This window comes from Rana temporaria, chromosome 5 (assembly GCF_905171775.1).
Source record: "Rana temporaria chromosome 5, aRanTem1.1, whole genome shotgun sequence".
NCBI lineage: Eukaryota > Metazoa > Chordata > Amphibia > Anura > Ranidae > Rana > Rana temporaria.
In genome coordinates, this window is record NC_053493.1 from 411,997,990 (window position 1) to 412,286,347 (window position 288,358).

The 288,358-nt window shown below is 45.8% G+C and overlaps 5 protein-coding genes across 5 annotated transcripts; all 5 read right to left on the reverse strand.

Annotated features, from left to right (window-relative positions):
• Positions 1–35,244: 35,244 nt before the first annotated feature.
• On the reverse strand, positions 35,245–44,190 carry LOC120941352 (forkhead activin signal transducer 3-like). Its single transcript, XM_040354689.1, has 3 exons — positions 43,930–44,190; positions 39,215–39,319; positions 35,245–36,120 (listed from the first exon to the last, which is right to left on the reverse strand). Exons 1-3 carry the CDS (start codon positions 44,188–44,190, stop codon positions 35,428–35,430), a joined length of 1,059 nt encoding a protein of 352 aa, XP_040210623.1. The 3' UTR covers positions 35,245–35,427.
• A 13,768-nt stretch (positions 44,191–57,958) lies between these two features.
• On the reverse strand, positions 57,959–168,477 carry LOC120941576 (cytochrome P450 2C29-like). Its single transcript, XM_040355056.1, has 11 exons — positions 168,262–168,477; positions 157,719–157,902; positions 145,584–145,746; positions 127,620–127,760; positions 117,990–118,150; positions 110,318–110,491; positions 97,090–97,231; positions 77,898–78,085; positions 70,386–70,527; positions 58,659–58,879; positions 57,959–58,217 (listed from the first exon to the last, which is right to left on the reverse strand). The coding sequence occupies exons 2-10, from the start codon at positions 157,896–157,898 to the stop codon at positions 58,683–58,685; spliced, it is 1,488 nt and encodes a 495-aa protein (XP_040210990.1). The 5' UTR covers positions 157,899–157,902; positions 168,262–168,477; the 3' UTR covers positions 57,959–58,217; positions 58,659–58,682.
• Positions 168,478–192,110: 23,633 nt separating this feature from the next.
• On the reverse strand, positions 192,111–236,045 carry LOC120941577 (cytochrome P450 2C3-like). The gene is made up of 10 exons (XM_040355057.1): positions 235,849–236,045; positions 228,899–229,082; positions 225,912–226,074; positions 219,441–219,581; positions 212,523–212,683; positions 210,070–210,243; positions 201,640–201,781; positions 197,803–197,990; positions 195,619–195,760; positions 192,111–192,447 (listed from the first exon to the last, which is right to left on the reverse strand). Exons 2-10 carry the CDS (start codon positions 229,076–229,078, stop codon positions 192,251–192,253), a joined length of 1,488 nt encoding a protein of 495 aa, XP_040210991.1. The 5' UTR covers positions 229,079–229,082; positions 235,849–236,045; the 3' UTR covers positions 192,111–192,250.
• Positions 236,046–252,755: 16,710 nt separating this feature from the next.
• On the reverse strand, positions 252,756–255,817 carry LOC120941353 (forkhead activin signal transducer 3-like). Its single transcript, XM_040354690.1, has 3 exons — positions 255,782–255,817; positions 255,559–255,663; positions 252,756–253,666 (listed from the first exon to the last, which is right to left on the reverse strand). Exons 1-3 carry the CDS (start codon positions 255,815–255,817, stop codon positions 252,998–253,000), a joined length of 810 nt encoding a protein of 269 aa, XP_040210624.1. The 3' UTR covers positions 252,756–252,997.
• A 1,617-nt stretch (positions 255,818–257,434) lies between these two features.
• Positions 257,435–258,125, reverse strand: LOC120941578 (forkhead activin signal transducer 3-like). Its single transcript, XM_040355059.1, has one exon. It carries the CDS (start codon positions 257,814–257,816, stop codon positions 257,517–257,519), a length of 300 nt encoding a protein of 99 aa, XP_040210993.1. The 5' UTR covers positions 257,817–258,125; the 3' UTR covers positions 257,435–257,516.
• Positions 258,126–288,358: the final 30,233 nt, after the last annotated feature.

The window sequence follows — 288,358 nt, forward strand, 5'->3', positions numbered from 1 at the left end:
GGGGGAGAGCCAACTCAGTGCCGAGATTTCCTTAACCAGGTGGGCATTTATTTCGAGTTGCTGCCACATGCCTTTCCTACTGAGAGATCAAAGGTGGGCTTCTTGATCTCGCTGCTCTCGGACAGGGCCTTGGCCTGGGCCAGCCCTTTATGAGAGAACAACAATCCGGTGGTTGCCGAGTTTTCCGGTTTTGTTGCTTCTCTTCGGAAGGTATTCGATGTGCCGGCTCGCGCTGCCTCTGCTGCGAAGCTTCTTATGTCCGTCAGACAGGGTTCACGATCCGTAGCCGAATACGCCATTGAGTTTCGTACCCTGGCAGCAGAGGTGGGCTGGAATAATGAGGCTCTGGTCGCTGCTTTCTCTCATGGTCTCTCGGATGCCTTGAAGGATGAGGTTGCAGCTAAGGACCTACCAGTGGAGCTCGAGGCTCTTATTTCTTTCCTGATTTTGATTGACACCAGACTCAGGGAGAGACCTTCCTTTAAGGAGTGCCTGCGGAGGCCTCCTAACAGTTTGGCGCCTAAGTTTGCTGTCCCACCCGTGCCTCCCTCTCCTCCCACGCCTCCTGGGGTTGACTTGTCTGGGGGTGAACCCATGCAGCTGGGGTTTGCTCGCCTGTCCGAGGGGGAGAGGGCACTCCGGAGACGCGAGGGCCGATGCATGTACTGTGGTCTCGGTGGTCATTTTCGGTTGGCATGTCCGAACCGTCCGGGAAACGCTCGCACCTGAGACCCTGTCGGGGGCAGATCTTGGGTGGAGTCTCCTCGTCCCCGGTTTCCCGTGTTGACAAACCACTGATCACTGTTGTCCTCTCCTGGGTCGGGGACTCGGTGATGACCCAGGCGTTGGTGGACTCTGGTGCTGGTGGTTTGTTCATTGATAGTGTGTTCGCTGCCGCCAAATCCATTCCTCTGCAGGCTCGAGGTTCCCCGCTGGCTCTTGAGGCGATAGACGGCAGACCTCTCCAGCCGTCACACGTGACTCATGAGACCCTTCCAGTGGGGATAGCCATTGGTGCCGTTCACAGAGAGTCGGTCTGCTTCCAGGTTATTTCGTCTCCACACTACTCGGTGGTCTTGGGGTACCCCTGGCTCCAGAAGCATAATCCGACTTTCGATTGGAGATCGGCCGAGATCCTCTCGTGGTCACCGCAGTGTGGGGCTAGTTGCATCCATGGGCCTGTCAAGTTGCTGTGTACTTCCTCGGACTCTCTGTTGCCTCCTGAATATGAGGAGTACCGGGATGTATTCGATAAGGTGCGCGCGGTTGCCCTACCTCCGCACCGCCCATACGATTGTGCCATAGAGTTACAACCTGGTGCCGTTCCTCCTCGTGGCAGGGTCTATCCACTGTCGGTAGCGGAGAATGAGGCCATGGAGGAGTACGTGATGGAGGCGCTTTCACGCGGGCACATTCGCAAATCCTCGTCCCCGGCAGGGGCTGGATTTTTCTTTGTGAAAAAGAAGGGCGGTGAGTTGAGGCCTTGCATCGATTACAGGGGTCTCAATCGCATCACGATCAAGAACGCTTACCCGATACCCTTGATTTCCGAGCTGTTCGATCGCCTTAAAGGGGCCACGGTCTTTACCAAACTCGACCTAAGGGGCAGCATATAACCTGGTAAGGATCAAGGCGGGCGATGAGTGGAAGACCGCGTTTAACACCCGGACCGGTCATTATGAATCCTTGGTTATGCCCTTTGGGTTGTGCAATGCGCCCGCAGTCTTTCAGGAATTCATCAATGATGTTTTCCGTGACCTGTTGCAGCAGTGTGTGGTGGTCTATTTGGATGACATCTTGGTATATTCTGAATCCATGGAGGCCCACATTCTGGATGTCAAACGAGTGTTGCAACGGTTACGAGAGAACAAGCTGTTCGGTAAGCTTGAGAAATGCGAATTTCACCGATCCCAGGTAACCTTCCTAGGTTACATCATTTCCGCTGAGGGGTTCTCCATGGACCCTTTGAAGGTTTCGGCTGTCTTACAGTGGCCCCAGCCCAGTGGTCTTCGTTCCCTGCAGCGCTTTTTGGGCTTCGCCAATTATTATCGGAAGTTCATCAGGGACTTTTCCATGCTGGCCAAGCCTCTCACGGATCTGACCAGGAAGGGCAGTAATTCCCAGGTCTGGCCGCTCGAGGCCATCCGAGCTTTTGAGGCCCTAAAATCCGCCTTTGTGTCGGCTCCGATTCTGTCGCATCCCAACCCTGGGTTGCCCTTTGTCCTCGAGGTGGACGCGTCTGAGACGGGAGTAGGCGCTCTTCTGTCTCAGCGTAGAACACCAGAGGGTCCTCTGCTTCCTTGTGGGTTTTACTCCCGGAAACTGTCTCCCGCGGAGTGCAACTATCAGATTGGTGACAGGGAGTTATTGGCCATCGTGCAGGCCCTTAAAGAATGGAGGCACTTGCTCGAGGGCTCGGTGGTTCCGGTTCTCATCCTGACGGACCACAAGAATCTGACCTACCTTTCTGAGGCCAAGAGATTGTCACCACGTCAGGCCAGATGGGCTCTGTTCTTGTCACGTTTTAATTACGTGGTCTCCTACCTACCCGGTTCCAAGAACATCAGGGCGGATGCCTTATCACGGCAGTACTCCGAGCTGTCCAGGGAGGAATCGATTCCGACTTCGGTCATACCTCCGAATCAGATCCTGGCCGCCATTCGCACCAGCCTGACCTCTCCCCTGGGTTTAGATTATGGCGGCTCAATCTGGTGCTCCCTCTGGGAGACCCAACGGCAGATGTTTTGTGCCTGAGGAGTTGCGCACTCGGTTGTTGTGAACCTACCATAACTCCAAGACCGCGGGGCATCCTGGAAAGAATCAGCTGTCCTGGGCTGTTTCACGTCTGTTCTGGTGGCCTTCCATACGTTCCGACATCGCCGCATATGTAGCGGCATGCTCCGTTTGTGCCCAGAGTAAGTCCCCTCGGCACCTTCCGTTGGGCCGTCTGCAACCCATAGCCACCGGGAAGCGCCCATGGTCGCACCTGGGGATGGATTTCATCGTGGACCTCCCTGCATCTCGAGGCCATACGGTCATTCTCATGATTGTGGATCGGTTTTCCAAAATGTGCCACTGTGTTCCTCTCAAGAAGTTACCCTCTGCACAAGAGTTGGCCACGATTTTTGCCAGGGAGGTCTTCCGGTTGCATGGTTTGCCCAAGGAGATTGTGTCAGATCGGGGGAGTCAGTTTGTGTCCAGGTTCTGGCGCGCCTTTTGCTCCCAGTTGGGGATTCATCTCTCCTTCTCCTCGGCCTACCACCCTCAGTCCAATGGGGCCGCAGAACGATCCAATCAGGCCTTGGAGCAATTCCTTCGTTGCTATGTCTCCGATCACCAAGACAATTGGGTTGACCTCCTGCCTTGGGCTGAGTTTGCCAGGAACACGGCGGTGAACTCTTCCTCTGGGACGTCTCCCTTCATGGCCAATTATGGGTTCCAACCTGCCGTGTTACCGGAGGCATTCTCTCCCCAGGATATTCCGGCTGTGGAGGATCACCTTTCCGTCCTACGTGCTTCTTGGGTACAGATCCAGAAGTCCCTTGAGGTCTCTGCGCAGCGCCAGAAACTCCAGGCTGATCGCAGACGAGCGCCTGCTCCTTCCTACCAGGTCGGAGACCGTGTATGGTTGTCCACCCGCAACCTCAACCTTCGTGTGCCCACTCCCAAGCTGGCTCCTCGCTTTGTTGGTCCCTTCCGAGTGCTTCGCAGGGTAAACCCGGTAGCCTATGCCCTTGCGCTTCCACCTAGCATGCGGATCTCCAACGTGTTTCATGTCTCCCTGTTGAAGCCACTGGTGTGCAATCGCTTCACTTCCTCGGTTCCTCGGCCTCGTCCGGTCCAAGTGGGCAATCATGAGGAGTATGAGGTGAGCAATATCCTGGACTCACGCCTGGTCCGCGGTCGGGTGCAGTTTTTGGTCCACTGGCGTGGTTTTGGTCCAGAGGAGCGTTCCTGGGTTCCCTCCGCAGATGTCCATGCTCCTGCCTTGCTCCGAGCCTTCCACGCACGCTTCCCTCAGAAACCGTTTTTTGCTCCGCGGAGGAGGGGCCATTGAGGGGGAGGTACTGTCATGGTCTTACCTCCTTGCTGTCCTCCTTTGTTTGACATGTGCTTGCGGCCATCTTGGTTTCTGGGTTTCTTGTAGCCTCCCACCCTGCGGCTCCTCCTTCCCACTGGGAGGAGCTGGATGCCTGGCTCATATATATAGGAGGTCTGTGGCTTCAGTTCCTTGCTTGGTCCTCCTGTGTTCACATGCTTCTAAGACTGCTGCTGCTTCTGGTTCCGATCCTGGCTTTGTCTGACTTCCCTGCTGGTTCCTGATCCTGGCTTTGTCTGACTACCCTACTGGTTCCTGATCCTGGCTTCGTCTGACTACCCTTCTGGTTCCTGACCTCTGGCTTCGCAAAGACTCTGCTTCAGTTTCACCATCCGTTTGGACTTTTGCTTTACAGCTTGATTTTCAATAAAGCATTCTTATTTTCACTTATCTCTTGTTGTACGTGTGGTTCATGGCTCCGTGACAATATGCAAGTTATTGGGCATACAAAGGGTATGGGGGTCTGGGTACTGCCCTGGAGAACACGCATCAATGCAACATTTTTTATTTTGATGATGCGTAAAGTGCAACAATAAAAATGAAGAATTCCTTTATATATAGTGCCTGGGGGGTCTCATTAGTCTGCCTGTAAAGTGGTGCATCTGTAGCATTTATAGAACATGCGGCAGCAAAAATGAAATTCCTAAAGAAAAGGGAAAAAAAATGTAAATTCTCATTTGACTCACGGTTGCAATTGCCAGCACCTGGCTAATAAAAAAATGAATGAAAAAAAACTGCGTGGGACCCCCCCCCCCCCCTCATGAATCATAACAGGCCAGAAGGGTCTCTTCCCGACAACCCTGGGCTATAGATGTTGGGGTCTGCAGGCGGGGGGTTATCTGAATCTGGAAGCCCCCTTTTAACAAGGGGGGAAACAACAGTGTCCCTCAATGCAAATCCATCCTCAATTACACCGCCCGTCGCACTGGGGAAAAACGGAAAATTGTATACTCACCTTTCCGTAATTTTCCTTTCCTGATGCATCTTAATGGCAGCACACACTGGGTTGTGAATTCGCCCCCACAACCTGACAGTATTGGTTAGCTATAAATTTGAAGATGAGACACCCCACACCATTCTCTGTATATATCATCATTATCATCATAAAACAGCAGGATGGGCATCTGTGTGCTGCCATGAAGATGCGTCAGAATAGGAAAATTACGGAAAGGGGAGTATTCAATTTTCCATTTTCCTCACGCATTCAAGGCAGCACACACTGGGAAATAACTCGCCAGTCGGGAGGGTGCCAGAAAATAATATTTATTCCCTATAATGCTGAAGAATTGTCTCTAATGATGGATCTACCGAAGTCCGCTGTAGCCAAGTGTAACAAGGGGGGAAACAACAGTGTCCCTCAATGCAAATCCATCCTCAATTACACCGCCCGTCGCACTGGGGAAAAAAATGCTCTACCTCCTGGGACGGCTGCCCGCCAAATGCCTCCTCTGTGTTAACAGTTTTTATATAGATAAGGGTGGGCCCATCTGGCAACATCACCTGGTGGCCCCACCCCCTCATGACATCACAAGCCCAGCATGCACCAGTCTGAAATGTTACGAGGGGGCGGGTCACCGATTGACATTGCCAGGTGGCCCGCCCTCTATATTAGAAGTGTCAAAGCGCACAGGAGGCATTTGAAGGATTTTTTTTTCGTGCTGGGGGGGGCGTGGCCTTTTTTTTTTTTTTTTAATAAAGGATTTGACAAAAACTTGTCTCCTGCTTGCTTTTATTTTTTGTACACTTTTTTGGGTGAATGAGGGCTGGGATCTGAGTGCCCTCCTTGTTAAAGGGGGATTCCAGATTCCAATAAGCCCCGCCCACAAACCCTGACACCCACAGCCCAGGGTTGTCAGGAAGAGACCATTGTCCCCATCAACATGCAAACAAGATGCTTTGGGATGGGGGAAAAGAGCCCCCCCCCTTTCCTGGCCTGTCGGCCTACATGCCCGGATAAGGGTCTGATATGGATTGGGGGGGGGGGGGGGCTAGCTGTTTTTTTATTTTTTATTCAGCTGTCAGTGGGGAAACCCGTTGACAGCTTATGACTCGTTAGTTGTTAAGGATGCTGCAGCCGGTTACCAGACACCGTTTCTAAACAATCAGCTTACACTGCACCCTGATTGGGCAAAACTTTGCTCAATCAGGGTGCAGAATGCACTGTGCATTGCAGGGTGTTTGGGCCAAACTCATGCTTGGGCCGAACTGTTCGCCTAACCCTAGTTGCAATATTAAACACCCAGGGCCAGATCCACATAGATGTAGAACGGCGCAGCGTATCAGAGATACACTACGCCGCCGTACCTTACCTGGCGCATTTTCGAATCCTCAGCGAGTTTGCGCCGTAAGTACGGCGGTGTAGTGTATTTCTGTCGGCGGATTTGAAATTGGGCGGGTTGGGGGCGGGTTTCATTTAAATGAAGTGCGTCCCCGCATCGAAAGAAATGCGCATGCGTCGTTCCTAAATTTCACGCCGTGCATTGCGCTAAATGACGTCGCAACGACGTCATTTTTTGAACTTAGACATGACTTACGTCCATCCCTATTCACGGACGACGGCCATACTTTAACATGGCAAGTCTCTATATATATACGCTGCAAAATAGCAGCTTTAACTATACGCCGGAAAAAGCTGACTAGAGACGACGTAAGAGAATGTGACGGCCGAGCGTACGTTCGTGTATCGTCGGAAAAAGCTTATTTGCATACCCGACGCGGAAACCGACGCAAACTCCACCCAGCGGACGCCGAAGTATTGCATCTGCGATCCGAAGGCGCACAAAGCCGTACCCCTGACGGATCAAACCCAGATGCCGTCGTACGACGCAGGAAATTTGAAAGTACGCGGCGTACTTGCTCTGTGGATCTGCCCCCCAGTATTGGTGTTCAGCGGTGCATCTCTACAGCCACCAGAACTATGGTGTCGCTGTTGGGCTGGCTGACAGTGCCAGCGCAATTGCAGTACCAGGTGGTGGAACGTCCCATGTTTCAGTTCCTGAAACTTTGTTTGCAAAATATTGCTGCCGTCACAGACATGGGCGTACACAGGTTTTTTTATTTTTTTAAGACCATCCAGAACAAATAAAGGACTGGCAGCCCTGACCTGGAGGGAAAAGGCAAAGGTTTAAAAAAAACTGACGGCATAGGAAATGGAACACTTTGTCCTTGCCTTTATACAGACTGCTCAGTATTTATCTAATGTTATCCTCCAGGAGTGTCATAGTTCACATTGCTATATAAAAATATATAAATCTTGCAATCTTTTCTAGAGCAACCTGAGACTGCAATCAACGTCAGGTGTTAGGTAACCTGAGGTTACAACCTAACGTCAGGTGTGGTATAAGGCCCCTTTCACATGTGCGGACCTTATGTCCGCATTTTCATCCATCCGTTGCGGATGAAAAAGGGACATACATTGGTCCCTATGTGATTGCGGGTGTCAGCGGATGACCATCCGCTGACACCTGTAATCACCCGCCTCCGCAGAGATCCGATTTTTCGGACGGAAGAAAATCCTATTTTTCTTCCGTCTGGCGGATCGGATCGGGTGAACACGGACATACGGTCCGTGTTCATCCGATCCCCCCAATAGGGGAGAGCGGAGGAAAGACAGGGCGGTCCCTGCACAGTGTGCGGGGACCGCCCTGTCAGCCGACGGCTCAGCAGGGATTTTACGGAGGATCCCCGCTGAGCAAAGCGGACACACGGAGGCGGATCATTACTGAAAGGGCCCTAACAATTCCTGTGAAACAAAGTGCAATTTCACAGGTGCTAACCATTGATCACAATCCCATAATCTGTGCAAACATATATACAAAAAAATAAAAAATGCAGCGCTGTGTGATACTGAACCTTACAAGTGCAAAGATAGTAAACAATGAAAATCAATATTGCTAACAAATGAAACTATGAACATTAAATTATTATTATTATTTTTTGTGTAACAAGAAAGCTCACAGTGAAAGAAATTTAGTATTATTCCTTAACCGCTTGCTGACCATGTCACAAACCTATACGTCGGCAGAATGGCACGGCTGCACAAAGCAACGTATATATATGTCGCTTTGGATTTTGCGCCGTGCGCCCCTGCCGCGAGCTCCGTGACCGTGCCCATGGGACCCGCAGACTCGATGTCCCGCGATCGTGTCACAGAGATGCAGAACAGGGGGATGCCTGTGTAAACAATGCATTTCCCTGTTCTGCCTTGTGACAGGACACTGATCTACTGCTCCTTGTCATCGGGAGCAGTGATCACTGACGTGTCACTGGTAGCCCAGCCCCCCACACAGTTAGAATCACTCCCTAGGACACACTTAACTCCTTCCCCGCCCCCCTAGTGCTTAACCCCTTCCCTGCCATTGTCATTTACACAGTAATCAGTGCATTTTTATAGGCCTGATCGCTGTATAAATGACAATGGTTGCAAAATAGCGTCAAAAGTGTCTGATGTGTCCGCCATAATGTCGCAGTCGCAATCAAAATTGGCAGATCGACACCATTATTAAAAATGCCATAAAACTATCCCCTAGTTTGTACACACTATAACTTTCCCGCAAACCAATCAATATACACTTATTGTGGTTTTTGGAAGTGTCTATCAGAGCCGGCGGCTGTTGGCTCTAATAGTTAACCAGGGGACGCACAGGGTGTCTGTTCCCTTGTTAACACTGACAGGCGTCTTAGCCAATCAGGTTCACCGGGTCTGGCTAATTGGCTGAAGCGACATCGAGGGTGGGAGAAGACATTGAGGGATCGCGGAGGGAGGATGGCTGACCCGAGAAAGGTATCTGGCGGCCTTTTTTACAGGGCAAACTGGCGGTTTTTGAGGGGGCAAGCTGGCGGAAATTGATGGGCACAGTGGCGACAATGGCATGGCACAGTGGCGACAATTGATGGTGCAGTGGCTGCGTTTGATGGCATGGCCCAGTGGCTGCGTTTGATGGCATGGCACAGTGGCGACAATTGATGGCACAGTGGCTGTGTTTGATGGCATGGCACAGTGGCGACAATTGATGGACACAGTGGCTGCGTTTGATGGCATGGCACAGTGGCGACAATTGATGGGCAAAGTGGCGACAATTGATGGCACAGTGGAGACAATTGATGGCACGGTGACTGTGTTTGATGGCATGGCACAGTGGCTGCATTTGATGGCATGGCACAGTGACGACAATTGATGGCACAGTGGCAACAAAATTGATGGGCACAGTAGCTGCGTTTGATGGGCACAGTGAGGCTGCAATTTATGTTTTTTTTTCCGTTTGTTTGTGCCCCCCCAAAAATTTTGAGCACCAGCCGCAACTGCCTTTAACCCTTCTGCTTCTTCTCTGCTGTCTCCAACAGTTCCACTAAATCTCTCCTCAACAACTGTTTCCTCTGTTTTACCACTCTTTGCGCTCTTCGCTTCCATCATCTGCACCCACTACCTACAGCCCTGTACCCACATTTAAAGCTTCAATGGCTAAACCCCCCAAAAAATGAAGTTTTTTCCCAACCCATACTGTCCTGCCATTATCCAGTCCAGCCTCCACACCAGCCGATCTGCTCCAGCCTGCTGTTCCAGTGCCCGCTCTCCAGCTTGCCGTTCTGGTGCCCACTGTCCAGCTTGTTGTTCCAGGGCCTGCTATCCAGTCTAGGGTTGCCACCTCATCCCTTTAAGCCTGAATATGAATTACACAGGTTCTGAGGCTAATTTAATGTAGATAAGGGACCAACTGAGTTTAATTACCATCTTAATCAGCCACAGAACCTGTATAATTAATAAGTGTTCGGTTTTAAAGGGATGGGGTGTCAACCCTAGTCCAGTCTGATGTTCCAGTGCCCGCTGTCCAGCCTGATGATTTGGTGCCTGCTGTCCAGCCTGATGATTTGGTGCTCACTGTCCAGCCTGTTGTTCCAGTGCCCGCTGTCCAGCCTGTTGTTCCAGTGCTCGCTGTCCAGTCTGATGTTCCAATGCCTCTGCCCACTGTCCAGTCTGATGTTCCAGTGCCCACTGTCCAGCCTGCTGTTCCTCTGCATCTGCCTGCTGTCCAGTCTGATGTTCCTGTGATCACTGTCCAGCCTGATGATTTGGTGCCCGCTGTCCAGTCTGATGTGGCCGCTGTCCAGCCCGATGTTCCAGTGCCCCCTGTCCAGCCCAATGTTCCAGTGCCCGCTGTCCAGCCCGATGTTCCAGTGCCCGCTGTGCAGCCCATTGTGCCAGTGTCCGCTGTCCAGCCCGTTGTGCCAGTGCCAGCTGTCCAGCCCCATGTCTGGGTGCCCGCTTTCCAGTCTGATGTCCGGGTGCCCCGCTTTTCAGTCTGACGTCCGGGTGCCCTGCTTTCCAGTCTGGTGATCTAGGGGTCGCTGTCCAGTCTGATGATCTAGTGCCCGCTGTCCAACCTGTTGTCCTGGGGCCTGATGTCCTGCTTGATGATCTGATGCACCAAAGGGTGTAGTTCTGGTGGAAAACCAGAGGGTGTCTCCCTGCCAAGATTACTAAACCAACAATCAAGTTACACCAGATGTTCGTCTGCTGGACTATATAAGCCCGCTCTTAACCAAGGCTCAGGGCTTCAGAATTCCCCCTGCAAGCCTTGTCCCTGCCTGAACCTGATCTGTTTCCTGCCTTGTCCTGGACTCCGTTTCGTGTATCCTGTCCCTGAGACCTTTTACCTGCTCCCAGCTCCCACTGACTGCTCCTAGTATCTGATCTTCTGTTCTCTTGTCCCTGCCTTGGTTATTTATGTGTTTCCTTTATGTGTGTGTGTATATATATATATTTATTAGTTAGATAGTTAGGTGTTTTGGGGTTTGCTGTGTTTCATTACACAAATGTCTAGAAGACCCACTGGGAAGACCAATTGTTTCTGCCATCAAAGGTCCATTGGAAAGAGTAGGGAAATTTATTGATGCATTGATCAAAGAATTGGTCAGGGATCTCCCTTCATTTGTGGAGGATACCAGGGATGTGCTTGAGTTACTTGATAAAGCATCGATATCCACTGGTGTTTTATTAGTTGGGATCGACATTGAATCACTGTATACATCAATGAATGGGGATTAAAAGGAGTCGCACATTTCCTGGAAAATAAGGGCCAAATTCACAAAAGGGATACGACGGCGTATCTCCTGATACGCCGTCGTATCCCTGTTTCTATCTATGCGACTGATTAATAGAATCAGTTACGCATAGATATCCCTAAGATCCGACAGGTGTAATAGTTTTACACTGTCGGATCTTAGGATGCAGTACCGCGGCCGCCGCTGGGGGGAGTTCGCGTCGTAAACCAGCGTCGGGTATGCAAATTAGGAGTTATGGCGGATCCCCGATGGATTTTCGCGTTCGCTACGTCGCCGCTAGTCTAGTTTCCCGTCGCAAAGTTAGTCGTCGTTTTAGGTGCCCTAACTTTAGTCAGCAAACGTATTGCTGTCTAAAGTATGGCCGTCGTTCCCGCGTCGAAATTTAAAATTTAACGTCGTTTGCGTAACACGTCCGGGAATACGGAAGTACGATACGCGCGTCGCCGTTCGAAAAAATGACGTCACGGCGCGCAAAGCACGGCGGGAGTTAGGAAACGGAGCATGCGCAGTAGGTCCAGCGCGGGAGCGCGCCTAATTTAAATGGCACACGCCCATTTGAATTGGCCCGCCTTGCGCCGGAGGCCGCGGGCGTAGTTTTCATCGCAAGTGCTTTGTGAATCAGGCACTTGCGATGAAAACTTGCGGCGGTGTAATGTATCTACGATACGTTACGCCGCCGCGATTCTACGTGAATCTGGCCCTAAATTCCCACAAATGGGAGCACACACTGAATTCATGCTTGGCCTAAATTTTTAGGAATTACCAACAACTCAGGGGCACCTCTATGGGAGACCCCTGGGCCCCATCTTACGCATGTTTACATCTGGGACTATGGGAGGAAGAGGTGGTGTACCATTCCTCGATGTACCTTGGCCATAGTCTTCTGTGGCTGAGGTACATCGATGTCCTAATGGTATGGGATGGGACTGATGTTTAGCTGTCCCTATTTATGGAAGAACTTAAAGCGGACGTCCATCTGAATTTTTTTTTAAAAAGCCAGCAGCTACAAATACGGCAGCTGCTGACTTTTAAAAAATGGACACTTACCTGTCCAGCGTGCCCGTGATGTTGGCAGCCGATCATTTGTCTCTTGGCTGCCCCCGCCGCTATCCTCGTGAGGGAATCAGGAAGTGAAGCATTGCGGCTTCACTGCCCGATTCCCTACTGCGCATGCGCGAGCGGTGCGGCCTGTCCTTACTGGTCCCCGCTCTCTCCTGGGAACAGTGGCCCAGATTCTCGTAGATCGGGCGTATCTCTGCGGCGGCGTAACGTATGTCATTTACGTTACGCCGCCGCCGCAAGTTTTTCATGCAAGTGCTTTATTCACAAAGCACTTGCGTGTAAAGTTGCAGCGGCGTAGCGTAAATCACTCGGCGTAAGGCCGCATTATTCAAATTCGGCGGGTAGGGGGCGTGTTTCATTTAAATGAAGCACGTCCCCGCGCCGAACGAACTGCGCATGCGCCGTCCGTAAAAAATCCCAGGGTGCATTGCTCCAAATGACGTCGCAAGGACGTCATTGTTTTTGACGTGAACGTAAATGGCGTCCAGCCCCATTCACGGACGTCTTACGCAAACGACGTAACTTTTAAAATTTCGATGCGAGAACGACGGCCATACTTAACATTGGTTGTGCCTCATATAGCAGGGGCAACTTTATGCCAGGAAAAGCCTAACGTAAACGTCGTAACTTTACTACGTCGGCCGCGCATACGTTCGGGAATTCGCGTATCTAGCTAATTTGCATACTCGACGGGGAAAACGACCAAAGGGCCACCTAGCAGGCAAAAAAAAAATTGCAGTTAAGATCCGACGGCGTAAGAGCCTTACGCCTGTCGGATCTAATGGATATCTATGCGTAACTGATTCTAAGAATCAGTCGCATAGATACGACGGCCCAGATTAGGACTTACGACGGCGTACATGGCGTTGCGCCGTTATAAGGCCTTTGAGAATCTGGGCCACTGTGTTTCCCAGGAGACAGTGGGCGGGGGGGGGGGGGGGAGCAAAGGGAGGTTTGTGACTCCCACGGGAGACTATGCCCAGAAGTGGGTGCAAATTCCTGTCTTAGACAGGTTCTGCACCTGTCTAAGACAGGGTGGAACTTTCGCTTTAATACTAAAAACAGTAACATACATCTAACCTTCTGCTTCCTTGATTTACAGATTTCTTAGAAGGAGAATACATTTGATACCAAAACCTTTAGAAAAAAGACATTCGCAAACACATTGCTTTAGGGTAAAAGCCATCACTGTTTAGAGGAATACCTGTTGGGCAGTTTCTTCCTATCAGACGTAACTGCTCAACAATTGACAATTTCCATCAGGAATCCCAGGAGATATATACAAGGTAAATGGGCAGCTCTACCACCTGCAAGAATTCGGAGCCTCAGACAACTATTACAAAAAAGGCTGCACGCTGTCATTGATGATAAAGGGGGCAATACACAGTATTAAGAACTGAAGCCCTGTACACACGGCCAAGATTCTCGTGAGGAGAATAAAAAACGTTTTTCCTGACAAGATTCTTGGTAAGAATCTCTTGCAGGCCGAGTGTACACACACTCTGTTCAAAAGAACCACGGTTCTTTTGAATGGCACGAACGCGGTGACGTCATCAACTACGACGAGCATGCGCTCGTCACATTCGATGCCACGCCGCCATCTTGCTTCACCCTACCTATGCCTTGGAAGCTACCGCGCATGCGTCAAAGTCATTTCGAGCATGCGCGGGTTTCAATGGAGAGGTAAGTATACACACGGGTTTCTCACCAGGAAACACTGCCGAGAATCACGACGAGAAAATAGAGAGCAGGTTCTCTTTTCTTCTCATCTAGATTCTGGGCAGTTTTCTCAACGAGAAACCTCAAAGCCTCATACACACGCTCGGTTTACTCGGCAAGAAAGCTCTGCCAGCAGTTTTCTTGCTGTTCTTGCCGAGAAAACAGAGCGTGTGTATGAGGCTTAATGCCGCGTACACACGGTCGTTTTTTGTGATGAAATAAAACAACGTTTTTTATCATGAAACAAAACAACGTTTTTCAAACTTCATTTTAAAAAACGACGTTGTCTACACACCATCGTTTTTTCAAAATGCTCTAGCAAAGCGTGGTTACGTTCAGCACGTACGACGGCACTCTGTTCCATTCAAGCTCCCGTCATAACTTGCTTCTGAGCATGCGCGGGTTTAAAAACGTAATTTTAAAGGTCGTTTTACCCACACACTATCATTTTTTGTGACACAAAAAACAAAGTTTTGAAAAACTACATAAAAAATTGAAGCATGCGCAAATTTTTTTTGTCGGTTTTCACAAGACATAAAACAAAGTTTTCCCCACACACGGTCATTTTAAATGACGTTTTTAAAAATGTCATTTTTCTTCATCACAAAAAACGACCGTGTGTACACGGCATTAGGGAATGCAGAACAGGAGGCATTTGTTTACTTGTTGCCATGCTTTGTATTAGGATTGCGTCATCCTGTTATCACCTAAAGTTGAATACAAATCCCATAAAAAATGTGTTTTGCTTACTCATGTCATGTCTTCTTTAAAAATACTACATAGATTACCAATTCTCCAAGGGTATGCCAACTTTTGAGTACAATTGTACTATGCAGTGTTCTCACCAAACGGGAGCCTGAACAAGCAGTACTTTGGGAATGACATTTTATACCAATTTATTTGTGTATATTTGCAACAAGCTGAATGTTGATGGACAGGCATAAAGTAAATGTGTATGACCTCTGTATTTATTCCCAAATGTTAAGCAGTGGAAACATTGATTGTAATGCTTTCTCTCACACAGTAGAGCTGGTCATTAGACATGTGCAGTTTCCCAGGGCCAGATTTAGAACACCATGGGCCTGGTACTGAGGATTTTGGTGGGGCCTTTTATAAATAGTATATAAATAAATAAAAATGCAAACAATTTTTTGTTATAACAAATTCAATTAGAGAGAGAGAGAGAGAGAGGGAGGATGAGAGAGAGAGAGAGAGAGGGGATGAGAGAGAGAGGGAGGATGAGAGAGAGAGAGGGGTGAGGGGTAAGGGAGGAAGGATAAGAGAGAAAGGGGGGATCAGAGAGCGAGAGAGAGAGGATGAAAGAGGGTGAGGGGTAACTGAGGAAGGATAAGAGAGAAAGGGGGGATGAGAGAGCGAGAGAGGATGAGAGAGGGGTGAGGGGTAAGGGAGGAAGGATAAGGGTGAGGGGTATGAGAGAGAGAGGATGCGCACGAGCATGCATGGGAATGACATCAACACAGCCCAGCCAAGGCAAGTAACCGAAGGCACAGAACACAGAAGGAAGATCAGGTGAAGATGAAAGCGCCTGGGCCCCGACGGATTGATCACAGCGCAGCACTGGAGGGCTCAGTCTGACAATTTAAGTGTACCCTAACATGCTGTGCATACTTGTACATTGTGGCATAACCTACCCCAGGGCCTCTAAAAAGTAGTAATGTTAGGAAACTTTACTACCGCTTTAATATCACAGGCTCCTAGGAGCCTCTCATGGGGCCACCTACTGACCCTTTAGCAGTACCTAAGTGCATAGTCGCCAATATTTCAAAAATATTTTCAGGGACACTTTTTTACAAGTGCTATATTTAGAGTAGCTGAGATCCCTACAGTAGAGGAGTGTGGAGGGTATGACAGTGGGCAGTATGTACAGGAGAGGAGTGTGGAGGGTATGATGGGGCAGTATGTACAGGAGAGGAGGGTATGATGGGGCAGTATGTACAGGAGAGGAGTGTGGAGGGTATGATGGGGCAGTATGTACAGGAGAGGAGTGTGGAGGGTATGATGGGGCAGTATGTACAGGAGAAGAGTGTGGAGGGTATGATGGGGCAGTATGTACAGGAGAGGAGTGTGGAGGGTATGATGGGGCAGTATATACAGGAGAGGAGTGTGAAGGGTATGATGGGGCAGTATGTACAGGAGAGTTGTGTGGAGGGTATGATGGGGCAGTATGTACAGGAGAGGAGTGTGGAGGGTATGATGGGGCAGTATGTACAGGAGAGGAGTGTGGAGGGTATGATGGGGCAGTATGTACAGGAGAGGAGTGTGGAGGGTATGATGGGGCAGTATGTACAGGAGAGGAGTGTGGAGGGTATGATGGGACAGTATGTACAGGAGAGGAGTGTGGAGGGTATGATGGGGCAGTATGTACAGGAGAGGAGTGTGGAGGGTATGACAGTGGGCAGTATGTACAGGACAGGAGTGTGGAGGGTATGACAGTGGGCAGTATGTACAGGAGAGGAGTGTGGATGGTATTATAGTGGGCAGTATGCACAGGAGAGGAGTGTGGAGGGTATGATGAGGCAGTATGTACAGGAGAGGAGTGTGGAGGGTATGATGGGGCAGTATGCACAGGAGAGGAGTGTGGATGGTATGATACTGAGCAGGGATGGGCCGAAACACCCCCCAGTTCGGTCCGCATACAGAACATGCAAACAGGCAAAAAATTTGTTCGAACACGCAAACAGCGTCTAGTGTATGGGACAAAATATGTAGAAGATTACATATTGGCCTAAACCGAGGAAAAAAATCGTTTTTTATTATAGCAAAAAGTTAAAAGTATTGTTTTTTTTTCAAAATTGTCACTCTTTTTTGTTTATAGCGCAAAAAAATGTAACCGTAGAGGTGATCAAATACCACCAAAAGAAAGTTCTATTTGTGGGAAGAAAAAATTATAAAAATGTCATATGGGTACAGCGTAGCAATGCGCAAAATTGTCATTCAAGGGGACCCCCAGATCCCGGCCCCCCGTGTGAATTGGTAACGGGTACACAAGTACAAATTCATTCTACAGTCTTAGTCCCAATTAAAGCGGGGGTTCACCCTATCGACGGGAAAAAATTTTTTTTTTTTATTTTACCTTAAAATCAGGCATTGTAGCGCGAGCTACAGTATGCCTGTCCCGAATTTTTTACCGCCGTACTCACCTTGTAGTCGTCCATCGAAGATTCCGGGGAATGGGCGTGCCTATGGAGACGGAGGATGATTGACGGCCGGCTCTGGCGCGTCACGCTTCTCCGGAAATAGCCGAAATAGGCTTGGTCTTCACGACGCGTGCGCATAGCCTGTGCGCAGGCGCCGTGAAGAGCCGAGACCTACTCCGGCTGTCTTCGGGGAGAGTGACGTGCCAGGGCCGGCCGTCAATCATCCTCCCTCTCCATAGGCACGCCCATTCCCCGCGGGAGCCGGAATCTACGATGGACGACTACAAGGTGAGTACGGGGTTAAAAAAATCGGGACAGGCATACTGTAGCTCGCGCTACAATGCCTGTCTTGATGGTAAAATGGGTCGGGGGGGGGGGGGGGGTGAACTACCGCTTTAAATCAAGTGGAAGTCTGTGTAAAGGTTGGAGAAATGAGGAAGAGTATACAACATAATAAACAAAAGGCATAAATAGGAAATATACAGTTGCCTAGGCAGGAAGGGAGAATTGTTTCTTCCTGGCTTTTCTACAAAGAATTATATTGAATTCTGCTAAGGGAGATATTAAAAGAAACAAACTCAGAATGAACCGACACATGGCATCCAACTAATAACTGGCCAAGTGCAATACATGAAACCAGCCATATTTTTGTATGGCAGAAATATGCCATGTGCTTATACACCCTACGACTCATTTATTTAATCGATTTTAAACAAATTTAACCCATAATATTTTTATCTGAGTCTTATCACTATTTCTTTTTTTATCTGCACAGCCTGGCATAAAGGCAGAGGGGGGGGTGAAGGCAGGGGGTGTTGGTGGCAGAGGGGACGGAGGCAGGGGACGATGGAGGCAGGGGGTGATTGGAGGCAGGGGGCCTGGGATAGATTGGAGGCAGAGGGAGATTGTGTCTTCGCAGAGGGGGGGTGAAGGCAGGTGGTGTTGGTGGCAGAGGGGATGGAGGCAGGGGGCGGTGGAGGCAGGGGGTGATTGGAGGCAGAGGGAGATTGTGTCTCCGCAGAGGGGGACCCCCAGATCCTGACCCCCCCCCTGTGTGAAATGGTAATGGGGTACACTGTACCCCTACCATTTCACGAAGGAAGTGTAAAAAACACACACCGAGAGCAGCATCGCCAACCTTCTCTCACCGCTGGACACAGCCCAGCGAATGACGCGCTGAAGCTGTGACATTACTTATATAGGGGAGGCAGGGTAGTGTTGCTCACGAATATTCGCATTGCGAATATTCGACTCGAATATAGCATATTCGAGAAATCGCGCTATATTTCGAATTTCGCGGTGAATATTCGCAATTCCGAATATTCGCATTTTTTCATTTTGATTTTTAAAACAGATCACATCCTATCGACGTCTAAAAGCATTGCTGGTATGATTAGGGACCCTGGGCCGAGTAGCTAAGCTGAGGCGATCCTTTTATGTTGCCAAATTGAAAAAAAAAAAATTGCGATTTTTCGCTATTGCGAATGCGAAAATGATTGCGAATTTTCGATAACTGTGGTAGGAGAACTCTGATTGTCTCTGATGCAAAAGGGGGGGGCTTTGTGTATGTGTATGTTATGAATATTTGTATGTTTGATATTATTATTTTTTGTAAGAAGGAAAAAATTGCGCATACCTTAAAAAAGGGGAGAATACAGCAGCAACTCAAAAATGTTATACAACATAAATTAATACAAGACAGAAAATGGAGTCGCTCTACAAGAATAAAAAATATGTCTAGTGACAAGACATGTGGGCAAATTATAAAATAAGCAAGCGCAAATAACTTGTGAAATACACAGTGAAACAAATATATAAAGAAATATAGTCCCAATAATAGAAAAATAATCTTTCATAAAAATGTCTGATATGTGAAGTGAAAAAAAGTCCAAAGCATGCAGCATGAACGTGTTCAATCTTCAAGGTGTTTGATTGACAAATGGCTGTGACAGATGGATAGAGTAAAGAATCACCACCAATGCAAAACACTTTTTATTTTCTATTGTAAAATATCACGAATATTCTGAGCCAATCAGAGTGCTCCTTCCGCATTTGCCGAATATTCGCAATTATTTTGTATTGTAAAATATCAAGAATATTCTGAGCCAATCAGAGTGCTCCTTCTGCATTTGCCGAATATTCGCAATTATTTTGTATTGTAAAATATCAAGAATATTCTGAGCCAATCAGAGTGCTCCTTCCGCATTTGCCGAATATTCGCAATTATTTTGTATTGTAAAATATCACGAATATTCTGAGCCAATCAGAGTGCTCCTACAGCATTTGTCGAAATTGCGCAATAAATATCGCATTCGCATGTTGCGATATTTCGATAAAATATCACGAATATTCTGAGCCAATCAGAGCGCTCCTCCAGCATTTCTCGAAATTGCGCAATAAATATCGCATTCGCATGTTGCGATATTTCGATAAAATATCACGAATATTCTGAGCCAATCAGAGTGCTCCTACCGCAGTTATCAAAAAATCGCAATTATTTTCGCATTCGCAATAGCGAAAAATCGCAATTATTTACTTTCGATAAAATATCACGAATATTCGAGTTTAGCGAATATATCTCGAATATTCGAATATATATTCGAGATATATCGCGAAATCGAATATGGCATATTCTGCTCAACACTAAGGCAGGGCCACCCGTCACGTGACCCCGCCCCCTCTGACGTACCCTCTGCTACGTCACTGGGTAAGCCCAGTCTTCCCTCTTCCTGGGCTTCCCCAGTGACGTAGCAGAGGGTGCGTCAGAGGGGGTGGGCCGGCCAGGTCAACGTGCTCGGATAACGGGTCTGGTTATGGATATTTAGGGGGAACCGCACGTCATTTTTTTTTTTACATTGACGGCGGGGTTCCCCTTAAAGCGGTTCTCCACCCTAAAGTGGAGTCCCGCTGATCGGAACCCTCCCCCCCTCCGGTGTCACATTTGACACCTTTCAGGGGGGAGGGGGGTGCAGATACCTGTCTAAAGACAGGTATTTGCACCCACTTCCGGCCACACGCTACGGGCAAAAGACAGGTTTTTCTGACTTTCCGTCTGTCGCCCGTTGTGTGCTGGGAACACTCGGATCCCAGCACACACCGTGTGAGCCAATCGGCGGGCGCAGCGCGACTCGCGCATGCGCCGTAGGGAACCGGGCAGTGAAGCCGCAGCGCTTCACTTCCTGGTTCCCTCAGCGTGGATGGCGGGGGGAGCAGCAGAGAGACGAGCGATCGCTCGTGCTCTGCTGCGATCAGCGCTGGACTCCAGGACAGGTAAGTGTCCTAATATTAAAAGTCAGCAGCTGCAGTATTTGTAGCTGCTGGCTTTTAATATTTTTTCCCCATAGCACATCCGCTTTAATATCCATACCAGACATAAAGGGTCTGGTTATTGAATTTGCGGGGACCTCCACGCATTTTTTTTTCTAAAAGTCCGTGTCCCATTGACTACAATGGGGTTCGGAGTTCGGGTTCCCGAACCCGAATTTTTTTTTTAAAGTTGGGGTTCGGACCCGAACCCGAACATCCAGGTGTCCGCTCAACTCTACTAGCCAGTACTAGTTAGGAGTCTGGAAAGGGAAGGGGAGCACACTATTGTTATGCTGGGCAATTATGGAATAATTATAGACAGTACAAGTACCACTCGCCCTATTCAGTTGTGCAGTACTTGGAAACACATCAGTTGTCTCCACACGGCCAGCAAACTACTAGCCATTAGGGATGAGCCCGATGTTCAAGTCAAACGTAAGTTCGACTCCAACATCGGGTGTTCGCCGAATAGCGAACATTATGCCGTGTTCGCGGCAAATTCGAAAGCCGCGGAACACTGTTTAAAAGTCTATGGGAGATTAACCACTTAAGACCCGGACCTTTAGGCAGCTAAAGGACCCGGCCAGTTTTTGCGATTCGGCACTGCATCGCTTTAACTGACAATTGCGCGGTCGTGCGACATGGTTTCCAAACAAAAATTGGCGTCCTTTTTTTCCCACAAATATAGCTTTCTTTTGGTGGTATTTGATCACCTCTGCGGTTTTTATTTTTAGTTTTCCTCAGTTTCGGCCGATACGTATTCTTCTACCTATTTTTGGTAAAAAAACATTGCAATAAGCGTTTATCGGTTGGTTTGCGCAAAATTTATAGCGTTTACAAAATAGGGGATAGTTTTATTGCATTTTTATTATTTATTTATTTTTTTACTACTAATGGCGGCGATCAGCGATTTTTTTTTCATGACTGCAACATTATGGCGGACACTTCGGACAATTTTGACACATTTTTGGGACCATTGTCATTTTCACAGCAAAAAATGCATTTAAAATGCATTGTTTACTGTGAAAATGTCAATTGCAGTTTGGGAGTTAACATGATGGGGTTATGTGTGACCTCATGTCCGTTTCTAACTGTAGGGGGGTGTGGCTGTAGGCGTGACGTAATCGATTGTGATTCCCTATATAAGGGAACACACTATCGATCACGGCGCCACAGTGAAGAACGGGGAAGCTGTGTTTACCCACGGCTCTCCCCGTTCTTCAGCTCTGGGGACCGATCGCGGGACTCCAGCGGCGATCGGGTCCGCGAGTCCTACGGTCACGGAGCTTCGGACCGGGTCGCGTGGGCTTAAAGGGCAACGTACATATACGTTGATGTGCCCAGCCGTGCCATTCTGCCGACGTAAATCGGCGTGAAGGGGTCCTTAAGTGGTTAACATTAAAAATCAAAAGTGCAAGTTATTGTGATAAAAAGTGATTGTGGACCCGGGGCCTGCCATAGGGGACATGTATCAATGCAAAATAAAGTTTTTAAAATTTACGTTTTTTCGGGAGCAGTGATTTTAATGATGCTTAAAGTGAAACAATAAAAGTGAAATATTCCTTTACATTTCATGCCTGGGGGGTGTCTATAGTATGCATGTAAAGTGGCTAATTTTCCCTGTGTTTAGAACAGTCTAAAGGAAATTTAAGTCATTTAAAACTGATCGCGGCTGTAATGAATTGTCGGGTCTCGGCAATACAGATAAAAAATACATATACAAAATGGCAGAGGCCCCCCCCCAGTCCATTACCAGGCCCTTTGGGTCTGGTATGAATATTAAAGAGGAACCCTGAATCAAAATCTGAAAAAAAAATTGCGTGGGGTCCCCCCAAATTCCATACCAGGCCCTTCATGTCAAGTATGGATATTAAGGGGAACCCTGCGCCATTTTCTTTTAAAAATGGCGTAGGGGTCCCCCCAAAAATCCATATCAGACCGTTATCTAAGCACGCAACCTGGCAGGCTGTAGGAAAAGAGGTGGGAATGAGAGAGCGCCCCCCCCCCCCTCCTGAACCGTACCAGGACACATGCCCACATGGGGTGATGGGTGATTTGGGGCAGGGGAAGGCTCTGCACCCCCCACCCCAAAGCACCCTGCCCCCATGTTGATGGGGACAAGGGCCTCAACCCCACAACCCTTGCCTGATGGTTGTGGGGGTCTGTGGGTGGGGGGCTTATCGGAATAAGGAAGCCCCCTTTAACAAGGGGACCCCCAGATCCTGGCCCCCCATGTGAATTGGTAACGGGTACATTGTACCCCTACCATTTCACAAAAATAGTAAAAAAAGACAGGAGACACTCCGGGACAAGTCCTTTATTAAAAACAAAAACAATTTAAATGTCCAGCGATGTCCATTCATGTTCTATTCCGCCTGAACCGAAGAAAAAATAAAAATGTAAACCGCAACAGCTCCGCCTCCATGGGAGGCTCCCGCCGACTGATGCTTCTCTCTCTTTGACAGCTATTATATAGCTGATGACGGGGCCACCTTGTGACGTATAAAGGTGACACCGCCCTCCTCTGACACCACTGGGGCTTCATGGTTCTTGCTTTGTGCACATCATGCAAATCATTTGGTGGAGGGGGGATTATGGTGTGGGGTTGTTTTTCAGGGGTTGGGCTTGGCCTCTTAGTTCCAGTGAAGGGAACTCTTAAGGCCTTAGTAAACCAAGACATTTAGGACAATTTCATGCTCCCAAATTTGTGGGAAGAGTTTGAGGTTGGGCCTCTTGCTGTTTCACATAGCCCTCCCTCCACCAAATGATTTGGACCAGTGCACAAAGCAAGGTCCATAAAGACAACGGATGAGCTCATTTGGGGTGGAGGAACTTTACTGGCCTGCACAGAGTCCTGACCTCAACTCCATAGAACACCTTTGGGATGAATTAGTGTGGAGACTGCGAGCCAGGCTTTCTCGTCCAACATCAGTGCCTGAAATAGGCGTGCGCACAGGGTGTGCCTGGGCACACCCTAATCACCCCATGTGCCACACATTCCCCCTATTTTGGAAAAATGATAAAAAAAAATATAAAAATTAAACAAAATTGTAAAAAATTATACAAAATAAAATAATAAAAATAAAAAACTACTGACACTACCCTACTGACATCAATTTCTACCCTACTGACACCGTCTACTGCTCTAATGACACCGCCAGTATATATACACATATACACGAATATGTGTTTGAGCTTTGGGGTGCACACTCTAATGCAGTGGGCTGCGCACACCTATGGTGCCTGACCTAATAAATGTGCTTCTGGAAGAATTGTCAATCATTCTCATAGACACTCCTAAGGCTGCATTCACACCTGAGCCTGAAGCGTGACGCTCAAAAACGCTAGAGGGGAAAAAATACATTATTCCCTATGGAGATGGTTCACATCTCCACTCTAAAACGCCTGACGCTGAACGCCTGAAGCGCGAATCGGGCGGTTTGGGCGTTTTTGAGCGTTTCTATTTCCCATAGAAAGTAATGGAACCGCTCGATTCAATCGACTAGCGCGACAACGAGCGTTTGCTACGGGCGTTTTGTCGCTTTAATCAATAGAACATTTCACCCAGGCAGAAGATAAAAAAAATCTACCAACATAGCAACAAGTGATGAAAAGATGATAATTTTTCCTATTGGCTAAAATAAAAAACGTTGAAGTACAAAAACGTCGGACGATGCTGTATGCAAACGCGCAAATAAGCATGAATACGCGTAGATACGTCGTCGTAACTCTGGTTCTACGCCGTCGTAAATTTAAGCATATTCTGGAAACCAGATACGCTTAAATTAGGCTAAGAAACGAGCGGCGTAAGTCTCCTACGCCGTCGTATCTTAGCGTGCATATTTACGCTGGCTGCTAGGTGGCACTTCCGTTGAGTTCGGCGTAGAATATGCAAATGACTAGATACGCCGATTCAGAAACGTACGTGCGCCCGGCGTTTTTTTTTACGTTGTTTACGTAAGGCTTTTTCCGGCGTAAAGTTAGTCGAACAAATAGCTGGCCTAGCCAATGTTAAGTATCGCCGTCGTTCCCGCGTCGAAATTTGAAAATTTTAGGTCGTTTGCGTAAGTCATCCGTGAATGGGGCTGGACGTAATTTACGTTCACGTCGAAACCAATACGTCCTTGCGGCGTACTTTGGAGCAATGCACACTGGGATATGTCCACGGATGGCGCATGCGCCGTTCGTAAAAAGCGTCAATCACGTCAGGTCACGAATCATTTACATAAAACACGCCCCCCTGTTCCTCATTTGAATTAGGCGCGCTTAGGCCGGCCCATTTACGCTATGCCGCCGTAACTTTGGGGGCAAGTGCTTTGTGAATACAGCACTTGCCTCTCTAAATTACGGCGGCGTAGCATATATGCGATACGCTACACCGGCTCACAGTTAAGCCATTCTCTCTGAATCTAGCTATAAGACTGGGATGCCATTAAAGTTCATGTGTGTGTAATGGCAGGTGTCCCAATACTTTTGACAATATAGGGCCAGATTCACGTAGGTGAGCGGCGGCGTAACGTATCGTAGATACGTTACACCGCTGCAAGTTTTCATCGCAAGTGCCTGATTCACAGAGCACTTGCAATGAAAATCTACGCCGGCGGCCTCCGGCGCAAGGCGGGTCAATTCAAATGGGCGTGTGCCATTTAAATTCGGCGCGCTCCAGCGCCGGACCTACTGCGCATGCTCAGTTTCGCAATTCCCGTCGTGCTTTGCGTGCCGTGACGTCATTTTTTCGAACGGCGACGCGCGTAGCGTACTTCCGTATTCCCGGACGTGTTACGCAAACGATGTTAAATTTTAAATTTTGACGCGGGAACGACGGCCATACTTTAAACAGCAATACGTTTGCTAAGTAAAGTTAGGGCAGGTCAAACGACGATTAACTTTGCGACGGGAAACTAGACTAGCAGCGACGTAGCGAACGCGAAAATCCGTCGGAAATCGCCGTAACTCCTAATTTGCATACACGACGCTGGTTTACGACGCGAACTCCCCCCAGCGGCAGCCGCGGTACTGCATCCTAAGATCCGACAGTGTAAAACAATTACACCTGTTGGATCTTATGGATATCTATGCGTAACTGATTCTATGAATCAGTCACATAGATAGAAACAGAGATACGACGGCGTATCAGGAGATACGCCGTCGTATCTCTTTGGTGAATCTGGCCCCAAGTGTGTCAGGCCCCGTACACACGACAGAGTTTCTCGGCAGAATTCACCGAGAAACTCGGTCAAAACCCGGATTCTGCCGAGAAACTCTGTCGTCTGTACAGTTTTGGATCGATGGAGCCGCCGAGGAGCTCGACGAGAAAATAGAGAACATGTTCTCTATTTACTCGTTGTTCTATGGGAGAAGGCGGCCCGCCGAGCTCCTCGGCGGCTTCATCCCAAAACTCGACGAGGAACTCGACGTGCCAAGCACGTCGAGTTCCTCTGTCGTGTGTACGGGGCCTAAGACATGCTAGCACTAAGTGAACTTTTCTTTCACCATATGAAACTAGTTTTTGAAGATTGAACTCAAGACAGGACCCTCACCTTACTAAAATTCCATAACAACCTTACATGTGCTAATGTGATACTGTACATTGTTTCTCTTCATCACTCTTTTGCATCTCTTTTGTGGAAATTGTAGTTGTTCATATGTATAGTGGCAAACATGTCCTCCATTGTGTAAACAGAGACTTAAGGCAGAAACTATGAAGATTCACAATTAAGACTGGGTTCATAGTATCTTCGCATGCGGCTCACAGCAGGAGTCCGGTGCGTCTCCATTCACTGTTTCAGGTCCGATTTCGGCACAAATTTTTGGCTGAATTCGGATCTGAATGGGACCAAAAGACACACAGGGCTTCTGTGCAAATTTGCACAGTGGAGATATGTGAACCGGCTCCATGGAGAGCCGGTCAAGATCTCCTGCTATTGCGAATTGGATAACATTATCTTTCACAATATAAAAAAAAATTGGGATAACTTTACTGTTGTTTTATTTTTTATTAAAAAAAGTGTATTTTTTCCCCAAAAAAAGTGCGCTTGTAAGACCGCTGCGCAAATACGGCGTGACAGAAAGTATTGCAACATTCGCCATTTTATTCTCTGGGGTGTTAGAATAAAAAATATATATAATGTTTGGGGGGGATATAATATATATAATAATTAGAGGGAAGGAGATGGCAGTGAAAACAGTGAAAATGTACATATTAGAACTGCTGTTTTACTTGTAATGCCAACGGCCACCACCAAATGGCGCCAGGTCACAGAAGGAAGCTTGGGACTTCACAAGGCCGCAAAGCCGCGGCCTCAATTACCGGGCATGGCGGATCCTGTGCCTCTGTGCGCCCCCACCGCGCGATCGCGGCGAGCCCGCGACGGCCGGTAATTTGAGGCCGCGGCTTTGCGGCCTTGTAGGCCGCAAAGCCGCGGCCTCAATTACCAGCGGGCACGGGCGCCAGGTCACAATTTATTTTCGCAGTTGCGACCTAGCACCCGGATTTTGTCGAGCCCTGGCTGTTCCTTTGGCAGTGGTCAGCGTGTACCATAAAAATGGTAACTACAAGACAGAATGAAGAAAATGCAGCGGAAACACAAAAAAAAAATCTAAAAACTACTGAAGGCTAAAAATAAACTGAGAACAAAATGAACAAATTCCATCCCTAGCTTCCCATTCCATAAAAAAATTCTAATGCCGCGTACACACGATCATTTTTCGGGTTGTAAAAAATGACGTTTTTTTTTTTATGTCATTAAAAACGATCGTGTGTGGGCTTCAGAGCATTTTTCGGGTTCTGAAAAACGGGCAAATTTTTTTTCTAATTTTTAACGACGTTTTGAACGTTGTCGGTTTTCGGGTTGTAAAAAAATGATCGTGCGTGGGCTTTAACGACGTGAAAAACCCGCAAGTTATGAGACGGGAACGCTCGTTCTGGTAAAACTACCATGGAGATGGCACATTCATCACGCTGTAACAGACAGAAAGGCATAAAATCGTCTTTTACGGAATCAGCTAAAGCAGCCCCAAGGGTGGCGCCATCCGCATGGAACTTCCCCTTTATAGTGCCGTCGTACGTGTTGTACGTCACCGCGCTTTGCTAGAGCATTTTTTTTTCACGATCGTGTGTGGGCAAGGCCGTTTTAATGATCAAGTTGAAAAAAAACGTTGTTTTTTCTAGAGCCTGAAAAACTTTGTTTTTTACAACCCGAAAAATGATCGTGCGTACGCGGCATTACACGCTTTTGGTGAAGCAAAATTAACGTTTCAGTGATATTCCTCAAAAACTCTTTACATAGGGTTATGGATCCTGACTAGGGTTATGGGCAGTAGTGGTGCAACGGATCGTCATTGATCCGTGATCCGAACGGGTCAACAGGTTCGATTTGACACAGCGGATTGAGGTCCACTTCTCAGCCATAGGAAAGGCCACGGCTTCAGCCTAGCTCCGGAGCGGCGGCCATCTTGGTACACCCGGAGGCGGCCTAGGTGAGTGGCGCACTGACATCATTATCACCTGCCTCCGGATCTGCCTGCTTGTGTAGTGGTAAGCAAGCAGACAATCGTATATACAGTGGGGAAGATGTGGATATTACAGTGGGGGGATGTGGATATTACAGTGGGGGAGATGTCTGTGGATATTACAATGGGGGGATGTGAATATTACAGTGGGGGAGATGTCTGTGGATATTACAATGGGGGGATGTGAATATTACAGTGGGGGGAGATGTCTGTGAATATTACAGTGGGGGAGATGTCTGTAGATATTACAGTGGGGGAGATGTCTGTGAATATTACAGTGGGGGAGATGTCTGTGGATATTACAGTGGGGGAGATGTCTGTGAATATTACAGTGGGGGGAGATGTGGATATTACAGTGGGGGAGATGTCTGTGGATATTACAGTGGAGGATATGTCTGTAGATATTACAGTGGGGAGATTTCTGTGGATATTACAGTGGGGGAGATGTCTGTGGATATTACAGTGGGGAGATGTCTGTGGATATTACAGTGGGGAGATGTCTGTGGATATTACAGCGGGGGAGATGTCTGTGGATATTACAGTGGGGAGATGTGGATATTACAGTGGGGGAGAAGTCTGTGGATATTACAGTGGGGAGATGTCTGTGGATATTACAGTGGGGGGAGATGTCTGTGGATATTACAGTGGAGGAGATGTCTGTGGATATTACAGTGGGGGGAGATGTGGATATTACAGTGGGGGGAGATGTCTGTGGATATTACAGTGGGGGAGATGTCTGTAGATATTACAGTGGGGAGATGTCTGTGGATATTACAGTGGGAGAGATGTCTGTGGATATTACAGTGGGGGAGATGTCTGTGGATATTACAGTGGGGGAGATGTCTGTGGATATTACAGTAGGGAGATGTGGATATTACAGTGGGGGAGATGTCTGTGGATATTACAGTGGGGAGAAGTCTGTGGATATTACAGTGGGGGGAGATGTCTGTGGATATTACACTGGGGGAGATGTGGATATTACAGTGGGGGAGATGTGTATATTACAGTGGGGAGATGTCTGTGGATATTACAGTGGGGGGAGATGTCTGTGGATATTACAGTGGGGGAGAGATGTCTGTGGATATTACAGTGGGGGAGATGTCTGTGGATATTACAGTGGGGGAGATGTCTGTGGATATTACAGTGGGGGAGATGTCTGTGGATATTACAGTGGGGAGATGTGGATATTACAGTGGGGGGAGATGTGGATATTACAGGGGGGGGGATGTGGATATTACAGTGGGGGAGATGTGGATATTACAGTGGGGGAGATGTGGATATTGGTAATATCCACATCTCCCCCACTGATCCGAAAAATTATCCGATCCGTGACTCTGATTCGAGGAACGATCCGAAATGTGAGTTTTTTGATCCGTTGCACCCCTAATGGCCAGGAACCAATACTATGGCCTGGATTATGATAAACTTGAAATATACGCTATAAAGAGGCAAAAATATTCTTATTTATGGAAAGAACATGTTAATTTGAACCTTAAAATAGGTTCGTATCCACTTCAGCCCTGGAGGATTTGGCTGCCAAATGACCGGGGCACTTTTGCGATTCGGCACTGCGTTGCTTTAACTGACAATTGCTCGGCCGTGGCTCCCCAACCAAAATTTACGTCCTTTTTTTCCCAAAAATAGAGCTTTATTTTGGTGGTATTTGTTCACTTTTGCGTTTTTTTTTTTTTTGCGCCATAAACAAAAATAGAGCGAATTTTTTTAAAAAAAGCAATATTTTTTACTTTTTGCTATAATAAATATCCCCCAAAAATATATTAAAAAAAACAAATTTTTTTCCTCGGTTTAGGCTGATACGTATTCTTCTACATACTTTTGGTAAAAAAAAAAACGCAATAAGCGTTTATTGATTGGTTTGCGCAAAAGTTATAATTATAGGGCCAGATTCACAGAAGAAATACGCCAGAGTATCTACTGATACTCCGGCGTATTTATAAATTTCCTGCGTCTTATCTTAATTTGTGATTCACAAACAAGATACAACGGCATTTGGCTAAGATCCGACAGGCTTACGGCTTCGTACGCTTTCGGATCTTAGGCTGCAATACTTCGGCCACCACTGGGTGGAGTTTGCGTCGTTTTCCAGCGTCGGGTATGCAAATTAGCTTTTACGGCGATCCACGAAGATACTCGCGTGCGTTACGTTGTCGCAAGTCGTTTTTTCCCGTCGCAAAGTTAAGCCTGCTTTTTCATGGCTTAACTTTACACCAGTCATGTTAAAGTATGGCCGTCGTTCCCGCGTCAAATAAAAAAAAAAAATGTTGGCGTAAGTACGTTACGCACGTCACAATTCACAAACACGTCGGGGCGCCGTAATTTCACGCAAAGCACGGCGGGAAATTTCCAAACGGAGCATGCGCAGAACGTTCGGCGCGGGAACGTGCCTAATTTAAATGGTACGTGCCCCATTTGAATTAGGCGGACTTGCGCTGGACGGCTTTACGCTACGCCGCCGAAAGTTTACACGCAAGTGCTTGGTCAATCAGGCACTTGCGCTGAAAACTTGCGGCGGTGTAACGTAAAGACGATACGTTACGCCGCCGCATTTGTACCTGAATCTGGCCCATAACGTTTACAAAATAGGGGATAGATTTATGGCATTTTTATACATTTTTTTTTTACTAGTAATGGCGGCGATCTGCGATTTTTATCGTGACTGCAATATTGCGGTGAACACTTCGGATACGTTTGACGCTATTTTAATAAGAATTTTTTTATTTATAGTGCCCTTTACATCAAAGAGATCTCAAAGTGCTACAGGTTAAAAACAAAAAGAAAAGAAAAATAAGCCATTTATACCCTAAAACATCTAAAAGAGGCAAAAAGCTTTACAAAAAAAAATGTCTTAAGACCCTTTTTAAACCAGTCAGTTGATTGAAGAGCCCTCAGGGTGTCAGGTAGGGCATTCCACAGACGCGGGGCAGCTGCATTTTGGGACCGTTGTCATTTATACAGCGATCGGTGCTATAAAAATGCATAGGCATCCCCCCGTTCTGCAGCTTCGTCAAACGATCGCGGGGCACCGGCCGACATGCTTGTCAATGCCATTCTGCTGACGTAAATGTTTGTGCGGCGGTCGGCAAGTGGGTATTGTCTGAAATAAGAACTCTCATCGTCCGTTAGAATACGTCAGTTGGGGACAAAACTGTATTGTGTATGTTGGCTGTTGGATAGACACCCTCTTTCAGGGGCGGACTTACAACTCATGGGGCCCTCGGGCAATAGGAGATTATGGGGCCCCTGGGCAGTAGGAGATTATGGGGCTCCCTGGGCAATAGGAGATTATGGGGCCCCCGGGCAATAGGAGATTATGGGGCCCCCCGGGCAATAGGAGATTATGGGGCCCCTGGGCAATAGGAGATTATGGGATCCCCAGGCAATAGGATATTATGGGGCCCCCAGGCAATAGGAGATTATGGGGCCACACAGTACTGTATACACACACAGTATACACACACAGTATACACACACAGTATACATGCACACAGAATACACATACAGACACACAGTACACACACACAGTATACATACACACAGAATACACACACAGGGCTAGAATCAGCAAGCAGATACGATGGCGTATCTCCAGATACGCCGCCGTAATTTCAAATCTGCGCCGTCGTATCTCAAAGGCAGATACGTTAAAAAAATAGGTTTCCTCCGCCAACGTAACTTGAATACGGCGGTGTATAATTGTGTGCAATTTTACGCTGGCCGCTAGGGGCGCTTCCGTTGTTTTCGGCGTAGAATATGCGAATGACCTAGATACGCCGATTCACAAACGTACGTACGCCTGGCGCAATTTAGTTACGTCGTTTACGTTAGGCTTTTTCGGCATAAGGTTACTCCTGCTATTAGGAGGCGCAGCCAATGTTAAGTATGGACGTCGGGCCAAATTCCCAAAAGAGATACGCAGACTTAACTGCTGTTCAGCCTGCGTATCCCTGTGCCTAACTTTGGAAACGATTCTCAAAAGGCTTTTTCCAAAGTTAGGCAGAAAATCTGACATGTGTAAGACACTTACACGGTCAGATTTTAGGATGCAGTACCGCATCCGCCACTGGGGGCATTTCTCATTGAAATGCAGCTTTGCGTATGCAAATGAGGACTTAAGCAGATTTTCAAAGCATTTCAGCACTTTGATTTCTGCCTAAGTTCCGAATTTGCCGGCGCAAAACTAGGGCTGGTTTTATAATGTGGAAAGTTAGCCAAACCTTGTAAAGGCCCATTCCATCGACGGCATTTGGTATGCATTCCTGAGGGAGAACTCCATGGCAATTTTTAAATTCAAAACCGGCATGGGTTCCCCCCCAGGAGCATACCAGGCCCTAAGGTCTGGTATGGGTTGTAAGGAGACCCCCCCACGCCGAAAAATTGACGTAGGGGGTCCCCCTACAATCCATACCAGACCCGTATCCAAAGCACGCTACCCGGCCGGTCAGGAATGGGAGTGGGGACGAGCGAGCGTCCCCCCCCTCCTGAGCCGTGCCAGGCCGCATGCCCTCAACATGGGGGGGTTGGGTGCTCTGGGGCAGGGGGGCGCACTGCGGGGCCCCCCACCTCAGAGCACCCTGTCCCCATGTTGATGAGGACAGGACCTCTTCCCGACAACCCTTGCCATTGGTTGTCGGGGTATGCGGGCAGGGGGCTTATCGGAATCTGGGAGTCCCCTCAAATAAGGGGGCCCCCAGATACCGGCCCCCCACCCTAAGTGAATGGATATGGGGTACATCGTACCCCTATCCATTCACCTGGAGGCAAAAAGTAAAATGTAGTAAACACACAACACAAGGCTTTTTAAAATAATTTATTATTCTGCTCCGGATGCCCCCCCTGTCTTCGTTATTAGCTCAATTACCAGGGGGGGCTTCTTCTTCCACTCTCCGGGGGTCTTCTCCGCTCTCCGGGGGGGGGTTTCTTCTTCCGCTCTCCGGGGGGGGGCTTCTCCGGACTCCGGGGCTCTTCTTCCATCTTCTCCCCTCTTCCGCTGTTGACTCGGCGAACCCCGGTTCTTCTGCAGCTCTCCGGTGCCTTCTTCTTCAGCGCTGGCTGCCTGCTATGTTTGTGTGTTAGCTCGATTTCAAACAGGCAGCCAGCGCGGTCTTCTGTGACGTCATCTTCTCTTCTGGTCTTCTCCCCTCTTCCGATGTTGCCTCGTCGCCTGTTGTCGCTGTAATGATGGAAGCGCGCCTTGCATCACATTTATATAGGCATCACCGTCCCATCATGCTCCGGCAGGTACCCACGTGGTGGGTGCCTACCCACGTGCACCCACCACGTGGGTACCTGCCGGGGCATGATGGGACGGTGATGCCTATATAAATGTGATGCAAGGCGCGCTTCCATCATTACAGCGACAACAGGCGACGAGGCAACATCGGAAGAGGGGAGAAGAACAGAAGAGAAGATGACGTCACAGAAGACCGCGCTGGCTGCCTGTTTGAAATCGAGCTAACACACAAACATAGCAGGCAGCCAGCGCTGAAGAAGAAGGCACCGGAGAGCTGCAGAAGAACCGGGGTTCGCCGAGTCAACAGCGGAAGAGGGGAGAAGATGGAAGAAGCCCCCCGGAGTCCGGAGAAGCCCCCCCCCGGAGAGCGGAAGAAGAAACCCCCCCCCCCGGAGAGCGGAGAAGACCCCCGGAGAGTGGAAGAAGAAGCCCCCCTGGTAATTGAGCTAATAACGAAGACAGGGGGGCATCCGGAGCAGAATAATAAATTATTTTAAAAAGCCTTGTGTTGTGTGTTTACTACATTTTACTTTTTGCCTCCAGGTGAATGGATAGGGGTACGATGTACCCCATATCCATTCACTTAGGGTGGGGGGCCGGTATCTGGGGGCCCCCTTATTAAAGGGGACTCCCAGATTCCGATAAGCCCCCGCCCGCATACCCCGACAACCAATGACAAGGGTTGTCGGGAAGAGGTCCTGTCCTCATCAACATGGGGACAGGGTGCTCTGGGGTGGGGGGGCCCGCAGTGCGCCCCCCTGCCCCAGAGCACCCAACCCCCCCATGTTGAGGGCATGCGGCCTGGCACGGCTCAGGAGGGGGGGGGACGCTCGCTCGTCCCCACTCCCATTCCTGACCGGCCGGGTAGCGTGCTTTGGATACGGGTCTGGTATGGATTGTAGGGGGACCCCCTACGTCAATTTTTCGGCGTGGGGGGGTCTCCTTACAACCCATACCAGACCTAAGGGCCTGGTATGCTCCTGGGGGGGGAACCCATGCCGGTTTTTTCTTTGAAAATTGGCATGGAGTTCTCCCTCTCAGGAATGCATGCTGAGCGACGCTGTCATTTTTTTTTATAATTATTTGTTTTCCCGGCGCGTCTTTTTTTTTCACCCGTCGCAACTTTAGTGTCCCGTCGAAATTCTCAAAGCCGACCGGCGTTAATTACGTTCGCGCGCTGCACGTCGGGAAAATTACGTCACACGCATGCGCAGTACGGCCGGCGCGGGAGCGCGCCTCATTTAAATTTTAAACGCCCCCAGGAGAGGAGGACCGCCTTACGACGGCGGCACTTAAGTTACACAGCGTGTAATTTCTACCTAAGTGCTTTGACGATCAGGCACTTAGGTAGAAATTTTAAGTCAGTGTAACTTAACTGCTGAAATTTAAGTTACGCAGACTTTTTGAGAATTTGGCCCGTCGTTCCCGCTTCGAATTTTGAATTTTTTACGTTGTTTGCGTAAGTCGTTCGCGTATAGGGCTGGACGTAATTTACGTTCACGTCGAAACCAATACGTCGTTGCGGCGTACTTGGGAGCAATGCACACTGGGATATGTACACGGACGGCGTCAATCACGTCAGGTCATCAGGCCAAAAGTGATATTTTAGTTATAGGTCAAGTGATCCCGGATGTCATATATATCTTAGATATGGGCGCATTGAGATCTCTTGGCCAAAAAAATCCCAGCCTTTTTTCCTGTCCACTTAGGGACTTTTGGTGTCCACCCTTTGCATGTTCCAGCACCTTCTGTCACATTCTACATAACATAAAATAAATAAAAATGGTGGAGGGATGGTGGGAAGTTGGGAACCCCCTTATGAGGACAGCTGGTGTGTAGAGCTGGTGGATACAGGACCCTCTCAAGGAGCTCAACCTACCATCATTAGCCAAATAGTGAAATGGCACATTTGGATGGACTGCTCCTTTTTAGAACTATGCAGTTGATATCTACCTTATACAGAGTATGATTAGTTCTAATCTTGATACCCATGAAAGAATTGCAACACTGATGCCAAACTTCAGTAAAAAAATATTCAAATTTATTTGAAGCGAATACAGATATGGAAGATACAAAATGATTGTGATATATACATGTGGTCCAATGCCTTTGGACTGTATGTCTTGTTTTTGGCGCCACCTCTGCTGAGCCACGTGCAGAGTTGGGTGCCCATTTTATTGGGTAAGGCTTCAAGTGCGGCTAGTCCTTGGAACAAAAGTGAACACCCCAAAACCAGCCTTGTCTCAACCCCTGACCAATCAGTAACTATTGGGTCTGTACCCTGGATACGCCCCACCGGGAGATACATTCTGCCCATACATGCCAACCTGAGGTAAATGCTGCCCATACATGTTTTGAGGTGACATGTAGCCCCTGTGTGGGGAAAATACGGGGACGTCAAAGACCGTTGTATTGGGAGGATACTCTGACAGGGAATTTCTGGCTTCAGAGGGTCTAGGCACAGGAGGCATTTGAGGTCTCAGATTGGGGGGGTAGACATCCCTCTGCTCTGCATAGGTAGAGCTTGAGTATGGGGAAGACATGTAGTTACATAGAGAAAGTGAGGGGAAGTTGGAAAAAAGCAGGAGAGGGTGTATGCTGGGAGGGGCCACCACATTAGGGGCCACGCCAGTGGAGTTTGATGTTGGAAGGTTCCATAAGATCATTGGGAAGATTGAGGCAGGATGTACAGTTGGGGGCTGGGTTTGTACTGGGGATTGAGCTTCTGCTTCTCCTCTGACTGTAGTATTTTCATTTGAAGGATGGGGGTTATGAAAGTCTAAAGGTATGTAGGGCTGTCCATGCAGAATATAAGGAGCCAGGTCATAAGGGTAGACTTCCTGCCGGGTGACCGCTGTATTCTGCAGCTTCATGGCTTCGGCGGGAATCCGGCTCACATCCACCGTCCAATAGTTGCCTTTAGCCTGCGGCTTCAGTGGATCTTTCAGGACCTGCAAAGAGAGAGAAGACGTTAGAGGCGTAAGCCGGGACAGCATATTCACACAAATCTATTACAGGTCAGGGTAACAAAACCCTGTGACCTATTTATAATTATCAGGAAAATAATTTTCCTGGATCTGTCCCTATTTTTCAAAATTGATATATTTTATTTGGTTAAGATATGTCGGAAATTAGCAAATAATGAAAGACTAACAGCGATGAAAATTGGTTTAACAAAAGTAAAACTCCAACCAGAACTCTCTTCTTTGCTTTATATAGAGTAGGGAATGGTTGGGTCCCCTATCGAGTGTGTGCTAAGATTTTAGCTGGAGTTGTTTTTTTATTAAAATTGTATATAATTCTATGTAAATAAATACAACAAATGTGGGGCTTCTGGTGATCTGAAAATTGGAGGTGAATAGTGGGGCATGGGTCGCTGCAGGGGGGGCAATTCCCTGCACCAGGAGATAGGACAGTGCTCTGCGCTGGGGGAGTAGACAGTATCCTGTGCTGAAAGGACGGGGCCAAACTTATATAAGGGGTGGTGGCAATAACCTGTGGTTGAGGGGACAATACCTTGGAATGGCCATATGTAAGAATATAATGATGCAATATGTTGAATCAAGATGGATAATGGAAGGATGGGGGGGAGGGTATAAAAACAGAGATGTGGAAAACTGCACATACAGAGTGGATACAATAGATGTTCTCTGGCTTTGTGTTTCTGCCATGAAGATTTTTCTTTGAAAACATTGATTGCAAATGAAGTTCCCTCTACTGTGTCATACTGGGTGTGTCATCCATTGTGTGACTCAGCAGGGCTAGAGACACCGAGCCTACAGTAGGAGAATCCCAAAAAATAATCATCAAAATAATTTTTATGTTTGAGTAAAATATAATGTTATGCCACGTACACATGATCGGAAATTCCCACAAGAAAGTTTTGGATTTTTTTCCGATGTAATTTTGGCTCAAACCTGAGTTGCATACACAAGGTCACACAAAATTTGGATCGTCAAGAACGCGGTGATGTACAACCCTACAACGAGCCGAGAAAAAGTAAGTGCAATGATTCTGAGCATGCGTCAAATTGATTCAGAGCATGCGTGTTTTTTTTGCAGACGATTGGAATTTCCCGTTGGAAAATTTGAGAACCAGCTCTTAAATTTTTGCTTTCGGTAATTCCGACAGAAAAAGTCCGATGGGGCCCTCTACACGGTCGGAATTTCCGACCAAAACTTACATCGAACTTTTCTTGAAATTCCAATCGTGTGTACGCGGCATAAGTCTCCTTGAATCTGCAGGCTTAGTTATAATGAAAGGGAAAAAATGTTACTTTCCCTTTCACTGTATTTTTCAATGCTTCCATTCTCAGTTCACAAACATTTCTTATTGAAAGTTCCAGGGGTGATGTATAAAAACACTAGCCTAAAAAAAATAAACCAACTTAATGTGAAAAGAACAATTTAAAGGAAGTTCCACTCCCACTTGGAGGACTTTATGAAGTGTCAAATTATGTCCCTTAAAAACTGAAGAAAATTTCCACGGCAGCTCCATAATTAGACAATTGACACTATATATAACCATAAATATACAATTTATTATAAATAGTAGACATGTGCACACTGAAATATTTTGTTTCGGAATTTCATTTCGGAATAAATGTATTTAATTACTCCCGAAATTCGTTTTTATTTATTTTGTTTAGTTAAAAAATGCATTCGTCCGAAAATCCGAATTAATTAAGGTCGAATCTGTCATTGAAGGCTTATGGTGTCTGTCGAATGTTCTAAGAAGATTCGACGAAGCAGCTAAACTGTACAACGGCGCGATTGTACATTTCCGGTCTAATGCGCCACCCACAAGCTATAGTAAAATTCTAATGTTGTATGACTAGTAATAATTATATTTATTAATTATTATTACTAGTCAACCAACATTAGAATTCTTCTATAGCCTGTGGGGGGAGCATTTAACCATAAATGTCCGTTTGTGGTGATCGTATGTTTTTAGCTGCTTCGTCGAATCTTCATGTCTCTATAATAATGTCTTTTCTCTCTATGTCAAATCTTTTCTCTCTATGTCGAATAATCTTGGACTAATAGAGTTAGGTTAGGCACATTCAACCACAGATTCGATAGACACAGATCGCTATTGTCACCATCATGTCGATTTTTTCGTTTGTTAAAACAAACGCGAAAATCCCTGAAATTCGGACAAAAATGCATTCGGACGAAAAACGAAGGCACATGTCTAAAAAATAGACAATCGACAGATCCCCAACAGAAATGGAACAAATCCAGAATACAGGATACAGAAAGTATTAATAGCTGCCAGAGAACAAGGGTTCTCAACCCTACTGAGACTAGGGCCCAGTAAATTCTTCCAGAAGCTTCTCAATAGTAGGGGAAAAAAAGTTTATAGTCACACAATTAAATCATGGGGATACAAAATATGTTTGGAAATGGTCAAGAAGGTTTTGGATGGAGCTGGATGTCACTGTAGGAGATTGGGATTCTAGAGGGGGTTAGAGTGGACCTGATGGCCCTGTAGGGGACAAGGTTTCTGGAGGAAATTGAGGGTATATGGCAAGGCTGAGGGTGTCTCTAGGAGGCCCGGGGGCTTTTTAGGGACACTGTTGGAGGTTGGTGCAGGAGGGCTCTCAGGGGGTCTGGGGGGACTGTGAGAGATTGAGGGGCACTGTGTGCCACTGTGGGAGGATGGGTGGAACTCTGGGAGGTTAAGGGATCTGTAGCTGGCTTGAGGTTTACTGTAGAAGATTGGAGGGCACTGTGGAACACTGTTGAAGGTTGGTGGCACTGCACTATTGGGGGCAGGAGGGCTCTCGGGGGGTCTTTGAGAAGTTGAGGGGCACTGTGGGCCACTGTGGGAGGAGAGGTGGCAATCTGGGAGATTAAGGGATCTATAGCTGACGGGAAGCCTGGTAAGAGGGAGGCCACGGCAACAGTCTGGTGTTGAGAACCACTAGCCTAGAGAGATCCCATGAATTATATTGTGTTATGAGGACTATCCTGCAGGTTTAAAACCTTAAGAGCCCATCATCACCACCGCCACCATCACATCCCAAGAGCACCAAGTCCTTACCTTTCGGAAACAATCATTGGAGGATAGGTTGTGTCGAACAGAGTCCTTCCATCCCTGATAATCCCCCTTGAAGAAAGGGAAGAGGGTGCTGATGTCATGGAGGATCTGCCAGGAGAAAAATATAGTTGTAAGTGAATGAGCATGACCATAAGCCCTGATACATTATATGAGTAATACATTGCTCCATTTTTCAGCTTTGACCCTCACCAGGAGACCTCAATGTAGAACTCCTGAATATTCCAGGAGCCCATCTGTCCTACAATACTTCCTAAATGAAGCATGTAGAAAGTGAAGTCGGGGTATAGCCAGAACAATTTGTGCATGCTTGTATTGAACTGGGCAGGCAGCTAGCACTTTCTGAAGAAGCTTGGTGTTGGAGGCCTCCATGTTCTCTGTCCATAAATTTTTTCCAGACAGTGATAAAAACTTATAGCCAGATTCACGTAGAATCGCGGCGGCGTAACGTATCCTAGATACGTTACACCGCCGTAATTTTTGATCGCAAGTGCCTGATTCACCAAGCACTTGCGATGAAAACTACGCCGGCGGCCTCCGGCGCAAGGCAGGCCAATTTAAATGGGCGTGTGCCATTTAAATTAGGCGCGCTCCCGCGCCGGACCTACTGCGCATGCTCCGTTTCCTAACTCCCGCCGTGCTTTGCGCGCCGTGACGTAATTTTTTTGAACAGCGACGCGCGTAGCGTACTTCCGTATTCCCGGACGGCTTACGCAAACGACGTTAAATTTTGAATTTCGACGCGGGAACGACGGCCATACTTAAGACAGCAATACACTTGCTGACTAAAGTTAGGGCACCAAAAAAAACGACTAACTTTGCGACGGGAAACTAGACTAGCGGCGACGTAGCGAACGCGAAAATCCGTCGGGAATCGCCGTAACTCCTAATTTGCATACCCGACGCTGGTTTACGACGCAAACTCCCCCCAGCGGCGGCCGCGGTACTGCATCCTAAGATCCGACAGTGTAAAACAATTATACCTGTCGGATCTTAGGGATATCTATGCGTAACTGATTCTATGAATCAGTCGCATAGATAGAAACAGAGATACGACGGCGTATCAGGAGAAACGCCGTCGTATCTCATTTGTGAATCTGGCCCAGAGAGCCCCTGTAATCAAATTCTCAAACAGGAGCACATACCTGGGAAAGTAAGGATTATCTAAAAAAAACTTTTTGCATTTTGGATGAAGTAGGGACTGGTTCTTTTTATGTTGTCATTGGCTCTTTGGAGAAATTTCCTTTTTCCCATACCTTCAAGGGAGATGAAGGTAAATCCTAAGTTATACAGTTACCACAGGGTGAATTGTCCTCATTGAAAGGTTTCCCTTCTATTCCTGTTCTGTGACAACCTAATATTTTGTATTTTCCCTTCACTTTCATACTTGGGGATCACAGGGCAAATATAGAGGGGAAATCTCCCTAGCTGGGACACAAGCAGCAATAAAATTCAAAATAAAATGCAAAACACCCTTCTCTCTATAAAATCATTAGAAAACATATGTCCTCAAAGCACTGGTTACACCCAATAAGAGCAATAATAATAAAGGCCTTAGCTGCACCGTCCTTACATATATAATTTACACCTTCAATTGTATCAACATTATTCTCAAAACACAATATAAAAAAAGGAAGATAAAAAATGAAAAGGACCCAAAATTTGGAAGAAAAACACACAAATGAAATCACATAACCAACAAAAATACAAACAATAAAGCAACTAAATAAACCATCTTAGGTATTTTTTTTATAAATGTTTATATGATTTCATTTTTGTTCTTTATATTTTCTTCCCATATTTTGTTTGGAAAAAAAATTGGTATAACTAATCTGTTGTGGATAATATACCTAGGACAGCTTAAGGCTTATTGCGCCATACAAAGGCAACAAAAATCTGACCCACTACATAAAAAAAAAGTTTTGGCTCTAGATACTATGTTATATACATGAAAATTTGAGGTGGAAAATAAACAAGTTTTTCCTGGAATTCATTATGTGGTCATCTGAGTTTTGTATCTTGCAGATATAACAGAGGCAGTCAGAAGCTTAAATTACCGTATATACTCAAGTATAAGCCGACCCGAATATAAGCCGAGGCACCTAATTTTGCCACAAAAAACGTATTGACTCGAGTATAAGCCTAGGGTGTCCATCTGCATGCCTCACTGTGCCTCACTTTGCCTCACTGTGTCCATGGGCATGCCTCACTGTGTCCATGCCTCACTGTGCCCATGCCTCACTGTGCCCATGCCTCACTGTGCCCATGCCTCACTGTGTCCATGACTAGAATGACGTTTAAAGTGGGAGTCTATGGAATGGGTGCCCGGCTTTGTCTGGTTCCCCAGACAACAAACTTTGCACACTTGTAGAGAAGAAATGGGGTTACGTGTGTGCCAAGTTCCGGGTCCAGGGGAGCTACGACCGGCCAGTACCGGGTCCCCAAAGTCACCAGAGAAATTACCGTTTAACATGGGAGTCTATGGAAGGGGTCACCGGGTTTAAAAAAACGCTGCTCCCCGGCCGTTGGTCCTCCGGACCAGGCCCGGACTGGCCATCAGGCAAACTGGGCATTCGCCCGGTGGGCCGCGGCCACCAGGCTGCAAGTCCTAGTAGCGGGGCACAAGGCTCTTTGAGCCCGCGCCGCTCATCTAGCCTCTCCGCAACCGCCCTGGGGACGTAAACACAGAGGGGGGAGGAGCTAGATGAGAAGCCTTCGGCCTCCCCACGGCCGGGCGGCACGACTGCGAGGGGGAGGAGCCAGAGCAGACACCTGCTGCTGACAACTTGAAGCCGGCCCGGATAGCAGAACACAATCATTTTCTCCATCTCTCTTCTGCAATATTGGAATGCCTGAGGAAAAGCAGGCATTCCAATACTGCAGAAGGGAGATGGAGAAAATGTTTGCTTTATATGCAGCCGCCCCCACTGCTCCTCCTACACCACCCATACTCTTTGCCTCCTCGTGATCTCCACCTCCCCCCAGTGCTCTCTGCCACCCCCCAGTGCTCTCAACCTGCCCCCCAGTGCTCCCTGCCACCCCCCAGTGCTCTCTGCCACCCCCCCAGTGCTCTATGCCACCCCAGGGCTCTCAACCTCCCCCCAGGGCTCTCAACCTCCCCCCAGGGCTCTCTGCCTCCTCCCTCTATGCTCTCTGCTACCCCCCAGTGCTCTCTGCCACCCCCCAGTGCTCTCTGCCACCCCCGAGTGCTCTCTGCCACCCCCCAGTGCTCTCAACCTCCCCACCAGTGCTCTCAACCTCTCCACCAGTGCTCTCTGCCACCCCCCCAGTGCTCTCTGCCACCCCCCAGTGCTCTCTGCCGCCACCCAGTGCTCTCAACCTCCCCCAGTGCTCTCTGCCACCCCCAGTGCTCTCTCCATCTCCCTCCATGCTCTCTGCTACCCCCCAGTGCTCTCAACCTCCCCCAGGGCTCTCTGCCACCCACCTATTTCTCTCTGCCACCCCCAGAGCTCTCCACCTCACTCCATGCTACCCCTCCCCCCAGTGCTCTCTGCCAACCACCAGTGCTCTCTGCCACCCCCCAGTGCTCTCAACCTCCCCCCAGTGCTCTTTGCCACCCTCCAGTGCTCTCTGCCACCCCCATTGCTCTTTGCCACCCCCCAGTGCTCTCCACCTCCCTCCATTCTCTCTGCTACCCCCCCAGTGCTCTCTGTCACCACCCCCAGTGCTCTCTGCCACCCCCAGTGCTCCTTATCTCCCTCCATGCTCTCTGCTACCCCCCAGTGGTCTCTGCTACCCCCCCAGTGCTCTCTTCCACCCCCCAGGGCTCTCCGTTACCCCCCAGGGCTCTCCGCCACCCCCCAGTGCTCTCTGCCACCCCCCAGTGCTCTGAACCTCCCCACCAGTGCTCTCTGCCACCCCCAGTGCTCTCAACCTCCCCCAGTGCTCTCTGCCACCCCCCAGTGCTCTCTGCCACCCCCCCAGTGCTCTCCACCTCCCCCATGCTCTCTGTCGCCCCCCAGTGCTCTCCACCTCCCCCCAGTGCTCTCCACCTCCCCACATGCTCTCCACCACCCTTCCTGTGCTCTCCACCTCCCCCCCATGCTCTTCACCTCCCTCCCCCTGCTCTCCATATCCCTCCATGCCCTTCACCGCCCTCCCTGTGCTCTCCACCTCCCCCCGTGCTCTCTGGCGGAGGTGCTGGTTAGCATGTCATGGGCTGCTCAATCCAAAATGCCCAGGCCTATTTTTTGCCCCAGTCCGGGCCTGCTCCGGATAACAAACTTTGCACACTTGTAGAGGAAGAGTGGGGCTACATGTGTGCCAAGGGGACCTAAGGTCGGCCGGTACTGGGTCTCCAAAGTCCGGGAGATAAGGCGCAAAAAGGTAACTTGAGTATAAGCCGAGGGGGGCATTTTCAGCACGAAAAAATGTGCTGAAAAACTCGGCTTATACCCGAGTATATACGGTATATAAAAAAATTACATATATATATATAACATTGACAATTCACCCTACTTCTAGAACTTTTATTTTTAATAAATTTCATTTTTTGTTCAGCCTTCATAGGCCTACCAGAAAATTATTTTCTTTTTAAATAATTGTATACATTTTTTGCTGAAAATAAAAAAATGCCCCCTGACAAGTCCTTACAGTATTCTGAGCTGGTTTCAGTGTCACCCCCCCCCCCCCTAGCTGACCTAAAGCCCCAAGAAGCCCTATAATGGAAGGTTGGTTACCTGGGACAGTTTGAGTTTCCTCTCGGGGGAGGTCTGGATGACCAAGGAGATCATAGCCAAGTAAGAGTAGGGTGGTTTGGCGTAGCGTTGATAATTCTTCTTCTTACTCTTCTTGCTGAGCTCATCGGTGGTGTCGGGCTCTTCATGGCCTCCTTTGACCTTCCCAGGACAGTTCTGAATGTCGGCCAGGATCCTGTCTATGCTGTGTGGCTCAGGGACTGGCTTGTAGAGGGGGTCCCAGAAATGTCGTGGGTAATCCATGGCTTGGTTGGTGTGGTGTGTTGTGAGTGTGTGTGGGGACAGCCAGGTATTCATAGTGCTGGGACCCCCACCCTGGGCTTTATAATGTAAATGCACCTGTGACCATAAGGGGCGACGCCTCCCTTACTGCAGAGGGCCCCTCTCCATCCATTCAATTAAGTTTATAGAACGTTTCATGGCTGAGATGTTGGGGGTGGATTGTTATGTATATGTTGCGTTGACTATAAGCTGATGGTGTGTATAACATTTACATATACTAAGTTTTGTATATAGAATGTGTGGATATAGTGTTTTTTGTTTTATATCACATGCGTAATTTTGATTTTTTTACTAATTATAAAAAATTAAGATTTGTTATCAATTTTTAATTTTCTACATTTTGTATAAAATTATAGACACATTTACCAAGCTCAGAATTACTTTTTGAGCCTTTTTTAATGTTACCTTTTTATTTAAAAAAAAATGTTTTTTTTTATCATTCAAAATTAGTTAACGCCTTCAACCCTGAATTTGATGTACGTTCAAAGCTTCATTATTCCAAATATTCAACTACTGAATCTTCACTGTCAAAATAGTTTTATATTATTTTTTAATAACTTTATTTGTCCAATTTACTCATTTTGCATTTTGGTAATTAGTTGTATTTATTTTTAACTTGGAAAGGTAAATTTGTTGGGGGGATCTTATAACTTAATTGCATTTTTTACATACATTTGGATTTTTTTTATGTCTGTTTGATTTATTAATTGAAGTCAATAGGCTAGATTCACATAGATCAGCGGATCTTTAGATCCGCGTGATCTATGTGATTTAAGATCCGCTGCCGCAAGTTTGAGAGGCTAGTGGGTAATTCACAAACCACTTACCTCCAAACTTGCGGCGGCGGATCGTAAAACCCCCGGCGGAATTCAAATTCCGCAGCTAGGGGGAGTGAACTATTTAAATCAGGCGTGTCCCCGCGCCGATTTAAATGAGCATGCGCCGTCCGCAAAATTTCGCTAGGACGTCAGTGGTTTCGGCTTGAGCGTAACTTGCGGCGCGCAGGTTTCTGAATCGGCGCAAACAACGTAAAAAAAACAAAAACAAAAATCGACGCGGGAACTACGGCTATACTTAACATTGGCTGCGCCTCATAGAAGCAGGGGTAAGTATACGCCGGGAAAACCGATACGGAAACGTCGTAACAACACTGCGTCGGGTCCGCGTACGTTCGTGAATTGCCGTATCTCGCTGATTTACATATTTCTCAGTGTAAATCAGCGAGAACGCCCCCCGCGGCCATTTTTAAATTGCAGTTAAGATACGACGGTGTAACACAGTTACACCTGTCGGATCTTAGGCATATCTATGCGTAACTGATTCTATGAATCAGTCGCATAGATACGACCAGCCTAAGTCAGAGATACGACGGGGTATCAGGAGATACACCGTCGTATCTCTCTGTGAATCTAGCCCGATGTTTTGAATTTGCTGTTGATATTCCTGTTGTTCCAGATGATTTTCAGCCTTTTAGCCTATGTGAGGGTCATTTTCTAGAAGTTCCCTGTATTTAATAAACTTGTAGAGCAAATTGATGGTGAATATTTTAGTTTGGTGCCTCGGTCGAGCTGTGCAGATCCGGATTTCCGGTGTGTTTGGCTTCTCTCGGCTCCTCTTGCGTGGCTGCGGGCGGAGCCAAGCGTGGCCGAGCCTAGCCGAGTGCGCAGTACACTCAGCTCGGCGGCACTCAGAGACAGCGGGGATCAGCGTATAACGCGCACCCACGATTTTCCCCTGATTTTAAGGGGAAAAAAGTGTGCGTTATACGCCGATAAATACGGTATATATAATAAAACCAATATAAATATTTAGATGTTATATTATTATATTATATCTAGAAGTAGATTAATTCCTGATGATTTTCGAGAAATGTGTTGAAAAATCTTTCTCAGTAAAAACAAACTCAGTAATATTTAGGACTCCGTTAAACATGGAAGGTTCATTACTAATAACTAAATGAATACTGAAAGGGTAAAAACTATGAATACATAGTAAGTGATTATTGTTGATATTAAATAGGAAGTCTTAAAGTGGTTGTATAGGCTTTTTTTTTACTTTTACCTACAGGTAAGCCTATAATAAGGCTTACCTGTAGGTATAAAGAATATCTCCTAAACCTGTACAGTTTAGGAGATATTCCGCTCGCAATGCGCCGCTGATTGCCGCGGAGCATGCGCAGCGGCGATCCTCGGCTAAAGGGCCGGCAGCCGCCGGACCTTGCCGGATTGAAGTCTCCCGCGCGCATGCACGGCGAGTGACGACATCGCCGCTCCAGCCAATCACAGCGCTGGAGCGGCGATACCCGGAAGACACGCCGAGTCAAGATGACATCTCGTTTGGCGTGTACCAGGTAACTTCTCTTCACCTCGTTCCGAGGTAAGTATTTGATAATGAGCTAGTATGCAGTGCATACTAGCTCTTTATGGCTTTTGCCTTTCAGATGAAAAAAAAAAAAAAAAAAACATCATTGCGGGTATACAACCGCTTTAAGTAAGGATTAATACATATTTATTATTAATGAAAATTAAATAAAACATACTACTTATTGGTTTAAGGATATTGGGGGTCAGTTTTGAAGATATCTGTTCCTCTTGCTTGTAGCAAAAATGGAAAATTGTATCAAATACTTACCGTAATTTTCCTTTCCTGACGCCAAACCATGGCAGCATACTAGTGATAGAGCTCCGCCTCTTGACCACTCCCTCATGACCAGTGAATAGCATAAATTAAGGCATGGTTAGCCCCACCCTATTCTTTGAACGCACATGGGTGGGCTCATATGCTGCCATGGTTTGGCGTCAGGAAAATTACGGTAAGTGTTTGATACAATTTTTCATTTTCCTGATGCCAACATGGCAGCATACTAGTGATAAATAACTAGCTGACAGGGTGGGGATCTACTTGTCCAACCAATCCTCTAATTAGGATGAGACAGAGGACTGAATAGTCCTTCCTACAAAGTTCCCTGATGACAGGACCCCGGGGTCTATTCTGTCAAGTTTGAGTAGGAATGTTGGGAAGACCACGATACCCCTCTACAGATGGGCACCATAGGCTCTTTTGAATGTGTTGCCTATGAGGCTTCAACTGCTCTGGTAGAGTGCTCTGCCACTGCTGACGGAGACTCGCAACCCTTAGTCCTATATGTACAACCAAGCCTGCTAGGGTCCAGGCAGTAACCTCTTTCCCTTGATTCCCAGCTGGAATGATAAATGGTTTATTTAGATGACCTGAAAGGGACAATTGAGGACAGATACTACTTTAAAGTTATGGAAAATTATCATTCCATGCCATGTTTGTGGCAAGATGATCTACAAGACCAAATCTACTCCTTTTGGAAAGAAAAGAACATATATATATATTTTTTTACTTTGAAGCTCCAAGAGCTTGAATCTCCGATAACCTTCTGCCTAAAGCTCTTGCAATTTATACTGCCTTATAAGTAATGGCCTGAACTGAACACTGTTCTGTTGGAACGAATGGTTGAACCAATATGAGAACCAGCAACTCCAATATATCTTTTCCTTGGAGACCTACTGTCCAAAAACTCAAAAGTTGTACAAACTGAAGGATTCTTGGCCCATTTAAATGTGTTATTGTCGATATAGTCGACGCTCGTGAGTTATGTGAGGATAGGCTAAGGCCTCGAGGAAGTATAGAACAGCTGGCACTGAAAGCGCTGTAGGATGAATGTCTCGCTCTACCAAGAAAAAGCAAACTTGTTCCAGAATTAGGCCTAGATGTTGTAAGTAGAATGTCTTCTCGCACACAACAAAGTAGAGATCACTCTGTAGTGAAACTGGAGCAACCGAGTTGCCCACCCTCCCCCTTTAGTACCCCTGCTTGCAGCCCCAGTCTGCATAGGTAATGGAGAGGCAACGACTTCTGTATCCTGAAATGAATGGCCAGGGAAAACCGAGGGCTCGTGGTCAATATGGAGGACTGACTATGACAACTATGTTCTCTGTTGACAGCCTCAAGAGGAATCTCATTTACAGGAAATGTTGGGGAAAAATATATAGGTTAGATTAGAGTCCAAGGACCACGGCTATGGAATGCTCTGCTAACGGACATCCGCATGGAAGAAAACCATCGGGCCTTCAGGAAGAAACTTAAGACCCACCTCTTCTGAAGGATAAGGAAGACAATGGATGGAAAAAGTGCCTTGAGGCGATTTAGTTCGCAGGTGTAGCGCTATACAAGTTTTTCACACACTCACTCATTGCAGTCCCATGGAGAGATCAGAGCATCTGCCCCCTGCGCCTTGGGGTGCGGAAACAAAGTCAGACATAACCAAAGTTTGCGATTACTCTGGGAAACGAGGAGGTCTGTCTGTGGTAGGCCCCACCTGTGGACCAGGTCAGAGAAGACCTGGGACATAGACCCTCGTTGTGCTCTGGGAAGCTAGTATTTGTTCAAAAAATCCGCTGGGAGGTAAACTGCTTCTGGAATTTTGCTGGAGATCTTCCATCCCAGGCGTTATGGGTTTTATCTCTCTCACTAGCATATTGCCGTGAGTTTCACCCTGGAGCTGAATATAGGCAACTACTGCCCTGTTGCTCAACTGCAAGGAGACTGGTCTTCATTGACTGTGTAGTAAGGCCAAAGTGCTAAAAGGGGCTGTTTGAACCCCAGCGCGTTCAAGATTACCCTATTTGGCTGGGAATCCCCGCTTGCCTTGACTAAAAGTCCCTCACAGTGCATCTTCCCGAGTGTCTTGTAGACATGATTCGTAGCAATTCTCCAGTGTGAGGGTCCTAACGGACCGAAACTTGCTCAAGGACCTTCCATCACTGCGGACCGCTACTCATACTGAGTAACACTGTTATTAGCGGTGTTCGATCCTGTTTCCTCCCTTGCAGAATTCTTGAAATTGAAGTTGAAATTTGCGCAGGTGTCCATGCACCCCAGGAATCATCTGTATGCATGATGACGTTGTGCCCAGATGACTGAGGCACTGAGAAACCATCAAACAAGCGGAAGTATACTTCCTCAGAATTCTGTTCCTGACTGTCACCACTTCCTCTGATAGAAACAAGAGGAACTAAAGCACCCCCAGGGTACACTAACCGTTAGAATGGAGACAGTTGGTTTTGCTTTCCCTCTAAGGTGTGAGGATAGGATAGGCCTCCAGCCTCCAGCCATGTGGTTGTACTGTTTAATGGACTTCATCTTAAAGATTTCAAAGAGGGCCCAGAAGGGTTCGACCTCTTCCGATCTGCTACTGGACACTAGCCAACATCCCCTGCAAACTCCAAACAGGATTGTATAGAAAACCTGCAATCCCTTGAGTCTGAAGTGTATTGTAGCATTGTAAGCATTGTAGCTTTAGGTGCAAACTACAGAGCACACGTGCAGTACTGGTACACACCAAGTAGCTTTAGGTGCAAACTACAGAGCACACGGGCAGTACACACCAAGTAGCTTTAGGTGCAAACTACAGAGCACACGGGCAGTACATACCAAGTAGCTTTAGGTGCAAACTACAGAGCACACGTGCAGTACACACCAAGTAGCTTTAGGTGCAAACTACTGAGCACATGTGTAGTACACACCAAGTAGCTTTAGGTGCAAACTACAGAGCACACGTGCAGTACACACCAAGTAGCTTTAGGTGCAAACTACAGAGCACATGGGCAGTACACACCAAGTAGCTTTAGGTGCAAACTACAGAGCACACGGGCAGTACACACCAAGTAGCTTTAGGTGCAAACTACAGAGCACACGTGCAGTAGTGGTACACACCAAGTAGCTTTAGGTGCAAACTACAGAGGACACGTGCAGTACACACCAAGTAGCTTTAGGTGCAAACTACAGAGCACATGGGCAGTACACACCAAGTAGCTTTAGGTGCAAACTACAGAGCACACGGGCAGTACACACCAAGTAGCTTTAGGTGCAAACTACAGAGCACACGTGCAGTAGTGGTACACACCAAGTAGCTTTAGGTGCAAACTACAGAGGACACAGGCAATACACCACGTGAGAATACTGCAGCTAGCACATTCAACTACCTGCCAGTAAATTAGGAAGATCTGATCTAGCTAAACTATACAGTGTATAAATATATGTACAACACCTGGGATGTATATATATCCTCTGCACACTGTGGGCCGGATTCAGATACATTGGAGTATCTTTCGGCGGGGCGTAACGTATCTCAGATACGTTAAGCCGCTGTAAATTAGGGTGCAAGTTCCGTATTCAGAAAGAACTTGCGCCCTAAGTTACGGCGGCGTAGCGTATGTGGTCCGGCGTAAGCCCGCCTAATTCAAATGTGGATGATGTGGGCGTGTTTTTTTCAAATTCACTGTGACCCCACGTATTTGACGTATTTTACGATCGGCGCAAGCAAATCGTCAATGCTTTAGACGTGAACGTAACTTACGTACAGCCCTATTCGCGAAAGACTTATGCAAACGACGTAACATTTTCAAAATTCGACGCAGGAACGACGTCCATACTTAACATAGGTTACCCCTCATATAGCAGGGGTAACTTTATGCCAGAAAAAGCCTAACGTAAACTACGTAAAAAAATGCGCCGGGCGGACATACGTTTCTGAATCGTCGTAACGACCTAATTTGCATATTCCTCGCGGAAATATACGGAAGCGCCACCTAGCGGCCAGCGTAAATATGCAGCCTAAGATAAGACGGTGTAAGACACTTACGCTGGTCAGATCTTAGGGAAATCTATGCGTAACTGATTCTATGAATCAGTCGCATAGATACGACCCCGCACACTCAGAGTTACGGCGGCGTATCCGGAGATACGTCGTCGTAACTCCGTTGTGAATCCGGGCCTGTAACTTTAACTGACTAGCCTGCCTGCTCTATCTACCTAGAAAAAAAGACACTCTCTCCCTCTCTAGGACATATCTCTAACCACCACCGCAACACACTACACAAGGCCGACCTGCAGGCGGCCTTTTATAATGTGGGGTGTGTACTAAACCCCTGAGCCATAATTGGCCAAAGCCACAGTCGAACATACGATGTTCGAGTCGAACATGGGTTCAACTCGAACACGAACCTCATCCCTAGTTGGGACCCTCTACCACATTTTATACAGCGGCAAAAATTTAAACAGTTTCTGAAAATCAGTTTCTTACTTTGTTTCTACACTCACAGGAAATCAAATTTCTCTTACACCAGCACTGGCTCTATAAGGAATGGACTTAACTATATACCCTACACAATTTTGGACAGCAGTAGCCAATATCTTGATTACCGTAAGACTTACTATCACCTCACTATGGAAATCCAATGATGTCCCAAAGTCTTTCCGGAGTCATCGCTAGAGTAAATAAACAAGCTCAGGTTGAGTTGTTGATAGCCTTTAACCACTTCCCGACGGCCGTACGACTTTATACGGCCGCAGGGTGGTTGTAAATCTGAGCCGCTGTCTTTTTATGGCCTCCACCCCTCCTGGCCACTGAAGGGCGGGCGTGCGCGCCGGCGGCGCGCGAGCGTGCCCGCCGCATCACTGAGATGCCAATGCGCATGCCTGGCGGCCGCGATATCTGCCAGGCACCCGGGATCGGCGGTTACAGAGACAAGGACATGGATCTGTGTGTGTAAACACACAGATCCACGTCCTGTCAGGGAGAGAGGAGACTGCTCTGTGTCCCTTGTACATAGAGACACAGATCGGTCACCTCCCCCAGTCAGCCCCCTTCCCCCACAGTTAGTAACACTATGCAGGGTACACATTTAACCCCTCCCTCACCCCCTAGTGTTAACCCCTTCAATGCCAGTCACATTTATACAGTAATTAGTGCATATTTATAGCACTGATCGCAGTATAAATGTGAATGGTGCCAAAAATGTGTCAAAAGTCTCCCATGTGTCCACCATATCGCAGTCCCAATAAAAAAAAAATTCTGTCCCATATTTTGTAGGCACTATGGGCCAGATTCACAAAAGAGATACGACGGCGTATCTCCTGATACGCCGTCGTATCTCTGTTTCTAACTATGCGACTGATTCATAGAATCAGTTACGCATAGATAGGCAGAAGATCCGACAGGTGTAATGGACTTACACTGTCGGATTTTAGGATGCAGTACCGCGGCCGCCGCTGGGGGGAGTTTGCGTCGTAAACCAGCGTCGGGTATGCAAATTAGGAGTTACGGCTATCCACAAAGCTTTTTCCCGTTGTTACGTCGTCGCGAGTGTTAGATTTCCGTCGCAAAGATAGTGCACCTTTAACATGGTGTAAAAGTACTCCACTGTGTTAAAGTATGCCTGTCTTTCCCGCGTCGCTTTTGAATTATTTTTTCATTTTTTAATTTTCCCGGCGTAACTCTTTTTTCACGTCGCCATTCACAAAACTTCGGCGCGTCGTAATTTCGCGCAAAGCACGTCGGGAAATTTGCGACGGGTGCATGCGCAGTACGTCCGGTGCGGGAGCGCGCCTAATTTAAATGGTACCCGCCCCATTTGAATTGGGCCGCCTTGCGCCGTCCCTGTTTACGATACACCGCCGCAAATTTCCAGGTAAGTGCTTTGTGGATCGGGCACTAAATCGGAAAAATTGCGGCGGTGTAACGTAAACCGGTTACGTAAAATTGCGCCCGCTCTGCGTGAATCTGGCCCTATAACTTTTGCGCAAACCAGTCGCTTATTGCGGTTTTTTTAATTTATTTTTTTACTAAAAATATGTAGAATACGTATCGGCCTAGACTGAGAATTTTTTTTTTTTTTTTTTAATTGGGCTATTTATTATAGCAACAAGTAAAACATATTTATTTTTTTTCAAAATTGTCGCTCTATTTTTGTTTATAGCGCAAAAAATAAAAACCGCAGAGGTGATCAAATACCACCAAAAGAAAGCTCTATTTGTGGTAAAAAAGGGACGTCAATTTTGTTTGGGAGCCACATCGCACGACCGCGCAATTGTCAGTTAAAGCGACGCAGTGCCGGAAGCTAAAATTTCACCTGGGCAGGAGGTGCCCAGTAAGTAAGTGGTAAAAAACCTTTCTGTGGTTAGATTTAGGAAATTATGGCAAAACTGGATCTCACACCCTAGAGCTTCTAATTATCTTAAAGATTCTATTAAAACATTATAATGCTAAAATTATTAGGCTATAATATGAGGTTCTATACTGTTTATTATCTTAGTTGACTTCCTCTAATTCCCTTTACCTAAATGCTTTAGGAATACTAGCGTCTCTCTTTTGTACCGTACCCGTTTACAGTGTGCCCCCAATGGGGTAAACAGGTTATGTAAAACTATACACGAGAAATAAATATGGGAATTATCAGGTATGATTACAAATATTCTGATTACTGTTAAACATATTGGTAAATGTTAAGTAACCTAAAGGTTACTGAAAGGAAATAGTAGGTATTCTGAACGACCACCCTTCTTGTAGGTACACCAACAAGGCCATCAGATATCTGGAGACGCCGAATGAAGGAGACACGAGAGGCAGGTTGTGCATTCGTAAGCTGTCTGAATTATTGTAGCTCGTGTCTAAGCTTTTATTCAGTTACAAAACAAAGAAAGGCGTGATTTTCAAGAAGGCATACGTAGGCATACTTGTCCTTCAGCTTACACAAGCTTATTCTATTGTGCAAAGTATCATATGACTGAGGCCCTGTACACACGATCAGTCCAAACCAATGAAAACGGACTGAAGTTCAGTTTCATCGGTCCAAACCGACCGTGTGTTTGGCCCATCAGTCTTTTGTCCTTCAGTCCAAAGTTTTAGAACTTGCTTTCAAATCGGACTGATGGACGCCTGACCGATCGGTCAAAACCGATGGTTAGTACGCAAAAGCATCGGTTCAAAACCTGCGCATGATCAGAATCAAGTCGATGCATGCTTGGAAGCATTGAACTTTGTTTTTTTCAGCACGTCGTGTTTTTTACGTCACCGCGTTCTGACACGAATGTTTTTTTAACTGATGGTGTGTACGCACATCAGACCATCAGTCTGTGAACCGATGAAACTGAACTTCAGCCCGTTTTCATCAGTTTGGACTGATTGTGTGTACAAGGCCTGAAAGTCCTACAAGTTAAAATAGACAACATGAGGAGGAAACAATAACAATTTCAGGAATCGGCTGACCACAGCCAACCAAACTTCCTGCCTATGTGCACACCGTTTTATCACAAGACAAGATACTGCAAGACAATATGGGCCAGATCCACAGTGAGAGTACGCCGGCGTATCTACTGATACGCCGGCGTACTTTAAAATTTCCCGCGTCGTATCTTTAGTTTGAATCCTCAAACCAAGATACGGCGGCATCTGGGTTTGATCCGACAGGCGTACGGCTTCGTTCGCTGCAATACTTCGGCATCCGTTGGGTGGAGTTTGCGTCGTTTTCCGCGTCGGGTATGCAAATTAGCTATTTTCGACGATCCACGAATGTCGCATTCTCTTAAGTTGTCTCTAGTCGGCTTTTTCCGGCGTATAGTTAAAGCTGCTTTTTTGCGGCGTATAGTTAGATTTGCCATGTTAAGTATAGCCGTCGTTCCCGCGTCGAAATTTGAATTTTTTTTTTTTTTTTTGCGTAAGTCGTCTGTGAATCGGGATGGACGTAAGTCACGTCTAAGTTTAAAAAATTATATCCTTGCGACGTCATTTCGCGCAATGCACGGCGGGAAATTTCGAAACGGAGCATGCACAGTTCATTCGGCGCGGGGACGCGCTTCATTTAAATGAAACACGCCCCCTAATCGCCTATTTGAATTCCGCCGCCAGAAATACACTACTCCGCCGTAACTTACGGCGCAAAATCTTTGAGGATTTGAAAGAACGCCAGGTAAGGTACGGCGGCGTAGCGTATCTCTGATATGCTGCGCGGGTGCAGATCTATGTGGATCTGCCCCTATATATTTACTTAATCAGCAAAATGATAACTTCAGAGGCGCAGTTCGTATATTAGATTACAAAACACAAGAGGCTTTTTACATGATCCTTTCAGTTACTACTCCATATATTTAATTTCTTTCCCTTATTATTTTTGTTATATGGAAACACGTAATAAAAATGTAATGTTAAAAAAAAACACATAAATTGCTGCGCTATATAAGTGATATGAAGGGCAACAACACCTAAAATGACATAAGTCATTCCAAAAAAATGTCCAAATTTCTTAGGTGATAGGTGATAAAGTCTTAAAAATCGGGTCCAAAGGATGATAAATGACCATACACCCAAGTGCATCTTTCACCCTGATAATACAAGATGTACTCTTACCGGATCTCTAGACTCCACATTATAGAAGTCTAAACAGACGTGGATTCACAAAACATGGAGGAGCCATCCATTTGGACATAAGTGGGGATGGTGTCACGGCCGACCGTGCTGGTTCTCACTCTCTCATAGGTATCATGTAAAGAAAAGAGAGAATGTCCACATAGTGTAAAACCGTATGGTGGTTTTATTAAGAAAAGCGTGGCTGAATAACTTACACAAGTCCAGTAAAATGAGGCATATAAATGAAAAGTTTCCCAGGTTAAAATCTGCAGTTTAAAGATCAGGCTGGCATGGTGTAGTAGGACATAGAATCTGCCCTACATGTTTTGTCATATGTGACATCAATCGCTTCTCGGTTTGAGAATTTATAATTCATACATGTGTATATTTATTTTGAATAAAATTATATTGTATTTTATCTTTACTCCACTGTGGCTAAAGTACCATTTATTATGGGACTTTGATCTGCAGATTTTAACCAGGGAAACTTTTCATTTATATGCCGCATTTTACACTATGTGGACATTCTCCCTTTTCTTTGTATGACACCTATGAGAAAGAGTTAGAACCAGCATGGTCAGCCGTGACCAGAGCCTTTTTTATCAGAAAATAGGTGCAGGAACTCAACCACGACCCCGCTCAAATTTCACAAACAGTAGAAGAGTCTTAAAGGGACATTAACCCTCCTGGCGGTATCCCAGAGCGTGACTCTGGGTTGATTTTTTAGGCTGAGATCGGTAACCCCGAGTCACGCTCGGGGTAGCTGTGCAGAGCCTGCAGCGCGCGCTGGCGTACCTTCTCCTGGATCCAGCGATGTCACCGCGCTGTGTGAGCGAGCGGGACCTCGCTCGATTCACACAGCGTCCTCCTGTGCCGTCGATCTCCGTTCCCTGCGACGTTACGACGCACGGTAGCGGAGATCGGCGCCAAATTCAAAAACGTAAACAAACACTATACATACAGTATACTGTAATCTTATAGATTACAGTACTGTATGTAAAAAAAACACACCCCCCTTGTCCCTAGTGGTCTGTCCTGTGTCATGCATGTTCTTTTATATAATAAAAACCTTTCTTTCTGCCTGAAAACTGTAGATTGTCCATAGCAACCAAAAGTGTCCCTTTATGTCAAAAATGGTTTTAGATCAGCTAGAAAACAGCGATAATAAATTATAATCACTTGCAGAATTGTGCGATAGCGATTTGTGGGGAAATTCGTCATAAAAATTTTTTAAAAATAATGACAGCGACAATTCTGCAACTGAGCAAATTTCAGTGATTTTGAGTTGATTACATTATTGAATAATTTTTATTAGAATTATATTATTATTTGTTATAATTATTTATAATTATTTATTATATTATAATTTTTCATTTTGTTTTTAAAAAAATGTCATACCCGGGATGCCTATTAAACTCTGGTTTGGTCAGATTTAAGTGAGTTATTCCTAAAAATTACAGGCCTACAGTATAAAACACCAAATTTCCTTGCAAATAATTGTACCGCTTTCAGCATGTTTTTTCTGAAAGAATCATACCGCCAGGGAGGTTAAAGGAAATTTTTTTTTTGCCTAAAATGAATGTCTGCAAGGTAGACAGACAGAATAGTGTAATGATTCTGTTAAAAAACAAGTAAATACCTATTCAATTCCTTCATCTATATCACCTCCGGCATTCTAGTTTCTGTTCTCTCATTCACTTCCTGGTTTGCATTGCTCGTTCATGGAAGAACTACATTTCCCAGTATGAATTTGGGCACGCCCAGTAATTCACACCTTCTTGAAGTCTCTAACATGTAGAGAGCGTCCTGCCGCACAGATGTAGTTCCCAGGAGGGGGCGAGCACGTTACTGACCACCGCAGTAAAGCCTCCCATCACGGTGGTCAGTAAAATCAGACAAGCAGGAAGTGAACAGAACAGAGAAGAAATAGAGCAACTTCTGAGCAAAAACAATGAGGAAGTGAAAAGAGGAATGTCTGCGGGTAAAGGATGCTTATTATGAACATTTTTTTTCCCTTTACAACCCCTTTAAATACCAGGATTGCATTACATACAGAGTGCAGAGCTGTCACTTGAAAAGACAGAAACCAGACTTCTGTGTTTACAAGTGATTGTGGTGAGCAGGCACCAAAGGGTCTGAGCCAGAGGTGGTGGAACTGAGTTCCCCCAAGTTCCCCCTGAAAAAAAGCCCTGGCCATGACACTATCCCCACTTATATCCAATGGATGGATCCTCCAAGTTTTGTGAATCCACGTCTGTTTAGACTCCTATAATGTGGAGTCTAGAGATCCGGTAAGAGTACATCTTGTATTATCGCGGTGAAAGGTGCACTTGGGTGTATGGTCGTTTATCATCCTTTGGATATGATTTTAAAGACTTTATCACCTATCTTCCTTTGGACATTTTTTTGCATTGACTTTTGTCATTTTATGTGTTGTTGCACCTCATTATCACTTCTATAGCGTGGCAATTTATGTTTTTTACACAAACTGTTCTGTTGTGTGATTGCCAGATGCTTTTTGGTCACTTATGTTTATTGTTTTCACCTGCGCAATACCAATATCCCACATATGTACCATTACTAATTGTTAATGACAGCACTTCATATGTGTTTTGTATGTATGTAACTATTTGTATGTGAGTGGGACCCAACAAAATTCATTGATATTGTTATTAACTAAACTTTTTAGACAGAGTATAACAAAACATGTTAAAGTTTTAATTGTGTGTTTATATTATTATACTTGTGTATTGAAGTCCGCCACAAAGAAACCCTAATGCCGCGTACAGACGGTCGTTTTATGCGATGTAAAAAAACGACGTTTTTAAAAACGTCAATTTCATTGGCCGTGTGTGGGGGAAAACGTTGCTTTATGTTTTGTAAAAAACAACAACAAAAAAATTGAAGCATGCTTCAATTTTATGTGTCGTTTTTCAAAACGTCGTTTTTTGTGTCACAGAAATTGACCGTGTGTAGCAAAAAACGACGTTTAAAACGACGTTTTTGAACCCGCGCATGCCCAGAAGCTAGTTATGAAGCGAGCTTCAATGGAAAAAACGTGGTGAACGTAACCTCGCTTTGCTAGAGCATTGTGAAAAAACGATGGTGTGTAGGCAACGTCGTTTTTGAAAATTGAAGTTTCAAAAACGTCGTCTTTTACTTCACAGAAAACGTTGTTTTTTTACATCGCATAAAATGACCGTCTGTACGCGGCATAAGATGCTCTTTTCATAACAAGTTACTTAGTGGGTAATGCTCGGGGCACAGCACACAGCTGAGCATCAGAAATAATGTCATGTTTATTAGCATTCAACCATTTGGCGTCCCGACGCTCAGTTCCCGGGGGCAGCTTCAAGGTGAATTTCTGTAGCATAGCTGAGAGGAGTAGGAAGAGCTCCATTCGGGCCAAATTCTCTCCGGCACAAATACGCTTTCCTGTAGAAGAGTTGAGGGAAATGAGGCAGAACTATAAATCTTACTGCATTTTGTCATATTTTATCAAACACATCAAATGATTTGCCTAGCCCAAATCAGTAACACTTATTTATAACTAGTGCTATTCTGTTATTTGTCAGTAATATTTTGCACAAGCTTGAAGATCAAGAACTGAGGAGTGAATTCCTTGATCTCTATATGGAATCTGGATCCACCAAATCTTGGACAATGCCCCCTTTTGCGTTGATCCTCTGGTTTCCTGCACAGCAGTGTTCTCCACTTAATCAGTCTCTAGTAAGATCACAGTTCTGGAAATTAAACTTTCAGCTAGCATCAGACAGTTTTATGGAGGCCACTATGAATCACATACTCACCATGGATCATAGTCTGGGGGATTGGATCCTGTGGAGACCACTATGGATCACAAAATGGGGAACTGGATTTTATAGGGGCTTCAATGGATCACATAGTGGGGGATTGGATTCTATGGAAGCCACTATGGATCACAAACGGGGGCATTTGATTTTATGAAACCTGCTATGGATCACTCAGGGACTGGGTTCTATATAGGTCACTATGGATCTCATCATTTTAATGTTTTATGAAGCTACGAATATAATAAATCAAGCCATGACCCTCTCGAAAACAGATGCCATATCCAACGATAATATACATTTTAGAAAATATGGAATCCTTGGGTGACCCATTTTTTGTAACTATGTAACATTGTTTTGAATAACTGCCGGATACATACTGTATTTGCTGGCGTATAAGACTACCTTTTACACTTAAAAAAAACTGTCCAAAACGTAGGGGTCGTCTTATACGCCGGGTCAGCTGCTCGGATGCCTGCTGGATGTGCAATAATACTGTATGTAGCTTCGGGTACATACAATATTTACCGCTTAGCCAATCCCAGTGAGCGATGTATTCAAATAAATACAGAGCCTGCTCTGATTGGAGTAACAACATTTGCCAATCCGAGCAGGCTACATACAGTAGCCTGCTCGGATTGGCTTTGAGAGTCAGAGAGGCGTGGGCTGATGATGTTACAGCCTCTGCCAATCCAAGCAGGCTTTGTATTCATTAATAGAATACATCGCTCGCCGTGATTGGCTCCAGCTCCAGCAGGAATGAAGAAGAATATGGCTCCAGAAGGAAGAAATATGAAGCGTCGGAAGCCTCGGAAGGGGGGGGTCGTCTTATACGGTGAGTACAGGCAAGACATCTTAAAAAACAGTAAAATTAGGGGGTCGTCTTATACGCCCGGTCACCTTATACACCGGCAAATATGGTATATATACATATATATATATATATGGTTACTAAGAAATCCCTGGAAACCTCTACTAATCCTGACTTTTTTTTTCTTATCTTTACTTTCATTTTAGTCTTTTCTTTTCTCCTTGTTCTATCCCGTCTTTTCCTATTTCTTTTCATATAATAAAATGGTAGCGAAACTTTTACAATAAAAACACTCACTTTTACAATTTTCAATTATAACACAACAGATAGTAAGCTCTAATGTCCTATTATAAGTTACTGCATCTCGTAGGAATTTATACTATTTCTTTATTACATACCACTCTAAAAGTTTGACAACTTTTCAATTTCTTGTTTCTCTTGATTATATAAAATTGTTCAAATTGATTGTAACACCTTAGTTTTTTAACCACTTGCCTACTGGGCACTTTCACCCCCTTCCTGTCCAAGCCATTTTTCAGCTTTCAGCGCTGTCACAAATTTCCCCACAAATAGAGCTTTCTTTTGGTGGCATTTGATCATCTCTGTGGTTTTTATTTATTGCTCTATAAACAAAAGAAGAGCGATAAGTTTTGGCCGATACGTATTCTTCTACATATTTTTGGTAAAAAAAAAACGCAATAAGCATTTATTGATTGGTTTTGCGCAAAAGTTATAGCGTCTACAAAATAGGGGATAGATGTATAGCATTTTTTTTTTACTAGTAATAGCGGCGATCAGCGATTTTTATCGTGACTGCGATATTGCGGCACATCGGACACTTTTGACACATTTTTGGGACCATTCACATTTATACAGCGATCCCTGCTATAAAAGTGCATTGATTACTCTATAAATGTGACTGGCAGGGAAGGGGTTAACACTAGGGGGCAAGGAAGGGGTTCATGTATTCCCTAATGAGTGATTCTTACTGTGGGGGGGAGGGGAGTGACTAGGTGAGGTGACCGATGGTTGTCCCTATGTACAAGGGACACACCATCAGTCCCCTCTCCCTGACAGGACGTGGATCGGTGTGTTTACACACACCGATCCACAGTCCTGCTCAGTTACTGGGCAATCGCGGGTGCCTGGCCGCCATCGCAGGTGCCTGGCAGCCATCGCGCCCGCCGGGCACATGCATTGGGTCCCCAGTTTCGAGGCGGGGACACGCCCCCTAGTGGCTTAAAAGGGTGCGACGTCATATGACGTCCACCCAGAACAATGGGGTCTGCCTCCCGCCGTCATTTGACGGCAGGCGGTAGATAAATGGTTAAATAACATATAGCTTACTTAAGTCTTCAATTGCTTGTAAATACAAGTAATACTAAGATTTAATATGTAAATTCAACTAATGCTATCATCAAATGTAATGAATATTTTGTCAATTGTACCAAGGTTTATATTTACAAAATCAATAAACAAATTTGAAAAGGTCACTATGGATCACAGAGTGGGGGATTGGATTCTACGGAGACCACTATGGATTACAAACTGGGGAACTGAATTTTATAGGGGCTTCTATGGATCACAGAGTAGGGGATTGGATTCTATGGAGGCCTATATGGATCACAAACTGTGGCATTTGATTTTATTAAGCCTGCTATGAACCACTGGCCCCCGCTGCTCCTCCTTCTGTTTTACTTCCACCACAAAATACCCAGTGCTTCCAAATATGAGGAAACATGACCTGTACCTATGATGCAGTGCTTGGGACTAGTGACCAAATGTAAATGTATTATTGGAGTTGTGTGTGATAGACCAACACAAAATTGTGAAGTGGAAGGAAAATAATAAATGGTTTTCATTTTTTTTATACAAATAAATATGTGAAAAGTGTGGTGTGCATTTGTATGGAGCCCCCCGGAGTCAATACTTTGTAGAACCTCCTTTCAATTTTTAAGTTTTGCCACAGATTCTCAATTGGTTTAGGTCTCGGTTTTAAATGGGCCATTCTAACACTTGAATATGTTTTGATCTAAAGTCCATTCCATTGTAGCGCTGGCTGTATGTTTAGGGTCCTTGTCCTGCTGGAAGGTGAACCTACACCCCAGTCTCAAGTCTTTTGCAGACTCTAAGGCCCCATACACACGAGAGGATTTATCCGCAAATACGGTCCAGCGGACCGTATCCGCGGATAAATCCTCTCGAGGATTTCAGAGGATTTCTATGCGATGGCGTGTACACACCATCGCATTGAAATCCGCGCTGAAATCCTCTGCCGATGACGTGTCGCGCCGTCGCCGCTATTATGACGCGGCGACGGGCGCGACGCTGTCATATAAGGAATTCCACGCATGCGTCAAATCATTACGACGCGTGCGGGGAATCCCTTTGGACGAATGGATCCGGTAAGTCTGTACAGACGAGCGGATCCATCCGTTGGAATGGATTCCAGCAGATGGATTTGTTGTGCATCACAGCAAATATCCGATCTGCTGGAATCCATCCCAGAGGAGATTTCTCCGCGGAAACAGATCCGCTGGCGTGTACACACCATAGGATCGTTCAGGGTGATGTGCAGTGTTAGTTTTCCGCCACACATAGCGTTTTGCTTTTAGGCCAAAAAGTAACATTTTGATCTCATCTGACCAGAGCACCTTCTTCCACATGTATGCTGTGTCCCCCACATGGCTTCTCACAAACTGCAAATGGGACTTTTTATGGATTTTTTTTTAACAATGGCTTTTTTCTTGTCACTCTTCCATAAAGGGCAGATTTGTGGAGAGCGCGACTAATAGTTGTCCTGTGGACAGATTCTCCCACCTGAGCTGTGCAGCTCCTTCAGAGTTACCATGGACCTATTTGTGGCTTTTCCGATTAATGCTTTCCTTGTCCGGCCTGTCAGTTTAGTTGGATGAAATAAAAATGTGATAAGCACTCCAAACAGTAGTGAAAACTACTAAGATACGTGTCCACATCAAACGCTCATAGCATATCCATCAGTAAACCTGATACAGAGTGAAAATGTATGGTGATAAGAAACAATCAGACTTAATCACAAAAGTTATATTTAGAATTACAATTGCCCTAGGGTGGTAATCAAACACCCCTTAATATAAAAGTGCCACATCCTGAGTATATAGGTATGTAGAAAAAGACGCTAGGTCTTAAACTGAGAGAGATTGGACTTTGCAGGCACCAAGTGTTAAAATTATAAATATTTTAATTTAGTAAATACAAAATTACAAAGATACATAACAATTGCTCTATATGAAAAAAGACAAAAGAAAAGCAAACAATTAGGATACACAAAAGAGCTCAAATCCTAGCACTTTCTGAAGACACCGCTATTAGCCACAAGGCTGGATGTATAGAATACACTCGAAGCGCTGGGTGGCGTTGTAACTTTCGAAAGATGGTGCAGGATGAGTTCTGATTAAAATGGGGTTCAGCTCGACATGTTTCGCGACGTCGTCGCTTCTTCGGGAGCTTCTGGATATTAAAAGACAATATGGTGTTGTCAATACAAATATACATAAATACAAACAATATTATTACATATAAGGCATCCATAGAGATATAGAGGCCTCTGAGCAACTATAAATGCATGTATCTGTGACTGTGATACTCACCGATAAACGGTGCTTAAATAGATTTGAAAAATGCTCAACAGCGTCCAAGATGCAATTCGTAATCAGACCGTCCACCTTGTAGGGTGGGGTCTGGTGCTACAGGTCACAACCACATCCACCATACACTAACGGGCAATGTATAACTAGTTGGGGTATCTATAAGTTAAAGGTAAAGAACAGGTAGTAAATCCAAAATGGTTGGAACCATAAAAGTGAATAAAAGAAAATATTATTTTCCTAATTTATTATTATTGAATACCTTATAGAAAAAGTATAACAGCCTGGACGGAAACAGAGCGGTTCGAAAGGCCAGAAAACGCACAGATGAAGGAGCAATGTGGAGACAAAAGATGGAGGAATGTCCGCAAGAGTCCTCTCCTAAATGCAAAAAGCCAAATATAGCGTCAATCCGAAATGAAAGATAAAAAATAAATAAATAAAGAATTGTACTGCCTAAAAATTGCCATATAAGTTGGCTCCGTAGGTGAAGGTACTATAGTAGGCTTCCAAAAATAAAATATGAAAAAATACTAAAAATAAATAATATAAATAAAATACTAAAGTCTTTTACCTTAATTGGAAAATGAATTTTGGAGGCTGGAATGAAGATTAACTCGCAAAAGGCCACTAGATGGCACTGCAGCAGTAGTATAAATTATACTGGTGAAAGAAAGCCACAGGAGGAAGAAACAATCAGTCAATAGGGAGACTGGAGAGCGCTTGAGATAAAAATATAATACAGCTCTAGGGTTTGCATGGAGGGTGGTGTACATACCTCATAACATGCTCAGTGACACAAAGGCCCAAAGGGATAGATCGGCGTGCGGCCACGCTGGACGTCCGTCCTGGTTGGCATTCAGCAGAAGCACCTGAATGTGACAGGCTCATGCTGAGTTTAAATACCCCGCACGGATGACGTCAATTTGATTGACAGTCATCCGGCTGGCCGGGATACATACACCGCGCATGCGCGTACTTCGCGCATGCGCAGAGAGAGCCGCGATCGGGTTCTCTAGAAAAGATGGAATATCAGTGTAGTATATAGTAAGGTGTTTCTTCCTCTGTGGCTTTCTTTCACCAGTATAATTTATACTACTGCTGCAGTGCCATCTAGTGGCCTTTTGCGAGTTAATCTTCATTCCAGCCTCCAAAATTCATTTTCCAATTAAGGTAAAAGACTTTAGTATTTTATTTATATTATTTATTTTTAGTATTTTTTCATATTTTATTTTTGGAAGCCTACTATAGTACCTTCACCTACGGAGCCAACTTATATGGCAATTTTTAGGCAGTACAATTCTTTATTTATTTATTTTTTATCTTTCATTTCGGATTGACGCTATATTTGGCTTTTTGCATTTAGGAGAGGACTCTTGCGGACATTCCTCCATCTTTTGTCTCCACATTGCTCCTTCATCTGTGCGTTTTCTGGCCTTTCGAACCGCTCTGTTTCCGTCCAGGCTGTTATACTTTTTCTATAAGGTATTCAATAATAATAAATTAGGAAAATAATATTTTCTTTTATTCACTTTTATGGTTCCAACCATTTTGGATTTACTACCTGTTCTTTACCTTTAACTTATAGATACCCCAACTAGTTATACATTGCCCGTTAGTGTATGGTGGATGTGGTTGTGACCTGTAGCACCAGACCCCACCCTACAAGGTGGACGGTCTGATTACGAATTGCATCTTGGACGCTGTTGAGCATTTTTCAAATCTATTTAAGCACCGTTTATCGGTGAGTATCACAGTCACAGATACATGCATTTATAGTTGCTCAGAGGCCTCTATATCTCTATGGATGCCTTATATGTAATAATATTGTTTGTATTTATGTATATTTGTATTGACAACACCATATTGTCTTTTAATATCCAGAAGCTCCCGAAGAAGCGACGACGTCGCGAAACATGTCGAGCTGAACCCCATTTTAATCAGAACTCATCCTGCACCATCTTTCGAAAGTTACAACGCCACCCAGCGCTTCGAGTGTATTCTATACATCCAGCCTTGTGGCTAATAGCGGTGTCTTCAGAAAGTGCTAGGATTTGAGCTCTTTTGTGTATCCTAATTGTTTGCTTTTCTTTTGTCTTTTTTCATATAGAGCAATTGTTATGTATCTTTGTAATTTTGTATTTACTAAATTAAAATATTTATAATTTTAACACTTGGTGCCTGCAAAGTCCAATCTCTCTCAGTTTAAGACCTAGCGTCTTTTTCTACATACCTTAATCACAAAAGTGACAATAAATAAATAAATAAATCAATAAATAAATGAATAGATAAATAAATGGTGTCTTAAGAAAATAAAAGGAATGTCCTTGAACAAATGTATGATGGTATAAATAGACTATATCAGTGTAAAATTAAGAAGCATCCATAATCAGTCTCCCAGAACTCTCACCTTACTGCTACTATATAATGGCATGTAGCGTGGGTGTATGCGTATCCAGGGTATATGTCTCACTCCTTCCCGATAGTGTCCTCTATAGCCACCTCTTACATCTATTACTGGTACCGATTTCAAATGGGTAATGGACCTGTAAGGGTGCTCAATGCTCCATGTGAGCCGGGGGGAGAGAGAAAAGAACGGATACCTCCAATAGTGAAGTACAGTAAAAAAGGGGGGGGGGTTCTTTATTGGTAGGTAAAAGTGGACTCTTACATCAATAAAATAGTAGTGGTGCAAATAATGTACAAGACGCGGCGTACACAGCGCTGTCTTACGTTTCTCTGCTGGCCTCCAGCTTACTCAGGTGTCACGTGATCTCGAATCCCTACGCCGTTAAGTCACGTGTCTCGTGACTTCATCAGGGGAACCTGATTGGTTATCGAGTCACTGTATAAATACGATAAAGACAGGAAGTAAACACTCCGGTATTTTATTGTAGCCCGTGATATGTACACGGAGCGGCCATGTTTTAGGGTTGGATAACTATAGGATGGTCAGCCTTTATTCAGGAATGGAAACGTAAATAATAAATGAGTTCGTATTGCAGTCGTCAGCTCGGCTTTCCTCATCTTGTAGCTGTCGATTTATTTCTCCCAAATATTATTCTTTTGTTTGTATTACTATAGCTCCGCCTTTGTCCACTGGGCGGATCACTATATCATTCCTTTCAGTTAGTTGTTTAATTCCCTTCTTTATTTGTATTGGATCAAATTTCTTCTTCAATTCTAGAGATTCAAGATCTTCTAGGACTATTTTTTTGAAGACTTTAATGTGCTGATTGTTCGATACTTGCGGATTAAATGTGGAATTATTCCGTAACGTACTCTGAATGGGATGTGTACTCGGTTGAGTTAGTACATTGTGTTGAAATTTGTCATTGAGGAAATATTTCTTCATGTTGAGTTTCCTAATGTATTTCCGAATCCCAATATACGTGTCAAATTTATTGAGATTTTTCACTGGTGCATGCTTAAGTCCCATATCTAAAACTGTTAATTCCTCAGTGGTTAATTGAATGGAACTCAAATTCCCCACATTCTCTCCTAATCAGAGCTTTTTTTCTCAGAAAATAGGTGCAGGAACTCAACCACGACCCTGTTCAGTTTTCAAAAACAGTAGAAGGGTCTTGAAGGGGCATTAAATACCAGGATTGCATAACATACGGAGTGCAGAGTTCAGGGGGCCACACACAGAGTGTAGAGCGGTAACTTGTAAACACAAAAAACAGACTTCTGTGTTTACAAGTGATTGTGGTGAGCAGGCACCAAAGGGTCTGAGCCAGAGGTGGTGGAACTGAGTTCCCCCAAGTTCCCCCTGAAAAAAAGCCCTGCTCCTAATATTCTCTTTTTCTTTTGGTATCTCTTTCCTGCTCTGTTTCCCCTCTTCGTTCTGGACTTGGTCTTGTTCTGGCCTCCTGCGGTTGTTATGGGGTTTTTTAAAAGGTTTTTTAAAAGGTTTCTTCCATTGTTTCTTAGGAGTATGCGGTGCATAATGGCCATTGTTCTGGCCACTCTGGAAAAACCTTCTTGGTTGCCTTTTATTGATAAAAGTGTTCAAACACCACACATCACAGCAAAGACAGGGGCATACAGCTGATGTTTTGCAATCAGTGCTTACTCATAGCTCAGGAGGCACTGATTGTAGTGCGAAATGTCAGCTGTATGCCCCTGTCTTTGCTGTGATGTGTGGTGTTTGAACACTTTTATCAATAAAAGGCAACCGAGAAGGTTTTTCCAGAGTGCGGCTGTCCAAACATTTCTTTCTACAAGTATTTAGTTTTACCTGTTAGTCCATCATCAACACATTGCGTTTTATTTATATATGCATGGGTATGTGTTCATCTGATGGCCTCGGACTTGCGATGACAGTTATACATATCATGTCAGATATGATTAGTATAGAAACTGGTCACTAGCAGCATTATTCCATGAGATAATTTACATACTGTCATTAACCAATATGTAGTCATTGCCATGTATTCAATATGTTCATTCCCATGTCAGCGTCAAGTATGAATTGTCTAATTTTGCTTTCCATACTACCGCTTGCCGAGCTGACGACTGCAATACGAACTCATATATTATTTACGTTTCCATTCCTGAGTAAAGGCTGACCATCCTATAATTATCCAACCCTAAAACATGGCCGCTCTGTGTACATATCAAGGGCTACAATAAAATGGGGGAGTGTTTACTTCCGGTCTTTATCGTATTTATACAGTGACTCGATAACCAATCAGGTTCCCCTGATGAAGTCACGAGGCACGTGACGTAACGGCTTAGGGATTCGAGATCACGCGATACCTGCGTAAGCCGGAGGGCTACAGAGAAACTTAAAGGGGTTGTAAAGACAAAAATATTTTCCTCTTAAATTAAAGTCTGACAGTAGCTGATAAAGTAAAAAGTAATGTTTTGCATTATAACTAGTTTGATACCTGTTGAAATCAAGTTGTTTTATTCACCTCCAGCACTCCTGAATCGTTATTCTCATTGACTTCCTGGTTTGCGGTGCGCATTCATTCTTGCTACATCACGGCCTAATGGGAACTACAGTTCCCATTAGGCTTAGCCTCCATGCCTGTGAGGGATAAGAGGGCATCTTCACACAGGGCTGTAGTCATAGGGAGGGGGTGAGCACATTCTGCTTTCCACCATGCAAAACAGCTCAGATGCTGGTGGAAAGCAAGAAGAGGAGAGACAGGAAATGGCATTTTCAAACCTGGATTACTGTATTTTGGAGGTCAAAAGGAAAAACGAGGTAAGTGATATTTAAATGCTCTAGCTTCCAGCAATCAATTGATCTAATAAAAAACGAACCTTTAGTGTTCCTTTAAGACGGCGCTGTGTATGCCGCGTCTTGTACATTATTTGCACCACTACTATTTTATTGATGTAAGAGTCCACTTTTACCTACCAATAAAGAACCCCCCTTTTTTACTGTACTTCACTATTGGAGGCATCCGTTCTTTTCTCTCTCCCCCCCGGCTCACATGGAGCATTAAGCACCCTTACATGTCCATTACCCATTTGAAATCGGTACCAGTAATAGATGTAAGAGGCGGCTATAGAGGACACTATCGGGAAGGAGTGAGACATATACCCCGGATATGTATACACCCACACTACATGCCATTATATAGTAGCAGTAAGGTGAGAGTTCTGGGAGACTGATTATGGATACTTCTTCATTTTACACTGATTAACCACCAGCTATTTTTGAGAAGACCAATATACTAGTCTATTTATACCATCATACATTTGTTCAAGGACATTTCTTTTATTTTATTAAGACACCATTTATTTATTTATCTATTCATTTATTTATTGATTTATTTATTTATTGTCACTTTTGTGATTAAGTCTGATTGTTTCTTATCACCATACATTTTCACTCTGTATCAGGTTTACTGATGGATATGCTATGAGCGTTTGTTGTGGACACGTATCTTAGTAGTTTTCAGTACTGTTTGGAGCACTTATCACATTTTTATTTCATTCATTGGTTGTGTATTGTGAACACTTTTAGATACAGCTGCTCTGAACGTCACTCATACACTTCATTACTTTACACTGATTTACTCACAGTAGCGCAAGAGTTTTTCTTTTTCACTAGTTTAGTTGGATGGCCATGTCTTGGTAGGTTTGCAGTTGTGTGATACTCTTTCCATTTTCGGATGGTGGATTAAACATAGAGCTCCGTGAGATGTTCAAAGCTTGGGATATTTCTTGTATAACCTAACTCTGCTTTAAACTTCTCCACAACTTTATCCCTGACCTGTCTGGTGTGTTCCTTGGCCTTCATGATTTCGTTTGTTCACCAAGGTTCTCGAACAAACCTCTGAGGACTTCACAGAACAGCTGTATTTATACTAAGATTAAACTACTTACAGGTGGACTCTACTAATTTGGTGGCATCTGAAGGCAATTGGTCAAATTAGATTTTAGCTAGGGGTATCGGAGTAAAGGGGGCTGAATACAAATGCACGCCACACTTTTCACATATTTGTAAAAAATTTGAAAACCATTTTCCGTCCACTTCACAATTACAGTATGTGCCACTTTGTGTTGGTTTATCAGATAAAATCCCAATAAAATACATTTACCTTTTTGGTTGTAACGTGACACAATTTGGAAAATTCCAAGGGGTATGAATACTTTTTTCAAGGCAATGTATTAGCGAGAAGAAATTGTTGAAGTCACTCCAGTCTGACACTGACAGAACGATGTGGATTTCTCACCTGCTGAGAATGGCATGAAGGCCACCCGATTGCGGAACTGACCCTGCTCATCCAGGAAGTGCCCGGGGTTGAACTGTTCTGGTGTCTCCCATTGAGAAGGGTCATTAAGCACAGATGTCAAGAATGGAAGGATGATGGTACCCTGGTAAAGGGAAGAGAGAGACTATTGTACACAAGTAACAACACATCATACAGGCTCAGGGCCAATTACATCATGTGAATATCTGTAACAAGCTAAATACACAAAATGTTACTTATTTATCTGGCAGTAAATGTTGGAATAACTAGGAAGGGTATAATAATGCAGAGTAAATACAAAGTATACATGGGACCATACAGGACAAGAAACTTGTTCCTTATTGGCTTTTGTACACTGTGGTATCCGGGTAAGCTACCCATCGATCGTTATCAACCTGTCAATTGCAACCGTCTGACAAGCAGATAGCGACCGTGATTGTGCCCGTGATGGCAACCACGACCACGCCGCCTCTCCTGACCACCACTGCCACATCTCAGATAACAGCAGCATTCTATATTACAGTCAAGACAAGTGCTAGGTTAGGGGCGGGCCAGACGGGAACCTGAGAGACGGCACCAATCAGTGAGCAGAGTCCCTGCCCAGCCAGCCCAGCAGATCCCAGGGCTGTGTCTGTGTAAAGATGAAGTGATGTAGATAAATATGAATAATCAATGTGATAATTAAACAATGTCCTTATAAACAAATAAATTATGAATAGTCCAATCTATAGTGAATATGAACAATATAATAGTCCAATATATGTGAATAAAAGGCAGGATGCTATAGACAGAAGCTCTTCACTTTGATCCACCTCTGTGCATGTGACAAATTACTCCTTGTGCGACCCTTCACCGGATGTGCCCTTACCTTAAAAACCCTTGTGTTTTTTCACCTTAATGCATCCTATGCATTAAGGTGAAAAAACGTTTGTCACTGACCGTCCCCCCCAGCCCCTCCGTTTTACTCACATGAGTCCTGTATTCCCCTGTCGGAGACGCGCTCTTCCTCTCTGCCCGTTGTCTCGGCTCTCGAGTGGATAGCTTGATAGCAGTGCAGCTATTGGCTCCCACTGCTGTCAATTAAGTCCAATGACGTGGGGGCGGGGCCGACCGGCATTCTGCGTCTATGGTTGTAAATGCTGGACTCGGGAGCACGTCCACAAGGTAATGCCTGGGAGAGCATTTCTCCTAGGGGGGGTTATAGGATGCTGGGAGGAGCTACCAGCGCTGCCGGGTGACCCCAGAAGTCGAGGATCAGGGCCACTCTGTGCAAAACGAACTGTACAGTGGAGAGAAGTATATGTTTGTTATTTAAAAAAAAAAGCCTTACAAGCACTTTAAGGCTTAATAAAAACACGTGTAACAGTGGTTAATCCTTTGGGGTATTCCCCTTATTTGTTCCTCCTTCCTTTGGTATGTATCTTAGGCAACTGATTCTACCATGTAATACTCCTTTTTGATAGTCACCAGAGCATGTCTTACATCACCCACATGCATATTTTACATATATATATATATATATATATATATATATATATATATATATATATATATATATACTGTATACAGACCTCAAAAATCCACTCGCCTGCTCGCATTTTGCGAGTGGATACTGAGGTCTGGCGAGGAAGGGCTGCCTGGGAGTCGGGGGGGGGGGGGGCGGGAAGCGAGCGTGTGTCAATGGGAGTCCTTCTCCCAGCGATCACCGAGGCCGGTGGGGGAAGAGAGAGAGCCGCCCAGGTGTACAGAGCGCAGCGGGGGAACAGAGATAACAGCTTTCATTTCAATTGGCGTGTTCCCCGCTGCTCGCTAAAAGATACAGCCCCGCCCCCTGGTCTCGGGACTTTGATTGACAGATCACCCGTCACTGGGATTGGATGGGTGATCTGTCTATCAAAGTTCCCTGCCCAGGGGGTGGGGCTGTATATGACGTTGCACGGCGGGAACACGGAGGACTCGAGGAACCAGGAGGAGACTGACCGCCCGGGAAGAGACCGGAGAGGAGGAGCCTACCTTACAGTATGTGGCAGCGGCACCAAACACTTGGTCCGTGCACACACACAGCACATGCCATTCCCTCTGTCTGTGCCACCAGTGAGAATGGCAGTGCTGGCTGACTGTGTGCAATGCATCTCTGTCACCCCCCCCCTCCTGTCTCACCCCCCACCCCTCCCTCTCTGTCACCCCCCCTTCTGTCTCACCCCCACCCTCTCTGTCACCCCCCATCCCCCCTCCCTCTCTGTCACCCCCCCTTCTGTCTCACCCCCACCCTCTCTGTCACCCCCCTCCTGTCTTACCCCCACCCCCTCCCTCTCTGTCACCCCCCCTTCTGTCTCACCCCCTCCCTCTCTGTCACCCCCCTTCTGTCTCACCCCCATCCTCTGTGTCACCCCCCCTTCTGTCTCACCCCCACCCTCTCTGTCACCCCCCCTTCTGTCTCACCCCCACCCCCTCCCTCTCTGTCTCACCCCCTTCCTCTCTGTCACCCCCTGTTTCATCCCCCACCCCCTCCCTCTCTGTCACCCCCCTTCTGTCTCACCCCCCACCCCCTCTTGTCTGTCTCACCCCCTTTCTCTGTCACCCCCCTCTCTGTCACATCCCCACCCCCATCCATCTCTGTCACACCCCCACCCATATCTGTCACACTCCCATCCATCTCTGTCACACCCCCACCCCCTCCCTCTCTGTCACACCCTCATCCTCTCTGTTTTACCCCCACCCCCTCCCTGTCTCACCCCACCCCCTCCATCACTGTCTCACCCCCTCCATCACTGTCTCACCCCCACCCTCCTCTCTCTCTCTCTCCCCCCTTATGTCTCTAACCTTCCACCCCCTCTTTCCCTTTTAGGGCAAATTCCCACTAAATCAGCATGAAATCAAAGAGCAGTCGGAGCAATTTGACACTCCAGCCACTCTGCATTGCAGGCTGCTAGGGGCAGTATGATTAACAGTTCAGTGCATCATACTCCCCCCTCTTATTTTGTACAAACTTTGTTTGCAGTGTATATAATGTACACAAGACTGCATTGGTGGGCACACGGCTGCATTGGTGGACACACGGCTGCATTGGTGGACACAAGGCTGCATTGGTGGGCACAGGGCTGCATGGTGGACACACGCAGCCTGCATTGGTGGGCATGGATACAGTTGTTAATATTTATTTTAATAACTGACTTCTGCATAATACATTTGAGTGTAATTTTATGCAAGCATGTTTAGGGGTGGAATTAGGGGCGGGCTGGGACAACTGGTGGCGAGTAACCCTTGAGGCCTGGCTAGTAGCTCAGGGCTTGAAATTTTGAGCCCTGCTGTATATATATATATATATATATATATATATATATATATATATATATATATATATATATATATATATATATATATATATATATATATATTAGGGCTGTGCAAATTAACTTTTAATTAATCGATTAATCTTTAATTTTTTTGATCGATCAAAATCTTTTTTGGGCCTTCAGGGAGTTCCGTCGGAGATCCAGTAACGTCACAGACACTGGCGGGGCTTGCCGTGTCCATCTGAAGGGCTCCTTTGCTGTGCCTTCATATCTGCATGCCGGCGGGACCTTACTATCTGCCACACACAAGGGCTGTTACACTTCCCTCTATTAACCTGGGATTCTACAACCATTCACTGGGAGTTGATAGTTCCCTTCATGGGACATCTACATGCCGACAGCAGTGGTATCGTACACATTTTTATACCAGTATCATACTTAGCTACATGTTTTTATGACTGCTTTTGGTACCGTTTGGTATTACTGGCACCATTTTTACAGTTTATGTAGCTACATCGATTTTATCTCCAGTGCAATATTTATTTGGTTACCTACTTGAAGACTATAAAAGTTTTAATGCTATTCCCATCGAGCGCTGCCTGTGTGTGTTTTTGTATCCTGCTATCCATTTTTCCAGTGGTTGGTAGCTGCACTGGAAATCAGCCTGCAAGGAGATCAGCTAAAAGTAGTTGGATCTGTATGTGCGTTATAATTAATCGAAATTAGTCGATTAATGGATTAAAAAAAAAAACGATTAATCGAACAGAGAAATTTTGATCAGTAACAGCCCTAATATATATACATATATATATCTCCATCTCTATCTCAACTCACATTTTCCATATTAAAACCAGCCTGTGTGCAAACAACCTGTGTGGGGAGACGGTGGTTTCATCTGAGATCTGGCTCTGCAGCTCTAGTCGGCAGTGTTCCCTCCGTCCGTCACACTAAGACAAACTTTCCAAATACTTCCTCCTACAACAGCCCACCAATCCCCCCTACTAGTTTTGTCACAGCCTTGTGACTTCCAACCATATCTCCCAGAGGAAGCCACGAGGCTGTGACAAAACTAGTGGGTGATATGAGAGGAGGGCTCTGGTGACTATCAGTAAGGAGTATTACATGGTGGAATCGGTTGCCTAAGATACATACCAAAGGAAGGATAAACAAATAAGAAGAATACCCCAGAGGATTAACCACTGTTACATGTGTTTGTATTAAGCCTTAAGGTAAGGGCACATCCAGTGAAGGGTTGCACAAGGAGTGATTTGTCGCATGCACAGAGGTGGATCAAAGTGAAGAGCTTCTTTCTATAGCATCTCACTTTTTATTCACATATATTGGATTTTGTATTGTTCATATTCACTATGGAATGGACTATTCATAATTTATTTGTTTATAAGGACATTGTTTAATTATCGCATTGATTATTCATATTTATCTACAGCACTTCATCTATTTATTTACATGCTGCTTATGATTGGGAATCCATGTGGATCTTTGAGCACTTGCACTTTACTGAGGATCGGGAGATTGTACTGAGCTCTGTACACTACTGACCATCCACATTAGGAGGGTCACATATCACATTTATTGATTGTTTATGTTCACTTAGCGCTGCACTCATTTGGTACCGTATTTGCTGGTGCATAAGACTACCTCTTACACTTAAAAAAACTGGCTAAAAAGCAGGGGTCGTCTTATATGCCAGGTCAGCTGCTCGGATGCCTGCTGGATGTGCGGTGTAACGGGAGGGCCCGTGGAACCCAGAATTTCTTAGAAAGTATGAGATACCCTTGCTTTAGCTCCACATGCACCTCTTATGTCTAAATCACCCTGTGTCTATTAGGGACATAGGGTGACTGAGAAAAAATATCTTGGACTACTTCAAATGGGACAGTAAGGCCCCGTACACATGGTCGGACCGAACCGATGAGAATGAACCGAAGTTCAGTTTCATCGGACCAAACCGACCGTGTGTATAGGCCATCGGTCTGTTTTCCTTCGGTCCAAAATTTGAAAACATGCTTCAATACCGAACCGATGGACCGCTGCCCCATCGGACCAAACCGATGGTTAGTACAGAAAAGCATCGGTTCAAAACCCGCGCATGCTCAGAATCAAGTCGACGCATGCTTGAAAGCATTGAACTTAGTTTTATTCAGCACGTCGTGTGTTTGACGTCACCACGTTCTGACCCGATCGGATTTTGGACTGACGGTGTGTACACATATCAGGCTGTACGGCCACTTCAGAGGTGAACCGATGAAAACGGTCCGACGGACCAGTCACATCGGTTTGGTCCGACCGTGTGTACAAGGCCTAATATTCATTAACAATCTCTCTCAAGAAATATAAGGATGTTATTTGGGCATTCCAGGAAGTTCAATGTAACAGGCCGACTGTCTATTGCTTAACGATGCTAATGTCATCACCCCCAGACACCTGTTTGTTGTAATGTTAATGAATCCAGACTAACTTCTAAGGATCTTTTCATGGGGGCTTGGGCTAATTGACCCTGTATTGTATTAAAAAAGGATTCCTGTGATAATGTGTATTGAAGTTCAGGAGACAGCCAGGCTGCTAAAAGGAATTAGGTAATTAGCATGTTAATTAGGTCTGGTCACAGGTCCTTTTTTGGTGTATAAAACTTGTAGTCTTTTCAATAAAGATTGTCAGTCCTGCTTGAAACCTCAAGACAGAGCTTCGTCTCGTTATTTGAGGGAGAATTATTCTTATGGGTCTTGTTCGCCTGACTGGAGTGTCGGTAGCTGCCTTGGTGCTCGGATAGGGAATGTAAACGGCTTAAACCCCTTTCATACACGGGGTGTCAATACATGCGGTAATACTGTATGTAGCTTCGGCTACATACAGCATATACTGCTTAGCTAATCCCGGCGAGCGATGTATTCAAATTAATACAGAACCTGCTCAGATTGGAGTAACAACCTCTGCCAATCCGAGCAGGCTACATACAGTAGCCTGCTCGGTTCGGCTTTGAGAGTCAGAGAGGCGCTGGCTGATGTTACAGCCTCTGCCAATCCAAGCAGGCTTTGTATTCATTAATATAATACATCACTCGCTGTGATTGGCTCCAGCTCCAGCAAGAATGAAGAATGATATGGCTCCAGAAGGAAGAAATATGAAGTGATGGAAGCCTCGGAAGGGGGGTCGTCTTATACGGTGAGTACAGGCAAAATAATCTTAAAAGAAAACTGTAAAATTAGGGGGTCGTCTTATACGCCTGGTCGCTTCATGTTTTCACACACATCAAAACACATGGTGCCAAGCATCCAGGGCAAATTTCTAGAAGGGTCGGAGGTCCCAGATGAAGCTCAGGTTGATCGGGCAAAACATGTCAGAATACACGACACCCTGTGAGTGACGCTCTGATGTCACATCCTATGCAGATTGCCAGACCTGCACATGTTCTATGGACTCCTCAAGCACCCGGACATCCATCTTTGATCAGGCGCATTCAGCCACTGCTCCACGAGACTTAATCTGAACAAGTGGTGAATGATCTTTCTCTCTGTGAAGCTCCCCATGCTGACTTTAATCATGTACTGACCCCAGGAAAGTCATTGCATCAAGGCTGGGTGAGTGGACTTCTAGCACTTTTTGACTTTACATCTGGCTTTCCTTTGGATGAGTTCTATATTGAAGACCTCCCAGTCACTTCATTGTCCCTGGCTCATGAAGAGTCACCTCTAGACAAGGGTGCTACATTACATACTACGGACCTCTGAATTGAGCAGTACTTGCTGTTATCCCCTAAACTTTTCAAACCTTCCTTTTTAATGGGGCCATGATAGGTTATCTCCTAAAAGAAAAAGCTATGGGCTGGTGACCTTTGATCTCTTCTATGTCGTTCAAGGAGATCTCCACCTCTCCAAGTTTGCCTACCCCTGCTGTAGTACATTACATTCTACTAAGGGTTACATTAAAAGAAAAAACTCAGAATAAACAAGCTGTATGACATCTAAATGGTAGCTGGTCACGTGCAGAACAAGAAAGCAGTCACTTTTCTGGCTGCCAGAAATACTGCATGCGCCTATACTCCCATACCCTACAACTTTCCCTCGGTACAGATGTTTGTCCTTTTTTTTCCCATTTTTAGTGGCGTTTTATCGCCATTTCCCTTATTATCTGCACACTCTGGCACAAATATGGGCTGACATATGTCATAGTCGTATACCTTCGGGAGGGTGTATCCACGGAACTCGATGTCTTTTGCCACGGCGTGAAAAAGAGGAACTGGTGCCAAATCTAGAACTCTCTGCATTTCATGGATGACGGCGTTGGTGTATGGCAGTTGAGGTCTGTTTTCAAGCCTAGGTAGATGCAATGACTGCGTCACCTCATCAATTTCTTGTTGAACCTTTGCTGAAATATAAAAGAGTTACCAGTTATTTCCTAAAACTCCTATGTTAAAAGAGAATTGATAGACTTTCTTGATATGTACATTGTGAATGTGTGCTTCCAGCATGGAGTTTGTTTGCAAATGCTCACCACTACCAGCTGGAAAAAGCAGAGGAGCACAGTATTGTAATGTTAGGAGATTATGGATTAATTATAGACAGTGTGAGAACTACTCATCCTATTCAGTCGCCCAGTACTTACCAATAATCAGTTATTTCAATCATTTGTCTCCATGCAGCCATCAAACAACTAGTCATCTCCTGCAGCGCTGTGCAGTTGTTGGAGACAGTCTCAGGATGTTGTTATGCTAAAGAGATGCTCAGAAGAGACATTTGGTGGTCAATGAAAGATGTGGCCCGTGGGTTCCACAAAACATGTAGGTGGGGATAACTTGAAGTATTCAGAATAACTGGGAGGAACTCAGGGTATTTGTGAGTAACTTAGGGTATCAGGTGGAACTGTGAGTAACTTGGGGTATTGGGAGGAACTGTGAACAACTCAGGTATCGAGAGTAACTGTGAATACCATGGGGTATCAGGAGTAACTGTGAGTAACTCAGGGTATTGGGAAGAATGGTGGTTTCGGGAGTAACTGGGAGTAGCTGGAGTACTGAGAATATTGGGAGTAACTGAGTAGCTTGGAGTACCAAGAGTAATTTGGAGTAAGTGGAGTACAGTTTCCAGTGACCCAGAGTAACTTGAAATAAATTGGAGTAGTTCAAGTTACCCTAGACTACTCTAAGTAACTTTGAAGTACTGGAGTAACTTGAAGTACCAAGGTAATTTGGAGTAGCTTGGGCCTAGGGATCAGTGAGACAGGAGCAAAGAAGAAGAAAATAAGTATCCCTTTAGAACAGCAGATACAATGTCCAACATGATTGAGACCCAGTGCACATCTTGCTCCATGTATGCTTTCCTTGAAGAGCCGTTCAAGAGCGAATACTGCTGTGTGAGATGTGATCTAGTAGTTTCTCTAGAAGCCCTGATCCAGGCTCTAATCAGGTGGCAACGGTGAGAAGCATCGGCAAACTGGATAGGATCATGGACATTATTCAACAGGTGCTGGCGGGGGCCAGTATAGAGGGGGTGGGGATATGGAGGTACAGGAGCTAGAGGTAGGTAGCTGGGTGACAGTTAGGAGGGGTAGAGGGAAGAGCCTTAGGCAAGCTAGTCCTGAGTTGGTACACCCCAACAAATATGCCAAATTGTGTGATGTTGGGGATAACGGGTCAGGGGTGGCATTCCTGGAGCAGCTTCCCTCCCCTAGCTGCAGGAGGAATGACTGCTTGGGTAAGGAGGGGGCAAGGATACAGGCAAGGTTAAGTATATTCTGGTGGCAGGGGACTGAATTATTAGAAGGATAGATAGGCCAATCTGTCACAAAGACCACAATTGCTGAACGGTATGTTGTTTACCAGGCATTCGGGTGTGGCACATCACGAATCTGGTGGACAGATCATTGGGTGGGGCTGGGGAGGACCCAGCTGTCATGGTACATGTTGGTACCAATAACAAAGTTAGAGGAAGATGGAGCGTCCTAAAAAATTCAGTGACTACATTGAAGAGAAGGACCTTCAAGGTGGTATTCTCAGAGATACTACCTGTACCTCGAGCCACGCCAAAAAGGCTGTGTGACGAAGGGGGTGGGACTTCTTCATTTCAATGTCCTTACATTAATAGAAATATTAACTCTGGAATACTTAAACCCGCTCAGTCAGCAAATAGAGTGCTGGGTGTATGCAATTGTACTGATGTTACTAACTGAACAGTCCCCTTAGGGGGGAGAAGGATATGTTGTAGTCTCTCAGAGAAGAAAGAAGCATCAGCTAGACCTTTTGAATGGAGTGCTTGAGATATCCTGGTAACCTGGTGACACCTTAACTGGCAATGTGTAGCAAAGGGTATTAATGTCTTGTGGAAAAAGAGCACTGCGGTTGCTTTACAAAGTGTTAGTGTGGATCCAGGTACTACAGGCTTAGGCAAAGGATTAAACAGTGATGCATGCATGCAGTGTCCCTGTGGTAGAATGGGCAAGTGCCCTCTTACTAGTCCCAATGACTTTTGATAATGAAAATGGCGTGGGCCTCAGTCATAGGCCTCGTTGGAGCCCTGCTCAAAGGGTACAGCAGCCCAGATGGATCTGGCGTGGAGGTGTGAAGAGCGGCCTCCAGGTCGCCACTGGTCAGACAGAGGTACTGTAGCTGGCAACAGATGCTTCTGCACCCACACGCGATGACTCTCCCTCTCTCTGCAGCACAGGCCATAACTCAGCCACAGCACACACCAACACAGAGTCACTTGCAAACAGCTTCCAGGCTGGAGTCCCAAAAGAGAGATCCTGCCTGCACACAGTCCTTTTATCACCTCTTCCAGCACCCTATTCTTTCTTACTAAATGCTTTCTTCTCCTCATTTTTTACACAGGAAAAGGAGGGGCTTGTGGCTAACAGAAGGCAGGGTTCAGAAAAGACTAGAAAAGCTTAACACAAATAAATCACCAGCACTGGTTGACTTACAACTGAGAGTCCTTAAAAAACTCAGTCAGGTTATAGCCAGACCACTATTCCTAATTTTTATGGACAGTGTACTGACAGGAATGGTACCAGCTGATTGGCGAAGGGCCAACGTGGTACCAATATTCAAAAAAGGGCCGAAACATCTACCTGGGAACCACAGACCAGTAAGTCTAACATTAATAGTAGGGTTGTCCCGATATCGGTATCGGGACCGATACCGAGTATTTGCGCGAGTACTTGTACTCGCGGCAAATGCTCCCGATGCCTAATCCGGATACTTTTTTTTTTTTCGGAGTGGAGGCGGAGAGCGGGCGGAGAGCGGGCGGAGAGCGGGCAGGAACCGATCAGAGAGGAGACTGAGGGGGCAGCGAGGAAGGCGGAGTGGAGGCGGAGAAGAAGTCGGAGAGAGGGCGGAGAGCAGAGCAGTCCCCAGGTATGTATAACATCACGCTGGAGGAGAGCTGTTGCCGCTGCCGCCGTCTAGCTGATCGGCGCTCAGGCCAGGGAACATAACAGCTTTCATTTGAATAGCTGCTGTTCCCCGCCGTGCGTCGTCATGGCCCCTCCCCCTTGTCGGGCACTTTTCCCAGGATTGGACAGGTGATCTGTCTATCAAAGTGCCCGGACAAGGGGGAGGGGCCATGACGACGCGCGGCGGGGAACAGCAGCTATTCAAATGAAAGCTATTATGTTCCCTGGCCTGAGCGCCGATCAGCTAGACAGCGGGGGAGACGTGGCTGCATATAGGGGGGGAGACGTGGCTGCATATGGGGGGGGGAGACATGGCTGCATATGGGGGGGAGACATGGCTGCATATGGGGGGGGGGAGTCATGGCTGCATATAGGGGGGGGAGTCATGGCTGCATATGGGGGGAGACATGGCTGCATATGGGGGGGGGAGACATGGCTGCATATGGGGGGGGGGAGTCATGGCTGCATATGGGGGGGTCGACATGGCTGCAAATGGGGGGGTCGACATGGCTGCATATGGGGGGGTCGACATGGCTGCATATGGGGGGGACGACATGGCTGCATATGGGGGGGGGGACGTGGCTGCATATGGGGGGGGACGACGTGGCTGCATATGGGGGGGAGACATGGCTGCTTTTGGGGGGGTCGACATGGCTGCATATGGGGGGGTCGACGTGGCTGCATATGGGGGGGGGGACGTGGCTGCATATGGGGGGGAGACGTGGCTGCATATGGGGGGGAGACATGGCTGCATATGGGGACACATGGCTGCATTTAAAAAAAAGTATCGGTATTCGGTATCGGCGAGTACATGAAAAAAGGTATCGGTACTTGTACTCGGTCCTAAAAAAGTGGTATCGGGACAACCCTAAAATAGTATGTAAACTATTGGAGGGGATGATAAGGGACTATATCGAGGAATTTGCTGGTGAAAACACTATCATTAGTAGTAATCAGCATGAGTTTACGAAGGGTCGTTCATGCCAAACCAAACTGCTAACTTTCTACGTTGAAGTGAGCTGCCGTCTAGATAAGGAAAGACCGGTGAAGGTGGTGTATCTAGCTGCAAAAGCATTTAATACAGTCTCCCACAAATGCTTAAAGCGGGGGTTCACCCAAAAAAAAAAATTGTTGTTAGTTGTGAGAATGACATTAGGCTGTTTTTTTTTATCTCCTTGCCGTACATACTGTTTTATCTAAATTTTCACCGCGGCTTCCGGGTATGTAATCTTCAGGACTGGGCGTTCCTATTCACATGATAATTGATTGACATGCTTCCCCACCGGCGCATACAGCGCGTCACGAGTTGCCGAAAGAAGCCGGACTGCGAGTCGGATCTATACGACACCTGAGCACCGGCGTTCTGCTTTTTTCGGCAACTCGTGACGCGCTGTATGCGCCGGTGGGGAAGCATGTCAATCAATTATCATGTGAATAGGAACGCCCAGTCCTGAAGATTACATACCCGGAAGCCGCGGTGAAAATTTAGATAAAACGGTATGTACGGCAAGGAGATAAAAAAAAAAAATGTCATTCTCACAACTCGGCTCAATGTAATGTTAGAATTTTTTTTTGGGGTGAACCACCGCCTTAATTCACAAACTGAGGTCTGTATATGTTGACCATAGGGTTTGTACATGGATAGAAAACTAGTTACAGGGGCGTGTGCAGAGAATGGTGATAAATAGCAAATACTCAGATTGGAGTGATAAGTGGGGTACCCCAAGGCTCTGTCCTGGCACCAATTCTGTTTATTTTTTTTCATAAACAATATAGAGGTTGGTATAAATAGCTTAATCTCAGTGTTTGCTGATGCCACAAAGCCAAGTAGGGAAATAACTTCACGGCAAGATTTAGAAACTTTACAAGAGGGCCACAATAAAATAATGGAGTGGGCAACTATATGGCAAATGAGGTTTAACCACTTCATTACTGGGCACTTAAACCCCCTTCGTGCCCAGACCAATTTTCAGCGCTGACGCATTTTGAATGACAATTGCGCGGTCATACAACACTGTACCCAAATTATATTTTTATCATTTTTTCCCCACAAATAGAGCTTTCTTTTGGTGGTATTTGATCACCTCTGCGATTTAAATTTTTTGCGCTATAAACATAAAAAAACTGAAAATTTTGAAAAAAACACAATATTTTTTACTTTTTGTTATAATAATATCCAATTTAAAAAAAAAAAAAAATTAAATTTCCCTCGGTTTTGGCCGATACATATTCTTCTACATATTTTTGTTAAAAAAAAATCGCAATAAGCGTATATTGATTGGTTTGCGCAAAAGTCATAACGCCTACAAAATAGGGGATAGATTTATAATTTTTTTTTTTACTAGTAATGGCGGCGATTTGCGATTTTTTTGTCAGGCCTGCGATATTGCGGCGGACGTATCAGACACTTTTGACACAATTTTGGGACCATTCACATTTATACAGCGACCAGTGCTATAAAAATGCACTAATTACTGTATAAATGTGACTGGCAGTGAAGGGGTTAACACTAGGGGGTGAGGAAGGGGTTAAATGTATTCCCTGGGTGTGTTCTTACTGTGTGGGGGGAGGGGACTGACTGGGGGAGGTGACCGATGCTGTGCCCCTATGTAAAGGGACACAGATCGGTCTCCTCTCTCCCTGACATCACGTGGAGCTCTGTGTCGCCCAGGCACACGCATCGGCTCCCGAGCGATGCGCCGGGCACGTTTTCCCGCTGCGCGCCCCCAGCGGCGCGCACGGGGAATGACAACAACAGGACGTCCAGGGACGTCCACCCGGCACTTGAGAGCCACGCTGTGGACGTCTTTCGTCCATAGCGCGGATCCCAAGTGGTTAATGTTGAAAAATGTAAAGTAATGCACTTGGGGGGCTAAAAATGCTAATGCAAGTTACTCGCCAAGGGGAGAACCACTTGGGAAATCCAGGATGGAGAAAGATCTGGGGGTCCTAGTAGATAACACTCGGCAATGGCATTCAATGCCAAGCTGCAGCAAGCAAAGCCAGCAGAATATTAGCATGCATAAAACAGGGGATTTTATTTCAGAGACAAAAAAATAATTCTGCCACTTTATAAAACTTTGGTTCGGCCACATCTGGAGTATTCCATCCAATTCTGGTCACCAATCCTCAGGAGGGAGGTGCGGGAACTGGAGAGAGCTCAGAGAAGGGCAACGAAGTTAATAAAGGGACTGGAGGACCTCAGTTACGAGGAACGACTACAAGCATTATAGTTATTCTCTCTGGAGAAGACACAATTGAGAGGGGATATGATAGCGATGTACAAATACCTCAATGGGGATTTTGGCATGGGGAATAAACTATTCAGTCTCATGTTAGGGGGCCACCCGGTGAAACTGGAGGAGAAGCGGTTTAACCTTAAACTGCCTAGGAGTTTTCACTGTCAGGGCGGTAAGGATGTGGAATTCACTTATACAATCGGTGGTGTCAGCAGGAAGTATTGATAGCTTTAATAAACTCTTGGACATGTATCTTAGCAAGCACAGTATACAGGGATACGGAAACACACTCCTACACATGTTGAATTGGATGGACTGGTGTCAACCTTACCAACTATGTATATATAAAAAAAAAAATGAAAAAGGTATTAACAAAACATAATACAAGAATTTCATAAACATCAATGCATATGTAATAGTCGATTTAAAGGAACAAAGAAACCTTCCCATAGAACCTATGTAATTCCTAGAGATTACAACCATCAATCTGAAACTACTGTGCTGCTAATCTCAACGCGTTTCATGAGGGAAATCTCGCTTCTTCAGGAGAAGCACAGGAAAGTATCTGGAGATAGAGATAGACTAGAGGACTATAAATATAATAACATACAGTATATATATATATTATTTAAATTATATATGCACATTAAACATATATGTGGCTTCATTGGGGCCGAACGCAAACGACTTAAAAACATGCCCAGGCCGGACGTACGTTCGTGGATCGCCGTAACTAGCTAATTTGCATACTAAACACGGAAATCGACGGCAACGCCACCTAGCGGCCGCTGAAAAAATGCACTGTCGGATCGATCCCAGATGCCGTTGTATCTTGTTTTGTGGATACAAAACAAAGATACGACGCGGGAACTTTGAAATTACGCGGCGTATCAATAGATACGCCGGTGTAATTCTTTTGTGGATCTGGTTTTATCTCCTGTGGCCAATTCGGAATATACTTATCACTGGATGCAGCCACTTATCACATTTATACACATATTATATTAGCAAGTAGGGATGAGCCGAACATACCCGCGTTCGGTTCGCACCAGAACTTTCGAACGGACCGAACGTTCGTGCGAACATTTAGAACCCCATTGAAGTCTATGGGACTCGAACGTTCAAATTCAAAAGTGCTAATTTTAAAGCCCAATATTCAAGTTATTGTTGGAAAACGTCTTTGAGAACCCGGGTCTTGCCCCAGGGAACATGTATCAATGGAAAAAAAAGTTTTAAAAACTGTAGTTTTTTCTGGAGCAGCGATTTTAATGATGCTTGAAGTGAAAAAAAATATCAAAAATTCCTTTAAATATCGTACCTGCTGGGTGTCTATAGTAGTGGCACGTGTTTAGAAATGTCCCTGCACAACATGATATTACGAAAGAAAAAATAAATTTAATACTGCTTGCGGCTTTAATGTAATGTTTGGTCCCTGCAATATGGATAAAAATCATTGAAAAAAATAGCATGAGTTTCCCCGCTACCATTCCCCCCAGGTCATTACAAGACCCAGTGCCGATCCTGACCTCCCTGGGGCCCTAAGCAAAATGACATGGCACATTAAAAATGAGAAGCGTGGGCGCTGACGACAGTGACATGTCACATTAAAGAAAGTTGAGAGGCGGGGGGAGGGGGTGTTCTGCTGTCGGAAATGACCCAGCCAGCGAGTTTAGAAGCGGGGTGAGGGTGCGAAAATGACTTCTCACCAGGCGGGGCCTCTAGTAATTTGGGGGGCCCTTTGCAGCTTTGCGGGGCCCTAAGCGGCTTGCCCAGAGGCGATTCAGTTCGCATGTGCCGCGCTATATAAGTTTTTCATTCATTTATTCATTCATAGTGAGCCTATAGGGAGGATCGGCCCTGACAAGACCCTTTGGCCCTATATACTTTGAACAGCAGTATACAGGCGGTGCAAACAAGACAAGGACTGTAGGTTTGTTAAGTAGAATCTGAACCATGTCATACTTTGCTGCTGCATATTGCACAATTTCCTAAAGAGACCCTCAACAAACTACATGACACTTGTGCCTGGTGATGAGGCCATTGATGTTCCAATGGTGGCCCGTGAGCTTGTGGCCATACAGGCTTGGCCCCCCAAAGCACACGTGATCATAAAGTGCAAAAATCAAGTTTCGTATCGTCATATTGCACGATCGTTTTCCCGACGTTTTCTACCGACTGCGAACGGCGTTCTCACTCACGCAATATCCCTTTATACACTGCGCATGCGGGAAGCTCCGCACGTATCCCCGCCCATGATGATTGTTCTAGTAATTGCCACGCAGCTTTTCAGTCGGTCATTGCACTTCACTGAAGACATGATGGAGGAGACTCAGGAGAGACAGGAAGCTGCAACCTCAAGCAAGGAGAGAGGCCAGGCACACACCAGGAGCAGAAGGAGGTACAAAGCCACCAACATGTCCTTCGATGAGATGGTGGAGATGGTTGCCATTCTTAAAAAGGAGGACTATGATTGTGAAAAAGGGCCTTACAAGAACCCCAAGAAGGTCAAGGCCAAGATAATGGAGAGTGTGCAGAGGACTCTCCATCAGAAATTCAAGGTGCAGAGGTCAAGGGAGCAGTTGAGGAAGAGGTGGTCAGACCTCAAAAGAAGAGAGCCGGAGCAGCTGGAGAGGATTCGAAGAGTCATCAGAAGACGTAAGCAATTTTAATGTGTACTCTGATTATTTGTTTTTATTATTTTGCGGCATGTGCTTTTTCTTTCAGGTTGTGTATATATACAGTTCAAGAATAGATGTCTCAAAGTTCATGTTTGTGGGCATAATAATCGGTTGTTCATTCTATTTATGATCATTTTATGTGAGACCAATTTTTTATTTAATGTAGATATGTTATTAACTAGATTTAAATAATCCAACTTAAGTCAATATACAGTAAAAGGAGAGTATGCTCAGCACAGCAGTTCATTACACATATGGACTCAGTAGCACAATGGTTGGCATGGCCGATCCGCCCTATAGGCTCACTATGCAAGCCGCTTAGGGCCCCGCAAAGCTGCGAAGGGCCCCCCAAATAACTAGAGGCCCCGCCTGGTAAGAAGTCATTTTTGCCCCCCCCCCCCCCTGGTTCTCAACTCGATGGCTGAATGGGAGAAGAGGCAAGAAGTCAGCACCCCTTGCTTCTCAATTTAATGTAAGATGTAATTTCCGACAGCAGAACACCCCCTCCCCCCACTACTCAACTTTCTTTAATGTGACATGTCACAGTAGTCAGCGCCCCCCGCTTCTAATTTTTAATGTGCCATGTCATTTTTCTTCAGGCCCCAGGGAGGTCAGGATCGGCACTGTGTGTTGGCCACAAGAACAACCTAGTTAGGGTGTTACACAGAGGTCATACAGTGGATACTTGGTGTTTTTGTAGGAAACTTGGCCAAAGATAGAGAAATGCACAGGATAAAATCCTGTGTTAAGCTTAAAAGGATTGTAAAAACAGACAATTGTACCACACTTTATAAAAAGAATGATTGATATTCCTCTTTCAGGCCTCTAATCTTTTTGATTCATGTATCCCTTTTTTTACAATCTCATAGGGCGCAATCAAGCTGCAGCAGTGGAGCCGACCAACCCCACACAGAGGCAAGCCCCACCCTCGCCAGATGTGCAGGAAGTGGAAAATGCCACCACATCAGGTCAGTGTCATACAGCACAGCTTCAGGTAATACATGTAGGCCTGCATAATTGTAATACATGTTTTTTTTCCAAATTTCAGGAGGGGTTCAAGCTGTTGGGGGCGGATTGGACACCTACAGTGCCCAGGTATTAATTTGGGAGATCATGTCCTGCAGGGCAAAAATAGAGGACACAAACCTCGCCTTAGAGAAGCTTAAAAAGAACAACCAAAAGGTGGACCAAAAACTAAAGAATCTCATTGATGTGCTAGGGAGGGTTTAAAAAAAATAGATGTAGACAAGTATTTCGAAGCAAAAATATATTTCTTGAAAAAAAATAAAAAAATAAAGAATTTATATTAAGATATTCTTTGAAAAAAAAAATGACACATTTTAAGTGTGATACAATAAATATTTTTGGATACTCTACAATGTGTGGTTTCTTATTATATCAATGCTGCCTAAAAGAACAAATCTAGATTTGTGGTGTTTACATTGACAATGATGAGTATTTAGTACAGGAAAATAAACATGACACTATGATAACGTAGGAGAAAGCTAGAATGAACTCAAATTAGAAAATAATCAAACAAAGAAAAATACTAGAACAGAGGCAGAAAAAATGGGCCTTAGGCACTGGTGGCGGTGTCACAACACTGCAACCCCTCACAGATAATGTAATTGGAGCTCAGCAAAGAGCCACATGCAAAGTATTGCATCAAAAGTTGTTATTAGACGTCCCTGTTAAACAGGGGCAGAAAAATTGGGCCTTAGGCACAACACAACACTGCAACCCCTCACAGATACTGTAATTGGAGCTCAGCAAAGAGCCACATGCAAAGTATTGCATCAAAAATTGTTATTAGATGCCCCTGTTAAACAGGGGCAGAAAAATTGAGCCTTAGGCACTGGTGGCGGAGCCCAGAAACAAAAATGTTCTTACTATCTATCAGCAAGATCAGTGAGGAGGAAAAGGATATTCAGTCAGCAGCATAACAGGACAGTCACTCAGCAGCAGCATAGGCAGTCTCCAAGGGATCTGTCATTTCCAAAAAAAATATTCAGTTACATCAGCATCAGGTGCTTGGTAGCTGGTGTTGATCCAAGCCTGATTCATTTTTATGAAGGTCAGTCGATCTACGGAGTCGGTTTATAGGCGCACCCTGTGATCGGTCACAAAGCCTCCAGCAGCACTGATTGTGCGTTCTGAAAGAACGCTGGATGCAGGGCAAGCCAGTAGCTCAATTGCGTACTGTACAAGCTCTGGCCAGTGATCCATCCTCAAGACCCAGTAAGCCAGAGGATTTTCGGTGGGGAAGGTGTCCAAGTCTGATCTTGCCCCTAGGTATTTACGCACCATGTAAACCAGACGCTGGCGATGGTTGCTGGAACCGGTCATACCTTGGGGCTGCGGACTAAAAAATTGTCTGAACGCATCGGTCAGACGGCCACCTTCTCCACCGCTCCTTCTGTGACTCACCGAAGCCTCAGCAACACGTTGTCCAGGACCAGGATTTGGTAATCCCCCAGGTTCTGGGAACGCGTTGCACAGACCCTTCTGCAAGCCCTCCCGAAGATGTTTCATTTTCTGCTCCCTCTGCGACGGCAAGAAAAGCTCCGCAACCTTACTCTTGTAATGTGGATCAAGGAGAGTTACCAGCCAGTAATGATCCCTCTCCTTGATACCACGAACACGAGGATCCTTACGCAGGCTTTGCGGGAGCAGGGAGGCCATGCACTGAGGACGACAGGATCCGCAGCCACCTCATCCCAGCCACGTAAAAGTCCATGGGTTCCTTGGGACTTAAGTGATCCCTTGAAGACTGCTGATGCTGAGTGCTAGGCTCCACCTCCATGCTGCTGATACAATCATCCTCCTCCTCCTCCTCCTCCACCTCGTCCTCCTCCTGTGTGCTAGGCGGGCATGCAGGACCACTGTCTCCTGCCTCCTGGCTCCTCTTCCTCCCTCTGTTCTGCCTCAAGGACCCTGTCCATTATTCCACGTAGCGTGTGCTCCAACATGTGAATAAGAGGGACAGTCTCACTGATGCATGCACTGTCACTGCTCACCATCCTCGTGGCCTCCTCAAATGGTGACAGGACAGTGCATGCATCCCTGATCAAGGCCCACTGGCGTGGGGAAAAAAAACAAGCTCCCCTGACCCAGTTCTGCTGCCATATTGGCACAGGTACTCATTGATGGCCCTCTGCTGTGTGTGCAGCCGCTGCAGAATGGCCAATGTAGAGTTCCATCTGGTGGGCATGTCACAGATTAGGCGGTTCTTGGGCAGGTTGTATTCCCTTTGGAGGTCTGTCAGCCGAGCAGTGGCATTATATGACCTTCGGAAATGCACAGACTTTCCTGGCCTGCCTCAGGACATCCTGTAAGCCCGGGTACCTGCCCAAGAACCGCTGCACCACCAAATTCAGAACATGAGCAAAACAGGGCACAGAGTTGTCCCTGTCGCAGGGCGGAGAGGAGGTTGGTGCCATTGTCACTAACCACCATTCCTGGCTTAAGCTGGCGTGGTGTCAACCACCTCTGAGCCTGTCCCTGTAGAGCTGCCAGAACCTCTGCCCCAGTGTGGCTCTTGTCTCCCAGGCACACCAGCTCTAGCACCGCATGGCATCTCTTGGCCTGCATTCCTGCGTAGCCCCTCGTACGCCTATGGAGCATGGCTGGTTCAGAGGAAACATCAAAACAGGAAGAGGCCGCAGAGGAAGAAGAGGAGGGGGTGGAGGAGAGAGGTGTGTCACAACCAGTAGTAGTGTTTTGGAGGCGTGGTGGCGGAACAACCTCCAACACTACTGTACTTTGCCCTGCGTCCTTCCCAGCTGCCAGCAGAGTCACCCAATGCGCCGTGAAAGAGAGGTAACATCCCTGTCCATGCCTGCTGGACCATGAGTCAGCGGTGATATGCACCTTACCACTGACCGCCCTGTCCAGCGAGGCATGGACATTGCCTTCCACATGGCGGTAGAGAGCCGGAATCGCCTTCCATGAGAAAAAGTGGCGTTTGGGGACTTGCCACTGAGGTACCGCACATTCCACAAACTCACGGAAGGGGGCAGAATCTACCAACTGAAAAGGCAGCAGTTGGAGTGCTAGCAATTTCGCTAAGCTAGCATTCAACCGCTGGGCATGTGGATGGCTGGGAAAGTACTCCTTTCGGCGCTGCAGCAGCTGGGGCAGGGAAATTTGTCTGGTACCATCAGTAGATTGCCCGCATGTACTACTAGGTTGTGACACACCAATTTCTACACCTTCAGTCCTATCAGTGCAGGCTTCAGAGAGGACTGAGGGTCTAGTGGGGTTGGAGGTCCCAGTTGATGAGGGGCAAGGGGAGGTCCGCTTTGTTCTTTGGTGTGGGTCTTTCTGGTATGCTTGCCAATGAACTGCATGGCAGGTCGACATATGTCTGCTCAAGCATGTGGTGCCCAAGCGGGTGATGTTTTGGCCACGCGAGATACGCTTGAGACATATGTTGCAAATAGCAAAGGTGCAATCTGATGCACATGTCTCAAAAAAGGTCCACACCAAAGAACTTTTGCAGTACCGTTGACACAGCAGCGCCCTGCACAGGCGTAGCTCTGCGATGTAATGCAGTTGGTGTGCTGCCCTTAAGCTGGCCCCTGGAGGGCATCCTGCCTCTTTGGAGATGTGCCTGTGCCTCTTCCTCCTCATCCTCCTCCTCCTCCTCTTCCTCCTCCCCTCTCCTATCAGGCATCCACGTAGAGTCAGTGACCTCATCATCCCCTCCCTCCTCATCACTGCGGAAAACCTGGCAGTATGCTGCAGCTGGGGGAACATGACTACCAGATTGCTGTCACTCTCGGGCACCTGCTCTCTCTGGGCTCACATCAATGCCTTCCTCTATCTGTGTTCCGTCATCGGAGCCTTCAAAACGCTGCGCATCTTCACGCAGCATGTACCCAACACTGTGTTGAAACAGTTCAGGGGACTCCTCAGGAGGACATGGTGGGACTAGGGAAGGATTGTGTGATGCTAGTGAGGGAAGAGGACGCCTTGGCAGCTGCTTTGCCAGACAAACTAAGCTCAGCCTGGGTGAGAAAGGATGAGGAGGATGAGGACGGCTTGGTCATCCACTCTACTAATTTCTCTGCATGTTGAGGCTCAACACGGCCAGCTCCCGAAAAGAAGGACGAGCGTGTCAGATGGCCACGTGCTGAAGAGGATGCACCATGTCCACCACCAGCGTTGCCTTTTAGATGCAGAGCCTGCTTGCCCTCGTGACTCTCTGCCTCTCTTTGTTGTCCTTCCAGACATTTTAATGGCCTGCATAGGACAAAATCAGAATTAAACAGCACACGTGCAGTAAGAGCGACTGCGTTTATGGGCAAATAAATAGCACACGTGCAGTAAGAGCGACTGCGTTTATGGGCAAATAAACAGCACACGTGCAGTAAGAGCAACTGCGTTTATGGGCAAAAAACAGCACACGTGCAGTAAGAGCGACTGCGTTTATGGGCAAATAAATAGCACACGTGCAGTAAGAGCGACTGCATTTATGGGCAAATAAACAGCACACGTGCAGTAAGAGCAACTGCGTTTATGGGCAAATAAATAGCACACGTGCAGTAAGAGCGACTGCGTTTATGGGCAAATAAATAGCACACGTGCAGTAAGAGCAACTGCGTTTATGTGCAATTAAACAGCACACGTGCAAGAAGAACAACTGAGTTTATGGGCAAATAAACAGTACACGTGCAGCAAGAGCGACTGCATTTATGGGCAAATAAATAGCACATGTGCAGTAAGAGCGACTGCGTTTATGTGCAAATAAATAGCACACGTGTAGTAACAGCAACTGCGTTTATGTGCAATTAAATAGCACACGTGCAGTAACAGCAACTGCGTTTATGTGCAAATAAATAGCACACGTGCAGAAACAGCAACTGTGTTTATGTGCAATTAAATAGCACACGTGCAGAAACAGCAACTGTGTTTATGTGCAATTAAATAGCACACGTGCAGTAACAGCAACTGCGTTTATGTGCAAATAAATAGCACACGTGCAGTAACAGCAACTGCGTTTATGTGCAATTAAATAGCACACGTGCAGTAACAGCAACTGCGTTTATGTGCAAATAAATAGCACACGTGCAGTAACAGCTAATGCGTTTATGGGTAAATAAATAGCACACATGCAGTAAGAGCGACTGCGTTTATGGGCAAATAAATAGCACACGTGCAGTAAGAGCGACTGCGTTTATGGGCAATTAAACAGCACACGTGCAGTAAGAGCAACTGCGTTTATGGGCAAATAAACAGCACACGTGCAGTAAGAGCAACTGCGTTCATGGGCAATTAAACAGCACACTTGCAGTAAGAGCAAATGCGTTTATGGGCAAATAAACAGCACACGTGCAGTAAGAGCGACTGCGTTTATGGGCAAATAAATAGCACACGTGCAGTAAGAGCGACTGCGTTTATGGGCAAATAAACAGCACACGTGCAGTAAGAGCAACTGCGTTTATGGGCAAATAAATAGCACACGTGCAGTAAGAGCGACTGCGTTTATGGGCAAATAAACAGCACACGTGCAGTAAGAGCAACTGCGTTTATGGGCAAATAAACAGCACACGTGCAGTAAGAGCGACTGCGTTTATGGGCAAATAAATAGCACACGTGCAGTAAGATCGACTGTGTTTATGGGCAAATAAATAGCACACGTGCAGTAAGAGCGACTGCGTTTATGGGCAAATAAATAGCAAACGTGTAGTAAGAGCAACTGCGTTTATGTGCAATTAAATAACACACGTGCAATAACAGCAACTGCGTTTATGTGCAAATAAATAGCACACATGCAGTAACAGCAACTGCGTTTATGTGCAATTAAATAGCACACGTGCAGTAACAGCAACTGTGTGTATGTGCAAATAAATAGCACACGTGCAGTAACAGCAACTGTGTTTATGTGCAATTAAATAGCACACGTGCAGTAACAGCAACTGCATTTATGTGCAAATTAATAGCACACGTGCAGTAACAGCAACTGTGTTTTTGTGCAATTAAATAGCACACGTGCAGTAACAGCAACTGCGTTTATGTGCAATTAAATAGCACATGTGCACTAACAGCAACTGCGTTTATGTGCAAATAAATAGCACACGTGCAGTAACAGCTAATGCATTTATGTGCAATTAAATAGCACACGTGCACTAATAGCAACTGCGTTTATGTGCAATTAAATATCACACGTGCACTAACAGCAACTGTGTTTATGTGCAAATAAATAGCACACGTGGCTTTGGCACCACCCTGACTTTGGCCAATTATTGTTCTCCGTTTTTTGCGCGCTGTGATTGGCCAAGCATGCAGGGTCATAGTGCATGCTTGACTAATCATCAGCGTGCAATGCCGCAGTGAATTATGGGCCATTGCGCGTCACTCGAATTTGGCGTGAACGACCCATTTTGTTCGAAATTCGTCAAAAGTACAAACAGATAATGTTCGAGTCGAACATACGTTCGAATCGAACACAAAGCTCATCCCTATTAGCAAGCCATGCTTCTCACACAATGGTGCATTTTCCTATTTACATTTTTTGTTTTACTGACAGGTTTGTCACCTTTTTAACTAAGACACAGAAATACTCAATAGGTTAACACATAATAGTGGGTTTTAGGATTAAATTAGCTGCCCAGCATACACATTTTTATTCATTAGGATTATTATTGACTGTTTCAGGTATGGGATGATTTTTTCTTCCCCTTTGGACATGATATCTACCATTTAGGTCTCCTGTATGGGAGTAAAGTCATCTTTCTCTCTTTCCCCCGCCCCTTCATAGCTCCCGGTGGAAGAATAGTGGACCTTCTGGAAATTTTTTCTGATCTCTGTTATTATACACATCATGATACATTCAATATGAATCTATTTCATAGCCTTACCACCTATTATAGGTAGTGTCTGAAGTGGAGCTTGTGTGCTGAGTATTCAGGCGAAAAACTTAGTCAGGCAGATCAGGTTGGCAACAGATCAGGCAAAGCGGTACACAATCAAAATCCAGAGAGTGGTCAGGCAGGCAGAGGTCATACACGAGCTGACGGTGAAGTACAAAATCAGCAGGCTAGAGAGTAGTCAGGAATTCAGGCAGAAGTTCATATACGGTATTCAGAGTCACAAAGCGATCGCAACACAGAGGGAGCTAGTCCACAACAAACGGGCACTGAGAGATAGGAGGTGCTGCTATTTATGGGCTGCTTTGATTGTAGATTGTCCACAGCTGGCAGCAGGTGGGGCTAGCGAGTCCAAAGTAATGCATCAAACAGAGAACATAGCCATAACTCCAGATCTCCTCAGTGGTGCAACAAGTAAGACTGCAGCTGAGGGACCAGGAACATCCCGGTTTGAATACACTCAGGTACATGATACCACCATCACGTTGGAAGGGGGCTAGTATTTTGCAACTAACCAAGTTGATTATGCAAGATTTTTTGTTTTCAGTTGTAAGTAGACATATGTACATATATGTTTGATGTGCATATGTAATTTAAAGGGGTTGTAAAGGTACAATTTTTTTACCCTAAATAGCTTCCTTTACCTTAGTGCAGTCCTCCTTCACTTACCTCATCCTTCCATTTTGCTTTTAAATGTCGTTATATCTACTGAGAAATCCTCACTTCCTGTTTTTCTGTCTGTAACTCAACACCATAATGCGAGGCTTTCTCTCCGGTGTGGAGTGTCGTTCTTGCACCCTCCCTTGGACTACAGGAGAGTCAGGACGCTCTCTACGTTGCAGATAGAGAAAGGAGCTGTGTGTTAGTGGGCGTCCTGACTCTCCTGTAGTCCAAGGGAGGGAGTGAGCACGACACTCCACACCAGGGAGAAAGCCTTGCATTACTGTGTAGAGTTACAGACAGAAGAACAGGAAGTGAGGATTTCTCAGAAGAAATAAGGACATTTAAAATTAAAATGGAAGGATGAGGTAAGTGAAGGAGGACTGCACTAAGGTAATGGAGGCTATTTAGGAAAAAAAATTGCACCTTACAACCCCTTAAAAAAAAAATTATATATATATATATATATATATATATATATATATATATATTTATTTTTGTTATTGTTATTATATGTATATGTGTCCTCTATCTCCAGATACTTTCCTGTGCCTCTCCTGAAGAAGCGAGATTTCCCTTGCGAAACGCATTGAGATTAGCAGCACAGTTGTTTCAGATTAATGGTTGTAATCTCTATGAATTACAGGTTCTATGGAAAGGTTTTTTTTGTTGATTTAAATCGACTATTGCATATGCAATGACGTTTATGAAATTCTTGTATTTTATGTTTTGTTTTTAAATGTATGTCAATACATTTTTCATATTTTTTTTTATATACTATATTTGAGGTGTTACTCATTTGGGCCCAGATTCTCAAAGGGCTTACGATGGCGCAACGCCATTTGAGCCATCGTAAGTCCTAATCTGGGCCGTCGTATCAATGCAACTGATTCTTAGAATCAGTTACGCATAGATATCCATTAGATCTGACAGGCGTAAGGCTCTTACGCTGTCAGATCTTAGATGCAATTTTTTTTCCCGGAGCATGCACTGGGCTATTTTTATGCCCGGCGAATGCGCAGTTCGATCGGCGCGGGGGCGCGCTTAATCTAAATACAAGCTGCCCCCTTTGAATTACGCAGCCTTACGCCGGGCCATTTACACTACGCCGCAAATTACGGAGCAAGTGCTTGGAGAATACGGCACTTGCTCCAGTAATTTGCGGCGGCGTAGTGTAAATGGCTTATGCTACGCCGCCGCGGATTCTACGAGAATCTGGCCCTAAAAGTCCTGTGGGCTAAATACTTTTTTGTTGTATGCATACTAATTTGGACATTTCCTCTACCAACCTCATACCAGCTCCTCCTTTTTCTGTCTATCTTACCAACTATGTAACTATGTAGGTAAAAATAAAGTACTCAATCTTCACTTAAATGTCTTTTTAAAACACCTCCTAGTATCAACTTAAAAGTTGAACTGCAGCCATTTGTTATTTGTGTAATGTTGGATGGAGTGTGCAAGGTTTGGAATATCTGACAGACAAAAAAAAACAAATTAATCTGAATTACGTATACCAGGGCTAATATGGATCTTACCTTGGACATCGGGATAGTGAGCCAAGAGGATTAGGCAGAATTTCAGAGTGTTAGCAGTGGTCTCAGAACCTGCTGCTAACAAACCCACTGTCGCCGCCATCATGCTGTAATCACAGAAATCTGGGTCCTTCTCATGCTCCACCTGAGAAAAGACAGAGAAAGGAATAACATCAGCCAGAAGAAATGAGCAAACAGCATTAGCTGAATACTACAGCAGGCTCCCAAGGCATTACAATATATATTCAAATACAGTATTTGTTTTTTAGAACTCTGAAAAAATGATGATTAATACAGTTGCAATAAAAAGTATGTGAACCCTTTTGGAATGATATGGATTTCTGCACAAATTGGTCATAACATAGAAAATCACAGTCTGCTTTAACTAATAACACACAAAAAATGTTATGTTACCATGTTTTTATTGAACACACCATGTAAACATTCACAGTGCAGGTGGAAAAAGTATATGAACCCCTAGACTAATGACATCTCCAAGAGCTTATTGGACTCCTGTTGGCTGACACCTCACTCCAATCAATGAGATGAGATGGGAGGTGTTGGTTACAGCTGCTCTGCCCTATAAAAAACACACACCAGTTCTGGGTTTGCTTTTCACAAGAAGCATTGCCTGATGTGAATGATGCTACGCACAAAAGAGCTCTCAGAAGACCTACGATTAAGAATTGTTGACTTGCATAAAGCTGGAAAGGGTTATAAAAGTATTTCCAAAAGCCTTGCTGTTCATCAGTCCATGGTAAGACAAATTGTCTACAAATGGAGAAAGTTCAGCACTGCTGCTACTCTCCCTAGGAGTGGCCGTCCTGTAAAGATGACTGCAAGAGCACAGCGCAGACTGCTCAATGAGGTGAAGAAGAATCCTAGAGTGTCAGCTAAAGACTTACAAAAGTCTTTGGCATAAGCCAACATCCCTGTTAGCAAATCTACAATACGTAAAACACTAAACAAGAATGGATTTCACGGGAGGATACCACAAAGGAAGCCACTGCTGTCCAAAAAAAACATTGCTGCACATTTACAGTTTGCACAAGAGCACCTGGATATTCCACAGCAGTACTGGCAACATATTCTGTGCACAGATGAAACCAAAGTTGAGTTGTTTGGAAGAGCCACACAACACTATGGCCGAATTCACAGACAGCGGCGCACATTTATGCCGCCGTAGCGTATCTCCTGTACGCTACGTCGACACAGCGCAGAGAGTCAAGCATAGAATTCACAAAGCACTTGCTACCAAAACTGCACTGGATTTCTAAGGCGTAAGCTGTCGTAGGTGGAAGTGGGCGTGAGCCATGCAAATGAGGCGTGACCCCATGCAAATGATGAGCCAAGTGCCAGACAGATACGTATAACAAACGGTGCATGCGCCGTCCCGTGGACGTATCCCTGTGCGCATGCTCACAATCACGTCGGAACAACTGAATAAGATACGTCGGATCACTGCCTACGGCGTGAACATAGCCTACGACCTGCCATATTCACATCCAACGTAAACTACGTAAAATACACCGGCTTGTGTTCCCTGGAGCAGCCCTTTGCATGGCTGCTGCTGAGTTACACCTCCTTTATGTGGCATAACTTTACGCCAGACGTACAACTTACGCGCACATCGCGTAGCCTGCGTCGGGCGCATGTACGTTCGTGAATCGCCGTATCTCCCTCATTTGCATATTTGAATAGAAAATCAATGGGAGCGCCACATGCGTCCAGCGTAAATATTCACCCACTCTACGCCGGCGTAGGCAAGTTACGTCGGTGGGATGAAGCCTGGTTTTAGGCGTATCTTAGTTTGTGGGTCCAGTGCACAGATACGACGGCACATATTTGCACTTACGCGGTGTATCTGGAGATACGTCGGCGCAAGTGCTTTGTGAATCCGGGCCTATGTGTGGAGAAAAAGAGGCACAGCACACCAACATCAAAACCTCATCAGAAACTGTGAAGTATGGTGGTGGGGGCATCATGATTTGGGGCTGCTTTGCTGCATCAGGGCCTGGACAGATTGCTATCATCGAAGGAAAAATGAATTCCCAAGTTTATCAAGACATTATGCAGGAGAACTTAAGGCCATCTGTCCACCAGCTGAAGCTCAACAGAAGATGGGTGTTGCAACAGGACAACGACCCAAAGCATAGACGTAAATCAATAACAGAATCGCTTAAACAGAAGAAAATACGCCTTCTGGAGTGGCCCAGTCAGAGTCCTGACCTCACCCCAATTGAGGTGCTGTGGCATGACCTCAAGAAAGCGATTCACACCAGACATCCCAAGAATATTGCTGAACTGAAACAGTTCTGTAAAGAGGAATGGTCAAGAATTACTCCTGACCGTTGTGCACGTCTGATCTGCAACTACAGGAAACGTTTGGTTGAAGTTATTGCTGCCAAAGGAGGTTCAACCAGTTATTAAATCCAAGGGTTCACATACTTTTTACACCTGCACTGTGAATGTTTACATGGTGTGTTCAATAAAAACATGGTAACATTTAATTCTTTGAGTGTTATTAATTTAAGCAGACTGTGATTGTCTATTGGTGTGGCTTAGATGAAGATCAGATTACATTTTATGACCAATTTGTGCAGAAATCCATATCATTCCAAAAGGGTTCACATACTTTTTATTGCAACTGTATTTACTTGTTAAATGGGTGGTGAGTTTTTCTCTGTTGAAAAGCTATGGCCTGTATAAAGTCGTGTGCCCGGTCCCTTATTGCATGCTAAGGTTCCTGCAGTGGGAGTCCCGGTGTTCTGCTGAGATGTGACCCCCCTGGCGGATAATGCCCGTCCTGGACTGTGCAGGCGCAGCGCTCTTGCTCCGAAAATTACCGAACATGAGCTGTACATGAGCCGTAGACTGCACCTGCGCCGTAGACTGCTGCACACTCCTAATGCTCGCTCCACTCTGCAACAGTGCAAAACTCGCCCTTCTTTTCATACACCCGCCCCCCTTGCAGACGATATAATAGTAATACACACGCCACGGGGGGCATGGCTTGTGTATTGTTATATTGTCTGCAAGGGGGGTGGGTGTATAAAAAGAAGGGTGAGTTTTGCACTGTTGATGGGGGAGTTTATGGCATCCGCTCCTTACACGATATAATTGTATTATACACGCCCCTTGCAGAGTGGAGCGCGCATCGTGAGCGTGCGTCAGCGTGTGGCACAATATCGTGCTCATTGCGCATGCGCCGTGTCCAGGCGATTGACAGCTGTGTTGAGCTTCGGCAATTTTCGGAAAAGTCTGTGCAGGACAGAGCAGGAGGTTCGCTGCGCATGCGCAGGACAGAGCGGGCAAAATCCGCCAGGGGACAATTCTCGGCAGGACACCGGCAACCAAAAACCCCAGACGTGTGCCAGAAGCTGAGAATTTTTGGGCCAGTGGCTGCAGTTCTTTAACTGAGTAATGACTCTTCGCCCACCAGACAATTAAGTATTGATCTTTCTTATCTTTTTTTTTTTTGGCAAAGTGTTTTAAAAACAATTACGACAAATTTGCGGAGAGAAAAAAAGCAAGGCAATTTGTGGACATGAGGAAAGGTGATAAATAGGGAGCAAATGGAAGAGAAAATTATTATTTGAAAGAAAAGAATAAAAAGAAAGGGGAAGATGAAGAGTGGAAAGTAGGGGAATTGGAGAAGGAGGGAAAATAAGAGGAGAAGTAAGGAATGGAGAGGCAGATAGAGTAGAAAGGGAAGAAGAGGAGAAAGGAGAAGCGAGAAATGTAGAGAAAAGAAATAGAAAAGGAGGTAAAAGAGTATAGGAAAGGAGATAAGAGAGAAGAAAAATGGGAAGGAGAGGGAAAAACAAGGAACTGAGAGGGGAAGATAGGAATAGAGAAGGGAGGGTGCTGGCAGCGCAGCAACTGAATGCTGTCATTTGCTTGATACTGTATTGAATGATACTGTAAGTGAGTTAGCAGCCCTTAGTGGTCAACAGTGGCGGCTACTCATACAAGGCGCAGGGGTGCTGCCCCCCAATCCATGTGCCCGGCCCCTAATCTTGATGCAGGGCGCTGGATGTATGGATTTCAATGTTTTTTTTTTTGGAAGCACATGATTAGAGCATGAAGCCTCGTACACACGCTTGGTTTTCTCGGGAAGAACCATCAAGAAAACTGCTGGCAGAGCTTTCTTGTCGCGTAAACCGAGCGTTTGTCCGAGGCTTTCAGGTTTCTCGTCTGGAAATCTGGTCAGAATCTCGACGAGAAAAATAGAGAACCTGCTCTCTATTTTCTCGTCGAGATTCTTGTCGGTCTGTTTCCAGACGAGAAACCTGAGAGTGTGTATACCTACCTGTTGCCGTGGAAACCCACGCATGCTCGAAATGACTTTGATGCATGCGCGGTAGCTTCCGCAGCATAGGTAGGGTGAAGCAAGATGGCGGCGACAGCATTGAATGTGATGAGCGCCTGCTCGTCGTACGCAATGACGTCACCGCATTCTTGCCTTTCAAGAGAATCGCGGTTCTTTTGAAAGGTCTGTGTGTACACTCGGGTGGCAAGAGATTATTGCCAAGAATCTCGTCAGCGAAAATTTTTTTTTTTTTTCCTGACGAGATTCTTGCCCTGTGTACAAGGCCTGAGGAGAGGGAAAAGAGAAGATAGAAGGAAAGAATAAAGGAAAAGAGAGGGAGGGAAACTTTGAAATGGGCCATTGCACTGTAATGTAATCCTAGACTATTGTATGAGGCAATCATGCCGTCTGAAATTGGTGATTTTCTTAGGCAAACACATCGAGTTCCTCGTCGAGTTCAGTGTGGAAGCCGCCGAGGAACTCGCCGGGCCGACTTTTCCCATTGACTAACGAGAAAATAGAGAACATGTTCTCTTTTCGGCCCGACGAGTTTTTCTCGTCGGCTTCCTCGCTGAAAAGTGTACACACGACCGAGTTTCTCGCCAGAATCCAGCTCCGACCGAGTTTCTGGCTGAATTCTGCCGAGAAACTCGGTCGTGTGTACGGGGCCTCAGAGTCTAATGCCCTGTACACACGATCACTTTTTGTGATGAAATAAAATGACATTTTTAAAAATGTCACTTAAAATGATCGTGTGTGGGCAAAATGTAATTTTCATGCTTGAATTTGTTATGTCATTTTTTAAAATGTCATTTTTTGTGTCATAAAAAATGATCGTGTGTGGGCAAAAATGACGATTTAAACCCGCACATGCCCAGAAGCAAGTTTTGAGATGGGAGGTAAAACTACCATTCATAATGGAGTAAGCACATTCATCACGCTGTAACAGACAAAAAAGCATGAATCGTCTTTTACTAACAAGTAACCAGCTAAAAGCTAAAAAATTATGAAAGATTTGCCAGCGGATGTACTACTGGGGAATTATTTGGCCCCCCTCGTTTCTGCTTATGCCCGATGGGCCCCACTGAAGCCAACCCAGTGACTACCCGTGCCGAGACCCGTGCTGCTGGAACCGGCCCGCTTGCTACTGAGACCCAGGTAAGCTATCTTTCCCGACATGTACCTTAGATCAGGCACCCCAACTGGACCTTAAAAAGTTGAACTCTTATTTGTACAGACAGGAATTTTTATTAGTCACCAACCACAACCCATTGGTCTGGCTTAACCGGGTCTCAGGAGACAATGCTGCGATGGAGCTTAGCCCTGCAACCTTACAACTTCACCATCAGCTACCGACCCAGTAAGCAAAATGGCAATGCTTATGGGTTTTCCTGGCAAACAGACGTCACTCCGGCCCCCTAGTTCCGGACATCCCCAAGTCAACCCGAGAATGATCAAGCCAGGTCTGCCGGAGTGTCCCACAAGGAGGGAGCCATGTGACGGGAGTCACTTTTGGGCACAAGAAAATAATGAACCCTGAGAATATGATTGGATTACTTCAAATGGGACAGTAATATTCATTAACAATATCTCTCAAGAAATAGGAATATTTTATCCCCCGTACACTGTGAGGTTTATGACCAGGAAGTAGAACTCCCAATATGGGCATTCCAGGAAGTTCAATGTAAAGCCTCGTACACACGATCAGTCCATCCAATGAGAACGGTCTGAAGGACCGTTGTCATCGGTTAACCGATGAAGCTGACTGATGGTCCGTTGCGCCCACACACCATCGGTTAAATAACCGATCGTGTCAGAACGCGGCGACGTAAAACACAACGACGTGCTAAAAAACGAAGTTCAATGTTTCCAAGCATGCGTCGACTTGATTCTGAGCATGTGTGGATTTTTAACCGATGGTCGTGCCTACTAACGATCGGTTTTGACCTATCGGTTAGGAATCCATCGGTTAAAATTTAAAGCAAGTTGGCTTTTTTTTAACCGATGGTTAAATAACCTATGGGGCCCACACACGATCGGTTTTGACCGATGAAAACGGTCCATCAGACCGTTGTCCTCTGGTTAACCTAACGTGTGTACGAGGCCTTAGAGACCAACCGTCTATTGCTTAACAATGTTGCTTTTGTTTGGATAAGTAGATTGTGTTAATCTTGTCTGAGGCAGCTTTCCCTTCACCTATACTCAGAATAATGTGTATTGGGGGCTTGTTATATAAACATTGTGTGGTGTTGTGGGTGGATCTGGGTCATTGTTCATGTGGTGACTGCAGTATTCTCAAGTGTATAAAAAGAGCCTGTATTTCTTTCAATAAAGGGTCTGATTCCTGTTTGACCCTCAATACAGAGCCTCATCTCATACTTGGGGGAAGGGGAGAATTATTTGTATGGGTTTCTTGTTCGGCTGATTGGAGCGTTCGGTAGCTGCCTTTATGTTCGGAAATGGAATGTCCTAAACGGCTTTACCTATCTCATACTTGGGGTGCCAGTACAGGAACCCTTCCCCAAATTACCTTTTTGGTTGGTTCTATATTTGTGTCAGGGATTTTATTGGGCCTGTGACATCAGGGGTTGAAAGGGAGTAGTTTGATATATAAAAAGGTCACTCTACTTTCTTTTCACACCTGTGGTTGCGGCCTCGCTTCCAGGTTTAACCAATTACATCTTTCAACTTAATGTAATTTTACTACTGCTACTTTTATTACTGCCTTATATGCCTTATATGCTTAAAGATCTCTGCAGTAAATACCTTTGGTTACTTTATTGCAGTTTGGTCTGTGTGATTGCATTACTAACTTTGAAACATGTCCGAACCCAGGGTGTCAGAGATGACGGGAGGCTTGGAAGGTCAGGGAAATCTTTGGGGTCAGTCATCTCCCAGTGGTCCTCACGGGGGTGGCTCTACATATATAACAACAGGGAGGCTGGCGGCCGCATGGCTGTTCATCCCCCCCGGGATGCCGAGTGAGCCGCCTATGGATCGCCATTCTGGCGACTGATATGCCCCCCACTAGGCCAGTGAATGGAGGAGCGGCCTACATGTGATCAATTGATCACCACACCCACAGGGCATATAAATGAGAAGAGCTCTCAGGGAATCATTATCAGATTCCACTCAAGCCAGCTCAGATGCTAAATGCATCCCTGCTTGTTTTTGCATCCTGTCCTTTCCTCTATAGTGTCTGATTGCACTAAAGGCTTCAACTGCTGTATCAGAGCAACCCCAACTCTCCACTGCTTCAGGTAATTATAATTTCCACTACCTAGGCCACTTTTGTAACCAACCTACTACTTGTATAATTTATAACATCCACCAACCCCAATACTATTCCACCAACACCTTATTTTAATTTCAATCATTGAATTATTTACTTCCAATTTCCCCACATCAGGGGTATACCCCACTATTTTCCCAACCCACATATATTTTGTATTTCATCTCACCTTATTGTTTTACTATTATAATCTCAACTATATTAATCCTTTACAATTTATTTCACACATTAGTTTTACTTATGTAAAAATGTTTTATTCCTTCACTCATGTATTATGTCCAATACACTACTGTCCTAAACAACAATTCACACACTTTGTTGTTTATATCTATATATATATATATATATACAGGCCCGGACTGGGACAAAAAATAGGCCCGGGCATTTTAGACTGAGCAGCCCGGGGGGGGGGGGGGGGGGGGGGGGGACACGCGGCGGGGGTTAATGATGGAATGCCCGCACAGAGAGAGAGACTGCTCCACATTTGTGGCACAGAGAGAAATCACTCCACATTGCTGGAACAGAGACAAATCGTTGGACATTTCCCATTGTTGTACTGAAGTCAGTTGATAGATCGGAGTCTGTATAACCAGTCTGCACATTGATAGATTGAAATTTCTGCTGAACTGGCAGAATTTCAATCTATTTATGATGGCCTAAGTCCACCAGTCTCTGAGTTTAATAATATCCTCAAATCTTCTGAAAGGGGTTCTCAACTTAGGTTTAGAAATTCACTTTGAACTCCACCTTATTTCCAGAACTCTCATTATGTATTAGATGTGCAAAGAATAAGGTGAGAGAACATCTAATACCTATAAAGAGTAATGAAAATAAGGTGGAGTATAAAGAGTAATGAAAATAAGGTGGAGTACAAAGTGAAATATCTGGAGGGACTGGCTGAGGTTAAAACAGGCAGGGAGGAAATTAGGCATCACCTCCTTACTGTCTGTCAAATGCCTCTGAAAAGTGAAATGAGAATTGATAACTTTTCAGTGGAGTATCTGTGAGTGCAAGCCTTTTGGCTCACACTGTTGCTCAACATTTTTTTGGGTGGAAGCAATCGAACTGAACAAAAACATCAAATGCAGCCACTGTGCCCCATTATATGCAGCCACTGTGCCCCATCAAATGCAGCCACTGTGCCCCATCAAATGCAGCCACTGTGCCCCATTATATGCAGGCACTGTGCCCCATTAAATGCAGGCACTGTGCTAATCAAATGCAGCCACTTTGTCCCATCAAATGCAGCCGTTGTGCCCCATCAAATGCAGCCACTGTGCCCCATCAAATGCAGCCACTGTGCCCCATCAAATGCAGCCACTGTGTCCCATCAAATGCAGCCACTGTGCCCCATCAAATGCAGCCACTTTGTCCCATCAAATGGAGCCACTTTGTCCCATCAAATGCAGGCCAGCAGGCCATTTGGGCATTTTTTTCAACTGCCCCTGAACACATTTAATGTTATCCTATGTGTCCATGCACACATTCGTTTTTTTTTTTGCGTTTTAAAGCAGTTGGGTTTAGGCTCGTTTTTTTCAGAAGCAACATTTTTGGTTTAGACGCAAAAGTTTTCGCGTTTCAGACGCAAATCGCGGCAAATCGCTGCTAAACGTGGCAAAACGTGGTACCGGCGTTTTGCCGCGATTTCGTTTATAGGCGTTTTTAAAGGTGACCTATTTTTTTACATTAGAAATCTTAAAAATTATGGCAAATTATGAAAAACCATAAAAAAACATTAAAAATGTAATTGTTTGCATTGCATTGTGGACAATCCACAACTTGTGGCAGGTGACGTGGCCAGGTGACGTGGCCAGTGGACAATCCACAACTTGTGGCAGGTGGCGTGGCCAGGTGACATGGCAGATGACGTGGCAAGTGGACAATACACAACTTGAGGCAGGTGACGTGGCAAGTGGACAATCCACAACTTGTGGCAGGTGACGTGGCCAGTTGACATGGCAGGTGACGTGGCCAGGTGATGTGGCAGGTGACGTGGCCAGGTGATGTGGCAGGTGACATTGCAAGTGGACAATCCACAACTTGTGGCAGGTGACGTGGCCAGGTGACGTGGCCAGTGGACAATCCACAACTTGTGGCAGGTGACGTGGCCAGGTGATTTGGCAAGTGGATAATCCACTTGTGGCAGGTGACGTGACAAGTGGACAATCCACAACTTGTGGCAGGTGTCGTGGTCAGATGACGTGGCAAGTGAACAATCCACAACTTGTGGCAGGTGACATGGCCAGTTGACGTGGCAGGTGACGTGGCCAGGTGATGTGGCAGGTGACGTGGCCAGGTGACGTGGCCAGTGGACAATCCACCACTTGTGGCAGGTGGCGTGGCCAAGTGACATGGCAGATGACGTGGCAAGTGGACAATACACAACTTGAGGCAGGTGATGTGGCAAGTGGACAATCCACAACTTGTGGCAGGTGACATGGCCAGTTGACGTGGCAGGTGACGTGGCCAGTGGACAATCCACAACTTGTGGCAGGTGACGTGGCCAGTTGACATGGCAGGTGACGTGGCCAGGTGATGTGGCAGGTGACGTGGCCAGGTGATGTGGCAGGTGACATTGCAAGTGGACAATCCACAACTTGTGGCAGGTGACGTGGCCAGGTGACGTGACAAGTGGACAATCCACAACTTGTGGCAGGTGTCGTGGTCAGATGACGTGGCAAGTGAACAATCCACAACTTGTGGCAGGTGACATGGCCAGTTGACGTGGCAGGTGACGTGGCCAGGTGATGTGGCAGGTGACGTGGCCAGGTGACGTGGCCAGTGGACAATCCACCACTTGTGGCAGGTGGCGTGGCCAAGTGACATGGCAGATGACGTGGCAAGTGGACAATACACAACTTGAGGCAGGTGATGTGGCAAGTGGACAATCCACAACTTGTGGCAGGTGACATGGCCAGTTGACGTGGCAGGTGACGTGGCCAGTGGACATTCCACAACTTGTGGCAGGTGACGTGGCCAGGTGATGTGGCAGGTGACGTGGCCAGGTGACATGGCAAGTGGACAATCCACAACTTGTGGCAGGTGACGTGGCCAGGTGACGTGGCCAGTGGACAATCCACAACTTGTGGCAGGTGGCGTGGCCAGGTGACATGGCAGATGACGTGGCAAGTGGACAATACACAACTTGAGGCAGGTGACGTGGCAAGTGGACAATCCACAACTTGTGGCAGGTGACGTGGCCAGTTGACGTGGCCAGTGGACATTCCACAACTTGTGGCAGGTGACGTGGCCAGGTGATGTGGCAGGTGACGTGGCCAGGTGACGTGGCCAGTGGACAATCCACAACTTGTGGCAGGTGACGTGGCCAGGTGACGTGGCCAGTGGACAATCCACAACTTGTGGCAGGTGGCGTGGCCAGGTGACATGGCAGATGACATGGCAAGTGGACAATACACAACTTGAAGCAGGTGACGTGGCAAGTGGACAATCCACAACTTGTGGTAAGTGACGTGGCCAGGTGATGTGGCAGGTGACGTGGCCAGGTCACGTGGCCAGTGGACAATCCACAACTTGTGGCAATTGACATGGCCAGTTGACGTGGCAGGTGACGTGGCCAGTGGACAATCCACAACTTGTGGCAGGTGACGTGGCCAGGTGACGTGGCAGGTGATGTGGCCAGGTGACGTGGCCAGGTGACATGGCAAGTGGACAATCCACAACTTGTGGCAGGTAACGTGGCCAGGTGACATGGCAGGTGACGTGGCCAGGTGACGTGGCCAGTGGACAATCCACAATTTGTGGCCAGGTGACGTGGCCAGGTGATTTGGCAAGTGCATAATCCACTTGTGGCAGGTGATGTGGCAAGTGGACAATCCACAACTTGTGGCAGGTGTCGTGGTCAGGTGACGTGGCAAGTGGACAATCCACAACTTGTGGCAGGTGACGTGGCCAGTTAACGTGGCAGGTGACGTGGCCAGTGGACATTCCACAACTTGTGGCAGGTGACGTGGCCAGGTGATGTGGCAGGTGACGTGGCCAGGTGACGTGGCAGGTGACGTGGCCAGGTGACATGGCAAGTGGACAATCCACAACTTGTGGCAGGTGATGTGGCCAGGTGACATGGCAGGTGACGTGGCCAGTGGACAATCCACAACTTGTGGCAGGTGGCGCACTCGGCCAGCTCAGTGGCCTTTTTGCAGGACATTAGAGCAGCCCAGGGGGCAAATGCATTCTTGCAACCCAGCCCAGTCCGCCCCAAGGGCCTTGGTACACCTCTGGGTAGAAGTGACATGCGGGCCGCCTAGGGCCGTTCGCGGGCCGCGATCGGCCCGCGGGCCGCCAAGGGCCATTCGCGGGCCACTACCGGCCCGCGGGCCGCCGCGGCCCACCGGGCATATGCCCGGTATGCCCTATGGCCAGTCCGGGCCTGTATATATATATATATATATATATATATTACCACTTTATTATTCCACTACCCTTTAATCACTTCACCTTCCTAACACCCCACCCCAATCAATCAATCCTTTGTTAATTAACATCCATCAACCCTATTATGACAACCCACCACTCTTACTTACCAACCTACTCCTATTGGACTCTATGGATGCCCCTGCTCTTCTCTATAAACGTTGGTCACCAACATTTGCCCTAGCCCATGCTATATTCTACATACCTACTACGATACATACATATGGGCCAGCTGTTACTTAACAGCCCCCTGGAATTCATGCATTCTTCCACATTAATTAATCTAATCATGGTTCACTATGGGTGTTTTCTTGTAGGACTGCTCCTCCGCTGCCCCTGGGGGGCGTTCATCATGTGGCTCCCTGAAAGCTGTTCTGGTCAGGCCACCCCTTGTTGGGAGGTGGGGGCAGCCTGGGCCCCAACGGTCCACCCCATGGTCTTATACATTGCCCAGTGTCTTGCATCAGTGGTAATTATGAAATTATTATGGCTAATTTTTTATGATGCGTGTTGACCTATGTCCTCTCATTCATTTTTGATCATATGCAATTATTATACTCTCTCTATATATATTTTTTAGAAATCCCAGCCCCCTGAAGAGACCCAACTGGTCGAAACGCGTCGGGGCTACAGCACCGCTCATGGGGTTTTCATTATTACAGATTATTTATTACATATAGCCTCCTACTGTCAAAGTTTTGGTGCAATCATGTTATGCAATCATGTCATGCTCACTGCATCCAGCAATGTCATATGTTTTCAACCTATATATTGTTATCACCTTGTGACCTTCTTTGTACTTTTGTACCCTTGTGATATTCGAAATCCTTGGCAATAAACAATAATTTATACAACAACGTTATTCCCAAAAATTTCCTTGCTGCCTGAAAGCCCCAATGGGGAACTCTCTTTTCCATGCATTTTCGGGGCGAGCAGCATTTTCATCTCCCCAAATATGTGTCTCCCGCCATTTTTTTTTACATATATAACATTGGCATATCTGGCAGGGTCGGCTTAGTATAAAGCACCATACAGAACCATTTGCAGCAATTCCTGAAATCTCACCCTCTCCACTACAACCAATTACATTCACACGGCCATTCTCCAGAGCGGTGCTGTTTGTGATTAGCTGGGTTATGGCAATATGGCCAATACTTATCAAGGACACTTCAAAAGATGAGGGTCAGTGTATTTACCTCTTTTATCTTCAGCAGGAAATAATCAATCAAATCTCGGGGGGCCTCAGGATTCAGTGTGCGTTTGTGCTCATTGATGTAAACTCGCACAAAGTTCTCTAGGTAGGAGTTTTCCTTAAAAGCAATCTTTGGTAATAATGGCAGCTTGAGCAGGAACGGGAATACGTTGCAAAGCTGTCCGTCAGAAACACAAGGAGTAAACAGTTAAAGAGTTACAATGTATGTCAGTGAAAAATAAAATGACACAAATGTCCATCTCGGAAAAAAGAACCAACTCACATATGATAGCATGTAGTTGCCATCATCCCATAGTACTACAAATAAATCGAAAATACCTCATGAAGTGGGATTGTATAGGCAACGAATAAAAATTTCAAAAATATATATGAAAAAATAACAATTTATTACAAAAATAGTTACAACATGTACAAAAATATCTCGAGCATTATAAGAATATACATAGTACAAAAACAAAACATGGATGATGCAGATACTGTCCGGCATACGGTACCATCACCATAAGGGAGGTAAAGTTGTAGCTGAAAAGCCGACGCGTTTCGAATGCTACGCATTCTTCATCATGGCATAAAACAAGTATTGCATCTAGAGTAGAGCAAAAAATATTAAATACATTCACATTAAATCATTGTATTCTCTCCATTGAAGTGCAAAAGCACATACACATCCTCTTCCTCGAGTAGGGAAAAGGCATAATTAACAATGAAGAGGACTCACCTATTGCTTAAAAAGCTCCACGCCCAGGAGTGTGGGGCAGAAGGCCCCCGGGTGTTCAGGGACGCCGATGTCTCCCTACTCGAGGAAGAGGATGTGTATGTGCTTTTGCACTTCAATGGAGAGAATACAATGATTTAATGTGAATGTATTTAATATTTTTTGCTCTACTCTAGATGCAATACTTGTTTTATGCCATGATGAAGAATGCGTAGCATTCGAAACGCGTCGGCTTTTCAGCTACAACTTTACCTCCCTTATGGTGATGGTACCGTATGCCGGACAGTATCTGCATCATCCATGTTTTGTTTTTGTACTATGTATATTCTTATAATGCTCGAGATATTTTTGTACATGTTGTAACTATTTTTGTAATAAATTGTTATTTTTTCATATATATTTTTGAAATTTTTATTCGTTGCCTATACAATCCCACTTCATGAGGTATTTTCGATTTATCAAATGTCCATCTCTACAATACATTCACATTTTCTATGTTTTAAAATATATTTGGGGTTTACATTAATTAATTTACTTTAACCTTAACCACTTGTCCACCGAGGACGTCATATGATGTCCTCGACTTTGTGCGGAGATATCTGAATGATGGGTGCAGCTACAGGCATCATTCAGATATCAGCGTCTTCTGCCGGCGATTCTGTGCACGATAAGAATGATCATAGCGGCAGATCCCTTGCTTGATCGTTCTTATAGGCAGCGGGAGGGGACATCCGCCCCTCCTGCCGCCCTCCGGTGCTTTTCGGGGGCCTGGAGAACGAATCGGCCAACGCCAGCTCGCGACGATAGAGATTTCCAGTGACCAGATGGTCACCAGTCATTCCTATGACCATCGGAGGCCCGGGCGCGATGTTGTGACATCACGCCCGGGTACCCGGAAGTAAACAAAGCTGCAATCGCGGCTGTCGGCATGAGATCGGTAAAAAAAAATAATCACAATCTAATGCTTTCAAGCCTGGAGGAGAGATGTGGGGTCTTATTGACCCTGCATCTTTCCATAAAGAGGACCTGTCACACACTATTCCTATTACAAGGGATGTTTACATTCCTTGTAATAAGAATTAAAGTGATAAAAAAAAAAATGTAAAAAAAAGTGTAAAAATAAAAGAAATTAAGTAAAAATATATACAGTACAGACCAAAAGTTTGGACACACCTTTCTCATTCAAAGAGTTTTCTTTATTTTCATGACTATGTAAATTGTAGATTCACACTGAAGGCATCAAAACTATGAATGAACACATGTGGAATTATACATAACAAAAAAGTGTGAAACAACTGATAATATATTTCATATTCTAGGTTCTTCAAAGTAGCCACCTTCTGCAGCAGACACATCTCTAGAACTGGTAAGAGGAGACTGTGTGAATCAGGCCTTCATGGTAGAATATCTGCTAGGAAACCATGAGTGTGCGCAATTTTAAAGCGTGACATGTTAGGTATCTATTTACTCGGCATAACATCATCTTTCACATTATACAAAAAAATTGGGCTAACTTTACTGTTTTGTTATTTTTTAAATTCATAAAACCGTTTTTTCTCCCCCAAAAAAAGCGTTTGAAAAATGATTGCGCAAATACCATGAGAGAAAATAAGTTGCAATGACTGCCATTTTATTCCCTATGGTGTCTGCTAATATATTATGTATATATATATATATATTGTGAGGGGTTAGCTCGGTAGCGGGGTGTGTGACCCCTAGGATGGGTTCACCACACACTGAACTTATACAGACTGGCAATCAAAACAGTTGAAAACCAAGTTTCTGGTTTATTTTTCCATCTTGCTGGAAATCAATTGCAAGTATCCAAACAGCATAAACAAAAACATAAAATAAATCCTAGCCACGCTGCGTCTACCTTCCACACAGGAACCTATCTATGAAGTCTAACACAGCCTAGCGCTGGATAGACAGTGCTGCTTATACAGCACAAACAATAGTTTTTGGACTTTTATCACACAGAAAAGTCAATGGTCTCCTCACCTCATCAGGCACTGCTTCTCCTGTTCACACAGCCTTAGGAGTGTTGCAGCAATTGAGTGGTAACCTTCTGGCTACTTATAAAGGCCTTGATTGCTTTATTATGAACAGCTGAAGTTATCTAAAGGCCTCTAGCCTTCCTCTGTCTATGTTTGTAGCCGACGCCCGATAATAATCTGTGTATCGTCTAAACAGGCAGAAACATATGTCCCAGCAGTGACAACACCCATAGATTTAACTGACTTCCTGTCACATACCCCCCCTCTTGTTTCAACCCTAGGGTTGGGACACAGGTTACCAAGCAGGCATGCACTCGGGACAACCCATCTGCCTTCCCCACTTTAGCACCGGGGCGATGCGTTACCAGTTCAAGCTTTTTCATTTTCTTCTGAAGCTCATCTACCATGCTCTGTTTACTGTCCAGAAGGGACTTGCTCTGTACGCTGCTCATCAAATGTTTCACCCTTTTTCTCAGTTTTTCATTTTCCTTGTTTAATTCATCTTTTCCCTTCTGTTGCTTTTTAATGGTTCTCTGCTTTGTTCGCAACTCTTGGTTTAGGTTTTCCAGGTCTTCTGTGAGGTTATTCTCTCTAGCCTTGCTAGTTTTTAGGGCCTCTTTAAGCTTTAGTTGTAGCTCATTTAAATCTTCAATCCGTGCCTTTAAATCTTTAGTCTGTGCCCTCCACTTTAATGGGGCGTGATCCGTCACCAGTTCAAACAGTCTACCCACGAGGTAGTACCAGAGAGAATCCAAAGCCCATTTCACCCAGGGGATTTGTATTTGTGTCATTATCTCTTGTTTTATTGAATTGATCACCAACAGCAAATTATCATATTCAGTATTCAGGCCGCACAGCTTCACGTTATTGGCTTCATACTGGGCTTTCTTTTTTTGACGGCCAGCTATGGAAGCCAGCTTGTTTTTCTCCTTACGAGATCGCGGCCTGGCAGTGACAGGAAGCTCCATAACGGGTGTTAGGTCACTGATTACTTTATTCAGTTTACGCAGTTCACCACCAATCTGCAGAAGTTTTCTTGGATTTGGAGTCAGGTCTTCCACACCTGTCCTGCGAGATTTGTTCACAGTGTACTTGCCGTGATGCCGACCATTCTTCTGGTACATATTTCTGGGAAGCGTGTCTCTGTCCCATTCAGACCGTCTCAGTATCCCTTTATGTTGAGAAGGCATTAATTGCTCGCTATATTCCCAGAAATACCTTCGCTTTCCTCTTTTCCTCGATGACACGGCAGTTATTCCTTTCAAATCTTCAACAGAATCATTTTCATAATCTGGCTCTGAAAAGGCATCACTGATATCATGTTTGTCATCTTCATTGTCTTCTTCCACCTCTCTAGTAAACTCCACCTTCTTATGTTTGTGGTACCACACAGGATTCATGCTCTCCATGAAATATTTCACATCGCTGTAAAGCTTAATTCCGTCAGCTGTGCCTTTACCTTTCAGTGGGGAGGCAGACATTGCACTTTTTCTACGAATTTCCTGCATTAGATCTTCAATACCTTCTTTGGTAAGATCCATTTCAGTCGTGTCGTCTCCCCTGCTATCTTTTACCACAGCTTTGTAAAGTCCTTTATCTTCATTTGTAAACTTTTTCATTACAAGTGTCCCTGACCCAGTTTGATTATCAAATTGACCGTTAGATAGTGGTTTCTTGTCCACAGACCACTTGAGCGTGGTCTCTGTTTTGGTATTTTTAACTTTGCACATCATAATAACGTGGCAGTCTTCTGTGACCTTCTTTTGGGACTCATCATAAACTTTATCAAAATCTTCCCCAGTAAGGGTAACAATGAGCTGGTTTGATGCTCTTCCATCCACTACTTTTTCAGTATACGTTCCTTTATCTTCTTCACCAAAGTCTTCCTTAATTATTTCAATAAGTCCATTTTCCTTGTCAAATGTTATTTTTCGTTTCGGTGTATTTTGGATGACTTTGTCATTAAGAATCATCTCCAAAACTGCATCAGAGGACAGTTTTTCTACTTGTAACCAGAGGCGCACATCTCCATTCTCCAGTACATCCACACTCCAGCCTGAGATTTTCCGTATCAGTGGATGTCGTACATCCTGGCTTTTGCGCATCAGTTCCTCTAGTTCTTCCTTTGTTAGCATGTGACTAGCAGATACTCCATCTGTATTTGGCACTTCAACAGCATAGGTGCCTACATCTTCCTCAGAAGGGTTTGTTAGAATAAGTTTAGACTTATTTCCATCGGTAGAAATGTCTGTTCTCTCTGAGTCTGGAGCTCCCTTGTAGTCCTTGGACCAGAGGAACTGTGGATTGTCAACTGGCTCCGGGTTTTCAAATGAAAGGTAAATAAATCCTTCCTCGTCTACCCCAACCTCAATTTCATTCGTGCCTCTTTTTCCGGTTGGCTCATCATCCGAATCACTGGCAATGTGATTTTGAGCCTCTTCATTTTCAGAGTCACTAGCATTACGACTATTGCTACCATTTTCTACATCGCTGGATGTTTGCTCCCTAGGTTCATCATCTTCTGAATCATCAGAGTCACGCTCATCTTGAACTGAGTTTGCACCACCGTCATCTGAGTCATCCAGACAGTCAGATTGTCCACCGCAAACAGCACTGATTGGAACACAATTAAGATTTTTACACTGATACTCGTTACTTTTGTACATCTGCAGTTTGCAGTGAACTTCATCACTGCCATCATGGCAGTCCGTGCGACTATCACACCGCCAGACGGTCGGAATACATTGATCTTCACTAGCACAAGCCCACTGCTCATTTTCACAAGTGATCTTCTCCAATTTACAGTCCTTTTCATTACTTCCGTCTTTACAGTCTTTTGCACCATCACATTTCCATTCTATTAGCAAGCATTCACCAGATGGACATTTAAATTCCCCACTTTGACAGCGGACGTGTTTAGTGACTGTACAGTTTTGTTCATCTGAATGGTCACCACAATCACGGTCTCCACCGCAGTGCATAGTATAGGGAATACACTGTTCATTATTACACTGGAACTTGTTACTGCCACATTCCTTACGTTCACAGCCTTGTTCATCAGGCTCATCAATGCAGTCTGATTTACCATCACAGATCCAATTCTGAGGCACGCAGCAAGTCTTTGAAAGACACCAAACAAAAGGATCTGTTGGTCTCCAACAGTTTTTTTCATCAGATCCATCAGAACACTGTGGCACCCCATCACAGCGGTATTTCTTCTCAAAACATTTTGTACTACTTTTACACTGAAAAAAATCTTCATTTGTCTTTTCCTGCTTTTTGGCTTCAGCACCACAAAAACAAGTATTTTCCTTGGCTGCATCTCGAACTTTAGGTACACAAGTGGCTCCACCCACTATGATCACGTGATCAATTTCCTCCATGTTTATTTCAGCACCACTCAAAGCCTTTTGCACAGGTATGGGGACTCTTTCAAATGGATCTTCACAAAGCTCCTCACTGTTTAGCTGAGCAAGAGTGGGGGTTTTACTGATAACTTTTTCATCCGGATAGGGACTTGAAAAGTCATCAAGACGAAGATAATCCAGCTCTTTTGTTCCCCATGTTTCCAAACTAGTTAGCTTTCTGTACTTGGTCAGATCCTCACAATATGTATCCCACCGCTCTGAGTGAGATGTTAAGGGTGGACTGTTTCCAAGGATACCAGTAAACAAATTAAATATTTCAAAGTCTCTGGACTCCTCCAACAACAGACAATTCTCTGCTGGGCTTTGTTGCTGTGTCATGATGGCCTCCATTTGCTGCTGGTGTCTCTGTTCCCAGCCTGCCATGCTCTTTCGGTGAGCTGCAAGGCTCTCTTGGTGAACCTGTTGTTGAGCTGCCATGCTCTCTTGGCGAGCCTGTTGTTGAGCTGCAAGGCTCCGCTCCAAATCTGCATTCATCTGCTGTTGATTTGCATTTGATAAAACCAGCTGTTTCAGTATCTCCTCCATTTTGGGTTCACTTTAGTTGCCCGCGGCACTCCACCATATGTGAGGGGTTAGCTCGGTAGCGGGGTGTGTGACCCCTAGGATGGGTTCACCACACACTGAACTTATACAGACTGGCAATCAAAACAGTTGAAAACCAAGTTTCTGGTTTATTTTTCCATCTTGCTGGAAATCAATTGCAAGTATCCAAACAGCATAAACAAAAACATAAAATAAATCCTAGCCACGCTGCGTCTACCTTCCACACAGGAACCTATCTATGAAGTCTAACACAGCCTAGCGCTGGATAGACAGTGCTGCTTATACAGCACAAACAATAGTTTTTGGACTTTTATCACACAGAAAAGTCAATGGTCTCCTCACCTCATCAGGCACTGCTTCTCCTGTTCACACAGCCTTAGGAGTGTTGCAGCAATTGAGTGGTAACCTTCTGGCTACTTATAAAGGCCTTGATTGCTTTATTATGAACAGCTGAAGTTATCTAAAGGCCTCTAGCCTTCCTCTGTCTATGTTTGTAGCCGACGCCCGATAATAATCTGTGTATCGTCTAAACAGGCAGAAACATATGTCCCAGCAGTGACAACACCCATAGATTTAACTGACTTCCTGTCACAATATATATATATATATATATATAAAATGTTTGGGGGTTTTGATTAATTTTCTAGCAAAAAAATTATGATTTTTACATGAAGGAGAGAAGTGCCAGAATAGGCCCGGTGGAGAAGTGGTTAAATATCGTATATTTCTAAAACTGGCATATAATTGAATTCCAGAACAACAATTATAAAATACAATACAGTAAGAAAACTTTGCCAAAAACAGCACTGACATTTTGAGTCAAATTTAAGTCATTCAAGAAAACTTAGAAATGTGCACTACTGGTTTCCTCCAGTAACCATGTAGTAGTCTATGTATGTAGTAGTCTATGTGACCATTTAGTAGGGGCTAGTGGTAGGAAGGAAGACAAATCCACCAATGATGATAACCTACCATGTGCAATGCGGATGTAAGATTCTTAACGTGTCGGGAGGTGTAAGACATCAGTTCATGTAACTTTGGGTCTTTGTATTCAAAATGTTCTCCAAACAACACTGAGCTGATAATATTCCCAACAGCGCTGGCCATGATCAGTAGAGGATTGAATGGTTTTCCTGAAATAAGGAGATAAATTAGGTGTCTTTTACAACTAATATTTTTCTTTTACAATTTCTTTACACTTTTGATATTTGGACCCACAGGGATAGACAAAGCTATTAGGCCTATAGTTCGGAAGCACTGCAATGCTTTTAAATGAGAAACCTCTAGATCTAAGCACACTAATGCCGCGTACACACGACCATTTTTTCATGACGTGAAAAATGCATTTTTTTTTATGTCATTAAAAACGATCGTGTGTGGCCTCCAGAGTATTTTTCATGACGTGAAAAATGGGCATTAAAAATTTAGAACCTTTTTCTTTTTTTTCACGTTGTTGAGGACACTGATATGGTACTGTACCCCAAACTCGCTCATTCATGTCTTTATGGACCTTGCTTTGTGCACTGGTGCACAGTCCTGTTGGAACAGGAAGGGGCCGTCCCCAAACTGTTCCCACAAAGTTGGGAGCATAAAATTGTCCAAAATGTCTTGGTATACTGAAGAGTTCCCTTCACTGGAACTAAGGGGCTAAGCCCAACCCCTGAAAAACCCCACACCATAATCCCCCCTCCATCAAATGATTTAGATTTTGACCAGTGCACAAAACAAGCCCCCTGAATACATGGATGAGCGAGTTTTGGGTGAAAGAAACTTGACTGGCCTGCACAGAGTTCTGACTTAAACCCGATAGAACACCTTTGGGATAAATTACAGTGGAGACTGTGAGCCAGGCCTTCTCATCCAACATCAGTGCCTGACCTCACAAATGCACTTCTGGAAGAATGGTCAAATATTCCCATAGGCACACTCCTAAACCTTGTGAACGGCCTTCCCAGAAGAGTTGAAGCTGTTATAGCTGCAGAGGGTGGGCCAACTTTTTTAACATTAGATTGAGGCTAATTAAGGGGAGCAGAAACGGGTATTTTTTTTTTTTTAAATCAATGCCATACTTACCGTTTTAGAGATAGATGTTCTCCCGCCGCTTCCAGGTATGATCTTCGGGACTGGGTGTTCCTATTTGATTGACAGCCTTCCAACGGTCGCATACAGCGCGTCACCAGTTGCCGAAAGAAGCCGAACATCGGTGCGGCTCTATACGGCGCCTGCGCACCGACGTTCGGCTACTTTCGGAAACTTGTGACGTGGTGTATGCGACGGTCGGAAGGCTGTCAATCAAATAGGAATGCCCAGTCCCGCAGCCCATACCCGGAAGCGGCGGGAGAACATCTATCTCGAAAACGGTAAGTACGGCATTGATTTAAAAAAAAATACCCGTTTCTGCTCCCCTTAATTAGCCTCAATCTAATGTTAAAAATGTATTTTCTCTTCCGTTCATAGACGGACACAGCATCCTTTGACAGTAGGGTTATATCCGCTTCCCTTTAGGAGAGTTTAGGCAGAAAAAAAGCACTTAAATGGCCCCTCGGGTATAACCCACCACCTGCTCTAGCAGCCTCAGTTTTTTCCTGCCTAACGACAGGAGAGGTCAGGCCCTTCTAGAGTCCTGTACTCTGGAGATTTTTTTCTTGCGATTTTTTTTTTATCTTTTTATTATTTTGTTCCTGCATTTTTGAATCCTCTGAGGCCCCGTACACACGACCGAGTTTCTCGGCAGAATTCAGCCAGAAACTCGGTCGGAGCTGGATTCTGCCGAGAAACTCGGTCGTGTGTACACTTTTCAGCGAGGAACCCGTCGAGGAACTTGTCGGGCCGAAAAGAGAACATGTTCTCTATTTACTCGTTGTTCAATGAGGAAAGTCGGCCCGCCGAGCTCCTCGGCGGCTTCCACACAGAACTTGCTGAGGAACTCGATGTGTTTGGCACATCGAGTTCCTCGGTCGTGTGTACGGGGCCTGATTCTTCTATCAACAGCCGACTGGGTGACAGGCTGGGTCCTCGACTCTTGTAGTCCCCCCATGTTCGGCCATCGAGCGTGTGCCGGCCCTTAGCTCAGCTTTGGGACGTCCACGACAGGCCCCATTGCTCCAGGGGTGGCCGGGGAACTTTGGTTCTAGGGCACACATATGACCGGTCTTTTATGGCTTTGTCACAGTGTGTCTGGCCAACAACCATGCCGTTTAGCGGACGTTGGTTCTGTCTGGGATACCTCCAGCCGGTGGTCGCAGGACGGGTAAGTAGTGACCCCTTGCTCAGGTAAGTGGTCTGGCTGGAATTTTCCCAGGGGAGGTCGACTGAGGGTTCGCCCTGCTTTCCTCTCTCCCTTATTCCTCTCCCTCCTTCCCTTTTGGGTAGCGGCTGTGAGGGGGGGCTTTTCTGGGGTTTCTTTATTACACCAGGGTCTGTGTGTTAGCTGGGGCTGTGTGTGTTCACTGCAGGGGGCTGTATGTGTTCACTGCTGGTCTTGTGTGCTTGTTACTGTGCTGCTGTGGGCTGCTGGCTGTGTCTGTACTTTAAAAAAAAAATGTGCAACGGCCGCCATTTTGCCGTAGTCACGCCTTATATAGCTCGGCGGCCATTTTCTTGTAGTCCTTGGCGGTTTTTTTGCATTACGGCAGCCATCTTAAATTTTCGTTTGGCCTCGTGTGGCCGTTTTAGCACTCGGAGAGACCGCAAATCTCTCTGTGGGGACAGTCAGTAGCGCGGCCGGCTTCTCAGCACATCATCAGGCTCCTCTCAGCGCGATGCACCAGGCGGGGTGGTGAGTTCCCTGGGGGCCCTCATGCTCGGTAAAATGGCCAGGAGGTAACCGTGGGTGGTTTTCTGCTTAGCAGTTTGGGTAACACGGCGGTGGGACGCTATGGAGCCTGTACTAGGTACTGTCCTCCCCACTAAGGCCTAAGTTAACCCTTGATGCCCCTCCCCCTGCCACATCTGTTGAGGGAGTTTTTTTCTCATCTGGTTTGAAGCAGCTTGTGTCTGGTTGGGGGTAAAAAAGCGCCCCCTCCCTGAGCCTGCTTCTGGGGATGCCTCTGACACTGGACCATGCCCGGCTATTGCGTCTGGCTCTGGTTCTGTGGTGTCAGAGGATGCGGGCTTAACCCACGCGGACAAGGAATTTATTGGAGCTCTTATTTTCTGTGGTTAGAGCTTATAGCTCAGTGGTAGTGTGCCTGCCTTGCATACTCATGAAACTAAACGGTTTGAGGTTTTGGCGGAGGTACCAGATGTACCGGTCCCTTTTGGGTTCTGCAAACCGCAGCGCACTACAAATGTGTTCCTTATTTGGACAATTTATGTTACACTGTAGAATGTTTTTTTGCAGTCCCTGAATGCTTTGCGACCCCTTTGTAAGAAGGTGGGTCTCTCCTCCTGTGGACCCTCCAGTGTCCGGATGGAGCAAAGCCGCCACATTGACCATGGAAGGGGCTCCTGCCTTTGGGGACCCCGCTGAGACCGGTCTTGGCTGGGTCTCTAGTGTCACAGACTCTGACTGAAAGGGCGAAGCTCCTGCTGCAGGAGCTGGGGGCACAAGATGCTGCCGAGATCTGTAAGGACCTAGCTGAACAATTAGTTCAGGGTCTGTAGTTCGTCTGTGAGTCGGTCCTGGATGCACTCCCCTTGTTTTTCAGGGCCTCCGCCTGTGTGGGGGTGTTTGCGCCGCCTCGTGTGGCGAACATGCTGGTCTGCGGACCAATCCTCAAAAGGGTCCTTGGTGGACTTACCCCTTTAAGGGTGGGCGGCTTTTTGGGCCTCCCGGGATGACACCCCTAAGGATGCCACGGGTGGTAAGAGCAAGCTGCTTCCACTGTCTAGGGAGGGCAAGGAGCCTCCCCGTCAGCGAGAGCCCTCCTCTCCCGAGCGGTTTGTGTGCCCAGCACGGCGGGGAAAATATCTGCAGGGTGCTAAGGCTGTGGCGTGCCTGGTACCACGTGCCTGACGGGCCTGTGGACAGTACTGCTTCCGCATGTAAGTCTGCCCCCACCCGTGTCGGGTGGGGGGCCGGCTTTGTGACTTCGCGGCTCGGTGGAGGCCTCTTCTTTCCGACCGTTGGCTTTGCGAAGTTGTTTTCTCGCGGTGCAAGATAGATTTTTCTCTCTTGGCTACCAAACAGAATTTTTTTCCTCCAACCTCTGGCTTTCTCCGGTTCGCCGGTTGGCTCTGTCAGGGGCTGTCCAGGATCTTCTGGTCGGGGGAGTGATTGTGCCAGTTCCCTCGATGGAACAGTCTCAGGGGTATTACTCCAATCTGTTTGTAGTCCCCAACGAGGACGGGGTCCGTCCAATCCTGGGCCTCAAGGCCCTCGTTTGTTTTTTGTCAAAGTGCAAAATTTCAGGATGGGAATTTTCTGGCGTCCTTGGATGTCATGAACGCGTACCTGCATGTTCCCATATGCTCAAAGCACCAGAGATTCTGGGCTTTGCGGTCAGGGAGGACCATTTTCATTTTGTGGCCCTCCCGCTCGGCTTGGTGTCGACACCACAGGTTTTCACCAAGGTGCTCGTCCCGATACTGGCCCGGCTGTGACAGTGGGGGTTTGTTATCGTGGGATGTCTGGACGACATTCTCCTACGAGCTTCTTCAAGCTCTGAATTAGTGGAGGCGTGTCTATCACGTGTCAGACTCTCCAAGAGTTTGGCTGGCTTCTGTATTGTCCAGAAGTCAGTGTTGATTCCGTCTCAGGGACTGGAATTCCTGGGACTAGTCCTGGATTCCGCCGGGAGGTTTTTTTTATTTTTTTCTCCTAACGGAAAAAATTCAGGCTCTGCAATGTGCTGTGCAGCAGTTGTCGACCTAGTAGTGGTCATCTCTGCGATTCTGCATGAGGGTTCTGGGTCTGACGGTGGCCTCTTTCGAGGCAGTTCCGTATGCCCAATTCCACGCCAGGGTGCTACAGAGGGAACTGCTGTCACGTTGGGACAAGCTTCCGTCATCTCTGGATTCCCAGATTCAGTTGAGTCAACTGGTCAAGTCTTCCCTGGTGTGATGGCTGACGTCTCCGGTGCTTCGGGCCGGGAAGACGTTTCTGCCATGTCACTGGACAGTGGTTGCAACGGATGCCAGCCTCTCCGGTTGGGGAGGGGCTTTTGGGGCACCCAGTCAGCCCAGGGGCGCTGGACTCAGGTGGAGTCCCACCTACAGATCGATGTTCTGGATCAAGCTTTGCCTTGCCTGGTGGTCCCTGGATCTACAGGGCCGACCGGTCAGGACCCTGTCTGACAAAGCCGTGGCGTACGTCGATCATCAGGGAGGCACACGGAGTTCTGTTGCAGCGATGAGGGTCGCGCACATCCTTCGGTGGGCCAAAAGGTCTGGCCCGGCTCTATCGGCCGTGTACATTCCGGGAGTACAGAATTGGCAAGCCGACTTCCTAAGTCGGACTGCGCTAGACCAAGGAGAGTGGTCAATCCACCCGCAGGGATTTCAGTGTCTGTGCCGAATGTGGGGCACTCCAGGCGTGGACCTTCTAGCGTCCCGCCTCAACCGGAAGGTGCCACGATCGTGGCCAGGTCAAGGGACCCGTGGGCGGACGCGTCAGGCGCATTGGTGGCATCCTACGTGGAAGGCCTACATCTCTGTGTGTTAGGAGATGAAATGGCACCCTCGTACATACGTGGTGTCCAGGATTCTGCTGTTTTTTTTGTTTTTTTGTTTTTTTACAGCAGGGAGTGGATCAGGCTCTCGCCTTAAGTACGGTTAGGAGTCAGATTTCTGCTCTGGCTGTTTACTTTCAATGAGCCTTGGCGTCGCACTCCTTGGTGCGTACGTCTGTTCAGGGGGTCTGGCATGTGGCCCCTCCGGTGCGCCCTCCACTACCCCCATGGGACTTGAATTTAGTCCTTTCGGTTCTTCTGGACAGTGGCGTCTCCAGCTTTCATATTTAGGGGAGGCACATGGGGGGACAGGGACAAAAGTAGGGGGGCCAACTATAAAATGCAATTATATATATATATATCCTGGGGCCCTTTACTACGATCCCACTATGGGCCCTTTCACATGTTCTGCAGTGAGCTCCCTTCCTACTATACTGGGGCCCCCCAGGGTGGCAGAAAACAAGAGATATATGTCACCAGCACACCAAGAAGGGTCCAAAACTGTGGGAGAACTATCATTGTTGCAAAGGTTGTCTTGCCACCGGACCCTGGTGTTCTGCCACAGTGGGGATCCCCAGCTGTCATGTCCCTGCTATTTACAGCGCTGGTCTGGCATCTGTCTCCTTGGCAGCGGCGGCAGTCTATTAGGACCTAGTGCTGGTGACATTATGGGTGCATGCAGGGGAAGGCTGGCACTATTGGTTATAGAGAGCCGAGCCCCCAGCTGGTCACCTAGCAGCAGTAATGCTGTATAACCTTCTCTGTTGACATGCTGATCGGCATGTGATCCAGGTGATGCTCCCAGTCAGATCTAATAAACACAGTATTTATTAGCATCAAGAGTACAACCACATAATGATAATCAACTGTATGATCAGCAGCCATGTGGGCTCTATGCCTGTAAAGTGTGAGCTTTGATCAATAAAATCACTGATATTTATGACTAGGATTTGACTAAGAGCATCACCTGGATTGCATCCCGATCAGCATGTCAGAGAAGGGTCCACTGCTGCTAAGCAACCTGCAGGGAGCTCAACTGTCTACAACCAATAGAGATTTGCTCGGGTGTGTTTGAAATCCCACATGCCCAATCCCGCCAGGAAGCCGACACTCCACAGTGCTAATCAATGTATGGGCTGCCTAAGAGCTAAGACCAGCCATAGACAGTTTAAATCTCAGCTGGTTCAGCAGAAACTGGCTGAGATTTGAACCATTAATGAGCAGATTCTCTTATAATTATCACTAGTGGTTTCTGTATAGCCACTGGTGATAATCACTGTTTGTCGGGAGAATATAATTGCTGGGCAGGAGGGATATTCCCCTGTCACCACTGTCTGTTGATGGGGGAATCATGCAAGTTTCTTTCCTGCAATCTGTGGATGCAGGAAAGAAATTTGCACCGTATATTATCTGCCTAACTGAAAGTGAAAGTAAATTGTGAATGTTTTGAAAGAACAGGAGAGGGGGAGGGAGACAGTTGGGGGGGGGGGAGAGAAGGGATGGAGATAATGTAGTTCAGTGATTACAGTGTACTGCAGTCTGCCGTGCACACACTTAAACACGGTCCAGGCTAGAATATCTGATTGTGTGAGCGCTCGCATTATGCAGTGTCGGCGAGCAGAGGGAGGGGGAGGAATCCCCCGCAGAGCTGACTGGGGACGCTCTCCCTCTTATGTTTATTCCCTAAGAAAATCTTTTTGTATTCACATAGTTTATTTATATATTTACATACATACATTTTCGTGGCCCCTTTAATACACATTTATTCAGGTTTAGGTTTGCTCGACTTCATGTACATATATATGTCGCTCCAATAGACATTGTGGGTATATGTACTTTTATTTATTTATATTATATTAAATTATATATACTTTATTATTTAATTTTATTATTTCACCATCATATAATCTTTTTTTAAAAGTATATATATATTTTTACTTAATTTTCCTTTTGTGCTTTTTTGAAATCTATGCATATATATTTGTACTTCACAGTGTTTAAGATGTGCTTTGGTTTTCTATACACATGTGTGTTTCTCTTAATTGCCTTGATTTTGGGTGTGTACCCTTCTTCAATTAATTCTATGATGCCATAGGCTGAAAAAATCACATGTTAAATTTGATGTTTGGTATGAATTTTACTGTGTTTGAACCATATTTTAGCCATGATTAAGCACTAGCAAGAGTGCGAAACTAGTCGGCTGTCCTGGTTTATGGTTGTGGTGATTATGCATGTTCCTGCTTGAAAATAAAAGACAACTTTTTTGAAAAGTTATTTCGGAGTGCGGCTGTCCATCTCCTTCCTCCTATTGCTACTGCTACGTGCATTGCCAGCACCTTGGTAATCCGACCGTCCCTGATTGTCTATAGGGCTCACCTGGAGCGGTGAAAATCTTCTTCTGCTCTCCCTCTCTGGGAGCAAAATACAAAAATTGCAAAAAAATAAAAAAAATGTTTTGGGGGGGCACATGGTGGGGCACAGCATGATGTTGGGGGGTCAGGGCCCCCTCTGCCCCCCCCTAGGGACGCCTCTGCTTCTGGATGCTTCCTTTGAGGGCATTCGGGAGTTTTTTTGTTGACTGTCACAAAAGGTGATTTTTTTCTGGTAGCAATTACCTCGATCAGACGAGTGTTTGTCTGAACTGGCGGCCTTGTCTTGCAAGGCTGCCTACTTGGTCATCCATAAGGATGAGGTGGTGCTGCGGCCGCAGCCGTCTTTTCTCCCCAAGGTCGTTTCGGCTTTTCAAATTGATGTGGACATTGTTCCTCCATCCTTATGTCCTCGGCCGAGATGCAAGGAGGAGGCCACTCTACATCCTCTGGATGTGATTTGGGCCCTACGAGTGTACTTATCTGCTACGATTCCGTTCCGGAAGTCGGACTCACTGTTCGTGTCGGTGGCTGGTCCTACAAGAGGGCCTGGTAGTCTCGTCGGCCACCATTTCTAGGTGGATCCGACAGACTGTGCTTCAGGCCTATGCCCTGAAGGGGCGGGCGCCTCCCTTTCGGGTCACGGCGCATTCGACCAGGGCGAACCAGGTGCCTCTTGGGCTTTCCGGCATCATGCCTCTGTGTTACAGGGGTGTAAGGCAGCGACCTGGTCGTCGATCCACACTTTTTCAAAGTTTTACAAGGTGGATGTGTGTGCATCTTCTGATGCCTCCTTCGGCCGCAGGTGTTACAGGCGGCAGTTTATGGTTGGAGTTTCTCCGTTGAGCAACTCCGGTTTTGTTTGGGGTGTAACCTGGTTTGCTGTGTTATTTTCCCACCCCTCGAAAAATTTTGACACTGCTTGGGGGCGTCCCTACTGTCAAAGGATGCTGTGTCCGTCTATGAACGGAAGAGAAAATAGGATTTTTGTACTCACCGTAAAATCCATTTCTCTGAGTTCATAGACGGACACAGCACCCACCCCTCCTTTGTTTGTACTGCTTGTTACGAACTGAGGCTGCTAGAGCAGGTGGTGGGTTATACCCGGGGGGCCACGCCCCCTGGGAGGAGCTGCACTGAGGAATGTGTTGTTAACACTTTAAGTGCTTTTTTTCTGCCTAAACTCTCCTAAAGGGAAGTGGATATAACCCTACTGGCAAAGGATGCTGTGTCCATCTATGAACTCAGAGAAATGGATTTTACGGTGAGTACAAAAATCCTATTTTTTGGGTGAACCTCCACGTTAAAGTTCATGTGCATGCAAAGGCAGGCGTCCCAATACTTTTGACAATATAGTGTATATAAATCCAATCTTATTCTTCCACAATCGATCCCCCTTAATAGGATGGAGCCAGATCGCTGTTGTGGGAAACGATTGCCAATATGGATTTTCATGTGTGCGTGCAATAGACTGATGCACAAGCTATTTCGCTGTTAGTAGCTGAGTAAAGCAGCCAGTGGGCCTCGATAATTAGACAATCAGGTCCTCCTTTTACATTTTCTGAACATGCAAGTGTCTACATTTTTCATCAATAAAAATAAATGAAAATATTTTCACCCACCTTCAGTCTCGGCAGCTGCCTGATTTAGATAAACTGTCTCCTCTTGCACGCGGGATTCTATGGTCTTCTTCCCCATCCCAACGTTTCTTAGAGAGGCGATGGTGAAGCGCCGCAATGGACGCCATCGCTGGCCACTAATACCTAAAGTAGAAACAAATCCTCAGTGATAAGTTACAAATCACAGGACCAACTATAATTAAAGGGGTTGTAAACCTTTGTGTTTTTGACCTTAATGCATCCTCACCTTTGTTAATAAAGTTTCTTATTGAACAACATAAAGTTTTTACCTCAGAAGCCATTTTAGTTCTGATGCAGATAACGGAGGATCTTGTAATTTGCCTCTAGATACACTGTAAGTCTATTTATTATTTCCCAAAGTTCATTTTATACTTTGACTGCACTGTTATGTGTTTGATATAGGATGTATAGTAATATTTAATGTTGTAATTATTGCAAAGTGTCACATGTAATACATATTGTAATTCTACGTTTCTCTGATTGTATTGCAGTTTACAGAACTATTGATAGAAGTAAATTCAGTTTTGGAATAAAACACAACGCTATTTCTGTCTGTTTTGTTAACCACTACCCACCTGGCCTATAGCAGAATGACGGCCGGGCGGGGGCTCTGTTATCCTGACTGGGCGACGCGCGCGCACGGTTGTGGCATGTCAGTCTAACACGGCACATCTCCGATCGTGGTATGGGGCCTCTGACGTAGGCTTCTTACCACATGATCAGCTGTGACCAATCACAGCTGATCATCGCGTGAACCAGGAAGTGCCGGTAAACAGCTTTCCTGGGTTCACACTGACAGGGAGAGGCGATCGGCGGGAAACCTGAGCCACGATCCCACATTTCCGCCAGCTAGAGTGAGTCTGGAACAAAGCCGGAAACAGCTTTGATCCAGTCTTCTCTCTGTAAACACGGAAGCGACGTCACAACATCACGTCCGGTTTACTCGGCTGCCAATTGCGCCATTTAATTTTTTTTTTACAGTATTTAGAATCGCCGTTTTTGGTGATCTGAATACTTTGATGTGTAAAAGAGAGATTTGGGGTCTTTTAGACCTCCGACCCCTCCATAAAGAGTACCTGTCACCACCTATTACTGTCACAAGGGATGTTTACATCCCTTGTGACAGCAATAAGTGATTAATAATTTTGTAAAAAATTGAATAAAAATAAATAAATACAAATTTAAAGCGCCCCCGTTCCTGCATGCTTGCGCAGGAAAGAAAAACGCACTGGCAAGTTGTGACCGCATATGTAAACTGTGTTCAAATCACACATGTGAGGTATCGCCGCGATCGTCAGAGCGAGAGCAATAATCCTAGTACTAAACCTCCTCTGTAACTCTAATATGGTAAGGCATCTTTTTTTTTTAAGCTTCGACTATGGAGATTTTTAGGTGCAGTAGTTTTTCGCCATTCCACAAGTGTGCGCATTTTCAAAGCATGACATGTTTGGTATCTATTCACTCAGTGTAACATCTTTACATTATACAAAAAAATTGGGCTAATTTTACCGTTTCATTTTTTTAAATTCATGAATGTGTCTTTCTTCCTAAATAATTGCATTTGAAAGACTGCTGCGCAAATACAGTGTGACATAAATTATTACAATGATTGCAATTTTATTCACCAGGGTCTCTGATAAAAAATAAATAAAAAATAAATAAATAATGTATATATATAATAAAATAAAATGTTTAGGGGCAGAAATAGGCATATGCCGCGTACACGCGACCAGAAATTCCGACAAATGTTCGATGTTGGCTTTTTGTCGGAAATTCCGGCCGTGTGCAGGCTCCGTGTGTCGGAATTTCCGACAACAAAAATTTGAGAGCTGGTTCTTGTCGGAAATTCCGATTGTCTGTATGCAATTCCGACGCACAAAAATCCTATGCATTCTCGGAATCATTGAACTTCATTTTTCTCGGCTCGTCATACGTGTTGTACGTCACTGCGTTCTTGACATTCGGAATTTGACAACTTTTGTGTGACCGTTGTATGCAAGACAAGTTTGAGTAAACAGTCATGGTTTTGTTGTCGGAATCGTGTGTACGCGACATAAGTCACGAAAGGGATAACATTCAATGCACACATAATCACTTCCTGAAACATCTTAATGCTTTTTTACATCATAATTTGTTAGACATGTGCAGGATAAAAAAAATATTTTGATTCGTTATTTAAATAAATTAGTTTTGTTAAAATCGTTACATTCGTTTTCGGAATTCGTTTCGTTAGTTTCATATTCGAAAAATTCAACCAAATTCGAAAGAAGCTGACCACATTAGAAAAAAATGATCAAATCAGTATTGTAATTCGAAAACGCATTTGAGTTCGATTTTTTTTCCCATTTGAATGCAGCTGCTGCATTAGGCTATTGGCAGTCTGACATTTCGAAAATGAAACAAAATAGAATAAAACTATATAACCATCTTCCAAAATTCAATAGAATAGAATAAAATATAAAGAATATAACCATCTTCCGAAATTAGAATTCTATTGATTTTCTATTATATTCTCATTCTAAAGAATAAAATAACTGAGATTAGATTAGAATAGAAAATCAATAGAATAGAGTCAAATAAAATAGAATATTACAGTTATATTCTACTTTATTCTATTCTATATTATTTTTCAATTCTTTTCTTAAATAAAAAATAATTCCTGATAACTTTCCCAGACTGGTTGCTGGTCGCTTTTGCTGGAATAGTCCCATTTTTGTGCAGTAGGGATGAGGTGCATGTTTGGACTGATGTAAGATTAGATCCCAACTTTTATAATTCGCCAAATGCCAAACACTCAATAAAGGTGCCAACCTGTCCACCAAGCCAAATCTCCATCTGCAGTAAGAAGTCATACATCTAACAGCAGTATTACTACTGCTACTAAATATGACAGCTTTCCTCTCAGGACTCCTTGTTACTAGGAAGCTAGCAGCCACTGGCGTCCTAGCAACTGGTGACACATTCCCGATCCCAGCTATCTGCCAGCCAGAAGCTTCCAGGCCAACAGCTGGATGTAAAAAAACGGGGTGGGGTTGCTGGCTGACAGCGCTGATCAAATACACTCAATGGCCCCTTTGTTAGGTACATCTGTTCAATTGCTTGGTAACACAAATTGCTAATCAGCCAATCACATGGCAGCAACTTAGTGCATTTAGGCATCCAGACGTGGTGAAGACAACTTGCTGAAATTCAAGCCGAGCATCAGAATGAGGAAAAAATAGGATTTAAAGAGGGGTTTTTTTCCCCTTTTTTTCTTCCCTGCAAAGTAAAGGAATATTGTGCTAGTATGCATCACATACTAGCACATTATGTGACACTTACCTGCAAACAAAGCACGCGTCATCCCCGTTGCAAGCCACATCCATCTTCGCCCGTTTTCCTTCCAGGGCCACGGACTCCGGCTGTGTGACTGGCCGTAGCCACGCAACCTCAGGCATGCACACGGGAGCTGCCAGTCATGGCACACACTCCTGAAGAAACGGCACGGCGGCTGTTCCTTCAGAGCGCATGCGCCAATGACATCATCCGTGCAGTATACAGTAAATATCTCCTAAACGGTGCACGTTGTATCAACGGTTCAGGCTGGTGGTGTAATGGTGGGGGGGGGGGGGGGTATTTTCTTGGCACACTTTGGGCCCCTAATACCAACTGAGCATAAAATGCCACAGCTTACCTGAGTATTGTTGCTAGTTTCTATAATGTACAGTAGTTGATAAAGTTCATGTTTGGACTGATGTAATATTATATTCCAACTTTGAGTGTTTGGGATTTGGCAAACTAAATGGAGGTGCCTATGTGGTGTCCCAGTACAGGTATTTGCTGTAGGCCCTGTCAGATTGAGGCCCTCGGCTTGTGGGGTCTCCCCTGCAGGGACTCAGCTAGTTATGATGTGATTTATACTGTTATGGTGGATAATACGTTTATTAGGTGTGTATAGCTTTAAGAGGTTTAGTCAGCCATCTCATGTTCAGTCAGAGTGTATTACCATCTCATGTTCAGTCAGAGTGTATTAGAGTCGGGAGGACTAAGTGCTAGACAAGACCTTATTGTGTTGTGTTATACTACAGGTCAGTCTCTATGATCCACAGCTCTCAACCAATGGGCTTCAGTCTGATCAGGCCCTTATAAGGGATTGTACTTCCTGTTTAAGCCAGTCTAGACTATACACAGTTCCTGGCAGAACAGAGCAAAACACAGTCAGAGAAGAAGTGCAGGCCAGAAGCCTCCAGTTCAGGAGAAAATACAGCGTGGAGTATCCCTAAACATTACAGAACCAGTACTTCAGCTCATTTATCGGATCAATCCGTTATTCCGGCGAAAAGCCTCAAGTCTACAGACACTTCAGTAAGTGTATCTATTTTTCAGATTAGTTAAGCATAGGCCCTGAATTACTAATCCGGCTTTTGCAGCCGAGTATAGTTACATAGTTACATAGTTACATAGTTAGTCAGGTTGAAAAAAGACACAGGTCCATCCAGTTCAACCACAAAAAAATAAAAAAACAAAATAAAAAACACAGTAAAATCCTATACACCCAACTCCATACCCACAGTTTATCCAGAGGAAGGCAAAAAACCCCAGCAGAGCATGATCCAATTTGCTACAGCAGGGGAAAAAATTCCTTCCTGATCCCCCGAGAGGCAATCGGATTTACCTTGGATCAACTTTACCTACAAATCTTAGTACTCAGTTATATTCTGTACATTTAGGAAAGAATCCAGGCCTTTTTTAAAGCAATCTACTGAGCTGGCCAGAACCACCTCTGGAGGGAGTCTGTTCCACATTTTCACAGCTCTTACTGTGAAAAAACCTTTCCGTATTTGGAGGTGAAATCTCTTTTCCTCTAGACGTAAAGAGTGCCCCCTTGTCCTCAGTGTTGACCGTAAAGTAAATAACTCAACACCAAGTTCACTGTATGGACCTCTTATATATTTGTACATGTTGATCATATCCCCCCTTATTCTCCTCTTCTCAAGAGAGAATAAATTCAGTTCCTCTAATCTTTCCTCATAGCTGAGCTCCTCCATGCCTCTTATCAGTTTGGTTGCCCTTCTCTGCACTTTCTCCAGTTCTCCGATGTCCTTTTTGAGAACTGGTGCCCAGAACTGAACTGCATATTCCAGATGAGGTCTTACTAATGATTTGTACAGGGGCAAAATTATATCTCTGTCTCTGGAGTCCATACCTCTCTTAATACAAGAAAGGACTTTGCTCGCTTTGGAAACCGCAGCTTGGCATTGCATGCCATTATTGAGCTTATGATCAACTAAAACCCCCAGATCCTTCTCCACTACAGATCCCCCCAGTTGTACTCCCCCTAGTATGTATGATGCATGCATATTCTTAGCCCCCAAGTGCATAACTTTACATTTATCTACATTAAACCTCATCTGCCACTTAGACGCCCAATTAGACAGAGCATTGAGGTCGGCTTGTAAATTGGAGACATCCTGCAAGGACGTTATTCCACTGCATAGCTTGGTGTCATCTGCAAAGACAGAAATGTTACTTTTGATCTCAGACCCAATATCATTTATAAATATATTGAAAAGTAAGGGTCCCAACACTGAACCTTGGGGTACACCACTGATAACCTTGGACCATTCAGAGTAAGAATCATTAACCACGACTCTCTGAATTCTGTCTTTCAGCCAGTTTTCTATCCATTTACAAACTGATATATCCAATCCTGTAGACCTTACCTTACACATGAGCCGTGTGTGCGGAACTGTATCGAACGCTTTTGCAAAATCCAAATATATCACGTCCACAGCCACGCCTCTGTCCAGGGTTTTACTTACCTCTTCATAAAAGGAAATCAGGTTTGTCTGACAACTTCTGTCTTTCATGAATCCATGTTGTCTGCTGCTTAAATAGTTTTTTTCCAGCAAGAACTCATCCATGTGGTCTTTTATTAAACGTTCCAGTATCTTCCCAACTATAGAAGTTAAACTAACAGGTCTATAGTTACTTGGTAAAGACTTTGTTCTCTTTTTAAATATGGGCACCACATTGGCCCTGCGCCAATCCAGTGGTACTATTCCTGTCTTTAATGAGTCCCTAAATATTAGATACAGTGGCTTTGAAATGACAGAGCTCAACTCACCTAGGATCCGTGGATGGATGCCATCAGGTCCAGGTGCTTTATCCACCTTTATTCTGTCTAAATATTTCTGGACCATATCACTTTTGAGCCATTGTGGATTTGAGGCTGTGTCACTCCCACCCCCATTTTGGACATGAGCTCCCCCATGCTCCATTGTATACACAGAGCTGAAGAAAACATTTAATAAATTTGCCTTCTCTTTGTCCCCAGTCACCCACTCTAGATTATTTTGTAATGCCGCGTACACACCATCACTTTATGTGATGAAAAAAAACGACACTTTCTGTGAAGTAAAAAACGACGTTTTTGAAACTTCAATTTTCAAAGACGAAGTTGCCTACACACCATCGTTTTTCTCACAATGTTCTAGCAAAGTGAGGTTACGTTCCACCACGTTTTACCATTGAAGCTCGCTTCATAAGTAGCTTCTGGGCATGCGCGGGTGAAAAAACGTCTTAGAAAACGACGTTTTTTGCTACACACGGTCAATTTCTGTGAAGTAAAAAGTGCACTTTTGAAAAACGACACATAAAATTGAAGCATGCTTCAATTTTTTTTGGTCGTTTTTTACAAGACATAAAACGACGTTTTCCCCCACACACAGTCAATTAAAGTGACGTTTTTAAAAACGTCATTTTTTTTCATCACATAAAGTGATGGTGTGTACGCGGCATAAGGGGCCTACATGCTCAGACTTCACCTTTTTACTATTAATATATTTAAATAATTTTTTGGGGTTTGTCCTACTATCTTTTGCAATCTGTCGTTCGTTTTGAATTTTTGCATCCTTGATTTCCTTTTTGCATATCCTGTTATATTCTTTGTAACATTTAAACAACACTAGTGTTCCTTCATTTTTATATTTTTTAAAAGCTACTTTCTTATTGTTTATAGCTTTTTTAACTTTGACCGTGAGCCACATAGGTTTTATTTTTAGCCTTTTAAACTTATTGCCCATGGGAACATACTTTGCAGTGAGGTTCCACACAGTCTTTTTGAAGAATTCCCATTTCTGTTCTGTGTTCAGCTGTGCCAATAGTCCCTCCCAGTCCAAGTCCTGGAGAGCAGCCCTCATCCTTGGAAAATTTGCTCTCTTAAAATTTAGTGTTTTAATATTTCCTGTATGTATTTCTTGCTTATAGTTAACATTAAATGAAATCATGTTATGATCACTGCTACCCAGGTGTTCCTTTATCTGAACATTAGTAATAAGCTTTGCATGGTTTGAGATTATCAGGTCCAACAGGGCATCATTCCTAGTTGGGGCCTCAACAAACTGCACCATAAAATTGTCCTGCAATAGGTTTTTAAATTTTTGTCCTTTAACTGTCCCAGAAGTGCCATTAATCCAGTCAATTTCTGGGTAGTTAAAATCCCCCATTATTATCACCGTCCCAGACCTTGCAGCCCTTTCCATCTGTGCAAGGAGCTGAGTCTCCACCTCCTCATTAACATTGGGTGGTTTATAACAAACTCCAATGATTAATTTTGAACTACGCACATCTGTATGCAGTTCCACCCATAATGCTTCAGCCTCATCACACTCTCCATCAACCAGGTTCTCTTTCACGCTTGCTTTGAGGTCACTTCTCACATAGAGACAGACCCCTCCACCTTTCCTTTTTACCCTGTCTTTCCGAAAGAGAGCATAGCCAGGAATATTAATAGCCCAGTCATGTGAGGATTGAAGCCAAGTTTCAGCAATACCGATTACATCAAAGCTCTCCTCATGCACCAGAGCTTCCAGCTCACCTGTTTTGCTTGGCAGACTTCTGGCATTGGTGAACAAACACTTAAATGTATTGTTACATTTTCCTCTGGTGTTTTTCATATAATTTATAGTAGTACAAATGGCACTATTATTTCCAATGGCTGTTTGCAACATGGGAACTTTCTTGTCACCTGCCATAACCCTTCCCCCATCTATCCCCATTCCACTCTCCATTAATGTCTGACCACTAACTGACCTGTCTGCTCGATGTAATTCTAATTCACCCTCCCCCTCAATCCTAGTTTAAATACTCCTCCAGCATTCCCATAAACCTCTCCCCCAGCACAGCAGAGTATATATCTATGATCAGCTAAGCTCAAGCATTATCAGCCGTGTGATCCAGAGACTGCCTGCAGAACATTTTGACACTCTGTTTAAACGCTGTGAAGATTTTGACACCTGCCTTCATGCCAGTAAAGCCTTCGTTGTTTTAACCCCTGTTGTGGACTGTGTTATTACCATCCTAACTAGCGGGGATACGGAGGCCCCCGGAGCTGTAGTTTCCCGGGATATTCCAAGACTACAGTGGCATCACGTGACAGAGAGGGTTAATACCATCTGGCCCTCACTAAGGGTTAATACCACCTGACCCTGGGCTCCTAGCCCCAAGAACCAAGTAGCTAACCATCAAGCGCATGTGTGTGGCCGTGGGGCTCACCCTCCCCGGTCACCACATCGTTTTCTGGCATCACGAACAGGATACGGGTGTACGCCTTAACCATTCAGCCACTAAAGCAAGTCCTCCCCCCCCCAGAATCTGAACTGTGTCATTGAAAGTAATTTACTCAGCGAGGCGCATATACAAGTGGTGGGGGAGGTGAAGGAAAGACTGTTAGCTGCCATTATTAAGTGGAGAAAGTCTGTACCTGAAGGGGTTAAATTGTTTCCAGCATTTCCCGCGCGCGGGAGCGGTCGCAGCTCCGCCCAGTCAAGCCCGGCGGTGACGCCTCTTCAGTGTGCAAGCCGGAACTAGAGAATCCACTCTGTGTTGCACGGAGGAAACAATTGCTGACCGGACCAAAAAAAAGGAAGTTGCCGGGCGCAGCCATAGCAACGTGTCCGGCAATAAAAGACAGCGCACTCAAAGACGTCGCACTCAAAGACAGCGCACTCAACGGCATCGCACTCAAAGACAGCGCTCTCAAAGACAGCGCTCTTAAAGTTTCTTAAAGTGACAGCGCACTCAAAGACATCGCACTCAAAGACAGCGCTCTCAAAGTTTCTTAAAGTGACAGCGCACTCAAACAAGGCTACAACATGTCAGCCCCAAGATCACCAGATGCAGGTGATATACCAGATCCTCTTGCGGCTCCTGCACAAGCTACCCCTCCGGGATCACCTCCAGTACGACGTCATGACAGTGGGGCCCCCCCATTCTACCTGGGGAAGCCTGTGTTGCCTGAGGGGATCCCTTTTCCCTCAAGGATTTCCAGGAGAGCTTCCAAAGCATTTTCTCTCTCTACTCTCTCCCCGCTAGAAAGCCTGTGTTGCCTAACTACAGAGGGGATCCCTTTTCCCTCAAGGATTTCCAGGAGAGCTTCCAAAGCATTTTCTCTCTCTACTCTCTCCCCGCTAGCCAACAGGTGCTGTTGCTCATGGGACAGTTGCAGGGACCTGCACGTAAGGAAGTCCGTACCTGGCCCACTTCTGAGAAGACTACAGTAGATCAGATCTTCGAGGGATTACATCAGGTATTTGAGTCCCACTCACCCTCAGAGGTCTGCCTCAGGCTGTACGAGAGGCGACAAAAGCCGGGGGAAACACTAAGGGTATATGCAGTAGCCTTGCAGAATGCCCTGGAGGCAGTCCAGAAACTGGACAATATCACCCCTGACCAGGGTAACAAACTATTGATGGATAGATTCATAGAAGGGGTCCAAAATAAATGGGACAAGGCGCAATTAAAGATGTTAGCTGTACAGAACCCCAATATGTCTTTTTCTGCCTTTAAGCGCCTAGCCCTTAAAGTTATAAGCAGGGGGCAAGCCCCGAGGAGCATCCTGACCCTAAAACGGAACCCATGGGTGCGGCGGCGTGCCCTGCACCACTGCTACCACCAGCCCCCGCACCCGTGGCTGTCACCCTGGCCTCCACTACAATTACTGAGATTCAAGAGGTTAGACAAGATATTGCCCAGCTTACCCAAGTGGTAAAGGAGTTGGCTAATCACACCACTCGGGTACTTAGAGAGCCTCCAGAGACTAGGAGACCTACTCCTGCCCCTCCTCCCCGCTCGGGACCCTCTAGTAGGCCTTACTGTGATTTCTGTGACAAACCCGGTCATTGGAAGAAGCAATGCTGGGCTTTAAACGGGCGTCCCCTGAGGTCGAGGACCGGCCCTCAGGAAAACGAATCACAGGTCCAGCAGAAGAGCCAATATACTCAGGACAGTCCTTATACATTGCATCCTGCCCCTATGTAAATGTTACCATAGATGGTGTCCAACTGCAGGCCCTGATTGATACAGGCTCGCAGGTGTCTACCATCTCTAAGGGCCTATTCTATAGGTACTGGAATGTCGATTCATTGTGTGAACCAGATGATATGGATTTTAGTGTCCTGGCAGGGCATGGGAAACCAATTCCCAGACATGGGTACTGGGAGCCCACTATTCAGCTGAGAGGTCACACACTTAGAGGTCAAGGTATAATTGTCACTAATGTCACGGTACCAGGGGCCACAGAGTTTATATTGGGGATGAATATAATGAGACATTGCTTCAGTGATATTTTGGATGCCTTGCATGCCTCTCTTCCCCACATGTCTTCCTCAGGTCAGAGGACTGCGCAACACCATCTCAAAATTCTGAAAGCAGAACAGAAGTTCGCGAAGAGGAGAAATCGGTAAAGTTTGGATCCAAGACATGAGGCCCGTGACCCTGCAGCCGAACACAGAGACAATTTTGTGGTGTCGGGCGCGCCCTGGTGTAAGGAATCAGGACTATCAGGCCTTACTGGAGCCCATACAATCTGCAGATTTTCCTTTGGTCCGAGCTGCAAGGAGCCTAGTGACGGTGGTGAATGGACGGGTCCCAGTCCGCCTAGTTAATTTGTCCGGCGTAGCCACCACCCTAACAAAGTACACTCCAGTGGCCCAACTTGTTTTCTTGGACTCCAGTGACATACTCTCTTCACGGAAGGCGGCCCAACAGCTGAGTGCCCAAACCGTGTCAGGGACTACCGAAAATTCTCCAGAACCTTGGTGGCGCCAACTGCAAATAGGAGGATCTCTCACCCCACCAGAAAAAGTCGAAGGGGTCATCGAGGTGGTGAAGGAGTGCCAGAGTGCCTTCAGCAAACACCCAACCGATTTTGGAAAAACCTCCATGATTAAGCATCGAATCCTGACCGGCGATAAACCCCCCATCAAGGAAAGGCATCGGCCTGTGGCACCAGGCATGTACCAAACCGTCAAGAAACTGTTAACCGACATGAAGGAGGCAGATGTAATACAAGAGAGCCAGAGTCCCTGGGCAGCACCCGTGGTGTTAGTTAAGAAGAAGGATGGGACCATCCGTTTCTGTGTTGATTACAGGAAATTGAACAACATCACCCATAAAGACGCATACCCTCTCCCCCGGATTGAGGAGTCACTCACCGCGCTGGGTTCTGCGGCCTACTTCTCTACATTGGATCTGACCAGCGGATACTGGCAGGTGCCCATGGCCGTCGAAGACAGGGAGAAAACAGCCTTTGTCACCCCCATGGGTCTTTTCGAATTTAAAAGTATGCCCTTTGGGCTGTGCAATGCCCCAGCTACCTTTCAACGGCTGATGGAGAGATGTCTGGGACACCTTAACTTCCAGAGTGTCCTACTCTACCTGGATGACGTGATTGTGTATTCCAAATCCTATCAGGAACATTTGACTCACCTGTCCGACGTCTTCCAAGTACTGATCCAGCATGGTCTGAAAGTCAAACCCTCCAAGTGCCACCTACTCAAGCCACAAGTACATTACCTGTGCCACGTAGTCAGTGCCGAAGGGGTCCAACCTGATCCAGCTAAAGTCGAAGTTGTCAAGAATTGGCCAATCCCACGCACCGTTAAGGATATTCGGAGCTTCCTAGGATTTGCAGGATATTACCGCCGCTTTATCCTTCATTTTGCACAAATTGCCGAGCCATTGACCTCTCTCCTGCGAGGCACGGCGAAGGGGAACTATAATGTCAGGCTGCCTGTGGAATGGGCCAAAGAGCAAGAGGTGGCCTTCCAGGCTCTAAAACATCTATTGACAGAGCCTCCCATCCTGGCCTATCCGGATTATACTCAGCCTTTCCGGCTGTATACAGATGCCAGCTTCGAAGGACTCGGAGCAGTGTTGTCCCAGATGCAGGAGAAACAAGAGAGAGTGATAGCCTACGCCAGCCGGAATCTGCGAGGGGCTGAGAAGAATGATTCTAACTACAGTTCCTTCAAGTTAGAGCTCCTGGCCCTCGTGTGGGCAGTCACCGAAAAATTTAAGGACTATTTGTCAGCCACCTCATTCACGGTCTACACCGATAACAACCCCCTGGCTCACCTGAACACCGCTAAACTAGGTGCCCTTGAGCAAAGATGGGCCTCCAGACTGGCCAACTATGACTTCTCTATCAAGTATCGAAGTGGCAAGTCTAATATTAATGCGGATGTGCTATCACGCATGGCTCCTGGAGAAGATCCCCCAGTGGAGGACAAGTGGGAAGATGTGGAGATGCCTCCCTTCTATCAAAGATTCGTGAATCAGGCTGTGGTCGTCACCCGCGAGGGGAGTGAATCTGGGTCTAAAGCAATCCAGGAAGACCTGTATACCTGGAGGACCCTACAGGAAGAAAGTCAGACTATGGGAGATCTGCAGGAGTATTTATTGACCAGGAGGGTACCTCCCCGGTTACGACGGGGCCAGAATGACTACGAATTGAAGCGATTGTGGCGTCAGAGGAAAAGACTATTTGTGCACAAAGGAATGGTGTACAGGAACTTCTTGGACCCAGTGTCGGGTGAAAGGCTACACCAAATTCTGATCCCTCGGAGAGATGCCGCCATGGTATTGAATGCCTACCACGACCAGTCAGGACACTTTGGGGTCCATAAAACAGAAGCCACCATCCGACGCCGGTTCTACTGGATTGGAATGAGGAGCGACGTTGAAAAGTGGTGCAGTGAGTGTGCAGTCTGCAATATCACCAAGAATGGTCACAAGAATGCGCGAGCACCTCTCCATTCCATTCAGAGCAAGAGGCCCAACCAATTGGTCGCCTTGGATCATGTCAAGCTGTCACCTACCCGGTCCGGGTATTCATATGCTCTCACCATGGTGGATCACTATTCCAAGTGGGTAGTGGTTGTGCCAGTCAAAGACTTAACAGCCCAGATGTTCTACACCCATTGGGTACAGATACTTGGATGTCCTGAAACTGTCTTGTCCGACTGAGGTCCGGCCTTTGAGGCCCAACTGTTTCAAGAATTGTGCCAGTTCCATGCTTGTAAGAAACTCAGGACCACTGCCTATCATCCGCAAGGGAATGGACTCTGTGAGAGGATCAACCAGGTGTGTATCCACATGCTGAGAGCGGCTTCTGTATCCCGACCTGAAGAGTGGCCTCAACTAATGCCCGAATTGCAGGAAATCTACAACAATACCATCCACTGTTCCACTGGTTATATTCCATTTTACCTCATGATGGGCCGACACGGTCAACTGCCTAAAGACAGGGTCTTTGGACTTCAAGCACCTTTCAACCACTCCCCCCAAGCCTCTTCGGAGTGGGTCATGGAACATCAGAAAAGGATTCAGGAAGCGAGAGAGATAGTCAACAAAAATATGGGCGAGGCACACTATAGGCAGCAACAGGACTACAACCGCCATGCCTCTGCCCAGCCGTTGCAAGTTGGTGATAAAGTCTGGCTGAAGAAGCATCCTAGAACCCATAAGTTGGACTCCCTTTGGGAAACTGAACCATACACAGTGATTTCCATCCCTTATGCGGACTCTGATGTCTACTCAGTTCAAAAAGCCGCATATGCACCACAAGTTGTCCACCGAAACCGGATCAAGCTGTGTCACAAAGGGAACCTGCCTATGTTGGTGCCTCCTTCTGCACCACCAAGTCTTCCACCTCCAGTTCAGCCAGCACAAGAGCAGCCCACCAAGCCAGTTGAGCCTGAGAGGCCACTCCTGATGTTCGAAGATGATCCTCTCTTCCCTTCTGATCAAAACGTCTTCTTTGGTTATGTGCCAATCAGTTCCATTCCATCCACCTCAGTCTTGGCACCAGAAGCTCCAGAGTTTACTCCAGCCATCCGCTCACCTGCTGCAGTCCCATCAGAACCTTCTAATGTGGGAGGAAGCTCCATAAGTCAAGAGCCATCACAGGCCCCCCTTGTCCAAGATGAAGGTGCAGCTGTCAGTCCAGAAGAAGCAAGTGTTCAAGGAGAAAACAGTGCTCCAGAAAACTCAGCAATGGTGTTGCGTAGATCCGCCAGATCTAATTTTGGATATCCCCCAGCAAGATATAGGGATTAATCTACTAATTATACATACAATATATGTAGATAGACTACATACACCTCAGTTAGTATACATCTCAAGTATACATAATTTCTAACTAATATGTCACTAGTTACCTACTTACCTTATTTAGTGTATAGGAACATACCTGGCCAGTAAGTCTCCTATCCCTCACTTAAGCACTACAAAAAGAAAAGGGTATCCTCTAAGAAATGTCTAATTGTGTACTTCAGGCATAGAATAAAAATGTCTAGCAAATATTAAAGTGTGTTCTGGGGATAAGAGCTAATAGCCTAAGGGCCCCAGTAGCCAAGGCATTGGGTAGAAAGCCTCCGGCAGCCCAATCCAAAACCTGCTCAGTCTTAAAAGTGTGATCTAACAATAATATACTGTTCAAAACTGAGTGATAATGTTTAACAGATATGTATTCTGTCTGGGACCCAGATAACCACTTACCCTGCACAAAATAATGATCTCACTTTATCTAATAAGCCTGCAAGGGACATTTATGTGTATAATGCCTCAGGACTTATCATATGATCCTGTTCTTATATGTTTATTTTTCCCAAAGAACCTGGAACGGACATTGGTGTACAAATGCCTCAGGACTTCTAGTGGCCCCAAGGTCACCTCGTTCCTCAATCCGTCAGTGCCTTAATCGTCGAGGACGACTTCTGTTTAGTGGTGGGGTTTGTGGTGTCCCAGTACAGGTATTTGCTGTAGGCCCTGTCAGATTGCGGCCCTCGGCTTGTGGGGTCTCCCCTGCAGGGACTCAGCTAGTTATGATGTGATTTATACTGTTATGGTGGATAATACGTTTATTAGGTGTGTATAGCTTTAAGAGGTTTAGTCAGCCATCTCATGTTCAGTCAGAGTGTATTAGAGTCGGGAGGACTAAGTGCTAGACATGACCTTATTGTGTTGTGTTATACTACAGGTCAGTCTCTATGATCCACAGCTCTCAACCAATGGGCTTCAGTCTGATCAGGCCCTTATAAGGGATTGTACTTCCTGTTTAAGCCAGTCTAGACTATACACAGTTCCTGGCAGAACAGAGCAAAACACAGTCAGAGAAGAAGTGCAGGCCAGAAGCCTCCAGTTCAGGAGAAAATACAGCAAAGAGTGGAGTATCCCTAAACATTAAAGAACCAGTACTTCAGCTCATTTATCGGATCAATCCGTTATTCCGGCGAAAAGCCTCAAGTCTACAGACACTTCAGTAAGTGTATCTATTTTTCAGCCTAGTTAAGCATTGGCCCTGAATTACTAATCCGGCTTTTGCAGCCGAGTATAAATCTATGATCAGCTAAGCTCAAGCATTATCAGCCGTGTGATCCAGAGACTGCCTGCAGAACATTTTGACACTCTGTTTAAACGCTGTGAAGATTTTGACACCTGCCTTCATGCCAGTAAAGCCTTCGTTGTTTTAACCCCTGTTGTGGACTGTGTTATTACCATCCTAACTAGTGGGGATACGGAGGCCCCCAGAGCTGTAGTTTCCCGGGGTATTCCAAGACTACAGTGGCGTCACGTGACAGAGAGGGTTAATACCATCTGGCCCTCACTAAGGGTTAATACCACCTGACCCTGGGCTCCTAGCCCCAAGAACCAAGTAGCTAACCATCAAGCGCATGTGTGTGGCCGTGGGGCTCACCCTCCCCGGTCACCACACCTACCTGTCTACTAAGCCAAACCTCCAGCTGCAGCAAGAAGTCATACGTCCCTTTATGACTACAGTGTCCATATCTTCTTATGGCTCCTTCCAGAAGGATAATGCACCATGTCACAAAGCTCCAATCATCTCACCACTGGACAATGAGGTCACTGTACTCCAACGGCCTCCACAGTCACATCATGGTTTTGCAGCCAACAAATCTGCAGCAACTGTGTGATGCCATCATGTCACCATGGAGCAAAATCTCTGAGGAATGGTTCCAACATCTTGTTGAATTTATGCCATGAAGAATGAAGGCAAAAGGGGTCCAACCCAAGATGAACCTAATAAAGTGTCCGGTGAGTGTATCACCATGGCCAGACTCAGCCAATGACATTAGCCAGCATCCACGCCCCTTTTAACAATCAAACGGCCGTCTGGGGAAATGTCATTTGTGGTGAGTCTCCATTGGAAGCAGATCATATTGATGGGTTAGCATTTTTGTTGTGACTGGTCAGCAGACGTCGTAGTTCTCGATTGACAATGGATCTACACCAGTGAATGACTTGATTGACAAAGGATTTGCATTGTGGGACATTTTGTTCTTTAATAAATGACTTGTAAAATGTATCAGTATATTTATTTACTTTACTACCAGTATCCAATAAGACCCTGCCCACAGATGTGGGGAAGAGGCCTTCATCCTCATCAACAGGGTAGTCACCCCAGTAAGTTACCCTTCCCAATGTTGATGGCATGTGGTTCAGGACAGGGAGGTCATACACCTAATGCTTCCCTTTTCCTGACCAGCCTGACTACATGATGGGATAAGGGTCTGGTGTGGATTTTGGGTGGACTACACAATTTTTTTCTTATTTTTTTTGTGTGGGTTCCCCCTTAACATTCATAACAGACTCCTATCTAGATAAGGTATATGTCCACTAGTACCCAGCTTTTCATGCCCTTGTTTGATTTGGGAGTCCATATGCGGGGCTACCTTGAGAGTCCCACCATTTACCCCATTGCCCAATAGGGAAATATCATTTAGTCCCCAATTTTTTTTAATATGGAAATGATCAGTGTACTGACTCGCAGACGGTACCATGTGATCGCTGTAACCAATAACAGCAGATCACAAGACAATAGTAAATAATGGATGGCTTCATTTCATGCCATCCATTGGGTACAATTGTGTTGCTAGCTGTGATTGGTCACAGTGATCACATGGTACAGACAGGGCCAATCACACCCCATCTGTACCATGTGATTAGCTGTGACCAATCACAGCTAATCACAATACTACTAACCGAATGAATTCAGTAAAAACGGTCGCTTATACCAATGAAATTCTGGTATAAGCAATCATGATGTGTAAAAAAATAAATAAAAAATAATTCCTGATAACTTCCCCAGAGTAGTGCAGTGTTACTATGGTAACACTGCATTGCTCTGTCCCAAGTGTGTTAAAAAAAATAATAATAAAAAAAAATGTAAAAAACAAGAAAAATGTAATAAAAAATGATACATTTATTTTACATGCTGCCATTAGTCAGTGAGCTCCATTCACAGAACCAGATTGCATGTGGTATTTAGGCGGTTTCCTAAATATCGCATTTGATCCTGAAAATGTCAAATCATTACTGTTTTAAGCAGTATTTACTGCATAAAAACGCTCAGTTAATACCGCATAAAACATGGAAAAAATAAATAAAAAATTTAAGAGAAAAAACAGCATGGGATCCCAAGTCATGCTAGGCCATTAAGTCAGTCAGTACATCAGGATTGAGCTCTATATATATATATATATACACATATATATATATATATATATATATATATATATATATATAATTTAAATTATACATACACACAGTACCTAATGTACAGCAGAGCGGGCTGAGTTCTGAGAAGTGTCCTGACAAACTTACCGTATCCTTTGTTGGGTGTTTGTAGTGTTGGTATAATTGGCCGGGCACTGAACACCTCGGCGTGGTTCAGCAGGGCGTCCCTCACCGCCTCATAACCGCAGAGGACCACAACCGGCTCCGTCAATTTCCAGATGGTAAACATCGAGCCATACTTTTGGCTTAGCTGTCATAAGTAAAAGAAATGTAGAGAGACAAAGGTCAATAATGTCAGGAATTCTCTCTCTGCGAGATCAGAGATTTACAGTGCACCCCCAGTTCACACCTTGTTGCCAAATAATATGCAGCAGCTGAACCCATTATTTAATATAGGTGTAACTGAATCTCCCTGTTCCCTGGCTGTCAGGGTGAGGCCGGCTTCTTGTAACCTCCCAAATACCAAAGCCAAGTGTGTCAGGTGCTCCTCCCAGGTGCTGCTATAGATGGCAATATCATCTAGGTAGGCACATGCAAAGTCCTGCATTCCCTCCAGAAGTCGGTCCGCCATCCGTTGAAACGTAGCCGGGGCATTCTTCATCCCAAAAGGCATAACCCGAAATTGGTATAGCCCGAATGGGGTGTCAAATGCCAAATTGAGGATGGCGGCCGAGTCTAGCGGAAATTTGCCAATACCCTTTGTACAGGTCCAGGGTAGTTAGCAAGTGCCCGCTGGCCATGCAATCGAGAGATTCGTCGATCCGTGGCATGGGTTATGCGTCAGTGATAGTTTGGTTGTTCAGTTTCCGGTAATCAATACAAAAACTAGGGTACCTTGGTTAGCTGCCAGCAGGTCGGGTAACGGGAGTCCATCACTATCGTCAGTGGACGGGGCACAGATAGCGGCCACGTCCTTGGAGCGCTCAAAGTACGGTTTCAACATGGCCACAATATAGGTGGTGTCGCTAATCTGTTCCACCACTTTACATAGCCCCTGCCACGTTGCCTGTAGCTTGTCCTTTTTGGATGGTCTGAGGGCTAATACTTTTTGCTCTACTTCCAGGTTCCTATCTCGTGCTCCCCGGTCATACCATTGTTGCTGTCGTTTCTGGGCCACCTGTAGGCTCTCCCGAACTGATTCGGTCAGTGCCCGCAGGCGGTCCCGGAATTCCAGCACATACGGCAAAACCGTATGTTGTTGTCCTGTGTTGCCCTCCCAGTGCTCCCGTATGAGGTCCAGGGGTCCCCGGACTTTTCTCCCGTATAGGAGTTCAAAGGGGGAGAACCCGGTCGACGTCTGGGGCACGTCCCGGTAGGCAAACAGGATATGGGGTAGAAATTTCTCCCATTGACCGCAGGACTCTGTGAATGCTGTGAGCATCTGCTTAAGCGTGCCATTGAATCATTCACAGAGGCCGTTGGTCTGGGGGTGGTAGGGGAGCTAATAACTGCTATAACTGTTGAGTGACAGTTGCCATGAACTGGGTTCCCTGATCTGAGAGTATTTCCCGGGAAATCCTACTCGGGAAAAGATCCTGACTAGAGCCTCTGCTACCGTCTCTGCTTCAATGTTGGAAAGCGCCACAGCCTCAGGGTACCTGGTGGCATAGTCCACCACCGGGAGGATGTAGCACCTTCCGGAGGCGCTGGGTTTGTTGAGGGGCCCTATCAGGTCTACTACCACTCTGTAGAATGGTTCCTCTATTATAGGTAGGGACCGTAACTTGGCCTTGGGGTGGTCCCCCCATTTCCCTATCCTTTGACACGTGTCACATGTCCTGCAGTATGTCTGCAAGTCTTTTGATATCCCTGGCCAGAAGAACATCTGGGTAAGGCGGTCCTTAGTTTTCTTGATACCCAGATGTCCGGCTAGCACTAAATCATTTGCCATCTTATCAGTTGAGTCTCTAATTGGTATATTTTTGTATATTGTGCCTTTGTACTGTTGAACTGTAATTAAGCTGTTTTATCTGGAGAATTTTGTCTGTTATCCAGAACTCAGTTGACCGACTCTTTATTCCAGTAAAAACTAAGATAATATAAATATGTTTGACCTGTGTTGGAGTGTCATTTAAAGGTGCCTGCAAAAAAGATGTCTGAACACAGACAGGTGGGTTGGAGTGCTCACAGGGTCAGGGGCGATGCAGATGAACAGGTAATTCAAAGCAGCCCCCTAGGGGGCAGGGCTACATTGGGACCTAGCACAACAAAACATATGTGCACTACAGTAACAGCACTTATAATAGGAGAAGGTCATGGTATGTCTCTTTGTAATGTTGCACCGTTTGCGATTAACCACTTAAGGACCCCATCACGCCGATATACGTTGGCAGAATGGCACGGCTGGGCATATCCACGTACCTGTACGTGGTCCTTTAAGCCCAGCCGTGGGGTCGCGCGTGCCGCCGGTGCGCGCACGCGACCCAGTCCGAAGCTCCGTGACCGCGGGACCCGCAGACCCGATCGCCGCCGGTGTCCCACGATCGGTCCTCCGAAGCTGAAGAACAGGGAGAGGTGTGTGTAAACACACCTTCCCTGTTATTCGTTGCGGCAGTCATTGATCGTGTGTTCCCTGATATAGGGAAACATGGTCAATGACGTCACACGTCCAGCCCCGCCCCCCTACAGTTAGAAACACATATGAGGTCACACTTAACCCCTTCAGCGCCCCTAGTGGTTAACTCCCATACTGCAATTGTCATTTTCACAGTAAACAATGCATTTTTATAGAATTTTTTGCTGTGAAAATGACAATGGTCCCAAAAATGTGTCAAAATTGTCCGATGTGTCCGCCATAATGTCGCGGTTACAAAAAAAAAACGCTGATCGCCGCCATTAGTAGTAAAAAAAAGAAATATTAATAAAAATGCAATAAAACTATCTCCTATTCTGTAAACGCTATAAATTTAGCGCAAACCAATCGATTAACGCTTATTGTGATTTTTTTTACCAAAAATAGGTAGAAGAATACGTATCGGCCTAAATTGAGAAAAAAATATGTATTTTTATATCTTTTTTGGGGATATTTATTATAGCAAAAAGTTAAAAATATAGATTTTTTTTCGAAATTGTCGCTCTATTTTAGGGCTGCAACTAAGGATTATTTTCATAATCGATTAGTTGGCCGATTATTGTTTTGATTAATCGATTAATCGGATAATAGCCTTAAAAAAAATATATAGCATTTTTTTTAAAAAATTGGGCCAATTTGTTGTTGGGCAGATTACAAAACACAAATTGCCGCAAAAACACATTACATGCTTTTCTGCAGCTTCTCCATTGAAGTATATTGAACCAAAAAAAAAAAAATAGCACCGTTTTGCGTTAAAAAGTCCTTGCCCTTTACAAATACGCAGCAGCTGAAGAAATCATGGATGTGAACGTGTCCAATAGGAAAACATGTAAATAAACTGTAGTGTGTTTCTGCAAAAAGCACCAAAAAACAGAGGTGTGACCCCAGGCCTGAGATGTTTAGTAACATAATGGGGGTTAAAAAAACTAAAATAAGTACAAAAAGAGCAAATAATCGCTATTGTAAGGGGTTCGTTTTTTACTGTGGTACAGTGAAAGTAATATTTACAGTAGCGATTTGCTTTTTTGTACTATAAAGGGCTAATTTTAGTTTTTTTTAACCCCATTATGTTACTGGCCGATTAATCGATTATGAAATTAATCAATTACAATTTTCATAATCGATTAGTTGTTCCGGCCATACTCTATTTTTGTTTATAGCGCAAAAAAATAAAAACCGCAGAGGAGATCAAATACCACCAAAAGAAAGCTCTATTTGTGGGGAAAAAAGGACACCAATTTTGTTTGGGAGCCACGTCGCACGACCGCGCAATTGTCAGTTAAAGCGATGCAGTGCCGAATCGCAAAAACTGGCCAGGTCGATGCTGGCCCGACGTCCATATATAGCAGGGGTAACTTTACGCCGGAAAAAGCCTTACGTAAACGGCGTATCTGTACTGCGACAGCCGGCGTACGTTCGTGAATAGGCGTATCTAGCTGATTTACATATTCTAGGCGTAAATCAGCGTACACGCCCCTAGCGGCCAGCGTAAATATGCAGTTAAGATACGACGGCGTAGGAGACTTACGCCAGTCGTATCTTAGCAACATTTAAGCGTATCTCAGTTTGAGCATACGCTTAAAGTTGCGACGGCGCGGATTCGGACTTATGACGGCGTATCTACAGATACGCCCGTCGTAAGTCTTTATGAATCCGGCCCTTTGTGTTTAGTGTTTAGCTGAAGCCATTTATTATCAATCACCTGTGTTTACTCTTTTAAAAATCATAATGACAACAGAAACTACACAAATGACCTGGATCAAACGTTTACATACCCCAGTTCTTAATACCGTGTATTGCCTCCTTTAACATTAATGACAGCTTGAAGTCTTTTGTGGTATTTGTGGATGAGGCTCTTTATCTTCTCAGATGGTAAAGCTGCCCATTCCTCTTGGCAAAAAGCCTCCAGTTGCTGTAAATTCTTGGGCTCTCTTGCATGAACTCCACGTTTGAGATCTCCCCAGAGGGGCTCAATGATATTGAGGTCAGGAGACTGAGATGGCCACTCCAGAACCTTCACTTTATTCTGCTGTAGCCGAAGACAGGTCGACTTGGCCTTGTGTTTTGGATCATTGTCATGTTGAAATGTCCAAGTACGTCCCATATGCAGCTTCCTGGCTGATAAATGCAAATGTTCCTCCAGTATTTTTTGATAGCATACTGCATTCATCTTGCCATCAATTTTGACCAAATTTCCCTGTGCCTTTGAAGCTCACACATCATCAAAACATCAGTGATCCACCTCCGTGTTTCACAGTAGGAATGGTGGACCTTTCATCATAGGCCTTGTTGACTCCTCTCCAAATGTAATGTAGCGCTACCCCCGAAGGAGCCGCTGGATAGATAGGGATGGCGTGTTACCTCTGTGATGCGTCTAGGGCAGGGGTCTATAAACTGCGGCCCGAGGGACGGATGTGGCCCTATGCTAGCCTTTATCCGGCCCTTGGGGCAGTATTGCTCCCAATGATATGAGGCACTATTCCTCCCAATGACACCAACAAAAGGGCTCTCTATTTCTTCCACTAATAGCAATGATGGAGCACTATTCCTCCTCCTACTGCCCACCAACACTGGGGCCATGTTTATTCTCACTGATGCTCGGGCCTGGGGCATTTTCTACCCCCATTGGTCAGAATCCAGCCCCCCCATGGAGTCTCAAAGACAGTAAACTGGCCCTTTGCTTGAAAAGTATAGAGACCCTTGGTCTAGGGCAGGGATATGCAATTAGCGGACCTCCAGCTGTTGCAAAACTACAAGTCCCATCATGCCTCTGCCTCTGGGTGCCATGCTTGTGGCTGTCAGAGTCTTGCTATGCCTCATGGGAATTGTAGTTCTGCAACAGCTGGAGGTCCGCTAATTGCATATCCCTGGTCTAGGGGTATGATGATGATAAGGTGGTGAAAGCAATGACGGAATGTCCAAACAGCAGGGTGTCGTTTTCTGTGCTTTTATTCTTGCCCAACACGGAAAACAATATACTTGGAGTAGACAGAAGAAAGAGGGATGAAAAAGGAGAGTTGCAGATTCAGGCCATAAACATACAGAAGCAGTCCTGCTTCTAACGATACTTCGTCGCCACTCCAGCCGAAGTGGGTATAGTGTACCTGGACAGGCCTCTCACACCGACCTGGCAGCCAGGGTATCACTCGGAACCTTAAGAAGGAACAAGTCTCTGCCACAGACTTGGCTGAAATAGAAATAGGAGTGGAACCTCTGCCACAGGCCCCTTACTCTCGAACGCCGATAGTAGAGCGAATCCTCCTCAACAATGTAATTTTGCCTGAATCTCCCTCAGGTAGCTCTCTTGGTTTTGGATCACCGACTGACAAGTTGCAACATACAACTTCTCAGTGTCCAGCAACCCTGATGGATTGTCTAGGCCCTGTTGGATCGCCTGCCTCCGGGCTCACCTCAGACTGACTCCCCACCGAACAGCACAACTCGCTTGGGATCTTCCTCACAGAAGTTGGGGACCCAGTAAATCACTGGGACCCCCTCACAGCTTCAGTTGCTCCGGGCCAACATAGCCCAGAACTGGAAACACCGCGTAGCACGTGCACCCCGGGCCTGGTAGGTCATATCGCCGGGGCCCGTAATGTGCGCACACCCTAAAGGTGGGTGCCGCAACTGGAACCACAGTAACTCTCTCCCCCAAAGATGGCGTCTGCTCAAGAAGTACCCTCCCCCAGCATGCCCCGCGAGGGAAAACCTCCTCTGATTGGCTGCTGGCAGGAAGGTGCTCTGACCTGAACTCCACTGCTGCCACCTGTTGCCCCGGGATGGAAAGGCACCTCAGGAACACAGAATGAACTGACAGTACAGCCCAGCTAGAACTAGGGTTGTCCAGATACCGATACTAGTATCGGTATCGGGACCGATACCGAGTATTTGCGGGAGTACTCGTACTCGCGCAAATGCTCCCGATACCTAAATAGAATACTTTTTTTGTATTTATCAACATGTTCTATGAAAATTCTTTGAGTTTTTTACTACTGCGTAACAAGCAAATAAAACATTTTTATTCATTTTTACTCATTTTTATTCTTTTATAATGTCTTGAGTTAGAGTTCTTCATAATTCTAAAGAAAATATCCTTAGTCTGTATTGTGGTTTGAAAACTGTCACATGACATTTAAAAAAAGTATCGGTATTCGGTATCGGCGACTACATGAAAAAAAGTATCGGTACTTGTACTCGGTCCTAAAAAAGTGGTATTGGGACAACCCTAGCTAGAACAGAGGCTGAATTTGCACAAATCACATGGATGAGAGCAAAATAACTCTCTCATCCCCCTCTAAATTTGGAATAGCACCTGGACTGAAAGTACACAGGCGCTACAGTAACGTTTAGGCTTTTTGGCCACAAGCCCACAACCATAATGTTGGGCTCATCACTCCAAATGACTTTGTGCCAGAAGGTTTGAGTCTTGTCTCTGTGCTGTTTGCCATATTGCAAACGGGGCACAATTTGGACATTTTCACTTAGGGGTGTACTCACTTTTGTTGCCAGGAGGTTAGACATTAATGACTGTGTGTTGAGTTATTTCGAGGGGACGGCAAATTTACACCAGCAATCCCAGGAAGCGGTGAGAGGACATACGCTGTGTTGTACAGGCTAATGATTATACGCGTTTTTTTGTTCGTTTATTCTGTAAGCATACATTGTTTTTGGGGGGATATTTCCTAATAAAATTACAGCATTACGCTATGCAGAGTATCCCTTTGTTTTTTTTTTGCATGATGTACTTTTGAGCCGTTTCATGAAGGAACTGTTATGATCCAAGGACAGGAGTTCTGCCAGTATTGTGTGGAGATATCAGGCTTATTTGACCCTTAAGCCTCGTTCGTACACACGATCAGTTTTCCCGACGTGAAAACTCTGAGGAGAGCTTTTGGCCAGGAATCCCAGCCGTGTGTATGCTCCTCGCAGTTTTTCCGACAGGAAAACTGCCCAAAATCGGCCAACCAGCAGACTTTTGCCTGGCGGTTTTTGGCAGTTTTCCTAAGGCCTCGTACACACGAGGGGACATGTCCGATGAAAGCGGTCCGCGGATATACGCTGATACATGCTTCCCGCGCTGTGTTTGAACGCCGCCGCCGACATATACCGAGCGCAGTACACCCGGGCATGCTCGGCCACGCTCGGCTCCTCTCGCATAACCGCGAGGGGAGCCGAGCCTGGCCGAGTGTACCCGAATGTACTGCGTTCGGTATATGTCGGCGGCACAGTTCAAACACAGTGCGGGAAGCGGGTATCAGCGTATATCACGCACCCACAATTTTGCCCTGATTTTAAGGGCAAAAAAGTGCGCCGTATACGCCGATAAATACGGTATTACTCATTATTTAGCGCAGCGTCAGCCTTCGGGCTTATTTTCTCTAAATATAGATATTTCTTTGTTATCTTTGATTCCAGACATTATAAAAAGTGTATTAACCACTTAAGGACCGCCGCCTGTAAATATACGTCGGCAGAATGGCACGGCTGGGCAGATGGACGTTTTGGCACGTCCTGTACATCTACCCAGCCGTGGGTCGCGGGCGCGTGCCCGCGACCCGGTCCGAAGCTCCGGGACCGCGGGACCCGTGGACCCGATCGCCGCTGGGGTCCCGCGATCGGTCCCCGGAACTGAAGAACAGGGAGAGCCGCGTGTAAACGTGCTTCACTGTGGCGGCTGCATCGATCGTGTCATCCCCTTTATAGGGAGACACAATCGATGACGTCACTCCTACAGCCACACACCCCTACAGTTGTAAACACACATTAGGTGGCACATAACCCCTTCAGCGCCCCCTGTGGTTAACTCCCAAACTACAACTGTCATTTCCACAATAAACAATGCATTTTAAATGCATTTTTTGCTGTGAAAATGACAATGTTCCCAAAAATGTGTCAAAATTGTCCGAAGTGTCCGTCATAATGTCGCAGTCACAAAACAAATCGCCTTATCGCCGCCATTAGTAGTAAAAAAAAAGAATTTATAAAAATGCAATAAAACTATCCCCTATTTTGTAAACGCTATAAATTTTGCGCAAACCAACCGATAAACGCTTATTGCGATTTTTTTTACCAAAAATATGTAGAAGAATACGTATCGGCCTAAACCTAAAAAAAAAATGTATATATTTTTGGGGGATATTTATTATAGCAAAAATTTAAAAAACATTTAATTTTTTTCACAATTGTCGCTTTATTTTTGTTTATAGCACAAAAAATAAAAACCGCAGTGGTGATCAAATACCACCAACAGAAAGCACTATTTGTGGGGAAAAAAAGGACGCTAATTTTGTTTGGGAGCCACGTCGCACGACCGCGCAATTGTCAGTTAAAGCGACGCAGTGCCAAATCGCAAAAAGGGGCCTGGTCCTTTACCTGCATTTTGGTCCTGGGGCTTAAGTGGTTAAGAAAGATATTTTTCACCATATGACAACAGCAGCTAGAACAATAATAGCTCGTAACTGGAGAAATGATAAAGACTTAAACATAGTAGTGTGGATTTGTGAAATGAACGAAATACAATATGTGGAAAGACAGATTAGAGAAGAAGGATATATAAAATAGTCAAATGCCAGTAATATGGCAAAAATGGGATGAATTTCGGCTCTCGGAAGGAATGAAACAATTATATAAATAAAAAGGGAAAATTAAGAGAAAACATTTAGGGGAGGCAATATGGCTTTAGGATGGAGAAACAAGGGGGAAGAGGGGGAGGGGTGATTTATTATTTACTTTTTTTTTTTTTTTTGATGAATATATGGGGAAAATTGAGGCAATGGGAGTAGATGAACATTGAAGGGTAATGTGTTTTAATGATAAAAGTAATTTATAATCAAGTCTCGGAATTTTGTATAATTTATGGCCCAGATTCTCGTAGATCGGGCGTATCTCTGCGGCGGCGTAACGTATGTCATTTACGTTACGTCGCCGCAAGTTTTTCATGCAAGTGCTTTATTCACAAAGCACTTGCGTGTAAAGTTTCAGCGGGGTAGCGTAAATCACGTGGCGTAATTCAAATTCGGCGGGTAGGGGGCGTGTTTCATTAAAAAGAGGCGTGTCCCCGCGCCGAACGAACTGCGCATGCGCCGTCTGTAAAAAATCCCAGGGTGCATTGCTCCAAATGACGTTGCAAGGACGTCATTGTTTTCGACGTGAACGTAAATGGCGTCCAGCCCCATTCACGGACGACTTACGCAAACGACGTAACTTTTCAAATTTCGACGCGGGAACGACGGCCATACTTAACATTGGTTGCGCCTCATATAGCAGGGGCAACTTTACGCCGGGACAAGCCTAACGTAAACGTCGTAACTTTACTGCGTCGGCCGCGCGTACGTTCGGGAATTCGCGTATCTAGCTAATTTGCATACTCGACGGGGAAAACTACGGAGGCGACACCTAGCGGCCAAAAAAAAAATTGCATTTAAGATCCGACGGCGTAAGAGCCTTACGCCTGTCGGATCTAATGGTTATCTATGCGTAACTCATTCTAAGAATCAGGCGCATAGATACGACGGCCCAGATTAGGATTTAAGACGGCGTACATTGCGTTGCGCCGTCGTAAGCCCTTTGAGAATCTGGGCCTATGTGAATAATGTATAATGTAAATGATTCTTGAATATATGTAAAAGTTTTATATTTGAATAAAAAGATTAATAAAAAGAAATTGAAAACCAAGCGCACTTGAAAATGAACGTTCAAGTGCAGTCGCTGTAGATCTGAGGGGAACATGCAAGGAAAATAAAAAACAGCATTTTTGCTTGCACACAATTGGATGATAAAATCAGAAGAGCTTACCCTAATTTATGAGCTTCATCTCAGATCTACAGTGACTGCACTTACAAGTGCACTTGCAGTGCAGAGTGTATTTGCCTTTAGTAAATCAACCCCTTATGCCGCGTATACACGATCAGACTTTCCAACAACAAATGTTCGATGTGAGCTTTTGGGCAGATATTCCGACCCGTGTGTGTTGGCTCCATTGGACATTTGCTGTCGGAATTTCCGACAACAAATGTTTGAGAGCTGGTTCTCAATTTTTCTGACGGCAAAAGTTCTTGTCGGAAATTCCGATCGTGTGTATCCAATTCCGACGCACAAAAATCCTACGCATGCTCGGAATCATTGAACTTGATTTTTCTCGGTTCGTCGTAGTGTTGTACGTCACCGCGTTCTTGGCGATAGGAATTTCTGAGCAACATTTGTGTGACCGTGTGTATGCAAGACAAGTTTGAGCCAACATTCCGTCAGGGAAAAAAACAAAACACGGTTTTGTTGTCAGAATGTCCGATCGTGTGTACGCGGCATTAGTGTCAGATTTGTCAGCTGCAATGTCGCAGTCCCGAAAAAAAAAAACACACACACACACGCTGATAACTGGCATTACTAGTATATAAAAAGAAAAATCTATCCCATAGTTTGTAGACGCTATAACTTTTGCGCAAACCAATCAATGTACGCTTATTGGATTTTTTAAATCAAATATATGTAGCAGAATACATATTGGCCTAATTTGATGAAGAAATTCAATTTTTTTCCATTTTTTTTTTATTGGCTGGCAAGGCGGGACGATGGGGTAGATTTAGATAGGTTAGCGGATCTTTAGATCTGATTTAGGTTACGCCGCCGCAATTTTTTGAGGCAAGTGCTGTATTCAGAAAGCACTTACCTCAAAACTTGTGGCGGCTTATCGTAAATCCCCCGGCGGAATTCAAATTCCGTGGCTAGGGGGAGTGTAGTATTTAAATCAGGCGCCTCCCCGCGAATTTTCCCGGCGTGCATTGCTCCCAATGACGTCGCTAGGACGTCATTGGTTTCGGCATGAGCGTAAATTACGTCCATCAGTATCCGCAAACGACTTACGCAAACAACGTAAAAATTCAAAACTCGGCGCGGGAACGACGGCCATACTTAACATAGGATACGCCTCACATAGCAGGGGTAACTATACGCCGGAAAAAGCCGAACGCAAGCGACGTAAAAAAAAAAAGCGACGGGCGGGCGTTCGTTTCGGAATCGGCGTAAATGCTCATTAGCATATTTGACTCGTAAAAGACACGGAAGCGCCACCTAGCGGCCGGCCTGGAATTGCAGCCTAAGATCCGACGGTGTAACACAGTTACACCTGGCGGATCTTAGGCATATCTATGCGTAACTGATTCTATGAATCAGTCGCATAGATACGACCGGCCGGCCTTAGAGATACGACGGCGTATCAGGAGATACACCGTCGTATCTCCTATCTGAATCTGGGCCCCTATCTGCAAAGTAGAGAGTGTGCTGACTTGCCTGCTCGCCCCCTCCCCCCTCAAGAGGCTTTCTCCACACCAGGGAGAAAGCCTCGCATTACTGTGTGGAGTTACAGACAGAAGAACAGGAAGTGAGGATTTCTCAGAAGAAATAAGGACATTTAAAAGCAAAATGGAAGGATGAGGTAAGTGAAGGAGGACTGCACTAAGGAAAAGGAAGATATTTAGGGGGAAAAATTTGTACCTTTACAGCCCCTTTGAGTTGCTGCCATGTGATTGGCTGTTTAGCAATTTGTCATACCAAGCAATGGAACAGGTGTACCTAATAAAGTGTCCGGTGGGTGTATTTTCACAACCACTTAGTACAGTTTCTCAGAGGTTGGTTAGATTCCAAAGGTCACTTACCTTTGTGAGATTTATAACGGTATATCGGAAATCCATATACTTCGGGGTTCCCAGGAAGGGCAGCGGGGTGGGTCCGGGGGGCAGTGACTTGTACCGTCTGTGCTGTCTCCACCATGATATGATAAAGTGGAGGGTGATGAGGAGAGTGACCAACAGAGCGAGGATTGCAGAGAATTCCATCTTCCTGGAAGAGACAAATAGATATGGCCAATATTCCTGTATAGCCCTTCACATTGAATAACGGAGATATGACTGGTTCAAATTCATTACTTAACATTATCATTTTGGCTCTTCCCGCATACCTCCCAAGTTTTTGAGATGGGAACGAGGGACACCTATTAGCAAAAGTCGTTGGGCATAGGACACACCCCATGCCACGCCCCCTTAAAGGAGAATTATACAGAAGAAATGATCAGTTAAAGCGGTAGTTCACCCTCCTTCACCCCATTATTCCATTACTTTCGGCATCGTAGCGCGAGCTACGGTATGCCGGTCTTAAATTTTTAAACCCCGTACTCACTGTGCTATTGTTGATTGAAGAATCCGACTCCCGCGGGGAATGGGCGTGCCTATGGAGAGGGAGGATGATTGACGGCCGGCTCTGGCACGTCACGCTCCCCGAAGACAGCCGGAGTAGGTCTCGGCTATTCACAGCGCCTGCGCACAGGCTATGCGCAGGCGCCGTGAATAGCCAAGCCTATTTCGGCTATTTCCGGAGAAGCGTGACGTGCCAGGGCCGGCCGTCAATCACCTTCTCTCACCAGAGGAACGCCCATTCCCCGGATTCTTCAATCAACGATACCGCAGTGAGTACGGGCATAAAAAATGTAAGACCGGCATACCGTAGCTCGCGCTACGATGCCGAATTTAATTGTCTAATAAAAAAAAACTTTTTTTTTTTTTTTTACAGGGCGAACCCCCGCTTTAAGCCCCCAAGTGATAAATGTTTTTCAATTTTTTTTTTTACAAATAAATATGTGAAAAGTGTGGTGTGCATTTGTATGGCGCCCCCCTGAGACATTCTTCTTTGTAAAATATCTGAAGCTCTGTCAGATTGGATGGAGAGCGTCTGTGAACAGCAATTTTCAAGTCTTGCCACAGATTCTCAATGTGATTTAGGTCTGGACTTTGACTGGGCCATTCTAACACATGAATATGCTTTGATCTAAACCATTCCATTGTAGCTCTGGCTGTACGTTAGGGTCGTTGTCCTGCTGGAAGGTGAACCTCCACCAGGGGCGGACTGACAACTCATGGGGCCCCTGGGCAATAGAAGATTATGGGGCCCCTCTGGCTTACAGATGACCACCACGCCAGGAGGTAGTGCAGAGGCGGGCAGCTAAAATCTTGGGATATTCACATTAAAAGCATGTCATTTTCGGACATCAGGGACAGATCTAAAAAAAAAACTGATTTTTACATACTGTCCCTGGTTTTACTGAGCCTGGCAACCCGGATGGGGCCCCCCAGTGGCATGGGGCCCTCGGGCAGTGCCCGAGTGACTCAATGGTCAGTCCGCCCCTGACCTCCACCATATCCCAGCAGTCTAACTACAATAACAGGCTCCGAGGTGGATGGGTGGGGAACAGGTTAACTCCAGGACCAGTGCACTGCTGATGACTTTGGGGGTCGATCAGACACTACAGAATTCCAATCCATATACTGTATGAATGAACCACGAGGCATGGTGGCCAGCTCTGCTTACCTTGGCAGCTCCGCTCGGGCAGTGTAAAGAACGGAGCTGCTGCGTGACATCACTTCCGGTTTTCGTCTGTAAGATGAAACCCGGAAGTAACAGCAATAGCAATGCTCCCGGCGCCCATAGTGGAACCTGGACGCACAGGAAGCTAATCGGCGCTTTGCAATGCGCCGCAAGGCGGGATAAAGGCCCGCAAATGAAGCGCCACGTTTGCAATCTTGTGATTGCATTGACGTGGCGCTTCCTAGGGCAATGGTGTCCGGCGCCAAATCTGATTTTATTAAAGGACTCTTTTTTTTTTTTCTTAAAGGGGCCATTTAAAAAAAAATATATATATATATATATATATATATATTTTTTTTTTTGTGCCTACAGGAGGGGGGCGGCGCCCAGGCTATTTGTGGGAACCCCACATAATTTTTTTTTATTTGATGTGGTGTTCCCCTTAACCACTTGACCACTGGGCACTTAAACCCCCTTCCTAACCAAATAAATTTTCAGCTTTCGGTGCTCTAACAATTTGAATGACAATTACTCAGTCATACAACATTGTACCCATATGAAATTTTTGTCCTTTTTTTCACACAAATAGAGCTTTCTTCTGGTGGTATTTAATCACCGTTGTTGTTTTTATTTTTTGCACTATAAAAAAAAAGACTGAAAATTCTGTAAAAAAAAAAAGTTTTTTTCCAATTCCGTTATAACATTTTGAAAATTTGTAATTTTTCTTCATAAATTTTGGCCAAAATGTATAGTGCTACATATCTTTAGTAAAAATAAGTACAAATCAGTGAATATTATTTGGTCTTTGTGAAAGTTATATAGCCAGATTCAGGTACACTTACGCTGGCGTATCTCCAGATACGCAGCGTAAGTGTCCAGATGCGCCGTCGTATCTATGCCCCTTATGCTCAAAACTAGATACGCCTGAATGCTGCCAAGATACGACTGACGTAAGTCTCCTACGCTGTCGTATCTTGGGTGCATATTTATGCTGGCCGCTAGGGGCGCTTACGTTGATTTACGCGTCGAATATGTAAATGAGCAAGATTCACGAAAGTACGTACGTCCGGCTTATGGTCACCAGTCATCTCTATGACCGTCGGAGGTCCAGGCGCGACGTTATGACCTCACGCCCGGTACCTGTAAGTAAACAAAGCCGCGTTCGCGGCTGTCGGCATTAGATCGGTGAATTTTTTTCACTGATCTAATGCTTGTAAGCCTGGAGGAGAGATGTGGGGTCTTATTGACCCCACATCTCTCCATAAAGAGGACCTGTCACAGTGATTCCTATTACAATGGATGTTTACATTCCTTGTAATAGGAAATAAAAGTGATCAAAAAAGAATTGTAAAAAAAAGTGTAAAAATAAAATAATGAAGTAAAATAAAAATAAAATTAAACATTTTTTTTTTAAAACACCCCTATCCCCGGTAGCTCGCGCTTAGAAGCGAACACGCATGCAAGTCCCGCCCACATATGTAAACTCCGTTCAAACCCCACATGTGAGGTATCGTCGCGTGCGTTAGAGCGTGTGCATCAATTCTAGCACTAGACCTCCTCTGTAACTCGAAAATAGTAACCTGTAAAAAAAATTAAAGCGTCGCCTATGGAGATTTTTAAGTACCGAAGTTAGGCGCCATTCCATGAGTGTTTTAAAGTTTTAAAGTGTGACATGTTTGGTATCTATTTACTCGGCGTAACATAATCTTTCACATTATACAAAAAAATTGGGCTAACTTTACTGTTTTGTTATTTTTTAATCCATGAAACCCTTTTTTTTTTCCAAAAAAAGGCGTTTGAAAAATTATTGCGCCATTTCTATGTGAGAGAAAAAAAGTTTCAATGACTGCCATTTTATTCCCTAGGGTGTCTGCTAAAAAAATATATAATGTTTGGGGGTTCTGATTAATTTTCTAGCAAAAAATTTAGATTTTTACACGAAGGAGAAAAGTGCCAAAATAGGCCCGGTTGTCAAGTGGTTAAATGACTTTTTTTCCTTCAGAAATGACACTTTGTGCAGGGACAGTTCTAAGCACGGAAAACAGGCGCTACCTCACAGGCATACTATGTACGAAATTTAAAGGAATATTTCACTTTTATTGTTTCACTTTAAGCATCATCAAAATCACTGCTCCCGAAAAAAATGGCCGTTTTTTTTGCATTGATACATGTCCCCTGGGGCAGGACCCGGGTCCCCAAACACTTTTTAGGACAATAACTTGCATATTAGCCTTTAAAATTAGCACTTTTATGGGAGATTTCTCCCATAGACTTTTACAGGGTGTTCCACGGCTTTTCGAATTTGCCGCAAACACCTTAAATTGTTCGTTGTTTGCCAAACAGGCGAACAGGCAATATTCGAGTTGAACATGAGTTCGACTCGAACTCGAAGCTCATTCCTAGTGATGATACAATCTGCCTCCCATAACCTGAGACTTAAATGGAAGGTAGGAAACTTTCTATTCTTATAAAAATTATGGGATACTATTCGCTGTACTAATGGGGATATCTTAAATTGAGAAATTATAATATTCTGTATAGGGTCCTGCATATCTACCTCTTCCCAGCCATACCAATGCTGGAATTTATGCTGCTATAAAGTATAGTCTTGCGTTGGGTATTGCTATTCCCCCTCCATCCTTCGCCTGTTGGAATATTTTGAATCTAATTCTAGGTTTCCCATTTTTCCATATATATATAGGTAGATTCACACACATTGGCCTAACTTTAGGGCGGCCTAGCCTAGCCTGTTTAGGCTACACCGCCGTAAATTAGTTAGGCTAGTAGTGATTCACAATCTACTTAAATGCTAATCTACGGCAGCGTAGCCTAAAACGAGCGGGCGTAAGGGCGCCTAATTCAAATTGCTTGGAGGGGGGCGTGTTGTATGGAAATGAGGCTTGACCTCACGTTTATTGACGTTTTTTGACACTGCGCATGCGCCGGGCGACTACATTTCCCAGTGCGCATTGCGGCTAAGTACGCCGTACGGGCCTATTGATTTCGACGTTGACGTAAACGACGTAACTCCCGATTCGCGGACGACTTACGCAAACGACGCAAAAATTTCGAACCTCGCGGCGGGAACAGTGGCCATACTTTAACATTGTTATTCCACCTCATAGGTGGAATAAGTTTAGGCCGCCTATGGCCTTACGGAAACGACGTAATTCGACGGAGTAGGCCTGGCGTACGTTCGTGAATCGGCGTATCCCCTCATTTACATAATCTACGCCGGCCGCAATGGAAGCGCCATCTAGCGGCCATCAGAAACATTGCAAGCTAAGATAGAACGGCGCAAGCCAGCCTATCTTAGCTTTGTTTAAGTGTATCTCTGTTTGAGCATACGCTTAAACAAACGCCGGCGTAGATTCAGAGTTAGGTCGGCTTATCTACTGATAAGCCGGCCTAACTCTTTGTGAATCTACCTAAAAGTCTCTGAAAATCGCATCTATAGTCTTAAATAGTTTTAATGTCAAACAAACAGGACAGTTATGTAGTACATATAACAATTGGGGCATCAACACCATCTTCACCAAATTCGCTCTCCCTATCACAGTCAATGGGAATCTACACCAGGTTTTATTTTGTTGTCTACATTTTCCAACAAGAGGGGGCCGGATTCACAAAGAGTTACGCCGGCGTATCAGTAGATACACCGACGTAACTCCGAATCTAAGCCCGTCGTATGTTTAAGTGTATGCTCAAACTGAGATACACTTAAACATGCCTAAGATACGACGGCCTGCGCCGTCGTAGCTTAGGGTGCAATATTTACACTGGCCACTAGGTGGCGCTTCCATTGAGTTTGGCGTAGAATATGCAAATGAGTAGATACGCCGATTCACGAACGTACACTTGCCCGTCGAAGTAAAGATACGCTGTTTCCGTAAGAGGTATGCCGGCGTAAAGATAAAGCTGGCCCCTAGGTGGCGTATCCAATGTTAAGTATGGCCGTCGTTCCCGCGTCGCAATTTGAAAATTTTACGTCGTTTGCGTAACTCGTCCGTGAATGGGGCTGGACGTCAATTACGTTCACGTCGAAACCAATGAAGTCCTTGCGACGTCATTTAGAGCAATGCACGATGGGAAATTTTAGGGACGGTGCATGCGCAGTTCGTTCAGCACGGGGACGCGCATCATTTAAATGATACACGCCCCCTACCCGTGGCGTAACATAAATCAAATACGTTACGCCCACCCAAAAATACGCCCATCTACGTGAATCTGGCCCAGGGAGTACATTCTTGTCAATGTATTCATTGACATTTGGGGTAATTATCACTCCTAGATATTTAAATGCTGTAACTTGTTTAATTTGGTGAGCCTGGTGTGGAAGTGGAAGCTCCAGATGTATCGGATCAATGGGAATTATTACTGATTATTAAATCCTGAGTATTAAGGATGTCCCAATACCGATACTAGTATCTGTATCCGTACCGATACCGAGCATTTGCCTGAGTACTTGTACTGGGGCAAGTGCCACGATGCTTCACCCGATACCTGGGCAGTCAGGGTGATCAGTGAGGTGGGAGAGTTACAAGCACTGATCACCCTGTATAGGTTTCAAAGTCCGTCTTTCAGCTGCTTTAGTGAAATCAGCGGTGATCAGTGTTTGTAACTCTCCCACACACAATCACCGCTGACTGTCCCCGCATCCTTTTCCAGTCCCCCTTCATCCTGCTGCTCCGCTGCTGTCTCCCTCTGTGTCCCCCTCCGTATCCCCCTCTATGCTGCTCCGTGTCCCCCTCCATGCTGCTCCGTGTCCCCCTCTCTTCTCCCCTTCGATGCTCCATGTCCCCCTCTCTTCTCCCCTTCCGTGCTGCTGTCCCCCTCGATCTGTCAGGATGGAGAGCGGAGGTAGGAGCCGGTAAATCCGGCTCCTACCTTTTCCGAATGTACAGAGTCAGTGATCATTGACTCTGTCCATTCAGATAACTGAAACATCGTAAACTGTGTTTGCAATGTTTCAGTTTATGAATAGAGAGGAGCCGCTGTCTTCTCTCCGTTCATTTTTAGCGCAGCTGAGGCTGCTGAGAAAGGGACTGCGGAATCTCTGTCCTTAGTCCCTTTCTCTGCTTCAAAGGGGAGATGTCAGAGGTTTGTAAAGACCCCTGATATCTCACCAAAGCCCCCCAACAGGGCTGATAAAAAAAATTTGCAATAAATAATAATAATAATAATAATAAATAATAATAATAAAAAAAAACACACTTTCAAGGGCTGTAGTAGCCCTTGAAAAAAAAGAAAATATCGAAGAATTTTTTTTAAAAATATAAATAAAAAATACTGACACATGTGCCACTGTCACATGAGATTAAAAAAAGTATTGGTAATCAGTATCGGCGAGTACATGGAAAAAGTACTTGTACTCGGTCCTAAAAAAGTGGTATCGGGACAACCCTACTGAGTATGTCCCATAAGTGTCTATAAGCGAGATAACTGTGAACAAAAAAGTATGTGTATCCCCCTAGAAACACAAGGGCATCGCCTGCGTAGAGTGCTACTTTTTCGTCGCCTGTATATCTCTGAAACCCCACTATATCTCTACAACCAGGGATAGCCTCAGCCAGGGATTCTTCAGCCAGTGCAAAAAGGAGCGTAGACAAGGGACAACTCTGTCTTGTTCCTCTATTCAATAAAAAAAAGGGGCCGAGATATATGCATTTATCTGTACTCTTGCAGGTCCGAATTTTTGCCTGAATTTTGCACAGGGCCCTTTTGGAATGCGATCCGCGGCCTCCCCAGACCTGGGTGAATCGGCTCCTAATGGGCACCGCTGCCGAAGTGCCTGCAAAGCGCTTCAGCAGCTGCGCTACACGGGCACTATTAACCCCTTCTTCTGCCACTAGCGGGAGTTAAAAGTGCCGATAGCGTGTGAAAAGCGCAGATAAAACAACGGTAAAGAGCCGCTAAAACTAGCAGCACTTTACCGCTACCGCCCCCCACCGCCTCATGCCCCGTACACACCATCACTTTATGTGATGAAAAAAAACGACATTTTTAAAAACGTCACTTTAATTGACCGTGTGTGGGGGAAAACGTTGTTTTATGTCTTGTAAAAAACGACCAAAAATTTTTTAAGCATGCTTCAATTTTATGTGTCGTTTTTCAAAACGTCGTTTTCTACTTCACAGAAATTGACCGTGTGCAGCAAAAAACGTCGTTTAAAAAGACGTTTTTACACCCACGCATGCCCAGAAGCTAGTTATGAAGCGAGCTTCAATGGAAAAACGTGGTGAACGTAACCTCGGTTTGCTAGAACATTGTGAGAAAAACGATGGTGTGTAGGCAACTTCGTCTTTGAAAATTGAAGTTTCAAAAAGGTAATTTTTTACTTCACAGAAAATGTCGTTTTTTTTCCTCACATAAAGTGATGGTGTGTACGGGGCATTAGAGTGAAAGTGCCCTTATACTTTATACTGCAATGTGTTTTTCATGACATAGACATTTTTCGGCATGAAAAAAACGTTGTTTTGAAAAACGTCATTTAAAATTATGGTGTGTGGGCTACACATCATTTTTCGGCTTCTCAAAAACGACAACATTTTTTTTCGAACATGCTGCATTTTTTAACGCCGTTTTAAACAATGTAGTTTTTCGGGTTGTAAAAAATGATCGTGTGTGGGCAAAAACGACGTTTTAAACCCGCGCATGCTCAGAAGCAAGTTATGAGACGGGTGCGCTCGTTCTGGTAAAACTACCGTTCATAATGGAGTAAGCACATTCATCACGCTGTAACAGACAGAAAAGCGCAAAACGTCTTTTACTAACACGGAATCAGCTAAAGCAGCCAAAAGGCAAATACTACCCCTTTAGAGTGCCGTTGTACGTGTTGTACGTCACCGCGCTTTGTTCATAATTTTTTAAAAACGATGGTGTGTGGGCAACGTCGTTTTTAATGATGAAATTAGAAAAACATAGGCCCAGATTCACAGAGATCGGCGTGTGGGCGTAACGTATCTCATTTACGTTACGCCGCCGCAAGTTTTTCAGCAAGTGCTTTATTCACAAAGCACTTGCCTGTAAAGTTGCGGCGGCGTAGCGTAAATCACCCGGCGGAATTCAAATTCGGCGGGTAGGGGGCGTGTTTAATTTAAATGAAGCGCGTCCATGTGCCGAACGAACTGCGCATGCGCCGTCCCTAAAATTTCCCAGCGTGCATTGCTCTAAATGACGTTGCAAGGACGTCATTGGTTTTGACGTGGACGTAAATTACGTCCAGCACCATTCACGGACGACTTACGCAAACAACGTAATTTTATAAATTTTCGACGCAGGAACCACGGCCATACTTAACATTGACTGCGCCTCATAGACCCAGGGGCAACTTTACGCCGGGAAAAGCCAAACATAAACGTTGTAACTTTACTGCGTCGGCCGCACGTACGTTCGTGAATTCGCGTATCTAGCTAATTTGCATACTCGACGGGGAAATCGACGGAAGCGCCACCTAGCGGGCAAAAAAAAATTGCATTTAAGATCCGACGGCGTAAGAGACTTACGCTTGTCGGATCTAATGGATATCTATGCGTAACTGATTCTAAGAATCAGTCGCATAGATACGACGGCCCAGATTAGGACTTAAGACGGCGTACATGGCGCTGCGCCGTCGTAAGCCCTTTGAGAATCTGGGCCATAGTTTTTTGGACATGCTGAAAAACAAAGTTTTTTTTAATGCCGAAAAATGATCGTGTGTACGCGCCATTAGGCTTTGACAAAATATTAATGGACTTTGTTGCACACAAGTTGCATTGTATAACATTCAAAGCCGCATGCAGAGCCTGCCTATGAAATGATTAGACACGTCTGCCTTCCATGTACATGTATAGTTATATATAAGGGCCTAGATTCAGTTGCAATTGTGTATCTATCGGCGGGCGTAACGTATCTCAGATACGTTACGCCGCCGTAAATTAGGGCGCAAGTTCCGTATTCAGAAAGAACTTGCGCCCTAAGTTAAGGCGGCGTAGCGTATGTGGTCCGGCGTAAGCCCGCCTAATTCAAATGTGGATGATGTGGGCGTGTTTTATTAAAATTACATGTGACCCCACGTATTTGACGTTTTTTACGAACGGCGCATGCGCCGTCCGTTAACGTATCCCAGTGCGCATGCTCCAAATTAACCCCCAAAAAGCCAATGCTTTCGACGTGAACGTAAATTACGCCCAGCCCTATTCGCGAACGACTTACGCAAACGACGTAATCGACGGAAAATACGACACTGGCCCGACGTCCATACTTAACATAGGATACCCCTCATATAGCAGGGGTAACTTTACGCCGGAAAAGGCCTAACGTAAATGATGTAAAAAAATGCAACGGGCGGACGTACGTTTCTGAATCGGCGTATCGACCTAATTTGCATATTCCTTGCTTAAATCAGCGGAAGCGCCACCTAGTGGCCAGCGTAAATATGCAGCCTAAGATACGACGGTGTAAGAGACTTATGCCGGTCGGATCTTAGGGAAATCTATGCGTAACTGATTCTATGAATCAGTCGCATAGATACGACCCTGCAACTCAGAGTTACGACGGCGTATCCGGAGATACGCCGTCGTAACTCCTATCTGAATCCGGGCCAAGCTGTACAGATAAAAAGGGATATTAAGACATTTTCATACAATAATAAGGTTGTACACAGCTGATCTCTTCCATTCATTCTGTACATAAAAAGTTAAAAGCATTACAAAGACTACAATCCTCCTTCAAGAGATCCTATGGAAAACATGCACATGATTGGAAGTATACATAATAAATAGTCATGCTTTTCAGGAACTCAATACACTGGGTAGAAGATACAGAATGATCGGCTCCAGAAGAGAACGCCATGATCCTTACCTGCTCTTTAGTAGAAGAGGCACCTCTGAACGTTTAGTACTTTCCCTGTATCTTTAATGGTGACTTGGTGTGAATGATCCTGACTGCAGTCCAGTGGAGTTATTTCTAGTTGACTGCTCATTACAGATCCTCCCAATAGATCCTTTGATGGGTTAAACCATCAGTACCTGTAAAAAAGGTGTACGTGTTACTGTAATATAGTCTTGTCTTGTATACCAGTTTTACCTTATTTACCTGACCAACAAGAACTTCCAGATCCCAAGTACAAATGAAGTTAATTGATCGTTCAACTTGGTTGCAACCAGTTTGTTGGGATTTTTATGTGATTATTGCCGGTGGCTATAGGACTAAAGTGAGGGGAAAAAATATTTGGTCACCTGCTAAATTTTTCCACTGAAAGAAATGATCAGTCTATAATTTTAATGGTCGGTTTGTTTTAACAGTAATGCCCTGTACACACGATCGGTTCGTCTGATGAAAATGGACCGATGGACCGTTTTCATCGGAACAAACCGATCGTGTGTGGTCCCCATCGTTTTTTTTCCCATTGGTGAAAAAAAAATAGAACATAAGAAAAAAAGATTTGAGCATGTACCCACCCACTACCTCTATTGATATCACATATGTACTCAATTAGTCACTTCCACCATTAGAGGAGTCACTGCCGTAGCCAATACAATGCATACAAAACAGGAGGGTGTTGTCCAACAGAGGGGTTAAGAAGGTACCACTGAGGACAACGAAGAGGGCTACTATGGCATGAACGGACGCGAGTATTATATAAAAAATATAATTTTATTGGATAATTAATGATAGTACAAAATATATTTTGTACTATCATTAATTATCCAATAAAATTATATTTTTTATATAATACTCGCGTCCGTTCATGCCATAGTAGCCCTCTTCGTTGTCCTCAGTGGTACCTTCTTAACCCCTCTGTTGGACAACACCCTCCTGTTTTGAAAAAAAAATAGAACCTGTTTTAAAAATGTTTGTGGCTAAATGCACCCATTGAGCACGCAATGAAGGAGCTTAGTGTATTGAAGACTTCATAAAAAATGTCGGAGATAAACATAATATCGTATAATGTTAGGGGCCTAAATGCACCCATTAAGCGCGCAAATATAATGAAGGAGCTCAGTCTATTGAAGGGGGATGTGGATCATGCTGCAGGAGACTCATCTCACTGCAGAAGCAAACCGCAAAAATATGACACAATTTTACCCCTTATGGTATTTTGGAGATTCTCCAATCAGCCGAGCGAAAGGGGTCGCTATAGGTTTTGCCAAGGAGATTAGGTTTATAGTAGATGAGAGGAGGGCAGATCCAGAAGGGAGATACTTGTTTCTGAGAGGAAAACTGAATGGGGCAGAAATCTCATTGGCAAATATATATTGTCCAAACAAAAATCCCATCCGCTATCTAATAAAGACAATAACTGAGTTTATGGAGTTTAAACGGGGAATGGCTATAATAGGAGGTGATTTTAATTTTCACATGGATCCAGACTTAGATAGTACGTCTCGTGCACAGGGGACCGGAATGGCATGGAGGAACAAACTGAAAAAAAAACTCCATCAGTCTCAATTAGTAGATGTATGGAGGATACAACATAATAAACAGCAGGACTATACATTCCGCTCCCCTGTACACGAGACCTACTCGAGGATTGACCTTTTTTTGGTAGAGCACAGTTCCTTAGAAAACATAAGTAATTCCAGTATAGGAATAGCGACCTTCTCTGACCATGCGCCTGTATCATTACGACTAAAAATAGGGGAGAAACGGGAAAATAATAGGAAGTGGAGGTTAAATGAAGAACTCCTACAGGATAAGGATATAGGGCCAAATCCACAAAGATCCGGTGTAACTTATTTTTTTCCATTTAAGTTACACTGCCTTAAAATTTCTACCTAAGTGCCCGATCCACAAAGCACTTACCTAGAAATGTTGGGCTGTGTAACGCCGCCGTAAGGCGTTCCTATTCAAATGGGGGCGATTCCCATTTAAATTAGGCGCGCTCCCGCGCCGGCCGTACTGCGCATGCTCGTGACGTCATTTTCCCGACGTACATAACGCGAAATTACGTTACACTGAGCTTTGTGGATTGCGACGGGTCAATAAAGTTGCGTCGGGAAAAAAAAAAGATACGGCGGGAAAAAAAAAAATCTAATTTTAAAAAAAATCGCGTCGCTGGACAGAAAGGTCTGCTTTTACATGGTGTACTAACTTTACACCTTGTAAAAGCAGCCCTAATTTTGCGTATGCAAACTAAAACTTACGGAGAAAAAACTAAGCTGAAAAGCTTTGTGGATCTCCGTAAGTGCTAATTTGCATACCCGAGGCGGCATTTCGACACGAAATGCCCCCAGCGGCGGATGCGGTACTGCATCCTAAGATCCGGCAGTGTAATTCAATTACACATGCCGGATCTTTTCCCTAACTATGGAAAACTGATTCTGTGGATCAGTTCCATAGTTAGGAACAGGGATACGACGGAGTAACAGCAGTTACGCCGTCGTATCCCTTTTGTGGATTTGGCCCATAGAAACCAGAATAAAATTAGAACTGGAGGAATTTTTTGCAATAAATTTAACAGAGGACATAGTCTGGGAGACCCATAAGGCTTTTGTGCGCGGAGTACTAATTAAGATGGGGGCGGAAAAAAAAAAAGAGATAAGGAGAATAGAATAACACTCATAAAAGAAATGTATAATCTAGAACAACAACATAAACAAGATAGAAACAAAGAAACTTTACTAAAATTAAACATCAAGAGAGAGGACTTAAGAGAGCAAATAGAACAAGAAACCAGAAGAACATTTAACCAAGTAAAGAAAGAGAGGTATTTATGGGACAATAAACCAGGGAAACATTTAGCAAACTTATTAAAAAAAAAAAAATGTTAATTATATTGAAAAAATACAAACAAGTCGGGGTGAAGTAGTACATAAAACCAGTGAAATAGTGGAGAGTTTTAAAGAATACTATGAAAAACTTTACTCAATTAAGAAACAGGAGACTAAGGAAGAACTAAGGTTAAAGGAAAAAAAAACAAATGAATTTCTAAAAGAAATAGAGTGGGAGGTAATATCTAAAGATAATCTCAATAAGCTTGAAGCCCCGATCTCAGAAGAAGAAATCAGAGAAATAGTCAAAAACGCGCCAAATGGTAAGAGTCCAGGACCAGATGGCTTAACGGTTCTTTATTATAAAAAGTTCATTGATATTCTGGCTCCGAAAATGTGTTCGTATATGAATGGCTTAGGTGAAAAGTGGGACATGTGTAAAGAGGCTATAGAAGCTACTATCACTTTAATCCTGAAAGAGGGGAAGGATAGTACACTTTGCTCGAATTACAGACCAATTTCCCTATTGAATTGTGACACCAAGATTTTCTCCAAAATATTAGCAGAGAGGTTGAAAGGAATGATGAGGGACTTGATACACACGGACCAGGTTGGTTTTGTACCAGGACGGGAGGGGAGAGATAACGGAATCAGAACGTTGTTAGCCATTCAGAAAATTAGAGATAATGGAGCCCCAGGTCTACTCTTGTCAGTAGATGCGGAAAAAGCGTTCGATAGAGTAGACTGGGGCTTTCTATACAAGACTTTAGAGAAAATAGGAATAGGTCCAAAAATGTTAAAATGGATTAAGGTATAATAAACCTGGTGCAAGAGTAAAAATTAATGGGACCCTGTCTGGTGCATTTGAACTTTACAATGGCACAAGACAGGGTTGTCCCCTGTCCCCCCTTTTGTTCGTCCTAGCATTAGAACTAGTGTTGAGCGGAATACGCCATATTCGATTTTGCGATATATCACGAATATATAGCCGAATATTCGTGAAATATTCGCTAAAATCGAATATTCGTGATATTTTATAAAAAAAATATTTTTGCGAAATTTCACTAATGCGAAACTGATTGCGAAATTTCGCTAATGCGAATGCGAAATTGATTGCGAAATTTTGAAACATTCAATTTCACCTGCCCTTTGGAAAAAGTGTGGTTTTACGTAATGGACCCTGCAACTAACAAGGTATTATTAAAATAAATACATTATTATATAGATTTGAGGGTTTACTTTGACCAATTTGTATATTGATTAGTTTAATAAATATTGAATAACCATAGATTTGGAAAATACAAGTAAACCGTTTACGTTGACATCTCTTAAATGTCTTTATGTTAAACAATTATTATTCTCATTAAAGATGTGAAATGCAAATGATGATGACACGGGACAAAAGATGGAAAATTCTTTGAAGATGTGATACACTGGAAAAACGCACAGAAACACTCCACTCTCTCCTATGACAACTGTGGTAGGAGAACTCTGATTGGCTCTGATGCAAAAGAAGGGCGGAGAAAGTATTCGCGAATATTCGGAAATCGAATATTCGCGATTGCGAATATTCGGCAACATAAAAGGATCGCCTCAGCTTAGCTACTCGGCCCAGGGTCTCTAATCATACCAGCAATGCTTTTAGATGGAGATCACTAGGATGTGATCTGTTTTAAAAATAAAATTGAAAAAATAAGAATATTCGGAATAGCGAATATTGGCCGCGAAATTCGAGTTATTCGCGAATATTCGAATATGCCATATTCGTAACGAATATTCGCAATGCGAATATTCGTGAGCAACACTAATTAGAACCACTATTAAGGGGAATAAGGAAGAATCCAGATATTAGGGGTATAGAAGTAGGACGGGATGAACATAAACTCGCGGCCTACGCGGACGACATCCTGTTCTACTTAACATGCCCGAGAACAACGTTACCAAATGTGTTAAAGTTAATGAAACAATATGGAGAGATGTCCAATTTTAAAATGAATCCAACTAAATCAGAAACTCTAAGTATCAATATAGCGAAGAAAGACCAAAATATTTATCAAAAGGAGTTCCCATTTGTGTGGGGGAAAAAGGAAATAAAATATTTAGGGGGAAAAATAGCAATCTCAAAAGAGAGGATTTATAAAGTAAATTTTGTACCTATGCTGGAAGATATTAAAATAGAACTTAGTAGACTCACTATGGGTCAGATATCCTGGGGGGGGGAGAGAATTAATATTTTTAAGATGGTAATCTTGCCCAAAATCATGTATAAGATACAGATGTTACCGATTGCTCTACCCCAGAAGTACTTTAAGACTCTACAAACGATTTTACTAAAATTTGTTTGGCAGGGTAAAAAAGCTTGCATCAGCTGGGCAACTTTAAAAAGAAATAAGACACAAGGGGGATGGGGAGCACCAGACATAGGAAGTTATTATGAAGCAGTAATTCTCACAAGAGTGATAGACTGGATTAGGGACATTAGGCAAAAAAGTGGGTAAGCATGGAATACCATATGAGCAACGTTTTATTAGGGAGTATTATCTGGATTCCAGATAAATATAGGGAGTTAGGTAAGCAATCGCATAGCATTACACGGCACGCTATTAAAATATGGGACAAAGTGCACAAGAGGGAAAAATGGGATTTTAATTCACCATTTATGCCATTAAAAGACTCAAAATATTTTGCACCGGGGTTAGAGAAGATATTTGGGAAATGGATTAGGAAAAAAAATGCTCAGCTGAAGGATGTCATGACGCAAGATAAATTAAGCACCTATGAGGAATTAAAGGACAGAGGGGAGGTAATAGAGATAACCGAATAGCGGTATGCCCAGTTAAAACATTTTTTTGAGGCTCTCCCACAGCCGTGCAGATCTGTGGAAAACCTACGTCCCCTCGAGAGAATCAGTCAAGGAGAAGTAGGAAAAGGAGTTATCTCTAAGATCTATACAAATTTAATAGAAGTAGAGCAATTGGACATTCCACCATATATTAAAAAGTGGGAGGAGGAATTGGGATCCTCTTTGAGTATTCTAGAATTAAAACAAATATGGAGAAGAGTGCATACCTCGTCAGCAAACAGTAAAACAATTGAATTAAATTATAAATGTCTGACAAGGTGGAATATATCTCTCCAGAAAAGGCTCACAAATATAAGAAAGAAGCTTCAGAATTGTGCTGGCGCGGATGCAGACAGATTGGAGATATGGCTTATATATGGTGGCAATGTCCAAAAATTAAATGGTATTGGAGAAGGATTAGACATTTAGGGCCAGATCCACAAATATCGGGCGTAACTTAACTTTTCCCATTTAAGTTACACTGCCGCAAATTGGCCAAGTTAGTGCCCGATCCACAAAGCACTTACCTTGAAATTTGCGGCGGTGTAACTTAAATGTGTCCGGCGCAAGGCGTGCCAAATCTAATGGGGCGAGTCCCATTTAAATTAGGCGCGTTCCCGCGCCGGACGTACTGCGCATGCTCCGTCGGGTAACTTACCCGACGTGCATTGCGCTAACAGACGTCGCTCCGACGTCATTTGCTTAGACGGTAACATAAATGGCGTCCAGCGCCATTCACGGACGTCTTACGCAAACGACGTAGAGTTTGAATTTTCGACGTGGGAACGACGACCATACTTAATAGGGCTTAGTCAAATAGGACTCAGCCCTATTTTTACACGGCGTAACTCGACGTAAACGACGTAGATTTAGAGCGACGGGCCCGTCGGAGCGTTCGTGGATCGCCGTAAGTGTTCATTTGCATATTCTACGCCGGCCGCAATGGCCTCGCCACCTAGCGGCCGGCCTAGAATTGCATCCTTAAGATCCGACAGTGTAATTCAATTACACATGTCGGATCTTCTGTCTATCTCTTGGAAACTGATTCTGTGGATCAGTTCCAAAGATAGAAACAGGGATACGACGGCGTATCAGTAGATACGCCGTCGTATCTCTTTTGAGGATATGGCCCTTAATCACCAAAATAACGGACATAGAGATTCCAGATGATCCCTGGGGATGCTTGCATCAGAGGATTAGATTACCTATGAAACAATATCAGAAAAGTCTATTACCCCATCTGCTAACAGCTGCTAAAAGCCTGATACCCAGTCACTGGCAATATAGGGAAAGTCCCTCCATTAAAGAATGGTGCAATAAAATAAATTCCACTCAAAATTTAGAATTCTTAAGGTTAAGTGACATAGACGGTTTAGAGGAATATGAAAAGACCTGGTCTAAGTGGACAGAGTTCAAACACTCCATGACATTTGCAGAGTTAATGGGTGCATAGGATCTTGTAAGACTTTTTAGACTTTAAAGGTTGTATACAACATAAGAAAGTAATAAGATAGAAAATAAGAATAATCAGAAGAGAAAGAAAGGCAACTGGAGGTCCAGGGGGAGGGGCGGGGGAGGGAATTGGCGGGTAGAAGGGCTATAATAATTAAGGAAGAAAAGCTTAAAAAATTTGTAAAAGTAAGCAAAATATTTACTTGTTCCTTTTGGATACGGAGTTAAAAAAAAAAAAAAGAAAGAAAGGAGAAAAAAAATAAAAAAACTTCCACAAAAAAAAAAAAAATTCCACATATGCGAAACCAGGAAGGAGACATGGTGGGTAAATGATTGGCGGGCAAGTCTCGCTACCTTCTCCCCGTAAATGGTTAAGTCTGAAGTGGAATTTTTTTTTTTAAATGTTTGTATGGTTAAAAAACGATAGGAAAAAAACGATCGTCTGTGGGGAAATCCATCGGTCAAAAATCCACGCATTCTCAGAATCAAGTCGACGCATGCTCGGAAGCATTGGACTTAATTTTTCTCTGCACGTCGTTGTGTTTTACGTCACCGCGTTGCACACGATCGGATTTTTAACAGATGGTGTGTAGGCAAAACTGATGAAAGTCAGCTTCATCGGATATCTTTTTTTTTTTAACAATCAGGAGTGCTTTATTGAAGGAAAACAGATACATAATATAACAGCAATATAGACAGTTTGTCAGACAAGAATAATGCATTACAGAACATGACAATCACATATTTAACATACTATGCACGTTCAACAGTACAACCCAGATCAAAGAATGTGGAAGGGAGGCTGAATGCGCTCCAGGGAACCAGGACAGGAGACACTCCGCAACCCGGATGATTAAAGTTCCGTCCATGGCAGCCACACCTTATCATACTTCCAGGGACACCCACGACTAATATAGGTCAATTTATATAGTGGCAACACTCCATTTACCCTATTTTCCAACGCGGACACCGAAGGGGGGGCAGAAGAGGTCCAGTTGATAAGTATTTATTTTTTGGCATAGAACAAGAGGTAGAAGATCAGTAGCTTACTATGATGGGACCTTTGATCGTCGTCCATGAAGCCCAGCAAAGCCAGTGCAGGCGCCATGGGGACAGAAAGCTCCAGACGGGCATTCAGATGGTCAAACACACCCGTCCAAATGGGAGCTTCATCGGATATCCGATGAAAAAATCCATCGGTTCGTTTTCATCAGACGAACCGATCGTGTGTACAGGGCATAAGAGACAGAATAACAACAAACATATCCAGAAATACAAGTTTAAAAAAAACGTATAAAATAATTAGCATTTTAATGAGTGGAATAAAGCACACAATCGGATTTTCCACTGGGAATTGTGTGATGGCAGGCTGTTGGCGGAAAACCATTTGTATGCTCCTTCGGACAATTGTTGTCGGATTTTCCGTGGACAAATGTGGGAAAGCATGCTTTAAAATTTTCCACGAACAACGATTTTCGGATTTTCCAATTGTGTGTACACAAGTCCGTCGGACTAAAAATTCCAAAGTACAAACACGCATGCTCGGAAGCAATGCTAACTATAACACAACATTAGGACAAGAAAATAGAACTACAATTTTTTTTACTTTATAGGCACACATGTAAGGCCCCGTACACACGACCGGATCTATCCGCTGGGATTGATCCGCGGATCAGTTCCAGCGGATAAATCCGGTCGTCTGTACGGCCTAGCGGATATTTATCCGCGGTGATTTCTCGGGTCGATCGATTTCAAGCGGATATAAATTTCTTAGCATGCTAAGAAATGTATCCGCTTGAATCGGGTCCAGCGGATTGATCCGGTGGTCTGTACAGACTCACTGGATCAATCCGTCCGCTCCCCTCCCTCGCATGCGTCGTAATGATTCGACGCATGCGTGGAAGTACTTACATTCCAGCGTCGCGCACGTCGCCGCGTCATCATCGCGCCGACGGTGTGACGCGTCACCGTGGATGAATTCCGCGCAGATTTTGATCCGATGGTGAGTACAAGCCATCGGATCCAAATCCGGAGGAGGAATCTCCGCTGGAAACGGTCCGGCGGACCGTTTCCAGCGGTGATCCCCTCGTGTGTACGGGGCCTAAGATATGTAAAATTGGAAGTTTTTAATTGGATAACGTTAAACAATTATTCCCACCACACATTAAAACATATGATACTGAAGTGACCCCAGAGAACTTCAATAACATATCCAACATAATTATATATGTAGCGGGGTCATTCTGCCAGAGTCCAGTGGCAGGTCTTTCCCTGCTGGAACTTTACCTATGCCTGTAAATATGTTGGATACCTTTACACAAGTTATGCATTGCAGGACTACAAGTAGCAGGAGATATGGACTCCATTGACTCGTAGGAGAAATGGACTACATTTCCTGCAATGCTTTGCCCTCCAGGAGGATGTGACGTTTAGCTCGGACCGTTGAGAGAGGTTACTTAAGGAAGGGGAGTGGCGCCTTTTTGCTCTCTCGGGACCAGCCTTCTCTCCTGTGCGGAGCTGCGGACGGGGACAGCTGTACGTTTAGGCCAGAAGCCTGGGCCTAGATTTGCTGAGAGACCAGCCATCCAGAAGGAAGCAAAATCCCAGCACCACGCCAGTGTTCCCGGAGTAGAAGAGGCAGCCCAGCTGACAACTGTAGCAGTGGAACGCTCTCATCCGGGATCCTGTGTACCGTGGAACAGCAGCTCATCAGGGAATCCTGATCCCCAAGGAGAAATCGGGCGGTTCGGCCCGTTGGGTGAGAGAGCACTTGCTCAGCTTCTAAATCTCTGGTCATCATAGACATCCTGTTGTGTGATTTCCTTTCTTAACCGCTACCTGTGGATTACAATTTAACGTGCACCTACCGGCCGCCACGAAACATTGACTACTTTGAGAGACTGCCCATTAGGGGCGCTCGCGAGTATAAACTGACCTTGAATTTAGGCGAATGGTACCATTCTTAGATTCAGAATATCTTACTAACCTACTTTAATCGCTGATTCTTGCAAGGGCCCTTGCGAATCAGGTCGAGTTACTGCTGATTGATTGTATTTGTGTTAAATTCCTATGACTGTTATTTCAGAGTTTCTTACAGTAAACTTACCCCTTCTATATCCAAGTTTATTCACTGTGTGGAGTATGTTTTCTTGCTCAGAGGGACCGTACCATTTCAGTAAGTAATTTACTGCCATATTGTCATTGCATATTGTGGTTCAGCTATTGTGACTCCAGCCCAGCAGGGGTCACCATACCTCACTACCAAACTTCTGATGTGTCAAGGGAGGGTTCGAGCTATTTAAACAGGGGTTAGTGGAGCCAAAGAGAGTAGATCCCAAATCAATCAGCGGCTCCTTCAGGGGTAGCGCTACACAAGGGGGCTCGTCCGGGATAGCTACACGTGGGGGCTCGTCCGGGATATCTACTTCTCAAGTCATCTATTACTCCCTAAGACTGAACTTTACCCTTATCATCAGCAATCATGGATACAGCTGCTGCAGCCAAGTGGTGTAAAGCCGAAAGTATCCAGTTAAAGCAAGGCTTAGTGGTTGAAGTGCGGGGAGAAGTCTGGGATGAGAAGGGAACAGAGGCAGTCCTGGAAACTCTATCCCAGGGCAGGAGGTTCTGGGTGATTAAATCGGAGGTGGATAAGACTAACCCACGCACCTATGCCTTATGTGAATGGAGACTTCAGGTCCCAGACTTTTTGAAAGTGCCTAGTGTAAAGACCACCAACGGCAAGGAACTTTTCCTGATACACCCTGAACAAGCGCCGGATGATTCCTCCTCCTCTGGGACGACTCTTTCCACCTATTCTGGCGCCCCGGCACTCAGTGGGCCTTCAAGTGGAACTGCACAAGGAGCGGCCAAGACCTCCTTCAAAGATCTCAACCCGGATCTATGTGCTGTTTTGGGAGAAATTGTGGCCCAATGTAAGAAGGATTCCACAGACTGTTTAATTTCAGGATATAGGAAACTCAGGGCTTTCTCAGGAAGACACCCTGTGCCCTCTTCAGAAGATGGGTTTGAGGAATGGATGGATCAAGCCACCCAAGCTTTGGAAGAATGGGGAATCCCAGAGAAGAACCAGAAACAGAATCATGGAGAGTCTCAGGGGGCCAGCATTAGAAGCCATACGCAATCTTAAGCTCAGCAAAACCAAGTACTGCTCAGGATTACTTGGATGTCCTACAGAGTGTGTTTGGGAGAGTTGAAGACATCAGTGAACTCCGCTGTCAATTGGAGCACTGTTTTCAAAAGAAGGGAGAGAAACTATCTGAATTTGTTAGTCGCCTGGACAAGATCCTGCATCGAATGCTGTTGAAGAAAAGGGATACAGCCACAAGATGTGCACAAAACATGCTTCCAACCAGTGATTAGAGGAGCCCAACTCATGGACCCAATTATTCTCCTATTAAGGACCCAAAAGGGAAGTGGAGTGTTGAAGTATCCTGACCTGATCCGGGTCATTCGACAGGAAGAGTATCTTTTGGACCAAAAGAACAAATATCAAGCCACGGACGTTTCTGCCCGGGTGCGTATAGTGGCCACCGAGGATAGTGACCCTTGGGTCGAGCTCTTAGAGGCGAAGGTGTCCCAGCTGACGGAGGAAATCGATGTCTTGTCGGGTCAAACAGAGTTCTCCCCATACCAACCTAGGAGAGAAAGGGAAGAGAAGCCTACCCACAACCTTCACAACCCACAGAACAAACAAAAGAAACCTAATGCCTGTTTCAACTGTGGAGGGATAGGACACTTCAAGGAAGTTTGCCCCAGTCCGGTCAACACGTACCAGCCAACCTCCCAACCGGCGGAAAACTTCAGAGGGCCCCGGTGAAAGAGCCAACCAGGGACCCACCTACTACAACTGGCTCTAATGTGAGGCACAAAAAAAGAAAACCTAGAGGAAACCCCCTCCTAGAGCGCCCCTCAATTCCCGCCTAAGTGACCAGGGAAGGCCTAAAAGAGGCGCTCACAAAGAAAGAGTGAGAGTCCGGGTTACCAAGGAGAAAGAAGAAACCACGCTTCGAAAATTCCCTGAGAATCTAGTGGGGCCTTCCCCTTTAGTGCCTATTCAAGTAGAAGGAGTCTACACCAGGGCCTTCTTGGATACTGGGGCACAAGTAACTCTTTTATACCGAGACTTCTACGACCGGTATCTCTCTCACCTGCCTTTACAGAAGTTAGACGAACTGGAGATATGGGGCATTGGGACTCAAAGCTTCCCTTACGATGGATATCTACCGGTCCGCCTGACCTTTGACTCCTCACTTACCGCCACCACTGAGACGTTTGATACCTTGACTATAGTCTGCCCTCGGCCCCCAGGGGCCCACAAGAGCTCTCTTATCATAGGGACAAACACGGCTTTGGTCCGAAGACTCCTGACTCCACTGACCGGAAGGGAAGGGGTCTCAATTCAAAGAGTCCACCCGATGCTAAGGAGGGTGTTCCACCAGCTGGTGATTGAGAGAAATGCACCCGAAGAAGGAGTAGGAAGGATCTGGCAGATAGGGAAGTCCATAAGACCTGCCTCCGGGCCTCAGTAAAGCTCACCTGGTCCCAGCCAGGCCCATTTCTCATCCTTGAACCTGACCCAGCTGGATCCTCAGAGGGATTGGAGGTGATACCCGAGGTGGTTCCACTGAAAATACTGGAGAAAAATCATGAATGTGTGTCCATAAATATCCGGAACCCCACCCCCAACCCTGTGAAGATGCCGGCCAGGGTACTACTGGGCCGAGTGCATCAGGCCACCCCTGTTGGCCCTTTGGATCTGGGGGGCGACGAGAACACAGGAGGGTCAAAGAAGGACCCCCAGCCTGATGGCGCTGAACTTTTACCAGAATGGAAGGAGAGGATGGAGGCCCAACTGGGTAGATTACAGAAGATCTTTTCCAAGACAGAATTTGATGTTGGATGTGCCAAGAGCGCCACTCACCGAATTCGACTAAGAGAAGATAAACCTTTTAGGGAGCGGGTCCGAAGAGTTCCCCTAACGGGTCTAGAAGACCTCAGAGAACAACTCGCGGAGTTGAACAGGGCTGGAACCATCCGAGAATCCAGGAGTCCCTATGCTTCCCCCATAGTAGTAGTAAGAAAGAAAAATGGCTCCCTGAGGCTGTGTATTGACTATAGAACTCTCAACAAAAGAACCATTCCTGACCAGTACACCACCCCTCGGATTAAGGATGCGCTAAAGAGTCTGTCAGGGGCTAAGTGGTTCAGTGTTATGGACTTGAAGAGTGTTTATTACCAAATCCCCATGCACCCAGAAGACAGAGAGAAAACGGCTTTCATCACCCCAGTGGGGTTCTTTGAGTTCAATCGTATGCCTCAGGGACTATCGGTCGCTCCGGCCACTTTTCAGAGATTGATGGAGAGAACTGTGGGTGACATGAATCTGATATAAGTGTTGGTGTACCTGGATGATGTCATTGTGTTTGGAAAAACGCTGGAAGAGCATGAACAAAGATTGGAAAAGGTGCTGAAGCGACTACATGACGAAGTCTTGAAGTTATCCCGAGAAAAGTGCCAGTTTTATCAATCCTCTGTTCACTACTTGGGACAAATAGTCTCTGCAGAAGGGATATCCACAGATCCAGAGAAATTGGAGGCAGTTACCTCCTGGCCTAAACACACCAATGTAACAGAGCTACAGTCATTCTTGGGATTCTGCTCCTACTACAGGAGGTTTGTTGAAGGATTCGCAAAAATCGCTAAACCCCTTAACGAACTATTGAAGACAGAGGAAGAAAATAACCCTCCAGAATCTACAAAGTTAACAAAACTCCACCCGGGCCCTCGAAAAGCCCAAAGAGTCTATTCGTGACCAATGGACCACTGAATGTGAAGAGGCCTTTGTCCAACTCAAAAAGAACTTGACAACCGCCCCTGTTCTAGCCTATGCAGATACATCAAAACCTTATGAGTTGCATGTGGATGCCAGTAGAGAGGGGCTGGGGGGAGTGTTGTATCAATAACACAGCGGTTGCCTACGCCCAGTGGTAGCATAAAGAATGGAATAAATTGCAGCTCCATCAAGGGGTGGTCTACCGAAGAGGCCCCTCTGATAGCTCTGAAGATAGATGGCAGATGTTCCTACCCAGTAAACATCGAGAGGTTGTACTAACTGCGTTGCACGACCAGCATGGCCATCTGGGTCCCGAAAGGACATTTCAGTTGGTCAGAGACAGGTTCTACTGGCCCGGCATAAGGGTCGAAGTTGAGGGATATTGCCGTTCTTGCATCTGGTGTATCCAACGTACGACTCTGCCTCGGCAAGCTGCCCCAATGGGCCACCTTCAAAGTCAGGGCCCACTGGAGCTAGTGTGTATCGATTTCCTTTGTGTGGAGCCTGATATGAGTGGGATAGGAAATGTTCTAGTGGTGACTGACCACTTCACCAGGTATGCCCAAGCATACCCAACTAAAGACCAAAAAGCCTCAACAGTAGCCAAGGTCTTGGTGGAAAAGTTCTTTGTCCATTATGGACTGCCCCAACGAATCCACTCTGATCAAGGGAGAGACTTTGAGAGCAAGCTAGTACAAAAACTGTTGGGCCTCCTGAACATAGCTAAAACCAGGACTACCCCCTATCACCCTCAAGGGGATGCCCAACCCCAATGCTTTAACAGGACTCTTTTGAACATGTTGGGGACATTGAATTCAGAGGAGAAGCAACATTGGAGCAAACACATTGCGGCCATTGTACACGCATACAACTGCACCACAAGTGACACAACTGGATATTCCCCATACCGATTGATGTTTGGGCGAGAAGCTCGACTGCCTGTTGACCTGGCTTTTGTATTGTCCTTAGACCATACTTCTGCAGCCTCCCACAAAGGCTATATGGATCGTTTGAGAAGGAGCCTGAAGTTGGCCTACGAGAAGGCACATGCTAGTTCTGAACAACGGGAACAGAGGAATAAGAGGAACTTTGATCTGAAGGTTCAAGTTCAGGATCTACAGCCAGGAGATCGAGTTCTACTGAGAAACCTGGGCGTCCCCGGGAAACACAAACTGGCTGACCGCTGGAAGTCTCAGCCCTACATTGTATGTAAGAAACTACCTGACCTTCCCGTGTACCAGGTCAGACCTGAAGGGAGTGTGGGCCCTCTAAAGACCTGGCACAGGAATCATTTACTGCCTCTCACTGAAGGTGTTTGACTACACTCGGTCTCTGACCCTCTGGATCCACCTCCTACATCCAGATCCTATGGGCCAGTTACTAGGTCTCAGATAGTACATCCAGAATCCGATGGTGAGGAGTCCGAAGATGAATGGATAGGGCCAGAGTGGTTATGGTCCTCTCAACATTCAGAACCTAACACTTCGTTCCTGCCCTCATCTGAAGCGACCAGTAGTGGGGCACTTCGGCCTGAGGCCCCTAAATTCATACCTCAGAATGTACTTGATGAAGGACAAGAAGAAGACGTTGATTTGTATCCTGCAGAAGGCTTTATGGAGACCTCCAGCCCACCTAATGCAGATCCCAATGACTCAGAGGATGTAGAATCTGTTGTGTCAGACACAGAAGATGATGCCGCTCCTCAGGACCTGAAAATATATCCTGCACTTCCTAACTCCACAACACCGGAGGAACCCAGAGAAAAGAGAGTCATTCATCCCCCAAAGAGACTGACTTATAGCCAATTGGGAGAGTGTTCAGAAGAGACTATTTTTACCTCAAAAAGATCTGATGCTTTAAATGACCCTCCAGTTGCCAATTTAGTGGAGGTCAACCCCTGCTCACCCCTGGCACATCTGAATTCAATACCCTTGTGTTGGCTACTAGTTGCTTGCCCATACCCGATGAATGGTGGGAGGATCCCCTGTCCACTCTGTGTCAGTCGATGAATTGCTTTGCTCTGAGTAATGCTAGGAATAATGCACAAAGTTTATTGCCTTGCGTGTCCTAACAACCCCTTTCTCTCCGCTTGTATCTTGAAAGCATGTATCAGGTTACATACTGTCGCCCTCTTTGGGGACCAAAGATTTGAAGTGGGGGGAGTGTGTAGTGGGGTCATTCTGCCAGAGTCCAGTGGCAGGCCTTTCCCCGCTGGAACTTTACCTATGCCTGTAAATATGTTGGATACCTTTACAAGTTATGCATTGCGGGACTACAAGTAGCAGGAGATATGGACTCCATTGACTCGTAGGAGAAATGGACTACATTTCCCGCAATGCTTTGCCCTCCAGGAGGATGTGACATTTAGCTCGGACCCTTGAGGGAGGTTACTTAAGGAAGGGGAGTGGCGCCTTTTCGCTCTCTCGGGACCAGCCTTCTCTCCTGTGCGGAGCTGCGGACGGGGACAGCTGTACATCTAGGCCAGAAGCCTGGGCCTAGATTTGCTGAGAGACCAGCCATCCAGAAGGAAGCAAGATCCCAGCACCACGCCAGTGTTCCCGGAGTAGAAGAGGCAGCCTAGCTGACAACTGTAGCAGTGGAACGCTCTCGTCCGGGATCCTGTGTACTGTGGAACAGCAGCTCATCAGCGCATCCTGATCCCCGAGGAGAAATCGGGCGGTTCGGCCCGTTGGGTGAGAGAGCACTTGCTCAGCTTCTAAATCCCTGGTCATCATAGACATCCTGTTGTGTGATTTCCTTTCTTAACCGCTACCTGTGGATTACAATTTAACGTGCACCTACCGGCCGCCACAAAACATTGACTACTTGGAGAGACTGCCCGTTAGGGGCGCTCGCGAGTATAAACTGACCTTGAATTTAGGCGAATGGTACCATTCTTAGATTCAGAATATCTTACTAACCTACTTTAATCGCTGATTCTTGCAAGGGCCCTTGCGAATCAGGTCGAGTTACTGCTGATTGATTGTATTTGTGTTAAATTCCTATGACTGTTATTTCAGAGTTTCTAACAGTAAACTTATCCCTTCTATATCCAAGTTTATTCACTGTGTGGAGTATGTTTTCTTGCTCAGAGGGACCGTACCATTTCAGTAAGTAATTTACTGCCATATTGTCATTGCATATTGTGGTTCAGCTATTGTGACTCCAGCCCAGCAGGGGTCACCATACCTCACTACCAAACTTCTGATGTGTCAAGGGAGGGTTCGAGCTATTTAAACAGGGGTAAGTGGAGCCAAAGAGAGTAGATCCCAAATCAATCAGCGGCTCCTTTGGGGGTAGCGCTACATATATAATAAACTAAATTGGTACACTCATAGAATACGGGGGGACTCCGTAGTGGAGAAGGAACTGGGGGTTTTGGTAGATCATAAGCTCAATAATAACATGCAATGCCAAGCTGCGGTTACCAAAGTGAGCAAAGTCCTTTCTTGTATAAGAGAGGCAGGGCCGGATTAACATAGGGGCTGATGGAGCTGCAGCTCCAGGCCCCTTTCTCAAGATAGGCCCATTTGCCCAAAAAAGAAAAAAAAAACTGAAAAAAAACAAAAAAGATCGACTTCGGGGGTTGTAGCTGGACGACCAGAGGTCACAGAAACTCCACATTTGGGGTGTAGGCAGTTGAAGACCTACCCCACAACTGGTCAAAATATGGGGCTCCTATCATTTATGGTTCCGGAGATACGGGCCTGCTTGCACAGCCTGTCAGAAGCTACATTCAGAGCGGCCAATATAAATACAAGCTGACACACTGCAGCAAACTGATAGGATCTCAGGGCCAGATTCACATAGAAGAGCGGCGGCGTAAAGTATCGTAGATACGTTACACCGCCGCAATTTTTCATCGCAAGTGCCTGATTTACCAAGCACTTGCGATGAAAACCTACGCCGGTGGCCTCCGGGCATGCTCCGTTTCCGAACTCCCGTCGCGCATTGCGTGCCGTGACGTCATTTTTTAGAACGACAACGCACGTAGCGTAATTCCGCATTCCCGGACGGCTTACGCAAACGGCGTTGATTTTTAGATTTCGACGCGGGAACGACGGCCATACTTTAGACAGCAATACGCTTGCTGACTAAAGTTAGGGCACCTAAAACGACGACTAACTTTGCGACGGGAAACTAGACTAGCGGCGACATAGCGAACGCGAAAATCCGTCGTGAATCGCCGTAACTCCTAATTTGCATACCCGACGCTGGTTTCCAACGCGAACTCCCCCCAGCGGCGGCCGCGGTATTGCATCCTAAGATCCAACAGTGTAAAACAATTACACCTGTCGGATCTTCTGGCTATCTATGCGTAACTGATTCTATGAATCAGTCGCATAGATAGAAACAGAGATACGACGGCGTATCAGCAGATACGCCGTCGTATCTCCACTGTGAATCTGGCCCATAGTGCTTATAATAATTATTTGTATATTACTCATGGTAATTAAACCCCTTGCCACCCAGGCCAATTCTGACACTTCTCTACTACATGTAAAAATCATCATTTGTTTTTTGCTAGAAAATTACTCTATGGTGGTCTTTGCAACTTTTTATGTTGCACGGTATAGAGCTGCACGATTCTGGCTAAAATGAGAATTGCAATTTTTTTGCTTAGAAGATAGATCACGATTCTCTCACGATTCTTGCAGGGTAACATTATCTTTCACATTAAAACAAAACAAAAAAATGGGCTAACTTCACTGTTTTGTTTTTATGGTTTTTATTATTCATTGAAATGGGCAAATGCAGTGTAACATAAAATATTGCAGCAATAGCCATTTTATTCCCTAGAGTCTCTGCTAAAATATATATATGATGTTTGGCGGTTCCAAGTAATTTTCTAGCAAAAAATATTGCTTTTTAACTTAAACAAGTGTTGGACTTTAAGTGGTTAAATTTACTGCATTTACACACAGAAGTTTGATCTAAGAAGATAGTTGGTTACAATGTTTCATGTTGTTACAAACTTGGGGAATTTGTTCTTTACACACAGAAGTGTATCCCTTTGATCTAAGAAGGAAGCGTTAGTTACAATGGGCCAGATTCACAGAATAGATACGACGGCGTATCTCTGGGAGTATCTATGCGACTGATTCATAGAATCAGTTACGCATAGATAGCCCTAAGATCCGACAGGTGTAATTGACTTACACCGTCAGATCTTAGGATGCAATACTTCGGCCGCCACTGGGGGGATATTGCGTCGTATTCCAGCGTCGGGTATGCAAATGAGGATTTACGGCGATCCACGAAGGTTTTCGCGTTCGTTACGTCGTCGCTAGTAGTTTTTTCCCGTCGCAAAGTTACACCTGCTTTAACATGGCTTAACTTTAGTTGAGCCATGTTAAAGCATGGCCGTCGTTCCCGGGTCGAATTTCAATTTTTTTTGGTTTTGGCGTAAGACGTCCGGGAATACGAATGGACGCTACGCACGTCGCCGTTCTAAAAAATGACGTCACATCGCGCAAAGCACGGCGGGAATTTCTAAACTGAGCATGCGCAGTACTTCCGGCGCGGGAGCGCGCCTAATTTAAATGGTACACGCCCCATTTGAATTGCGCCAGACGTGTTTACGATACACCGCCGCAAGTTTGCAGGTAAGTGCTTTGTGTATCAGGCACTTACACTGAAAACTTGCGGCAGTGTAACGTAAACGGGTTACGTTGCGCCGCCGCAATTGTACGAGAATCTGGCCCAATGTTTCCTGTTAAAAACTTGGTAGACTGCCCAGATTTTTTCTTTACACACACAGAAGTGTATCCCTTTGATCTAAGAAGGAAGCTTTAGTTACAATGGGCCAGATTCAGAAAAGAGATACGACGGCGTATCTCCTGATACGCCGTCGTATCTCTGAGTGCGGTCGGTCGTATCTATGCACCTGATTCAGAGAATCAGTTACGCATAGATATCCCTAAGATCCGACAGGTGTAAGGCCGTGTACACACCAGCAAACATGTACGATGAAACCGGTCCGCCGGACCGTTTTCACCGTACATGTCTGCCCGGGGCTTTCTGTACGGTGGCTGTACTAACCATCGTACAGAAAGCCGCGCGAAAAAAATACGCGGGGCATGTCCGCGGTGTCGCCGCGACAATGACGCGGCGACGTGGGCAGGCCTGCCAGTTAAATGCTTCCACGCATGCGTCAAAGTCATTCGACGCATGCGAGGGATGGCGGGCGCTCGAAAATGTACGGTAGGTCTGTACAGACGACCGAACATGTCCGAGCGGGCAGGATTCCAGCGGACTGTTTTAAAACAAGTCCAGGAATATTTGTCCGCTGGGAAAAGGCCCGGCGGGCAAATGTTTGCTGGAATCCTGCACGCTCGGGCCTACACACGACCGAACATGTCTGCTGAAACTGGCCCGCAGACCAGTTTCAGCAGACATGTTTAGTGTCTTACATCGTCGTATCTTAGGCTGCATTTTCTGGGTGGCGCTTCCGTATTTTTACACGAGGAATATGCAAATTAGTATTTACGCCGATTCAGAAACGAACGACCGCCCGGCGATTTTTTTTTACGTCGTTTGCGTTCGGCTTTTTCCGGCGTAAAGTTACCCCTGCTATATGAGGTGTATGTGCGGCGTATCCTATGTTAAGTATGGCCGTCGTTCCCGCGCCGAGTTTTGAATTTTTTACGTCGTTTGCGTAAGTCGTTCGCGAATAGGGCTGGTCGTAATTTACGTTCACGTCGAAAGCATGCCGATTTTCCGACGTCATTTGGAGCATGCGCACTGGGATACGTCCACGGACGGCGCATGCGCCGTTCGTTAAAAACGTCAAAAACGTGGGGCCACTATTATTTTACATAGTACACGCCCCCAACCAGCCTATTTTGAATTAGGCGGGCTTACGCCGGCCCAGTTACACTGCGCCGCTGTAAGTTTCAGCGCAAGTTCTATGTGAATACACAACTTGCTGCTCAAACTTATGGCGGCGTAGTGTATCTGAGATACGCTACGCCCGCCTAAAGATAGGCGAAGCTCTCTGAATCCAGCCCAGTGTTTCCTGTTAAAAACTTGGCAGACTGCCCAGATATTTTCTTTTGATAGCTGAAAGTCTCTCCAGTTATATGAAAGAATCAGCAAACTCTGCATTGAAGATCGTCAGGGGGTTGAATCGAAATCACAATTTTTTTAACGATTAATTGTGCAGCTCTAGCACGGTATTTGCGCAGCAATTTTTCAAACGTGTTTTTTTGGAAATAAACTGTTTCATTCATTAAATAAAAAACACTAAAGTTAGCACGATTTTTTTGGTATCCTAAGTGATGCTTTACATTTTTTTTAGGTTACATGTTTAGAGTTACAGAGGAGGTCTAGTACTAGAATTTTTGTTCTCGCTCTAACGATCGTGGCGTATGTAACCTGTGTGTATCTGGCTCTGATACTACCAGTGCCTACCCATCCACTGACTAGTATCTCTCCCCAGCCTGTCCCCACACACCCTCTCACCTGCTGATCTGTGGATGGGGGAATCACTCCTGCAGTGTTATTGTGTTCTGCCAGTGCGTACAATGATCAGTGTTGCTAACTATAGCTGGCAGCACTGATTGTTTTGGGAAAAACCTAACAGGCTGGTTGTACTCAAGTTGATTAATAGATTGACTTGTGAAAAACCAGCTAGCCCATACATAGATCGACTATGGCTGGTCTCTGCATAATTGGCGTAATTTCAATCCATGTATGACCCGCTTAACCACTACGCAGTCCCTAAACATTCTTCCACTCCTGTACATAGTGCTCACTGTCATACTCTCCACACTCTTCTCCTGTACATAGTGCCCACTGTCATACTCTCCACACTTCTCTCCTATACATAGTGCCCACTGTCATACCATACACACTCCTCTCCTGTACATAGTGCCCACTGTCATACCCTCCACACTCCTCTCCTATACAGAGCGCACACTGTCATACCCTTCACACTCCTCTCCTTTACATAGTGCCTGCTGTCATACACTTCTCTTCTGTACATAGTGCCAACTGTTGCACCCTCCACACTCCTCTCCTGTACATACTGCTCACTGTCATACCCTCCACACTCCTCTCCTATGCATAGTGCCCACTGTCATACCCTCCACACTCCCCTCCTGTACATACTGTTCACTGTCATACCCTCCACACTCCTCTCCTATACATAGTGCCCACTTTCATACCGTCCACATTCCTCTCCTGTACATACTGCCCACTGTCATACCCTCCACACTCCTCTCCTGTACTTACTGCCCTATCATACCCTCCACACTTCTCTCTGTTACATACTACCCTCTGTCATACCCCCACACTCCTCCTGTACACACTGCCCACTGTCATACCCTTCACACTCCTCTCCTGTACATAGTGCCTGCTGTCATACACTTCTCTCCTGTACATACTGCCCACTCTCATCCCCTCCACACTCCTCTCCTGTACATACTGCCCACTGTCATACCCTTCACACTCCTCTCCTGTACATAGTGCCTTTTGCCGTTCCCTTTGCACTCCTCTCCTGTACATAGTGCCCACTGTTAGACCCTCCACATTCCTCTCCCTCACCTGCACATATTTCCCACTTATATACCGTCCATACTCCTCCCCTATGTCACTTACCCACAAAAACAGTTCTTTAAAATTATACTGAATACCCTCAATGTTACCAGCTCTAGAATGGACACACTTTTGATAGTTCAACTAAAGGAAATCTCAGTTCTCATATTTGTTCTGCCCCATTATTAGTACTCATTTAATTTTGTGATTACTACTGTGATGTATAGAGGAACATTGGGGATCTCAGCTACTCTAAATATAGCACTTGTATAAAAAAGTGTCCCTGAAAATATTTTTTAAATGTTGGCAACTATGCACTTAGGCACTGCCTAAGGGCCACAGCCCACCAGGTCAGTAGGGGGCCCCATGAGAGGCTCCTGGGATTTTAAAGCGGTAGTAAACTTTCCTGACATTACTACTTTTTAGAGGCCCTGGGGTAGGTTATGCCACAACGTACAAGTATACACAGCATATTATCACATTAGGGTACACTTAAATTTTCAGACTGAGCCCTCCAGTGCTGCGCTGTGATGAATCCGGCGGGGCCCGGGCACTTCCATCTTCACCCGGTCTTCCTTCTGGGTTCTGTGCCTTTGGTCACTTGCCTTGGCCGGGCTGCGTTGATGTCATTCCCACGCATTTATTTATTATTTATAAAAGGCCCCACCAAAATCCTCAGCACCAGGCCCATGATGTTCTTAATCTGGCCCTGCTCTTCCCTGGGCCTTGTAAAAGACTCTGCCAGGAATATTACAGGCGATGCCTCGTGCGCGAGGCCCGGATACCATCCAAAGGGGCGTAATAAATTAAGCATCTTGGATGGACCCGAAGTGTAGCTCTTTTGCCCAAAAAGGGCCTCCATGGTAGAGCTTCCTTTAGCACTCATTCTCATCGCATCCAAGCTTCTCAGACACTGGCGGAAAAAAACTGGAGGTACTTCCTGTATGGGATATGGAGGGAAACTTGTTCTCATAGGTTGTGCCAGTGTCCAATCACCTCTGGTGACTATACAACCCACTATGTAAAGACTAAGGTCTCTGTGTCCCGTGGTGTACGCTAAAAGAAAGAGAAGAGAGGAGCTTCTACGTGTAGCAATATGTTACTAAATGTTGTACCTTCATTAAATGTAACCATATTGCTACACTTAGAGGCTAATCTCTTCTCTTTTATACTCAGTTGTGACATGACGCTACTTGTATATCAAGCTATAGCTTGTATATCAAGTCAAGATGTATTTAACATTTTTGCTTGTCTTGCAAAATGCTCAAACCAAGGTTTTACTGTATCTGTATGTGAGCGGGGCCCAACAAAATTCAATGACATTGGTTTTAATTAAACTTTTTAGACAGATTATAACAAAACATGCTAAAGTTTTAATTGTGTTTTCTATCATTATACTTCTTTATCAATGTCCACCACAAAGAACCTCCAAGATGCTCTTTTCATAACAAGTTACTTAGTGGGTAATGCTCGGGGCACGGCACACAGCTGAGCATCAGAAATAATGTCATATTTATTAGCATGCAGCCATTTTGAGTCCCGGCGCTCAGTTCCCGGCGGCAACTTGAAGGTGAATTTCTGGAGCAAAGCAGAGATGAGAAGGAAGAGCTCCATTCGCGCCACATTCTCTCCGGCACAAACACGCTTTCCTGTAGAAAAGTTGAGGAAAATGAAGCAGAACTATAAATCCATACAAGTAACATGGCTTGATTTATTGCATTGTGTCATATTTTATCAAACACATCAAACAATTTGCCTAGTCCAAATCAGTAGGAGTGAATTCCTTGATCTATATATGGAATCTGGATCCACCAATCTTGGACAAAGCCCCCTTTTGCACTGATCCTCTGGTTTCCAGCAGTGTTCTCCACTTAATCAGTCTCCAGTAAGGTCACAGTTCTGGAAATTAAACTTTCAACTAGCATCAGCCAGTTTTATAGAGGCCACTATGAATCACATACTCGTGGATTGAATTCTATGGAGGCTGCTTTGGATCGGAGAGTGGGGATTGACTTCTACGAAGGTTACTTTGGATCGGAGAATAGGGATTGACTTCTACGGAGGTTACTTTGGATCGGAGAGTGGGGATTGACTTCTTCGAAGGTTACTTTGGATCGGAGAGTAGGGATTGACTTCTATGGAGGTTACTTTGGATCGGAGAGAGTGGGGATTGACTTCTAAGAATGTTACTTTGGATCGGAGAGTAGGAATTGACTTCTACGGAGGTTACTTTGGATCGCAGAGTGGGGATTGACTTCTACAAAGGTTACTTTGGATCGGAGAGTAGTGATTGACTTCTACGGAGGTTACTTTGGATCGGGGAGTGGGGATTGACTTCTACGAAGGTTACTTTAAATCGGAGAGTAGGGATTGACTTCAATGGTGGTTAATTTGGATCGGAGAGTGGGGATTGACTTCTACGAAGGTTACTTTGGATTGGAGAGTGGGGATTGACTTCTAAGAAGGTTACCTTGGATCGGAGAGTAGGGATTGACTTCTACGGAGGTTACTTTGGATCGCAGAGTGGGGATTGAAATCTACGAAGGTTACTTTGGATCGGAGAGTGGGGATTGACTTCTACAAAGGTTACTTTAGATTGGAGAGTAGGGATTGACTTCAATGGTGGTTAATTTGGATCGGAGAGTGGGGATTGACTTCTACAAATTTTTCTTTGGATCGGAGAGTAGGGATTGACTTCTACGGGGGTTACTTTGGATCAGAGAGTGGGGATTGACTTTTAAGAAGGTTACTTTGGATCGGAGAGTAGGGATTGACTTCTACAAAGGTTGCTTTGGATCGGAGAGTAGGGATTGACTTCTGCGGAAGTTACTTTGGATTGGAGAGTGGGGATTGACTTCTAAGAAGGTTACTTTGGATCGGAGAGTAGGGATTGACTTCTACGGAGGTTACTTTAGATCGCAGAGTGGGGATTGACTTCTACAGAGGTTACTTTGGATTGGAGAGTTGGGATTGACTTCTACGGAGGTTACTTTGGATTGGAGAGTGGGGATTGACTTCTACAAAGGTTACTTTGGATCGGAGAGTAGGGATTGACTTCTACGGAGGTTACTTTGGATCGCAGAGTGGGGATTGACTTCTATGATGGTTACTTTGGATCAGAGAGTGGTTGTGTAATTCTGTGGAGGTCTCTATGGATCATAGTCTGGGGGAATGGATCCCATGGAGATCACTATGGATTACAAAATGGGGAACTGGATTTTATAGTGACTTCAATGGATCACAGAGTGGGGAATCGGATTCTATGGAGGCCACTATGGATCACAAACTGGAGCATTTGAGTATATGAAGCCTGCTATCGATCAAAGACTCGGACTGCGTTCTATATAGGTCACTATGGATCACAGAGTGGGGGAATGGATTCAGTGGAGACCACTATAAATCATAAATTGGGGAGCTGGATTTTATAGGGGCTTCTATGGATCACAGAGCGGGGGATTGGATTTTGTGAAGCCTGCTATGAAACCCTGACTCAGGGACTGGACAAACAACAAATTCACCCAGCAAAGCAGATAGTACAGACCGCTCTGACCACTTCCCCCATCAATATTGATAACCTGTCCTCTACTTCCCGTTGCCCTTCCCACCTCCTTCGGTTCATTGTATCATCATTTACAGCTTAACCACTTTCTGACTGTATACTGTGTATATATATGTATATATATATATATATATATATATATATATATGTATATATATAGTGGCAAGGTGGCTCTCCTGCGCAAAATCACGGACCTGTCCGTGATTTTGCGTTTTCTGGTCTGGGATGACCCGTTCCTGATGTGTTTAGACACAGCGGGAGCCAATCAGCAGGTCCAGCAGACGCAATGTTCGCCAGGACCCCCCAATCATTCGGGAAACAGGCAGAATGTCAGTCTGCCTATGTAAACAAGGCAGATAGCCGTTCTGTGAGAAGGGAAGGTTGCGGTCCTGTGTTCCTATAAAGCAGCAACACGGATCTCTGCCTTCCCATAGTAAATGCATCCCCCACACAGTTAACAAGCACTCCCTAGGCAAACATTTAACCCTTTTGATCACCCCTGATGTTAACCCCTTCCCTGCCAGTGTCATTAGTACAGTGACAGTGCATATTGTTAGCACTGATTACTGTTTTATTGTCAATGGTCCCCGAAAAGTGTCACACATGATCAAGAAATGTTCGACGTGAGCTTTTGGTCGGAAATTAGGACCGTGTGTAGGCTCCATCGCACATTTCCTGTCGGAATTTCTGACAAGAAAAAATTTGAGAGCAGGTTCTCAAGTTTTCCGACAGCAAAAGTTCTGGTCGGAAATTCCAATCGTTGTATGCAATTCCGACACGCAAGAACCACGCATGCTCAGAATCAAGCAGAAGAGCCAAACTGCCTATTGAACTTCATTGATCTCGGCGTGTTGTACGTCACCGCATTTTTTCCACGTTTACAACCCCTTTAAATTACACACAGCTGGACTAAATTGACTAATTAGGTGACTTCTGAAGGCAATTGGTTCCACTAGATTTTAGTTAGGGGTGTGAGAGTAAAGGGGGCTGAAAACATATGCCCCCCACACTTTTCACATATTTTTGTAAAAAAAAAAAATTAAAACCATTTATCATTTTCCTACCACTTTACAATGATGTGCCACTTTTGGTCTATCGCATAAAATCCCAATAAAACTTTTTACGTTTTCGGTTGTAACATGACAAAATGTGAAACATTTCAAGGGGTTTAAATCCTAATTTAAGGCAATGTATTAAAGAGAAGAAATTGTTGAGGTCACTCCAGTCTGACACTGACAGAACGATGTTGTGGATTTCTCACCTGCTGAGAATGGCATGAAGGCCACCCGATTGTGGAACTGACCCTGCTCATCCAGGAAGTGCCCGGGGTTGAACCGTTCTGGAGTCTCCCATTGAGAAGGGTCATTAAGCACCGATGTCAAGAATGGGAGGATGATGGTACCCTGGTAAAGGGAAGAGAGAGACTATTGTACACAAGTAAAAACACATCATACAGGCTCAGTGCCCATCAAACGCAGCCACTGTGCCCATCAAACGCAGCCACTGTGCCAAACACAGCCACTGTACCATCAAACGCAGCCACTGTGCCCATCAAACGCAGCCACTGTGCCCATCAAACGCAGCCCCTGTGCCCTCAAACGCAGCCACTGTGCCCTCAAACGCAGCCACTTTGCCAATTAAACGTTGCCACTGTGCCCCAAAGGCTGCCACTTTGCCCATTAAATGCTGCCACTGTGCCCATTAAATTCTGCCACTGTGCCCAAAATGCTGCCACTGTGCCCATTAAATTCTGCCACTGTGCCCAAAATGCTGCCACTCTGCACAAAATGCTGCCACTCTGCACAAAATGCTGCCACTGTTCCCCCATGTCTGCCAGGGACTTACCTTGTCTCGGGTGGGCAGCAAGTGACGTATCCGGTGTCCTCCATTTCTTCCCCGACGTCTTCTCCCACCTGCTCCTCCTCTCGTCCTCTGCTATGATTGGACGCCTGATAGGCGACGCTCCTGCGTCCTTTATGGACTCACCGCCGCTTCACAGCACCCTGCACCTCTGGACCCCTTTAAATTACACAACCCCCTGCACCCTTTTACATTACACAACCCCCTGCACCTCTGGGCCCTTTTACATTAGACAGCACCATGCACCTCTAGACCCCTTTGCATTACACAACCCCCTGCACCTCTGGACCCCTTTACATTACACAACCCCCTGCACCTCTGGACTCTTTTACATTACACTGCACCCTGCACCTCTGGACCTCTTTACATTACACAGCACCCTGCACCTCTGGGCCCTTTTACATTACACAGCACCCTGCACCTCTGGACCCCTTTACATTAGATGGCACCGCACCTCTGGACCCCTTTACATTACACAACCTTCTGCACCTTTGGACCTCTTTACATTACACAGCCCCCTGCACCGCTAGACCCTTTTACATTACACAGCACCCTGCACCTCTGGACCCCTTTACATTACACAGCACCCTGCAGCTCTGGACCCCTGCACTTTGCACAAGCCCCCCAGCTTTGGACCCCCTGCATGTTACAAAGCCTCCCCCCAGCTTTGGACCCCCTGCATGTTACATAGCCACACCCCCAGCTTTGGACCCAATGCATGTTACATAGCCACCCCCCCCCCAGCTTTGGACCCAATACATGTTACATAGCCACCCCCCCCCAGCTTTGGACCCCCTGCATGTTACACGGCCACCCCCCAGCTTTGGACCCCCTGCATGTTACATAGTCACCCCCAGCTGTCCCTTCCTTCCTTACTCCCGCACAGGGGGAGACACAGCAGTGCTGAACAGAGGGCAAGAACTGCTGGAGTTAATTTTTCATATTAACAATGCTAATGATTGGTTGCAAGGACCACCTAGCAACCAATCACCTGCTAGTTAACTTAGAATTTCTCATCCTCTATTCAGCGCTGGCCCACTGTCTCTCTCTCCCTCCTCTACTGTACAGGAGAGAGAGAGAGACAGTGTTTTCTATATCTCCTGCTGCGCTGTAGCAATCCGGCGTCCGGTCTTGTGTGTCACCCGGATAGCGGTACAGTCCGCACCTGGTCCGGGCACCTCATCCTGTCACAGCTTGCCTCTCCCTTGCCTGCGCTTACATCCATCACTACTGCACTGCCTTAACCTTAACCCGCCACAATGTCACAGCTTAACTTAGGGGAGGACAGGGGGGCGCCGGCCTGATTCCCCCCCCCCAGTGTGTGGCACCCAGCAGGGTGGACCGCCCTCCCGCCACCCCCGTAGGTATGCCACTGAACAAGCTGCATGACTTCTAAATGGTAGCTGGTCACGTGCAGTACAAGAAAGCAGTCACATACTGCATGCGCCTATACTCCCATACCCTACAACTTTCCCTCTCGATACAGATGGTTGTTCATTGTTCTTTTTCATTTTTAGGGGTGTTATATCACTATTTCCCTTATTATCTGCACACTCATGGACTGGCATAGGTCATAGTCGTATACCTTCGGGAGGGTGTATCCACGAAACTCAATGTCTTTGGTCACGGCGTGAAAGAAAGCAAATGGTGCCAAATCTAGAACCCTCTGTATTTCATGGATGACGGCGTTGGTGTATGGCAGTTGTGGTCTGTTTTCAATCCCAGGTAGATGCAATGACTGCGTCACCTCATCAATTTCTTGTTGGACCTTTGCTGAAATATAAAGAGAGTCACCTGTGATTTCCTAAAACTTCTATGTTAAGAGGAATTGATATACTTTTTTGATATGTACATTGTGAATGTGTGCTTCCAGCATGGAGTTTGTTGGCCAATGCTCACCACTACGAGCTGGAGTCTGGAAAAAGCAGGTAAGCACAGTATTGTAATGTTTGGCGATTATGGAATTAATTATAGATAGTGCGAGACAAACTCACCCTATTCAGTTGACCAATGGCCAATACTCAGTTGTCTCAATCATTTGTCCAGATTTGGCCCAGAATGGGCGGGGTGTCCAGGTTGTTGCCAGTTGACTCTTACGACTGGTGTGAAACATGAGAAGTTCTGTTTTGGAACTGTTGAGTTTAAGATAACTCTTAGTCATCCAGTTTTCTATCAAAGAGAGACATTTCTCTAAACTGAGATGATGATCCTTTTTGTTGCAGATGCGAAAATACAGTTGCGTATCGTCTGCATATGAGTGATAGAGTAGTTCTTGGCTACTGATAATATCAAAGAGAGGGCGAAGATAGATGCGCTTTTCAGACGTGAAAGATCCCAGTTTCACTGTTTGTGATCGGTTTTCTAGAAAGGAGGAAAACCATGGTAAATCACCGTATGCGACTCTGGCTACCTTAGCCAGTCGCGTCAGTAACAGTTTGTGGTCTACTGTGTCAAAGGCTGCGCTTAGGTCCAGCAGAACCAGGAGACAAGATTCTCCTTCGTCTGCGGCCTCAAGGGCGTCGTCCCATATTTTGAGTAATGCTGTTTCTGTCCCGTGTCCGGGACGGAAACCTGATTGAAATGGATCAAGTAGATTATGGGTATCTAGATGCTGTTGCAGCTGTTGTACCACTACTTTCTCCATTACCTTGGAGAGAACATTTAGGCCTGTTATGGGGAAGCGGTGAGTTGGGTCCTTGGGGTCCAGGGTAACTCGAGGTATCGGGAGTAACTGAGTAACTCGGGGTATCAGGAGTACCTGAGAGTAACTCGGGGTATTGGGAGTAACTGTGAGTAACTCGGGGTATTGGGAGTAACTGTGAGTAACTCAGGGTATTGGCAGTAACTGTGAGTAACTTGGGGTATCAGGAAGAACTGTGAGTAACTCTGGGTATCGGGAATAAATGTGAGTAACTCGGGGTATCAGGAGCAACCATGAGTAACTCAGGGTATCGGGAGTAACTGAGTAACTCGGGGTATCAGGAGTACCTGTGAGTAACTCGGGGTATCGTGAGTAACTTGAGTAACTCGGGGTATCGGGAGTAACTCAGAGTATGGTGAGTAACTCAGGGTATTGGGAGTAACTGAGTAACTCGAGTTATTGGGAGTAACTGTGAGTACCTGGGGTATCAGGAGTAACTCGTGGTATCGGGAGTAACTTGGGTATCAGGAGTAACTGAGTAACTCTGGGTATTGGGAGTACCTGTGAGTAACTCGGGGTATCGGGAGTAACTTGAGTAACTCGGGGTATCGGGAGTAACTCAGGGTATGGGGAGTAACTCAGGGTATTGGGAGTAACTGAGTAACTCGAGGTATTGGGAGTAACTGTGAGTAACTGTGGGTATCAGGAGTAATTCGGGGTATCAGGAGTAACTGTGAGTAACTCGTTAAATGCGTAACTCGATGGCGATATACAAATACCTCAATGGTGATTCTGACATAGGGAATAAACTATTCTGTCTCAGGGAGTGTAAGAAGACACAGGGCCACTCAATGAAACTGAAGAAGAAGCGGTTTAACCTTAAAAAGTTTTTTTTTACTGTCAGATCGTTAAGGATGTGGAATTAACTTCCACAATCGGTGGTGTCAGTGGAAAGTATTAATAGCTTTGAAAAACTCTTGGATGTGTATCTGTTTGGCTGAAGCCATTTATTATCAGTCAACTGTGTTTACTCTTTTTATATCATAATCACAACAGAAACTACCCAAATGACTCTGATCAAAAGTTTACATACCCCAGTTCTTAATACCGTGTGTTGCCCCCTGACCGTGGTTTGGTTTCAACAGAACCCCTCATTTTCCACTTCTTGATTAGAGTTTGAACACTGCTGATCGGCATTCTCAATACCTTGGATATCTTTTATATCCCTTTCCTGTTTTATACAGTTCAACTACCCTTTCCCGCAATTCTTTTGCTTTCCCCACGACTCAGAATCCAGAAACGTCAGTACAGCACTGGATGAAAGATGTAAGGGTCTGTCAGGAGTCCAGAAACTCATTGAACTTTTATACACACACACTAATTACAAGCAAACAGATCACAGGTGAGGATGGTTACCTTTAATAGCCATTCAAACCCCTTTGAGTCAACTTGTGTGCATGTTATCAGGCCAAAATCACCAAACTTTTGATCAGGGTCATTTGGGTAGTTTCTGTTGTGATTATGATTTAAAAAGAGTAAACACAGTTGATTGATAATAAATGGCTCCAGCCAAACACTAACCATGAGTGAAAGAAATGTTTTTGTGTTATCATTCATATTCTCTAAAAAAAATGGGCAAGAAATAATAAATTCTGTCAGGGTATGTAAACTTATGAGCAGAACTGTATATTAAGCGGGACTAAGGCCCCTTTCACATTGAGGCGTTTTTCATGCGGTACAGCGCTAAAAATAGCGCTGCTATACCGCATGAAAAAATCATGCCCTGCAGGCTTCAATGTGAAAGCCCGAAGGCTTTCACACTGAAGTGGTGCGGTAGCAGGACCGCTCCAAAAGTCCTGCTAGCCGCATCTTTGAAGCGGTATAGGAGCCGGGTGTTTACCGCTCCTATACCGCGCCTTCCCATTGAAATCAATGGGAAACCGTGGTAATACCACCCACAATGCACCTCTGCAGACGCGCATTGCGGGCGGTATTAACCCTTTTTCGCCCGATAGCGGGGGTTAAAACCTCACCACTAGCGCCCGAATATCACGGTAAATACGACGGTATAGCGGCGCTAAAAATAGCACGGCTATACCGTCACCGCAATGTGAAAGCAGCCTTAGAGCCCTTTCATACCGGAAACACCTATAGCGGAGCGTTAAAATAGCGGTAAAACTCAGCGATTTTACCACAATTTTACCACGTTTTTACCGCGTTTTTACAGCGTTTATAATTCATTTCAATGGAGAGGGGCGTTTTTGGAGCGTTTTAATAGTGCTATTTTTACTGCGAAAACGCGACAAAAACGCTGCAAAAACGCACCAGTGTGAAAGGGCTCTAAGTGACAAAAAAAGCATATGAAAAATGGTCGTGTGTACGATGCTTTACATGTTGGGTATCAATTTACTCGGCGTAGCATTATCTTTCACAGTATAAAAAAATTGGGCTAACTTTACTGTTGTCCTATTTTTTTATTTAAAAAAGTGATTTTTTTCCCCAAAAAATTACGCTTGTAAGAGCGTTGCGCAAATACTGTGTGACAAAAATTATTGCAATGACCGCCATTTTATTCTCTAGGGTGTTAGAAAAAAAAATTGGAAGTTCCAAGTAAATTTCCAGAAAAAAAAAGTCTGAAAAACAGGCTCAGTCTTAAAGTGGTTAATTTACTGACAGTACGGTAATTTATTCCCAGGACTTTTCCATGTGACTCTTTGCACTGAGTTTTTTTTGCTTTTGACACAGTGCCCAATTTTTTTCTTTTTCTAATATAGATCTTACCTTGGACATCAGGATAGTGAGACAAGAAGACCAGACAGAATTTCAGAGTGTTAGCAGTGGTCTCAGTACCTGCTGCTAACAGAGCCACCGTCACCGACAGCAGGCTGTCATCGCAGAAATCTGGGTCCTTCTCATGCTCCACCTGAGAAAAGACAGAGAGAGGAATAACATCAGCAGAAATGAGCAACAAGCATGAGCCGAATACTACAGCAGGCTGCCAAGGCATTACAGTTAGGGTTGCCACCTGTCCGGGATTCACCTGGACAGTTCAGGTTTTGAATTGTGTGTCCGGGTTTCAGACCTCCTGAAACCCAGGCACAATATTCATAATGGACTGTGGCTCCCCAAGTAATGAGTACCACAACCCACCCTGCATCCCTGCAGTTACGCCCTCACTGTGGAGTGTGCAGGCAGCTGCGGGCAGCAGAGACATTATATCATCTCTCTGCTGCCTGACTCTGGGGCACAGCAAAAGACAATCCCCACCTTAGCAGGAAAGTGACAATCTGCCACTTGTGGTAGGTGACGTAACCAGTGACAATGCAACATGTGGCAGGTGACGTGGCAAGGGACAATGCAACTTGTAGCAGGTGACATGGCAAGTGACAATCTACAACATGTGGCAGGTGACGTGGCAAGTGAAAATCCGCAACGTGTGGCAGGTGACGTGGCAAGTGACAATCCGCAACGTGTGGCAGGTGACGTGGCAAGTGACAATTTGCAGCGTGTGGCAGGTGACGTGGCAAGTGACAATCCGCAACGTGTGGCAGGTGATGTGGCAAGTGACTATCTGCATCTGGTGACAAGCAACGTAGCAAGTGACAATCCGCAACATGTGGCAGGTGACGTGGCAAGTGACAAAGCAACATGTGGCAGGTGACATGGCAAGAGACAAAGCAACATGTGGCAGGTGACATGGCAAGTGACAAAGCAACATATCATCTCTCTGCTGCCTGACTCTGGGGCACAGCAAAAGACAATCCCCACCTTAGCAGGAAAATGACAATCTGCCACTTGTGGTAGGTGACGTAACCAGTGACAATGCAACATGTGGCAGGTGACGTGGCAAGGGACAATGCAACTTGTGGCAGGTGACATGGCAAGTGACAATCTACAAGGCGTGGCAGGTGACGTGGCAAGTGAAAATCCGCAACGTGTGGCAGGTGACGTGGCAAGTGACAATCCGCAACGTGTGGCAGGTGACGTGGCAAGTGACAATTTGCAACGTGTGGCAGGTGACGTGGCAAGTGACAATCCGCAACGTGTGGCAGGTGATGTGGCAAGTGACTATCTGCATCTGGTGACAAGCGACGTAGCAAGTGACAATCCGCAACATGTGGCAGGTGACGAGGCAAGTGACAAAGCAACATGTGGCAGGTGACATGGCAAGTGACAAAGCAACATGTGGCAGGTGACAATGCAACATGTGGCAGGTGACGTGGCAAGTGACAAAGCAACATGTGGCAGGTGACATGGCAAGTGACAAAGCAACGTGTGGCAGGTGACGTGGCAAGTGACAAAGCAACATGTGGCAGGTGACATGGCAAGTGACAATGCAACGTGTGGCAGGTGACATGGCAAGTGACAAAGCAACATGTGGCAGGTGACGTGGCAAGTGACAATGCAACGTGTGGCAGGTGACATGGCAAGTGACAATGCAACGTGTGGCAGGTGACGTGGCAAGTGACAATGCAACGTGTAGCAGGTTATGTGGCAAGTGACAATGCACCTTGTGGCAGGTGACGTGGCAAGTGACAATCTGCATCTGGTAACAGGCGACGTGGACAGTGACAATCCACAACATGTCGCAGGTGACATGGCAAGTGACAATCTGCATCAGGTGACGTGGTAAGTGACACACTCAGGGCTCTCACTGATTCTGCATTATGGTGAGTTGGACTATTTAATTCTATATTACAATGTAATAATAGAAATAATGCGCTTCAATCATCCTGACACCATATCAACCATGGTGCCAGGATGATTGAAGCGCCAACACCCGCCGTTTCCCCGATAATATGGCCACAAAAAAAATTATTTTCTGGCAGCACCCCTCCCTAGACAAGACTCTGGATCCGCCCCTGGCTGGACATGAAGAGCGGTATGCACCCCAAGACGATGGCTTTTATCTGTCCACTGGGGTTCTATGAAATCAACAGGATGCCATGTCACCTGCCACACATTGCATTGTCACTTGCCACGTCACCTGCCACACGTTGCATTGTCACTTGCCATGTCACATGCCACACTTGCTGATCAGTCACTGCCTGTGATATTAATATGAGAACAACAGCAAGTGAAAATACTGCAGCTAGCACAATCACCTGCCTGCCTGTCAGTATATTAGGAAGAGCGGATCTAGCTAAACTCAATCCAGTGTATAAATATATATACAACACCTGGGATGCATATATATCCTCTACACACTGTAACTCTAACTGACTCGCCTGCCTGCCTGCTCTATCTAACTAAAAAAAATTACACTCTCTCTCTCTCGGTCTTAATCACTGCTTCACGACTTCCAGGCGGCCTTATATAGTGTGGGGCGTGTACTAAACCCTCTGAGCCATAATTGGCCAAAGCCACCCTGTCTTTGGCCAATTATGGCTCTCCGTTTTTTGCGCGCTGTGATTGGCCAATCATCAACCAGCAATGCACTGCGATGCCACAGTGAATTATGGGCCGTGACACGCCACTCGAATTTGGCGCGAAAGGCCCATAACATTCATAATTCGACGAACGATCGAACATACGATGTTCGAGTTGAACGTGTGTTCGACTCGAACACGAAGCTCATCCCTATTTGTGTCACTAAGTTTATTGGGCCTGGGGCATCAGGGTTGAAAGTGAGTAGTTTGATGTATAGAAATGTCACTGTCCTTCCTTTTCACACCTGTGGTCGCAGCCTCGGTTCCAGGTTTAACCGATTACATCTTTCAACTTTAAGTGGAGTTCCACCCACAGTGCAGCCCTAAAAGGATATTGGGCCAGATCCACAAAGAACTTACGGCGGCGTATCTATTGATACGCCGCGTAAGTTCTACGATGCGCCGTCGTATCTTTGTTTTGTATCCACAAAACAAGATACGCCTGAATGTGGGCTAGATCCAACTGACGTACGTCTTAGTACGCCGTCGGATATAAAAATGCATTGATTACTGTATAAATGTGACTGGCAGGGACGGGGTTAACACCAGGGGGTAAATGTATTCCCTGGTTGTGGAGGGGGACTGACTGGGGGAGGTGACCGATGCTGTGTGCCTATGTACAGGGGACACAGCATCGGTCTCCTCTCTCCCTGACAGGACGTGGAGCTCTGTGTTTACACACACAGATCCACGTCCCTGCTGTCACCGCCGATCGCGGTTACATGGCGGACATTGCGGCCGCCAGGCACGCACATCGGCATCTCAGCGATGCGCCGGGCACAGTGTTTCCCCGCTGCGTGCCCCCAGCGGCACGCGCGGGGAATGCACATAAAAGGACGTCCAGGGACATCCACCCAGCAGTTGAGAGCCACGCTGTGGACGTCTTTCATCTATAGCGCGGCTCTCAAGTGGTTAAAGATCTCTACAGTAAATACATTTGGTTCGTTTATTGCAGTTTGGTCTGTGTGCTTGCATTTCTAACTTTTGAACATGTCTGAACCCAGAGTGTCAGAGATGACGGAATGCTTGGAAGGTCAGGGAAATCTTTGGGGTCAGTCATCTCCCAGTGGTCCTCACGGTTGTGGCACCACATATATAACATTGGCATATCTGGCAGGGTCGGCTTAGTATAAAGCACCATACAGAACCATTTGCAGCAATCCCTGAAATCTCACCCTCTCCACTACAACCAATTACATTCACACGGTATTGAATGTGGAAGAGGGGACATTTTTGACACGTGTCATGTGCTATGTCAATAGTCTCCTTCCCAGGCACTTCGTTCCCAATATTCAAGACTCAGGTTTTCTTCAAAAGTACAAAGTTTGGGCCATATCCACAAAAGAGATACTCCGGCGTAAGCCGTCGTATCTCTGGTTCTAACTTTGGAACTGATCCTCAGAAGCAGTTTTCCTAAGTTAGGCAGAAGATCCGACATCTGTAAGGGACTTACACTGCCGGATCTTAGGATGCAGTACCGCATCCGCCACTGGGGGCATTTCGAGTCGAAATGCCTCTGTTAGTATGCAAATTAGCACTTAGGGCGATCCTCAAAGCTTTTGTACCTAGTTTTTACGCCGTAAGTGTTAGTTTGCCTGGTGTAAAACTAGGGCTGCTTTTACAAGGTGTAAAGTTAGTCACACCTTGTAAAGGCCCATTCAAGCGACGGCATTTGGTATGCATTCCCGAGGGAGAACTCCATGACAATTTTCAATGAAAAAAACGGCATGGGTTCCCCCTCAGGAGCATACCAGGCCCTTAGGTCTGGTATGGGTTGTAAGGAGACCCCCCCACGCCGAAAAATTGACGTAGGGGGTCCCCCTACAATCCATACCAGACCCGTATCCAAAGCACGCTACCCGGCCAGCCAGGAAGGGAGTGGGGACAAGCGAGCGCCCCCCCCCCCCTCCTGAGCCGTGCCAGGCCGCATGCCCTCAACATGGGGGGGTTGGGTGCTCTGGGGCAGGGGGGCGCACTGCGGGCCCCCCCACCCCAGAGCACCCTGTCCCCATGTTGATGAGGACAGGACCTCTTCCCGACAACCCTTGCCATTGGTTGTCGGGGTCTGCGGGCGGAGGCTTATCGGAATCTGGGAGTCCCCTTTAATAAGGGGGCCCCCAGATACCGGCCCCCCACCCTAAGTGAATGGATATGGGGTACATCGTACCCCTATCCATTCACCTGTAGGCAAAAAGTAAAAGTTAATAAACACACAACACAAGGCTTTTTAAAATATTTTATTATTCTGCTCCGGACGCCCCCCCTGTCTTCGTTATTAGCTCAATTACCAGGGGGGGCTTCTTCTTCCACTCTCCGGGGGTCTTCTCCGCTCTCCGGGGGTGTTCCGCTCTCCGGGGGGGGCTTCTCCGGACTCCGGGGGGCTTCTTCCATCTTCTCCCCTCTTCCGCTCTTGACTCGGCGAACCCCGGTTCTTCTGCAGCTCTCCGGTGCCTTCTTCTTCAGCGCTGGCTGCCTGCTATGTTTGTGTGTTAGCTCGATTTCAAACAGGCAGCCGGCGCGGTCTTCTGTGATGTCAGGGTCTTCTGGTCTTCTGTTCTTCCTATGTTGCCTCGTCGCCTGTTGTCGCTGTAATGATGGAAGCGCGCCTTGCATCACATTTATATAGGCATCACCGTCCCATCATGCTCCGGCAGGTACCCACGTGGTGGGTGCCTACCCACGTGCACCCACCACGTGGGTACCTACCGGAGCATGATGGGACGGTGATGCCTATATAAATGTGATGCAAGGCGCGCTTCCATCATTACAGCGACAACAGGCGACGAGGCAACATAGGAAGAACAGAAGACCAGAAGACCCTGACATCACAGAAGACCGCGCCGGCTGCCTGTTTGAAATCGAGCTAACACACAAACATAGCAGGCAGCCAGCGCTGAAGAAGAAGGCACCGGAGAGCTGCAGAAGAACCGGGGTTCGCCGAGTCAAGAGCGGAAGAGGGGAGAAGATGGAAGAAGCCCCCCGGAGTCCGGAGAAGCCCCCCCCCGGAGAGCGGAACACCCCCGGAGAGCGGAGAAGACCCCCGGAGAGTGGAAGAAGAAGCCCCCCCTGGTAATTGAGCTAATAACGAAGACAGGGGGGGCGTCCGGAGCAGAATAATAAAATATTTTAAAAAGCCTTGTGTTGTGTGTTTATTAACTTTTACTTTTTGCCTACAGGTGAATGGATAGGGGTACGATGTACCCCATATCCATTCACTTAGGGTGGGGGGCCGGTATCTGGGGGCCCCCTTATTAAAGGGGACTCCCAGATTCCGATAAGCCTCCGCCCGCAGACCCCGACAACCAATGGCAAGGGTTGTCGGGAAGAGGTCCTGTCCTCATCAACATGGGGACAGGGTGCTCTGGGGTGGGGGGGCCCGCAGTGCGCCCCCCTGCCCCAGAGCACCCAACCCCCCCATGTTGAGGGCATGCGGCCTGGCACGGCTCAGGAGGGGGGGGGGGCGCTCGCTTGTCCCCACTCCCTTCCTGGCTGGCCGGGTAGCGTGCTTTGGATACGGGTCTGGTATGGATTGTAGGGGGACCCCCTACGTCAATTTTTCGGCGTGGGGGGGTCTCCTTACAACCCATACCAGACCTAAGGGCCTGGTATGCTCCTGAGGGGGAACCCATGCCGTTTTTTTCATTGAAAATTGGCATGGAGTTCTCCCTCAGGAATGCATGCCGAGCGACGCTGTCATTTTTTTTTTAAATTATTTGTTTTCCCGGCGCGTCTTTTTTTCACCCGTCGTAACTTTAGTGTCCCGTCGCAATCCACAAAGCCGCCCGGCGTCAATTACGTTCGCGCGATGCACGTCGGGAAAATGACGTCACGCGCATGCGCAGTACGGCCGGCGCGGGAGCGCGCCTCATTTAAATTGTAAACGCCCCCCGGAGAGGAGGAACGCCTTACGACGGCGGCACTTAACTTACACTGCTTGAAATTTTTACGTAAGTGCTTTGAGGATCAGGCACTTAGGTAAAAACTTTAAGTCAGTGTAACTTAACTGCTGAAAGTTAAGTTACGCCGCCTGGCTGAGGATTTGGCCCTTTATTCTTCCATGATCGACAAGCAAAACAACAATGCTTACATAATTTCAGCTGGTAACACATGGCAAGATGATAATTCAGGAGGTTTCAGACGGAGGAAAGATATGATGGTACATCTGTCTGCTGGGTGAGGTCCCATTCAGCAGGGTCGGGTGACCCCAGGTTCCTAGCTAGCTACTCACACCACATGGATTCTTATACTGTTTAAAAAGCCAAGCTAAGCATAATTTCTTTTACAATAGCTCCAAGAAAGGTGGTGAGTAGACATGTGCACAGCAAAAATTTTCGTTTATTTCTAATTCGTTTCTGTTCGTTTATCGTGATTCGTAACGAGTCGTAATATCGTAAGACGTTAGTTATCGTATTCGTACTCTTTAGTATTTTCGTAACACTCTTTTTTTCTGTTTCCGTTTTTTTCTGTTTATTTTTCGTTGAATCGAGATTAGAATTTTCGTTTTATTTTGTATTCTGCCGCGTTCGTATTTTTAAAATGATTTTATTCGTTCCTTCGTTTTTACGTTAGTTTAATTTTCGTTGTTTTGCTATTCGTATTTACATTATATTTTCCATCATGCCGCGTTCGTATTTTCGTAAGAAATATATCTTCGTTGCTTTATGATCATTCGTATTTTCGTGTCTAATTTCCTTTGATTGTAAAAACGTACTTTTGTAGATTTTATTGCATTCGTAATTCTGTTTGAATACATTTTACGTTTATTCGACACACTACTCGTTGTAATTTTGTAATTCGTACTTTACTGTGATTGACTTGACTGTCTTAGTTAGCACACACACCCTGTCTAGAATGAAGTCTGACGTAGAAGAAAACTAAAATATGTCAGATATTACAAATACAAATCTAGAAATGAGATGCACTGCAGTCTAACACAGAAAAAGACACAAGGAGCCAGGAGGTAATGAGAAAGAAGCTCATTGGGGGAAGAAACAAACCTCTTCAGAGGAAAGGGACAGCGCCCAGTGGCTATTGGTCAATGTCCAGAAATATTTCAGTACTAACGAAAGCTAATTTACATTATTTCGTATTTTCGTTGTTTTCATTTCCGTTTTCCGAAGATTCGTAATTTATTTTTCGTTAGTTTTGATTTTCGTTTTTTATTCTTTGTTCGGCATTTCGGTTGTTTTCTTTTCGGTCTTCGAATATTAGTAAATTTGCATTTTCGCTCATTTTGTTTTTCGTAATTATAATTTTTTTGGGGTTCTGTATTTTTGTTGTTTCTATATTTTCGTTTCTTTCATCTTTCGTATCTTCGTTGTTTTTCATATTCGTTATTTTGAATATATCGTTATTCGTTATTAATTGCGCTAAACCATTCGTTCATTCGTATGTTAACGAATCAACTAAAATAACGAAAATTGACGGAAAACGTATTCGTAACTAAAAAAATTGCACATGCCTAGTGGTGAGCTCCTGTCACAAACGTAACACCCACTTGTATATATTAAGTAACACATCTCTACCCATTGTCTTGACGTAGAACTCCAAAAATACATGTAACCTACACAGCAACTGACCTTCGTCTGTCCTCAAGAAACCTCAAAATGGCCATGTTTAAATATTAATTCTCAGAAACCTTTATCACATAAAATAGTAATAAATTCAAAATCTAACACGCGGCCATTCTCCAGAGCGGTGCTGTTTGTGATTAGCTGGGTTATGGCAATTTTGAAAATACTGATTAAGGACACTTCAAAAGATGAGGGTCCAGTGTATTTACCTCTTTTATCTTCAACAGGAAATGATCCATCATATCTCGGGGGGCCTCAGGCTTCAGGGTGCGTTTGTGCTCCTTGATGTAATCCAGCACAAGGTTACGCAGGTAGGTGGTTTCCTTAAAAGCAATCTTTTTTAATGCTGGCAGCTTGAGCAGGAACGGGAATACGTTGCAGAGCTGTCCGTCAGAAACACAAGGAGTAAACAGTTAAAGAGTTACAATGTATGTCATTAAACAATAAAATGACACAAATGTCCATCTCTACAATACATTCACATTTTCTATGTTTTAAAATGGATGTTGCGTTTACATTAATTAATTTACTTTAACCTTAGTCTAAACTCTAAACCTAGCCAATACATTTTAAATACTGGCATATCATTGAATTCCAGAACAACAATTATACAATACAATACAGTAAGAAAACTTTGCCAAAAACAGCACTGACATTTTGAGCCAAATTTAAAGGGAAGTTCCACCCACAATTTCACTTTTTAAATATAAATACCCCTGTAAAACACAAGCTTAATGTATTCTAGTAAAGTTAGTCTGTAAACTAAGGTCCGTTTTGTTAGGTTGTTACAGCATTTAGATAGTTTATAATCTAGAAATAGACCGTGGCCATCTTAAGTGTGGACACCATGAAGCCAGACTGTATGACTTCCTGGATTTCAGCCTTGCATATCTCGCACATGCTCAGTGCACAATGCAATGTAATAGGTTTCAGTCAGGTTTGCAAGGACTACTGGGAAACATGATGCCTATCCCAGAAACCCTTGCAAATAGCCTAGGCAAATAAGGAGGAGGAAGTAATGAAGGACTACAAAATAAAGGTATTTACAACAACAAATTAAATAAAAATTGTCCATTCTGAACACTATGAGATTCGAGCATGCAGCACAGACAAACATAAAAAAGTGGGTGGAACTCCACTTTAAGTCATTCAAGAAAACTTAGAAATGTGCGCTACTGGTTTCCCCCAGTAACCATGTAGTAGTCTATTAGCCAGATTCAGATAGCTTTACGCCGGCGTAACTCTGAATCTACGCCGTCCTAAATTTAAGCGTATTCTGGAAACAATTGGGTAGATTCACGTAGGGGCGCCTAAAATTAGGATGGCCTAGCCTACTCTTTTTAGGCTACACCGCCGTAAATTATTTAGGTTAGAAGTGATTCTCAAACCACTTACCTTCAAATTTTCGGCGGCGTAGCCTAAAACGAGCGGGCGTAAGCGCGCCTAATTCAAATGACTGGGAGGGGGCGTGTAGTATTGAAATGAGGCATGACCTCACGTTTTTTGACGTTTTTTACACTGCGCATGCGCCGGGCGACTACATTTCCCAGTGCAAATTGCGGCTAAGTAGGCCGTACGGGCCTATTGATTTCGACGCGTACGTAAACGACGTAAATCCCGATTCGCGGGACTTTAGGTGGCCTACCGCGTACGGAAACGACGTAACTCGACGGTGTAGGCCCGGCGTACGCTCGTAAATCATCGGGAATCGGCGTATCCCCTCATTTACATAATCTAGGCCGGCTGCAATGGAAGCGCCATCTAGCGGCCAAAAGAAACATTGCAACCTAAGATAGAATGGCGCAAGCCAGCCTATCTTAGGTATGTTTAAGTGTATCTCTGTTTGAGAATACACTTAAACATAGGCCGACTTAGATTCAGAGTTAGGTTGGCTTATCTGTAGATAAGCCGGCCTAACTCTTTGTGAATCTACCTACAGATACGCCTAAATTAGGCTAAGATACGAGCGGCGTAAGTCTTCTACGCCGTCGTATCGTAGGGTGCAATATTTAGGCTGGCCGGCGTTTCCTTTGAGTTCGGCGTAGAATATGCAAATGACTAGATACGCCGATTCAGAAACGTACGTGCGCCCGGCGCATTTTTTTAACGTCGTTTACGTACGGCTTTTTCAGGCGTAAAGTTAGTCAAACAAATAGCTGGCTTAGTCAATGTTAAGTATGGCCGTCGTTCCCGCGTCGAAATTTTAAATTTTTACGTCGTTTTTCCGGAAGTCGTCCGTGAATGGGGCTGGACGTAATTTACGTTCACGTCGAAACCAATACGTCCTTGCGGCGTACTTTGGAAGCAATGCACACTGGGATATGTACACGGACGGCGCATGCGCCGTTCGTAAGAAAAATGTCAATCACGTCGGATCACCAAACATTTACATAAAACACGCCCCCTCACCCTCATTTGAATTAGGCGCGCTTACGCCGGCCCCATTTACGCTACGCCGCCATAACTTAGGAGGCAAGTGCTTTGTGAATACAGTACTGCCTCTCTGACTTACGGCGGCATAGCGTAAATACGATACGCTACGTCGCCTCAAAGATGCGCCCGGCTACCTGAATCTGGCTATATGTATGTAGTAGTCTATGTGACCATGTAGTAGGTGCTAGTGGTAGGAAGGAAGACAATTCCACCAATGATGATAACCTACCAAGTGCAATGGGGTGGTAGAATTCTTATGGTGTCGGATGGTGTAAGACATCAGATTGTGTAACTTTGGGTCTTTGTAGTCAAAATGTTCTCCAAACAACACTGAGCTGATAATATTCCCAACAGCGCTGGTCGTCAGCAGTAGAGGATTGAATGGCTTTCCTGAAATAAGGAGACAAATTTGGTGACTTTTACAGCTGAAATTTTTCTTTTACAATTTTTTTACACTTTTGAGATTGAAAAAATAAGTGCCATAAAATATGTCTGAAAGGGAAAACTGTGCCACTGGGCCCATTTGAACCCATAGGGGTAGACTAAGCTATCAGGGCCTATAGTAATGGCGGCAATCTGCTATTTTTATTGTGACTGCGATATGGCGGGCACATCGGACACGTTTGACACATTTTTGGGACCATTGTCATTTTTACAGCAATCAGTGCTATAAAAATGCACTGATTACTGTGAAAATGTCACTGGCAGTGAAGGGGTTAACCCAGGGTTTGACAAATTTGCTCGGAATCTAGGAGCCAGCTAAAAAAGTTCGGAGCCGTCCCGCCAAGCTCGCGCGCAGAAGCGAACGCATACGTGGGTAGCGCCCGCATATGTAAACGGTATTCAAACCACACATGTGAGGTATCGCCGCGATTGGTAGAGCGAGAGCAATAATTCTAGCTCTAGACCTCCTCTGTAATTCAAAACATGCAACCTGTAGAATTTTTTAAACGTCGCCTATGGAGATTTTAAAGGGTAAAAGTTTTTCGCCATTCCACGAGCCGACGCAATTTTGAAGCGTGACATGTTGGGTATCAATTTACTCGGCGTAACATTATCTTTCACAATATAAAAAAAATTGGGCTAACTTTATTTTTTATTTAAAAAAAGTGTATTTTTTTTCCAAAAAAAGTGCGCTTGTAAGACCGCTGTGCAAATACGGTGTGACAGAAAGTATTGCAACGACCACCATTTTATTCTCTAGGGTGTTAGAATAAAAAATATATATAATGTTTGGGGGCTCTAATTAGAGGGATGGAGATGGCAGTGAAAACAGTGAAAAACACATTAGAACAGCGACTTGTAATGTAAATGTAATGTAACCTGTAATGCCAACGGCCACCACAAGATGGCGCCAGATCACAGAAGGCAGCTGAGGCCTGCAGAAGGCCGCAAAGCCGCGGCCTCAATTACCGGTAATTGAGGCCACGGCTTTGCGGCCTTCTGCAGACCTCAGCTTCCTTCTGTGAAGGCCGTAAAGCCACGGCCTCAATTACCGGCGGGCGCTGGCCCACCGCGATCGCGCCTTGCGCAGGCCGGAAATTGAGGCCGCGGCTTTTCGGCCTTCTGCAGGCTTAAGCTTCCCCAGGCGCCAGGTCACAATTTCTTGTCGCAATTGCGACCTGGCGCCCGGATTTTGTCGAGGCCTGGGTTAACCACTAGGTGGCACTGAAGGGGTTAAGTGTGTCCTAGGGAGTGATTCTAAATCTAAGGGGGAGGAGCTACCAGTGACATGAGGGCATAATTATCGCATGACAGTTTCCTTGTGAATATCATGCTGGCGTCCTTACTTATGTGTTTGTTTCTGATTGTGTGTTTGTACTGTTGTGTGTGTTTTATGTTTTCTGTTTGTTTTTATAGTACCATCTTTTAGTGTTTTTTCCTTTCCAGAAAGACCTTTTAAGTATTGTGAATGAAGCTGTATCAGTATTTATAGTCCCATCATGGATTAACACATTTTGTGCCCTTTGTGGAACGAATCAAATTTGTACTTTTTAGAATTAAAATCTTGACTAAGACCCTCTGTTGTGGAAGTAGCAGCTTTCTGATCCCGATAGTCATACCTGGGCCTCTTTTTGTATGCAACTCAATATTGAACCCTATGGACTAAGACTGGGATACCATTAAAGTTCATGGCCCAGATTCTCGTAGATGGGCGTAAAACTGCGGCGGCGTAACGTATGTCATTTACGTTACGCCGCCGCAAGTTTTACAGGCAAGTGCTTTATTCACAAAGAACTTGCCTGTGAAGTTGCGGCGGCGTAGCGTAAATCCCCCTGGCGCAAGCCCGCCTAATTCAAATGAGCCGGGTAGGGGGCGTGGAGCATTTAAATTAGGCGCGTTCCCGCGCCGAACGTACTGCGCATGCGCCGTCCCTAAAATTTCCCGACGTGCATTGCGCTAAATGACGTTGCAAGGACGTCATTGGTTTCGACGTGAACATAAATGGCGTCCAGCCCCATTCACGGAAGACTTACGCAGACAACGTACATTTTTAAATTTTGACGCGGGAACGACGGCCATACTTAACATTGGTTGCCCCTCATATAGAAGGGGCAACTTTACGCGTCACAAATCTAACGTAAACGTCGTAACTTCACTGCGTCGACCGCGCGTACGTTCGGGAATTCGCGTATTTTGCTAATTTGCATACTCGACGGGGAAAACGACGGAGGCGACACCTAGCGGCGAAAAACAAAATTGCATTTAAGACCTGACCTAATTGAGGGGCAACCAATGTTAAGTATGGCCGTCGTTCCCGCGTCAAAATTTAAAAATGTACGTTGTCTGCGTAAGTCTTCCGTGAATGGGGCTGGACGCCATTTATGTTCACGTCGAAACCAATGACGTCCTTGCAACGTCATTTAGCGCAATGCACGTCGGGAAATTTTAGGGACGGCGCATGCGCAGTACATTCGGCGCGGGAACGCGCCTAATTTAAATGCTCCACGCCCCCTACCCGGCTCATTTGAATTAGGCGGGCTTGCGCCAGGGGGATTTACGCTACGCCGCCGCAACTTCACAGGCAAGTTCTTTGTGAATAAAGCACTTGCCTGTAAAACTTGCGGCGGCGTAACGTAAATGACATACGTGTAAGAGTCTTATGCCTGTCGGATCTAATGGTTATCTATGCGTAACTGATTCTAAGAATCAGTCGCATAGATACGACGGCCCAGATTAGGACTTACGACGGCGTACATTGCGTTGCGCCGTCGTAAGCCCTTTGAGAATCTGGGCCCATGTGCGTGTAAAGACGGGCCTCCCAATAACCTGAATTCCGGTGGACCTAAATTTTGAGTGGGATTTGACACATTTTTACGATTAAATGAATACCTTTGATATCTTTAAAATGTATTTGATAGTTGTGGGAAATCATTTTCCATGTTTGAATTGAGGTTTTGTTATCTTTATTGCCCATTTGATTGCTATGGTATTTGATGTCGATCATTTTACAATAGTCTTCTGCAGCCCTCAAATGTTCCACTCGCCTACTCACATTTTGCGAGTGGAAAGTGAGGGCTTGCGAGCTGGGCTGCCTGCCTGGGAGAGGGGGGGAGAGCACTGCCGGCAGGGTTGATCGGGAGCCGTTCCCCCATCGATCGCCCCGGGGGGGGGGGGAGAGAGCATGGAGGAAGAGGAGAGTCGCGGGATAGCACGCTGTTACCGGCGCTTACATTATAATTGTCTCCGCTCTGCTCGACACAACCCCGCCTCCTCCTGACCTGCGTCTGTGGTAGACAGAACGCCGGACCGATGCTGAGATGCGTCCTATCTATCACAGGCACGGGGTCAGGAGGAGGCGGGGCTGTGTCGTGCAGAGCGGAGACAATTATAATGTAAGCGCCAGGAACAGCGTGCTATCCCGCGACTCTCCTCTTCCTCCAGCCATGCATTCTTCTGCCCAGGCGAGGCTGCAATGGGCACAGTAAGGCTGCAATGAGCACAGTGTGGCTACAGTGGACACACTGGGCCAGATTCAGATAGATTAGCGGATCTTTAGAACCGCGTAATCTATCTGTTTTTCGATCCGCCGGTCCAATTTTGCGAGGCTAGTGCATGATTCACCAAGCACTTACCTTGAAAATTGCACTGTCGGATCGTAACTCCCCCTGGCCGAATTCAAATTCCGCGGCTAGGGGGAGTGTACAATTTAAATCAGGCGCGTTCCCGCGCCGATTTAACTGCGCATGCGTCGCCGGCGAAATTTGCCAGTGTGCATGCTCCAAATGACGTCGCTAGGACGTTAATGTTTTCGGCGGCTACGTCAATTGCGGCCATCCGTATTCCCGATCGACTTACGCAAACGACGTAAAAATTTGAATCTCGGCGCGGGAACGACGGCCATACTTAACATTAGCTACCCCGATTATAGCAGGGGTAACTATCCGCCGGAATAAGCTGAACGCAAACAACGTAAAAAAAAAACGACGGGCGGGCGTTCGGTCTTGAATCGGCGGTTCTCTTCATTTGCATATCCGACGCGTAAAAAACTGCGACGACACCTAGCGGCCGGCGGTAGATTGCAGCCTAAGATCCGACTGGTGTAAGTCAATTTACACCAGTCGGATCTAAGGGAGATCTATGCGGAACTGATTCTTATGAATCAGTCGCATAGATCCGACCGTGGGATCTCAGAGATACGACGGCGGATCTGGATATCCGCCATCGTATCCCCTTGATGAATCTGCCCCACTGTGGCTACAATGGGCACAGTGAGGCTGCAATGGGCACAGTGAGGCTGCAATGGGCACAGTGAGGCTGCAATGGGCACAGTGAGGCTGCAATGGGCACAGTGTGGCTGAAATGGGCACAGTGAGGCTGTAGTTGACACAGTGGGGCTGCAGTGGGTACATCTGGGCTGCAATGGGCATAGTGAGGCTGCAATGTTGGGAACAGTGTGGCTGAAATGGTGGGCACAGTGTGGCTGCAATGGTGGGCACAGGTGAGGCTACATTGAGGAGCACAGGTGAGGCTGCACTGATAATTTTTTTTTATTTTTTTTGCATAACACATTTAAGTGTAATTTCATGAGATAATTTATGAGGGCATGTCTTGGGGCAGGGTTGGGAGGGGCAGGGTAGGGATTGATTGGTGCACTAGTGGCGAGTAACCCTTGAGGCCTGGCTAGCTCAGGACTAGTAGCTCAGGACTTGAAAGTTTGAGCCCTGGTCTTGTGTATGTTTAGTTGCCCGGTCCATTATTGAACATCTAGAATACATTAGTTAATTTGTTCATATAAATTATTTATATTTTATGAATCTTTTTTTCTTTACAGATACTTTTTATTTTCATTTTGAGAATTTAATGTTCCCTTTGACATGCTTGGAATTACATGTATTTTTCTGTGAATAAGGCCGGGTACTCACGAGCAAACATGTACGATGAAACCGGTCCGTCGGACCGTTTTCACCGTACATGCCTGCCAGAGGGCTTCTGTACGATGGCTGTACTAACCATCGTACAGAAGTCCGCGCGTAAACACTACGCGGGGCGTGTCCGCCGCGACGATGACGCGGCGATGACGCGGCGACGTGGGCGGGCCTGCCATTTAAAGGCTTCCACGCATGCGTCAAAGTCATTCGACGCATGCGAGGGACGGCGGGCGCTCGGACATGTACGGTAGGTCTGTACTGACGACCGTACACGTCCGAGCGGGCAGGATTCCAGCGGACGGTTTTAAAACACGTCCAGGAATATTTGCCCGCTGGGAAAAGGCCCGGCGGGCAAATGTTTGCTGGAATTCGGCCCGCTCGCGCCTACACACGACCGAACATGTATGCTGAAACTGGCCCGCGGACCAGTTTCAGCATACATGTTTGGTCGTGTGTACGGGGCCTAAGGATCATGCCCTGTACACACGATCGGTTCATCCGATGAAAACGGTCCGATGGATTTTTTTCATCAGATATCCGATGAAGCTGACTTTCATCAGTCGTGCCTACACACCTCCAGTTAAAAAAAACGATCGTGTCAGAATGCGGTGACGTAAAACACGACGACGTGCTGGGAAAAATGAAGTTCAACGCTTCCGAGCATGCGTCGACTTGATTCTGAGCATGCGTTGATTTTTAACCAATGGATTTACTCCCGGACGATCGTTTTTTCTATCGGTTAATTTTAAAAACAAGTTCCTAGTTTTTTCACCGATGGATAAAAAAACGATGGGGCCCACACACGATCGGTTCGTCTGATGAAAACGGTCCGTTTTCATCAGACGAACCGATCGTGTGTACGTGGCATAAAGGTTGGAAACGTCAAATTCAATCAGTCTAATCACCTAATTGGTTAATTGATTACATGTGATGTTTTAGCACACAGGTATCAAACACAAGGCCCGCGGGCCAAATCCGGCCCTGCGGGCCATTTCATGCGACCCTCGTACCTCTCCTGCAGCTGCAGGAGAGCTCCAGCCCTCCTCTGGTTCTCCTTCAGACTCCTACTTTCTGCTTTCAACCAATGCACCCAGCTTCTTCCCAGCAGCAGCATAAGGAAAGGGGGGTGCACTGTGATGTAAGGGAGAGTGGGGGACTCAACTTCTGATGGTGGGGTGGCTCTTGAATCTAATGTAAGGGGAGAGGATGCGCTGGACATCTAATCTTACAGATACAACCGGCCCTTTTGAGGGCATTCATAAAGCTGATGCGGCCCACGAGAAAATTGAGTTAGACACCCCTGTTAGCATATATAAGGTGACTTATTTTTGCAAGGTTCTGACAAAGCACACTAGTGGTGTGAAACGCGTTGCCTGCATCCCCCTGCATGTACTATTTCAGTGCTGTTGTTTTTATTACTTTGGAAATAAACCTTATTGCATCGTGTATGGGAGTGCGGCCATCCTTCATTTACATACGCAGGTGTACCAATATTTTTGACAATATAGTGTATATAAATCCAATCTTATTCTTCCACCATCAATTTCCCCAATAAGACGGAGCCCAACCGATCTTGTGGTAAACGATCGCCAATATGGATTTTTATGTGTGTGTGCAGTAGGGTCGTGCACCAGCTAGTCCTCTGTTGTTGGAGTAGCTGAGTAAATCAGCCAGTGGACCTCGATTCCCCGACATTCAGGTCCTCCCATTACATGTTGTGAACATGCAAGCGTCTACATTTTTCAAACAAAAGAAATGAAAATATTTTCACCCACCTTCTGTCTCGGCAGCTGCCTGTGTTAGATAAGTCGCCTCCTCCTGCACGCGGGATTCCAGGGTCTTTTTCCCCGACCCAAAGTTCCTCAGTGAGGAGATGGCGAAGCGCCGCAATGGACGCCATCGAGGGCCACTAAAACCTAAAGAAGAAACTAATCGTCAGCGATAAGTTACAAACCACGGGACCAACTTTAATAAGGCAAACCAAGCCACGTTCTACAGGGGAGCATTTATGATGGTTCTAATATTACTTTTCTATTTCAAAGTATGGCAAACTTGTTTACAAATTAAATAAAGATTTTTTTTCTAATTTTACACATTTTTTTTTTAAATGTGATGAGGCTACACTGCTGGGCACTGATAGGCTGCACTGCAGGGTACTGATGAGGCGGCACTGATGAGGAGGCACTGATGAGCACTAATTGGTGGCACTGATGTGCGTGGAAAGGCAGCACTGACTGCCGTCACTAATGGGCACTGATTGGTGTCACTGATGGGCACTGCTGGGACTGTACTGTAATCAGGGCACTGATAGGCTGCACTGCAGGGTACTGATGAGGCGGCACTGATGAGGAGGCACTGATGAGCACTAATTGGTGGCACTGATGTGCGTGGAAAGGCAGCACTGACTGCCGTCACTAATGGGCACTGATTGGTGTCACTGATGGGCACTGCTGGGACTGTACTGTAATCAGGGCACTGATGATCAGTGCTCCGATTACCTGTACAGGTCTTCCCTGCGAGGATATGCAGCTGATCAGCTCTTCTCTCCTCTCCCCACAACTCTGTCAGTGAGAGGTTGTGGGGAGAGGACAAAAATGCCTTGTTGATGTCAGAGGTCAGAGGAGAATGGGCAGACTGGTTTCAGATGATAGAAAGGGAACAGTAACTCAAATAACCACTCGTTACATCCCAGTTATGCAGAACCCCATCTCTGAATACACAACACATCGAACCTTTAACCACTTCCCGCCCGGCCTATGGCCGATTTACATCCGGGAAGTGGTTTTGAAATCCTGACTGGACGTCCATGGACGTCCTGCAGGATTTCATGCCGCGCGCGCCCGTGGGGGCGCGCAGCGCGGCGATCGGTGATGCGGGGTGTCAGTCTGACACCCCGCATCTCCGATCTCGGTAAAGAGCCTCCGGCGGAGACTCTTTACCACGTGATCAGCCGTGTCCAACCACGGCTGATCACGATGTAAACAGGAAGAGCCGTTGATGGCTCTTCCTCACTCGTGTCTGACAGACGCGAGTAGAGGAGAGCCGATCGGCGGCTCTCCTGACGGGGGGGGTTCGTGCTGATTGTTTATCAGCGCAGCCCCCCCTCGGATCGCCACATGGACCACCAGGGAAGCCCACCCTGGACCACCAGGGAAGGGCAAATAAAAAAAAAAGTCTTGAAAAAAAAAAAAAAGCTTTTTTTTTTAAAAAAAGATGCCAATCAGTGCCCACAAATGGGCACTGACTGGCAACATGGGTAGATCAGTGCTGCCCCACAGTGTCGATCAGTGCCACCCCAGTGTCGATCAGTGCCACCCCACAGTGTCCATCAGTGCCACCCCACAGTGCCCATCCATGCCCAGTGCCCACCTATCAGTGCCCATCTGTGCCACCCATAAGTATCCATCAGTGCCACCCATAAGTGCCCATCTGTGCCGCCTATGAGTGCCCAGTGCCGCCCATGAGTGCCCTTCAGTGCCGCCCATGAGTGCCCATCAGTGCCGCCTATGTGTGCCCATCAGTGCCGCCTATGTGTGCCCATCAGTGCCGCCTATGTGTGCCCATCAGTGCCGCATACCAGCGCTGCCAATCAGTGCCACCTCATCTGTGCCCGTCAGTACTACCTCATCGGTGCCCATCAGTGCCGCCATATCAGTGCCCGTAATTGAAAGAGAAAACGTACTTAATTACAAAAAAATTAACAGAAAAAAATAAAAACTTAATTTATTTTCAACATTTTCAGTCTTTTTTTAGTTGTTGCGCAAAAAAAAAATCGCAGAGGTGATCAAATACCACCAAAAGAAAGCTCTATTTGTGGAGAAAAAAGGACGCCAATTTTGTTTGGGAGCCACGTCGCACGACCGCGCAATTGCCATTCAAAGTGCGACAGTGCTGAAAGCTGAAAATTGGCTTGGGCGGGAAGGTGCGTAAGTGCCTGGTATGGAGGTGGTTAAGCAGATATTTGACAGGAGTGGTCCGCACCCAGTATGGTCTTCTGCTGCTGTAGCCTAAGAACAGGAAACTGAGGCTACAATTCGCACAGGCTCACCAACACGTTGCCCGGTCTGACAAGTCTCGATTTCAGCTGCGACATTCAGATGGTGGGGTCAGAATTGGAAGTAAAGCATGGATCTATCAGGCCTTGTATCAACCGTTCAGGCTGGTGGTGGGGGTGTAATGGTGTGGGGCATATTTTCTTGGCACACTTTGGGCCCCTTAGTACCAATTGAGCATTGTTTAAACGCCACGGCCCACCTGAGTATTGTTACTGACCATGTCCATCCCTTTATGACTACAGTGTCCCCATCTTCTGAAGGCTCCTTCCAGCAGGATAATGCCCCATGTCACAAAGCTCCAATCATCTCACCACTGGTTTCTTGAACAGAGAATCTTCGGATCGGCAGCACACCCACACAGAAAGTTAAGTAGAAAGTCTTTATTGAGGCATAAATAATAAAAGCACTGGATGAGTACAGGCAGAGGAAATGCAGGTAGGTTGACCCGTTTCACACTATGAAAGTGCTTTGTCAAAACCACTGGTTTCTTGAACATGACAATGAGGTCACTGTACTCCAATGGCCTCCCCAGTCACCATATCTCATCCAATAGAGCACCTTTGGGATGTGGTGGAAGGGGGGATTTGCATCACAGATGTGCAACAACTACGTGATGCTATCATGTCACTATGGAGCAAAATCTCGGAGGAATGTTTCCGACATCTTGTTGAATCTATGCCACTGAGAATGAAGGCAAAAGGGGGTCCAACCCGCTACTAGTAAGATGAACCTATTAAAGTGGCCGGTGAGTGTATCACCATGGCCAGACTGAGTCAATGGCCCAGATTCAGTAAGAATCTGCGCCTTTCTTACGCAGGCACAGGGCAGCGTTTTTGGCCTGCGCCCGCGCAAATTTTCTGCGCTGCCCGCGATTCACGGAGCAGAAGCTCCGTAAATTGCGGGGGCGCTGTGTTAACTTGCCCGGCGTAAGGGCGCCTAATGTAAATGATCCCGCCGGGGGCGGGAATCATTTAAATTAGGCGCGCTCCCGCGCCGAGCGTAGAGCGCATGCTCCGTCGGCCACGCAAGGACGTCATTTGCTTCAAAGTGAACGTGAATGGCGTCCAGCGCCATTCACGATCCACTTACGCAAACGACGTAAAATTTGAACGTCGCGACGCAGGAACGTGGCCATCCTATAGCATTGGCTGCGCCTGCTATTAGGATGTGTAACATTACGCAAAACCCGACGTACGCAAATTACGTAATTTGCGTACGCAGGGCCCGCGCAAGTTTGTGAATCGGTGTTCGTATGCAATTTGCATACTGTACACAGATCACAATGGGAGCGCCCCCTAGCGGTTTTCGCTAGAATGCAGCCTAAAATCTGCGTGGCATAAGAGCCTTATGCCGCGTAGATTTTAGGCTGCAGTCGGCGTAGCGATGTTCCTGAATCAGGAGCATTCGCTACGCCGGAGCAAGTAAGCAATTGCGCCGTGTAACCTATGGTTACACGGGCGCAATTGCTTCTTGAATCTGACCCAATGACATTAGCCAGCATCCATATACAGGTTGAGAACCATGAGTAGTATGAAGTACAGTCCATTGTTGACTCCCGTAGGTTCCATGGGCGCATACTGTACCTAGTGCATTGGAAAGGGTACGGTCCTGAGGAACACTTTTGGGTCTCATCCTCGGACGTACATGCCCCTGTCCTCCTCCGTAATTTCCATAGTTTTTCCCAGTGGTCCTCCAAGGGAGAAGGGTCGTTGAGGATGGGGTACTGTCAGGGCAGGGCTCAGCCCTTAATTTTCTCTGAGCTGGCAACTCAGCTGTCGGCTAATTGCCAGCTCCTATCTCTCAACAGTGATTCACCTGTTGATGATTGGTCTCATCAGTCCTGCCTACTTAAGCCTTCCAGTTCACTTGTTCTCTGCCTTCGCCTTGGTCAACATCACAGAGACTCGTGCATTTCTGTTGAAGACTTGCTTGGCTGACATCCTTTCTGGTTCCTGATCCTGCTTGCTGTTCTACTACGTTCTTCTTTGGCTCTATGACATTTGGCTCGGCTGACTGTCTGATCTGGTTCCTGAACTCCAGCTATGTTTTGACTACGCTTACTTTTACTTTTTCATCTGGTTTATCTTTTTATTATTATTATTCTTATTATTAAAAAAGTGTGATTTAACTGTACTTCTGTCTCGGTCTGATTCATGGTTTCTGACACATTCAACGTTTCTGGTGGATATCATTTGATGTCCTCCTGGGAACACGCCTCGCTTGCTGCCGCGAGGCCATGCTGCAGCGCAATCTGTCACCCGCTGTGTGATGACTTATCAGTGTACCGACTGACGGCTGGTTGCATGCGATCTCTGTAACAAATCACAGCAAATCACATGGCAATAGTAAATAATGGATGGCTTCCTTTCATGCCATTATTGTGTACAATTGTATTACTAGCTGTGATTGGTCACAGTGATTACATGGTACAGACAGGGCCAATCACAGCCCATCTGTACCATGTGATTAGCTGTGACCAATTGCAGCTAATCACAATAATGCAATTTAATTCAGTAAAAATGGTTACTTATACCAATGAAATTAACTGGTATAAGTAATCATTTTTTTTTTCAAAATTTTCTGTAGTTTTGTGATTAAAGTGGTTGTATACCCCAATTTATCATTTTTACCTACAGGTAAGCCTATAATAAGGCTTACCTGTAGGTATAAAGAATGTCTCCTAAACCTGTACGGTTTAGGAGATATTCCCCCCCGCAATGCGCCGCTGATTGCAGCTGCGCATGCGCAGCGGGGATCCTCGGCTAGACCGACCTTGCCGGTTTGAAACCTCCCGCGCGCATGCGCGGGAGTGACGACATCGCCGCTCCAGCCAATAACAGCGCTGGAGCGGCGATGCCCGGAAGACACGCCGGAGCAAGATGACATCTCGCTCGGCGTGGACCAGGTAAGTTCTCTAAACCTTGTTTTAAGGTAAGTATTTCATAATGAGCTAGTATGCGGTGCATACTAGCTCATTATGGCTTTTGCCTTACAGGTGTTAGAAAAAAAAATGCGGGTATACAACCGCTTTATTTAGCAAAAAATACCACCAAAAGAAATCTCTATTTGTGTAAAAAGAAAAAAAATTTGGGTACATTGTTGCATGACTGCGCAATTGTCATTCAAAGTACGACAGTGCTGATAGCTGAAAATTGGCCTGGGCAGGAAGGGGGTGAAAGTGCCCGGTATTGAAGTGGTTAATGTTTCACTTTAAGCCCTATTAAAAGAGCTTCTCTCGAAGAAACTGTTAGGTAGATTCAGTAAGAGTTAGGCCGACTTATCAGTAGATAAGCCGGCCTAACTCGGAATCTACGCCGACGTATGTTTAAGCGTATGCTCAAACAGAGATACGCTTAAACATATCTAAGATAGGACGGCTTGCGCCGTCCTATCTTAGATTGCAATTTTTCGGATGGCCGCTAGGTGGCGCTTCCATTGCGGTCGGCGTAGATTATGTAAATTAGTTTGTACTCCGATTCACGAACGTACGCCCGGCCGCCGCAGTCGATTTACGCCGTTTCCGTAAGGCCTTAGGAGGCCTAAAGTTATTCCACCTATGAGGTGGAATAACAATGTTAAAGTATGGCCGCTGTTCCCGCCGCGAGGTTCGAATTTTTTACGTCGTTTGCGTAAGTCGTCCGCGAATCGGGAGTTACGTCGTTTACGTCCACGTCGAAATCAATAGGCCCGTACGGCGTACTTAGCCGCAATGCGCACTGGGAAATGTAGGCGCACGGGGCATGCGCAGTAGCCAAAAAACGTCAAAAACGTGAGGTCAAGCCTCATTACCATTAAACACGCCCCCCTCCAACCCATTTGAATTAGGCGCCCTTACGCCCACCGCGTTTACACTACGCCGCCCTAAGTAAGGAGGCAAGTGCTTTGAGAATCATGTACTTGCCTCTCTTACTTAAGGCGGCGTAGTGTAAACACGCTAGGCTACGCCGCCGCAAATTAGCGCGCCCCTACCTGAATCTACCTATGTATTTTTTAAAGACTTCGGTACACGCTCCCCTGGCAGCGCCCAGCTCCCTATGCCCATTTGTCTCCAGTTGACGTTGATGGGGTTCAGAATAACGCTCGCACTTTGGTTCATTTAGCAAACCTCCTATGAGCTGAACCCAATGTTCGACTCATAACTAATGTGCAGCAGGACGGGCTGAGTTCTGAGAAGTGTTCTGAAAAACTTACTGAATCCTTTGGTGGAGATGTGTTGCGTTGGTATAAATGGCCGGTCACTGAACTCCTCGGCGTGGTTCAGCAGGGCGTCCTTCACCGTCTCATAACCGCAGAGGACCACCATCGGCTCCGTCAGTTTCCAGATGGTGAATATCGAGCCATACTTTTGGCTGAGCTGTCATAGGTAAAAGAAATGTAGAGAGACAAAGGTCAATAATTTCAGGAATTCTCTCTCTTCGAGATCAGAGATTTACAGTGCACCCCCCAGCTCACGTCTTGATGCCAAATAATATGCAGCAGCTGAACCCATTATTTAATATACGGCAAATCTGGTCTTAAGATCCGCTTCCTGATTGCCCAGGAGGAGAAGTAGGAACACAATAGCAAATACAGTGGGGATCGAAAGTTTGGGCACCCTAGGTAAAAATTTGTATTAGTGTGATAACGAAGCCAAGGAAAGATGGAAAAATCTCAAAGGCATCAAATTACAGATTAGACATTCTTATAATATGTAAAAAAAAGTTAGATTTTATTTCCATCATTTACACTTTCAAAATTACAGAAAACAAAAAAATGGCGTCTGCAAAAGTTTGGGCACCCTGCAGAATTTCTAGCATGCACTGCCCCCTTTGCAAAGCTGAGACCTGCCAGTGTCATGGATTGTTCTCAATCATCGTCTGGGAAGACCAGGTGATGCCAATCTCAAAGGTTTTAAATGCCCAGACTCATCTGACCTTGCCCCAACAATCCGCACCATGGGTTCTTCTAAGCAGTTGTCTAGAAAACTGAAAGTGAAAATAATTGACGCTCACAAAGCTGGAGAAGCTATAAGAAGATAGCAAAGCGTTTTCAGTTGTCAATATCCTCTGTTCTGAATGTAATTAAGAAATGGCAGTCATCAGGAACAGTGGAAGTTAAAGCAAGATCTGGAAGACCAAGAAAAATATCGGACAGAACAGATCGCAGGATTTCGAGAAAAGCAATTCAAAACCCATGTTTGACTGCACGATCCCTCCAGAAAGATCTGGCAGACACTGGAGTTGTGGTACACTATTCCACTATAAAGAGATACTTGTACAAATATGTTCTTCATGGAAGAGTCATCAGAAGAAAACCTCTTCTACATCCTCACCACAAAAATCAGCGTTTGAACTTTGCAAATGAACATATAGACAAGCCTGATGCATTTTGGAAACAAGTTCTGTGGACCGATGAGGTTAAAATAGAACTTTTTGGCCGGAATGAGCAAAGGTACGATTGGAGAAGAAAGGGCACAGAATTTAATGAAAAGAACCTCTGTCCAACTGTGAAGCATGGGGGTGGATCAATCATGCTTTGGGGTTGTATTGCAGCCAGTGGCACAGGGAACATTTCACGAGTAGAAGGAAAAATGGATTCAATAAAATTTCAGCAAATTTTGGATGGTAACTTGATGCCATCTGTGAAAAAGCTGAAGTTAAAGAGAGGATGGGTTCTACAAATGGATAATAATCCTAAACACACCTCAAAATCCACGGGGGATTACATCAAGAGGCGTAAACTGAAGGTTTTGCCATGGCCTTCACAATTTCCTGACCTCAACATAATTGAAAATCTATGGATAGACCTTAAAAGAGCAGTGCGTGACAGACAGCCCAGAAATCTCAAAGAACTGGAAGACTTGTGTAAGGAAGAATGGGCAAAGATCCCTCAAACAAGAATTGAAAGACTCTTGGCTGGCTACAGAAAGCGTCTACAAGCTGTGATACTTGCCAAAGGGGGCAGTACAAGATATTAACTCTGCAGGGTGCCCAAACTTTTTAGGCATATAAAAAATATATAGCAGAATACATATTGGCCTAAATTGATGAATTTTTTATTGGATATGTATTATAGTAAAAATAATTTTTTTTCGCAATTGTCAGTTAAAGAAATGCAGTTTCATATCACAAAAAATGGCCTGGTCACATGGGTGTCTGCTGAATTTTTTTCAGGGGGGGGGGGGGGGCTTCGGCAGCGGCGATACACAGTCGCATTTAACCCTTTCTTCAAACGCTAGCAGGGGTTAAAAGCGCCCCTCTAACGGTCGAATTGCGCAGCTAAAACGATGGTAAAGTGCCGCTTTTTAGCGCCGCTTTACTGATTACTCCACCAGCTGGAACTGTGAAATAGCTCTTGAGATAATTGAGCTTCACTCCATGCCCATATAAATATAGCCTAGAGAATGTACAGACCCCCCCCCCTTCAGCACAGATGGACCCCCCCCCCCAGCACAGACCCCCCCTTCAGAACAGACCCCTCCATTCAGCACAGACCCCCCCATTCTGCACAGACCCCTAAATTCAGCACAGATGGACCCCCCATTCCGCAAAGACACCCCTATTCTTCACAGACCTCTCCAGTCAGCACAGATCCCCCTTCAGCACAGATGGACCCCCCCTTCAGCACATACCCCCTTCAGTACAGATCCCCCTTCAGCACAGATGGACCCCCTATTCAGCAGAAACCCCTTCTTCAGCACAGAAGGACCCCCCTCCCCATTTCCATTCAGTACCTCAGATCCGACATCAGCGCGGCACAGGCAGAGAAGGTTCCCTCCCCCTGTGTACACATAAACACTGAAGGGGGAGGCGGCTTCACTCTGCTCGCTCTGCCTGTGTGACATCCGGAATGGGACCGCTCTGACAGCTCAAACACCTTCTCGATTTTCCAGGGGGGCTCAATTGCCCCCCCCCCCCCTGCCCTATGGAGCGGACGCCCATGCCTGGTCATAAACCTTTCCGCAGCTGAAATGGTTAAATCCCCTTTTTTCTGATGCTCGGTTTGAACTTCAGCAAAGTCGTCTTCACCACATCTAGATGCCTAAAGGCATTGAGTTGCTGCCATGTGATTGGCTGATTAGAAATTTGTCTTACCAAACAATGGAACAGGTGTACCTAATAAAGTGACCGGTGAGTGTATTTTGCACAACCACTTAGTACGGGTATTCAGAGGTTGGTTAGATTCCAAAGGTCACTTACCTTTGTGAAATTTATATCGGTATATCGCAGATCCATATACTTCGGGGTGCCCAGGAAGGGCAGCGGGGTGGGTCCGGGGGGCAGTGACTTGTACCGTCTGTGCTGTCTCCACCATGATATGATAAAGTGGAGGGTGATGAGGAGAGTGACCGACAGAGTGAGGATTGACGAGAATTCCATCTTCCTGGAAGAGACAAATAGATATAGGGGTAGATTCAGATACAATGGTTTATCTATCGGCGGGCGTAACGTATCTCAGATACGTTACGCCGCCGTAAATTAGGGCGCAAGTTCTGTATTCAGAAAGAACTTGCGCCCTAAGTTAAGGCGGCGTAGCGTATGTGGTCCGGCATAAGCCCGCCTAATTCAAATGTGGATGATGTGGGCGTGTTTTATTTAAATTACATGTGACCCCACGTATTTGACGTTTTTTACGAACGACGAATGCGCCGTCCGTGAACGTATCCCAGTGCGCATGCTCCAAATTAACCCGCAAAAAGCCAATGCTTTCGAAGTGAACATAAATTACGCCCAGCCATATTCGCGAACGACTTACGCAAACAACGTAATGGACGGAAAATACGACGTTGGCCCGACGTCAATACTTAACATTGGGTACGCCTCATACAGCAGGGGTAACTTTACGCCGGAAAAAGCCTAACGTAAACGACGTAAAAAAAATGCGCTGGCCGGACGTACGTTTCTGAATCAGCGTATCTTACCTAATTTGCATATTCCTCACGTAAATCGACGGAAGCGCCACCTAGCGGCCAGCGTAAATATGCAACTAAGATACGACAGCGTAAGAGACTTACGCCAATCGGATCTTAGCTAAATTCCGGCGTATCTTGTTTTCTGAATACAGAAAAAAGATACGCCGGAGCATCCTAGAAGTTACGCGGCGTATCGATAGATACGCCAGCGTAACTTCTTTCTGAATCTACCCCATAGTGTATGACAGCGGCCAATATTCCTGTACAGCCCGCCCCTAGTCTGCCTGTAAAGTGGCGGATCTGTAGCATGTATAGAACCTGCTGCAGTAAAACTGACATTTGTAAAGAAAAAAAATTGAATGAAATACCATTGAGAAAAAAATAATACTTAGCCCCAAAGAAATAACGATAGTGAAAATATAAGATAAGTGCACAAAATGAATGAAATAAAATGAATTCTACCAGCTGCAGTAAGAACTTTCTAAATAGCAAATGCAGGTTATAAATAAATATATGAATCGCCGCGCTTGGTGATAACAAATGTGATCTTAGAAAAACACATATACACATGCACACAATACCATTACCAGCAATTTAAAAATGTTAAAGGGGGCTTCCAGATCCTGATAAGCCCTCTGCCCGCATACCCCCCACAACCACAGGCCCATGGTTGTGGGGGATGAGGCCCTTGTCCCCATCAGCAGGCTGCATGCTAAGGGTTTGGTATGGATTTTGGGGGGGACCCCACATGTTTTTTTTTTGGCATGGGATTCCCCTTAAATCCATACCAGATCCATAGGATGCATTAGGGTAAAAAAAAAAAAACATTTTACCTTTACAACCTCTTTAACCACTTAAGACCCGGACCAAAATTCAGCTAAAGGACCTTGCCCCTTTTTGCGATTCGGCACTGCGTCGCTTTAACTGACAATTGCGCGGTCGTGCGACGTGGCTCCCAAACAAAATTGGCGCCCTTTTTTCCCCACTAATAGAGCTTTCTTTTGGTGGTATTTGATCACCTCTGCTATTTGGTATTTTTTGCGCTATAAACAAAAATAGAGCGACAATTTAGAAAAAAAAATCAATATTTTTTACTTTTTGCTATAATAAATATCCCCCAAAAATATATAAAAAAAAAGTTTTTTTTCCTCAGTTTAGGCCGATACGTATTCTTCTACATATTTTTGGTAAAAAAAAAATATCGCAATAAGCGTTTATCGATGGGTTTGCGGAAAATTTATAGCGTTTACAAAATAGGGGATAGTTTTATTGCATTTTTATGAATTTTTTTTTTTTTACTACTAATGGCGGCGATCAGCGATTTTTTTCATGACTGCGACATTATGGCGGACACTTCGGACAATTTTGACACATTTTTGGGACCATTGTAATTTTCACAGCAAAAAATGCATTTAAATTGCATTGTTTATTGTGAAAATGACAGTTGCAGTTTGGGAGTTAACCACAGGGGGCGCTGTAGGAGTTAGTGTTCACCTAGTGTTTGTTTACAACTGTAGGGGGGTGTGGCTGTAGGACTGACGTCATCGATCGAGTCTCCCTATAAAAGGGATCACTCGATCGATGCAGCGCCACAGTGAAGCACGGGGAAGAGGTGTTTACACTCGGCTCTCCCCGTTCTTCAGCTCCGGGATCGATCGCGACGGAGCGGCTATAAACTAATAGCCGCGCCGTCGTCCCGGATCGCTCCCCGAGGTAACCCGACCACCGCATGTAGCGGGGGGGGGTCCCGATCGGACCCCCGACCCACGTCTAGGCAGGGACGTACGTGTACGCCAATGTGCCTGTACGTGCCATTCTGCCGACGTATATCTACATGCGGCGGTCGGGAAGTGGTTAAAATCCCCAAACCCCTCTTATACCCGTTCACACTTGTACGACTCCAAAGTTGCACTGACTTTGAAGTGCAACTGTAATGCAACTTTGGATGGGTGCAACTTGGATACGACTTTGGCTTTGACTAGACATGTACAGGATGAAAAAAAATATTTTATGAATCTCTATATATAGAGATATATATATATTTATATATAGCATCTTCTGAAATTCGACTTTGGTATAGAATGAAATCGAATTCCAATAGAAAAGATTAGAATAGAAAATAATAGAAAAGAAAAGCATAGAAAAACAATAGAACAGAATAGAAAAAATATATAATATATTCTATTCTAATCTTTTTTTTTCCAATTCGTTTTCATTCTATATGAAATTCGAATTTTGGAAAATGGTTATATGTAATAAAAATTTGGATGTGGTCGTTTTTTCTAATTTGGTAGATTTTTTTCAAATGTGGTAGAATTTTTTCGAATGCAGTAGATTTTTTCTAATCTAATTACATTTTTCAAATTTGATCGACTTTTTAGGAATTCGGTCAACATTTTTTCAAATTCTAATATGAAACAAATCTTTTATAACCTTTTCTATTCAAATTCGATTTCATTCAATTAGAAATTCGAATTTTGTATAAATGAATTCAAATTCGAATAGAAAAGATTAGAATGGAATAGAAAAGAAAAACAAGAGAATAGACTAAAATACAATATATATTATAATTGATTCTATTCTGTTCTATTGTTTTTCTATTCTTTTATGTTTTAGTTTCCATAAATTTTTATTATTTTCCAATCTATTCTAGAATTCAAATTTATACTATTCGAATTTCGGAATGTTCTATTTTATTATATTCTATTAACTTCTATTCTATTCTTTTTGATTACCGTATTTAACCCCTAAAGTTGCCCCCCGAAATTCCTGTAAAAAAAAATGTTATATGATTTTATTACTTACAGTTTTGGTGTCTTCCCAGAGTCCATCGTCCGGTCCAGCGTCCGTCTGCAGCCTCGATGGTGTCCTCCCGGCTTCTCCAGCACGCGCCTCAAGTCGAGTCCCCGCTTCCCGCGCTCAGTTCGAACGCCTCCGCCGACGTATACCGAGTGCAGTACACTCGGGTACATTCGGCAAGGCTCAGCTTCGCTCGCGCTCACGCTCTGTGACGTTTATGCGTGAGCACGAGCGAACCCGAGCCTAGCCGAATGTACCCGAGTGTACTGCACTCGGTATATGTCGGCGCAGGATTTCAAACTGAGTGCGGGAAGCGGCTATCGGCGTATATCGCGCACCCGCGATTTTCCCCTTATTTTAAGGGGAAAAAAGTGCGCGATATACGCCGATAAATACGGTATATTGCTTTATTGTTTTATCTTCTTTTTTATTGTGGTTTTTAGAAAATCGATTTCTATTTTTCCAAATTCTATTTGAATTTGTTTTCAAATTCGATTCGAATTTTTTTTTTAAATTCGATTCTAATTCGATTCGAATTCGAATTTCGTTCGTGTTTTTTCGAATTTGTTTAAATTCGTTAATTTTGTAATTCGGAAATTCGGATGCATACGAATTTCCTGAATAATGAAAAATGTGTCCGAATTCGAATTTGTAACGAAACGAAATGCACATGTCTAGCTTTGACCAATGATAATGGACTTTGTTGCACACAAGTTGCATTGTATAACATTCAAAGCCGCCTGCAGAGCCTGCCTATGAAATGATCAGACACGTCTGCCTTCCATGTACATGTATAGTTATATATACCGTATATACTCGAGTAATCGTGTTCAAAGTGCAGTTTTTTTTTGGCGGGAAAAAACACAAAAAAATAAAAACCGCCGGAAAACGACAATAAACGCTCAAAAACGCAGCTCGCCAGTGTTTTTTTAGCGTTTTTTTATCCATTGAAAAAAAAGCTAAAAAACGCTACACTGAAAAACGCTAATAAATGCTATTGCAAAAACGCTAAAAAAAAGTTGAAAGGCTCACTGAAAAGCTACTAGCGTTTTTTATAGCTTTTTTTAGCTTCCAGTGTGCATGTAGCCCAATGCCGCGTACACAAGATCATTTTTCGGCATGAAAAAAACATTGTTTTAAAAAAATTTAATTTAAAATGATGGTGTGTGGGCTTCACATCATTTTTCGGGTTCTGAAAAACGTCAATTTTTTTTTCCGAACATGCTGCATTTTTTAACGACATTTTAAACGATGTTGTTTTTCGGGTTGTAAAAAATTATCGTGTGTGGGCTAAAACGACGTAAAAAAAAAGGCTCAGAAGCAAGTTATGAGACGGGAGCGCTCGTTCTGGTAAAACTACCATTCATAATGGAGTAAGCACATTCATCACGCTGTAACAGACAGAAAAGCGCGAATCGTCTTTTACTAACACGGAATCAGCTAAAGCAGCCCCAAGGGTGGCGCCATCCGCATGGAACTTCCCCTTCATAGTGCCGTCGTACGTGTTGTACGTCACCGCGCTTTGCTAGAGCATTTTTTTTAAAACGATGGTGTGTGGGCAAGGCCGCTTTAATTATGAAGTTGGAAAAACAAAGTTTTTTCTACATGCCGAAAAATGATCGTGTGTACGCGGCATTATACTCCAGTCACCTTTTTGTGCCTGATCTTTCAGATTTGGGGACCCGGTACCAGCCGGCCATAGGTTCTCTGGACCCCAAACTTTGCCCACATCTAGTCCCACTCTTACTCTATAAGGCCCGGATTCACGTAGGAGCGCGCATCTTTGTGCGGGCCTAAGGTATCCTATTTACGTTACGCCTCCGCAACTTTGACAGGCAAGTGCTGTATTCTCAAAGCAAAGTTGCGGCGGCGTATCGTAAATAGGCCGGCGTAAGCCCGCCTAATTCAAATGTGGAAGATGTGGGCGTGTGTTATGTTAATTTTTTGTGACCCCACGTAAATGACGCTTTTTACGAACGGCGCATGCGCCGTCCGTGAAAGTATCCCAGTGCGCATGCTCCAAATTAACCCGCAAAAAAACAATGCTTTCGAATTCGCGTATCTAGCCGATTTACATATTTCTAGGCGTAAATCAGCGTACACGCCCCTAGCGGCCAGCGTAAATATGCAGTTAAGATCCAACGGCGTAACAGACTTTCGCCGGTCGGATCTAATAGAAATCTATGCGTAACTGATTCTAAGAATCAGGCACATAGATACGACCGCCCAGACTCAGAGATACGCCGTCGTATCTCCTTTGTGAATCTGGGCCAGTGAGGTGAGACATGGGCACAGTGAGGCATGGACATGGACACAGTGAGGCACAATGAGGCATGCAGATGGACACCCTAGCCTTATACTTGAGTCAATGGCCCAGATTCAAGAAGCACTTGCGCCCGCGCAACCATAGTTGCGCGGCGCAAGTGCTTACTTGCTCCGGTGTAACGAGTGCTCCTGATTCAGGAACCTCGTTACACCGAATGCAGCCTAGGATGTGACAAACATAAGCCTCCTTATGCCTTCACATCCCAGGCTGCATTCTTGCGTTGGCCGCTAGGGGGCGCGGCCTTTGTGATCGGCGTGTAGTATGCAAATTGCATACTACCACCGATTCACAAAAGTTGCGCGAGCCCTGCCTACGCAAGGTACGGAGTTTCCGTACGGCGCCTTTAGCATAAGGTTGCTCCTGCTAATAGCAGGCGCAGCCAATGCTCAAGTATAGCTGCGCCTCCCGCTCGCGACGTTCAAATTTAACGTCGTTTATGTAAGTGAACCGTGAATGGCGCTGGACGCCATTCACGTTCACTTACAAGCAAATGACGTCCTTGCGACGTCATTTGCCGCAATGCACGTCGGGTAAGTTTCCCGACGGAGCATGCGCTGTTCGCTCGGCGCGGGAGCGCGCCTAATTTAAATGATTCCCGCCCCCGACGGGATCATTTACATTAGGCAGCCTTGCGCCCGGCTGCTTAGCATATTGCCCGCGCAATTTACGGAGCAACTGCTCCGTGAATCGCGGGCAAAGCGCAATATTTGCGTGGGCGCAGAGAAAAAAAATTGCTCTTTGCCCACGCAAATATTGCGCGATTCTACTTGAATCTGGGCCATTATGTTTTCACATTTTTTTGTGGTAAAATTAGGTGCCTCAGCTTATTTTCGGGTCGGCTTATACTCCAGTATATATGGTAAGCTGTACAGATAAAAAGGGATATTAAGACATTTTCATACAATAATAAAATTATGCACAGCTGATCTCTTCCATTCATTCTGTACATAAAAAGCATTACAAAGACTACAATCCTCCTTTAAGAAATCCTATAGAAAACATGCACATGATTGGAAGTATACATAATAAATGGTCACGCTTTTCAGGAACTCAATACACTGGGTAGAAGATACAGAATGATCGGCTCCAGAAGAGAACGCCATGATCCTTACCTGCTCTTTATTAGAAGAGGCACCTCTGAACGTTCAGGACTTTCCTTGTATCTCTACTGGTGACTTGGTGTGAATGATCCTGACTGCAGTCCAGTGGAGTTCTTTCTAGTTGACTGCTCATTACAGATCCTCCCAATAGATCCTTTGATGGGTTAAACCATCAGTACTTGTAAAAAAGGTGTACGTGTTACTGTAATATAGTCTTGTCTTGTATACTAGTTTTCAATAATTTACCTGACCAACAAGAACTTCCATATCCCAAGTACAAATGAAGCTAATTGATCGTTCAACTTGGTTGCAACCAGTTTGTTGGGATTTTTATGTGAGTATTGCCGGTGGCTATAGGGCTACAGTGAGGGGAAAAAATATTTGACCCTCTGCTGATTTTGTACCTTTGCTCCACTGCAGTGCCGGCCCAAGACATTGCGCTGCCTGGGACCAAGAATGAAATGCTGCCCCCCCAAAAAAAATCACGCCAACCAAAAGGCCCCCACATTCATTATTTTATATCATGATAACTAAAGGGGACCCGTCATGGCTCTATACATGTATAAAGGAGTATAAGGAGGACCTGTCATGGCTCTATACATGTATAGGAGTATAAAGAGGACCTGTCATGGCTCTATACATGTATAGGAGTATAAAGAGGACCTATCATGGCTCTATACATGTATAGGAGTATAAAGAGGACCTGTCATGGCTCTATACATGTATAGGAGTATAAAGAGGACCTGTCATGGCTCTATACATGTATATAGAGGACCTGTCATTACTGTTTACATGTAAAGGAATATCAAGAGGACCTGTCATGGCTCTATAAATGTATATAGGACTACAAAGAGTACTTGACATGGCTCTATAGATGTATAAAGGAGTATAACGAGGGCCTGTCATGGCTCTATAGATGTATAAAGAGAACATGTCATGGCTCTATACATGTATATAGAGGACCTGTCATTACTGGGGTGGATTCAGGTACGGCTGAGCACTTCTTACGGAGGCACAGCATTACGTTTTTACGCCACGCCTCCGTAAATTACTTGCGCTACGCTTGATTCAGGAAGCAGTAGCTCCGTAATTTGCGGAGGCGCTCCGTAAAAATGGCCGGCGTAAGCGCGCGTAATTTAAATGATCCCGTAGGGGGGCGTGGATCATTTAAATTAGGCGCGTTCCCGCGCCGAACGTAGTGCGCATGCTCCATCGGGAAACTTTCCCGACGTGCATTGCGGCAAATGACGTCGCAAATGACGTCGCACGTTAAAGCATTTGCTTTAACGTGAACGTAAATGGCGTCCAGCGCCATTCACGATTCACTTACGCAAACGACGTAATTTTCAAACATCGCGACGCGAGAACGACGGGTATACTTAGCATTGGCTGCCCCTGCTAATAGCAGGAACAGCCTTACGCGGAACCCGCCGAACGCAAACGACGTAAAATGCGTACGCAGGGCGCGCGTAGGGTTGTGAATCGGCGTGAGTATGCAATTTACATACTCTACGCTGACCACTACGGGAACGCCACCTAGTGGCCATCGTAAGAATGCAGCCTAAGATACGACGGCATAAGAGCCTTATGCCAGTCATATCTTAGGCTGCAGTCGGCGTAAAAAGCTTTCTGAATACAGAAAAGTCGTTACGCCGGTGCAACTAAGCAATTGCGCTGCGTAACTATGGTTACGCAGACGCAATTGCTTACTGAATCCACCCCACTGTTTACATGTAAAGGAATATCAAGAGGACCTGTCATGGCTCTATAAATGTATATAGGACTACAAAGAGTACTTGACATGGCTCTATACATGTATAAAGGAGTATAACGAGGGCCTGTCATGGCTCTATACATGTATAAAGAGAACCAGTCATGGCTCTATACATGTATATAGAGGACCTGTCGGGACCCTTTACATGTAAAGGAATATAAAGAGGACCTGCCATGGCTCTATAAATGTATATAGGAGTATAAAGAGGACCTGTCATGGCTCTATACATGTATTAAGGAGTATAACGAGGGCCTGTCATGGCTCTATAGATGTATAAAGAGGACCTGTCATGGCTCTATAAATGTATATAGGAGTATAAAGAGGGCCTGTCATGGCTCTATACATGTATAAAGAGGGCCTGTCATGGCTCTATAGATGCATATAGTTGTATAAAAGGACCTGCCATGGCTCTATACATGTATCCACGAGTATAAAGGGACCTGTGAATTACCGGCGGCCACAATGTCTTTTGCGCTAACGAATCAATGTACGCTAATTGTGTTTTTTTTTTATGGTACCAAAAATATGTAGAAGAATACATATTGGCCTAAACTGAAGAAAATTGTTTATTTTTCTAAATTTTGGGGATATTTATTATAGCAAAAAGTAAAAAAATATATATATTTATAGCACAAAAAATAAAAACCGCAGAGGTGATCGAATATCACCAAAAGAAAGCTCTATTTGTGGGAAAAAAAGGACATCAATTTTATTTGGGTAGCGGAATGGGCTGGCGGGCATCGGTATACTGCCCCCCTAAAAGTGCTGCCTGGTACCCATGGTACCACCCGGTCCCATCATAGGCCCGGCCCTGCTCCACTGAGAAAGAAATGATCAGACTATAATTTTAGTTTGTCGGTTTATTTTAACAGTAAGAGACAGAATAACAACAAAAATATCCAGAGAAACACGTTTCAAAAAAAATTATTAAGAAATTTGCATTTTAACCACTTCAGCCCCGGACCATTTGGGTGGTCAAAGACCAGGCCACTTTTTTGCGATTCGGCACTGTGTCGCTCTAACTGACAATTGCGCGGTCGTGCGACGTGGCTCCCAAACAAAATTGATGTCCTTTTTTTCCCCATTAATAGACATACACAGCACCCTGCATCACTGGCCCCCTTTACATTACACAGCACCCTGCACCTCTGGACCCCTTTACATTACACAGCACCCTGCATCACTGGACCCCCTTTGCATTACACAGCACCCTGCACCTCTGGACCCCTTTACATTACACAGCACCCTGCACCTCTGGACCCCCTTTGCATTACACAGCACCCTGCACCTCTGGACCCCTTTACATTACACAGCACCCTGCACCTCTGGACCCCTTTACATTACACAGCACCCTGCATCACTGGCCCCCTTTACATTACACAGCACCCTGCACCACTGGACCCCTTTACATTACACAGCACCCTGCATCACTGGCCCCCTTTACATTACACAGCACCCTGCACCTCTGGACCCCTTTACATTACACAGCACCCTGCATCACTGGACCCCCTTTGCATTACACAGCACCCTGCACCTCTGGACCCCTTTACATTACACAGCACCCTGCACCTCTGGACCCCCTTTGCATTACACAGCACCCTGCACCTCTGGACCCCTTTACATTACACAGCACCCTGCACCTCTGGACCCCTTTACATTACACAGCACCCTGCATCACTGGCCCCCTTTACATTACACAGCACCCTGCACCACTGGACCCCTTTACATTACACAGCACCCTGCATCACTGGCCCCCTTTACATTACACAGCACCCTGCATCACTGGACCCCTTTACATTACACAGCACCCTGCACCACTGGACCCCTTTACATTACACAGCACCCTGCACCACTGGACCCCTTTACATTACACAGCACCCTGGATCACTGGACCCCTTTACATTACACAACACCCTGCATCACTGGACCCCCTTTACATTACACAGCACCCTGCATCACTGGACCCCTTTACATTACACACCACCCTGCACCTCTGAACCCCTTTACATTACACAGCACCCTGCACCTCTGGACCCCTTTACATTACACAGCACCCTGCATCACTGGCCCCCTTTACATTACACAGCACCCTGCACCACTGGACCCCTTTACATTACACAGCACCCTGCATCACTGGCCCCCTTTACATTACACAGCACCCTGCATCACTGGACCCCTTTACATTACACAGCACCCTGCACCACTGGACCCCTTTACATTACACAGCACCCTGCACCACTGGACCCCTTTACATTACACAGCACCCTGGATCACTGGACCCCTTTACATTACACAACACCCTGCATCACTGGACCCCCTTTACATTACACAGCACCCTGCATCACTGGACCCCTTTACATTACACACCACCCTGCACCACTGGACCCCTTTATATTACACACCACCCTGCATCACTGGCCCCCTTTACACTACACAGCACCCTGCACCACTGGACCCCTTTACATTACACACCACCCTGCATCACTGGACCCCTTTACATTACACAGCACCCTGCACCACTGGACCCCTTTACATTACACAGCACCCTGCACCACTGGACCCCTTTACATTACACAGCACCCTGCATCACTGGACCCCCTTTACATTACACAGCACCCTGAATCACTGGACCTCTTTACATTGCACACCACCCTGCATCACTGGCCCCCTTTACATTACACAGCACCCTGCATCACTGGCCCCCTTTGCATTACACAGCACCCTGCACCTCTGGACCCCTTTACATTACACAGCACCCTGCATCACTGGCCCCCTTTACATTACACAGCACCCTGCACCACTGGACCCCTTTACATTACACAGCACCCTGCATCACTGGCCCCCTTTACATTACACAGCACCCTGCATCACTGGACCCCTTTACATTACACAGCACCCTGCATCACTGGCCCCCTTTACATTACACAGCACCCTGCATCACTGGCCCCCTTTACATTACACAGCACCCTGCACCTCTGGACCCCTTTACATTACACAGCACCCTGCACCTCTGGACCCTTTTACATTACACAGCACCCTGCACCACTGGACCCCTTTACATTACACAGCACCCTGCACCACTGGACCCCTTTACATTACACAACACCCTGCATCACTGGACCCCCTTTACATTACACAGCACCCTGCATCACTGGACCCCTTTACATTACACACCACCCTGCACCACTGGACCCCTTTATATTACACACCACCCTGCATCACTGGCCCCCTTTACACTACACAGCACCCTGCACCACTGGACCCCTTTACATTACACACCACCATGCATCACTGGCCCCCTTTACATTACACAGCACCCTGCATCACTGGACCCCTTTACATTACACACCACCCTGCATCACTGGCCCCCTTTACATTACACAGCACCCTGCACTACTGGACCCCTTTACATTACACACCACCCTGCATCACTGGCCCCCTTTACATTACACAGCACCCTGCACCACTGGACCCCTTTACATTACACACCACCCTGCATCACTGGCCCCCTTTACATTACACAGCACCCTGCATCACTGGACCCCTTTACATTACACACCACCCTGCATCACTGGCCCCCTTTACATTACACAGCACCCTGCATCACTGGACCCCCTTTACATTACACAGCACCCTGCATCACTGGACCCTTTACATTACACAGCACCCTGCACCACTGGACCCCTTTACATTACACAGCACCCTGCATCACTGGACCCCTTTACATTACACAGCACCCTGCACTACTGGACCCCTTTACATTACACAGCACCCTGCACCTCTGGACCCCTTTACATTACACAGCACCCTGCACCTCTGGACCCTTTTACATTACACAGCACCCTGCACCACTGGACCCCTTTACATTACACAGCACCCTGCACCACTGGACCCCTTTACATTACACAGCACCCTGCATCACTGGACCCCTTTACATTACACAGCACCCTGCGCTACTGGACCCCTTTACATTACACAGCACCCTGCACCACTGGACCCCTTTACATTACACAGCACCCTGCACCTCTGGACCCTTTTACATTACACAGCACCCTGCACCACTGGACCCCTTTACATTACACAGCACCCTGCACCACTGGACCCCTTCACATTACACAGCACTCTGCACCTCTGGACCCTTTTACAGTACACACCACCCTGCATCACTGGACCCCTTTACATTACACATCACCCTGCACCTCTGGACCCCTTTACATTACACACCACCCTGCATCACTGGCCCCCTTTACATTACACAGCACCCTGCACTACTGGACCTCTTTACATTACACAACACCCTGCATCACTGGACCCCTTTACATTACACAGCACCCCTTTCCCTTGACTGAAACACTACACTATATTGACAGTATATTTATTTCAGGTGTAAAAGAGGAACCTTTTGGAATGAGGGACAAATGAATTTGATTCCAGAAGAGGGACAGGCACTCTAAATAAGGGACAACTAGAAACTATGCCGTAGGCTACAACTCTGTGTTGTGTTTCCTCTGCATTTCCAGACTTGCTAAAAACACATCAGAAAACAGTCTAGCGTTACCTGTGGCAACAGATGTTGGAACAAACAAAAGCACAGGCCTGGTAAACGATATAAAACGGCGCTCCCCTCCCTCTGTCCTCTGGCGCTTGTATCGTATGTCACTGAGCTGGGTCTGTGTGCAAGGTCCCGCCCCCCTAGTTCGGCTCGTGTGATAGGCGGAACACTAGAAGACTATCAGACGAGCCGAACTAGGGGGGGCGGGATCTTGCACACAGACCCAACTCCATGACATACGATACGAGCGCGGGAGGACAGACGGAGGGGAGCGCTGCAGTCGCTGCTTAAAGCGGCCCCAAAGCCAGTTCGGCCCTGCTCCTGGCTCTCTCTGGCGATTTCAGGGGGGCAAACGACCCCCCTTGCCCTACGGAGCGGACGCCCATGCAGCAGAGCTTCCCCCCCCCCCCATTTCAGATCTTCCTCTCAGATCTACAGAGACTGCACTTCCAAGAGCACTTGTAGTGCAAAGTGGATTTGCAACCCCTGTGTCTTGCAGTAGAATATAGAAGTATGTATATTAAGTAGTTTGTCTCCAATAAAACACTTTCTGGTAGCCAACGTCCAAGAAAAGCTTTCCGGTACCCAACGCGTTTCAGGTTCAAATCCCTTTCATCAGGGGTATATTTGTATAGGAGAATTTATCTTTGAAGATATGTTGAATGGTACAGCGATCAAGTACACACAGGGCTGGACTGGGACAAAAATTTGTCCCTGGACTTCATCCAGACTGGCCCACTTTAACAGGTCTCTCCCATGGTGGCCTGGACAACTCCCGAACCCGCCCCCCCCCAGCCACCCAAGCCCCCTCTCCCCCTTCACTAGCCATTGGCCATTCTACTTTATTAGAGTATTACGGCTGGTATTGGTACTCTTATAGGCAGTACCAGAGGGGAAGCTAAACATTATTTCACCCGGGGCAAAGAATCAGTTCGGTGCCCCCCCCTTATGGGACAAGATTAGGCAGAAGTGAGAAACTCCCAGGCCATAGCTGTTGAGTCAGCTGTCTGTCCCCTCCCCCATGCTCCTCTGTTATCCCCCCTGCTCCTCTGCTCCTCCCCCTGCTTCTTTGTTTCCCCCAGGTGAGCGCTGCAGGGAGGGCGAGGAGGTGAGCGCTGCGGGAAGGGAGAGACAGAGGAGCGGAGGGGGCGGCGGTCCGCTGTCACTGAAGCCGGCCCACCGGGAAACTCCCTGTAGTCCCAATGGCCAGTCCATCCCTGAGTACACAAAATATTCAAGTAAGGAAAGAATCATCATTGTCAGTGGATGGCGTATATGGAGGTCTAATTCAACCTCCAGATAGAGAGTGTCAAGTCCCACAGGCTACAGCGTGTCCCCAATCCCTCATATAAGGAGATGTACAGATAGGAACAGGAGCTTTAAGGCTCTAATATAGATCTCACAGTAATGCCGCGTACACACAGCGTAGGCTCCATCGGACATTTGCTGTCGGAATTTCCAACCACAAAAATTTGAGAGCTGGTTCTCCAAATTTTCCGACAACGGAAACCTGTTGGCGGAAATTACGAGCGCGTGTACACAATTCCGACACACGAAATTCCACGCATGCTCAGAATCAAGCAGAAGAGCGGCACTGGCCATTGAACTTCATTTTTCTCGGCTCGTCGTACGTGTTGTACGCCACCGCGTTCTTGATGTTTGCAATTTCCGACAACATTTGTGTGACCGTGTGTACGCAAGACAAGTTTGAGCCAACATTCCGTCGGAGTGTTCGATCATGTGTACGCGGCACAAGGGTCAGGTCAGGTTAAGGTTTAGTAAAGGTCCTCTATCAATAATAGAAGCTGCATTGAGATGATGTCTATCGTTCCTCCTGCTGCGTATGGGGGGGGGGGGGGGTCCGTAGGGTCTTTTGGACCCCAGATCTCATATTTAAGAGGACCTGTCATGCTTTTTTCTATTACAAGGGATGTTTACATTCCTTGTAATAGGAATAAAAGTGACCTGTTTAATTTTTTTTTTTTAAACGGTGTAAAAATTTATAAAATAAATTAAAATGAATAAGAAAACGAAAAAATAAATGTTTGAATCGCCCCGTCCCGACGAGCTCGCGCGCAGAAGCGAACGCATAAGTGAGTAGCACCCTCATATGAAAACGGTGTTCAAACAGCACAAGTTAGGTATTGCCGCGATCATTAGAGCGAGAGCAATAATTCTAGCTCTGGACCTCCTCTGTAACTCAAAAGATGCAACCTATAGAATTTTATGGAGATTTTTAGGGGTAAAAGTTTGACACCATTCCACGAGCGGAGCGGGTGCAATTTTGAATTGCGTGACATGTAGGGTATCATTTTACTCGGCGTAACATTATCTTTCTCAATCTAAAAAAAATTGGGCTAACTTTACTGGTGTCTTATTTTTTTATTATAAAAAGTGATTTTTTTCCAAAAAAAGTGCGCTTGTAATGTGCAAAAAGTATTGCAATAACCGCCATTTTATTCTCTAGGGTGTTAGAAAAAATATATATATAATGGCCCAGATTCAGGTACATTTGCGCTATATTTGCGGAGGCGCAGGGCAACGATTTTGCCCTGCGCCCCCGCAAATATTTTGCGCTGCCGGCGATTCACGGAGCAGTAGCTCCGTAAATTGCGGGGGCGCGCCGGCAAAATTGCCCGGCGCGCGCAATGTAAATGATCCCGCTGGGGGCGGGAATCATTTAAATTAGGCGTGCTCCCGCGCCGAGCGTAGAGCTCATGCTCCGTCGGGAAACTTTCCCGACGTGCATTGCGGCAAATGACGTCGCAAGGACATCATTTGCTTCAAAGTGAACGTGAATGGCGTCCAGCGCCATTCACAAATCACTTACGCAAACAACGTGAAATTCAAATTTCACGTCGCGGGAAGGGCGGCTATACTTTAGCTAAAGATGCCGTACGGAAACTCCGTACCTTGCGTACGTAGGGCCCGCGCAACTTTGTGAATCGGTGTTAGTATGCAATTTGCATACTATACGCTGATCACAATGGGAGCGCCCCCTAGCGGTCAACGCAAGAATGCAGCCTAAAATCTGCGCGGCATAAGAGCCTTATGCCACGCAAATTTGAGGCTGCAGTTGGCGTAGCGATGTTCCTGAATCAGGAGCATTCGCTACGCCGGAGCAAGTAAGCAATTGCGCCGTGTAACCTATGGTTACACGGGCGCAATTGCTTCTTGAATCTGGCCCAATGTTTGGGGGTTCTAATTAATTTTCTAGCAAAAAAAATGTTTTAATCTGGTAAACACCGAGTCTGAAAAACAGCCAAGGTCCTTTAGGCCGGGTTCACACTAGTCCGACAAACGCTCTGACATTGGGAGCTCATGTCGCATGACATGTGAAAATCAATGTTTTCCTATGGGAGCCGTCTTAACTGATCCGACACATGTCGGAGCGACTTTGCAAATGCTCCCTGTACTACTTTGGTCCGACTTTGATCCTACTTTACTCCATTGAATATCATTGAAGTAGGATTGCAGTCTTGCACGCTCCGACTTTGGCATGCAACTTGTACTCCCATCTTGAGGGGAACTCCACGCCAAATTTTAACAAAAAAAACGGCATTGGGTTCCCCTCCAAGAGCATACCAGGCCCATGGGTCTGAGCAGCAACCCGGCCGGTCAGGAAAGGGGGTGGGGACGAGAGAGCGGCTTAACCGTGCCTTAACCGTGCCAGGCCGCATGCCCTCAACATGGGGAGGTAGGTGCTCTGGGGCAGGGGGGCGCCATGCGGCCCCCCCTCCCCAAAGCACCCTGCCCCCATGTTGATGAGGACAGGGCCTCTTCCCGACAACCCTTCACCACCCAGGGCATGCTGGGACTGTGACGTCATAAGAGGCCTATATAAATCGCCTATATAAATGGGTTCCCCTTCAAGAGCATACCAGGCCCATAGGTCTGGTGAGGATTTAAAGGGGAACCCCCCTACGCCGAAAAAACAGCATGGGGGACCGCCCAAAATCCATACCAGACCCATATCCAAGCAGCAGCCCGGCCGGTCAGGAAAGGGGGTGGGGACGAGCGAGCGCCCCCCCCCTCCTTAACCGTGCCAGGCCGCATGCCCTCAACATGGGGAGGTAGGTGCTATGGGGCAGGGGGCGCACTGCGGCCCCCCCAGCCCACAGCACCCTGCCCCCATGTTGATGAGGACAGGGCCTCTTCCCGACAACCCTGGCCATTGGTTGTCGGGGTCTGTGGGCGGGGGCTTATCGGAATCTGGGAGCCCCCTTTAACAAGGGGGCCCCCAGATACCGGCCCCCCACCCTAGGTGAATGAGTATGGGGTACATCGTACCCCTACCCATTCACCTGGAAGTAAAGTGTTAAAAAAAATAAACACGCTACACAGGTTTTTAAAATATTTTATTAGTCAGCTCCGGGGCCCCCCTCTCTTCTTTAGCTCTTTTACGACGGGGGGCTTGCTTCTTCCAACGTCTTCTGGGGGGGGTCCCAGTCTTCACCGGCGTCTGGTTCTCTTCCGCCGGGTGGGGGCCGCTTTCTTCTTTAGCTCTTTAACAGCGGCCCTCTCCCGAGCTTCCTCCGACGTCTTCGGCGGGGGGGGGGGAGTGGGTGCCCGGGCTTCTGTCGCCTTCTGCATCCTTCTGCCTTCTCCTTCTGCCTTCTCCTTCTGCCTTCTTCCTCTGCCTTCTTCTTCTTGTTCGCTGTTGACACGTCGCTTCCTCCAGCTGCAATGTCGTGTGCGCGGCTCGTACCGACTTATATAGGTCTCTTATGACGTCACAGTCCCATCATGCTCTGTGCTTGATGGGACTGTGACATCATAAGAGACCTATATAAGTCGGTGCGAGCCGCGCACACGACATTGCAGCTGGAGGAAGCAACGTGTCAACAGCGAACAAGAAGAAGAAGGCAGAGGAAGAAGGCAGAAGGAGAAGGCAGAAGGATGCGACAGAAGCCCGGGCAGCCCCCCCCCCCCCGCTGAAGACGTCGGAGGAAGCCCGGGAGAGGGCCGCTGTTAAAGAGCTAAAGAAGAAAGCGACCCCCACCCGGCGGAAGAGAACCAGACGGCGGTGAAGACTGGGACCCCCCCAGAAGACGTCGGAAGAAGCAAGCCCCCCCTCGTAAAAGAGCTAAAGAAGAGAGGGGGGGCCCCGGAGCTGACTAATAAAATATTTTAAAAACCTGTGTAGCGTGTTTATTTTTTTTAACACTTTACTTCCAGGTGAATGGGTAGGGGTACGATGTACCCCATACTCATTCACCTAGGGTGGGGGGCCGGTATCTGGGGGCCCCCTTGTTAAAGGGGGCTCCCAGATTCCGATAAGCCCCCGCCCACAGACCCCGACAACCAACGGCCAGGGTTGTCGGGAAGAGGCCCTGTCCTCATCAACATGGGGGCAGGGTGCTGTGGGGGGGCCGCAGTGCGCCCCCTGCCCCATAGCACCTACCTCCCCATGTTGAGGGCATGCGGCCTGGCACGGTTAAGGAGGGGGGGTGCTCGCTTGTCCCCACCCCCTTTCCTGACCGGCCGGGCTGCTGCTCGGATATGGGTCTGGTATGGATTTTGGGGGGACCCCCACGCAATTTTTTCGGCGTAGGCGGGTTCCCCTTTAAATCCTCACCAGACCAATGGGCCTGGTATGCTCTTGGAGGGGAACCCATGCCGTTTTTTTTTTTTTAAATTTGGCGTGGAGTTCCCCCTCAAGATCAGTAGAATACAAGTCGCATACTAAAGTCGGAGCGTGCAAGACTGCGTTCCGACTTTGATCCTACTTCAATGATGTTCAATGGAGTGAAGTAGGATCAAAGTCGGACCAAAGTAGTACAGGGAGCGTTTGCAAAGTCGGACCGACATGTGTCAGACCAGTTAAGACGGCTCCCATAGGGAAAAAATTGCTTTTTACACGTCATGCGACATGAGCTCCCAATGTCGAAGCGTATGTCGGACTAGTGTGAACCCGGCCTCAAAGAACAAGTCAGACTATCACAAAGTCGGATCAAAGTAGTATCCTGTTCATGACAGTTGGATGGATATATAACCAATGTAGGACAGATGTTGCAGAGCAAAGTAGGAAGTCGTACTGCTGTGTGTAGTATAGTGCAAACCCAGCCTCAGGGAAATGCTCTTTCACCCTATCACCCATACTGACTGCACCCGCCATCTCCAGTAAAGACAATAGTTAGGCATGCACTGGTTAAGCCTGTTATCCTGCTGGTTAGTGTTACTTACACTCAGGGGTCAAGTCCTGGGGAAAAAAGTGTGGGAACTCCCACCCAAGATCCACTCCCCCACCAAAAAAAAAAAAAATTATACGCTCATATGCATAATTACTAATCCGCATGTTTTTTTTTTCGATCTACTGTACCTTAGTAATCCTTTATGCTACTGACCACGTCCTGTATATGGATTCATCGGGTAGTGTGCGGGTATTCCGTCACTTCCTCAATGCCCTATGTTATCGCGGGATTTAGAAAGAAGCAAGTTCTTTCTAAATCCCACGATAACTCGTGGCAGACCTCCGCAATGTCTCCTGGGAACAATGACAAAAGCTCCCAGGAGACATTGCGGCATCAAGGAAGTGACGGAATACCTGCACACTACCCGATGAATCCATATACAGGAAGCGGCCAGAATCATAAAGGATTACTAAGGTTCGCCTGCCCCTGACAGTGACTCGAGCTGGGCATCGCCGCTTAGTGAAGGATTGGCTCGGGCAGGTCGGCTGCTCTTGGCTGCTCTAGTCCTGCAAAAGGAACTGAGTTCCTGCTGTGAAAAAAGTGCAGGAACTCCGTTTCCACGCGTTCCCGCAGGACTTGAGCCCTGCTTACACTGCTGTATCCTCTGCAGTGTATTAACCACTTAAGGACTGGAAGACTTTCCCCAAAATATGACCAGGCAATTTTTTGCGATTCGGCACTGCGTCGCTATAACTGACAATTGCGCTGTCGTGCGACGCTGTACCCAAAAATTTACATATTTTTTTCCTCACAAATAGAGCTTTCTTTTGGTGTTATTTGATCACCTCTGCAGTGTTAATTTTTTGTGCTATAAACAAAAAAAATTGTGACAATTTAAAAAAATATATATATATTTTATTTTTTACTTTTTGCTATAATACATATCCCAAAAAAAATAATAAAAATAAACAAAAAACGAATTTCCTCATCATTTTAGGCCAATATGTATTCTTCTACATATTTTTGGTCAGGAATACGTCAGCGAGTCCTCGCATGGACGTGTAAGCACAATCCTTCCCGCCTCGGTGGGTCGGTATGGCTGGGCATTCCTGGGGTGAGGGGGTCCTCCTATCCTTTTTTTTTCTGCTCTCTGTCATGTTTTCCTCTGTTGCCACTGTGGACCTGTGGGGGGCTCCTTTTCCCACCAGAGGACGGTGGGGTGTCTGGGCCTGTGTATTTCTGTGGGGGTGTGTTTGACTCAGAAAGGCCTCATTAGGCTTTCTCATCTTCTACGCGGCGTTCTGCTGCCATTTTGGTGGCGCCGGCGCCATTTTTTTGTAGTCTGCTGTTATCATTGTGAAATCCCATTGGCTGGTCATTTTGTTGTGGTCGCGCTATGGCGCAGCTTACTATTGCGGTTGGCCATTTTGCTGTGGCTGTGCCCTGCTCTATCTGAGGCGTCCGGCGGCCATTTTGGAAGTGGTTTTGGCCTCTAGTGCTGGTTTCTACAGCGCGCAGCACAGATCTCCTTATGATTTTACCTCACAGCTTTACCTCACAGCTTTTTTCCTCACACACATGCTGTGTTCTGAGGGTGCTCCTGTGGTTGGTAAGTCACCTGGGTAACCCCCGGTCAGCGCAGCAAGGAGGGTGGGCTTTATTCAGGTCTGAATGGGTCCCTGAGAGCTGTCTTATGGAGTCAGTGTCTGGTTCTTCTTCCCAAACATGCCAGAGGTGGCAGCTGGTGCTCCTGCACCTGCGGTTCTCATGGAAATGCTCTGACTCAGACCAGGACCTGGCTGTGGCTCAGGTCCCTGGTTCGGTGTTGTCTGTGGAAGTGGACCAGGACCTTCCTTGTGAGGAAGACTCCTCACTTGGGTCAGTACTAGACTGGGCACTTGTCAGAGCGCTTATTAATGCTGTAAGGGACTCCCTTAGGACCCTTTCACACGGGGCGGATCAGTAATGATCTGCCTCCGTGTGTCCGTAAGCTCAGCGGGGATCGCTCCGTATATCCCCGCTGAGCCGGCGGCTGACAGGGCCGGTGGTAAGGGGACCCCTTTGAGGAGAAACTCTTGAAAAAATGGGCTTCTCCTCTGGTAGTGGAGTTACATAAGACGACAACTCTCCCTGTAGAAGGGACCCCTGCCTTCAAGTACCATACTGATAGGAGGTCCGAGGCACTGACCCGCTCCATGTTTGCCATGCTGGGGTCTGCATTGCGGTCTATTGTGGCTGTAACCCTGGTGTCTCAGACACTCACTGAATGGGCAAAGGTTTTGCACCAGACTGTGGAGGAGCACAAACACCCTCCTGAAGTTATTAGGCTGGTGGATCAGCTGGTCCAGGGCCTTGTATATGTCTGTGCTGCTACACTGACCCTTGATATCCAGAGTTTCTGTTTCGGCGGTGGTTTTGCGCCGCCTGATTTGGCTGAAATGCTGGTCTGCTGACCAAGCATCCACAAAAAACCCTGGCAGAATTACTCTTCAAGGGTGGGAGGCTATTTGGTACCTTACTGGATGACATTTTCAAGGATGTCACTGGGGGTACGAGCACTCTCCTCCCTTAGTCCACCAGGAGGAAGGAGCCCCGCCATTAGCCGGGTCCTTCTTTTCCCACTCCGAAGCAGTATTTTCGTCAGTCATGGCCCTCGGGTAAACCCTCCCAGGCCGACAAAGGCTCTGCTGGGGGACAGAAACGTCCCTGGGTGCATAAGCCAAACAAACCGGCACCAAGATCCCCCAATGCATTAAGTCTTTCCCCCACCTGACTCATGGGTGGGGGGACATTCCGGGCGTGCAAAACTGGCAGGCGGACTACATGAAGCTGTATTTTCGTCAGTCAGGGCCCGCGGGTAAACCCTCCCAGGCCGACAAAGGCTCTGCTGGGGGACAGAAACGTCCCTGGGTGCGTAAGCCAAACAAACCGGCACCAAAATCCGCCAATGCATGAAGTCTTTCCCCCGCCTGACTCATGGGTGGGGGGATGGCTTTGCAGGTTCACAGCTTGGTGGACCTCCCTGCGCTCCGACCAGTGGGTCTGCGGGGTGATCTCTTTGGGGTACAAGATAGAGTTTCTTTCCTCTCCACCAAACAGATTCTTTCCCTCAAGACTCTCTCCCCTTCCGGCTCGTCGGTCTACCCTGTTAGGGGCAGTGCAGGACTTGCTAAGTTGCAGGGTAATTTTACCCATTCTGCAGGATGAGAGGTTTCAGGGGTTTTAATTGAATCTGTTTGTGGTCCCGAAGAAGGGCGGGTTCCGTCCAATTTTGGACCTCAAAGCCCTAAATGCCTTTGTGAGAGTAAGGCAGTTCCGCATGGAATCCATTCGTTTGGTGGTAGCTGCGCTCCGTCCCGGGGGACCTTCTGGCGTCCTTGGACATTGATTTGAACCTTAGGCTTGAAATAGGTCCGTATTGTCTGAAATAAGTACTCTCAGCACCCATTAGAAAACATCAGTTGTGGACTAAACTGTGATTGTGTATGTTGGCTGTTGGATAGATACTCACTTAGGCCCCGTACAGACGACCGAACTGGTCCGCGGACCAGTTTCAGCAGACATGTTCGGTCGTCTGTACAGCCGAGCGGACAGGATTCCAGCATACATTTGCCCGCCGGGCCTTTTTCCAGCGGGCAAATATTTCCAAACTTGTTTAGAAACAGCCCGCTGGAATCCTGTCCGCTCGGACATGTTCGGTCGTCTGTACAGACCTACCGTACATGTCCGAGCGGCCGCCATCCCTCGCATGCGTCGAATGACTTTGACGCATGCGTGGAAGCATTGAACTGGCAGGGCTGCGCACGTCGCCGCGTCATCGTCGCGGCGACGGCACGGCCTCGTCGCCGCGTATCGAGTACGCGCGGATTTCTGTATGATGGTGAGTACAGCCATCATACAGAAATCCCCGGGCAGACATGTACGCTGAAAACGGTCCGGCGGACCGTTTTCATCGTACATGTTTGCCCGTGTGTACAAGGCCTAAGATACCTGTTTCTACAAGTTTTAGAGGGACTGTTCACCCAAAAGTGATATTTTAGTTATAGGTCACGTCATCCCCCGATGTCATATTTATCTTAGATATGGGCGCATTGAGATCTCTTGGCCAAAAAATCCCAACCTTTTTTCTTGTCCACTTGGGGGTTTTCGGTGTCCCTGCCCACCTTTTGGGTGTTCCAGCACCTTCTGCCACATTCTCCATAACATAAAATAAATAAAAAATGGTGGAGGGATGGTGGGAAGTTTGGAACCCCCTTATGAGGACAGCTGGTGTGTAGAGCTGGTGGATACAGGACCCTCTGAAGGAGCTCAACTTACCATCATTAGACAAATAGTGAAATGGCACATTTGGGTGGACTGGCCCCTTTTAGAACTATAGAGTAGATATATATTTTTTACAGAGTATATGATTAGTTCTAATCTTGATGCCCATGAAAGAATTGCAACACTGATGCCAAACTTCAGTAAAAAAAATATTCAAATGTATTTGAAGCGAATACAGATATGCAAGATACAAAATGATTGTGATATATACATGTGGTCCAATGCCTTTGGACTGTATGTCTTTTTTGGTGCCACCTCTGTTGAGCCACATGCCGAGTTGTGTGCCTGCTAACGTCATTGGGTAAGGCTTCAAGTGCGGCTAGTCCTTGGAACAAAAGTGAACAGCCCAGAACCAGCCTTGTCTCAACCCCCGACCAATCAGTAACTATTGGGTCTGTACCCTGGATACGCCCCACCTGGAGATAAATGCTGCCCATACATGCCAACTTCAGATAAATGCTGCCCATACATGTTTTGAGGTGACATGTAGCCCCCGTGTGGGGAACACATGGGGACGTCAAAGACCGTTGTATTGGGAGGGAAATCTGACAGGGAATTCCTGGCTTCAGAGGGTCTAGACACGGGAGACATTTGAGGTCTCAGATCCGCATAGGTGGAGCTTGAGTATGGGGAAGACATGTAGTTACAAAGAGAGAGTGAGGGGAAGTTGGAATAAAGCAGGAGAGGGTGTATGCTGGGAGGGGCCACCGCATTAGGGGCCACGCATTTTGAGTAAGATGTTGGAAGGTTCCACAAGATCATTGGGAACATTGAGGCGGGATGTACACTTGGGGACTGGGTTGGTACTGGGGACTGAGCCTCTGCTTCTCCTCTGACTTCAGTATTTTCATTTGAAAGATGAGGGTTATGAAAATCTAAAGGTCTGTAAGGCTGTCCATGTAGGATATAAGAAGCCAGGTCATGAGGGTAGGCTTCCTGCCGGGTGACCGCTGTATTCTGCAGCTTCATGGCTTCGGCGGGAATCCGGCTCACATCCACCGTCCAATAGTTGCCTTTAGCCTGCGGCTTCAGTGGATCTTTCAGGACCTACAAAGAGGGAGAAGACGTTAGAGGTGTAAGCCGGCACAGCAGATTCACACAAATCGATCAGAGGTCAGGAAAACAAAACAATGTGACCTATTTATAATGATTAGGAAAATAATTTTCCCAGATTTGTCCCTATTTTTCAAAAATTATATATTTTGTTTGGTTAAGATATGTAGAAAATTGGCAAATAATGAAAGTCTAACAGCGATGAAAATTGGTTTAACTAAAGTAAAACTCCAACCAGAACGCTCTTCTTTGCTTTATATAGAGATACAGAGATGTGGACAACTACACATACAGAGTGGATACAATAGTTGTTCTCTGGCTCTGTTTTTGTGTTTCTGGCATGAAGAATTTTCTTCGAAAACATTGATTGCAAATTAAGTTCCCTAAATTATGGGGATACAAAATAGGTTTGGAAATGCTCGAGAAGGTTTTGGATGGAGCTGGATGTCACTGTAGAGAATTGGGATTCTAGATGGGGTTAGAGTTGACTTGATGGCCTTGTAGGGGACAAGGTTTCTGGAGGAAACTGGGAGTAGATGAAAAGGCAAAGGGTGTTTCTAGGAGGCCTGGGGGCTTTTTAGGGACACTGTTGGAGGTTGGTGGCACTGCACTATTGGGGCAGGGGGGCACTGTGGGTCACTGTGGCAGGATGGGTGCCACTCTGGGAGGTTAAGGGATCTGTAGTTGGCTTGGGGTTTACTGTAGGCGATTGGAGGGCAGTGTGGGACACTGTTGAAGGTTGGTGGCACTTCACTATTGGGGGCAGGAGGGCTGTCTGGGGGGACTGTGAGAGATTGAGAGGCAGTGTGGACCACTGTGGGAGAATGGGTGGCACTCTGGGAGGTTAAGGGATCTGTAGTTCACTTGGGGTTTACTGTAGGAGATTGGAGGACACTGTGGAACACTGTTGAAGGTTGGTGGCACTGCACTATTGGGGGCAGGAGGGCTCTCAGGGGGTCTTTAAGAAGTTGAGGGGCACTGTGGACCACTGTGGGAGGAGGGGTGGCAATCTGGGAGAGTAAGGGATCTATAGCTGACTGGAAGCCAGGTAAGAGGGAGGCCACGGCAACAGCCTGGTGTTGAGAACCACTGGCCTAGAGAAATCTCATGAATCCCTATATTTATATTACATGTATGCATAAATCACACTGGATAGAAAAGCACAGACTTGGCCACTGATAATCTCTGCATGTGCCCAGCTCCAAATTATAGCTCAGTACACTCTCCTATTATTACATTATATTGTGTTGTGAGGACTATCCTGCAGGTTTAAAACCTTAAGACCCCTTTCACACTGGGGCGTTTTTCAGGCGCTTTGGCATTTAAAAAAAAAAAGCACCTGAAAGAAGCCTCATCTGCAATCCCAATGTGAAAGCCTGAGTGCTTTCAGAGCCCCTTCACACTGCCAGAGCCCGGAAAATGCTGGTAAAGCTCCGCTAAGACCCCTTTTCACACTGGGGCATTTTTCAGGCGCTTTGGCATTTAAAAAAAAGCACCTGAAAGAAGCCTCATCTGCAATCCCAATGTGAAAGCCTGAGTGCTTTCAGAGCCCCTTCACACTGCCAGAGCCCGAAAAATGCTGGTAAAGCTCCCCTAAGACCCCTTTTCACACTGGGGCATTTTTCAGGCGCTTTGGCATTAAAAAAAAGCGCCTCAATGGGAAGGGGTGCTTTAGGAGTGGTGTATTCAACACTCCTTAAGCGCTGTAAAGAAGCTGCTTGCTTCTTGTGAGCACTCGGGCTTTCACATTGGGATTGCAGATGAGGCGTCTTTCAGGTGCTTTACAGGCGCGTTTTTTAACGCTAAAGCGCCTGAAAAACTCCCCAGTGTGAAAGGGGCCTTAGAGCCACCGCCACCATCACATCCTAGGAGCACCAAGTCCTTACCTTTCGAAAGCAATCATTGGAGGAGAGGTTGTGTCGAACAGAGTCCTTCCATCCTTGATAATCCCCCTTGAAGAAAGGGAAGAGGGTGCTGATGTCATGGAGGATCTGCCAGGAAAAAAATATAGTTGTAGGTGAGCATGACCATAAGCCCCGATACATAATATCTCTTACATACAATAAGTAATACATTGCTCCATTTTCAGCTTTGACCTCACCAGGTGACCTCACTGTAGACCTCCTGAATATTCAAGGAGCCCATCTGTCCTACAATCAGGGCTTTTTTTCTCAGAGAATAGGTACAGAAACTCTTCCCTTCCGAGTCAACCCTTGATTCCACCCCTACCCACCTCTGAGCACCGTTCCCTGGTTCCATCCCTTACCAACCTCCCAGTACCACCCCTTTTAGAGAATGTAGAACCAAGTATCATTTTGTAGTGCTAAGTATTTTGTATGGAATTTGTTAATGATAACAAGAAAGGCAGTAAAATAGATCTAGCAGCAAAGGACACCCCAGCGACAATAGGTCCACCCCAACAACAATGGACTCCCAACCAGGGCCGCCGTTAGGAATCATGGGGCCCTGTACAGCCTACCTAATGCCCCCCCCCCCCCCCCACACACACACACACACACGACGGTATTCTATACAATATTTTCACAAAAAAATACATTATTAATGGACACAAATGCCACCCAGATTCCCCCTCCTTGTACAAATCTCCTCTGCCTGCACAATTCTCCCAATCCCTCCTATTAGCTCCGAATTCCCTCATCGGCTCCTGGTACACAATCACCCGCATCTCCCCTCCCAGCACAAATCTTCTTTCTTCAATCCCTCTCCTAGGACACATTCTCACAAATCCCTCCTCCTAGCACAACCCCCTCTCGGGTAGGGGAAGGAACTCAGTGGCGGCTGGCCAGGTTCATTATCCCTCCATGTCTCTCACCCAGCACCTAAAAGCCGGCAGGAGGGAGAGGGGGAGAAACCTGGGTGAGAGATATGGAGGGCATTTTTCTCCACCAACCCTCCTGCTGTTTGGGCCCCTCTGTGTGCCGGGGCCCCCTACAGGAGGGCTGGTGGTCCCCCCCTATCAGCGGCCCTGCTCCCAACAGCCAGTATCAATAGACCCTGCAGCAGCCAGCAACAATAGACCCCTCCTTCAACAGTAGATACCTTCCAGCAACGATTGACCCCCTGCAACGTAAGACCCACCCCCAGCAACAATAGATTCCCCAACAGCAACAGAAGACCTCCCAAGCAACAATAGACCCCCTTACCCCAGCAAACATAGATCTCCTCCAGCTGCAAAAGATTCCCCAGCAGCCAGCACCAATAGACCCTCCAGCACACCCCTGCACCCCTTGTCATTACATACATTCAGTTCTGGAGGTGCCGGAACTGCGTTCCCCCGCGTTACTGCTGAAAAAAAAGCCCTGCCTACAATACTTCTTAAATGAAGCATGTAGAAAGTGAAGTCAGGGTATAGACAGAACACTTTGTGCATGCTTGTATTGAACTGGGCAGGCAGATAGCACTTAGGTATTTTTTATGAATGTTTATATGATTTCATTTTTTTCCTCGTATTTTCTTCCCATATTGTGTTTTTTGGAAAAAAAAAGTTGGTATAACTGAACTGTTGTGAATAATATACCTAGTGGCAGCTTAAGGCTTATTGCGCCATACAAAGGCAACAAAAATCTGACCCACGTCATCAAAAAAAAAAAAGTTTTGGCTATAGATACTATTTTTATATATATATATATATATATATATATATATATATATATATATATATATATATATATATATATATATATATATATATATAAATTTGAGGTGGAAAAAAAATAAATCCTGGAATTCAGCATGTGGTCATCTGAGTTTTGTATGTTGCAGATATAACAGAGCCAGTCAGAAGCTTAAATTATATAAAAAAAATTACACACCCTTAGCTGCCCTAAAGCCCCAAGAAGCCCCATAATGGAAGGTTGGTTACCTGGGACAGTTTAAGTTTCCTCTCAGGGGATGTCTGGATGACCAAGGCGATCATGGCCAAGTAGGTGTAGGGTGGTTTGGCGTAGCGTTGATAATTCTTCTTCTTGCACTTCTTGTTGCGCTCATCAGTGGTATCGGGCTCTCTGGGGCCTCCATTGGCCTCCCCAGGAGAGTTCTCCGTGTCGGCCAGGATCCTCTCTATGCTGTGTGGCTCGGGGACTGGCTTGTAGAGGGGGTCCCAGAAATGTCGTGGGTAATCCATGGCTTGTCAGGTGTGTTGTGAGTGTGTGAGGGGGCAGCCAGGTATTCATAGTGCTGGGACCCCCACCCTGGGCTTTATAATGTAAATGCACCTGTGACCATAAGGGGCGACGCCTCCCTCACTGCAGAGGGCCCCTCTCCATCCATTCAATTAAGTTTATAAAAAGTTTCATGGTTGAGATGTTGGGGGGGATTGTTATGTATATGCTGTGTAGACTATATACTGATGGTGTGTATATAATTTACATATACTTACTTTTGTATATAGAATGTGTGGATACTTGTTGATATAGAGTTTTACTTTTTTGTATATCACATGCATCATTTAGATTTTTTACTAAGTGAAAAAACAAATAATTGTTATAAATGTTGAATTTTCGACGTTTTGTATAAAATTATAGACACAATTATCAAGCTCAGAATTACTTTTTGTGGCATAAATAGCCTATTTTAATGTTGCCTTTTAAAAAAATAAAAATGAAAAAGCTTTTTTATCCATCAAAATCAATCAAGGCTTCATTGTTTCAAATATTCATCGTCAGAATTTTCACTGTCAAAATAGTTTTATATTATTATTATATATATATTTTTTTATAATTCTATTTGTTTAATTCACTCATTTTGCATTTTGGTTTTATTTTTTAAACTTGGAAAGAGAAATTTTTGGGGGGAATTTTATAACTTAAAAGTATAACTAAAGGCAAAACTTTAGGGCCAGATTCTCAAAAGAGATACGACGGCGTAGCTCCAGATACGCCGTCGTATCTCTGAGTTGCACCGTCGTATCTATGCGCCTGATTCTTAGAATCAGTTACGCATTGATTTCCCTTAAGATCCGACAGGCGTAAGTCCCTTATGCCGTCGGATCGTAACTGCATATTTACGCTGGCCGCTAGGGGCGTGTACACTGATTTATGCGTCGAAATATGTAAATCAGCTAGATTATGCAAATTCACAAACGTACGCCCGGCCGACGCAGTACAGTTACGCCGTCTACGTTAGGCTTTTCCCGGCGTAAAGTTACCCCTGCTATATGGTGGCGTAAGTGCAGCGTACCAATGTTAAGTATGGCCGTCGGTCCCGCGACGAAATTTGAAAATTTTACGTCGTTTGCGTAACTCGTCCGTGAATGGGGCTGGACGTAATTTACGTTCACGTCAAAACCAATACATCCTTGCGGCGTATTAGGAGCAATGCACACTGGGAGATTTCCACGGACGGCGCATGCGCCGTTTGTGAAAAACGTCAATCACGTCGGGTCACAGAACATTAACATAAAACACGCACCCCTGACCCACATTTGAATTAGGCGGGCTTACGCCGGACGATTTACGCTACGCCGCCGCAACTTACGGAGCAAGTGCTTTGAGAATACAGCACTTGCCCGTCTAAGTTGCGGAGGCGTAACGTAAATCGGATACGTTACGCCCGCGAAAAGATACGCGGATGTATGAGAATCTGGCCCTTGGGGCCAGATTCACAGAAGAAGTACGCCGGAGTATCTACTGATACTCCAGCGTACTTTCAAATTTGCTGCGTTGTATCTTTAGTTTGAATCCTCAAACAAAGATACAACGGCTTCTGGCTTCGATCCGACAGGCGTACGGCTTCGTACGCCTTCGGGTCGTAGGTGTAATACTTCGGCGCCCGCTGGGTGGAGTTCGCGTCGTTTTCCGCGTCGGGTATGCTAATTAGCTTTTTCCAGCGATTCACGAAGGTACGCGCGGCCGTCGCATTCTCTTACGTCGTCGCTAGTCGGCTTTTCCCGGCATATAGTTAAAGCTGCTGTTTGGTGGCATATAGATAGACTTGCCATGTTAAAGTATGGCCGTCGTTCCCACGTCAAATTTATTATTATTTTTTTTTGCGTAAGTCGTCCGTGAATAGGAAAGGACGTAACTCACGTCGACGTTCAAAAAATTACGTCGGTGCGACGTCATTTTGCGCAAAGCACGGCGGGAAATTTCAAAATGGAGCATGCGCAGTACGTTTGGCGCGGGAACGCGCATAATTTTATTGATCCACGCCCCCTACCCGGATCATTTGAATTAGGCGGGCTTGCGCCGGAGGGATTTACGTTACACCACCGCAACTTTACAGGCAAGTGCTTTGTAAATCAAGCACTTGCCCGTAAGAGTGGAGAGGGATTAGAGGGGTCAGTTTTGATTGCGATCTGTTCCCCCTGTTAAGGAGATTCATCTTCCCTATTTGTCCTGTTTACCATTATCATTTAAAGTGAAAGGAAAAAAAAAAGATTTTTGGGTTGTCCTTGGAAAATGAATAGATGGGAAATCTTCCAATTTGGACACTAGTTCTGGTGAGCTGAGGGGGTCCCCAAAAATTTCCTTTAATTTGCAGAGAAATCCTCTCACTTCCTATTTGGCTATGGGACAGGAAATGAAGGGAAATCTCTGCAATGGGACAGAGATAGCGAGAAAAAAAAACATGACAGGGGTTATAACCCTCCCTTACTCTATCCGAAATGGAAAAAGATAAGTTTTGCCTATTGTTCTTCTTTTAAGAAGCACATTTATTAAATCAGAATTGCCTTTTTTACATAAATTTGCATATTTTTTTTTTTGTCTGTTTGTTTGATTTATTAATTGAAGTCAATGGCCCAGATTCACAAAGCAATTACGCCAGCGTATCTCCAGATACGCCGCGTAAGTGTAAATGTGCGCCGTCGTATCTATGCGTCGTGCCCACAGAACTAGATACGCCTGAAAATAGGCTTCATCCGACCGACGTAACTTTCCTATGCCGGCGTATCGTGGGCGCATATTTACGCTGGCCGCCTCATTGCAAATATGCAAATGAGGGAGATACGTCTATTCACGAACGTAGTTGCGCCCGGCCCATAATATACGCGGTTTTCGTAAGGCTTACGTCCGGCGTAAAGTTATTCCCCATCTATGAGGCGCAGCTCAAGCAAAGGTATGGACCAGGGAACAGCCGTCGTATTTTACGTCGTTTACGTAGTAGTACGTGAATAGGGCTGGGCTTAGGTTACGTTCACGTCGTAGGCAGTGATTCGACGTATCTTAGGGAGTAGTTTCTGGGTTGCGTCCACGGGACGGCGCATGCGTCGTTCATTTTAAGCACTTGTCTGTCACTCGGCACATCATTAGCATGGGGTCACGCTTCATTAGCATGGCTCACGCCCACTTCCACCTACGCTGACTTACGCCGAGGAAACCGAGCGTATCTTTAACAGGGAGTGGGGGCGAGTGCTTTGTGAATACTGTGCTTGCCGCTCTGCGCTACGCCGGCGTAGCCTAAAGAAGATACGCTACGCCGGCATAAATATGCGCCAATGTATGTGAATCCGGGCCAAAGTTTTTAATTTGCTGTTGATGTTTCCTGGTGTTCCAGATGGTTTTAAGCCTTTTTTGTCTAGGTGGTGGCCATTTTCTATAAGTTCCCTGTATTTAATAAGGCAAATTGATGATGAATATATATAATAAAACCAATATAAATATTTTGAACAATGTATTAAATTATATATATTATATAGTTCTAATGCTGCATACACACGACCGTTATTCATGTCATGGAAAAAAAAACTAAGTTTTCCTCGACGTGATTCTTGTCAAGCCTGCCTTGCCCACACACGATCGTGATAAAAAATGCTCGAGCAAAGCGCGGTGACGTACAACGCGTACGACGGCACTATAAAGGTAAAGTTCCATTCGAATGGCGCCACCCTTTGGGCTGATTATGCAAATTTCCCTTCTCATAACTTGCTTCTGAGCTCCGTGTTTTTTTCCCGTCGTTAAAGCCTACACACAAACGGTTTTCACGGCGAGAAAAACTACGATGTGAAAAGCGTCAAGAAAAAATAGAGCAGGTTCTAAATTTGCAATGGCCATTTTTCTCGTCGCAAAAAAATGCTCTGGAGCTCACACACGACCGTTTTTCACGACCAATTACATTTTTGTAACACATCTGACCAGGATCCACACACCCTGGACCAAAGAAACAGTAAAACTGTAACTCTGTATCAAACTGTGATTTATTGTTTTACAGCATTCCATCCAAGGATGGTAAATAAAACTTTTTTTTTATGCTGATTTAAAGCTATGGTAAAGTTTACTCATTTCTCTCAACCCCACTGAGGCACATTTAAAGTCCTACTCTACCTTGTACCTTTTTGAATTTTTTATATTATGTAAAAGCAAATTGATGGTGAATATATATAATAAAACCAATATAAATATTTAGAACATTATTTTATATTATATTATTATATTTTGAAGAAGCAAATAAAGGTGATTTTTTTATATACACACACACACACATATATATATATATATATATATATATATATATATATATATATATAGTAAAACTAATATAAATATTTAGATATTAATACATATTATATTTTGTAGAAGAAAATAGTTTTTGATTATAGATAATAAAACCAATATATATATTTAGATAATATTTTATATTATATCTAGAAGTAGATTAATTCTGTTATGTTAAGTGCTGGTTCACGCAGGGGCAACACGACTTGGAGCGACTTACAATGCAAATTCAAGTTGCCTCCAGGACAGGCGACTTTGGCTGTGGCCAATCAAACAATAATCGGCTCTGTGGGAGGGAGGGGTTTGCCTGAGAAAGCATTTCCTGTAAAGTTGCTTCAGTTAAAGGGGTTGTAAAGGTTTGTTTTTTATTTTCTAAATAGGTTCCTTTAAGCTAGTGCATTGTTGGTTCACTTACCTTTTCCTTTAATTTCCCTTCTAAATGTTTATATTTATTTGTTTTCTTTGTCTGAATTTCTCACTTCCTATTCCTCCTCAGTAAGCTGTTCTGGCTGACTAACCCCCAGCTCGAACGGCTCGGATGATGGGGGCAAGTTTACTGAGGAGAAATTCAGACAAAGAAATTGAAGGGAAATTGAAGGAAAAGGTAAGTGAACCAACAATGCACGAGCTTAAAGGAACCTATTTAGAAAATAAAAAACAAACCTTTACAACCCCTTTAAGACAGAGATCCGACTTTGGAGGCAACTTCCATTGAAATCTATGGGTACAAGTTGCCTAGAAGTCGCCTTGAAGTAGTTCAGGAACCTTTTCTGAAGTCGGAGTGACTTTAGTAGTGTCCATTAAGACGGCTCTCATTCACTTTAATGGAATTTCTCAATATATAAATGAAGGAAAATAACAAAGGCCAAGTATTAAATTGAATTATATAAAACCGACCATTAATTAGGCAATAGTTCCTATTTATTAAGTTTTTAAAGGGTATAAATAAACAGCGATGGCGGAAAACACGAGAAAGCCTATTGAGTTTGCCTCTTTTTATTTGTTTCGTTTTTGGGTTTCTGTTTTCCCTTTTTATTAACCTTTTTGTCTGAGTATAGATCTATGTTTATCACAAGCATTCTCTTATGCCGCGTACACGCGATCGGTCAATCCGATGAGAACGGTCTGATGGACCGTTTTCATCAGACCAAACCGATCATGTGTGGGCCCCATCGGTTATTTATCCATCGGTTAAAAAATGTGAAACTTGTTTTAAAATTAACCGATGGATACCTAACCGATAGAAAAAAAACGATCGTTTGTAGGCACATCCATCGGTTAAAAATCCACGCATGCTCAGAATCAAGTCGACGCATGCTTGGAAGCATTGAACTTCGTTTTTTAGCACGTCGTTGTGTTTTACCTCACCGCGTTCTGACACGATCGGTTTTTTAACTGATGGTGTGTAGGCGCGACTGATCAGTCAGCTTCATCGGATAACTGATGAAAAAATCCATCAGACCGTTCTCATCGGATTGACCGATCGTGTGTACAGGGCATAACTGTTGAGCCGGTTCACACTGGGGCGACCTGGAATCCGACTTCAAGTTGCCCCAAGTCGCCCCAAGTTGCGCGGTCGAGAAAATTAATGTAAGTGAATGGAGCCGTCTTAATGTACACTACTGAAGTCGCTCCGACTTCAGAAAAGGTTCCTGTACTACTTCAATCCGACTTCTAGGCAACTTCTAGGCAACTTGTACCCATTGATTTCAATGGAAGTTGCCTCAGAAGTCTGATCACTGTCTTAACTGAAGCAACAATACAGGAAAATAACATACATTTCTCAGGCAAACCCCTCCCTCCCCCTCCCTCCCACAGAGCTGATTGTTGTTTGATTGGCCACTGGAAAGCCTCCTGTCCTGGAGGCAACTCAAGTCGTGTCCAAGTTGCCTCCCAAAGTCGTGCTAGAAGTCGTGTTGCCCCCGTGTGAATGGGCTCTTACTTTTGCTGGAAGTCTGTTCCAAACATCAACTACTCTCGGTAAAATAATATTTTCCATGGTTAGTGTTGAACTTTCCTCCTTTAGTTTCAGGTCATGTCCCCATGTTCTTCATCTTGGTTTCATATTGAAAATTCTGTCCTCCTGAACCTTATTTACCCCCTTGAATGTTTCAGTCATGTTTATCATTTCCTTTATTCCTCTAGAGTGGACATATTAGGTTCCCGAAATCTCTCCTGATATGTTTTATCCCTCTGAATTTTCATCATTTTTGTTGCCCATCTCTGGGCTGTTCTAGATTATTATTGGGGTAGATTCAGATAGATTACGCGGATCTAAAGATCCGCTGATCTATCTTATTTACGATCCGCCAGTGCAAGTTTTTGAGGCAAGTGCTGTATTCAGAAAGCACTTGCCTCGAAAGTTGCGGCGGCGGATCGTAAATCCCCCGGCAGAATTCAAATTCCGCGGCTAGGGGGAGTTTACTATTTAAATCAGGCGCGTCCCCGCGCCGATCGTACTGCGCATGGGCCGCCGGCTAAATTTCCCAGCGTGCATTGCTCCAAATGACGTCGCTAGGACGTCATTGGTTTAGACGTGTACGTAAATTCCGTCCATCCGTATTCGCGACCGTCTTACGCAAACAACGTAAAAAAATTCAAAACTCGGCGCGGGAACAACGCCCATACTTAACATAGGATACGCCGCATATAGCAGGGGTAACTATCCACCGGAAAAAGCCGAACCCAAACAACGTAAAAAAAAAGCGGCGGGCGGGCGTTCGTTTCTGAATCAGCGGAAATCCTCATTTGCATATTCGTCGCGTGTAAAAAAACAAACGCCACCTAGCAGCCAGCGGGAGAATGCAGCCTAAGATCCGACGGTTTAAGTCACTTACACGTGTCGGATCTTAGGGAGATCTATGCAGAACCTGATTCTATGAATCAGCCGCATAGATCCGACCATCGGAACTCAGAGATACGACGGCGTATCAGGAAATACGCCGTCGTATCTCTATCTGAATCCGGGCAGAATAAAGGCAGACCGGTGTTCACTTTGCAAGGGGAATTTTCCCTTAACCACTTTACTACCGGCCGCCGTCAATTGACGGCGGCACGATAGTGCTGTTGTTCTGGGAGGACGTCATATGACGTCCTCGCCTTGCCAAGCCACTAGGGGGAGCACGCGTTCCGTCGGCGGCCCGCGCACCCGCCGCGTTACTGAGAACCTGATGCGCGTGCCGTGATGTCTGCCGGGCACCCGCGATTGCCCAGTAACTGAACCACTTTACTACCGGCCGCCGTCAATTGATGGCGGCACGATAGTGCTGTTGTTCTGGGAGGACGTCATATGACGTCCTCGCCTTGCCAAGCCTCTAGGGGGCGCGCTCGTGCCGCCGCCGGCCCGCGCACCCGCCGCGTTACTGGAAACCTGATGCGCGTGCCGTGATGTCCGCCGGGCACCTGCGATTGCCCAGTAACTGGGCAGGACCACAGATCTCTGTGTGTAAACACAGAGATCCACGTCCTGTCACGGAGAGGAGACCGATGCTGTGTCCCTTGTACATAGGGAAACAGATCGGTCACCTCCCCCGGTCAGTCCCCTCCCCCCACAGTTAGAATCACTCACTAGGGTACACATTTAACCCCTTGATCGCCCCCTAGTGTTAACCCCTTCCCTGCCAGTCACATTTACACAGTAATCAGTGCATATTTATAACACTGTTCGCTGTATAAATGTGAATGGTCCCAAAATAGTGTCAAAAGTGTCCGATGCAATATCGCAGTCACAATAAAAATCACTGATCTCCGCCATTGCTACTAAAAAAATAAAAATGCTATAAATCTATCCCCTATTTTGTACCCGCTATAAATTTTGTGCAAACCAATCAATATACGCTTATTGCGATTTTTTTTTTATTATCAAAAATATGTAGAAGAATACGTATTGGCCAAAACAGAGGATTTTTTTTTATATATATATATATATATATATTTATATATATTTTGGGGATTTTTATTATAGCAAAAGGTATAAAATATTGCTTTTTTTTTTTTTAATTGTTTCTCTTCATTTGTTTATAGCGAAAAAAATTAAAACCACAGAGGTGCTCAAATACCACCAATAGAAAGCTCTATTTGTGGGGAAAAAATTATTAAAATTTCATTTGGGTAAAGTGTTGCACGACCGCGCAATTGTAATTCAAATGGTGACAGAGCTGAAAGCTGAAAAATGGCTTGGGCAGGAAGGGGGTGAAAGTGCCCGGTATTGAGGTGGTTAAAGGGGTTGTAAACCTTTGTGTTTTTTTCACCTTAATGCATCCTATGAATTAAGGTGAAAAAACACCTCGTCGTTCTCTCCGCGGTTTCTCGGATTTTCATTGGATAGATTGCTAGCAGCGCAGCCATTGGCTCCCGCTGCTGTCAATCAAATCCAAGGAAGCGGCCGCCGGGGAGCTGGGCCGAGTCATACACTCAGCGTCCATGGTAGACATGTGCACACTGAAATATTTTGTTTCGTAATTTCGTTTTAGTTTATTTAGTTACTCCCGAAATTCGTTTTTATTTCTTTTGTTTTTCGTTAAAAAAAAGCATTCGTCCGAAAATCCAAATTAAGGTCAAATCTGTCATTGAAGGCTTATGGGGCCAGATCCTCAAAAGGGATACGCCGGCGTAACTGCTGTTACTCCGTCGTATCCCTGTTTCTAACTATGGAACTGATCCACAGAATCAGTTTTCCATAGTTAGACAGAAGATCCGGCATGTGTAAGGGCCTTACACTGCCGGATCTTAGGATGCAGTACCGCATCCGCCGCTGGGGGCATTTTGTGTCGAAATGCCGCCTCGGGTATGCAAATTAGCACTTACGGAGATCCACAAAGCTTTTCTGCTTTGTTTTTTCTCCGTAAGTTTTAGTTTGCAAACGCAAAATTAGGGCTGCTTTTACAAAGTGTAAACTGTTTACACCATGTAAAAGCAGACCCTTCTGTCTAGCGACGCAATTTTTTTTTTGTTTTGAATTTTTTTTTTCCGCCGTATCTTTTTTTTTTCCCGACGCAACTTTATTGACCCGTCGCGATCCACAAAGCTCGGCGTAACGTAATTTCGCGCTATGCACGACGGGAAAATGACGTCACGAGCATGCGCAGTACGGCCGGCGCGGGAGCGCGCCTAATTTAAATGGGAATCGCCCCCATGAAAATAGGAACGCCTTGCGCCAGCGGAATTTAAGTTACACAGCCAAAAATTTCTAGGTAAGTGCTTTGTGGATCGGGCACTTAGGTAGAAATTTTAAGGCAGTGTAACTTAAATGGGAAAATTTACGTTACGCCGGATCTTTGTGGATTACCCCCACGGTGTCTGTCGAATGTTCTAAGAAAAAAAAAAAGAAGATTCGATTGAATCTTTAAAAAAATAATAAAAAATAAATAAATAAAAATGTTGAATCTTCACGTCTCTCTTTGTCGAATCTTCATGTCTCTCTATGTCGAATCTTCATGTCTCTCTATGTCGAATCTTAATGTCTCTCTATGTCGAATCTTCATGTCTCTCTATGTCGAATCTTCATGTCTCTCTATGTCGAATCTTCATGTCTCTCTATGTCGAATCTTCACGTCTCTCTATGTCGAATCTTCATGTCTCTCTATGTCGAATCTTCATGTCTCTCTATGTCGAATCTTCATGTCTCTCTATGTCGAATCTTTTCTCTTTATGTCAAATCTTTTCTTTCTATGTCAAATCTTTTCTCTTTATGTTGAATCTTTTCTCTCTATGTCGACTCTTCTTCATGTCTCTATAATGTCGAATCTTTTCTCTCTATGTCGAATCTTTTCTCTTTATGTCGAATAATATTGGACTAATAGAGTTAAGGTTAGACACAATCGACCGCAACGAAAACGAAAATAAAGCATTTGTTTATGTCGGATCTTTCGGTTTTCGTTTTCTGTGCTTTCTATATCGTTTGTTAAAACGATAACGAAAATACCTGAAATTCAGACGAAAATGCATTCGGAAACGAATGCACATGTCTAGTCTATGGACACAGGAGAGCGCCCGCAAAGTAACCCCCTCCGGAGAGAGCTTCCCAAAGGGGGTTATCTGATGCAGATTGGAACAGCGAGAGCTACCGTGGGACCCCAGAAGAAGATGTTCGGGGCCACTCTGCGCAAAACGAACTGCAGAGTGGAGGTAAGTATGATATGTTTGTTATTTATTTATTTTTTTAAACGTGAACCTATAGTATCATTTTAACTTACGAGGATGTGGTTAAAATTCACTTTGCAAAGAAAACCCAACCATGTGTAAGGGAAAAAAATGTATTTTTGCATCCACATGATTAGATGATGGAAGTCTACAGAGATTCACTTCACATACTACACTAGGGGTATATTACCTTGTGAATGGCCTAGTTGCCTTTGGTTAACCAAACCCAGCCCTTTGGTAAACCCAACTCTAGCCAAAACTGTTTTTGTAAAGGTGGGCAAATAATATTCAATCTGAAGAAAAAACAGAGCTTTGGATGGAGTGGGAAAGGGTTAGAACCTATATCAAGATTTGTTTCTGTCTGCATTCATTAATAGATTTTTCACACTTTATCTGAAACCTCGAATATAAAAAAGTAAAAACTTTTTCAAAAAGTTGGATAGAGTAGCACATTTTGTAAAAGCGCGCAGAACATGCAAAATTGTGAACATGGTTACAAAACGTGCAGTTGTGAATGGAGAGATCTTTAGCGTTTTTTCTGTTATATTCACTTCTTCTTGTTGGAGTTGGAATTTGATAACACAGATAAACTGTCAAAGAGTCTTATGGGAAGTTATGGATTACTGATCATTAATCTTGTAAAACGGTCACTATTAGGATCAATATATATGTTGCAGTACAATCTTTGTACAATCAACATTAGATTTACCAAAACTATATAATATGAGGATCTACCCAATCAATTTGTATCCAATCAGGTAGGCCCTTACACTAGATAGTTGTCGGTGGATCTAAAGCAGGGGTCTCAAACTGGTGGCCCTCCAGCTTTTTTTTTTTTTTAAAAAAGCCTATGGCGTGTGAACACACCCAAAAACTCCACCCGGTGCAGAAAAAATGTGCACACACATAAAGAGTGTTCACAAAAACGTGCAGACGGGTGCAACGTCAAGTGGTCCTCCTGTGAAGAGGGACCCAAACCCTGATCCCCCGGGGCGTTAGGCTCCAGACGGGGACTGAGGTACTGTGGTCCGAGCAATCGAAGCCGACACGGACCCAACTTCCTCGGAGGGACTGCCGAAACAGAACCCTCCCAGTACTAGGTGGGGCTCCCCCGACCGTGGTATCCTTAAACCAAAGTGTCCCTCACACACAGTGATCTTCAGATACCCCTGGACTGCCACTCCAGGGGCACATGCACCATCGGCTTTTCATTCCATATCCGACCCCCCGACCGGCCAGTGCAGCCCTCCACCCCTGCCAGCTAGAGAGCCCTTCAAGGTTTTCTTGGGGAGAACTTCCGCTCCAGTTAGCAGCCTCCACTAATACTAGCCCCTCCAGACCCTCCGTCAACCCGGCGGATTTGCATGGTCCTACCCCGTCCCACCACAGGGCAATACCAGCTCCTCCTACCGGATCGCTAACAGAGATAGCACTTACACCAGCCAGCCAGAAGGCCAGACTAGAACTCGGCAAAAAGACCAAGACCAAGCGCAGCACCCATCCTCACTAGGAGCACCCTTCCAGATGGCTCAGACTTAACCATGGGCAGGCCCCCAGTAACTGTCGGGCAGCATGGCGTAGTCCCTGCTGAAACCATCCTTCCAGGTGCAATGACGTCATTGGATTGCATCCACCCTCCCCATGTAGGAGGTGTTTCAGCGCTCCGCTGACAACTGATAAGAACAGATACCACACTCGATCCTAGGTGGCCCTCCAGATGTTGCAGAACTACAAGTCCCATCATTCATCTGCCTGCTTGTAATGTCAGCCTTGCAATGCCTCATGGGACTCGTAGTTCTGCAACAGCTGGAGAGCCACCCGTTTGAGACCCCTGATCTAAAGGATATTGTACAATCAGATTGTAACAAATGTGTTGATTCTTAATGTGAGGATTCTCAGTTCACCATTACACGAGAACGTGGAATATCGATGGTTAATGTGACGATCCTGGCACTATTACTGTTGGGGGTTATCAGTTCCATGACACATATGAAAGTGACTTTCCATTTCATGCCTGGAGGAGTCTCACTTCTCAGAATCCTGTTTACAGTGATTAGCACATGATAGAAGCCTAAAGTAACCCATCAGGTCCCCCATTGTTCTCCTGATGTGTCCCATCAACCCTTCATCCCCGATGTGACTCCAACCTTCATCTACATCTCAACAGACCCAACAATGGTGGTCTGAAGGTTTGTTTATAAACAGAGCATGTTTTGCAGAATGCATATATCTCAGCGTACAAACGTCACAATCTCCCAAACATCACAATCTCCCATTGTCAGGAGACACAAGCCAAGGAATTCCCAATACAACCAATACACCCGCAGGAATCTTTCTAAAGAGGCAAATTGTTATTTCGTTACAAATATCCTACATAGAAAATGTGCATTCCTCTTGTTATAACCGATAAAGTATCACCAATATATATTCTATGTGTAAGGAAAACTCAATGGGTGTTATTAAACAATATACAACATAGAGAAGAACATTAGTGCAGCTCATCATCCGAATGAAATCACTAATAAGTTATCAATGTCCCAATTATATAAAGGGGTCTCCAAACTTTTCAGCATGAGGGTCACTTTATAAGTGAATGAATCTATTGATACGCCGCGTAATTTCAAAGTTCCCGCGTCGTATCTTTGTTTTGTATCCACAAAACAAGATACAACGGAATGAGGGATCGATCCGACAGGCGTACGTACGTCTTAGTACGCCGTCGGATCTTAGGTGCATTTTTCATGCGGCCGCTAGGTGGCGTTTCCGTCGAATTTCGCGTTGAGTATGCAAATTAGCTAGATACGGCGATCCACAAACGTACGTCCCGCCGGCGCATTTTTTTACATCATTTGCGTTCAGCTTTTTCCGGCGTATAGTTACCCCTGCTCTTATGAGGCGTACTCAATGTTAAGTATGGCCGTCGTTCCCGCGTCGAAATTTGAATTTTTTACGTCGTTTGCATAAGTCGTTCGCGAATAGGGATTTGCATAGAATGACGTCACCGTCGTAAGCATTGGCTTGTTCCGGTTTAATTTCCAGCATGCGCACTGGGATACCCCCACGGACGGCGCATGCGCTGTTAAAAAAAAACGTAGTTTACGTCGGATCACGACTTATTTACATAAAACACGCCCCCATCACATCGATTTGAATTGCGCGCCCTTACGCCGCCAAAGATACACTACGCCGCCGTAACTTACGGCACGCATTCTTTGAGGATTCAAAAAAAAAAGTAAGTTACGGCGGCGTAGCGTATCATAGATACGCTACGCCCGGCGGAAATATGCGCCGATGTACGTGGATCTGCCCCTTAGTCTGCACTTTTCTCATCAGAGCCCCAGCAAAGTTACCCCTTACATCAAGGCCTCAATCAGAGCCCCCTCTTATATCACAGTTTCCATCAGCGTACCCCCTTACAACAGGGTCCGCATCATAGCCACCTGCACTATCTGGGTCCCCATCAGTGTACACTCTCAAGTCAATGTCTTAGTCAGGGTCCCCATAAAAGCCCTCTCTTACTCCAGGGTCCCCATCAGAGCCCCCTATTATACCAGGGTCCCCATCAGTGTCCCCTTTACATCAAAGTCTCTATTAGAGTCACCCCTTACCTTAGGGTCTCCATCAGGGTTCCTTTTTACCTCATGGTCCCCATTAATGTCCCGCATTACATCAGGGTTCCCATAAGAGCCGCCTCCTATATCAGGGTCCACATCAGAGCACCCTATTACATCAAAGCTCCTTCTTACATCAGAGTGCCCATCATAATGCCTCCTCACAGAACAGTGACCCCATCAGAGCCCTCTTTTACAACAGGGTCCCCACCAGAATCCCCTTTACTTCAAAGTCTCCATCAGAGCCCCCTATTACATCAGGGTCCCTATCAGAGCCCCCTATTACATCAATGTCCCCATCAGGGCCCCCTATTACATCAGAGCTCCTATCAGAATCATTCTTACATCAGAGTGCCCATCATAATGCCTCCTCAGAGCACAGTGCCCCCTTACATCAGGGACCCCATTAGAGCCCTCTTTTACAACAGGGTCCCCACCAGCACTAATTGTGTGTGAAACGCGTCGGCTGTTCCCTTATGTGACTGTATCTTTGGATGTACATGTCTTACTTTTATCAATAAAGACAACTTCCTCAAGTTTATCCGGAGTGCGGCTGTCCATTGATTTCCATGTTTTCCATGTTTGCCTAGTGCATTGCCAGCACCTTGGACTCCTGGTTGGTTCCTCCAATTGTCTGCTAAAGATCCACCTGGAGCGGTGACTCCCTTCCAGGGTCCCCACCAGAGTCCCCTTTACATCAAAGTCTCCATCAGAGCCCCCTATTACATCAGGGTCCCTATCAGAGCCCCCTATTACATCAAGGTCCCCATCAGGGCCCCCTATTACATCAAAGCTCCTATCAAAATCCTTCTTACATCAGAGTGCCCATCATAATGCCTCCTCACCGAACAGTGCCCCCTTACATCAGGGACCCCCTCAGAGCCCTCTTTTACAACAGGGTCCCCACCAGAGTCCCCTTTACATCAAAGTCTCTATCAGAGTCACCCCTTACATCAGGGTCCCCATCGATGTCTCCCATTACATCAGAGTTCCCATCAGAGCATCCTCCTATATCAGGGTCCCCATCAGAGTCCCCTCTCACATCAGGTTCCACATCAGAGCACCCTCTTACATCAAAGTCTCCGTCAGAGCCCCCTATTACATTTGGGTCCCCATCAGAGCCCTCTATTACATTTGGGTCCCCATCAGAGCCCCCTATTACATTTGGGTCCCCATCAGAGCCCCCTATTACATTTGGGTCCCCATCAGAGCCCCCTATTACATCAGAGTTCACATCAGAGTCCTCTTTACATCAGAGTGCCCATCATAATGTCTCCTTACAGCACAGTCCCCCCTTACATCAGGGACCCCATCAGAGCAGAGACTGTGCACATCAGAAGTGGGTCAGATAATGTCTTTTAGACAGCTGCATGTGGCCCACAGGCAGTAGTTTTGAGACCCCTGAGAAACCCCAAGAAACAATGCCATATGTATGTACAAATAAACTCAAAAGTCCAGCAATAGAAAGCCCCTGTGTGATCTCTTGTATTACAAATATTGACTTCAGCCGTTTCATCTATTATGAAGTCGCTAACCTTGTGCAGCTTATAATTTTCGTTTCCTGTTAAAAGGTATGTTTAAGCCGGGGGATGCCCAGAGGCTTTATTTTGTAACTTTTTTTTTTTCACATGAAAACTTAATAAAAAGTATTTTCGAGAAAAAAAATGCCCATAGATACAAAAAGCCCACCAAAAGGTCATATGAAAAGGTTCACTATGGCTGTATTTGGTACTTTATTATTAAATAAAAAAAAGGTAAAAAATGGACACAAAAGAATCTTAAAACCCACTTCCAATGTCAATGTTGTCAAAACAACTTCCTTGTTCTTCCCATCCCATCTCTTACTGGCTCCACCAAAACAAGTGCTAATGGCCACTGTTCTATAAAGGTCCTTATCCCCCCCTGTGGCTTCACCCCAGGAGGTTAAAGTTGACTTTCCCTAAGTAAATGTTTTTAACTGTCAATGTTTTCAACAACTGTCCATATCATACAACAAAGCCCACAGCTTACAAATGTTTCCTTTTGTAATAAGCTATTGAGCAACCCACAGTAAAGTCCTCTAAGCCATCTGTTATAGCCAAGGGCTACTTTACACACGCCATGAAATATACTGTAGTTACAGAACACCGAAGGCATACCCTTGCCAGCTTGTCTATGATCCGGCCATAGGTGTGCGCAGACCATGGCATTAGGGTGTGCACCCAAAGCTCAAACACACATATGTGTGTGTATGTATATGTATATATACAGGGCTTTTTTTCTTAGAGAATAGGTGCAGGAACTCCCTCCTTCTGAGTCACCTCTTGTGTCCACCCCCTACCCACCTCCATGCACCATTGATTGGTTTCACCCCCTACCCACCTTCGAGCACTATTCCTTGGTTCCACCCCCTACCCACCTCCAAGCACCATTGATTGGTTTCACCCCTACCCACCTCCGAGCACCATTCTTTGGTTCCACCCCCTCCCCACCTCCAAGCACTATTCCTTGGTTCCAACCCCTACCTACCTCCAAGCACCATTGATTGGTTTCACCCCTACCCACCTCCGAGCACCATTCTTTGGTTCCACCCCCTCCCCACCTCCAAGCACTATTCCTTGGTTCCACCCCCTACCCACCTCCAAGCACTATTCCTTGGTTCCACCCCCTACCCACCTACAAGCACCCTTGATTGGTTTCACCCCCTACACACCTTCGAGCACTATTCCTTGGTTCCACCCCCTACCCACCTCCAAGCACCATTGATTGGTTCCACCCCCTCCCCACCTCCCAGCACTATTCCTTGCTTCCACCCCCTACCCACCTCCAAGCACTATTCCTTGCTTCCACCCCCTACCCACCTCCAAGCACCATTGATTGGTTTCACCCCCTACCCACCTCTGAGCACTATTCCTTGGTTCCACTCCCTACCCACCTCTGAGCACCGTTCCTTGGTTCCACCCCCTACCCACCTCCGAACACCATTACATACATTCAGAACTGGAGGTGCCGGAACTGCGTTCCCCCGCATTCCTGCTGAAAAAAAGCCCTGTATATATATATATCAGTAGAGCAGTGGACAGTGTCAGTAGGGAAGAGATTGATGTCAGTAGTTTATTTTTATTATTTTTTTATCATAACTTTTTTTACAATCTTTCTATTTTTTACAATTTTCTTTAATAATAAAATATTATTATTTATTTTTTATCATCATTTTTTTAATAATTTTTACAATTTTATTTAATAATATATTATTATTATTATTATTATTTATTTTTTATCATAACGTTTTTTTTTACAATTTTATTTAATAATATATTATTATTATTATTATTATTATTATTTTTTTTTTTTTATCATAACTTTTTTTTTCTATTTTTTTACAATTGTATTTAATAATATATTATTATTATTATTATTATTATTATTTATACAATTTTTTAGGAGCTCCATTGGGGGGCTTTGGTGAGATATCAGAGGTCTAAACAGACCCTTGATATCTCACTTTTAGGACAGTGATTCCCCAGTGCCTTCTTATGCAGCCAAACAGCAGGGTGAATCTGTGCAGCACAGCATGATTAGGGTGTACCCAGGCACACCTGGCACACCCTGTGCGAATGCCCATGGATCCGGCCTGTATTGGGTTGAATATAATAAGAACAGTGGTCTCATCATCCAAAGCGCCAAGGCTAGAGCGTAACTCTATACAAAATACATCATAAACTCACGGCAGCAAGCTTGGTCACTGAAGCCCTGTACACACGACCGGGATTCCAGACGGGATAAAGTCTGCCGGGAATCCCGACGAGAAAACTGAGAACCTGCTCGGTAGCTTTCCCCGTGTACGCACGAGAGGTTTTCCCGTCTGGAAAACTACGGGGAGAGCTTTGGCCGGAATTCCCGGTCGTGTGTATGCTCCCTCGCAGTGTTTCCCCATAGGAAAACTGCCAGGTTTAATACTGCCGGGAATCCCGGTGGGAAAATAGAGAGCAGGTTCTCAATTTTCCCGCTGGGATTCCCGGCAGTTTTCCTGTTGGGAAAACTGCGAGGAAGCATACACACAGCCGGTTTTCCCGGCAAAAAGCTCTCCCCGCAGTTTTCCTGGCAGGAAAACCAGTCGTGTGTACGAGGCTTGATAGTAGAAGTCCATCATGGGAGTTCTGCATGATGGACAATTTTTTTCCTCAGTTTAGGCCGATACGTATTCTTCTACATATTTTTGGTAAAAAACCCCCCACAAAGGGCTAGATTCAGAAAGGAGTTACGTCGGCGTATCTCCAGATATGTCGTCGTAACTCCGAATGCGGGCCGTCGCATCTCGGCGTCTGATTCATAGAATCAGATACGCCTCAATGTTGCCTAGATACGAGCGGCGGAAGTCTCCTACGCCGTCGTATCTTAGGGTGCATATTTACGCTGGCCGCTAGGGGCGCTTCCGTAGATTTCAGCGTAGAATATGCAAATGAGATAGATACGCCGATTCAGAAATGTACGTCCGACCGGCTCATTGGTTTACGTAAGGCTTTTTCCGGCGTAAAGTTACCCCTGCTATATGAGGCATAGCCAATGTTAAGTATGGACGTCGGACCAGCGTCGAATTTTGCGTCGTTTACGTCATTTGCGTAAGTCGTACGGGAATAGGGCTGTGCGTAAGTTACGTTCATGTCTAAAGCAATGACTATTTGCGGCGTAATTTGGAGCATGCGCACTGGGATACTTTCACGAACGGCGCATGCCCCGTTCGTTAGTAATGTCAATTTTGTGGGGTCACGACTATTTAGCATACAACACGCCCCCTACCAGCCTATTTCGAATTAGGCGGGCTTACGCCGGCCCATATACGCTACGCCTCCATAACTTCGGGCGCAAGTTCTTTCTGAATACGGGACTTGCCTCTCAAAGTTACGGTGGCGTAGCGTATATATGAGATACGCTACGCCCGCCTAAAGATAGGCATTTGTTTCTGAATCTAGCCCAATAAGCGTATATTGATTGGTTTGTGGAAAAAATTATAGCATCTACAAAATAGGGCAAAGATTAATGGCATTTTTATTTTATTTATATTTTTTACTAGTAATGGCGGCGATATGCGATTTTTATCATGACTGTGACATTGCGGCAGACACATCGGACACTTTTGACACTATTTTGGGACCATTGACATTATTACAGCGATCGGTGCTATAAAAATGCACTGATTACTGTATAAATGTCACTGGCAGGGAAAGGGGTTAAACACTAGGAGGCGATCAAGGGATTAACTGTATGTCCTAGGGTGTGATTGTAACTGTGGGGGGAGGGGACTGACTTGGGGGGAGGTGACCGATCGGTGTTCCTATATACCAAGAACACACGATCAGTTCTCTTCCCTGACAGGACGTGGATCTTTGTGTTTACACACACAGATCCACGTGCCGGCCCCCGAGTGACGGCGGCGCACGCGCGCCCCCCATACCGCTGGGGAGCCATGGACGTCATATGGGGCCCGCCCGGAGGGACAGAGTGTTCCTGTGGGCGTCATATGACAATGGACGACAGGGAAATGGTTAATAAAGTGTCTCTGACTCTGAAGACCCCCCCCAACCCTGATCTCTCCCTGACCCCCAACAGGGACAATCCAACACCCAGAGATTACACATGCACATGGCAATAAATTCGATTTTTCCCGAGCGAAAACCAATTTTTACTGTTATAATTACATTTGTTCCAAAAAAAAATTCAATCGCTCTCTTTGTTTTTCCTCTTCACTGCAGTCAAGAACGATCGTCATATTGACACCACTAACTTCGCAAAGGCAGCAACAATGGCCCAGATTCAAAAAGCAATTGCGCCTGCGTAAACCATAGTTACGCAGCGCAATTGCTTACTTGCCCCGGCGTAACGAGTTCTCTTGATTCAGAGAGCTCGTTACGCCGACTACAGCCTAAGATATGCGTGGCATAAGGCTCTTATGCCCTCATATCTTAGGCTGCATTCTTACGTTGGCCGCTAGGTGGCGTTCCCGTTGTGGTCAGCGTATAGTATGCAAATTGCATACTAACGCCGATTCACAACGTTACGCGAGCCCTGCGTACGCAGTTTACGTCGTTTGCGTACGTCGGGTTTTCGCGTAAGGCTGCACATGCTAAAAGCAGGGGCAGCCAATGCTAAGGATACCCGTCGTTCCCGCGTCGCGAGGTTTGAAATTTACGTTGTTTGCGTAAGTGAATCGTGAATGGCGCTGGACGCCATTCACGTTCACTTTGAAGCAAATGACGTCCTTGCGACGTCATTTACCGCAATGCACGTCAGGAAAGTTTCCCGACTGAGCATGCGCTCTACGCTCGGCGCGGGAACGCGCCTAATTTAAATGATTCCCGCCCCCTACGGGATCATTTACATTAGGCGCCCTTACGCAGGGCATTTTTAAAGAGCGCCCACGCAAATTACGTGGCTACTGCTTCATGAATGTAGCGTAGCGCAAATAATTTGCGTAGGTTCAGGGTAAAAAGGGTACACTGCGCCTCCGTAAGGAGCGTGCAGCTGTACCTGAATCTACCCCAATGTCACCCGATTTCTTCACTGACTCACATAAGTTCTACAACACTTTGATCTTCTGCAACAATTTCCAAAAATCAGCAGAGCGCCATGAAAATACAGATCACATATAATATAACGTGTAATAGAGCGACATCTGGTGGAGCTTTGAGATGCTGCACTTATATGGAAATAATAGAAAACTACAATGGTTTGGAGTCAATTTTTATTTCACATGTGGTTTTCATATACATAATAAACAGGTTTTTTTTGTTTTTTTTTTTGTTTTTTTCATTCCCTATCAATATAAAACCTTTGTTTTTCAAATCTTAAAATGATCTATGAAAGGGCTGTGTAGTCTACTAGTCATCATTCCTGTGCGTTGTTGCAGCGCCCGAAAAAGTCCTGCGAAAATCCACTCCCCACATTTACAAAGAGGCTGTACTTGTGGTCAGTCATTCCATAGAAGGCGGAGCACAGATATAAACGATTGTTTGTCCCTGCACACCATACATGAAAGCACACACATATCGTTTTTAACCACTTAAGACCCGGACCAAAATGCAGGTAAAGGACCCGGACAGTTTTTGCGATTTGGCGCTGCGTCGCTTTAACTGTCGTGCAGCGTGGCTCCCAAACAAAATTGGCGTCCTTTTTTCCCCACAAATAGAGCTTTCTTTTGGTGGTATTTGATCACCTCTGCGGTTTTTATTTTTTGCGCTATAAACAAAAATAGAGCGACAATTTTGAAAAAAAATCTATATTTTTTCCTTTTTGCTATAATAAATATCCCCCAAAAATATATAAAAAAAACTTTTTTTTGTCCTCAGTTTAGGCCGATACTTATTCTTCTACCTATTTTTGGTAAAACAAAACGCAATAAGCGTTTATCGATTGGTTTGCGCAAAATTTATAGGGCCAGATCCAGAGAGAATTGGATCCGCGCAGCGTATCAGAGATACGATACGCCGCCGTACCTTACCTGGCGGAATTTCGAATCCTCAACGATTTCACGCCGTAAGTTACCGTAGTGTATTTCTGGCGGCGGAATTCAAATCGGCGATCGGGCGGCGGGTTTCATTTAAATGAAGCGCGTCCCTGCGCCGAATGAACTGCGCATGCGTCGTCCAGAAATTTCCCCGCCGTGCTTTGCGCGAAATGACGTCGCAACAACGTCATTTTTTGAACTTAGACGTGAGTTACGTCCATCCCTATTCACGAACAACTTACGCAAAAAAAAAAAATTCAAATTTCGACACGGGAACGACGGCCATACTTAACATGGCAAGTCTATCTATACGCCGCAAAATAGCAGCTTTAACTATACGCCGGAAAAAGCCGACTACAGACGACGTTAGAAAATGCGACGGCCGCGCGTACGTTCGTGGATCGTCGTAAATTTCTAATTTGCATACCCGACGCGGAAAACGACGCGAACTCCACCCAGCGGGCGCGGAAGTATTGCATCTAAGATCCGAAGCCGTACGCCTGTCGGATCTTACCCAAATGCCGTCGTATCTTGGTTTGAGGATTCAAACTAAAGATACGACGCGGGAAATTTGAAAGTACGCCGGCGTATCAGTAGATACGCCGGCGTACTTGCTCTGTGAATCTGGCCCATAGTGTTTACAAAATAGGGGATAGTTTTATTGCATTTTTATTAATAATTATTTTTTTACTATGAATGGCGGCGATTAGCGATTTTTTTCGTGACCGCGACATTATGGCGGACAATTTTGACACGTTTTTGGGACAATTGTCATTTTCACAGCAAAAAATGCTATAAAAATGCATTGATTACTGTGAAAATGACAATCGCAGTTTGGGAGTTAACCACTAGGGGGCGCTGAAGGGGTTAAGTGCGACCTCATATGTGTTTCTAACTGTAGGGGGGCGGGGCTGTACGTGTGACATCATTGATCGTCTTTCCCTATATCAGGGAACACACGATCAATGACGCCGCCACAGTGAAGAACGGGGAAGCTGCGTTTACACACAGCTCTCCTCGTTCTTCAGATCCGGGGACCGATCGCGGGACTCCAGCGGCGATCAAGTCCGCGGGTCCCGCGGTCACAGCTGGGCCGCGACCCATGGCTGGGCACTTAAAGAGGACGTACAGGTACGTGCTTGTGCCCAGCCGTGCCATTCTGCTGACTTATATGTGCAGGAGGCGGTCCTTAAGTGGTTAAGGGGTGCTATAAACTCAGAAGGACGCTATCACAGTGGCATTGTGATTAGCACTTCTTCCTTGCAGCACTGGGGTCCTTGGTTCACATACCAACCAGCACACTGCCTGCATGGAGTTTGCATGTTCTCCTGGTGCTTGCATGTGTTTCTTTCTGCACCCAAAGACACGCTGGTAGGTTAATTGGCTCCTGTCTACATTGGCCCCAGTATGTGTATGCATACAAGATAAGGACCTTAGATTGGAAGGTGGACAGGGACTGATGCGAGTATACAATATGTAAAGCACTGGGTAAAAAAAAAAAAAAGAGTCTGAATAGTCCTAACCTAGCTTGTGGCAGAGGCTGAAGAGACTGGAAGTTAGCCACAGATCTAGGCTGAAGAATCTACTCCAACCTGTGACAGAGGCCTAAAGAGTACTAACTTCTAAAAAAAAACTGGAAAGTTGCCATCAATTAGGGCCTAATCTACCCTGGCCTGTGACAGAGGCCGTACAAGTCCTAACTTAGTCTACAGAATCTCCCCTGAGTTATGACAGATGCCTAAAAAGTCCCAACCTAGCTGCAGAAACTGTTGCCAACTATTTGGGCCTTCAGAATGTACCTGAACTCTGTGGCAGAGGCCTAAAGAGTCCTAACCTTGCCTGTGGAAGAGGTCTGAGAAACAGGGAGGTAGCCACTCATATGGGCCTACAGAATGACCCCTGAACTCTGTGCGTTACTTAATCCTGACCCTTGAACTCTAAAAAATAAAATTTCCTTTACAACCCCTTTAAGTCTGACCACAGATTTTCTATTGGATTGAGGTCTGGGCTTTAACTAGGCCATTCCAACACATTTACATGTTTCTCCTTAAAGTGGAGTTCCACCCATAAATATAACATTACATCAGTAGTTTTAAAAAAATGTCATTAGTCCTTTAAGAAAACATTTTCTTTTTTTAGATGCCTTCAAAGTGTTGTTGCTAGGCAGAATAGTTAATCTTCCCTCTTCCTGCACCTAGGTGCTTAAGCTTCCTAACCTACACCGCACAGACTCCTGGGAATGTAGTGGGTGTAACTTTCCAGGAGTCTGTGCATTCCCCAGTCTCAAAGAATCATGTGACTTGGACAGTACAGGTGCTGAAACCTGATCTGAAACCTATTACACTGCTTGTGCAGCACTGAGCATGTGTGAGATCTGCAAGGCTGAAATCCAGGAAGTCATACAGTCTGGCTTCATGATGCCCACACATAAAGCGGGGGTTCACCCTATCGACGGGAAATTTTTTAATTTTTTTTATTTTACCTTAAAATCAGGCATTGTAGCGCAAGCTACAGTATGCCTGTCCCGAATTTTTTACCCCCGTACTCACCTTGTAGTCGTCCATCGAAGATACCGGGGAATGGGCGTGCCTATGGAGACGGAGGATGATTGACGGCCGGCTCTGGCGCGTCACGCTTCTCCGGAAATAGCCGAAATAGGCTTGGTCTTCACGACGCATGCGCATAGCCTGTGCGCAGGCGCCGTGAAGAGCCGAGACCTACTCCGGCTGTCTTCGGGGAGAGTGACGTGCCAGGGCCGGCCGTCAATCATCCTCCCTCTCCATAGGCACGCCCATTCCCCGCGGGAGCCGAAATCTACGATGGACGACTACAAGGTGAGTACGGGGTTAAAAAAATCGGGACAGGCATACTGTAGCTCGCGCTACAATGCCTGTCTCGATGGTAAAATGTGTCGGGGGGGGGGGGGGGGTGAACTACCGCTTTAAGATGGCCCCAGTCAATTTCTATTTTATAAAGTGTCTAAATGCTGTAACAACCTAAAAAAACGGACCTTAGTTTATAGACTAACGTTACTAGAATACATTAAGCTTGTGTATTACAGGGGTATTTATATTTAAAAAGTGAAATTGTGGCCGAAACTCCGCTTTAAACCACTCAAGTGTTGCTTTAGCAGTGTGTTTGGGGTCATTGTCCTGCTGGAAGGTGAGCCTCAAATCACACACAGAGTGGTACAGGTTTTGCTCAAGAATATCCCTGTATTTAGCACCATCCATCTTTCCCTCAACTCTGACCAGTTTCCCAGTCCCGACTGCTGAAAAATGGTGTTCTTTGGGTGATGTGATGTGTTGGGTTTGCACCAGACATAGCATTTTCTTTGATGGCCAAAAAGTTAAATTTTAGTCTCCTCAGACCAGAGCACCTTCCTCCATACATTTTGGGAGTCTCCCACCCCACGTGCCTTTTCACAAACTCAAAACGTGACATTTTGATTTTTGGTGAAAGTAATGGCTTTCTTCTGGCCACTCTGCCATAAAGCCCAACTCTATGGAGCATACGGCTTATTGTCCTCCTATGTACAGATACTCCAGTCTCTGCTGTGGAACTCTGCAGCTCCTCCAGGGTTACCTTAGGTCTCTGTGCCGCCTCTCTGATTAATGCCCTCCTTGCCCGGTCCGTGAGTTTTGGTGTGCCATATTCTTTCCATTTGGTTATGATAGATGTGATGGTGCTCCTAGAGACCATCAAAGATTTGGATATTTTTTGTATAACCTATCCCTGACCTGTACTTAACAACATTGTCCCTTCCTTGTTTGGAGAGTTCCTTGGTCTTCATGGCAGTGTTTGGTTAGTGGTGCCTCTTGCTTAGGTGTTGCAGCATCCGGGGCCTTTCAAAAAAAGGTGTGTCTATGTAATGACAGATCATGTGACACTTAGATTGCACACAGGTGGACATCATTTCACTGATTATGTGACTTCTGAAGGTAATTGGTGGCACCGAAGCTTTTTATGGGCTTCATAAAAAAGGCGGTGAATACATACGCACATGACAATTATCATTTTTTTATTTCTGAAAAATAGTTTTATGTATATATTGTTCTAATTTTACTTCATGAACTTAGACTATTGTGTTCTGATCCATCACATATAATTCAGATTAAATACAATTTAACTAAAGGCTGTAATGTAACAAAATAGGTAAAAAGCCATGGGGGGGGGGGGGGTGAATACTTTTGCAAGGCACTTTACATACATCCCAACTTATGAACTTTAGAATGAGGGACACTCGAGGGAAAAGTAATTTGCGTTGCGGTGGCAAAGTGCGCATATGGACAAACTCTTAACAGTGGGAGGAGTTCAAGGAGTGTGGTTACGCAAAACCCGTATACAGATCAGCTGGGTGAAGAACAGGGGTTATCAGGGCAGAAGACAGGGGTCAGCTGGGTGGAGATCAGGGGTCAGCATGGCCAAGGAAAAGGGTCTGCAGGGCAGTGTACGGAGGTCAGCGAGGCAGAGTAGGGCAGGGTACAGGGGTCAGCAGGGTACAGGTACAGGGGTCAGAAGGACGGGGGCCAGTAGGGCAGGGTACAGGGCTCAGCAGGACGGAAGACAGGAGGCTAGTAGGACAGGATACAGGGGTCAGGACAGAGGACAGGAAGTCAGTACGGCAGGGTACAGGGGTCAGGACGGGGGCCAGTAGGGCAGGGGTTAGGGACGGAAGACAGGGGGTCAGTAGGGCAGGGTACAGGGGTCAGCAGGATGGAAGACAGGGGGTCAGTAGGGCAGGATACAGGGGTCAGGACAGAGGACAGGAAGTCAGTACGGCAGGGTACAGGGGTCAGAAGGACGGGGGCCAGCAGGATGGAAGACGGGGGTCAGTAGGGCAGGGGTCAGGGACGGAAGACAGGGGGTCAGTAGGGCAGGGTACAGGGGTCAGCAGGATGGAAGACAGGGGGTCAGTAGGGCAGGGTACAGGGGTCAGACTGACAGAGGACAGGAAGTCAGAAGGGCAGGGTACAAGGGTCAGAAGGTCAGTAGGGCAGGGTACAGGGGGGTCAAATCCCCCCCATTCCTCCTCTCAACCACCCCCTCCTAACACGAATCCCCCAACACCCCATTCTGTCTACTCCCTTTCTCTCTCCTCTAGATCTCGTTCTTCTCTCGCACTAGAGATACCTGACCCCCTACCCTCTCCCCTTCTGGGTGTCCCCCCCGTCTTTATGTACCTGGCTCAGTTATGGGCTGCATTATTCTGATACTGTAAATATCCTTCGCTGACATTATCCCTACCTCAGTGTCCCATCTCTAGGCCAAGCTGGCCATTTTTTTTTTTTTAATGTCATTAAAAACAATCGTGTGTGGGCTCCAGAGCATTTTTCATGATGTGAAAAATGGGCATTAAAAATTTAGAACATGCTCTATTTTTCCTCGTCGTTTTTCACGCTGTGTGGGCTTAAACGACGTGAAAAAAAATGCGCATGCTCAGAAGCAAGTTATGAGACGGGAGCGCTCGTTCTGGTAAAACTAGCATTTGTAATGGAGATAGCACATTCGTCACGAAGACTGAAAAGCGCGAATCGTCTCTCACCAAACTTTTACCAACACGAAATCAGCAAAAGCAGCCCCAAGGGTGGCGCCATCTGAATGGAACTTCCCCTTTATAGTGCTGTCGTACGTCACCGCGCTTTGCTAGAGCATTTTTTTTTTCACGATCGTGTGTAGGCAAGGCAGGCTTGACAAGAATCAGGTTGAAAAAAAAAAAATGTGCTTAATAGTTTTATTTTGTTGCATAGTTTTGCATTTATGAATATGTTTTCGGTCTCTCTTATAGTTTCTTGTATGCCTTCCCGGCTCTATGCACCGACAAATGATTTCCTTCATGCCACCCACACTTTGTAATGCCGGGCCAGTTGATATGTCGATCTCATTGTGTGACCCTTTCTGATACCCGATTTTATTATGTATCTCTGTTACTTTACTTTGGCTGCAAAATGAACTTACTATGGAAAATAAAGGAATTACAAAAAAGGGATATCGGAACCAATTCAATGATACAGTTTGTAGTGTACATAGCTTTGCAAAATAATGGGATAAAGGAATATTCCTGAACTTTGTTTTATCTCATGGTTACTGTGAAATTGTGTGAATGCATCAATGCAGTGCGTGTCATCTCAGCTTGCAGAGCTTGGATTCGAAAAATTTAAATATTGCAGAATATACAGCCTCATGCTAAATAACCACTTAACCCCCGGACCATATTGCTGGTCAAAGACCAGAGCACTTTTTGCGATTGGGAACTGCGTCACTTTAACTGACAATTGCGCGGTTGTGCGACGTGGCTCCCAAACAAAATTGGCGTCCTTTTTCCCCCACAAATAGAGCTTTCTTTTGGTGGTATTTTATCACCTCTGTGTTTTTTAGTTTTTGCGCTATAAACAAAAATAGAGCGACAATTTTGAAAAAAATTAATATTTTTCACTTTTTGCTATAATAAATATCCCCCAAAAATATATTAAAAAAAAAAATTTCCTCAGTTTAGGCCGATACGTATTCTTCTACATTTTTTTCATAATTTTTTTTTCGCAATAAGCGTTTATTGATTGGTTTGCGCAAAAGTTATAGGGCCAGATTCACAGAAAAAGTACGCCGGAGTATTTGCTGATACTCCGGCGTATTTTCAAATTTGCTGCGTCGTATCTTTAGTTTGAATCCTCAAACCAAGATACGACGGTTTCTGGCTTCGATCCGACAGGCGTACGGCTTTGTACGCCTTCGGATCGTAGGTGTAATACTTTGGCGCCCGCTGGGTGGAGTTTGCGTCGTTTTCCGCATCTGGTATGCTAATTAGCTGTTTACGGCGATCCACGAAGGTACGTGCGGTCGTCGCATTCTCTTTTGTCGTCGCTAGTCGGCTTTTCCCGGCATAAACTTACGGCTGCCATTTCATGGCTTAGATTTAGACCAGCCATGTTAAAGTATGGCCGTCGTTCCCGCGTCGAATTACAATTTTTTTTTTTTTGCCTAAGTCGTCCGGGAATAGGAAAGGACGTAACGCACGTCGCCGTTCAAAAAATTAAGTCGTGCAACGTCATTTCACGCAAAGCACGGCGGGAAATTACAAAACGGAGCATGCGCAGTACATTCGGCGCGGGAACGCGCCGGACGGATTTACGCTACGCCACCGCAAGTTTACAGGCAAGTGCTTTGTGAATCAAGCACTTGCCCGTAAAACTTGCGGCGGTGGAACGTAAATGGGATACGTTAGACCGCCGCAAAAGTACCTGAATCTGGCCCATAGCGTTTACAAAATAGGGGGTATTTTTATGGCATTTTTATTAATATTTTTTTTTTACTAGTAATGGCGGCGATCAGCGATTTTTTTTTTCGGTACTGCGACATTATGGCGGACACTTTTGACACATTTTTGAGACCATTGGCATTTTTATAGCGATCAGTGCTATAAAAATGCATTGGATTACTAAAAAAAAAAAAAATGCCACTGGCAGGGACGGGGTTAACACTAGGGGGCGGGGAAGGGGTTAAGTATGTTCCCTGGGTGTGTTCTAACTGTAGGGGGGGTGGCCTCACTAGGGGAAATGACTGGTCGCTGTTCATACATTGTATGAACAGAAGATCAGCATTTCTCTCCCTGACAGGACCGGGAGCTGTGTGTTTACACACACCGCTCCCGGACCTCGCTCTGTAACGAGCGATCGTGTGTGCCCGGCGGCGATGATCACGCCCGCCGGGCAGGCGCACGGGAGTCGGACGCGCCCCTAGTGGCCTGCGAGAGAGCCGACGTATAGCTACGGGCTCTCGCGCAGGGGAGCCGACCTGCCGCCCTAAAACGACGGCGGCTGGTCGGCAACCAGATAACTAATCTCCATTTTATGATGAATAAACAAAATTATTATTATGTATCTTAAATAGGAAACTATCCTTAAATAGATTTTTACTCCAAAAGCATTTTAATAAAATACATTTGATAAGAAGAAAAAAAAAATTGTTAAATAAAATAAAATCAACATTTTTTTTTTTTTTAAATGATTGATTTTGATCAATAAAATGAAAAAGTGAATTAACTCCAAATATCCTGGCCACCCCCCTCTTGACTCCACTGCAAATAGCGGTGTCCATATGCTGCAAAACAACCATAATAACGTTTGCAATGGCAAAAGCTCATTGGTCAGCACAGCCACTTAACCGTGCTGACCAATGACCACGCCGACCAAGTATTCAAGCCAGAGGATCAACATGACAGCCAGGCACCCAGCATTTTTTTTAGAGGGAGGGGTAGGCAAATGTAGCATGTGTGTTCATGGACTGCGGAAAACAGAATTCTGAAAACCAGCCTGCACTTCTTCATCCAGGAGGTCACCTGCAGCGCCATCTCATGGTTACTCCTAGTATCCGAACATGCAGAATTATAAAACAATGGGGGTTGATTTACTAAAAGCAAATCTACTCTGCACTACAAGTGCACTTGGAAGTGCTGTTGCTGTAAATCTGAGGGGAAGCTCTGCTGATTTTATCATCCAATCATGTACAGCCAAAAATGCTGTTTTTTTATTTTCCTTGCATGTTCTCCACGGATTTGCCTTTAGTAAATAACACCCCCACCCCCCGTGTCAGGGCTGGGCTCTTAGCCCTCTCTTCTCAGCACTCAGGTTGCTCAGCTGTTGGTTAATTGCTCATCATTGCACAGTGGCTCACATGGTGATCATTTCCTGCTCGTTAGTCCAGCCTACAGCCAGCCCCTTCTGGCTATTTTAACTGCCTGGTTCATTCCTTCCATGCCTTCACCTTGGTCAAACATATCTGGAGACTCTCTGATGTGTTCCTGTTGAAGAAGACTTGCCTGGCTGACGTTCTTTCTGGTTCCTGATCCTGTCTGCTGCCTCCGACTATGCTGATCTCTGGCTTCCTGATTTACTGGCTTGTACTGACTACCCGCTTTGGCTACCGAACCCTGGCCATGTTTTGATTACGATTACCATTCGTATCATTTTATTAAAAGGTGTGATTTTTTTTTTACTGCATT

Bases quoted from the DNA above. Each gene is read 5' to 3' on its own strand.
- LOC120941352 (XM_040354689.1), bottom strand. From the start codon at position 44,190: ATGGATTACCCACGACATTTCTGGGACCCCCTCTACAAGCCAGTCCCT. The intron at 39,320-43,929 runs GTAACCAACCTT...TTCTCCTGGCAG, and splicing joins GGAAACTCAAACTGTCCCAG to ATCCTCCATGACATCAGCAC. The intron at 36,121-39,214 runs GTAAGGACTTGG...CTCTCTTTGCAG, and splicing joins CCAATGATTGTTTCCGAAAG to GTCCTGAAAGATCCACTGAA.
- LOC120941576 (XM_040355056.1), bottom strand. From the start codon at position 157,898: ATGGAATTCTCTGCAATCCTCGCTCTGTTGGTCACTCTCCTCATCACC. The intron at 70,528-77,897 runs GTATACGACTAT...TCCCTTTACCAG, and splicing joins GTGGATACACCCTCCCGAAG to GGTACCATCATCCTTCCATT. The intron at 58,880-70,385 runs GTGAGAAATCCA...ACTCTTCTACAG, and splicing joins CTTCATGCCATTCTCAGCAG to GAAAGCGTATTTGTGCCGGA.
- LOC120941577 (XM_040355057.1), bottom strand. From the start codon at position 229,078: ATGGAATTCTCGTCAATCCTCACTCTGTCGGTCACTCTCCTCATCACC. The intron at 210,244-212,522 runs GTAGGTTATCAT...TCTGACGGACAG, and splicing joins CTACCACCCCATTGCACTTG to CTCTGCAACGTATTCCCGTT. The intron at 201,782-210,069 runs GTAAATACACTG...GTCTTTTCTCAG, and splicing joins TCCTGTTGAAGATAAAAGAG to GTGGAGCATGAGAAGGACCC.
- LOC120941353 (XM_040354690.1), bottom strand. From the start codon at position 255,817: ATGGGCTCCTTGAATATTCAGGAGGTCTACAGTGAG. The intron at 255,664-255,781 runs GTCACCTGGTGA...TTTTCCTGGCAG, and splicing joins TTCAGGAGGTCTACAGTGAG to ATCCTCCATGACATCAGCAC. The intron at 253,667-255,558 runs GTAAGGACTTGG...CCCTCTTTGTAG, and splicing joins CCAATGATTGCTTTCGAAAG to GTCCTGAAAGATCCACTGAA.
- LOC120941578 (XM_040355059.1), bottom strand. From the start codon at position 257,816: ATGGATTACCCACGACATTTCTGGGACCCCCTCTACAAGCCAGTCCCC.